Source organism: Haemorhous mexicanus, chromosome 19 (assembly GCF_027477595.1).
Source record: "Haemorhous mexicanus isolate bHaeMex1 chromosome 19, bHaeMex1.pri, whole genome shotgun sequence".
In the NCBI taxonomy this organism is placed as follows: Eukaryota; Metazoa; Chordata; class Aves; order Passeriformes; family Fringillidae; genus Haemorhous; species Haemorhous mexicanus.
The window spans coordinates 11,595,714-11,807,782 of record NC_082359.1 but is presented as its reverse complement, the minus strand read 5'-3'; the positions used below and the strand labels follow the sequence as shown (position 1 = coordinate 11,807,782).

The following is a 212,069-nucleotide window of genomic DNA, read 5'->3' as shown; positions in this document are numbered from 1 at the left end:
CCCCACGCACCCCCTGGCCCTTTGCTGCTCCCGCTGTGGGCTGGAGCACAGCCCTGGTTTCCTCCCTCCCCTGTGTCAAGAGAAAAGCCCAATCCAGGCCCACGAGCTCCTGGAGAGGGGAGGCTCCTGGAGAGGATGCCAGGGCCTGGCCTGGCCTCCTGCAGCCCCTCTGGGGCCTCGGGCTCCACCGCGGTGTCTGATCGCTGGCAAGGCTCGGCCTCGCACTGCGCTGCTTCAATTCCCCACCGAGCCATCGCCCGTCACCGGCGTCTGCCAGGGCTGTAAATCCTTCACATCCCGGATCGTCCCTCCCTCTCTGTGCACACAGAGCACGGGGACAGCGGGCGGCTGCCAGGCTGCAGCATCTGCCGAGGCAGCTGCCTTCGCTCCGTGGGGAGCACCCTCTGCCTGTCCCCTCCCAGGGATCCGGGGAGACACCACGGCCTCCCCTTCTTGCTTTTGTCGAGGGAAGAAGGGGTTTTTAGGCAGTGTGCCAGAGCAGGAGGCTGCTGTCACTCTCCAGGTAGATGTTTAGGCAGAGTTTGATCATTTGGCTCGCTAAAAATACTTTGTGTTTAGCATCACCCTGTCCCAGTGCCTCCACCAGGAGAGGGGATTTGTGCTGCAAGAATCTGCACCCAGGGCTGGGCACACAGGCTTCACACCACTGGTCCTCACACACAGACACCAGCTTGGCAAGAGATTTCAGGGCTCTCCCTTCTGCTCTGAGCAGTGTCCTGGGGTAGGAGCTCAGCAGACGGTTTAGACTCATCCTGGCAAAAGCTGTGTCTGGGCTGTGGTCTGGTGAGGGAAGAAGTGCCGTGCCCGGCAGTGCCAGCCGAGGGCTGTGTGGCACCGGCAGGGACACCGAGGGGCCGCCCGTGCCACACACAGTGCTCAGACTGCTGTCCTGTCACCCTGATTTACCTCCTGCTTTTCCTCCTTCCCCCTTCACCCTGCTCTTCACTCCCCTGCCAACTCCGGGTTGTTGTGAAGCTCCACATTCCTTTCCTTACAGTCATTTCCATTTTCCAGCCCTGGGCTTTGCTTTCACTCTCTCCTCCACTTCCTCTGCTCAAATGACCAGTCACAAAGCAATTAGGGATGCTTCCATCAGGCTGCACAGTTGGTGCTACAGGGAGGCTCTGAGGGACAGAGGTGTTTGTGCTTCTCATTATTTGTTTCAGGCATATGACACTGGTCAGGTAACACTTGCTTTGCACTCAGGTGGTTTTCTGTGGGGCTTAACCCCAATGTGTCCCTTTAAACTGTGGTTTCAATCTGCAGCTCTCACAGGTGCCACGTGGATGGCTATTTCACATGGACAGGGGTGTTTGACACCAGCCTGCCTCCAGGAATCACTCCAGGCGAGCCAACACTCAGCTTTGCTGTGGATTCCTGTGCTCCCAGACGCAGAGCAGGTTCGGGAGCTTTCCCAGACAGGGCTGGGATGAAAGCAAGTCTCGGAGCCTCCTCTGCCCCAGCCAAAGGGTGGGGTATTCCCTGCCCCGGGCCCACAGCAGTGCGGGGAGGGAGGCAGAGGCAGGGCCGTGCCGCAGCCCGGCAGTGCCAGCTCACTCCTTGGCACAGCCTTCAAGGGCTCAGGAGTGGGAGGGAAGCGGGAGTCCAGCCCACAGGGCAAGCAGGGAGAGTCCTTCCAGGCAAACTGAAGGAATCGGGCAGGGTGGAGCACTCGCTTGTCTGGAAAGATGATGCAGAGAAGCCCTGTAATGTGGGGATAAAGTGGTATTCCATCCCTGCAAGCAACAGCAAGGAAGGAGGAACCCCTTGGCCCAAGCCCCACCATCCTCTCCTCTCCTCTCCTCTCCTCTCCTCTCCTCTCCTCTCCTCTCCTCTCCTCTCCTCTCCTCTCCTCTCCTCTCCTCTCCTCTCCTCTCCTCTCCTCTCCTCTCCTCTCCTCTCCTCTCCTCTCCTCTCCTCTCCTCTCCTCTCCTCTCCTCTCCTCTCCTCTCCTCTCCTCTCCTCTCCTCTCCTCTCCTCTCCTCTCCTCTCCTCTCCTCTCCTCTCCTCTCCTCTCCTCTCCTCTCCTCTCCTCTCCTCTCCTCTCCTCTCCTCTCCTCTCCTCTCCTCTCCTCTCCTCTCCTCTCCTCTCCTCTCCTCTCCTCGCCGAGGGAGCTCTGTTGTTTTATTTGCCAGTGCTTACCAAGGAAAATGAAACAGTTTCATTTCTACTCTAATATTTCTTTGCTGGTTTTCATTGGAATCTGGGCTGGTTTTGATATTGGTGCCTGGTGCTTGTTTGCCTGGCAAACTGCAAAGAGGAAAACTTTCATTAGAGAGATTCCAGGCCTGTGCTTTTGTGGCTGCGGGCTTGGAAACTTCTCATTCCTCCTCCGTGGTCCTCCAGGGAGACCTCCAGCCAGAGCAGGAGAGAGCAGGCTCTCCACTCACACTGTCTCAGAAGTAAATCCAGAGCACCATCAAGGCGTCTTTATCTTAAACCTTTCCAGCCCCATCCGACAGCTTTACAGGTGCTGTTTGCTTTTTCTCCGGCCGGCACAGACACCTCGGAGGCAGAGCGTCCCCCTCGGAGATGGAACGGGCTGGAGTCGGCTCCGCAGCCCATAGGGCAGCACCCGCGCGGCGATGCGGAGCAGCTGTCTGCCTGGCAGGGCTGCTCCACTTGGCAGCCAGACAAAGGACTCAGGAGTAGGAGGAAAACAAGGCTGGGAGGGAAAGTCGCTCCAGATAATACGGCATCTGGCCCTGGGAGGAACCGTCTCCAAGTGGGGAGCCGGGCTAGGCTGGGAAGAAGTTTGTCAGGGAGGATTTAAGGGGGAAAGCATGTCCAGAATAGGAATCCACCTGAAATTGGGAATCCAGCTGAAATTTTTGCATGGATTTCCTGGGACCTGGCTCTGGCTGCTGCTGCCGCACTCCTGTGTTGGACCCTGTACCACAGCCCTCCTTGCAGACAGTCTCAGAGGGCTCTTTCCCCTGGAGGAGAGCAATCCAGAGCTTCCAGAGGATTTTGAGCTGTAAGAACGCAACAGGGTGGAGCAGGGGAACGTGCATTTTTATTCAGGATTAAGTTGGCTTTCTGCATTTTGGTGAAGATGGGCCAGTAGGCAGCACATATCAGCCAGAAAAGGCAGATCACAGAGGAGAGATACCAAGGGCTGTCAGCTTTCTCTTGGGAACAAAAAAAGCACGAGGGAAACTTTGTAGCATCAGCAGGAAGCTGTTGTGGGGAACAGAGACAGGAATGGAAGGAGCTGTAGCGCAGCGATAAGCAAGGAGCAACATTGATGCCAAAAAAGCACAAAACGCACAATTTTCCCTCTGGGCCAGAGTCCCAGACTGCCCAAGGGACATGCTGGGTGCCCTGGGGAAGGAAAGATTCTGCACCAGGAGCTGCTGGCTCATTACAATCCCAGCGAGAAAGGTACTCAGCTCTGCAAAGCTTCTTTGAAAATGCTATTTGTTAAAGGTGACACTCACTTGCCTCTACTACTTGTGCTTTCCACAGAGGTTAAACCTTGCCTTCACCCAAGACTTAAAAAGCTTAATTTTCAGTCTAGGCCTACCAGAGGCTTTTTGCTTTGGTTGATGATGTTAGTTGTAGCACCAGAGCAGTTTGGAGTCTCGAAGATTAAATTGGTGCTGAGCAACTTGAAGGTGCATCTGTGGTTATTTTATGTATGATGCTGGATCACCAGAAAAGCAGGAATAAGCATTTGAATATAAACTCCCTCTAGGAAAAGGAACAAACTTCCTACTTCTTTCCCCTTGCTGCTACATGGGGCTCTGTGGTGGGTAAGGGACAGTTAGAATACCCCCAAGTCACTCAATTCATTAAGCCTGACAACAATTAATTACATCAAAATTAATGCGCAAATTTAATGTTTTACACACGTCAAAGACATGCCAGGAAAAAAGTGGGTCTTACTGTGCCATCTTTAATTCTTCTCATTGTTGATGTAACCCAAGGTGATAAGGAACAAGCCTAGTTTGTGCTCCTCATTTGCAGGTCCCCAGGAGTGTTACAGCGCAGCTCTGTGATGGCTATTTCGTTCTGTTTCCAGATAAAAGGGGACAAAGGAGTTTGTTTCACAGCATGGCCCAAGGCCCCTGGCTCTGTGGCAGAGCTGCCAGCACCTTCCAACATCCCACTTTGCATGTGTATTCCTTACACCCTCGCCCGGGGCCATGGCACAGACCCGCAGAGCTTTGGGAAGGGAAAACCTCCTTCAAATCAGTCACAGCTCTGGCCAAGCAGGGGCTGGAGGCAAACTCAGTGGAAACATTGGCTGCTCAGTATTCCCAGTAGTTTGGGAGGAGCAGAGGTGAGGAAGTCAAACCAGGAGAGGGAACAGAGAAAATACCAAGAGAAGAAAGGGGAGGGGGACAGAGGGAATGTTGCAGATATTACACAACTCAGAAGAGGCAGCTGTACCTGGAAAATGGAAAATACATCATCAGTGCTTCTTGTAGTGACTGAAGAGACAGACACATCTTCCTGTTCATCCTCCCTTGCTGGAAAACAGCAGTTCATATGTTTATTTTTAAGTTACATCTTAGTGTGCAGAAGGCTTGCAAATGTCACCTGTGTGATAAAATGGCTCTGCTGTATTTCCTGCTCTGTGACTTGGCCACTTGGTGATGAAGAGCTGCTTTTGCTGTCAGTGAACACCACCGAGCCATCAGGCTGCAGAGCAGGGACCTGCAGCTTGCTGCACACAGCCTGGGAGCTGGAGCTGCCACACTGGAGGCACAGCCTGCATGTGCAGAGCACAACTCCAGCCGTGCAGCCCAGCTTGGGACATCAAACAAGGTGAAACCACAGGCAGCCCCTCCGAGGGAGCTCGACTCTGTGGTCACCCTGCTGAGCAGCCAGCCCAGGGCCCGAGCACAACAGTGGTTTTGTTCTTGTGGCCACACCTGGTTCAGAACAACTGCAGTGAACCCTCAGAGCACATGGCAGATGGGAAGAACTTGCAGGTACTTCCTACTCTGCACTGAGTGCCAAAAAAACAAGAGTAAAGTCATCTTAAATAGAGTCTGAGGCCAAGCAGTAAGTTTGTCCTTCACCAGGGTCTTGTGTCTCGTGCCACCACTGCTGCCTGAGCCCAGAAAACTGCAGAGCAAATATCAGATACCCAGATCTGACACTGCTGGGCTCCTGCTTACAGGACAAATGCCCTACAAGCCTGACTATCTCATCAAGCCTGGCCCTCACACCTTGCTCCAAAGCTCACAATGCCTTGTGCTGAAGGAAGAATAAACTTCACAGGACTTTTTACGTATCCCCTGCCTCCCCCTTGGAATACTGGATATTCTGAAGCTGTCTTTATAAAACCCAGGCAAAACACAGGGGATCTTGTTCTTCACAGTGTTGCTCTGAGCACAGTTTTGTAGAGTTGGTGTAAAGCTGTGAAAAACACGGCAAGCTCGGAGTGCTTCCATTTCGCTCTCACTTGGTGTGACTGTAAACAGCCACAGGATGGAAAATCCCAGAGCGGTGTGCAGGACTTCGCTGGCCTTCCAGGATTCAACAGAAAGGCTGTTTTTTACAAATCTGGAAGTGGAGCTTTAGGTTTGCAGAGTTCCCACTCACACGGTGAGGGTTTACCAGTGCAGCCTTTCAGGGCTCTAAGAAGAATTACACAGTTGTAATCACAAGCACCAGTGTGAAACTACTGTCACCGAGTGTGTAATTCTGAGCCTGGGGTACTCAGGACCCCTCTCTAATAGACCAGAGCATGGATCAGTTGCAAGGACAGTCAGTGCCAGTCAGGAATTCATCAGGATCCCTGGAGTCGAGCACTTGGTCTGGAAATAAAATACAACAATGTTTCATCTGGTACCAGCCAGAATTTTCAGATGTTTCTTTCACGCAGTGCACAGTCAGTAGGGCATGAACGGGGGGCTCAAAGGCTCTTTTCCCTCTTTTTCCATTCTTCCTCAATTCTCCTTTCTGCAGAGGAAATAATCTGATTGCTCCGTGTCTCTGTGATGGAGGTGATACCTGCTTCCCTCTGCAGGGCCGGCCACTCTGGGCCTGGATCAGTGTCCCTGACCAGGAATGTGGCCCTGATCTCCAAGAAGCAGGATCAGGCTCTCCGTGTTTGCTGTCACTGGCATCAAGAGCAGCATGAAGGCATGGATGGACATTAAGTAGCACATGCAATAAAACTATCAAATCTCAGAGTGGCTGCTGGTAAAATTTACCTGGGGGTCTGATGTGGGGGGTCTCAGGCTGTGCACCTGGAGAGAGACTGTCCAGATGCCAAGCAGTTTTGCTGGGATAAATCTAGAGTAATTGAATGATTTTCGAGTGTGTTTGAAATGAATTAACAGAAAGAGTAAACCTGAATATCTTGCAGTGAAAAGGATGAGTTCTGATGGCTGACGCATGCTGGAAAGCTTCATAATTTAAACTGATTTTAAAAAAATTTTGGTGGGGAAGTTTTAACTGCTGCTTGCAAGCAGAAAATTGTCAACGAGATCCATATTTTTTTAGTCCCTCAGAAGCTGCAATCCACATTAACCTTCCACCTTCAAGCGGAGAGAACTAGTGGTTTGGAAAAAAAAATAAAAAAAGGAAATAAAAAACCAGCATTTCTTTTTTTTTTCTAGGCGGCATCTAGGGGGGCGGGTGAAGGGAAAAAAAAAAAAAGAATCTTTTATTTTATAATTATCAACAGGTATTTTGCATGGAGATTGGCGGGGGGATGAACGCGGGGTGAACGCCCGGCCTGAGGTGAAGGGGAGGCGGGAAGGTGGCGGCGCGCGGGCCGCCCTGAGGGCCGCTCTGAGGGGCTGACAGGGGCCGCCGCCCGCCGCGGGCACAGCCCGGCCAAACCCGCAACTTGTGCCAAAACTTTCCGAAGTTAATTAAAACAGCCCCCCCCCCGCGCCACCGCCGGGCTCCGCGCCGCCGCCGCCGCCCGCCCGCCCCGCTCCCTGCCGGCGGTCCCTGAGGGGAGCTCCATTGTCTGTGAGGGGATGGCCGCGCACCCCCGCCGCGCCCCCGCCCGCCGCGCCCCCGCCCTCCGCGCCGCCGTGCGCGGGGCGCCGGGCGGCCGCGGCGGGTGGCTGCCGGCTCTCCCCCAAAGTTTTTGGATCCGCGTCTCCTCATGATGTATGGATGATATATTGCATTGTGGGTGTCAATATAACTGACGGCCATATTTGCCGGTGCTGCTACTGCTGTAAACAACCCAAAGTGTCTGGGAGACACGGAGACGCTTCGCTGAATTTCAGGACGCTTCTCCTCCTCCCGCTGGCCATGTCTCTGGGAATGTCTTACAAGCCCAACTTGAACGCCCACATCCCCGGGACTCCCCTCAACCCGGGTAAGTCCGCGGCGGCAACTGGGTGGCAAGTTTGGGAGGAGAGCGGCGGGTGCCGCACCGGCACCTGGGGGAAGCCCCGGACTCGAGTTTGTGCCCAGTCCGGTATGGCGGGGCAGCGGCTCCGCGCCGCCATTACCCGCGCCCGCCCGCCCGCCGGCCGGCGCCGCCAGCCCCGCTCCGCGCCGCCCCCGCGCCGGGCACCGCGCCCGCCCGGCCCCGCGCCGCCGCCGCCGCCGCTCCGGGGCTCCGGCCGCCGGGTTTCCTCCATGCTCGGCTCCCCGGGGCGGCTGATTGATCTGGATCAGGAATATTCCGGCGGCGCCTCAGCGAGGACCGCTGCTGGCGGGACGCCGCAAGTGCGGCCGCTCGCCCCGCGCCTCGCCTCGCCTCACGCCTCCTTCGGCGGCGGGGCCGCCCCGGGCCGCGCTCCGCGGGCCGGAGGGGAGCCCCGGAGCCCGGAGCTCTGCCGGCGGAGGCACCGCCGGTGCCTCGGGGCGACCCTCGGTCAGCGCTCCCCCGTCGGAGTCTCCCCCGCATCCTGAGCGGAGGAGCCCGCTCCGCTCGCTGGAGACTTTTTGGGGATGGGGGGGCGCACAGGCATTGCACTATTTCCTAAAAAACTCCTGTTTAAAAATCACTCCTCATCCTTGGATTTGTACAGGAGTCCTTCCAACTTTCCTCTTTAAAAAGTTTCCTTGACAGCGTTAACTTTTTGCCTTTTTTTCTTCTTCTTCTTTTTTAAACTACGTTCCCCCGTTTTTCTCTTCCCGATTTCCGAAGGCATCAGCCGGCGTGGTTTTTTGCCGGTGCTGCGGTGCTGCTGTACATCGGGTCTCCGTGTGTGAATCGGTGCAGCCTGAACAAAGCCGCAGCAGCAATTGCCTCGCTGTGGGATATTTGGAGGGGATCTCGCTAATCTGTGCTCGTCGGCTCCGGTTAAACAGCACCAAAATGGAGAAGTTGGTTCTGACTTAAAAAAATCTTATTCGTCTCCCATCCCTGCAGCCCAGCCTGCAGGACTGGCATCAGACAACCACAAATCAGGCTGATTTTTAATTTTTTTTTCCCCTGAGAAAAAGTTTTGGAGTTGGGTTTAGGAGGGAGGGAAATGTGCCTGGGCGATTTTTACAGCACCGTTAGTGGTTGTGATCTTGGGAAGCTGAGGAGCTAAAGGGATCTCCGGGATGCATCTCTATTCTAGCTACCAGGAGAGCAGCAATCATATTTTACTGCAAGGACTCGTCACCAGCTGGTGGATGAGCCGAGGTGGCTGTGCCACCTCGATCCTGCATGGAGCTGAGCTCGGTGGGGCTGCGAGGGTGAAAAGGCTCGGGGAGCTGGGGTCGTGTGTTGGGAGCACCGTGGGGCTCGAGTTCTGCTCTGCGGAAGGGTCAGGAAGCAGGGGATGTGCCGAGGATTTGTGACAAAAAGCAGAAGTGTCACTGGAGGGGGACAAAAAGATAATAAAAAAAAAAAAAGAAACAAAACAAAGCCCAGCAAAGGGAATCCGTTCTCCTGCCGGCTCCCACGAGAACCTGTGCCTTGCTCTCCGGAACAGCCGTAAAATTGCAGGGAAAACAAAGGTGGTATTTTGCGATGGTGGGTGAGGGGTGGGGATTAGGTCATGCAGTGGAGGGGATCCGAGTCTGGCTGCTCTGCCAGCAGGGACTGCGAAATCCCGGCTCAGACATGCCGCGCACAATGCGAGCCGAGCGGTGAAGTTTCTGTCTCCAGCCCTCTCGCTGCCGTGTCTGTGCTTTCCAACGCTCCGGCTGCGATCAGGGCTTTGGATTCTTTCATGCAGTTTTATCTTCCCCTTCTCTCCCACCCTCCTTTTCCCCTTGTATCGGCAAGTTAGCAGCAGTTTGCTGTCATGCTGGAACTATTCTTGTCCAAGTTGTCCTCTCTTCTGAGTTCGGATCATCCTCAACACCCCCAGAATCTTTTCAATGAAAGAACGTCCTCCTCTGAATCCAAAATGGGCTCTCTCTTCCCTCCCTGTCTTCTGCCATTATCCTCACGCACCAGCTCTTCCTCTAGCTAGTGGTATTGCCAGCACCGTGGCCTAAGGCCAAGGGACTTAGACAAAGCAGTCCTTGCAGTTGCACATATCGCATTCAGAGTGATATGACTGCAAATGGCCCCCTCCTTTCTGGAGCTTAATTCTGATTTGGAGGAGATTGCTTCTCTATTGTGCCTAAATTAAATGCCCCCCAGCCAGGAGGATAAATCCTAGATTTGCTTCCAAAACTGGGGTGAAGGACCCCCACCCCCCACCCCCCCCACCGTCCTGCAGAGGAGAGGAAAACAGGAAATCTGTCCCTTTTGGCCTGAAATCAGCCCTGCAGAAACCTCTCTATATGAATGCTGAATATTTTGGTCTCGGCCGACGGAGGGCTCTGGGCAGCTGTGGATCTCACAGGGATTTTCCTCTGGGAGGTAATGCTGCTTCCCTGCAGTGCAGGGCTTCTGGTGCAGGAGTATTTGGGAAGGCAGTGTCGACTCAGCTCTTGGAGCTGTGTCCTTGCTGCAGAGCAAACTCCTCTCAAGTTGAGGCTGAGAGTAGCCACTCTGCAAAATTATACTTAAACTGCACATCAGTGAGATGAAGCAGTTGTGGTTGGTGGGTGCCTGGGCTCTGTTCTTGCATGGGAGCATGCTTTGGGAATCCAATCCTGGACTGAAGTCCAGAAGGAGAGGAGCTGGATGTGGGGGAGGAAATACGGGAGGAAACCTCTGTGGGTTGTCGGCAGATCTGGGGATGACTGTGGGTGAGGAAAATGCAGCTGCTCCACAAGTGACTCAGGATGCTGGAAGCATCTGGGTGCTGACTCCTCTGCCTTACACCAGGCTGAGGGAAGGAGAATGTGTTGTCACAGCAGAATTCAGTGCCTGCTCCTCTTCCCCACTGCTCAGGTCAGTGCTGACCCTTGGCCAAGGGTGGCTGCAATCAGGCTTGTGGTGTTTTATCCAAATTTTGTCTGAAGTCACCTTCCTAGAGGACCTGTGCTCAGGGAATTGCGTTCCTGCATGTAGTATCCCAAGCTTTCAATTCCAAGCTACCTGTGCTTGGGAGCCCCATTTAATCTCCTGCACAAGCACCTTCTCTGCCTGGGCTGTAAATGAGCTCTATTAGGGACCTGCAGTGGCTCTACCTTCCCAGCCTCACCTGACCCTGCAGTGTCTCAGGGGAACCTCTGTTACCTTTTCTAACAACCATGTTTTGATTTGTTTGTCTTCTCTTGCTTATCCTACTGATTTCTGGGAAGTACTGTTTCCTCCTCATCTGTCTTGTGTTTCATATTGTTTGACCATTTCTCTGTAAGGGACCAGCTGCTGAGCTGAGGTGAAGTAAAGCATCTCCATTGACTTAAGCTGAACTTGACACTTACACCAGCTGTGAATAGGTCTGTAGTTTGTTTTTCACCATGTTTTCCTGTGCTTTCTGGCTCAGTGGATATTCACCAGCATTCCTATTTTGTTTAGACTAAGCACAGGTCAGAGAAAATGTGTTTCAAGATACAGAAGCTATCAGGGACAGCTTGGGATTTTCCTTTACTTTCATTCTCATTCTTGCAGAAATGTCAGGTTTTGAGACAAAGTCCTGTTCATGTAAAAAAAGCTTAAAAACTGTCATCTGTAGGGTCTGGAAACAGCAATTCCAGCTGACAGTGACAAGGGAAGGAGCTGTGTCTTGGCTCCACATGAACAAGTCGTGGCCTGTACAACAAGTGCTGCTGTAGCTGAGGACCAAAGGGGCTCTCAGTGCACCTGCCAAACCTTGCAGCAACCACAAGTTTCTTGTGAAAAGTGCAAATTCTCACTGGGAGGTGAAATGAAAACCATTTCCCTGTCTGGGGCTGTAGCTGGCAGCTGGAGAGACCAGTTCCATTCAGTCCTGAGAAACGATACCAGCACACGAGGCTGGCCCTTCTGTTCTCAGCACTGCAGTGCAGACTTGCTCAAGCACATGGCTTGCTTGTCGCCCTTTACAGAGACAGCTTCTGTTTGATATTGTTGACCATATTGAGAGGTTGTTTTTGGAGTGGGAGTACTGGAAAGAATACTCTTTGTAGGCAGAACAGAGAGCAAAGTGTTTGTGCCTTAGCAGGGGGGATAATTTCTAGGAAATATGCTCCCCTCTCCAATTCAGACTGAAATTTGCTGGATCCCTGATCTCTTGAAGTCCATGTGAAGTTAGGTATGATGCAAAAAAGAAGCTCTCTAAACATGTTTCAGAATTAGCAATTTTCAAGTGGACTTGTTTGGGCATTTAGAAAACGGGCACTTTTGGCTTTGCCTCCCTGAGTGTTTTGCTTGAGAGCAATTTTCACAGTGTGGTTTTCACAGTCAGCGAATCTCCGTGGTCCCCACCCAGCACCTTGGTTTTGCTGCAGAGTGGTTTGGGTTCGTGCTAACTGGATTCCTGTTGGATGAAAGTGGCCCAGAAGTTCTGCTCCAGTTGTGCAACACGGATGCTCCATCCCTTGCAATGGGATCCAAACCAAAGATGGCACAGCTTTGAACCATACCCCCCTAGTCTGAGGGACCAGACTAAAATCTAACCTTAAGTCATACCCCCTTAGGCCAACTACATGTGGTGTACACATACCAAATGCTTTAATCTCTTGATCTCTTCCTTGTGGTGCCAAATAACTTGCTGGTGTAGGAATAGCTTAAGCAAGAAAAGAAGAATGGTGGGGAGTCAAGGGACTGGTTTTAGTTTTTCTGATAAAGAAAGAGACAGGAGGGCAGGAAGAGGAGACATAAACCATGACCGTTATCCACATGGAAAGATTAAATAGCACAAGAGTAGTGGAGGAAAAGCCCAGAGTGTGACAGATCAAAAGAGCAAGGCCTCTGGCTGTTACGATAAAGAATGTCCTAGTTCTTGAGAACATATTTATGTGTCTGCGCACTGCGTTTTTTTAAAAGGAAATAGTTTTATTCAAAGAAAGGTCTGTTCCTTCCATAAGGGCCGTTCCAGGGAGAAATAGTGGGTGAAAATACAATTTTCACAGCCAGTGCTATAAGGAATGGTTTGTGCAAATGAGAACAGGGTCCATTATTTTAAATTTTAAAAATTATGGGAAGACTGGGGGGAGTAGGGGCTCTGTTTGAGCTCTGGGTTGGCAACTGCTCTTAGAATTCAGTGTGTGGCTTGGCTGTGCTATGGATCTACTTGTGTAGACATGCATGTGGTGTCCCATGGATGGCAAGGAGCTCTTGTTGAACTCAAACCAAAGAGTATAGAGGGCTATGGAATAAAATATTCTTGTAGTCAGCCAAAACACTCCAGCTGTGCTCAGCCCCTCGCTGCAGAAATTGCTGTGCTGGGTGAAGCTGTTACCTCTCCCCTGGTGCTCGAGGAGGCCTCACGGTGAGTGTTGGCAAAGCAGCTTCAGGAGCATTTCTCATGTGTTTTCTTGCAAAGTTGCCTAGTTTAGGGCAGAAGAATTTATATCCTTTCAGTACCAGCCTCCTTGTCTGGTTCCCCATATGGTCAGGACTCCATGAGGAGGTCCTGCAGGGTGTGGCAGGGGCAGTAACCTCCAGCACTGGGCTCTGGAGGGGTGGTGACCACGAGCCACTGAAATGGCAACAGACTTGATGTTTCAGGCAGCCTCAGCTTGAAGGGTCTGTGAAACAGAGGGAGAACTGTTGAGATTCCACTGACTGCACCACAGACCTTGGATAAAGTCCAGGCTACAGGTATCACCCCTTACATGCTCTTGTGTTCATGTGTAGAGTCTGTAAAATGTGGTTTTATAGGATCTTACAAAGTGCAGGGCAGAAGAGAAACACACATCCAGTGGGACTGGGAAGCACACATCCAGTGGGACTGGGAAGCACACATCCAGTGGGACTGGGAAGCACACATCCAGTGGGATTGGGAAACACACATCCAGTGGGACTGGGAAGCACACATCCAGTGGGATTGGGAAGCACACATCCAGTGGGTTTGGCCCTTGCTTTGTCCAAGTTAGTCCTACATGAGTAACTCAGTGAGTTGTGTGACTGTTGCTGGTTCTCCTTTGCTGCCTGTGGAACAGGGGGGTAGCTGAGCTGTTTGGATGCCCTGGCATCTGCCACAGTGGATCAGGTGACTGTACCCAAGTGTTCCTGCTCCTGCTGCTTCCTTCAGGGTGCTCAGCAAGTTGCCTTCCCTGTTATTTTTCCAGCAAGCAGCAGTAATAGAATTAAGAATTAAAACTTGAAGCAGCAAATTGGTCATCATTGCTCAGGCTTGGAGCTGAAGGGATCCCTACAAACTGATCAGGAATTAATGAGAAGGTTCCTGGTCAGCAGGAGTTTAGGCAAACAAAGATTGATTTGAGATCCTTTGTGTCTCAGGGTGTTAATCTGGGCTGAGAGAGACTGCTGGAAGGAAGAGATTTTGATACCAAAATCTCATTTCAGTTTGTTGTACCCCCCAAAATTAATAAAGATTAATATTAATTAACAAGGAAATCACTATATTTTTGTGGGGAAGAATGCTTGTGGCAGTCTTCTGCTGGAATACAGAAATAAAAGACATTGTTTGCACTAGAATAAGTGGGGATCTACAAGGTTTTGTGTACATTTAATTGGGAAAGTGAAGGGAGGAAAGTGTGTGTATTAATTTAGGTTTTAAACAACAGCAAGCACTAAGACAATTTGGGATGTGATACAGGGTGCCACTGAAATTCAGTACCAAGCATATTCCCTTTTCGATTCTGTCAGTTCTTAACTGTCTCCATTGTCATTTTAACGTTGGAGAGAGCAAGCCTCAATTTAGATCCCCCCTCCTTTTTTCTCTCTAGTGAATACCTAATCATCACACCGATTTTTGACTGGGTATTGACTGTGAGACTTCCTGGCCTAATTTCTAACTATAATAGCAATATCTGGTGTTTTTTTTTTTTTTTAATTTTTTTAAATCCGAGATACACAGACTGTTCAGACATGCAGATGAATTTTGGGTTAATTGAGTAATACTCATCCAAGACCCAGGGCTTCTCCCTGAGATTAACATACAAAGTGATAGGTCAAAAAGCTTGTTGCCCTGTGAGATACTAATACCCCCCACCCCCCCAATTAATTTCATTTTCATGATCGCATCATTTAAAATTGAGGTGAAACCAAGGATTTTTCCTTTTTTCCCCCCTCCAGCCGAGTTTGACTGGCACAACTTCTGACATGGATGTATGGAGGCTGGTACCGCGGCCAAGCCAAATCCTTTCCTTTGTTCTCCGGGCCTGCTGCTGCTGATAAAGTGGTCGGCGCATGGCATTATGTCTTATTACATTTTTGATGCAGACTGCAAAGAAACGGGTAAACTCACCATGGTTACCACGCTCTGTCACTTGGCAGGGCCCGGCGCTCTCAGCGATGGCCTCTAGTGTCTGCAGCGCGCTCTGCAGCGCCCCGGCCGCGCCGCTCCGCGCATCCCGCCCCGCTCACCGCCTCCTCCTCCAGCTCCCTGCTCGCTTTTGTCCCTCGGTGCTGCCTGGTCACAGCTGGGGTCAAGCTCCCTTGCTGTTTCCACGCCCGTGGAACTTTTCTCGCTGAGCCGCTGGATGCGGAGCCAACTCTCTGCTTTGTGTTGGAGAGTTTGTCTCTCCTATCTAGATGTGCCCCGCGGTGTTATCTCCTGCAGACCAAGTGTGTGTCATTGCTTAAATCAACAGAATGCGAAACAATCGCTGAATTGTCTGTGCTGTGATATCACAGAATATGCTGAGCTGGAAGGGACCCATCAGAACCATCGTGTCCAACAGCCAGGACACCCTGAGACTCACAGCATGTGCCTGAGAGCGTTATCCAAATGCTTCCCAAACCAGGCTTAGTGCTGGGACCACTTCCTTGGGAAGCCTGTTCCAATGCCCACCATCTCCTGATATCCTTAAAATGTTTTCATCAACCCATATGGGATCAGTGAGTTGCTCTAAGTTTTGCATGGGCTGCAGCTCAGTTTTTCTCAGTGGGTTTGCAGGGTTGTTGAGCCTGGTCATGGGAGTCCCTGCCTTATCCACATCCAGTTTGGAGCTCCCAGCTCTTGGATGTGACTGCTTGCAGTCTGAGACAAGTCTTTGCAGGATGGGTCTTTTGTTTTATTGTACATGAGGAAAAATCACTTAAGCCTTTCTCTGCTTAATTGAGGTAATTAAACCTTCTTACCTTGCAGCACAAGGGGCTCATTAATGTTTTTGAAGCATTTTGAAGTCCTTGGAAAAGAGATGCGGTTTGCTGTTGTGTCATGTTTAGTAATTGTTGAAATTCAGTCATCTGGACTTGAAGTACTGAGTTTCACATGGAGAAATCTCACACTTGTGCATGTATTTTGAGCTGATAATGTGAAGAACTAATTGAGAGAGTGGCTGACAACTGTGCTGTTCCTACAGTGCCCTACTCTATTGGTGTGTTGTTTTTTGGGGGGTTTACTATGCTTAAACAAAATTAGCTCCATGTGAAACCTCAGTGATGAAAGTGCAGGTTGTAATGACATAAAATTTAGCTGCTTTGTTAAAGACAAAGAGAAACCTCGATTTTTTGAAGGTGACCTAGTGACCAGCCCAATTTGCCTTTTTGGGATTTCACATCTGGTTAACTTGTAAAAATGAAGAACATGCTCTCTTCTTGTAATGAGTGATAACTCCTGTGATAACTCTGAACTGGAAAGACACTTCCCATCTGAGGACAAGAGTCTGTTCCACTATGTTCAGCAGAGCTTTTTACAGAGTAACTGCTGGCCCTTTCTTTTTGTAGAGAGGGGAAAATAGGAATGAAGTAATCTGCAACTTTAAAACAAAGCTAGAGATTTACATAGTTCTGAGCCCCAGTGACTTTTAGCATCAGTTTAATTTAGATTTAAATGAAGGCTGGTAAATGAGATCTGTTCCTCATATGAAAGACAGTTGGGAATTTTCAGCAAAGGAGTTTGTAGGGGGGGAGATATTTCCAGGCAGCAGGCAGTCTGTGTCTGTGCCTACAGGCAAAGACAGCAGCATCCATGGATGCAAGGGCACTTGAGCTGCAAGAGTGAAGTTCAGTGCTGTGATGCTCCCTTGCTCCCAAGTGCATAACCAGCAGGATTTTAGCACACTTGTGAAGTGGGCAGTATAATTAAGCCCCTTAAAAAAAAAAAAAAATCAAACTGCTGTTTCTCAAACCTAAATTCTTACCATTGTGGGACAAGGGGGACAAAGTGTTTTGATTGCTCATTTCTGGAGCAGTTTGTCAGTGATGACATTAGAGTCTTTCTGCAGCTCGTAACTAACTCAAAACTCATTAGATGTGAATATAATCTTTTATAACTTAAGAAAAAGTAACCATAACACAAAGTGATGTTCTTTTGCCTTTGATCTACTTATACAGCACAATTTGACTGGCTAAAGATGTTTGATATCACACAAAGAGGAATAATGGTAGCACTCCTCGCCTCCCATATCACACAATGAGCAGCAGATCTGATGTACCACAACTGACTGTTCCCTAGGAATAGTTTTGGCATTGGCTGAAAATAGTACTGAGGGTAACTTGCTTTGACCATGTGATGACACTTTGAGTTGCAAAATTACTTTCAGATAACTTGCACTGAAAAAGTAAAAATAGCCTGGCACATTAGACTCATCTGTGTGGAATGTATATATGCAAAAATAGGGCTCCTTAATACTTGCAGTTTGTCTAGGCAGAACAACCTGTCATGCTACACTCTGCTTCACTTTTAGGCAAACAATTTGCACTGATAATGCTGCAGGCTGTGCTATTTCCAAGTGTTCATCAAACATGAGAGATGCATTAATTCAGCCATTCTCTTCCTAGCAGTGACACTCAGAAATGTCATTAGTGATCTTAGGCAAAGGTGAGAGGTCACAGCTTTAGGAAGAAGTGATTAAAATGTGTCCCAGTGTAACAGACTAATTAATCTTTAGGTAATAAAAATTTTCTTTTCTTTTTTTTTTTCTTTTCTCTCTGCAGCTGGGGGTGTTCACTCTCCCTCCACAAGTATGGCAACATCGGCACAATACCGACAGCTGATAAACGACTACGGCCCCCCATCCCTAGGCTATACACAAGGGATGCAGGTACAGCTCTGCTTCTTTTCCTTTAGTCAGATCACTGACCCTACCTTTGCAGAGTGGCAGGGATTGTGGCCTGTAATCTGAGGTGCTCCTCCCTCCCACCAAGGTCTGAAATCAAACCCAAATGGCAGACTGCTTCCTCGCACATGTTTGGGGATCAAATTAGGCTAAGCTGAGTGCTGAGTGAGGTTGGTTCCTAATTAACTGCTAGTCCTGTCCTGCCTGAGTCAGAGAAATGTCTCCAATTATGTTCTGTAAAGGCACTTATATATTTTAAAGTTATTTGTTAAAAGCCCAATTTTTCTATTCAGTTTTTTCTTCTCAGTCTCCCCACCTGGTAAATTTCTCCACAAAATATACACTGAAACATTGAAAAACCAGAAACAGGGTTAAGTAAGCAGTTCCATGTTTGCTGGTTTTGCAGGACTGTTTTAACTTTGCTTCACCCAAAGTCCAAGGCTTGCAGCTACATCCTCACAGTTGATCCCAAGTTTTGAAGGGCACATAGCATTGTGTCCAACTGTAGCAGCAATAAAAAAAAAATCATGTTTATATAATAATCCTGAAATTTTGTTCTTTTAAAAAATGATTTTCAGGGCTATTTCTGGTCTTCCATAAACTTCCACTTGCTGTTTCTTGTAATTGTTTTGTTTTTACAGTATTTGACTGAGATTAATCTACTTTCAACTACAGGGCACCAGCAGCAGTCAAGTACCACAGAGCAAATATGCAGAACTCCTAGCTATCATAGAAGAATTAGGAAAAGAGATTAGACCTACATATGCTGGGAGTAAAAGTGCGATGGAGAGGCTAAAAAGAGGTAACTTTTAAACTTCTTTTAAAAATAATAATTTCCCATCCCCTGTGCACTGACTACTTGTATACAGCTTAATGACAACTGTTTCCTTTGAAAAGAGACAACTTGAGCTCCTCCTGAAAGTGGGAGTATTAACCAGCAACTGAAACCTTGGGGTGCTCTGTCTGAGAAGTATTTGATAGATAAACAGTGACAAAAAGTGTCTCGTGTGCATACAGGGAGTTTCAGTTAATAATTCAAAATCAAATTCAAATAATTCTTATTGAAGAACCTTTCATGGATACATTCTTTCAGGCTCCTGATGATTTTCTTGCCCTTTTAATTTCCTTTTCTTGCCACTCCCCAAAAATCCACAGCATTGTTTGCATCTCATACACATCTCCCACCTACTTGGCCCAGGAATCTCCACTGAAGTGCATTTTGCCTAAAGAAATAGAACACTGTGGTAGTTCTCACTGAGGCTGGAGGAGAAAAGAGCTACAAAAAAGCCCCCAAAAAGGTGTTAGGGGAGGCTGTTCAGGTTGAGATGTCAAACATGAGCAGAACTCTGTGCAGAGGAGAGTGGGGCTGCCTAGGCTCTGTTACCTCCTGTCAAGTGCATTTCATTAAAGTCCACTAGAAAGGGACAGAGCAGCTTTTAGGGCTGGCTGATGAGTGTCTCCAGCTTTGCTTTGTCAGCTAAAAGGGGTAATAAAGCCCTTTCCTTGGAGTGTAAAAGAAACCCCTGCATGTCCCACCGCTGACATCAGCCTGACTTTGTCCTCTGCAGGGACGTGCAGGGATATTTCTGAAGGAGCAGACATGGGACATTCCACTGCTCCAGCTCCTGAAATGACCCTGAAAGGCCACAGACAACAGTTGTACTGGCAGTTCTCTCCTTCTCTAGCATGACATGTTTCATTTTTCCTCCCTTCCTGTGGTCCTTGTGATGAGATTGGCTCATGCATTCAACCCGGAATGGAAACATTATTGTGACAGACTAAGTTCAGCACCTTGCAAATCCCCCTTACACTTACCCCAGACTACAAAGCTTTATTTAAAGCTCAACCATTATGGAAGAGTAATATATCTGCCATGACATGCAATAAAATGACTAGTAGCTGTTCTGGGAAAGGATGCAATAAAGTCTGCTGATGAGTGGTAAGTGGAATCTGGCCCAGCTAAAATCAATGTTGCTGGAGTCTCTCTTTATTGCATTGCCTGAGTCAGTATTAATAGATCATGAATGGCAACAGGCTAATGGGGACAGCTTGAGAGAGACTGAGAGAGATGCAGATGTTCTCTGGACTGGATGGTTTAGTTCAGTGAGGAAAAAGTTGCTTTGCTGCCTCTGGCAACAAGGTAGGTTTAAGATACAATGCTGCCACTGTGACTTGCCAGTGTTGCACAAAATCCTGAATAAATACTTTTTGCTGCCATCTTTTGGTCGCAAAGGTACCTCTCTTTCCATTTTGGGAGCCGGGTGGCTGAAGGAGCATGTGCAAGTGTGAGAGCAGAATGATTGAGGGTGACACGTGACTGCTGCCTCCATGGCCATGGAGGTTATCCCTGAATAAAGTCCCTGTCCCCAGTTCTGCCTGCTCCTGAGCACTACTGACCTCTAAAACTGGCCCAATTCCCAGTGTTCTACATTATTCAGAGTAGTTCTGCTGCATGAACTGGGCATCCTGCCACCAGATCCAGGTCTAACACACTGCTTTGAGTTCATGTTTCTGCATCCCACAGCTGCAGCTTTCCTCCTCTCTGGCAGTTTAACCCTCTGCCAAGCCTTGCACTCACCACGTCCTCCCAGGGCAGTAGGCTGCTGCTGTGATCTGGGCTAGCAGCCTTCTAGAAACAGAAGCCATTATCTCTAGAGATTAACCCCCATCTATTGCCCTACTGCCCTTTCTCTCCCTTGTTAAGGAGCATGATGAGCAGAGAAATCAACTTCTGTCTTGCCTAGTCAGCAAAATATTAACCTTTGTTGTAGGAAAATCTGTCCACCTCTCATTTTAACACCTCTCTCAAGCTCTGTTCTTCCAGCAGCTCTGTGAGCATGAATCCACATTTAGTTCCAGGATTATGAACCAAAGTCCAGATTGCTGGAACTCAAGGCAACAGGACTTGTAGTGGAAAATTCCACATTATGTCTGTCAGATGAGAGCAGCATGTAAAGGGGTGATGATTTACACTGGGAGCTGAGCCAGTGTTAGGAGGTAACTTTCTGCACACGCCATAAAAAAAAAAAATCTCTTATTTTTACATGAGAGACACAACTTGTCTTGGAACACTATTGTGATGGCTTGGATTTTGATGCATTCTCCCAGAGAACTATCCCAAGGCATTAAGAGCTTGCTAAAATGACTCCCCAAGTAACTTTGTAATTTGTTTCACTTCACTGGCAAAATAACTCACTGGTAGGTAAGGTTTTTTTTTTCCCCTTAAATCTTTGATTTTAAGGAGGCCCACACTGCACATTAAGATCTACCTGCCACCGCAGACTTACAAATCTTTCTGTGTTCTGATTCCTGGTTTAGTCCCTTTTCAATTTACAATGCAAGTTTGGGAAGGCAGATTTGTTTAGTGGCAGCTGATGTTTGGGGAGCAAGGGCAGTCCCCTCTGCTGAGGCCTTCTGTGGTAGCCTTGGCAACTGGGGACAGAAATACATAAACCTTTCTGTGGACTGTCACTGCAAGTGTGGCCTGAATGGGATGATTTAAAACACTTTTGGTGGGATGATTTAAAACAGCAACTCTTTTGCAGGCATTATCCATGCTAGAGGATTAGTCCGGGAATGCCTGGCCGAGACGGAGCGAAATGCGAGGTCCTAGCCCAGCCTCAGCTGCAAGGCTCTCCATCTCCCCATGAAGAAAAAGTAACACTTATTCTTTTTGACTCTTGAAACATTCAGACAAACTCCTTTATTTTGAATGTTTTACCGTTCTTGTTTTGCCCTTGCAAAAATGTACAATTAAGAATGGGAAAAAAAACCAAAACCCAAGGATTTTTCAACTTACATTTGGGTTTGCATTTTCTAAAGACATTAAAACTCCCTAAAATGTTTCTAAAACATGGAAACTGAAGTGCATGCAGAGGAATGCTCTTTCTCTCCCAGGCTATATTTCAGTTCTCTTCTTATCCAGCCACAGCCTCATTCTGTTTTTTTTTTTTCCTTTGACTATGTTCACTTATCCCCAAAACGTCAATCTTTCAAAGTTTGACATAAGCTCTAAGGATTTTTTTTAATAAATGCAGAATAGCATGCTGTACCTAGTAGTCTGCTAAGTCACAATTTGTCATACAGCATAGACCCTGCTTAGAAATAACCTTCCCCTTCTCTTATTTTTCCTTTTTTTGTTCATTTTGCATAAACATTTGCATGACTGTTAGTGCTTTGAAGTCCACTTAAAGTGCATGAGCTATATGGAAAATAGGGAAACCTATTAAATAATAACAAGGTCCTGGAAAGCTAATTTCTACATTAAGGCTGGAGATTTCAGTTTAAAGTTTGCAAAAAAAAAAAAAAAAAAGAAAAGAAAAATGAACATTCTGGATAAATTACTAAAACTGTTATTTGCATCTTTGTATGTATTTATTACTTGACGTAATAAAGCTTATTTTCATTAACAGTTTGTATTAAAACTATGTACAGTCACTTTAATCAGATTCATACTCCAGGAGCAAGAACTGTCAGCAGATGAAAATTTAACCTTCATGCAGGAGTTTAGGAAAGGACAAGGAAGGGGCCTGCAGATTGCTGGAGCCCTCCATCCATGGCACAAGGTACAGCAGGTCTCTGGGACAAGGAGGTGGAGTTCCTTCAAAATCCATACTCTGGATTTGGGTCTTTATTGAAGGCCAAAACATGGTGGCAGCTGGTGAGGGTGCTGTCCAAAAATGAAAGAGAAGTTCTGGTTAAGCTGCTGGAATTGTTAACAGGGTAAAACCAGGACAAATGTACTTCAGGAGTGGCTTCAGAGGAATGGTGACAAAGGAAACACAGCTGCATTCGTTCCCATAAAATGGGAAACTGTCAGAATGAGTGAAGGTATCAACATGGCCAAGCTGAACTTCAGCACAGCATAAAGATAACAAACAACTCTAATTAATTAATTCACAGCTTGGATGGACTGGACTCTGCTGCCTTAGGAGGCAGCTTCCAACACAGGTAATTTTTTATCTGCAATGACTCAGTTTTACCCCTGAACTGGAAGGCCATGAGTGACCATCCCTGACCTGCAGGAGGGCCCTCCCTGTGCCCCAGTGCTCAGCACTACTCCAGGTAAGATCTGGAAAGCTGCTGGTTCAACTTTACTCAGAGCTGAGTAGGACAGAGCATTTGTTCAGCTGAAGGATCTGAACCAGTGACTGGTGTCTCTTCCAGCAGCAGCTCAGTTCACACCACCACAACCAGTGCCCAAACCTGGTCACAGTTTATAAAGGATTTATGTCACTGAAGGCACTGCCTGGCTAAGGATGGGAAGTGAGAACCTTTTAATGTTGTTCTCATGTGCTGGAGCTCCCAGGAAGCAGCCCAAGGTGTCATCTGCACAGGAGGAAATCTATTGATTTTTTTGGTCTGTGCTAACAATGGTGGAAAGCTCATAGCTCCTCTTTAACAAGGATTCCTTTATCTCCTGGACCTGGCAGAAAAACTGATTGCTGAATGTGATTAATGAGATGATGGCAGGGAGAAGCAGGAGTACATGAGTGCTTTTATCTCCTCAGTTTTGCAGGAACAGCAGGTCAGCACTGGGGTTTCAGCTGTGCTTATGAAGCCCTGCATCATTTGTTAGTTGGAAAACTGTTTGGGTTTAATGACAAACAATTCTCTTACCCTGCCAGGGCAAGGCAATATTTCACAAGTTTATTCCTTATCCAATTGTTGCATCTCCTTAAAAAGCTTTTTCCTTTCTAGATTTTCCTTTGCTCTTCTTTTTTTCTCCAGCTTTTGCTTCTCTGATGTTTTCTTCTCTTTAAAAACATCACTGTCTTCTCCTTTGTAGAAAAGGTCAACTTTTTCCTGCAGGATTTCTCTGGCAATCTTTCGGTTCTTCTCCACTGATCTTGTCTGATGACACTGAGGAGATACAAAGGACATTTTTACTGAAACTTTTACCTGTTTATTCTTCAGCTTTGCCCTTCAGTCTGTACATTCCTACCATTAAAGAAAATCCCCTCCTCCCCAAGCCAAGAGCATCCTCCCACCAATAACAGCTGCAGCTTTTAAATCCAGATGATATTTTTTAATAATTATTTGCCACTGTAACTCATCAGACTGGCTTTTGCATTAATCTTCAATGCTTCCCATCTCACCCAGGAAAGCTGCTTGAGTTTAACTGAACTGTGTCTTCCTCTTGTGACAGGAAGCAAAGATTAATTTCAAGGTATTAATCCACCAGAAGTAGGTAAGAGAAATGCTTAAAAAGGATCTGCAGAGTGATCAACTTGCTAAGGAAGAGATTCTAACTCACAGGAGGGACAGGAATGTGACAGCCACAATGAAGATTAATTTAATTGGAAACTACAAAACTGTAACTGGGTGTCAAAGCCAGGAAAAGGAGATCTGACCCCAAGTTTATTTATCTGCTGACTGCCAAGACTTCTTGCTGAGACTCTTTACAAACTTTTCCTCCATGCCACCTGCACTGTGATTATGCTTTATTCTGAGACTTGGAAGTCCTGATGCAATTTGTGACTCAATAAAACAAAACACAATTACCTTCACCACAATCCCAGATGGAATATGCTTCAGGACAACACAGTTGTTTGTCTTATTTGTGGCTTGACCTCCTGGGCCATCACCTCTTACAAACTGTTCTTCTAATTCTGCCTCACTTAGTTCAAGGAGATTCAAAGAGTTCTTTTTTCTTGCTGCCTGAAGCAAGGGCAGGCTGGGCAGAGAGAGCTGCTGCTTCCTCAGAGCCCACCGTGCCCATGATGGTGTTTGCAGCCCTCTCAGTAAGAATGCAAAGTGAAATAAACCTGGAACATTCATACAGAAACCAGGACAAGGCTTCTCTGCAACGAAACCTGGAAGGGAATGGGAGAGAGGAGTTTACCATGAGAATTCTTGTTTGAAGATGAGCTATTTTAGCTGCACATATTGAGCAGTATTTCAATATTCAGATTTATTTTCAAGGTTATCTGAACTGGTTTTGTTTGCCTTGAAATATTTATCGTGCTGAATAGAATTCTGCTTCTCAATATAATTATGTTTCTTAAAATATTTTGAGAGGGATTTGGAAAACAGGAAATAAAAGAATACTCCTACCAACACTTGGAAAATACTAAACATATAAAAAGAAAAAACCAAAACAATAGAGGGAAAAGAGATTATTTCAGTCTTGCAGTCTGACCTGTACAGTCTCACTGGGAACCTGATTTTTCACAGGTCAAGGAATTCACAATATTAACAAAGGTGCAAAGGTATGCCTGGAGTGTGCATTTTCCTCAGGGACAATGAGGAATGTCAGCTCCTACTCCTGTCAAGTGTCACTCTTCAGTATTAGGTAAGCAGTTAAAACAATACATGCTGTTATGCTTGAAATGCTTTATTTGACTCAGAAGAAAATATTTCAGTGTGTGAAGAAGCACCACTTGGCAATAAACAGAAAATTTGAAGATAACTCTCGAAATTAAAAAATAATTGAAAGACGACTTTTATTGGCAGCTGCTACAGAAGTTAGTGACATTTTAAAATGAAGAATACATGCAGAAAAACGAGCAGCACTTCCTAGTTCTGAACGAGCCTTTATTTAACGATTTCATCCAGCTCTACCCAGTTACAGAACCCGTTTTGATACCAGGACTGAAAACTCCTGTTAAGATTAAAAATCCCACGATTCCTCTCAGCCTATTGCTGCTGTTGGACACGGCTCTAAAGCAGGAGTAAACACAGAAGATACCGGAGAATTTACTCCATTTCCCTCAACGCTGCGGCCCGCCGCGGCCCCCCCGGCTGGCAGGAGCCCTGAGGGCTGAGGTCAGGCTCGGAGCGCGGCTGCCAGCGGGGCGGAGCGGCTCCGGGGAAGCCGAGAACCGAACCAGCCCCAAACCAGGCCCGACCCCGCCGGTCCCCGCCGCCCCCGCTCACCTCCAGCAGCCCTCCCGCACCGCGCATGCGCACGCCGTGGGGAGGGCGGTGCTGTCAAACTGATTGGCATGTGGAGCGGCCAATTGCCGCGCGAGGGGGGCGGGGATTGCGCTCGCCCTCCAATCGGTTCTCCCGAGGAACGGCGCCGCGGCGCGCGCCAGTCCCCTGGCGGCGGCGCGCGGGCTTTGCCGCGCAGCGAATCAGCGCGGGAGGCGCGCGCTCGAGGCGGCCAATCACAGGGCCGGGCTCAGTGCGGAGCGCCCTCTACCTCCGTCCCCACCTTCGAAACTCCCGGCCGCCACTCGCCAGGCGGGCGGTGCAGGGCCGCGCCCGTTCGTCGCTTCACGGCCGTGAGAGGAGGCGGCTGCCGCGCTCCGTGGGCTCTCAGCGATGCGGGTATGAACCGAGCGGGCCCGCGGGCAGCCGGCGGGGGCAGCGCCGCCGCGCTTGGCCGGGTCCCTGAACCCTATCCCGGAGCCGCGAGGCCGCCCCCAGCGCGCCGCCCCTTTCCGCAGAGTGACAGGTGGTGCAGCCAATTGGAGGCGGTGGCGCTGTCAACATCGCGGAGCGCGAGGAGCGGCCGCCCAATGAGAATTCGGGGGCGGGGCTTGGCCTGAGCGGGGCGGGGCGGCGTTGCCGCTAGAGGGGCGCTGGTGAAGGGTCGGGGTCGTGGAGGGGCCGCGCCGAGTGTGGGCTGACATGTGAGGGGTGACTTGTGAGGGGCCCGGGGCACGGCGGGGCGAGCTCGGCGCTGGCGAGCGGCCGGGGCGCACGCGGAGCCGGGGAGGGGGTTACGGACTGACGGGAGGCGGCCCCGAGGGTGCGAACGTGGCGAGAGGGGTCCCTGTGGAGGCTGAGCCCTCGGGGCCCGGGCGGCTCCTGAAGGCGCTGCAGCCCGGACTCGTTGTGCCTTCGGAGGGTCCCTCAAGGTCTGTGGGGAGGTGGGGGCCTGGCGGCGGCGGGGACCGAGGCGTCCTGTCACCGCTGAGGGATCGGAAGGAGTCGGGTCTGGCTCAGGAAGCGCTGCAGAACCTCACGGGCTGTGTGTCTGGGCCGGCGTTTGCACTGAAATCACAGCCGATATTTCTGAGTTAAAAACATCTCGCCGCTTATTTTTTCCCAGCCGTGCCCCTTTCTGCAGCTCCGTGGCCGTGTAAGGACCGCTCTGTGCTGTGGGATCGATGGGTGACAGCGCTCCCGCAGCACAGTTACAGCTCGCTAATATTTTTTTTATCGAGAACAGACTTCTAATGAGGTTATGAAACGAGCCTGTGTCACAGCTAAGTCCCACCCATTTGCTGTGCTGCCGAGATAGGCCACCCATGATTCCATCCTGGGGATTTGGGGTGGCTGATGCCGCCCCCATCCCCTGCTCCAGTGACACTCCCAGCCTCAGCTTGAGCTGTCAGCTCAGCAGCCTGATAACCTCCAGGTTTTGCAGCTTCTGACCTCTAGAAAAAGAAGAAAGCCCTGTTTTTTTTCTTCTTTTCTTTATCCCGTGAAGCTCTGCCAGAGGGATGTGTGTGTCTGTGATAACTTCCTTCTAATTCTGGCATTTTCAGCCCTACCCAGAGGAGACAGTGAGTGAGTACCAAAAAACATTTCTGCTAAAGCAAAGCTGGCTCCAGTAAAACAGGAGAAAATAGGGCAGTTGTCTATTAGTCTCCTTCTGGTAAAAATATTTTATACTTCTGAAACTATTGGAGATATATCTCCAAGAATTTGCAAATAATGAAAACTTGAATCTGTAAAGCCCATAAACCCTGTAAAGAGGAATGGTTGTGCTTTGAACGTGTTGTGCTTCTTAAAGGCAGCAGGAATTTGTTCTCTAGTATTACCAGACTACCAAAATGATATTTCTTAATGTCTCTTTTTACTCTCCATCCATTAAATGATCATAAGGTTTCTCTTCAGTGTTAGAACACAGGCTGAATTCACCAGGGTGTACAATGTGCTGAAATAAGCCCTATGTAAGAACTGGTTAATTAATTATTTCAAAGGTTTTCTTACTGAAAGGGTGCAAACTTTCACTAGAAAGTGAAGAATATTTTAGTCTCTCTACAGCCAGTCTGCTGTGAGTGCTGTAAGACTGTGGCCCAAGCATTGTGTGTTTATTTATTTATGATGCTTTCAGTTAACCAGCTGCTGTTTTCAACCACTGTGGGATTCCTGTTTGACTCCTTTTTTTTGTTGTTTTATTAATTGGTGAGAAATGTAGCTCAATTTCAAAGATTTCTGATGTAACGTTACATAATACCAGTGAAATGAGTGATCTGTGAAAAAAGTAAGCCAAATATTACACCCAGAAATGGCAGAATTGGTCGACCTCAGTCTAAGTCAGTTGGTCTCAATTTTATTATTTTTGGTGAGTGTGTTACTTCAGTGAAGGTTCAGATCCTCCATCACATCTAAATACATTGTTAATAGGAGATTTTACACCTTGCACATGGTCTGTGAAGCCCCAAATTTAAAAAAACCTACCAATCACACCCTGAGAACATGGTTTTACCTGGAATGTTTTGCACTCAGCCATCCTTTCCAGCCAGTCTGGATGTGCTGGGAATCCTTGGACCTGTGGGAGGCCCAAGGCTGAGTGAGCAGCACCTGCTTGCAGGGGTGGCACAGGAGAAGGGAGGAGCCTGCTTGTGGAATATTTGCACTTTCTGGGGTGGTTTGGCTGAAACAACTGTCTCTTCAGTTGCAATTCTGTTTCTTCACACAATAAAGTCCAATGTTTTGTAAAAGAAAGAGAGTGATGTTTATTTCTCTCTGTTTTCAGGGTAATGTCTTACTTGGGACTAAGATATGGAAAACAGCAATGTGGTGAATTCTGTCCAAGAAACCCCTTTGTCCTCTGCAGACTCTGATGGCAGAAACACCCACAGCTCTGTCTGCAACTTGAATTCTAACAGGTAATGTGCTGAAGGAATCACTAAAAAACACTTTTATTATTTTAGTTCTGCTTAATTAGCATGCCTTCACAGTAATATTGGCATTTAGGTGGAATTTTTATTTCAATATGATGAGAGTCCTAAATTGAGAGTACAATTCTGGCAGCCTGGCATATGTTTGGGCCACTGTGTTGCACACCTGACACAATAAATAATGGAACTGTTTTCCTTGTGTTTCACTAGAAGTCCTTCATCCAATCCCAGTGGAGTTTCTGGTTACTCAGGGAATACCAGGTCCTCATTAAAGCCTGGATCTGTTGAGCTGCTTGCCTCCTTTATGCAAGATATCCAGAACATTGGACATGCTAACTCAGAAATTGTGAGGAACTGTGAGGTATTTGATATTAAATTTTATTTTTAAAAAGTGCTATTAATGTATTTGTTTGCATTTTGGAAGACAAATCTAATGATATAATTCAGCAGCAAGATCTGTGTTTATTCTTAATGATGGGACAGATCCTTTTACAATAAATGAACTAATCACCTGGCTGGATTTTACTGCAATTTTATCTTAGTGTTTTACAATATTTGTCTTTATATCTTGGTGTTTTATTATATAATAATGGTATAGTAATAATATATATACTATACTATAATATGGATCTGAACATTTTTTCCCCAAAGTTACAATAAAGATAGCAAGTTCTTGAACTGAAAAATTTAAATAATTAAAAATTTATCACATCAAACTGGTCTGAAATGATCCTAGAGATTAGAAGGATTTTTTTTCTAAAAATGGTTGTTTTCCTTGACTTGTTTATATAATCCATGTGTAAAGATGTGTAGGTGATTAGTTTGTTTCCAGATTTAAATCAATGCAAAAATAATGATGTGGTTTCAATGAACTAATTCTCCCAAACACTTTTTTTTTGTCCTTTTGTATTTTAAATTTTATCAGTATATTTAGTTATCATAAGGAGCATCAGTTTTGCACACCATGGGCTTGTTCTTGCAGATTTTTGAGCTCCCTGGCTGGGATCCATCCAAGTGTGTGTTGACAGATGCTTAATTTGGGTTCTCTTTAACACCTCCAGGAACAGAATATTGATGTCTGTGTCCCGTGTCCTGTGCTTCAAGCACCAGGCTCCATAAACATTAGCATTAAATAGTTTTTAAACATCAGATTTTGCTATGTTTCAGGAATGCTGTGTATTTGATTTTTTTAAAAAAATTATCTCTTAGTTTCCATGACATAATTATGCATCATGGCCTTTAGCTGGATTGCTGAGGGGGGGAGTTTCTTACTGGAGTGGATGGACAGAAGGGTGTTTAATTCTCAATTTTAGAATTGCCTGTAATTAATGGAACTGGAATCAACCTTTCAGAATTTGACTGTTCTTTGCTGGCAGCTGTTCCTACTTTTAGTTTCCATTGATTGGCATGGTGGGGGCTGAATGTGCTGTGGGGTGGCAACCACGGTGCTGCTACTCAACTTTGTATTAAGTCAACACCCAGGGATAGGATTGCAAAGCTATTTGTAGCCAGAGTAAAGGTAAGAGGTGCAATATTTCTGTGCTTTAATTATTTCACTTTGTGATTTAATAGACAAGGTGGATACAGCTACTGAGACTGGTAGAAAAACAATGCCAGGAACAAATAAATGCCCAGCAAGAGCAGTTCCACCATCAAATCCAAGTAAGTAATGACTGTTCATGGAGCTAGATAAAGCTGAATGATTTTTTTCTCCCTCAAAAACAATGCAGAGAGGCAGTTAATGGAAGTGGATGACTGGAGTGCTGTTTAAAGGGAGCCAAATAGAGACAGCCTTGGTTAATTAACAAAGCAACTGTTAGGAACCATTTCAGGAGTGATTTGTGGATTATTTGTTTTCAGTTATTTTGTTTTCACGAACATTTGGTTCAGAATGCTCACCTGATAATGTGATTTTGTAGATACAAAGTTTTTATTAACTGTTAGACTGTATAATTTCTAATTTTGAGACAATATAGCTTTCTTTGCATTAAAAAAATGTTATACAACTTATCATCCCCTCATCCAGAGAGTGTATAACCCAGGAAAACCATCACTGTAATAGCTGAACACCTATTTCACCTTCAGTTGAACAGTTTCCTTTCTGAGAATGAGAAACAATCCATAAGAAGGTTCATATTTTTGCTGAACCCTCCTTATCCATTAGAAGAGAAGCAATGTATATGTATATATAACAGACAGTAATACTATAAATATGTAATGCTTAATATCTTCATCATTTTGGTTGCTGTTTTTCCCTTCCCTTTCCTGATGCCCTCCACACTAGTAGTAATCAGCAGTTCCTGAACTGAATTACCAAGAGGTACTGTCCTTTTATCCTATCTCCTGTTTCTCCTTCCCCCCTCCTTCCATCTTGTTATTTTCCTGTTTCCTTACCCATGTTCTTCCCTCCTCTTACTGTAGTGGTTTGATTCACTTGTTGCTGATCATAGTCTTTACTAATCCATTGTGTTGGCTTTGCTGGTTTTTGTCTTTTTTTTGATAGGAAAGGCTACCTCTGGAAGAGCTGAGGGTGTGGTGTCAGCAGGGGCTTTCTCACTGCATGGGGTGCCACACTGAACACAAAATCACCAGCTAGAACTGGGCTATTTTATCCATGAAATAAAATAGATGGGGCTATTCCAAACTTACCCTGGTGTGGCAGTGACCTAGGAAAAACACTGAAACAGGCAGCTCAGCACATTTTAGTGAGAGTAATAAAAAGACACAAAACTAATAATAATCTGCTTTTTGTGGTAGAAAAGCAAGGTGCTGGATCAGCACTGGCATGACTCTGAGATAAGGTTTGCCCCATGCTGGGTTTCAAGACCAACTGTATAAAAATCTCCATCCATGTGAGAACAGGGATAAAAACACCTTGAGTTCCTTTTGGAATCAGTGGGGTCAGCCCTTGGCTTACGTGATCTATACAAAAAAAGATAACTGTGCCAGGGACAAGCTGGATCATCCTAAGATCAGACTTTATCAAAGAGATTTTAAAACCAAAATTACAATCCTAAAACTATAGAAAGTACATCTTATTTTTCCCTTTTTTTCATCTCTTGCAGTTGTTTTTGACTATGCAAAAAGAGGTAAAAACGCAATTTAATTGGAATAGGAGCCTTTCACTTTTACTGCACAGGGTATTAATGACAAAGATTGAATGTCAGCAGTGAATCTGATCTTCTTTCCCCCCCACTCCAGTTCTGTTCTTTCCCTTTTCTCCCTTCCCTACCTTCCTGACAGTGGGATCACAGAATTAAAATCCAAATGATTGCTGCAGTCATGATTGAAATCATTAGCAGAACACAAAACTTTGTAGTGGAAGCAAACTTCATCCCAGGTTTTTTGTTTGTTTGTTATTTTTGGCAGGGAAAGGCTGAACTGAAATTCAGTTGTTTGTTCTATTGCAAGTTAATAAAAAATCTGAGGCTTGATCCTGACTAGCTTTACATGTAGGTTCCTCTGAAATGAAGTATTCTTGTTTATTTCTTACTTTGAGAGAACAAATCATTTTTGTTCAATTTGTTCTCTCCAGTTGCTATTCACATGTGAGTAATGTACTGTAGTTCTGTGAAAAAACATGAGTTCCATGTTCTTAAAATTATTGCAAGTTTTTTCCTTCTTTCTCTCCTGAGGGAATTAGTTTGAAATATATTCTTGAAAACAATTCTTTGCTTTGTCCTGTCATGTGCAAGAGTTGTGTGCTCCTGCAGTTCAGTAATCTCAATTGAACTCTGCAGAAGTGCTGGCCACAGGCACAAACGTGAAATCTCTTCACAGCCCTTGGCAAAAGCATTAATTATTTCTCAGAGCTGTTTCAGTATTTCCAGAGCACATCTCTGTAACTTGAAACTTCAAAAAATTACTTACCTAATACACTGAAATAAGTCTTGTAGACTGAAGAGCAAGTGACCTGTTAAATCTAGTGATGCAGTTTTGGGTTTGCTCCACTCCATCAGCCACCAAAACAATCAAAAGGTAGAACTTTGTACCATGTGAACCTAACAGCATAATATCCAAATTGGGTTTTTTAAAGTTGAGTTTTATACAATAATCTTGCAGAGGTACATTATTCCTATTCTCATGATAGAGTAATGGTTAATACTTCCATCAAAGCATCCTTGCAGTCTTTTAAAATGTGTATCCAAGTGAAAAAGTGTTTCAGACCTAAATTTAGCCAAGCACCTGGATAGTTTGTATTTCTTTAGCTGGCTGGTAGGTAACTGTAGTTCTGAGGGCAATTAGTAAATACATTCATGCATGTTTTTTACATGAATAAATGACTACTGAGACTCATAATTCACTGCATGGAATATAGGATTGTTCCCATGGACATTTTACTGTTTTATTTATATTTACTGTTATGCACAGTATGTATTTATCTACTTTATGCATGAGATGTCTGCACATGAAAACTTGGAGTTATATGGAATAAATACTCTAAATCTCCCACTAATAACATGAATGGAAGATGCATCTAAAGAGGAATGTGACTCCTGGCAGGATCTGATGGGAATTGTGCCTTTTCCCCCGTGCAGCTGATTCAGGATGAGATAAAGCAGCTGGTGAGGTTGCAGAGCAGCACCTGGGCCAGGAGCCGGGCTGTGCCCTCCCAGCTCAGCCACACCTTCCCCTCCCTGCCGGGCCCCATGGGGATGTGCTCGGAGGCCTTTGAGGAGCAGGAGAGCCTCGTGAGCCAGCTGAGATCCGGAGAAGGGGAAGCCCAGGCCGAGGCCTCGGGGGCGCAGCAGGAATGTGCGGGCAGCGAGGCCTCCATGAACAGCGGCTACGGCTCCCTGTCCGCATCGGAGCTGAGCCCTGGCCAGCCCGGCCCCAGCGCGGGGCAGCCTCCCCCCGGGGCAGGGCTGCACGGGCAGGCAGGCAGCCTTCAGAATAAAGGAGAACTTCCAGCAAAAAAAACAGAGGAGAATCGTTCATCGGGAAGGAGTGATAGTTTAGTTTTTCCTGCTGGGTTGGAGCATAAAGCTGATGAAGATCATCCATGTGAGAAAAAACCCAGGTAAGTGATAAACTTTCTAAATATGGTGATTTATTATAGACAATCCCAGTTCAGTTAAAGCTGGTGGTCACTGGGGGAATGTCTGAGTTGAATGGAACCTCTGGATGTTCTGCTGCTTGACAGATAAATATATTTATTTAGCTTGGTGTTTCTGAGTGATGCAGGTCTGCATCTCCAGTGTTCATCTGTTGTAGATATATTTAGGGGAAATACCTTAAAGTGCATGTGTGTATTTCTTACCATCTAGTAAATCTTTAACATCATGGGCACAAAAGTTGAAACAAACCCAACCAAAAAGAGTAAATGCAGATGAAGCATGTGTGAACTCTATGCAAGAAAATGAGAGAGTGAAGACATTACCACTTGAGAATGTAAGTCTCTTTTTATGTCATTATGTTTTTCTAATGCTATTCTTGTAACTGGTATTTTTTCAGAGTTACAGCATGTTCTCATTCAGCATACACTTTCATATTTTAAGCGTTTGAATTCCCATTCACATATTTAAATTTCATGTGGGCAAAGTTTGCTTCTTGGATCATTCCATACTTAGGCACAGAGCTATTTTAGTTTATTTTATTAATTACCTAATTTTTGTCTCAACGCCTCCCTGAGTGGCACATGTTCTCTGCTTGTAGAGATAATGGCCACACTCTCAGCTGAGGCTTCAGGTCTTGGTAATTTATTGTGCCCTGTCATTTTTGAAGGATCTTTGATTTCAGCTGGTGATGCCTCTTCTGGCACACAGGATTCTTTGTGTGTTAGGGCATTAACCACTTTGCTCAGGACAAAAACACAGGCACATGTTGTAGGAGATACCAGTTTAATTACGTGGCTTAGCTTAGTTCCACTTTTGGCTACGATTACCCTCAATATAAATTCTCTAGGTTTGGATCATCCTGTATAATTGTATTTACTCTCTTTGCTTAAAAAGACTAAAAACATTTGTATGCAATTTTAAACATTATACCCTTGCCTTTTTTTTTCCTTGCCTTGTGATTTTCCTTCTGAATTTGTTTTTCCATTGTAATTTTAGACAAACCTTACTGATGCTGCTTTGCCACCATACACTTTTTACCTCAATCAACCCAAGGAAAGCCCAAATTCCGTAGTATCAGAAGCTTCAGGTATAGTTAATTTCTCTGTATTTTTATTCCCTTTCTTTTAAATTCTCATTTTTAAAACTCTTACTGGAATGCATTTCCAATAACTTCGGGGAGGTGAGGAGGATTTAAGCACTGACAGGCTTTGCTATAGCATTAATTCTGCTTCTTGCTCCTGTTTTCAAACTGATGGCAGCTCCTCTGTATTGCTGCTGGCAGATGTAGGACATGCAGCAGTTGGGATTTTTTTTCTAAATTTCTCTGCATTTCAAAGCTGAACTTTGTGTTTAAGACTGTTTCATAATGGAATTACTGTTAATATCGTGGTAGGGTATGAAATATTAGCATCAATGGTGTGGTAATTACAGGAGTTCATGGTAATAGAGGCAGAATTCCTTTAAGCCAAGGGCATGATCTACTAGCTGTGTAAATAGACAAGAACAGAATAATGCAGTGTGTAACGTGGTGATCCTTTAATTTTGGGGGAGGGTTGCTTTTTTTGTGTTTTGGTAAGGCTTGGCTTTGTTGTTTTGGGAGTGTATGTGAGGGGTGGTTGGTGGTGGATTTGCATGGGTCTGGGGGTTGTGGTTATTGGGGTTTTTTATCAAAGCCAGACAACTAATTCACCTATTTTGGTCATAACAGGGTGGATTCATTTCAGTAACAAACAAGGGCACAGAGATGCAGCCCTGCAAACTGTGCATAATTGTTGCTTCTTCACAAGCCACTGAGAGAGGGACACATTTAAGAGATTGGAGTGGGATTGAGGCTGTGTCTGTTCCTCTTGTGCCATCCCTCTTAGTCCTGGTAGTTTGTCTTTGCATGCTGCAGAGTGCTGCACAAAGTGAGGAGTTTGTAATATCGGGGATTATTCCTTGGGTGGTACCAGTTTTAAGTGCTATACTGGAATCATTAGAAATGTAAGTTCATTGTAAATGAGGATCTGCCCCTTGAACACCAAATCTGTGTGTTTTAACTGATTATAGCTTTTGTCCCTGGTGCTGTATGATGTGAGACTGATTATGTTGCCTGTGCTTTGCATTGAGATTTTTGTAACTCCTGGCCTGCTAAATGCTCTAATGACATCCTTGAGCACTAAATGCAAATAACTAATGTACCATTCTTGTTACTGACAAAATAACATTTCACTAATGGGTTTTGGATTCCTGTTCTATAGCTGCCAGCTTGAAATCTGTAGAATTAATTTTCTTCTGGTATTTTTTTTTTTCATCAGGACTTTCATATTGGAAATTAGATGAAAAGGAGATGTATCACACTTTACCAGAGAATTTCAGAAGTGAGTTGCCTGATGTTTTCTCCACAAAAGTATCACCAGTTCAGGTAAACTTTGTACATGTTTAAAAGTTATTATGTAGTTGCTTTTTGTCTTTGCTGTTTGCCTGTGATGGAAAGAACTCTTTTGTTATCTCAGTCTTTCATATCCTGGCTCTTCATGATTCCTGAACCCACTAACCTCCCTTGAAATTTACTGACCTTTTGTCATTGAAAAGGAGCTGTGTATAGGAGATGAGAAGTGACTAATTAGTATGTTAAAGGTGTATGTGCCTTGTTAAAACCCCTTTTTTAAGCTTGAATAAAGCTGTGTGTTCTGAGCTGCTTTATTAGCTGAACCCACCCCAGAACTTGCTTATCTCTACTGGGGGTGGAGTGTTGTGTTCAGAAAAAGTAATGTAGCAATTTTGCCTGTTGAAGTTGTCCTCTGCTGATGAAAGGAAGTTGTCATCACTGAAGGATATTTATCATAAAAGACAAAGGGAAAACAAGCAGATGCCAGACCAGAGTTTTATGCCTTCTTCCCAGCCAAGTCACCCACCTGAGGTAACATCAATTTCTTTACTTCACGGATCAGTTGAGGATGTGTTGGGCTGGTTTCACACGGATTGGCCCCTGCTGCCACCTCCAGTGTTTTGCTGGAACAGCAATTTGAGCAGCTTGGGAAAGGATCCAGCTTGGAGGAACCTCTAAGAACAGCCTGAGCAGAGAAGCACCTTTGCTGCACAACCTTGAGGATGCCGCAGGGACGGATCTGCTGCTGCTGGGGCTGCAGCTGCTGAGCTGCACCTGGAGCTGCAGTGCCAGGGTTTTCCCACAAGACAAGTTCTTTCCACCCATGGAACAGAACAGGCACAGGTTGTGGAAATGATTCTTTCTCATGTCTATTTTTTATACAGCTCTCAGTCCTGTACATAACCCAGCAATGGTGGCTGCTCTGTGACTGTACTGTTTAGGTAATTGCTTTTGTAACCCTGCAAGGTTATTGTTTCAACACACAGACATCACAGTCTTTCAGGTTGCATAACTGAAATTTCAGAAGTTTTCTAGAAAGCTACAGATCTTGGATATGTCCTTTATTAATGGGAACATGGAAACTCAGGTTGTAATTATTGGGAATGTGTATTGTCATTTCAGTGTTGCAGAACCGACATTTTATTTGTCACTTCCAAATGATTGTAATAATATTCAGTATAATACCTGCAGTATGTTACATGGTTTACTGATGCCTTGAGATAAATCTTGTTCTTGTAAATGGAGTTAAATCACAATTTTTTTAGCATTGTAACTTATTTCCTAGATCTTGACGTTGGATCCAACCCTGCATATGAAGCCAGGCCAGCAGAACCAGGGACTCTGTTTTTTCAGGACTCCTGCAGACTCTGCTCCCTTTTCTCCAGACTCTATGGCAGAGCCCAGATTTCCAAGTCATTGTGACACAGACTCTTTTTCCCAGACAAGTCATTCATCTCAGTTGGATGATTCTCCAACACACCCTGCCAGCAGCAGAGCTGTGCACATGGACCTGTGGAGAAATCACCCATTCCAGAGTGAAAACAGGGCCAGCTCTCCTTTCCCAGTGGCTCACAGGGATGCTGACAAGGATAATTCTGTCAACACTGAGGAGGAAGAAACACTGACTCTGACTCCATCTTCTCTTACTCAGTGTGCTGACAGCAGTTTGCCAGATTACAGCCTTTCAGTGGCATCTCTTGAAGATCCTGTGGTAATGTCAAAGTAAGTAATTTTTTTGTTTGTTTTTAAAAGTCAAAAGTTTGGTACTTTCACGAAAGGAATGAAACAATAGTAGTAAGCCAAACAAAATATGTGAGTTCTCTTGGTCGTGTCTTTTTATACATAAAAATACAACATTTACTCATAGGCTGTGTGAGGGAGTTCATTTAGGCAGAGGATTTCAAATTCTGGGAGAGGGGTTATTTTCCTCTTTAGAAACAAATGCAGAGAAGCACAGAATTTACTGTGCTTAGGAAAAATAAATATTCTCCATTCACTGTTGAAGCTCTGATGATTTGCACTGGACAAGCAGACAGAGCATATATTCCATGTATGAGGGCTTTATTTTGTGTTTGTATATATTATTTGTATATAATAATCATAATATTTATCTCTATTAATGCAAGGACTTCTGTGCCTTAGATGACAAAGCTGTCTTTGCTTTAGGTTGAATGCAAATAGAGTTTTGTAAGAGAGATTTATATGCTGAGTTCATGATGTCCAAATGAATCCAGAATCCACAAATGAATCCACTTGGTCATGTGGATGGCTGGAATTTTCTACAATTCTTATATTGAAAATAGGATTAGGCAGAACCTGAGGGAAAAGCACGCTCGACACATTGCTGACCTACGAGCTTACTATGACTCTGAGATCCAGAGCTTGAAACAGCAGCTGGAGTCCAGCCACAAAACTGCTGCATCTGAGGAGCTGAAGAAAATCAATCAAAGCCTTGCTGACAGGTACTGTTTGTCCTTCTTGTCTTTCTCTTTACGTGGTGCTCTGTATATTTTAAAGACTGAGTATCCTTGTTTGGAATATCTTGAACAGTTCATGTCCCTCTTCAGTTCTGAAGACTTCATGCATCTGTGATACTAATATTTCCCTGTTAAATATAAATTTTGCATTATTTAATGCAGTTGCTAAGTTGTGGCTGCTCCATCCCTGGTTAAGGGGTTGGACAGGGCCCTGAGCTGCCTCATCTTGTGGAAGATGTCCCTGCAATTGACAGAGGGGTTGGAACTGGATGAGCTTTAAGGTCCCTTCCAACTCAAACTATTCCATGTTTCTGTGAAGATCAGGTCACTATTGTTAGACAGTAAATGTGGTGTTTGGACCTCAGTTCTTGTTTGATGTGTTTTTTTCTGGAGCCAGTGCAAGTTTTCCTCAGGAATGACTGGCAGGCAGAGGTTCTCTGAGCAGTTTGTAATGGAATGATTTGTGTTTGGAAGATTCTGCTTTCCTGCCATGCTGGTGAACATCATCCTCCTGTACCTTCCAGGTCACAACCACAGATGACACAGGACCAGTCCTGAGTTCATTGGTGCCTTTACCCTGGAGTCTGTGTGCCCCAGCTGTGCATTCCATTATCTACAGCTCGAGTGTTTGCTGTACAGAGAATACTGATGTGATTTCTGTATAATTATTGCCAGTTAAAACACATACTGCACATTTAGACACCTGAAATACTGCACAAAATTTGTGTGTTCCCAGTTTCCTTCTCACCCCAGTTCACCACAGCCCTTCTGAGCAGAGACACTGCTGGGGCTGAAAAATGTGAGAGGAGATCATAGGCTGGGCACCAAAATTTGTGGGGATGCTTGAGGAAGGAAAAAAGGCTATAAAATGTAGGTTTATTATTTGACAATTTCAAGAGCTTGGTTTAATCTCTATGTTCTAAGTAGGTGTGACCAGCTAGATTCAGCTCTGAATGAAGCAAGTGCTCACATAAAAGCCCTTGAAAATAAGAATAATCAACTAGAAAAGCAAGTGGTAAGTGTATATGTTCTTAAATCAAGTTGCTTTTTAAGTAAAAGGGTAAAAGAATGAACTTTTTAATTAATAAGTTGATCAGTGTTTCCATACTTATCTCTTTTTATTTTTAACCTTTCAACCTTTCCCTTAATATATAACATCAGCCCACATGTTACACAGTGACTTTCCTACCTGAGTTTCTTAGGATTCCCTACTTGAATCATCATCACTTTTGCTCATGAACTTTTTTCAAGGTTAGCAGGGATCAGACAAAGTCTAAGAATGAAATACTGTGATGTGTTTATCACGTTCCTCTTTAAATTTTCTTCATATATTTATTTTGTTTTAATAACTTTCTTATTAGATCGCTGATAAAAGAAATCTCACTTATGCTGGGACAAAAATACTCTCTTTAGGTATATTTGCATATTTTTCTAGCTGGGCCAGACCTGTTTGCTTGTGCATAAATTAATGCATAGCTGCATTAATTATTAGTCAATTAATTATTATTAGTCAAAAACCAGGACACTTTGTCACGAAAGTTAAACTTTGTCATCAGAGTTAGACACCTGCAGAGACTAATTCCACCTTCTTTAGAAAGGTAGAATTAGTACTCTCTGCTGGAAAGTAAGTCAATCAAGCAGATTGGAGGCCTCACCTCTAGATATTTAAAATCCTATAAAATAAATACATTTTGAGTGGGTTCTATCTTCATTTTCATTCTTTCCAAGTCAAAGAAATGAGCAAAAATCTTGTTTAGTTCACATATACGTGTACCTTTGTTTTCGGTGCGGGCAATTTTAAGATAATTCTTTGGGATACAACTAATCTTAGAAATAATTAATCTGCCAGGGAAAAAGAATGTTTCAAACACTCTAAAGGATGTTTTCTGTGCTGCAGGCAGATTGGAGGGAGCGTTTCTATGCCATCAGTGACAATTCCAAGGCCCTGCAGGAGCGGCTCGAGGAGATGCGCGCGAGCCACAAGGAGAAGGACAACACCATCAGCCGCCTGCAGTCCCGGCTCAGGGAGCTGGAGGAGGCTTTTGAGAAGGCTTACAGGTTATCTGACAATAAAAACACAAGGCTCCAGGAAGAAAACAAAATGTTTCAAAATGTGAGTAAGAAAATGGATGATGGCGTTGGCAGGGGAATGACAGCAAGTCCCAGGTGTGAAAAATACTCTGAGGTTACAACTGAGAAGTCTTAAGGCACAGCAAGGAAACAAATTCCTCAGCTGACTCCTTACTAGGCTGGATGTTGGAGGGCACTGTGGACCTAAAAGATACTTAAAAACAATTATTTAAGGCAGCAAGTGTATACTTGATGTGGTAACCCTTGCAATAGTCTGTCTCAGGAATTTTATTACTCTAAGTTGAAGATACTACATGAAATTTTCGAAAGTAATTTTTCCTCTCTTAAGCTGGTTGGAGATGGACTAAACTTTTCATACCCCATCTCAACTTGCTAAAACTGTTCATTGTGTATGATTTTAGTCTGAATCTAAGGAATTGCTCCTCTGATTCTTTAGGAAGAGCATTATGGAGTGTTTAAATGGACTGGCAGAATGGGTATTAGCTGGAAAAGCTTCTTCATGCTTTAACTCCTTTTTTACAATTGAAATTTCAAAAGACAAATTCACTTTTAAAGTCTCTGAGGAATCTTACTGGTTCATTCATTCAGTTTCTTTAGAGGCAAATAATTTGAAAATTAGAAATACATTCTATAAGTAGCTCTGTCTCCTCTTGTCCTGTCTATAACTTTTTGTTCCAATTGGAAGATGATAAGAAGAACTTAACAAATACCATTAAAGTACATTTTGTATCCCCTGTAGTGCTCCTGCATGTGTTAGCCAAGCTGTTGAGATGATTTTACAGCAGCCAACAAAGCTGTTAATTGACTGTGGTCTCACTGTGGGTTGGTGTTCTTTTGTTTTGTTTTAGCTTTTAGGAGAATACGAATCCCTTGGAAAAGAACATGAAAGAGTAAAGGTAGGCACACAGTGGATAATTAAAAACCCAAACATGCAAACTTTGTGATAATATTCCATGGAATTAGCTGAATTAACTTAAATATTTTGAAAAAGCTGAAACAGAAAGATCCATATTTATCTTTACTGATAACTTTCTTCTTCAGAGTCCTGGAGGGAAAAGGAAGGAAACTGGAATTTGTTATTTTCCAGTCATAGGCAGCAAAAATGCTGCAAAGTCAAAGCTGAAGAAATTTAATGGACCCTTTGAACTAGGAAGGTGTAATTGATGTGTTGTTTCCAAGACTGATGTGGAGTTTCTTGGGTTTTATTTAATGCACTTCTGTAGTTTCTGGACTTTTTACATTTTTCTTTGTGTCCTCGTAGGATACGTTAAATACAACTGAAAACAAATTGCTTGATGCAAACACTGAGATTTCTGATTTGAAAAGGTAACTGTGAAACTTAGTATTGTTCTAACAGTATGAAATACAATGGGCTAAATGTCTGCTCCCAGAGTGTGAGGCTGTAGATCTTTCAAGTTTAATTACATGTTATGAAACATTTCATGTTGTTTCATGCTACTGGTAAAAACTAAAAATCTAATTTATTTAGGATATGTATTTTTTTTCTACTTCCTCTGCTTCCACAGCAGTGTTGTCTGGTCTTGTCTTTCTGGCCAGATTACCTGATTTATTTAACTTCAAATTCAAATACATATTTATATCCATATTTAGATAGAGATGCATAGACAGAAATGCAGCAGTTGCTCTTGTTCTCCTGCTTCATCCAGAATATCTGAATAAAATGAGCTCAACTCCTAAGAAATATGATGTTTCTTTTATGCTATTTAAATCCTCTCCTAATGCATCTTTTTAAGGACAATTTTAAAACTTGAAGCTCAGCTCAAGCAGGTGGAACATGAAAATGCCCTGAAACTTCGCCATATAAGTGAAAATCGTTTAAGAACCTCTTGTGCCAAGTAAGTGAACATTAAGACATGAAAACAATGTGTTTTAGAATAGCTTTTAACATGTTTTGGCTAAAAATGGATCAAGATGAGGTCAATCCATGGGCTGAACTGGATTAAACACATGTGATGTAATCCAGAGATTGGAAGTGCCAAGAAATTACTAAACCCAACTGAATACTCTGGCTAGTGTATCTCTGACTTGGCCAGCTGTCCCTGCTCTTCCCAAAGGAGTGTTTGCTAGGTCTCAAGTGCTCAGCTGAATTCCTATACTCCACAAAGATCTTGGGAAAACAACCTGATAGTCCAGTTAGACATTGGAGGTTTCCCCTGTGTGTCATTGGTTTGAAAGGCTGATTCCTGCTCAGTGTGGTTCTAAATAGAATTTGTACAGGTAACCTGAGAGTAGAGGGGAAGTTCAGTTAGAATGAACACTCTGCTTCAAATTGGGAATTTGTGTTAAATTAATTCAAGTTGATCTGTGCTCTGGTTTTGTTTGTTTGAGGGTTTTTTATAAAGTTTTAAAGCTTTGTCCCCCTCTGGTTTTTGTTACTCAGTTGTGGCCTGTTCAGTGTCTCTCCCATTTCAGCACTGGTGCTGTGGAGCCCAAAATGACAATTACTGTGATTTGGGGGTGTCCATTTGGATGTGTGGAACAGGAGTATCTTGGGGAGATTTGAATTTTGATGATTAGAAAGACAGAAGTAATTTATGTATTAATATATTAAAGGGACAGATTTCTGTTTAGAGCTCCTTTAATATTTATGAACCAGGCCCCTCAAGAATGAAGAGAAAAAAGGGAGACCTGGACATGGCAGACTCTGTTCATCAGGGAGAGGGGGATGTAAGAGCCAGTATGGATTTAGAAGTTAATCTGTCCCTAACTGATCCCAGAGGCTCAAGGAAAGCCTCATTTCAATTGAATGCCCAGCAGGAAAGATTTACAGAATAGTGCCTATAGTTCATAGCTTGGGTAAACAAGTCCCTATTTTACTAATTATCTGCTTGCCTGTGTATAGAAATCACATTTTTCTTTTGCTATCTCAAGATAATGATCTACTAATTGATACTTATTAGTTGAAATTTATCCCTCTCAGGTCATCAACACTGGCTTTTTCTTGGCTTTTGTTTTTTCTTTTTTATTTTTCTAATAATTGTTGTCCAAAGGAAAACTGGGATCAGATGCTCTGAACTACTGCAGTAATCTCCACCAAATGTTTTCATTTAATTAGTTGAGATCTACTTGCAACCCAGACCTGGGTCTAAGTAAGCAGCATTAAATTACACCAAGATCTTTGTGGAGCTCTGCATTCTGAGCATATTGTCTAATTTAGACTGAAACCTCAACATATGGCTTTTTTTTTCCCCCCAAATATTCTATTTTTGCCTTAGAAGCATGTTTTAAAAGCAGTTACTTTTCCCACAGTATTTAGAAGTTTATTGTATATTTGTTTCTGTTTACTGGAATAAATCTCAGGTTTTTCTTGAAAAATAAAACAGAAACAAACATAAACCCCCCCCTCCCCTCAAACTCCAAAGCCTTTAATAATTTTGAAGCTTTTTATTCCCACAGCAAGGTGGGGACTCCTGATGTCAGCAGGAGAAAGTGGTTGATACCAGGAGCTGAATATTCCATCTTCACTGGGCAGCCTTTGGAGGGCCAGGAAAGCCCCAAAGACAACAGGCTGGAAGAAACCTATATTCCTTCTAGGTGAGTTGGTTTCTGAAACCTGAACTAAACTAAAATCTGATCTAAATTTCTTCATGTTTTTTGTTTATTCTGTTCCTGTTTGGGTACATGAAATGGAATAAAATAAAATACTTAATTCTTTTTTTTTCCTTCCACCACCTCACATTATTCAAGGCACCATTCTCCTCCTGAGAAAGACTCCTCACAGGAAGACTCTTCAACCAACACAACAGAAAAGAAAGAAAATGAGATGTCAGAAGCACCAATTATAAAAGCATTTAAAGAACTTGAAGAAGGAAAAATTCTTAAAGATTGGGGTACACAGACAGAAAAAGAAGATGCACCAGCTAGTAACTCTTATTTTCATATTCCTGAACATGTCTTTACTGGCTTTTCTCTGTTTGCATGTCTTTGGCTTTGGTATTCTCAGCATTCAAGTCCACCAGGCTTCAGTGGGGGGATAAAAAAGGTTTTGGCATGCAAACTTGTGGGGTGATCCTAAGAAAATTCCAAGTTAGTTATCTTAGTGATTTGTTTAGAATGGGGGAATGCAGAGGTTGTTGTTAGGTCTCAAGCTGAAAACTAGTTAATGTCCCCTTTCTAAGAATATCTCAGTATTTATAAACAGTTAATGGAGTCCTAAGAAAGCTCTGGCTGCTCTACATCCATTCCAGTTTCCATGGTGTTGTTTGGGAATGGAATTGGGGAAGTGGGACTGCCCTGAGCTGTAACAATGCTGATTTAGAGAAAACGCTCAGTCTTTCTTAAAATCTTGCATTCTGGGCCTGAGGCAGGTCCTTCAGCCTTTCCCAAAAGATGCTTTTGTCCTGATTTCCACTGTTTCTCTATCAAACAGTGTTACTCAGCATAATTTCTCTCTCACACACTGCAAAGATCCTTTTTCATGAGTTTCATGTTCTGTTAGTAGGAGGAGAGACTTGAGCAGAACAGCATTGATGTGAGGGAGAAAAAATTCAGTTCAGGGGAATATTTGTGAGTCCTTGTGTTGAAAAAAATTGAATAATCTAAGAACTTTTTTTCTTTTAATTAGAACCATCAACTCGACGTCAGACTGTGGGGTTTGTTGAACCTTCTCTGGTTGCAAACCGATCTCCAGAGAAAGGGAGAGACCAGCACAGACCCAAACGCTTCAGCTCCCCCTCTGGCCAGAGGTCATCATCCCTTCCTCCTGCCAACAGGAAATCCAGTACTCCCAGTCAGTGCCTTTCTCAGCTTTGCTTTGTGCTACTCAAAAAGCAGAATCAAATCATGAAAGGCTGCTCTAGAAGGTGGAAAAATAAGGACAGGGTTTCTGCAATGTTCTGGCAGCCTGGAGAAAGTCATGTCTGTAATCACAGAATGCATGAGAGTTCTAAGTTTATTTTCATTTTTGCATGTTGTGATGCACTTCTCATCTAATGTAGATAAACATGTAGACAGCTTTGAAGAGCACTCTTTTAAGCTGTAAGCACATGAGTGGGAGGTACTGCACTGGGGAGTTTGAGGTAGATAAACACACTTTGTCTTTTGCAGCAAGAAGAGAGATAATGTTGGCACCAGTGTCTGTGACATACAGCCCAAAACGATCTCCAAAGGAAAACCTCTCTCCTGGATTTAGCCATTTGCTCAGCAGAAATGAAAACACAGTGACAAGGTATGAGTCTGGTGAATAGAGTTGTGTTCTGATCATTTTTAGAGCAGCAGGATGTTTATTCGGGCTTAATGCTGCTGTTTCTTGTTCATTAAATGTCCTTGAAAATGAGTTGTGAACATTTCTGAATATAAAGCTAAGTTGTGCTTTTTAAAATTGGCCAAGAAATTGTAGAATGATTGATTGAACAGGATTTAGAAGACTACAGTCTTCTAAAAAAAAATAAAAAAAAAAAAGTTTATTCAACCAAAAGGTGAAATAGTAGGAAAGAATGTATTGCTTGATACATAACTTCTGACAAATAATTGCTGTGTGCTTCCTGCTCTGTAGGTTTGATATACTTCTAGATGACCTGGAAACTGGTGCTACTTCTACTTTACAGCACAATAATCCAAGGAAAAGGCTCCAGTTTAACTCACTAGATGATGTAGAAGGTAATCTGTCAAAGTGGAGGGAAACTGTTCTTTATTTTTCTACCACAATTCTTTCCACAGTGGTAGTAGCTGCTTAACTAGAAAGCTGACTCTTTGTTCTGTGAAGTCCAACTTTTTAAAATCCTCTAAATCTTGCCATATTCCTGTAGACAGAGAAATCCTGTTGATAGAGTATTTTATTTTTATGTACATGTGTGTGTGCACAAACACAGTGGAACAAGAAAAATAATTAAATTGACAAAGAAGGGCAATACATTTCCCTGTGCCTAACTCAGTTATCCAATGCATATCTTAGTGGGGGTCTATATTAAGATGTACACACTGAGTCACACTAATAAAATCCTATAACTAAACATTGCATTATGGACAGCAAAGAGTAACTAATAAAACCAGTTGTTTCAGATTTTTTTTTAATGATTGATCTTTTCTCACTTCTGTAATCCTTGTCACCATGTTCTGCTTTTTGGTTTTATCCATGCTCTTATTTAGAGTGGTGTTTGCATGACAACCAGTCAGCTTGGTGGTATTTAGAAATGTACCAGTAAAAGTAATTCCTAATTAGTACAACACAGGAACCTGGTTGTTAACCAAAAAATATGCTGTGTTTCAAAGATCCCTTGAAAGATGACCCATACAAATGTTTTGCTTTCCTTTGGGAAGCTGCTCAAGGCAAGGACTGAGGCTTTGCTCTTCCTTCTCCTCGGTTCATGCACTGCCAAAACCACACTGCTTGTGCTGCCATTAGTTTCTTTTTCTGTCCTGTGTAGCAATTTCCCAGATGATTGCAAAACAAATAAAAAGATCCCTGTTGTGTTGATAGGAAGGCAACATTCAGGTGTCAGGCACAGCTCCTGTACTGATTCTGTCAGTAATGGAATGAAGAAAGCAGCAGCCTGGGAGGAGAGGAGCCAGAGACACGAGGCAGTGCAATCACCTTGTGAGGAAGACTTCAAGTACACAGCAAGGATTCCAACTCTGGCTGAAACAGAGAGGCTTTTTGATGAGCTGACTCACGAAAAGCAACAGGCAAAGATTATTTTTGTTTTCAAGTTATAACAAATAGTAATTGTTAGTGAGAGGTGAGGGATGGAGCCTTATATGCATGGAATGCATGGCTGAAATTCATCCACAATTCAGTGTCACATCAGGAATGTGCCATTGTCCTTCCCTGCTCTACTTGCAGTCCTTCCCTGTCCCTAAATTCATTAAAGAAGAGTCACTGTAACAAACCCAGGGTGGGTGGGGGTTGGCACAGTATTGTGGTGTTAAAGAACAAAACTCTCCATGTAGCTGTAATCCATACACCTCACCTCTCCTTCTGTAAGAGCAGTTAGGAAGGCTCACACTGGCTCTTGAAACTAATTTACAGCTGAAGTGTTTTCTGTTATTAGATTGAGGCTGCACTCAGCCGAATCCCTTGTTCTGGTGGAAGAATGACCTTGCAAGCAAGACTAAATCAGGTGAAAAAGCTTCTCTGTATTAGTGTTCTCTTCTGTTCTTCCACAATTGAGAATACATAATGTAGAGGAAAGATCCTCTGGGTAGGGAGTGTGATTACTGAGGGAATTTTTATACTGGTTTTTATGTTAGGGTTTTTATATTGTTTAATATCTTCTATTTTTTGTACATGGGATGCATTTTGCCAAATTACTGCAAGAATAGTCTGTTCTTGTGCTAAAACTGAGAGGGAGATAAAGACAATGCATTAACAAAATGCAGTGACTATGAAATAGATCCCTGAAGCTGCAGAGAGGATGTTGTGCTGTAGGAGAAATTGAAAAGTTTAGTTTTTGTTTGGTTGGATATTGTCTCCTTGAAAGTACAAAGAAGAAAGTAAGAAGGTAAAAATAACTGGTTTAGGTGGAATACAGGGAAGTGCTTTCTGTGGAAAACTCTGCAGACTCTTTTAATAAAAACAAGTCTCAAAATTGTCTTTTAGAGGTCTATGCAAAGCCTTCAACTTCAACATTTTCTGAATTGTAATCTGAGGGTGTGTTATCAATTTATCAATTTGAAATTAAAAGTGCATTCCACTAAATCAATCCTGCCACTTACTACAGCGATCAACTGTTTCCTAAATTTGCCTAATATTCCTTAATATGCTTAATATTCCTAATTATCAGCCTGTCCTAATTCTTGTCAGGTTTCTCTCATGGAGTTTTGTAAGTCATCTGTTAAAAAAGCCAAAAAATACATAAAAATAACATGACAAGTTTGTAGGTCTGGCTCTGGTTTTTGGGTGATAACAATGCCTCAAAAAGGATACCAGGAATATAGGAATGATAGGAGTTTCCTAATTTTAGAAGGATCATTGGATTTCCTGATATATTATTAATGCTTTTTGTTCTTTCTTTTAACTCCTCCTTTTAGGAAGCCCTGGAAGATCGTTTGGAAAGAATTAACAGAGATTTGGGATTAATACGAATGACTCTGAAAAGATTTCATGTTTTGAGAACCTCTGCAAATCTTTGACAGTTCTCTCTTGACTGCAAATATACTTTTGTTTTTGCACTAATATATAACGATGCACTCAGTAAATGCAAATTGTTTTGTATTTTTATAAACCCTGAAAAGTAGTTTTGCAACCATGTTACCCTTTACAAACAGCAATATTTTGTACTTCAAACAGCCACCTCTATTTTAAACGTATTTTGTTACACCTGAGAAATCAATGTTTATCCTGTATTGTAATATTTTTAGAAATATTAATTATTTTTAAATAGTGATATTCAATTTATAATAAGAAACTAAAAGGCAGCTTGTTTTCAGGAAAAAAATGATAGTGTTACCCTTTTGCACTTGGTTTTCCTCCACCATTTTATAAATATTTATGGTGTGATGTAAATATTAGCCAAGAGGAGATTTTGGACTTTAATACAAAAAGCAACATGAGTTACCTGTGTTAAAGAGAACCACTGTTCTGTGGTAAATCCTTTTAATTTAAACCTTTACCATGGATGTTTCTCATTGGGACAGAACTGTGAACAATACTTGCACTGTGGCTGGCTGGGGCAGGAAAATCCTTCTCTGATGGATGTGATGCCTCCCAGCAGTCCCAGTGAGGGGTGTTTTGATACTGTGAGTACCAGGATTCACCTGGCAGCAGCCTCCTGCCTCCCAGTGAACAGCTCAGCTCCAGCTGACACTCCAGGACTGGGACTGCTTACCTGAAGTTACTGGTTCCATGTGCCAGGCTGGGTTTTGTGCCAGTGTTCTGTTCGTGTACATTTCATGTATTTGTGAACATAAATTAATTTTTCTTGGTGAAAAAATACATATTTGCCAGTTGACATATTGTTGCATTACTGTCCAACATTGATATTTTGGTTTGTATTTTAATATTAAATAAATGTTTAATTAGATTCTTTCCTCCTGCCCAAGTACAGTAATAGGCTCTGGGATATTACATCAGAGATAATGTAGGTTTTAATCATATTGTGTGTTTCAAATTCTGTCCTTGTTCAAGATGTTTGGCCACCAATGATGTGATTACAGGGCCAGAATAGCTGTCATAAAGGAAGCTTGAGAAGGTCTGATTCTAAAATTAGAGTGCTGTGGTTTAAGATACTTGATGAAGAATTGTCCAGTCCATGCATGATCTTTTCAAAAATTCTGTAGTTTTTGCCACCCTCTGGGTACATCCAGTGCAAGATCAGAGCTGGGGAGAAGTCAAGGCTGGGAGTTTCTCATTTTCTTCTTTACTCTAAAATGCAGAAATTGGGTCTGAATGCTTGCAGAGGACTTGCTCCAATGTATTTCCAGTCTCCACAAAGAGATGTACAATTCTGATGGCATTCCATGTTCTTACTGGTAATTTTTACTTAGAAGGGATGGAGGGGGGGGGGGGAAATAATCTTTTCTTTCCTGTATAACTCTATTCAGCTGCAGTTTTCCACTATTCTGTTATTAATAGGTACAATTTTAAAGCATTCTTCAGAAATATCAGTCAGCCAGCAGGATTTTTCCAAGGAATCCATCACAGGAAAAATTCATGAGTCCAGTAATGGTCTTGTTTTCTTTCATCAGTGCTACAGCAAAACCAAAGAATTTTCCTGACAGACATTAGAGGCAAGTAGGTAAATCAGCTCAGCTCTTTCACTGCCTCTCCTTGTAACCTCCCTTCATCTCCACTTCATTCTCTCCAGCACTATTCATATTCATGGACTCTTTTTTATTACATCCAGAAAACTGAATTGTGAGTCAGAATTTATTTTTTAATCAAAAGTCCTCCTCCATCTGTTGGAGCTCTTTAGGCTATTTCTGTTCTATTATAACACTGAAAGGGGGGAAAAAAGTGTTGCTTTGAGTAAACTTCTAGGCCAACCTTCTCAAATATCTGTGTGACCTGTTCAGTGTGGTGCCTTTGGCCTGATTCATCAGAGGGGCAGAGGCTCTGCAGTTCCAGATTAAATCAGTGGGAGGCCTGAATGCTCAGTGCTCCTGAAAATTAGACCTGAAGCACCAAAATCTGGGACACAGGGAGGTTCACTTCGTGCTGGCCCTGCCCTTTGCTGGACATTGTCCTTTTGTTTTTAATCCCCTTTCAACTTCCCCTTAACACCAGAAAATTGCCTTGTTCTCGCTTTGAGGACACAGAAGGATTTCCAGATAACCAGAGAGGCTTTTGCTTCCTCTCTGGAGGACTTTAGTCATCTTCCTCTTGTGTTCTCACCTGACACCTCCCAGCTATGTTGGTGTTTATCGCCTTTCCAGATCTACAAGGTCCTGCCTGCAGCCCCAGGCTCTCCTCTGCCTCAGTCTGCCCTTGCAAGACACTCCCAAGCATACTTTTCTCTATGATAATAAACATTTCAACTCCTCCAGCTCTGAGATTTAAACTTTGGAAAATAAAATTTGTTTATTCACATCTCTAGAAAGCAAATTTAAAAAGTTGTAGCTTTGATAGGTTTAGGCTGTAATGTCAATGGTAATGCAGGGAGCAGATACAAAACAAACTGCGAGTACTTTGCAGAGAGGGAAGAAGCGCCGGGATGATGCATCCTGAATGAAAAACAACCGCAGGAAATTAACAAAGGTTTAAAAGACCGCGGTAAATTTCACCGCAGGGTCTTTTCCTGAGGTTTCTGCATAAAACGATGGCTGAACGTTTTGAGATTTTTATTTTTCCCCACTGACCTTTGCGGAGAGTAAAATTAGAGGAGTCTCAGCGCTGCTCCGGGGGCAGGTGAGGGCACAGCGCTGGGGCTCGGTGAGCGCCGTTACCCTCGCCGCGGGCACCGCTACCGGCAGCGAGCGGGCGAACGAGCCTGGAGCGGAGGAAGGCGGTACCAGCCCGGGGATTCCCCGCACCATCCGCTCGCTCTTTCCCGGCTCTTTCCCCGTTATTTCCCGGCTCTTTCCCCGTTCTTTCCCGGCTCTTTCCCCGCTCCTCCCGCGCCTTCCCCGCACGGCGGGGCGGTCCCGCTGCCCCACGTTCCTCACAGCGGCCGCCAGGCGACGCCCTCGCCCCGCCCGCTCGGCTGAGGGCGCGCGGAGCGGCGCGGGGAAGGAAGTGGCGGCTCCCGGTGCTGCCGGTGTGCGGGGCTCGGCTCGTTCGGCGGGCGGATAAATCCGCGCGGCCACCGTGCCACGGCAGGGCAAGGGCAGTGCCGGCGCGGAGCTCTTCGCCTTCCTCGCTCCCTCCTCCCCCGCAGCTGCGGCGGCCCGCCCGCCTCGCCTCCCCCCGCCTCCGCCGTCCCCGCGCCGCGGCAGCGCCGGCGGGCGAGGAGCTGCCCGCGCCCGGCCCGCCCGCGCCGGGGATTATGCCAGCGGCGCGCGGGCATGCCGGCAGGCAGCGACCCGTAGGCAACGGCAGCCGCCGAGCCGCGGCGGCATCGGCAGCAACAGCAGCGGGAGCCGCGGCCGCCGCGCCGGGAGCAGCCGGTGCGTGGCGGGGGGTTCTGAGGGCGGGCGGGGGGCGGCGGGACGAGCACCAACACCTTGCGGCCCCCGGGCTGGCCCGGCTGTGCCTCGGCGGGGGCGGGAACCGCGGCGGGCCCGAGGGGAGCTGAGCTGGTGTGGCCGGGCCCGCGGGGCGGCTGCGGCTCCGCTGAGGGGCCGGTGCGGCGCGGGGGCCCCTCCCGGGACCGCGGAACGGCCCCCGCGGGCCGCGGCGGGTCCCCGCCAGCACCTGGAGGCTGCCGCGGCCTGAGCGGGGCCGGGCTGTCCGTCCTCCCCCGGGATGCGGCGGTAAAAGTTTCCCGATGGAGCAGTCGGTGACCGGGAGGGCCCCGCGGCCATGGCAGCGCCCGGCACCGCACGCCAGGGACGCGGGAGCGCAGCCCCGCGCCGCCGGGGTCCGGCGTGTGGCACGGCCGGTGCCGGGCTCTCCCTGCGCTGGCGGGCTGCGGGCGGCAGGCACCGCTCCGTGCCCGCGGGGACAGCCGGGGACGAGCGGGCGGACGGACGGACGGACGGAGCACCCTCCCTGCCGGGTCGCGGCACCCGGAGCGTTCGGGGCGGTCACGGCTCGGGGCCGGAGCCAATCCCCGGGAGAGCTCCGTCCTGGCCCCCTTCCTCCGGTACCGCATCTCCGAACCTTGAATTTCACTGAATTCGGCTCTGGCAGAGGCCCCCGGTGGAGGTTTTGTCGTGCGGTGGCCTCCGACGGGGCCTGGCCGTGGGGAGGGGGTGAAGGGGCTGCCCGGGGGTGCCTCCCATCCCTGTGGGAGAAGAGGGCGAGACCCGCAGCAGCCTCAAAGAATAAATGCCAGTGACTGATTACAGCTGAGGGGCAGCCCCGAGAGCTTTCGGGGCCCGAGACCTCCCTGTGTCAGGGCACTGTTGGGTGGTGACCGGGAGCTGGCCGTGCTCCTCAGGCGGTGCTTTTCCTTGCGGGAGTGGGAGGAAGCGATTGTTCCCTTTGGAAAGAGCAGAATTCCATTCCTTAGCTGGATGATGGGCTGCGAGAGGGGATTCTTTTTGCTGGGCCTGGCAGTCCTTTCTCCTGGCCTCCCCACCCTTCGACAGAAGGGGTCCTGCCTGGTGTTCCCGAACATCCTGGGCTCCATCCTGGAGCGTGCTGCTGCTCCATGGCTACAGCGTGAACAGCTCCAGCTTTTTGGCCAGCTGTGGGAGGATTAAATCCCTTCCTTCACGTCCTCCGCAGCCTCTCCTGCTCCACTGAAGAAGCAGAAGCATAGAGTGCACTGAGGTGCTCAGCCTGGGGCTGGGAGCATCATTCAGGGAGCCCCTCAGAGAAGCACCCTGCTCAGTCAGCTACACAAGTCAGTCCTGTCACATTTCACTTTTAAATGCCACGACTGAGGTGAAGTTTATTTAAACTGTGTGTTTAAGCAAAAAAAAAAAAAAAAAAAAAGTTTCTTCATGTGTTGGTACCTGCTCTAAAGTGAGGGCTTCCATCTTCTCTGTGCTCTGTGCGTCTGGAAGCTGCTAAGTGGAAATTTGATGTCAGGAAGCGTCTTCAGTCTTTGAAGACATAATCTGTGAGTGCTCAGCTCTGAACAGGAAAGTGACAATAGATCCGTCTTTGTGGACATCAGGACTTGAATAGGCGGATGTTTGAGGGATGTTTGAGTGCGTGTGAGAATATCAGTGGCTGTAGGACTCTATCCCCCGATGGCACCGATTCCTGTTCCGTGCCCACATCTTTTTGCTCGTGCTGTATTTTTATCGCCTGGTTTATTTTTGTCGTGACTGCGTTGTGCTCCGGGTAACACAAGACGACTGCCTGCCTTTCAGAGTTCAGCACTGGCTTCTGGGCGAGGGGTTTTCCCCCCACCCACTGTTGAATAGGAGTCTGCTGATAGTAGGGCAGCCCTTTCCCTCTTTTCCTGTGGCAGACCTCGTGCCTCCGATGGATCTCTGAGTGCCTGGTTATTGTGACAGGTAACCAGCTCCTTGTTGTGGCCGCGGGCTGCTCGGTAATTGAAACGGCTCCTCGGGATATACAGAATAAAGGATGGCCAGGCACGAGAGCACTGTTGCAGACTTGTCCTGGCTTGTTGCTTGTCTCAGGATTTCTGCTTTGTGGTCCTTGCAGTGTGTTCTGGTTGTGGCAGCATCTCTGAGAGGGGAAGGAAGGAGCAGCCGGGGCTGGGAACGCGGCTTGTGCTGCTTTTGATGGAGCAGACTTCTGCTAGGCTGCTGGGCTTCATTAATCATATTTAAGTTTCTGTCACTAACTTTTAATTAAAAGCATAGTTGATACCACTTTAATGAACGTACAGATGTTAGCCATCTTCATGCATAAAAATGCTTTTTAATTCCCCTACTATTCCCTTTATGGCCCTTAGATGCTTTTGTTGCCATCTAAGCCGTGTGCAGTAGCAGCTGTTTATCTTCTTAATAAAACTTTTTCTTGTGTCTGTGTTCGGGAAACAATAATGGTTTGAGTAAACAATTCCCTGGTATCCTTTAACAATATATTTTTAAGAACTTGGCAGAAAGGGTCAGAAGTGGTGCCTAAATAGTGAACTGCAATGCTCTTGCTGACTATAGCCCTGAGCCTAGAGTAAGACACCTGATATTGTTGGCTGTTCTCAGGCTTATGTGAGGTGATGAAGAAAATAAGAAGCCCTCAGAGTATGACTTTTGATTCTGATGAGCTTCACGAGGATCTTTTCCCCAAATGACAACTTCTTATTAAAATATCTTTTCTATTTTGGGTTTGCTGCTGATGGTGTGTGTCAATGCTTTGTCGCTTGTTGTGCATCTAACAGCCTGAGCATTTATTGTGATTTACCATCTGGCATGTGGGAGTTTTATCTAACTTCTCATTTTACTTGACAGCAACCAGTTTGGAAAGACCTTGTCCTGGTTTTTTTTTTACCCCTAATAGAAATTCTCAAAACTTAAAATTGACAATGGGGCTAAAAGGTTTTGAATTTAAAGAATTACTCTCTTTTTATTCACAAATTGTTACTGCTCTGTGAGCTGGCCAAAGAGAGAAGCAGCACATCCTTCAAGCGAGCTAATTTAAAGAAGGTTCCTCCAATTAGTCCTAAGGAGCATTTATCTGCCCTCTGCACTCAAATAAAACCCTTGTCATTCAGTTGCTGTCTTGGCAGCCTGAGTGGAAGGCTTTGGAAAATGGCAAGTGAAAGCTGATGCTCGCTCCTGAGTACAGTTTGACTCATGCCTTTCATGCATATTCACCATAATGTCCTGTTCCAGGACAAGCAGGATCCCTCGAGAAACATTTCTTCTTTTAAGGTGTTTTTCTTTTAGGCTTCCTCTTATTAAAGGCTCAAATAAGAGGAGAGGCTAGAAGCAAGCATCGATGTGTTGCTTTGCTTTATTTTTATTTTCTTAGAAGGAAAAAGCAACTCATGGTTTTCTTAACAGCCAACTTCTCTAAATGGTGAAGATGCCTTCTCATTTAATTTTAAAACTGGCTGACGCAGGGTGTGATGCAATTAATATTTCTGTTTATCTCCCCAAATTGGTAAAATATGCCTAAATTTAATTTTGAGCCCAAAAGTGTCTTATAAACAAAAATGTTCTGTAGTTTTTCAGTGTGAATGGAGATGGAATAATTAATGGGGGAGGGAGGAGAGAATAAATAAAACACTTTTTATTTATAACTTTATTTCCTGGGTGTTGGAGGAAATCCAAGTGCCACAAGATTGTACTGGGGCAGAGTCTGTCTGAGCTCACCCACGAACTGAAAGGGAATGTGGCTTCTCTAATTGTGGTGTCCATGCCAAGAGTCCTAGGAAAATTTAAATGAACAAAGTAATGGATGATATTTGGATGTTCTTAATGTAAGAAGAAAACAATCCAGCCTGGGGCTGGCCCAGATCCTGTCACTACAGGGAGTTCTAATCAGCACCATGCCAAGTCAACAGACAGAGCTCCCAAAGTCAGGCTTGTGCATTTTCCAGAGGAAAGAGGGTTTGCTGGTTTGACTGGATGGTGGTTTCAGTTTTTCCTTTTAATTGCACTAATATTTCTTAAATGCTCACAGCAAAATGCTTCAGTAAATCCCACTGGAGAACTTCGAAACCAGTTGGAAAAAGGTACCTTTCATTGTGAAGGAGGGAGGGGGAGGTGCAGGGGACCTCCTGAGGGATGGGATGGCAGGAGCTGGAGACAGAGCTGCTTCCCCTTCCTGCAGCTCTTCCTGAGCGTGTGACACAGGGTCAGGCTTCAGAGGGGAGAAGAAATAAGAGGTTGCTCAGGCAAGTGGAGTTTTTGGGCAAAGCTGGGTGCAGGGAAGAAATCCAGTTGGCACAGGGCTAAAACCTGCCCTGGGCAGCTTGGCCACACCTGAGGAGGTGCTGGCTTTGCAGGGAGAGGCCATCCAGGAGGGGAAGGGGAGAGAAAACTGTGCCTTCCTGTCCCTGGGCTTCCTGTGCCAGGGGTGGTGAGGAGGATGAGCAGGACCCTTGGGTTTGGTGGCTGGGTCAGTGCAGGGTGGGGCCTGGCAGTCCCAGGGCCATTATCCTGGGGCCATTGTCCCGGGGTCATTGTCCCGGCAGCCTCGGACCTGGCACTGGGCAGGGACAGACATGCCAGCGCCCTGAGTGTGCCCAGGGTGCCACCGAGGGCAGGGACAAAGCACACACCTGGCTGAGGAAGGAGTGCTGATAGGAGCAGGGGCACCCACAGCAGAGTCTCGGTCTCCCAGCAGCAGCACAGGCTGATTTTGGCTTCTCCTGATCCAAGCAGTGGCTGGGAACTCCAAATTAGATTTTTTTTTTTTCTGGCTTTAAACAGCCTCCAGAAAATGTTGCTCAGACAGATTTGAAGACCTACAACATCCAGAAGTCTGCACCTCTGTGGACCTCAAGTTGTTTTCCTGCAAAAATAACCCAAGCCTGGGTACTGAGTACCTTGGGTAGTGAGGACTCTGCACAGCTTTTACAGTCCTGGCTTTGTGTTTGGACAGCTGAGGTTGGTGAGTGCTGAGGTGTGGGCACAAACCTTAAAACTCTCCCTGGCAGGAAAACTGGTGGGATTAGGTGAATTGGAGGGAGTCCCTCGATGTGATGAGGAAAAGTGATTTGCCCCTCATGGCTTTCTTTAAACAGCTCAGTCTCCAGTAGGAGACCAGATACTGGGATTTCTACTCAGGGGCTTTCCACCAGTTTCTGTGGTCTCATCATGGTGGAGGGAGGGAACTGAGATCCAGAAAATCCAGTAGTGGAACAGAGGTGGTTTGCTGTGAGCTGGGAAGGCACAGCTGGTGAGGACTTGGGGAGGAAAATAGTGAATGGACTGCTGAAAGATTTGTAATTCACCATTGGACAGGGATTCCTGTAATGGACAGGGAAGCTAACTCTGATTTGGATTGCTGGCACTTACATAACGATCAGGGAGCTTCAGGATACTAATTCAGGCTTAACCCTCAGAGCAGTGACCTGGGAAGGCATTTTAATGGCACGAGAACCAATTTGGAGGGTGGGAGTGTGTAATCACATCAGCACGCTGAGGTATCTGGGCACTGCAGGGCGAGGCTGCCTTATCTCTGGCTCCAAAGAAGTTTGGTATTTACATGACTTAACTCTGGATGTGTCGAGGGGCCTTAATTCCATTATGTGCTTTAGAAGGTTATGGGAGGATTTCAGGTTTTTCTGGTACAGCCGTGGTAAACAGCAGTTTAGCTTCAGCTGTGTTTTGAACAGGTTTTCATAAGGAGTTGGGTTTGGATCATTTTCTGTCTCTCTTCAGATGATTTGGGTTGCAGTCAGAGTTATCCATAGCAAAACCTGGAGGGCTGTGGGCATTTCTGAAGAGGTAAAAAAAATAATGGGCTGTCATCAACTACCACCTGTTTGGAAGGAACAGCAAAACAATTTCACATATGCATTTGTTTATAAACATGGTGTAATTATGTTTTGTATACATCAGAGGATAATTCAATGGGAATAATTTCACTTGTAATTTGTTTCAAGATCAATACCAGAACTGAAATAATCTTCTAAAGGTACAAACATGGTAGAATCACATTCTCTATGTGGGTGGCTTACCTATTTTAATGTTGCCTTTTTTAAAAAAAAAAAAAAAAAAAAGAAGGAAATAGAGATTTTATATTTATCATATGAGGTGAAATTGAAATCTAAATATTTACATCTTTTCACTGGATCTGGGGTTGAGCACCAGCTGTAGGCGTTGCCAAGCTGTTTAAGTTGTCTCCTCCACAGAGCAGGTTGATTTCTCCAGGGTGGTGGAGAGATGGATGGAGCCTCATGTTTCTGGCTCTTATTTTCTATCCTGTCTCTGCATCTGGAAATCCTTCCCTCTGTGGGCTCTGTGACCTGGCCTCACGTTCAGAGGGTGTTCCAGCCTAAACATGCTGAAGTTAGACATGTGTTGTCTCCACGAGAATGCAGAGTAAACTGCAAGCTGTGAAACTGGAGGGGGAGTTTGGGGCAGGAAGATGGAAATAACTCGAGATATTTGGTGGAAAAGAGCAGGAGGGGGAGGAGGGCCTCTTGCTTGGTTTTTCTTTGCCATCCCATCTCCTCAGTAACATCCTCTGTGCTCTTCACAAGCAAAGGTGGAGGATCACTTCTGTCTTAAAGAAGGGTAAACCAGGAGCAGACATAGGAAATGTTTCCAAATTTCAGCAGAAGAGACACTAAAATTCCTGAGATTTCTGTCTCTGGTTTTGTTTTGCTTTCCTTGTTTCCCTGTTAATTTCTTGAGCAGGCTTGACATGGGGCTTTTAGGCTTCTCATCCACCCAAGTGAACTGATGGAGCCTGTTTGTTCTCCCTCTCTTGTTTTTAAGGATCATTTATCCAGACTCACGGGACTCTTTGTTTGTCTAACCTGTCTCTGGCTTGTAAAACATTGTTCCTTCTGTTAAGTCCAACAAACAGTAAACATCTTCCATCAGATATCCTCAAAAATGTGTTTAACCTGGGCACAACTGTTTCTATTGAGACTAGAACAATTTTAATGCTCTCTTTTGCTTATATTTAATACCTATAAATAAGTTTTTCAGAAGGGCACCCTCGTCTAGCACACTGCCACTGTGAGAAGAAAGAGCATATTTGGACAAGCCTACTTGGAGGATTAAACTTTTTTGTTCAGCTTCTGTGTGAAGCTTGCCCTGGCTTCCCAGTTTTCATTTATCCTTTTGTTTAGAGCAGGGAGAGATGGTTTGACTTGCCTTGGGTATCTTTAGATCAGATCTTCTGCATCATGTCTGCCAAACATCTGGGCAGAGAGGATGGAGAGGAAGGAGCTTTCTGTGCTCCTGCCTGTTCCTTTGTACAGGTGCCCCAGCAGCAAAAGGAGTTTGACATAAAGGGGAGATTTATTTCACTGTCTAATGGAGCATCTGTATTATCAAAGGCAGATATGTCAGAGCACTTTCCCCCTCCCTACTCTGTCTTTTGTTGTCTGAATGTCATTTTGCTGATAGAACTTGTGTTGTATTCCTTTTTATCAAACTAGAACTGGAGGAAAAAAAGAAAAAAAGATGTGATGCTTTGTCTTAAACGTTGTTACCAAAATCATCAGCTAAACCAGGCAGAGTGAGGATTTTAATTCCTGGTTTAAGACTGAGTATAATTTGGCTTTCAGACCTCCCATTTTTCCTAAATCAAGTTTATGGTAGCAGCAGCCATGAGTGTCAGCTTCTGATTATAAACAGATTTGGAGCCACTAAAAACCTCCTTGAAATCAGTTTGACAACTGTTTGAGAACCACCTTTTTAATATTCTCAGCAAGTTCCCTGCTGAGGTCTCTTGCAGCAGCCTTGTAGATCTTGTAGATGTTAGTCTTTCCTGCATATTTTATTTTAACTTGCTCATAAGCTTCCTAGGAAAATGCACATGGATAAGCTTTTCCAAGCTTTTTAAAAATTCATTTTTACATTGAAACCTGGGCTCAGCAAGATGAGAGTTGAGTGGAAACTGGCTGTGCTGGGCTGGGGAGTGCAGCACCTTGGTGCTCAGAGTACCTTGCAGGGAGATGCTTTTTGCTTTTGTTTGGTTTTCTTGAGGCTAAATCCCAATTTCTCCCCGCAGTTTCTGACTCCAGGTGGGTCTCTGGACCTGCAGGGGGGTGGAGGGTGCAGCAAATCCATCACCAGGGGAGACAGTGGGATGGGCTGGGGGGTCTCAGGGTGCGCAGGCTCAGTTGGGAGAGGGGAAGGGAGATTGGCTGGTGCTGGTTTTTATTCCTGCAGCCCGTGACAGCCCCTGCTCTGAACCACCAGGCTCAGAAAACCTGAGCAGTTCCTAAGGGAGCATCACCCCAGGCCTGTGCTGTGTGCCCAGGGCTCTGTACTGCAGGTATCAAGGGAAATTCCATCTGGAGGTGGAAAAAACAACCCTGGCAGCCTTTCTTTCTTCGAGGCTGGCAGCAGGAGCAGAGTCAGGGACAGATTTCCATTTGACTCATCTGTTGTTGAGATGGTGACACCCTTGAGTCACATTAAAAACGAGACCTTGTAGCTGAATTGGCACATCATGGAGCAGGTGTTTGCTGGGGTTTTTGGGGGTTTGTCCTTGTTCAGAAAATTATTTTCCCGTTCGCTGAGATGGGATGAAATTGATGAATGGTGTTGCTGATGTTCTGGGTTAAAAATAACAGAAAACCTGATTCAGGTGGAATGCTGGAAGTTAACTGTCAAGATAACCTGCTTGAAATAGTTGTAAAGGCCTAAAAAATAAAATAAAAGAATAAAAAAGATGAGTGCCCAGTAGCCAGATGGTTGGAAGAGAACACCCCACGATCAATGAGGCAATATGTAAATATTTTCGATCATTACCACAGTACTGCTGTGTTGACATTGAAATTCAGAGTGTTATTCTGTGGGACTCCTCATTGATCAGCAGATGAGCTCTGATAAAACAGAGGATGAAAGCACAATACTGAGCATTATTATGGATTGTGGATTTCATTGACAAGGACAGGCTTCCATCAAGGGCTAGGAATGGATTTCAGATGCTCTTTAAGCACGTTGCTGAGCCACTGTGTTCTTTCTGGCTGTCAGCTACCAATTAAATGGTGTTTTATTTCTTGAGCTGCTTTATTTAAGGTGAAATACTGCATAATTGACTAATTTTTCTGTGCTAATTGCTACAGTTATATGGGAAGGAGCAAGGTGGAAGCTGACACAGAGTTCTCTGCTTGAAATATACCTGGCTAGAAATGACTGGAAAATAATGTTAATCAAACAGCTGAATTAAAGTAATTTTTTTTTCATAAAAGATTCTCCTGAAAGCTGGTTGTAGAGACCCTGTCTGGCTGAGTCACTTAGAAACCTTCACGGGGTGATAGTATTCTCATGAATAAAACATGAAGTGCCTTTGGCATACACAGGTGCTGAACCCACCCAGAGGCTTTTTCTTTTTTTTTTTTTTTTCCTTCCTTCTCCTTAAAAAAAAAAAAAAAAAATCCCGTTGGTTTTACTCAGAGGCAAGTCTGAAGCTTGACACTAAATGGACTCTTTTGAAAGCTGCTTTTTAAGATCTGCCCACCCCAAAACAATCCCAGCAGGGGCTGCTGCTGGTGGTTCCTGGGATCCCAGCCTGGAGGCAGGAGGGAGGTTTGGGAAGGTGATGTGTGTGGGGAACAGGTTGCCATCTTTGTGTGATATTAAATGTGACTCTTCTTGTTTTACATAGACTGGTGTGAGGTTCCTAAAAATCTTATAAGGGTGCATATAGAATGTAGGCTTTGAGTTTTTGGAAATATTTTTTTCTTGCAGTTGATCAGAGCAATGGGTTGTAACATTTCCCATTTCATATAAGGGAATAAAGACTTTTAGGAAAGGCTTAATGACTTCTAAGGAAGGAGGGAGAGGGCTCTTGGCAAATGAAAAGCTCATTATAGCTACAGCAGGGTCCAGAGCCCAGGCAGCTTCTGGAAGCTTTTTGCTGTTTGTTTTCCCTCCCTTTCCCTTGGGTCTGGCTGCTTGCAGTGCAGCCAGGACCTTGTGCTCCTTTGGGAATGTAACCCCGGGGCACTTGGAGGGTCCAGATGCTACAAACATCAGAGAGGGAAAAATGGTCTCAGTGCCTTTCCAAGCTGCTTGTATTTTCCACTTAACTGCTGCATTTCTCTTGCATGTTGATTAATTTCCTGGCACGTCCTGGAGCCTGTTCCTCTGATTAGAGTTCTTAGGATTTTGAATTTATTTCCCTGTGGTTTGTTGATTTTTAGTTGCTCACTTGTATCCCCTTAGTGCTTTAGGGTGGCTGGTAGGAGAACAAAGCCACCTTTTTTGAGGATAAAGGGCTCTGGAGACTCTCTGTGGTCTGAAACTGATGCTCCCAAACCATGGGCATGTGGTGTTTGACCACAGCTGACACTCACTAGGGCTTAGAATTTATTCATGCAGATTGGGCAAGAGCAGGAGGCTGAGCTAGAGCAGCTGTGGTGATCATGAGGAACAGTTGTGCTGGTTCATTTCTCCCTGCAAGATGGTGCTGTCAGTGCCTCTGACTTTGCAGAAGCTTTCTTATTGCCTCTGTTGGGCAGGGTCTGGTCCTCGAGGCAGGTGAGTTGTGGTTTGGGGTTGTCACCAGGTGCGTTTGTCCAGGTAATGGTGAGGAGGATGCTCTGCCTGTCCCACCAGTGTAAAGTGATTTAGTGGTGGCAGCAATGGTGCCTCCTGGAAGGACTGGAAAGTGAAGTGCAGCACATCAGTTCAGCAGAGAAGCCTTCAGAAGCCAGCAGAAAGCATCTTATAGTTAATTAATCATCCTCCATGGAAGGGTGAATGCCAGTTCTGTTAGTGCAACGTGGTGTTTTCAACACTGGTGCTAAAAACGAGCTATGTGGCACCTCTGCCTCTTTGCAAGAGATATTTACATGTGAATCTGTCTATTAATAGCTGTGGTCTGTTTTCCTGTGCCTCGGGTGCTGCTGAGCTGTCGTGCTGCTCCAGAACCAGAGGTGGTCTTTGATTTGGTTCTGTGCTGCTCCAGTGCCCAGATGCTTCCCTGAAAGCCTTTCGAGGAAGGAAGAGAGTTTGTAATGTTCCTTTTTGCAAATCACCCATAATAAAAATGTTGTTGCAGCCTTTTGGGAGCTCTTGCATTAACTCACATTTCTGTGTTTTTGTTGCGTTGCTTTTTCCTGGTGGTTTGGACAAATGTGCCCCTTGTTTAACAACGTGAATCCTCCCACACTTCAGAAGTTTAATTTTAAAGCAGAAGCAGTTTTAAATGTGTAATTGATTTCCATTTTGCACAGCATGTTTCTGAAATGCAGACAGGGTTAATGATTATAGAAGAGGAGGAAAACCTGACAATTTTTAAGTTTAAATTTTGCCTTGGTAATCTGTTCTCACACCTAAAAATAAGTAAATTAAGAATAGCATCAGCAAGGCCTCTGCAAACTGCAGTGACTTTAAAAAGTGATGACTTGGGAATACAGTCAAGGTGAATTGTTTATGATTATTCCAGAAAACAAGTTTTATAGATGTCATAATGTCCTAGGCTACATTAATTATCTATTACTTTTGGTGTTTGCTGCAGAGAAAATGCCAGTGTTTCTGTTTTCCCATAGGCAATACTTTCAGTTTCTCTTGCACAGAAATGTTTTTGCTTTTAATCACTTTTGATTGCAGTACCATTAACAAGTGTGCAGAGAAATCAGTTTTTCTGTTTGGACCAATTGCTACAGACTTAGTGTGACTGAAAAGAACTTTTGTCATCCTTCCCTAATGTACAATACAGGGAAAAACCCCAACCCCAGAACAAAAAAGAAAAATGGAGGTAGGAAAATTGATTTTTGTTACCTAAAGGAGGCTTTGTGGCTGCCCTTCCAGGTTTGCAGGTACCCACCCTGGGGGGCTTTGAGATTGGCCTCATCCAAATGCTGAAACCCTTTGAAGCCCTGTGTCCAGGCCCTGCTAATTCTGAGAGCTGTTCCCTGCTCAGCAAAGCCAGACAGAGAGAGCAGGGCCCTGCTCTGACTCAGTTTTTTACAATTTATTTACCAAAGTGTGGGTTGTAGTGGATGCTTCTTTTGGGAGGATGGTGTCTGGCATATCCAGCACCTAGAGAAACTTGTCTTGCTTGTGGAAAATGGGGAAAGAATGGATATGGACAAATCCCAGTGTGCTTGAGGAATGGATTATTGTATAACCTGTAAACATTGGTAAGGCTCAGTCAGACTGGATGTGTATTGAGTTAAAAACTACACAGCTATACTGAATCCTTTTAGAAGAGAAAGGTAGTGTGAGGATTCTTGTTTACTTGCAAATCATAATGGTAGAATGGCTAAAAGGACTAATGAAATCCTTGCTTTCACAAAAAGGCATTTAAAATTGAAAGGCAAAGCAAGATTAAAATGTTGTATTTAAATATATTTCCATCATACAGATTTGAATAGTTGCTTTAGAGAGAAAGTCCTTTGAGCTTTGCATGGTCATATTGTATATAACAGTAGGGGAAGAAACACTTTACATTTCCTTTTATGAAAAGTATTTTTACTTAAAGCATTCATTAAGAATTTAGTGGGTTAATTCTGCCCCAAAGTGCACACACAAAATACTGGCACAGGTATCAAATCATCTAATATTTTTTCTTCAGTTATAAAGAAGATGTAATTTTAAAAGTAGTGGTGATTTTCAGTTTTTATTTTGTTGTAAGCCTGAAGAATTAATTTTATTTATCTTCTTTATTTATTTATCTTGACTGTATTAATGTTGGCAGCAAGATCAATAGTCAATGAAAGAAAAGAAAACTTAAGATTCAGTTTCAGATAAGTTCTGATCAGATCCTAAACCACAGGGCCACAGACTGGACCTGTGGTTCCCAGTTCTGACAGATCCAATCTAAAAAGTGCATCACGGAAGCTTTTGAGATAAGTTAAACAACTTGATAAGTTAAACAACTTTCAACATTATTATTATTATTATTATTATTATTATTATTATTATTATTATTATTATTATTATTACCACCCAGCCTGGGAAAGCAGAAGTGCCATTTGGGCTCTGTGTGCCTGGCTCAGCTGTGAATCAGCAAATGACGTTAATAAGCATTTGTGGACTAAATATATTTTTAAGCTGTCTGGCTGCTTGCTCCTGGTGAGATTTCTGAGATTAATGGTCCTGAAGCGTTACTCACATTTGCTCTTCCTCCAGGATGAATCTGACCTGGGCAAGCACTATTATATTTTTTAAATTGCTGTGCAAGAAGTTACAAGAGTGAAGATCAGTTACTGGGGTTTTTTTAAGCTGTTGGCAAGACATAAATTTATGTTAACTGAAGCAGTGTTTGCAGCTAAAGGTATTGATGTTTTTTCCAAACATTTCAGTTCTGTAGGGGAGGGAACAGAGTGTATTGACGTTTTATTTATTTTTTGTGTAACACTTTGGTAGCAGGTGCTGGTGTTGAGGCTTGGATCCAAGTCCTAGTCAAGATGTGCTTTAATTTGTGTGGTTGTGGACCCAGATTTGCATGTTCCAGTGCAAAACACAGCCCCTGCTGCTGGGAGAGAGAACAGGGAAGGACAACTGTGCCCTTTGTGACCTGAAGGGGAAAGGGATAATGGGAGTTCAGTGATATAGAGGCAGATTTAATGTGAGCATGGGGAACCACAACATTCCCCACTCTATCACCCTGTTGGACCAGTGCTGGGAGAGCCCTGGCTGTGCTCTGGCTGCTGCTTGGAGGACAGAGAAACAAGACATTAAAGAAGACCTAAAGAAACCTGGATATACCTGGGGAGATCATCAGTACATGTACACATGTGTGTGCCCTAAAGTGCAACCCAGCTGCTTTAAAAGCAGCATTCAAACCAGATTGCAGTGGTTGGAGGTAAAGATGAGACTGGCCAAAGGAATCTCTTAGAAAGGCAGCGGGGCTGCTTGGAATGTCAGGCAAAGCAGTCACTTGCTCTGCAGGCAGCATCACAGGTTCCTTCTGTCCTCAGCCCTCCTGACAAAAATCGGCCTTGGGGGAGAGCAGGTGCCTGGAATAGGAGTGTAAATGGGGTGCCTGGGCTTCCCCCACCTGGGTTTGCCCTCCTGGGTGCTGCTGGTTCACCAGCCCTGCCTTTGTTCCCTGTGGCAGCTGCTGCCTCCTTGCTCCTCCAGCTGTGGAAGGATTTGTGGGGATTACAAGGGCAGCTCCAGCTCTGCTTCCATCCTCAAATGTGGGAACCTGCCCAGGCTCTGGGGGCTCTCTGGAAGAATCTGTGATGTGCTGGGTTTCTCTGTGGTGTCTCCTCCTGGGAAGTCCCAGAGCTCCAAGCTCAGAAGGAGGGACATGCTTGGAGAAGTGTTGTACAGAGGGAGCACGTGAGAGTGGTCAGTGCAACGTGTGTGTTTTTTCTTCTCTCCTTTTTTTCCTTCTTAATTTCCATGAGTTAGAGATGACGATGACTCATGGTTTGGAACACACTTTAAATCCCTGAGGTGCTCATTGCCGCCTACCATCACGTATTGAATTTCTGACATACCGGAGGGATGTCTGCAGAGAAACTCTGATGTGCAATTAGAAAATGTTGTAGCTTTATGTTGTTTGCATAGGAGCCATTAGCATGGTGTAACTGGAAAAATAATGCAGCTTTATTCTTGCTCTTGATTTCCCATGGGCATGGCAGTTCAGCAACTGTGTTCTGTCTTTTTCTAGGATGTTGACACATGTGGACCAACAGTGACATCCTTTTTCAGCAATGCTGTTTTTGCTCCCTCCTGCATTCAGAAACATCTAGAAAGATTTTTTGCAGAAGGTAGGTTCTGACATTTCAGCTGGATGGCTGTTCTTTTTCTTCTGGGTTAGAAAAAAACATTCAGATGTTACTAGGGAGAATGGTAATTTATCTGAAGGATACTAACTTTCTGTTGGTGAGAGGAGATTAACCTTAGCTTGGGTTCCACTTGAATAAATGCTTGGGGAAAACGTGGTGAAAGGGAGGCTGGAGAATGGCTGCAGGAGCTCTTTGAGAAGGGCTTGGCAGTCGCAGGACATGGTTGGCTTAAATTGCATAGATGTGTGCATTGGTAATAAACTTCTTTTGAAAGAAAGCTCACACTCCTTGCCTTTTTCTGTTTAGTCAGCATCCTTTCCTGCTTAAAATATTTCAAATAAATAAATTAAAAGGGAAAATGGCTGCACAGGATGTGCAATTAATATAATTTTTAATTTAAATCTTGGGTGTGTTTTCTTCTAAAAAAAATATCTTAACCTTGTTGATTTTATTTGTACTGAAATAAAAAGTAGTACAGCCTCATTTACTACCATCAAATTGTAGTTTCTACTTTCTTTTTCTTCTGGACTTTGAATTTGTTTTGCATTGCCAGTAGGACTGAGATGCAGAACTTCCCAATAAACAGTGTGGAAGGGGAAGCAGTTACCCATGGTGGCTTCTAACAAGGAAAAGGGAAGAGATGAAGTTTTTTATGAATGTGTGTACCTGCTACACCCTTATGCTGTAACCTTTGCAGTGTTGCTTGGGGGTTCACTGTGTGTGTCCAGCTCCATCCAAACCTCCTGTGTGAATTCTAGAAATGTATCTCACAGTGTGAGCTCTCACTACAAAATTAGTGACTGGAGTTTTTGGTAGACAGGGTGTCAGCCTTTAGCCTGACTGCACAGTTCTGCATCATCTTATTTTCCTCCAGTACATTGCTCAGCACTTAAGTGTTTTTTTCCTTTATCAGAAATGGTCTTTTTGACTCCACCAAATGTTTCTTTGGGGTGATACTAAAACTTAACAATAGTCAGGTTTTGCTTCAAGAGCAACAAATTGCTAAGAAGAAGAGAAGGAATAAATGAGTTTGGATCCGAGACTGTTCTCTTACCAGAGAGAAATATGTTTTCAGTCTCTCTGGGTTTATATTTCAGGGTCACAGCAGTTACACTGAGACTGCAGTGACACCAGCTCTGTATGAACATGCAATATCTTTATCAGAAATTGTGGAAAACTAGGGGTGATTTGAATACCTTAATTGTCTCCTGTCTCCTGTCAGGAAATTGGTTCCCAATGAATTCATTGCCATTCTCCAGGTTGATTTCCTTCCTGAAGTCTCTCTTTGGGATTAGCAGAGCCCAGTCCCAGGCTGGGTAGGCTGCTCCAGTGCTGTCTTGTCCCTCTGTGGAATACCTGATTTCCTCAGGAGAGAGCCCAGCAGCTCCTGCCTGCCCACTGCAGTTCCAAAGGAGCTGTGGCCAGGTTTCTCTGGGATCAAAAGCTGCCAGCAGCAGCTTGAACAGAGAGGCATTAATTGCCATGTGAGTTTGTGCTGCTGTGCTGAGGGGGAACATCTGTATCCCAAGAGCTTTGCCTCCTGTTTTAGGTCACACACTCCCCCACAGGCTGTGGCAGAGGGAGCGTTTTTCTCTGAATTAACTGTAACAGCAGAGAAAAAATGCAATCCTTGGCAGAGCTTAGGGTTTGCTTTGCCCCAAGGCTGAGGCTCCATTCATTTTGCTTTCCTGAAGGATTTTACAGGGCTGATGAGATGCCCAAGTGGTCATTAATTCTCTGGGTAGGTGAGGGGAAATTGCCTCCAGAATGGTGTTCACAGGAAAATGAATCCCTGCTCTTGCGTCACCAGAGAGGAGTAACGTCTGTGAGCTGGCAGGTAGGGAATGTAGGGAGAGAAATGGGTTTTAAACCTTGTCAGGGAATGCAGTGCTCATGGAGACAAAAAGCTGAACCACCATGTCCAGCAAAATGCTGTAGGCACTGGGTAATTTCCCCCTCTGTTCTGCCAGCATTGCTGTGCAGCCCTTTGTTTCTCCAAACCCGAAGCCTTTCAATCCAAACTGCTGGACAGAATGAAAATGTTGGGAGAATGCTCCTCTGCAAGTCATCCTTGGGAGTATTTTGCATAGAACTATTTCAAAATCTAGGAAAGTGTCCTCAATCCCTGCTGTGAGCAGAGCCCGAGGGAGGTGTGTGCAGACGTGAGCTGTGTGTGCCAGTGATGTTGGGAGCTGTGGGACCTGGCAGGCAGCCAGGGGGAATGCAGTGTGATGTGGAGATGGAGGATGTTGATATAAGATGGGGAGGGACCTGCTGCTCTGTCCCTCAGCATCCTCACTTCCAGCTGTCCTGGGCACTGTGCTGCCTTTTTTTGCTTCCACTGCTCCTGCAGCTGCAGAAGCCTGGATGGGAGGAGTGTTTTCTGTCTGGAAGAAGAGGCAGAGGCTGACATGGGGCAGGAGGATGATAAGAGGGGAAGGTAGATGAGGTTGAATCCAAGGGTGCCTGAGAAGATGTGAAGCAGGCTGGGGACAGGGGACTTGTGTCCAGGGGAAGTGATGTCCCCTCTAAGCAATTTGTAATGCCACTGAAGGAATGTGTTGTGTCCTGTCAAAAGGAAGCACAGCTTTGGTTTGCAGTTGCCTCCTTCTGCTGTCCTTCCAGCACTCCCTGCCTTGCCTGCAGCACCTGTCCCTGTGCCTGTGTCATGCTGGGCTGTGATTTTCCACCCCTGGCTGTGTGATGTGACCAGCTTTTCTCCTTCCAGAGCCTTATATCCTATGTGGACACAATCTGGGCCTGAACCTTACTTTTTCTGCACCTTGTACTTACCAGGGGACTTAGTGTGGGATCCGTGACAGGAGAATTGAACCCCTTGCAAGGGGTGAGTTTGTGGAAACGGACTAAATGCAGAGAAATCTGTCTTCATGTTGGATCCTTCATCAACTGAAATGAAAAACTCACTGTAAAGAGTTAGATCAAGGGGATTGCACTCCAGGGAGCTGGGTGAGGGCTGCCTTTGTACTGGCAAGGAGAGGAGCCCTGTTTGGCAGCATAATGGAGCAGCACAACTGTGACATTTCCCCATCTCAGTGTGTAAAGGTTGACTTTTTACTGTGCCAGGCAGGGAGAAGGGGGAACTGCTGAGAGGTGAGGAAAGGAGACTGGGATCTTGTAAAGGTGGGGAGTTACAGGTAAACCCATTTAGATCTGCCAGGACACAGATGTTTGGAAAGGTACAGAAGGATCCCTTTTCAAAAAGAAGGGATCTACAGAGGATTCTGTATAATCTGGCACTATGAAATTTCTCGTGGAAACAGGAGTGAGTTTTTCTTTTGGTGGTTTTCTTCCTTTTACAATAGAAACACAAGACACAAGGAACTGTTTGGACATAAGTCTAACTGAGAGGAAAGGGCTGTGATGCTGCTGTGGTTGTAACCACAAACTAACTGACAGTTTCCTGCTGCAAGTAACTTTCTATAGATCTAAACCTCCTTCATTTGTGTTTGTTTTTCTGTGCTGTTTAAATATCGGAGGAAGATTCTGTTGCTGCTAGGCTTCTGTTTTTTGACAAAGTCTTTGTTATAATTTTGGAGGATGGTGGCATGAAGACAGATCATTGCAGTACTGATACAAACTTAAGTGGAGTCCAGAAAGTTTCTGTGTTTTACAGTCTGGTTTAATGTAGAAGTGAAGCAGTAACACCATTGAATCGGACTGGTTTTGTAGTTACATTTGCATGTACAAAGCTCTGTTTATTTCTGAGGAGAAAAGATGTCATCATGGGAACCTGCCTGTGTGGCTGAGATGCTTCATGCGATATTTCCATGGCATCATTACTGGCTTCTGATTCTCCTGCCTCCTTCCCACCCTTCTCCCCTGTGATGTGTTAAATATCACAGCTGCAGAAATGAGGGCACGTTTTTCCCTGCTGTTCCCATTCCAGCTGGAAAACTTGGACAGAACCTTCCCTTGTGGTTTGTGATACTGTAAATAAAGGCTTGAGAGGTCACACGTTTTCCGTCTCAAGTTATTTTGATTCCAGAGCTGGAATGGGAGAGGAGGAGGGAGCAGAGGAATAAAAATAAAAACAAAAACAAAACCTCAAACTGTTGTAGCTTATTGTGGGAAAAAGAGCTCATTAATGCAAAGGGGAAGCAATTGGAAAAAAGGCCTTTGCAGAGAGGACTTAGTCTTTGACTGAAGCTGTGACTTGGATAATTAGGGTCAAAGATTTCAAAGGAATCTTCTATAAAGCTTTGAAATAAAAGTTCTCTACAAAGCAGACGCCCTGAACACCAGCTCCTGTGATCTGGGGCTGTTGCTGGGCAGTTGCTCTCTGCCTTAAAAGGTGCATCAGCCTGACTCTCTATAGGCATGTGGGTGAGTAATTTTACCTGTGTCCCTCTGAATATGGTTACTCATACTCTTAAATGTCAGTTAAGTGGGCTTTAAGTGTGGAGTTGAGAAGTTGTGGTTGTAGGTCTCACTGGCTGCGGTCGGGTGAGCCGGAGTCGCGTTCGCAGCCCGGGCAGCACCCGTGGACTGGGGGGTGGGAAACCTGTTTGCACATTTTATCAACATCAGTGGTGCAGTTCAGCCTGCTGAAAACCCCCACAGAATCGTGGCTGGTACTGCTGCTGTTCACAGCTGCTGTCCCACATCTGCAGGCTTGGGCTCCTCAGCTGTGTCCCTTCTCATGTTGGTGGTTGAGGCTGTTTGTACTCCCAGAAAACACTGTTTAGGCTTAACCTTGCTGTGTTTTCCTCTTTTGGTATTTGTATAATCATGTTTTGGACTGAGTAAGAAATGAGCTCAGGGCAAGGTCCACTGGGCTTTACTACTTGGTGGTGATATGCTGGGTGTGATGAATGTTGGTTTAGAGAGGAGACACTAACACTTGCTGGCAACCGTGTCGCTCACTTTAGTGGAGTTCTGAAGAGACCTTTTCCTAGTAATGATTTTTCTGTTGGCTTTTTTATCAAAACAGGATACAAAATGTGAATATAATTTGTCACTGTAGAACTCACATTGTACCTTGACACTACAGAAGTATTTCTTTTTCCATAAACTGTTATATTTATAATGTACAGCAGGAACAAAAGAGGAACATTCCACATCTAGATGTTAATCTCTGCACCGGGTAGTCTTTTGATTCAATAACTTTTCTTCCTTGATCTTCTTTTCCCGTTTTTTTTAACTTTAATAGGCACAGGACATATGGACATAAAAAATAATGGCCCAATTTCACCCCTGCTGTAGCTCATTGACGTCATTAAAGCTACAGCAGGGATGACTTGGCCCAGATTCTTTAAAAATAAGACCTGATGAACAACCTCTCCTGGAAAAGCTCTGTGGAGAAGGTTGTCCTGAGCACAGCATAGAGCAGATGTGATGCAACTCACCCTGACATTGGATACCATTCCCCTTGATGCTGTTCCAGTGAGATGCTGGACCCTTCCTGGAGGGGACAAAAGGCTGCAGATGTGTTCCAGATGTGCTTTTACCATGTCATAGCAGTGTGATGGAAAGGGGCAATGAATAAAGTGAGAGAAGGGCACTTAGGGCAGAGGCAGGGCTGGGTGGAAACCTCACTTGCTTGGAAGCTGTCTCTGCCTGAGGTCTGGGCTTGGCACATGATGAGGCAGAAGATGGAAATGTAGAGTTATCTGTGACAAACTGTTGCCCTAAGCAGGTTTTTAGGAAGATGGTTTAAGTGTGCTTTGCATTTTTGTACTTTTTCTTCACATCCTCTGCAATGTTTGGGTATTGCCACACAAGGATCACCATCTGAGTGTGGCAGTTCCTGGCATAAAAGAGCACTGCAAGGTTCAGTATCTCAGGATAGGTCTAAGGTGCAGCTGCTTTTTCAGGGCATATTTGCCTCCTTAGAACTGGGCATAGAAATAGAAATTCTAGGTAATGCAGATCAAAATGTGAAAGGTTCTCAAGAGCTGTTCACTATTTTCTGTTTAGTAAAATAGTGGTGGCTATTCATAGATGGTGACTCTGAAAATCTTCATGCTAACCTACAAAGTGAGTGTTTTACTCACTGTTATTTACAACTGCAGGGAGAAACACCCTTTAGAGAGCAATCAAACCCCAAAGCTGTATCTGAGGTGGGTGAATGCCTGATCACTTTTTGTACAGCCAGTATTCATTGCCCAGGGTATCTTTAATTTAACTGAATCCTTGGTGGTTATAACTGTGCCTGGCCAAGCCAGGTTCTCTTGCAGTGAATCCAAGAAAGCAGATAGTTCTTTTTCCAATGCCAGACTCTTCTGGTCCATTGAATATAACTGCAAGAACACATAGTTCCCAAGGAGGAAAATGCTTACTGTGTTTTTGGTGACAGCTGAAGCTAACTTGGGGGAGGGCAAGATGGAGCAAATGGCACTTGTCTGCTTATGAGAGCATGTTCGTTTTAAGGGAATTTGAGTTGGAAAGTTTTTTGCAGTGAAAAGCCAGAATAGTGTCAAAGTGACATTGACTAGTATAAATAGTGAAGGGAGAATTAAATCTTTAGAATATATTCAGTCCTTTGATTAGTCATCCAAAACTCTGCTGGTAAGACATTGAAAGAAATCTGGGCTTAACCTGATAAATGTCCTTCTAATGGTGGAACAAGTCAGAAAACCCAAGAATTTAATTCATGATACCCAGAGAGGTCATGCAGCAGCTGGCAGCAGACTGCTAAGGAAGAATATTAATCCTAGAGGAAACAGGGGGAAAAGGTAACTGAAAACTCGGCAGCCTTAAGGCCTTTTGGAAGTAAAAGATATTTGTTGTAATGCAGATAAAGGTGATTGGCTTATTTTATTGCACAGAATACACTCTTGCCTGATTAACTTTGATTGATTGCTTTGAAGTTCTCTTTCCTTGTATTGTCTTCAGCCATTTCAAGCTCCCCTATGTCATTGTGGGTTGACCTCTTTAGGATCTAACCCTGATTTTACTGGGGTTAAAAGCAAAATTTGATGTGTGTGAAAAGAACCTGCCCTGGGATTTGAAGTTAACCCCCACCATTTCTCTCTAACCAGACTGATGAGCAGCATGGATTGAATATTTCTGCCAGTTCCAATAAAACCTTGATGATTGCAGAGAAGGGTTGAAGGGAGGATTCTACCTGAGTAAAAGAATGTATGAAAATTTTAAATTGCATATCTTTGTGACTGACCTATAGCAGTTCATTTTCTAGATCCAAGACTACATTGTCATCAGTTTTAGCAGAGTAGAGAAATGATTAATTTCTGGGGTATACAGAGATCTTTCTTAATAATCAGAAGCATGTCATCTGCTTGAAAATACAATTTTTCAGGAAGGAGGGGAGCTGTAAATGGGCAGCAGCTCGTTGTTATGGATGCAGTCAAACAGAGCACAGGCATCCCTGTGAACCAAGCCCAGCTCCCTCTCTGTGGCACTCAGGCAGTGCTGGGAAATGATGAGCTACAGCCAAGTCTGGTTCCTCTGCAGCTCAGCACGTGGATGTCACGCTGCACACACATCCCTGGGCTGCAGGAGGTTATCAGGGAGATAACCTGGCTGAACCCCAGCCACTTGTGATGGTATCTCAGCTTCACAGCCTCCAGTGGAAACTCCAGGAAATTCCAGTTCCTACTGAGGCAGTGTTGTGTGTGTTAATCCCTGTGCAGGGGCTGTGAGGGGAGAGGAGGATTCACCAGCCCATGCACTGACAGACCCATGTACCTGTTTTGTTTATGAAGAGTTAAGAGTTGAAATCAAGATGCAGATCAGGAGCCCTCTGAGTACCTAGAGAAAATCCTTTGACTGTGGTTCCTGCATCATCCCAGCAGTTTATTAAAAAAATAGAAAGAAAAAGAGGGGGAGGCAAATACCATCTGTATTTATTCAGATTAAAAAGGAGAGTGGGGATGGAGCTGTAGGGTGAAGGGGAACTGTTCAGTGCTGAAGCAGAACTTTCAATTTATTTGATGGGAAATTTTAATCTTTTCTGGATGATTTAGCTGTTAAGCTCTAGACTCACTTCAGCTCATCACCTGCTAAGTGCTTTGGTTCCACTGGGTACTCTCAAGTCCCGTGGAGGCCCATGAGGTTCAGCTTTATTCCTAAGAGCTCACAGAGGGTAGGAAAGAATGAGGTAAAGGAAACTTTAAAAACAGTTTGTGTTTATAAAAGAACAAAGAAAATAACCTTGAAATTAATTTGAGCTATCCCCTTGATCAATGACTCTACTTTGTCCACTAATTCTTTTGTATATATAGCTAGAATACAGCCTACCAATAAAAGTTCTCTTCGTTTCTTACTATTTTGAGGTTTATTTTGATGGATTATGTTTCTAGGTAACAGTTGAAGGTTATTTCTGGGAAATGCTGCCAGAATGTTTATTAACATGTGACTAGACCCAGGTAGAGTCCCTTGAGAAAATCTGGCTCTTCTGTGCACTCTCAGCAAGGGGCAGTGACTGTGCTGAAGGGTGAGAGTCCTCCCCGTTCCCTGCCCACGCTGGGCCTGGAAATAACTCTGTCAATAGTAGAAATGTCACAGCAGGAATGACTCGCTGGATGTGCCCAATTCCGTTTATCTAAATGAGCTGTGATCCTGGATTTAATGTGCTGTTTCATAGTTAAGATAAGAGTCACATGAATTAGATTATTGTTGGGGAAAAAAATAGAGGGGTTCTGATAGAAATACTTCTGTGGGAAGTTTGGAGAGCATTAGCAAGTCTTTTTACTTTTATGAACAGCAGTGGTCAAAGCAGTTTCCTGCAAGAGATGCTTTCCACATGATAGGAGCTCTAGTCATTAAAAAAGCATGAATTGGATTAAGAAGTGTAGGGTTATTTTAATTTGCCTTTGAGTCTTCAGATGTCAGTGCAAGCTTTAATCAGCAGCTGTGCCAGTGAGGAGCCACCTCGTGAAATGGAAAGGGAGGATGTGGGCAGAGAAGCTCCTGGCTGAGTGGTTCAGGTTCAGGGGCTTCCCTGCACCCTGAAGGGTCCTGCCCAGCAGCTTCTCAGTTCTCCAGGATGGCATGAGCCCTCATGACCCTTTTGTGGCCTTGTCAGCAACAGCCAAAGGTGTCCCTGTGGTTTGTGGAGCTGAGGGGCAGTCGTGTGGACAGTGGGGTGGGTACCCAAGAGCACTCCTGCCTCAGTGTGAGACTCCTGGGTAAGATCATGTGGCAGAGGTGGTACAAGCCTTGTGACATTGGCAGCTGGCTGTCTCCTGGGCAGTTGTCTGATGCCTTTCTTTCAGGTGGACTTCAAAATACTGTTTCTTCTTCCTTCTGGGAGCTTTCTCTGCATGTGAAACAAACTCCTGGAGCCCTTTGTCTTTAGTTTCATATCACCCTTATGGCCTATGGTGCCCCTTGCTTTGAGCACCCATCTGTGTTCCCCAGGGTTCAGTGGGAGATACAGCAATGACAAATGTTAACAGCTCAAATTCTTCTTTCTGTGTGTGCTTAATAAGCAAAACATCATCTGTGTTGTTTCAGAGGCAGTGATGAGCAGTTCTCTCCTTCCCTGTGTTCTCAGGGCACGGATGCTCAGTTTTGGCCCAGTACCAGTGATTTTGTCATGAGGAGGTAGAAGCAGGAGGCACAGAGGGTGTCCCTTCTCGAGGCCATGGTGGGTACAGCAGTGCTGAGCTTCTGATAACCCTGAGGGGAAGGACTCTCCCAGCACTGTGACTTTGCTGGGGCATTCTTAATGCTCATTTCTGAGTGAATGGCTGTGTTCTGCAGGTCATGGTCAGGGATAAGGCATATTCCCTGGACAGGGTGGCTGGAAGTGCAGGAGGTGGGGCAGCAGGAAGCAGTTTTGTGATCCTGAGCTCTTGTTGGTAGAAAAGTTGTGCTTGTTCTTATTTCTGCTCTGGCTCTGTGCTCTTGGCAAAGCTTGTGTTTAATTTTGTGAGATATTCAGGGCAGTACCTGCCATCTCTCTAGACAGCTGCACTCATTCCTCTTGTTATCACCATGGCTGTTCACTGGTGATAAAGGAGAAGCAGAAGAGGAACCAGGATCCTGATACTTGGGTACAGGGCAATGCTTTCATTTGAATTGTCTCTTGTAGCAGAGAGAGTCCAGGCATGGTGGGGATCTGCTTCCTTGAAGATCTGAAATACACTTTTATTGACTACTCAAACTTTGAAATCATGATGGGACAAAGTAGCAAAACCATTGGAAAGCTTTCCTCCCTCCCCACATCTTAGTGCTGTCTTCATAGCTGCCTCTTATGAATCGAAATACCCCCTGTGCCATTCCCTTTCTTTAATATAAACTTGTCTCTACTGCAAATAAATACATTTATTTAATATCTCACTTGCCTGAAATCAAGTGGCTCCAGTGTTTCCAAACTCACGTTGCTGGTAGCACAGGGGGATATTTTGCCCAGCAGAGACACAGATGTGCTGCTGCTGCATTGTCTGTGCTGTGACCATCTGACATTGGCCTTCCTTTTGCACAAGAGCAGGATCTGGTAACTCACACTACCAACCTTTCATAATCCTCCCTGCCATGCTGATTTAAGGGAAAGTGTCAATTTTACATCTCCTTCCACCCATCACACACCCCATGACTGTTCCACTTACCAGCTCTCCTTGCCTGTGGAATCTGCCTCTTTTCCTTATCACTGCTGCCTGGCATCAAAGTGCAGCTTGGGGGAGTGCAGAGTGCCTGCTGCTTTTGCTGAGGTGTTCCTTGGGCTATTCCCAGTCACCCCTGAGCTGTGGGGTGCTGAGGAGTACCCCACAGCTCCTGAGCAGGAGCTGATGTCAAAGCAGAGGAGTAACTCTGGCCAGGGGCTAAACTGCATCAAGCTTTCGGAGATTAGGCTGATTGCAGATCTCTCATAAATAAATCTTTCTGTATTAATAAGTAAATGCCTGCAATAGTTGCATTATTACAGTTCATGGAAGCTTTCAGAAAGGAAAATTTCCTGAATGAGCCATTTCTGCAGTCTCAGCTGGCTTTTAAAGACTGGTGTCATTAATTGAATTTTGGCTTTTCCTCTGGAATGGAGACTGTGCTTTTTGCTTGAGCATATGGTTGATGTACGTGAAAGAGAATAGGAGATAAAGTCTTCAGAGCTACTTGAATGGCTTCTTTGGCCATCTGGTTACTGGGAAGAGTGGGCAGCCTTTCAGTGGGGCTGCCTTATACTTGAGTCTTTGAGGTGTGAGGCTTTCCCCACTGAAGCCCATGTCGTGGTTGTTGGCTGGCTGTAGAGACCTGGCTGCTTGTCTGCTGCTGACTCATTCTTCCTGCAAAATTTCTCATAAAACCACAAAATACGGTCTATATATTACAAGTAGCCAGGTTTTCTACAGGGAATGATACTTGTTGGAAATCTATCTTGACTAATTCAGAGCATCGCAAATGTAATAATTAAGTGTTCCTTAATTTCCATACTCATTTGGTGGGGAGATAATAGCTTCTTTTTTAAAACTGGGCTTTGCCTTTTGAAAATACTCTGACCAGTGTTACAAAGAAACCATATTGCAGCCCACCCTTAATAGCCCCTGATTAGAGGGTCCTTTGTGAAGTGTTGTCTGTTTCTGACATAAATTAATTAATATGGAACCAGCAAAATTCCTATGGAAACAAAACAGAAGTGAATTTAATACCAGATGAATGTGTGTTTTGGGCTGTGAAAGTGATCATGAAACTCATTTCTTAGCAGGACCACTAGAAAAACAAACAAATCTACAGAGATGTGGTTGCAAGCCTCAGCTAGAAATGTATGTTTGTGGATATAATTAAACTTTAGTTAATAATGTATTGTCCTCAGTCTTGGCAGAGAGCTGTACTTGGGCTGTGGCTACACGTCCAAAGCATTTTTACCAGATTAACTTCCCTGTGCAGCCTGGTCAGGAGCTCTCAAAGCACTTCCAGCTCTCCAGTGGCTGCTCTGCATCTCTGCTCCTCTCTCAGCTCTGCGAGCCCATGAACCCTTTCCTGTGGCCCTGGGTGGCTGTCCCTGTCCCCGTCCCAGACCTGCTCTGGGGGAGGCAGGGTGTAGCTGGAGAGGCTCAGCAGCAGCCTGAGGAAGGGTGCAGTGTGTGAGGGTGATGCTTCCTGATTCACTTTTTGCATTGCAAATCCTGTTTCGTAAGTAAGCCGCTTCCACCGATACCTTAAACGATTTATTGTCTCTCAGGGCTTTTCTTCACCTGGAAAAAACCAAAATATCATCAGTGTCTTTGAAACCTCAGTGCTGAGCATTATATGATTAAGTTGTACTTTTGAAGTGACGGGTTTGGGCATATAATTTTCATGACCATCTTTGCTTTCAGGGGTCATAAATACTGGTTTCAGCTGTAATGAAGTGCTGTGCTACTTACTATGTTCTTATCGTTGTGTGTGTCTTTTTGTTTAAATTACTAAATCACAGTGGCTATGGCCATAATAATGTGGTTGTTTTATGTCTTGGAACAGGGGAAAATAATTTTATTTAGTTGGAATAATGTAATTGTAACGTGCCTCTGGGTTAGAGTTAAAGGGGGAGGTGGTGCAGGTGGCTGGCAAGGCAGGGCTGTTCTCTGGATGATTTTCTGCAGCAAATTCCACAGCCCTGGAGTGGCAGCACATTTGTTTTTAATGGAACAACTTGTGAGCAAACACTGGGATGTTTATGATGACAAGGAAAGCACTAGAAAAATAGAGGCTATAAAATCCCACTGGTTAAGGGCAACACATGGATAATTGGCTCAGTCAGGTGCATCTTGGGGGAGGGGATGTGGATCTGAGATCTGGTCTAAGCCATTACCGGCAAAACAACTTGAGCTCTTTGCACCTCTGAAGGCTGTCTGTAGGGGAGGCAGCTCTGCCTGGGTGGTTTTGTGAGGCAAAGTGCCAGGGAAGGACTCAGAGATCTGATGGAAACTGCTTTAGAGATAAGGTGTTTATTTCCCCTTTTGAAGGGAAAAGATGTGTGATGGTTTCTTGAATCGGGATGACTGCACCAATTCAGATCCAATTTGATAAATGAAGTATAAAGGCCCAGTGAATGACCTTCTGTAAAATACAAGAGTGCCTGAACTATTTGTTCTCTAAATCTTGCTTCTCATCTCTGTATTTCCTGCTCATGCTGTTCATTAGTCTCCTGTGCCCTGTTGTTTTGGGGCTGATAATGGATAGCTGAGTGGTGATGCTGAAAACAAAGCTCCTGTATAAATAACCTGCTTTTCTCAGCATCAATTCTTGTGGGTATGGGGCACATACCCACACACTTTTTTTGGTGTTTGTAGCTAGTCCCTGACATGTATTAGTGTTCCTTATGTAGCCTCTCGAAGTCCAGTTGATTGAGACATCTCTTCCCCTGGTGAAAGCTTACACTGCTGTGGCTGCACACAGACTGTGGTTTATTTCCAAATGAATCATGAGGGTTTTACAAGCTGTAAAACTTCTCTGGAGAGCTTAAGGGTGTGACCAGCTTACAAGCGTGGGTGATTTTTTTTTTTTCCTTTTTTTTTTTTCTTTTTCTGGTTCAGGGCTGAATATGTCCTCAATATCTGTTTGATGTTTTAGCTTGCCAGCAGGATTTGTTTTTCCTTCACATGGGATTCAGCACAATCCCAGAGTTTTGTGGCTGCCTCCAAAGTTTTGCTGGGACTCCCTTGGGGACTCAGTGTAGGGAGTGATAAAACTTCATTAATGTTCCTCCAGCCAGTGTAAACCTTTTATGATCAATAAGCTTGTGCATTTGGAGAACAAAATTGCTCATTTCTCTGGCTTGGCTTTGCTTAAGGTAAATGTGTCTTTTTGCCTTCCACAGCAGCTCTTTGGCCAGGCCTGGGGAGGAAGATTTTACCAGTCCAGCTTAGTCCAAGCCACTTCTCTCCCAAGCTGTTCTCCTGTCATTCCATGGGTGGTGGAAGAGCCCTGCAGAGGTGATTGTGGGTTGGCAAAGCTGGTTCCTTTGGGTTCATCCCTTGACCTGCTGGGCTCTTCTGGCAGGGGGGTGACAGCTGGGAGGTCTGGGATGTTCTCTACCACTGCCTGGACTTGGAATGTGTGAGCAGCCCTGGGGAGAGCTGGCACATCCACGCTTGGCTCTGGCATGTGTGCTAGGCTGGGAAATCTGGAAACCAAGGGTGTTTGCAGTAGTTGGAGTTCTGGGTGGAGGCCTGTAGGAGCATTTCTTGCACAGTGTCCTGCAGGGCTCATCCCAGGCTCCTGCAGCTGGTCCCTCTGCTCTGACTCAGCCTTGGCTGCCCCAAAGAGAGACTTTCTCCAGGGCAGGGCACTGGCCAAGAAATCTGGAGCTGGCAGTGATATGGAGCTGGCAGAGGACAAACCACGCTGGTAGGAACTGTCAGGAGCTCTGGGAAATAGAAGGGAATTTTTTTTTTTTTTCCTTTTTCATGCATATGCCAAGGGTAGGTGGTTCAGAAGGGGAATACCTGGCACATTATGATGCCAACTTACCCAGCTGCCCTAACAGGATACTTTTGCCAGGAACCTTTGGACCTTTTCTTCTTGGTGTAAACAAAATCAAATAAAATACTTGTTACTATAAATAAAATGAGTATGATTACCTGGAGTCTCTAGAGGCACCTCACATGGTCAGCATTTGTTCCTTTCTGCCTCTGCCAGCAATTACTGGAGAAAGAGGGAACCATCAGTGTGCACAGGCATCAGCCAGGCAGCATGGAGGCTCATAATAACTTTCTTCTATGATAAAGGAGATATTTTTATAGTCTGAATTTTTTATTTTACTTTCCCCCTAGTGGGAGAGAATTACTGGTGATGATAGTTGGTAGAGCAGCTCCTGTTGGGAAGCACTGAATGGAGGAAGGATTTATTGAAGGGAATGTGCTGCGAATTCCTTTATAACGCACATTTTTTCTTTCCCCTTTATTTAAAGAGGTTGTTTATAACTAAGAGACCATTAGCGCCCAGGAGGTAATTTTGTTGTAGCAGTACCTTATTGAATGAAAGCTTGGTAGTCTGTTTCTGGATGGAAGCCTTGGGAACAGCTCCTATGTAATGCTGTACCTACGGGTTTTTTTTCATTTCTCCTTTTTTCTACTTTAAATTGCTGTTGGTGCCGTTCCTTCCCATGTAGTTGAATGAACAGCTTTGTGAAGTACATGTCAGCATTTGAATTATGCTTTTCATTTACTGTAGCCAGTTCCAGGCCTCTCCTTTCACCCCCAGGGTTTCTAGAAGGTTTCTTGACAAATCTCCCTTTTCACCCCCAGCAGCCCAGAGACAAGAACCCAGGGGCTCCTTTGTGTGCTGCTTGGCTGCTTTGCCTGGCTTGCTGATGCTGTTAGAGAAATTATGTGATTTTTGCAAATGATACTAAAATTAGGGTGTGGCAGAACTGTGCTCTGAAGAGTCCTGCTCAGGTTACTGCCCACAGCTCTGCCTCTGCTAAGGAGCAGTCAGAATTTATCAGTGTAAAACCTTCTATACCAAGGGAGTAAACAGCACAGATTAACTGGTGCAGGATGCTGAGCACTCAGCTTCCCTTGTTGTGTAAAGTGGAGTTTGTTACTTCTGGCTTGAATACTGACCTCATAATCCTATGTCTAAAGCACCTGCCAGTCATTCCCCACTGTAGCAGTTAAGAGATAAGAGAGAGAAGTGTATGGCAAAGACTGAGGATCATTGCAAGAGCTGTGTTCCTGTTTGGTTTAAAATAATCTTTCATGTGATCAAAGAAAGGGTGATGTGTTCCTAATTATCTCCACTGTAAAATCTTTTGAGCTGTTGCTGCAGGATGTCTAATCCAGAAACCTCTTTTGGTGATAAAAATGGTGAGGGAAGGTCATGTGTATTTTGCATCTTGCCCCTTTTACCCTCCCTTTAGTTAAAGCATTTGGGATGGAATACACTGAGCTACCCAGGTGCAGAGGATATTACAGATTTCCATATTGCAAGCCCTAATTTTAGCTTCTCTCTGCAGGGTTCATGCCAATATTCACCCACTTGCATTTGCACTTGGGGTAGCACTCATTACACAGTGCGAGCTTTGCACATGTGCCACTCCTCCTGCAGAGGGGATTTGTGTTCCCTCAGCCAAACAGAGGGGTCTGCGTGGGGCAGGGGCAGGTGGGAGGCTGCTCACAGCTGGGGAGGTGTCCCTGCAGAGCACTGGGCTCGCTGCAGCCTGTTGGAGCCAATTGGATGGGAGCAAGGGGAAAAGAGCTCTGTAATTCCCTTCTGCTCTTCAGTGAAGTGGAGAAATGGCTCTGCCTTGCACGTTGTGCTCTTTGACTGTAGAAGGACTCCCAGTCCAATTTGTCAAGGCAGAGACTTGACGTGAGTCCAAATGTACTTGACAATAGTCTCTCTGCTGTCAAAACCTCTCCTCCTCCTGTGATAAAAACACAGCTCCAAGAAACACTCCTCTCCTTCCTTCTTGTGGCTCTTAAGAAAGACTCTGCATCCCAGAGCTGCTCTGGGGAGGAAGTTTTTTCCTGGATTCAAAGCACTTACCCGTTTCTCATTAAAAAGATTTGACAGAGCAGTGCATTCAAAACAAGATAGCCACGGACAATTTGGATTTATGCTTTCTTTAATTGGCCCACATAAGATTTTATTTACTGATAGCGTCCAAAGGGAGCTGTCGAAACATTGCAGAAAGAGTGAATGTGTCCATTGTGGTAATGTGCTTTTGATAAATGCATTATGGCATAGTTATGAAGTCAGGAAGAAGCCTTAATTACTGTTATGAAGCCATTAGAGTCTAAAGCAGCAATTTCAGCTCTTGTTGCAATTGTGTTTTATATTTCTTCATTGAAGACTTTTGCACCAAAAAAAGGTGCTTGTTTTAGAAGGTAATTTATGCCTTTTATTTCCTTTGCCTTTTTAAAATGGTGCAGAAGTGACTGTGATAGCAGTGAGCTCCACAGATTCACATAAATAAAAAAATCCCACAACCTTTGTGCAGAGCATGTATGGGGAATTCCTGCAGGGAAGTGATGCTATATGACCTGCTGATTGTTTTCTTCTTTTACCCATATGGCATAAGAAATTACTGATGGTTTTTGATTCTCCTGTGCTAAGAAAAAAAAAAGGAGGGAGAGAGGGAAGGATTGGTCTCTAGGAATCTCATGCAAATATTCCTCTGGGGTGCGAGAGGAGAAAGACAGGTCTTGGAAAATTCTTATTAATGAAAATTGCTTTGGGACATCAGTCAGTGTTATAATAACCTACAGATGGGGTCAACAAATTGTCTGTCCCTGGAAGCCTCTGTTTTCCACATCATCTGTTCCCCAGCACAGCCAGAATCTCACTTGGATCTCCCCTGACAGCCACCATAAAGCAAATTGCTTGGAGCTGACTCTTCTACCAAAAATGTGTGCAAAAAAAAAAAAAAAAAGCTTTGTTTTCAGATGTTTATGATCTTTTAATGTTTTAAGTTATTCAGCAAGAGGCTGTTTAATGTTCACTCACCTGTTTTTGGTGCTTTGTACATGTTCTTTGACTCTCGTGTAGCACATTAGTTAAAGCAGATGTTAATTTAATGGTGTGAACTCTGTTGCCCTTCAGCACACAAGCATCTTAATTTCAAAACCAAAACTGACCAACGGGGCTGTAAATCGAAGGTTAACAGGCATAACAACACAAAGGCATTGTTTGCTTGCTTGTTAAACTGACAGTGAGCTGCTTTCTTAAATGGAATATTTCTTCAGCAACAGGAAGGCTCAGTACAAGTTGTACTGTTATGAGGAAGGAGGAATGAACATTACTTAATGTTTTTCCAAAGCTGATTGTTAAAATAATTGCAGGTGCAACACGGTAGGGCTGATGGTTTTTACAGCAGCTGTGGGAAGCAGCTGTGGGTGCCTCCAGCCACTCCATGCCAGCTCTGAACTGGCTCTCACTTGGCCTCAGTCTGGGCTCTGACTTTTGGCAGTTTCTTGGAATAGACTGCCCAGAGAAGCTGTGGCTACCCCATCCCTGGGAGTTTCTGTGATTCTAGAGAGCAGTGAGGCTCTTTGCTCATAAGCTTTGGAAAGCAGCAGTTAAAGGAGCCCTTCCCAAGAGCAGGAGTATCCTGGGTGCACCAAACCTCCCAAGGCAGGCAGGGTGGGGGCCTCCACATCCAGCATTGTGGGGAGTCTCGGGTCATGTTGGTCATGCCCGGTCTGGGATTCAGCCCCTTCAGCTGACACTTAAAATATGTCAGAGATGTCCAGAATGTCTGCTCAGTATGTTGGACCAGTTTTTAACTTCCCCAAAGTGTGTTTATCTTTGCTGTCCAGGGTGTTTTGCAAGGGCTCTGCTCTTGGGATGGTTTTCCTGTTTGATTCAGTTACAAGTAATTAAAAAAAAAGGCAGCAAAACCCCTCCCAAACTCACCCCAGCCCCCTCTACCCCAACACTTAACTATTCCAAGGCTGTGTGATTTCTCTCTCCATGTGCTTTCAGCATGCTGAGCTGGGGAAGGTGATGATGGTAAATATCACCGCCTTATTTCTAAAAGCTGTTGGGTAAGATCTCTCTCTGCAGCATCTGAAGCATTACTGGAAATATTCAGAACTGTTACAACAACATCTCTGCATAATTTTTCTTTTCCAAAAGTCTTTCCCTTCCCTTCCCTTAATTTTGGGTGGAAGACACTAATCAGAGAGATTCAGGTGTCAGCAGATGTTTCAAGCTCCTGAATCATGCATCGGAGAGCAAGTGCTAAGACATTCCCCTTCCCTTTGGATAGCAACATTAATTCTCAGAGTGCAGTGCTAGTGCTGCTGCAGTTATCATCATATCTGTGTATTTTCAAACTGAAGGTGCTTGCAGTTATGATGTTTGTCCTGATTGACTATTGTTAGAGGTGTTCTGGAATTTGGGTTGACTTCTTGAAGTCTGGCACATGGCATAAAAATTCTCTGTCTGCCTCATCTCTGTAGAGTGACAACACTACAGATTAAACCTAAGTATTACTACTCCCAAGGAGATAGGCTAAGTATTTTTCCCTCTCCAGGGTACTCTACACTGCATAGCTCTACAATTAAAATGGATGTATCTTTACCTATTTAATCTAATACCTATTATTTCCTCTTTATTTCAAATTTGAGTAATTTGGGGCAGTTCATGCTTCAGAAGTCTAATTTAAATGAATTTGTTCACAGCTGTAAGCTTGTAGATGTGTTAGGTAATGTGAAGCTCAAAAGAAACACTGGAAGAGTCCAGAGAAATTTAACCAGATGATTCCTCTGCTCTCCAGGCATGGTTCTGTTGGGTTGTCATCGTTCCAGTGAGTTTCACCAACCTCCAGCACATCCCTTCCACAACTGTGTATGTATTTATTTATTTATTCAGAGCATATGGTGTCAATGTCTAACTTGCAGCCTGGTGCTGTTTGACCATTTTGTAGTTTGTTAAAATGTTCCCCAAAAGGTTCCTGGCATTACTGCAGCTGCTTAGTCTGCATTTCCACTGACAGGGGCTGCCCAGCTCGTCCCTACCCCAGTGAGGGGATTTAACCAGTTCACCTCTGTCTCTTGCAGAGTTTCCTGGGAAGTTTCACCCCAGCTACACACAAACACATCAGTAGATGTTGAAACCAACCATTGTCTGCAGGCATTTGGGGCAAATGCCGCCAGAAAATGGCACAGAGGACAAAAAGTAAATTTGCCTTCTAAAATCCTTTCAGCTATTAACTATTACAGATATAATTAGAAACACAGGCAAGGATTATTATCCTATAAATGCCTTTCTAGTCTGTTCTGCTTTTGTAACCTTTTTTTTCATCTGTCATCCTGCCTCGCTGCGTTGTTTCTCCTCGCAGCCTGGCGTCTCCACCGTCGTGTCCCGTTGCTGCTTGGTGCTGTGCACTGCCTCTGTTTGCTTTCTCCCTCTGTTTACGTCAGAGCTGTCGTCGCTTGGCTCTGCACTGGTGTTCTCGTGAAGCCACCATCACTCAAACAAATAGGTGGTTCTTATTGCTGCAGGAAAATGAAGAGCTCCTCTCTGCAATCACTCTCTGCCCAGGCTGTGCATCTTCTGCCGTTGCCACTTGGTCGATAAGGATTTTTAGAGTTTTTTGTTTTGTTGTGTTTTTGAAGCGCCTCAGAAAGTTGAAGCTTTGTGTAAATTGGTCCCTGCAGGTGTTGGTGTGGGAGGCAGAATGGGTCCCTTGGAGCAGGGATGCAAGTCCAGGCTGGAGAATCTCCAGGAGCTGCCTGGGCATGGTGGGAAGGAAAGCCATGGCTTTCCTGTAAGAACATGCCACAGTTTGCCCAAACCAGACACCTGAGAGCCCCTGAGTGGGGAGGGGATGTGCCTCAGCTCCTGGAAATTCACCTGAGCTCAGATGGCCAAGCCCTTCCCTGCCTCCACACTGTGGTGTCCTGGAGGGCTGGAGAACCTGGTTGAGGAATCATCTGAGGTGCTGTGAGGGCACTGGCCTGAAAAGCCCTCATTAGGAACCACACAGCTTCTCCTCCCACAGGCAATCACCTCAGGCAGGACCTTAGAGTGTGGTTTGGTATGTGTGCTTCCATGTGTCAGTGAGAGCTGAGTCCCAGCAGACTGGGATCCAAGGTACACGGGCTGGGGCACCCACTGAGCAATGCCAGCACCTTGTGAAACAAACAACCCCCCCTAAAATCCACGCTCATCGTTTCCCAGACACAGCTGAGATGCTCAGCCCTGCCCACAGGGAGATCGATGGTGTGTTTGGACTCCCTGTTGCTTTCCGTGGAGGTGAGTGTGTTGATGTTATTTAAGGAGTTGGTACATAATCAGTCTTAAAATTAACTGCCTGCCTGTTGACTTGTCACCCTGTGAATGAAAACACATTGCTTGTAATTTGTTTGACATTATTCTGTCCTGTTGTCAGGCTTCTAATTACATTTAGAACATAACCAAGATGTCTGTCTGTCTCCTGTCTCTTTTTTTTTTTAATTATCATAATAATTATTATTATTTATCTTTTTTATTGTCAAACATGGAAGGAAGTATTTCTCTGAAGTGATGGAAGTCTGTTTGTTCCTCTCTGTTTTTAGGAGATTAGTAGGTGGCTGCAGGCTTATCTGTTAAAACTGTTCCTTTTAAAAGAAGGTGTCACTTTGGGCATCCAAAATTGCAGCTCCCTTGTGACTTTGGACTGACCTCCTGTGTGCTTAAGGGGCACTGAAATATATTTCTATCTCCAAGAAAGTAGGTAGAAGGTACAGCTTTCTAAATATGATCACAATCCCCACCTTATTTATTTTTAAAGAAGAGATAAATTGCTTGTGCTTTTAGAAGTTTAAAATATTAATGTATGTAAATATAACAGTGAAAGAGAGGCGAGGCAGAAGGGGTTGCCCTTTCAAAATGTGCAGCAGTGAGCAATCTTTTCTGGAAGCCATTGGATAAGCCTGTCGTGCTCCTTGCCAGCAGTGGCTTTGGATGATTAGCAAAGGAAACTCAAGCTGCTCACTGTGAGGTTTTATTGCTCCAGCCCTATCCTGTAACCTGAATTTTCCTCAAACTACAACATTTTAAGCACCAGAACCACAATTTTTCTATAGAATACTGGATCACCAATGTGACCAAGCTCAGTTTTCCATAAGCATTAAGTCACTTAAACATCAAAGGGCTACTACTTCCTTAATGGGACTTCTGAATACTTTACCTCTGTTCCTACTTGGAGAAAACTCTGTTGCCCACTGAACAAGCTCCATCCCCCTTGTGGTGGTTCTTTTTAAGGTTTGCAAAGCATCAGGAGTTTGTGGTAACTGTTTTTAGTGATTAGAAACTTGACTCTTGGTCCCTGCTAACTTGGGTTTTTGGTATTATTGATCACCAACTATCCTAGCTCTGAGCTGTGGAGGGTTACTTTTATACTTGGACATTGTTTTCTTAGGCAAAAGAGTCAGATCTGGCTAGTTCCAGCAGGAGACAGATTTTTCTGTTCTGCAAAACCTTGTTCAAACAGAGCTCGTGGTAGGGGAGAAGGGGAAAGTGTATGAAAGACACAGTGAGCTGCCATAAGAGAGAAAAACTGGGAAGAAAGAATAAAGGAAATAAAGCAAGTGTTCAATACAAGTGATATACAAGAGACTGCAAATTATGATGTGGTCCCTGCTATTAGTACAAATACATCCCTGATTTCCCCCTCTGCATCCCAGCCCATGGGATCTTAATGAAGGACAAGCTATGCAAACAAATTCCCTGAACCACTTGTGCCTCAGCTTGAGACGAGCCGTGCTCTGCGCCGCCTGCGCTGCTCCTTGTGGCTGGGCTGGTGCTTTTTGATCTGCTGCTGCTGTTCCCTGGGGTCTGGGCATCTGTCAGTCCTGCCACCTGTGGAGAGGGCTCCTGGCTGTGCTGCCAAAGGTCCTTTGAGTCTGTAAAACTGCAGGGACAGAAAGTAAACCTTGGTGGGTTTTTGTGATGCAAGAGCTGGTTCCCCAAAGGGACAGAACTGGTGGGCAGTGTTGAGCTTGGCTGAAATGCTGCTGCAGTTGGGAGAGAGGCTGGAGAGGGGATGTTGTCACTTGAAGTTCTTCTCTGATCCCTTCTTGCCTTTGTTGGCAGCCAGCAGTTGAAGGGGGGAAAGGCATTCCTGGCTCTGGGCACCTGGGTCCAAGCCTGGCTGCCACCTCAGTTTGCCTCAGCCAGTTCTGAAGATCTTGGTCCTTACAGGAGCTGACAAACAAGAATGAGCTGGTGACTCACCAGCACAATAATGCCAGAAATGCTAGTTTTATTTTGCTGTGCCTGCATGTTCTTCAACCTGTAACTATTTATGCATTTTTTAGCCTGAAGAGAGGCTCTTGTGTCCATGTAGAGCAGAGGATGAAAATGCAGAGTGGGTGCTTTTGGAAGAAAAGTCTCTATGGTGCAGTGGGATGCTGCAGGTGGATGGATGGCTTGGCTTTCACCAATATGAGGAGGATTGGCAGAGCTTGATTTTAGTCCAGGTGGTTGATGGAGCAAAAAAAGGGTTTCTCTAAAGGTCTTGTGTTCAGTTTTCTCTCTTGTTTTTTTCTCCTGAAGCAGCACAAAGGAGAACTGTGTTAACTACCTGCATTTGAGATCAGGAAAGCTCTGTCCATGTGTGTTTTCACACGTTGGGGCTTTAAGTTACAAGTTAATTCTCAGATTGAGGAGAGGGGAAAATCCTTGGAACAGCAATGAAGCTATGTCAGTTTTGGGGAGGGGAATAAAAGATCTTCACAGAAGAGGAAAAATATGCTAATTTACAGTTCAGCTAATGAAACAAAAAGTTAAGAAGATATACCAACATATATTTCTTGGATTGTCTTTGTATTTATTAGTTGCTGTGTTCACTGAGCGTGGTTTTCAGGGGTATGGCTTTTCTCTTCAGTGATGAGAAGTTATCTTAATAAATTTAGGGATTTATTAGCAGCAGCTATGTGTGTTCCAGCCTTCAGCCAGGCCCAGCTCTCGAGGATACCTGAATTCCCTCACGTTTCTCTTTGAGCACAGAGCAAAATGGGCATTGCTTCTGGGTGTGAGCACATCACACAGGTCCCTCCTCAGCTGTGGGGACTCTGTTCTGTCCCTTGTGACAATATGCTCAGTGTCTAAACTGTATGGATTGGGTGAGTGATTTTGATTTGTTGTTTTTTTTTTTTTTTTTTCCCTAGTTTGACTTTCCTTCTCCTTTTAGCTGTTCTTTCTTGTTGTTCCACAGTAAGCTTGGATATTAATCATATGGTATTCAACCTCTCCCACTGTGACAATAACAGCTGCTTGATCATTTTTTGTAAGAATTTTTCCTTTACAACTGCAGCCTTCCAAAAAAAATCAACCAAAAATACCCCAAAGAACCCAACCTATGAAAAACCCAGTAAGGCTTTGAAGAAATGTCAGTGTCATTTAAATATGTAACACACACACTCAGGCTTTCTCTCTGTACCTGCTGTCTAATTTCCCTTCTCTCAATAGCTCTGACTAATCCTGGGATCTTTCCCTGTAGGAGCTCTGCTATTTATGAATAGAGCAAGTCCTATCTGTGGGCTCGTGAATGCTCAGAGTACTCAGATTAACAATGTGCATAAATAGCAGAGAGCTGAAGGACCAAGTCCTCAGAATAACAATTGGGAGGAGATGACCCTGTGGAATACGTGATGAAGGAAACAGCTTTCCTTTGGTTGCTGGTTCCCCTGAGGGTGAGGGTGTGTTTCTGTTGAGGGACTTGCCATGAAGAATCAAGTTCAGCATCCAGAGGTAATGATCTCCTGAGTTCTGCTCATCCTGACAGGGTAGTTTTTTTGAAATGGTGCTGAGGGCATCTGCAACAGAAACAATGATTTTTCCTCTTACTGCAGCCCTCCTGTGTGTCTTCACCAGGTGCTCACATCACACTTTGTGTTTCCCTCTATCCCTGAGCTATAAAGAAGAAAACAAGAGGGCTGTTAACCTGTGTAGTGCTCCTCTGGAAATGGAGAGCTGCCTCTCCATCCTTACCAGGAGCAGAGAACAAAGCTGCACCTACATGCTTTCCTGACAAAGGCTTCGAGTGCTTCCCAGCCCTTCAGAGGATAAAATCCTTGGAGCACAATGCTGTTGCTTATTTAATTACTGTTACTACCTAGTGTGTTTAGGGCAGCAGTTTAAGTGTAACTGGCATAAGGGATTTGCTAAACTCGTTTCTCGTTCTGCTTGTAACAATTTCTGTGTCTCCCTGGCCTTCTTGGGGAAAATAATCCACTTAAAACATCTTGAAAGAGGGGCTAGAGAGAGCCTGCTGAGGCCAGGGCAATTCAAAGTATGTGGTGGCAATGTTGATGCTCATTTTCTGCTGGCTGTCTGGAGCTCCTGTTAGCATAAAAGATTTGATACACTGGTTTCAGTGCAGAATAAGCATAAAGTGCCCTTAGCTGTGTTTCCAGGAGGCAGCTGACACATGGACCTTATCTCTGTAACATTTCAGCAATGATAAGGCATCTGTAGCTCTTTCCATGACACAGTTTAGTAAATCCAGCAGCAGCCCTTTGCCTGACTCGCAGAGATGATGTGGAGCTGCTTTTTGAATTGGCTGCACAAAGTGGTGTGTGATGAGCACTCTAAAATTGGGTCATTTATCTGTTAAGTGTGAACTCTGATTTCAGTCTTGTTGGGCTCTGGCTGCTCGGGTTCAGTCTTCCTTGGTCATCCCTGCACAAGGATCTGCTTCACAGCAAGGACAGAGGCCAGGATGTGCCTCTTTTTGGTTCTCCCTTTGCAGGTCTCTCGTGTTGGTAGTGGGAGACAAGTGCTCCTGATGTGCTCAGGGGCACCAGTGCTCCCAGTCAGGTTTGAATTTCGTTTTGCCAAGGAAATTCAAACCTGACTGGGAGCACTGGTGGCTCAGCTTGGTCTTGGGCAGATGGGGCTGTTCTCATGTGTGTGGTGATCACACTGCAGTAAAGATCAGTATCTCTGCATGGTATTTCTGGGACTGTCACGAACTGGTGCAGCTCCATTATTAATGTTGACCTTTTCCCTGCCCGATGAGACATCCATCTGCAGCCTCCACTGCAGAGGCTCAGGAGAGCAGCATCCTGATACCTGCTGTCAAAACCAGTCTCTTTTCCCCTCGTTGTGAACCATCTCTTGTGATGTTTTCCACATGGCAGCCCCAAGTATGTAAAGACGTGTGTGTTTTCTGTGAACACAGCTGCTGCTCTTGACCCATCTGCCAGGAATTCTGCTCTTCAGACACAGCTTGCTTCCTCCTGGTGTCTGTCTCCCTGTTCCATCAGAAACAAACATTTTAACACAGCTTTGCTTAATGCAAAAGAATAACACACACTCCTTTTAAGGGCATGGTTCAGAGAATGAATGAATGCAAGGATGGGCTGAATCTCCTGTCAAATGGGTGGTTTCGTTTGGACAGCTGTATAAAGTATTTGTTGCTGTGGAAAAACTCTTCTTTCACTGCATAAAAATTCCCTAAGCAAGTGTGTCTGGGCAATGCCAAACCTGGTTAGTGTAGGGTGAAGCTTCTTGGGAGTCTCTGTCCTTCCTGCTCAAAAGAAAACTGAGTCCATGCTTCATCTTTAATTGAGTTGAGTTTTGCTCTGCTGTATGAGCTTTCTCAGCAGCACAACCAATATTGGGACTGGACAAAAACCAGCAATTTGTTTTGCTATTATAAGGAGGGAACAAATAAAAAATATTTAAAACCTCTCAAATACAAAACAAACATAAGAGCAAGCTGCTTTTAAAACACCTGCCTCTCACCTCTGCTAAAAAAGGGGGATGTAGCTGAATTACAGAGGGCCTGGATCATGCACTCAGGAGTCTTTCCACACCGTGGTCATGGTGCTGCCAAGGGTGTGCTCATGAGATGTCCTCTGATCCAGTTAGAAGAGCTCTTCCAGGAACCATATCATTACAGAGCTGGAAATTCTGGAGACTGGGCAGATGCAGTAGTACAGGAGAGCTGCTGTGCTCTTCCCCTCTTTGTGCTAAAAATGTCTCTGGAATGAGCCTTGTCCTGCTCTGGCTCTGCTCCTGCTGGCCGGGCACAGCGGCCTCCGAAGGGCTCCTGTCCCCTCCTGGTGCCCTGGCTCTGGCTCCAGGCAGTGGCAAGGGCTCTGCAGAGCTGGACAGAGCCTCTGTCCTGCTGTGCCTCTCTTCCCTTCAGGACCACCTCACTGATGAAGTGATTGGTTTCATCAATCACCTTTTTCACCATCAGGATGGGCCTCCTGATCTTTCCATCCCAGAGGTTAAATTTTTGATGTAAATGGGTCTGCTGTGGTCCATAGGTCACATTGCCTGTGCCTGGCTCTTAACCAGCAGAGCATCTGATGGAGGTTGGGCTTTCTGCCTTACAGGATTTGATGGGAAATAGTGACAGCCACAGGAGGAAAATCAGCTGCAGCCTTCGGGCTCTCTTTTTTTGCTGTTAGCTGTTTTTGTTTGTTTGCTTGTGTTTGCTTGTTTGTTTTACTATGCCATGCCATGGCCAGTCTGCTTGACCACCCCTGGCATTTGATAAGTGTGTGCTCTTTTAAAAGAGGAGCATGTTTGAAACTGGAGTAGCAGCTTCTGAAATTCCTCCCATGCTGCAGTGCCTCCTGTGAAGGACCAGGATGGGCAGTGACTCCAGAGGAGCAGCCTTCATCCCTCAGAAGAGATTCCTCAGTGTGAGGTTTCTGCAGTATGATGTTGGATGTGTCCAGAAGACATCTGGGCCTTTTTATTGTAATCATGTTTGTGCATTCAGACCAATTTTGATGGTTATGAAGGTTCAAAAAAATCCCAGAGATCTTAATAAGCTAATTCAGTAACTGTTTGTGGCTTTTGTTGTTCCTCTTTGTTGTGAGGACAGAACTGGTTCTTGCTGATCAGTGCTGCATGAAAATTATATTATTAGTAATTACTGATAATTTCTTGTCTGGAAGCTTCAGGTTTGTGGGAGCACTTGAATTTGCTTCTGTATTCCCTCTGGCTTGGCTGTAGCATCTCACAGTACCTCAAGATACTCAAGCAGTTCCCTTTCCTCCATGGCAACTTCTCACACCAGTTCTGGGTGGCAGAAGCAGCTCCCTCTCTGTCCTGATGTGGATTTTCTGTCCAGTCAGGGAATCATTGAGGAGCTGAGGCTTCCCTCAAGCAAAGGGAGCAGCTCCAGCCCTCGCTCATGAGGGATGTCAGTGCAGGGTGAGGGCTCAGGGATGAGGGGGAAGGCAAAGGACCAGAATGTGCTTCTACATTTTTCCCCTTAAAACTGTAATTTTATTTTAAATGTGCTGTGGTAACACCGTGGTTTCTGTCAGCTGGCAAAGTGAAGGATTAGTCATAGAGGTTTGTTTTGTTTTCTTCTAGGGAAGCTGGCAGAAAGGTAGAAAGAAAAAAAATGTAGCATTAAACAAAAATCCCTGGAAAAACAACAACCCTAAACCACCAGTTTTTCAAAGAAAATGACAGTATTGCTGTGTTTGCTCTTTATGGGGAGCATCACATGCCTATGGTCTCCCAAGTCCTTCTTTTAGATTTAGATTAGGGATATTCCTGATTTTTGAGTTGTGCATGGAGACATGCATTTGGAGGTAATTGTACCTGGCTTAGCTAAGGAAATAGGAATAAATGTAAGTACTGCTTAATTCTCCAGTTTGAGAGTTACCTTTACTCCTTGTGCCAAATACTGAGTTTTTTCTTCAAAGATCATCATTGGAATAGAAACATTTTTATCCCTCTTTGAGCCTGAGATTAATAGAGGAGGACTTCTTAAAAGCTGTATCTTCTGTTTTGATTTGGTTTCCAACATCCTAATTACTTCTACTTCCAGCCATGCCTCTGTATCTGCTTTCCTTTCATCTTCCCGACTCTGATTGGGAGTAGCCTTAGAGCAGAAAAGAAAGAGCTCTTGGCTGTAGGTGAGATAAGCAGCGTTTGCAGGGGAGGAGGGCCCTGGCTGGCACCTTTCTCAGGACCTGCAGCCTGGGAACACTCGGGAATGCAGCTGGAGGTGGGGCAGCCACGGGGTCATCTCAGACAGCTCTGGCAAGGGCTGGTGGTTTGAGATTTGCCTGGGAATAAATAGTAAGTAAATTCTGGGTATACTTGGAGAGGCAGTTCCTGCAGATGTTCCAAGCTTTTGTGAAAGGAGTAAGCAGGAAAAGCAGGGGGGCTTGCACCTTTTTTGTTGTTGTTGTTCCCTAAGCTGTACTGAGTTTATCCACATTTTCAACCTGTTTGTTTTGGATACCCAGCTATTCTTAACAAACACCTGATTCCTTAATGCTTGGAGATGCTGATGGGGTGGAGGCTCTGGGGTATAAATCTATGGCTCCTGTGTCCAGGTAACAAGGTGGCAGCAACTTTGATTCCTCATGCCAGCATCTCTTCATGACTTTTTGCTCAGGAAGGTCAGTAAGGCTAAAGAGCAAAAATAACTTGTTTCCTAAGCAATGGAAGGTTCATAAGCAGGTTGAATTTATATTTGTAGTTTTGTTTTGAATGTTGTTGTTATTGGCTAAAGAAATCCTTGTGCTCTTCTGGTGCTCTGTGAACTCAGCTGCTGTGGTGCCCTTCAGTGCCTCTGGATTCAGAGTGGGAGGAATGCTTGTTATTTTGTGTGATGGAAAGGCCTGGCTGTTCTCAGACTCTGAGATGTGTAAAACCTTCAAACGCCAAAATATCGGCAGGGTGGTGCTAAACTTTCCTCTTGACCAGAGATTTACTCTGATTTGTAAAATAATCATTTCTCACTGGTTACTTCATGTAAACACTGATGGGGTTTTTTAATGAATTGATTCTCTTGCTGCCCCCTCCTCCCCCTGGGGAGAGATCTTTAGCAGCACATGGAAAATGTGACTGACCCACAAAGGTCAGATTCAGTCTACCCTTCTGCTTTTCTTATCCTGCTTGTCAGACAGCACAACTTACTTGCTTTATCTCCTGTCCAGATCTGGGTTTTTTTTCCTGTATATCTCATTTTTTTTGTGTGTGTGAATTTTAAATAGAATTTCTATAAAATATGGTGGCAGTAGAGCTGTTCCCTGAACGTAATTCACTGTGCTTTATGGCTTCTGCTGATCTTTTTTTAGTTTCTTGCTACGGATGATATTGATTGGAGTACAGAGTTTTTATGCAGCTGAAGGGAAAGGTTATGCTATTACAGATTATATATATTTTTAAATACTCTCTTACAGTAATAGACACATACAGGCAGTGGTTACCAAAACTCATTATTAAGTAGCTGTAAAACCTCTAACAAGATAAACTGTTTAATGTATTGACTGGTTAGTGTCTTTAGCCCTGCCTTTGATGGCGTGGTAGGTAGAGTGTATATTTAGAGACTAATTCCAGAAAAAAAACCATCTGTCAAACTAAAGTATTTCTCAAGACCCAAAAAAACAATCCTGTTTTTTATTTTTCTTAAGAAGAAAATCATGTGCTCTGCATGAAAGATGCTGGTAAAGCTTTGGGGAAAAAACAGGGACAGTGGATTCATAACATTGCAGGCATCCTAGGACAGGGAGATTCACATGGCATTCCTGCTGGGATGGAGAACTTGGAAGAGCAGAGGATTGTTGGTGTCCAGATTCACTTCCAAATCTCCTGGATTTGGGGTTGGCTTTTATTTCTGGCTTTGGTGGTAGAGCTCAGGGATGTGCAGTCAATTGAGCTTAGCACCAGGCACGCTGTGGATGTTATTCCTCTGTCTGGAAGGGGTTTGGAGATGCATCAGGCATCTCAGGGAGTGATTCAGTTTGTAACAACCAACCTCCTTCCATGCATGTTTGTGCCTCTCCTGGTGGAGCTGCCTTGCTTCTGCCAAGCACTGGAATATGCCTGGTTTTCCTGAACATGAGCAGAGCACCCTGAGCGATTTAAAAGCCATTGCTAAGCATTCCTGTCTTTTTCTTCCATTTTCTTCCTTTTCCCTTTTTTGATATCACACAAAACCACTAGTCTGGAGTAGGGAAGTGTATGATAGAACATTTAAACTTCAGGGTTTTGGTTTTTTTTTTTTTTTTCTGAATGTGGCCAGTTAGCTCATTAGCTGAACTTGTGTGCTCTTGGTAGTAATACTGGGTTTTTTCATTAATTTTTTTTTTCCCATAGTGATGTGTCTATGACTGAAAGAATCAGTTGCTTCTCCTGCACATCCCAGTATTTATTTGCTTAACTGGTTCTGCTAGTGAGGAAAATGTGCATTCTGAAAGGCTTTACACTCTGAGGAAAAGTTGAGGAAGTTCCTTTATTTGTAGTAACACTTAACTGCAAGAACTGGCCCATAAGTAACAGGGAAAAAGTTGCTTTTAATACCCAACAGCTTTGTCCTTTGAAATACCACTACTGGGAATGTGTGGTTATTCCCATCAGGCAGCCTGAGGGATCTGAAAAAAAGCTTTACTGGCATCAGTTGTGTGTTACCTGTGTTAGCCCTGAGTGCCTGAGCTGCTGGAGAGCTGAGGAGGAACTTGCACATGCAGATTTTTTTCACCAGAATTACAGATTTCACCATGTGTGTTTTATCTTGTCAGTTTTTTGAGGCTTTTCTCTTTTCCCTCCGTGGTTTCTATGGGAATGTCACGAGTTTGGGTGGTGTGTGTAACTCTCCCAACTGCAGCACAGTCTGTCTCTGTATTGCTTAACTTTTGGGGGTTTTTTTGTGCTCATTTGGTGATGCAGGACAGGAGCAGAGGATGTTTGACATTTAACTGGGGGTGCCAGTTACAGGGATGGCAGTCACAGATGATTTCTCCATCCTCTGGAGGTGAAATAATTAAGTCAAAAAGCACAAACCATTGTTTCCATGCAAGCTTGAGGATAGACCTTTACCATCCCCAGCCCCCCTGGGATGTGATGCAAGCTGGGAGCCATCCCAGAGCTGGAAAGTTGGTTTGGGGAATGAAGGAGAAGAGAGATTTCTGTGGCTGACCCCAAGAAGGGCACTATTGAGTGGAAGGTTTGTCTCTACCACCTTCTTTAGAGGAACTGGTATGTGCTAAAACATCCGAGGGAACTGGGAGTGTTCCTAGCCCTGGGCACAGCACTCCATGCATTTAAAAATAAAAACTGCTGACATTTCTTTCAGCTGTCCTTACTGTGAATCAAAGCACTCTGGTTTCCAGTATTTCTCAGCACTGACAACACCAGGCTGGGCAGCAGAGATATTTTAGCCCTGCATACAGGATGAGTGGTGTCTTAGGGAGGAAAATGAGGCACCTTGTGTTCGGGCAAATGAGCAATTTACTGTTCGCTGAAAAAAGTCTGGTGCTGCCTGGCGGGTGGGTCTGTGTTGTGCAAGGCTTTTGATGTGGAAATGCTGTCAGTCACCTGCGAGCTGAAGAGCTGGAAGAGGGTTCTACTTGCTGGTAACTTGGTGCTCATTTGCTGCTCTGGCTCAGGGAGCTTCTTCCAAAGACTCTTCCGTGCAGATGGTGTGAGTGTCTTTGGGTGAAGAACCGAACTGCAAAGCTATAAAGGAATTTAGTTAAAGAATCCCCTTCCCCTTTTAGAATGTGATAGCTTAACTTCGGTCTAGGGCACCCCAAACCCTAAACAAGGGGTTCAGGTGGGATTTTGGAGACAGCTGCCTTTGCTGATTTCTCTGGTTTTAAAACCTGTTTATGCTCCATAGCTTTCTGCTTGGGTGCTCCCCTTGCCCTTGCTCTGGCAGCATTTCTGCAGGAAGAGCTGTTGGGCCACTCAGGGTGAAAGATGCAACAGGGACACAGTAAATGATCCCCTTTGTCCTTGTCCTGGGATCACCCCTTGTGCTGCACCCAGACCAAGTTGGTTTGGATGGGGAGAGTGGAGGAGCCTCTCCCAGGAGGGTTTTTGTAGCCAATCACAGGAACACTCTTAGGGAACATTGCTGGAGCTGTGGATAGCCCTGGAGGTATTAATGCAGGCTTTTACCACATCATCTTAGCAAACCATTTTCTCCAATAAATGTGACAAGCTGACATGGGGCTTCCAGAGGAGTTTGTCCCTGAGTCCTGGAGGAACTCAGCACTGGGAAGTGTTAGGGAGGCTGACACTGCTGTCTTGAAAATCTTGGAGGTGATTGCTGGGGAGAGGAATATGAGAAAATTGCTTCCTTCTCCTTCAGATGTGTGCAATTTGTAACTGTTTGGCTAATCTGATTATCTCATCTTGCCTGGGATGACAAATGGAACAGATAGCTGTGCTCTGCTCAGTTGGGTCCTTTTGTGCTAAAGGAGCACATGACCTTATTTTGAAAGAGTAAACTCCTGCAGGAATAAATACTGTAAAGAGAAAAATGCTGCTTTCTCGACTTTCCCTTGTGACAGTCTTCAGAAACTTGTCCATTATTCTGTAAAACAGTGTAGTTATAATCTGTCTGTCAGCATGGAACTGGAAAATATTTTCAGCTCAAAATAACCTCCACAAAGAAAATAGCTTCCATGTGATCCCCTATTCAGAGGAAAGCTACTGGACTTCAGTCCTAAATAAAGATTCCAACCAACTTTGGTGCTTTAAAGAGCAGTAGTGGTTGTCCTGAATTTGACTTTACCAAGTCCACTCTCCTGAACAGCCCTTTGCTTTGGTCAAGTCAACAGAGCGAGTTTCACATTGGCTTCTCTTTGTTGCTGATGCTTTCAGTTGCTTTGAGAGTGGCTTCAGTAGTGTGAAATGCAAGGAAAATTTTCCAAAATGTAATTATGGAGCCATCACTTAGTTGGCAAGTCATTTTCAAAGCTTGCCATTGTCCTTTTGTCCTCTTTAGCATCGCTGGGAAAAAATGCATTGACCTGTGCTCGAGAAGGCAATGATTTGCTTGGCTTTTGATACAGTCAGACCTATTTATTTTGTCAGCAGGAGATGCTGCTAATGTATTTAGCAGTAAATCATCCTGAAGCCAGGGCTCTGAACAGCTCTTGCTCGTGTTCTTTCTCCTGATGGGGCTGTGGGGATGTTGTTGCTGAATGTGCAGAAGAGAATGGCCATTCTTCTTTCTCTTCTAATTTCAGAGATCAACAGGGATCAACTGCATGGCATTTTTAGAAGTAACAATTCTGGTTAGTTTGGAACTTGGAAATTTTCTCTCCCATTAGCTAATTAGGACTATTATACTCTATTGTCATTATTGTCACTCGGTATTTTTGAGACTCAAGGGTGAAAAGTGACTGCATAAAATGAAACTCATCAACGAGGCTCCCTGAGCCTATTGTGAGTCACCCTCGCTGATTCTAGTGACAAAAATAAATCTATTACAACTGTTGACTCCTGCAAGCCCTGCAGTTACTCATTGCAGGAGCTGGAGCTGGTTTGTGCCTTGGGAAGAGCCACTGTCACCAACACATGGCCAGGGAGGTTCTCACCCATGGGTGGCTCCTGTCAGCCAGGCTCTATTCTCTCCACCTCTAACCTAGGATAAGTTGTTAAGCTTTTACTACCTCTTAGATGGTTTTGCTCTTTATCAATTTTATTAAAAATGCTGAAGATGAATAGTGCTGTCCTGAGGAAGGAGGGGCAGCTGGTTCTTGGCAAAAGCTTGTGTTTTAGTGGGAGAACAGAGAGGATGAGGTCCTGGATTTACATAATCATTGATACTTTTTCTTTTTTTTTTAAACTAGAAACACAAATTGCACACCTGAGCAGCTGAGATAATCTTCTGGCAGTGGTCTGTGTAATTAAAAAAAATTGTTAGCAGCTTCTCACTAAAAGTATGGATTGTTAGTGCTGCCATTGCTTATGCTTTGCTTTTCTTCCTTGTAATTGTCGTGACTGGTATTTTTGGGGCAGCTTTGCAGCTTGTCTGTTTTCTCCCAAGCTGGCTAAAAATGCTGGTCTCACGTGACATGATAAATATTCTCTTGGAAACTAATGCTGTATATATCCTGAACTTCCTATTCTTCTGATGTCTGGATTCATTCCTGAAAATTGCAAGAGCTGGAGGAAAGGTGTCCATTTTTACGGAAGCCTGGGCATGGGGCTGTTAATGGCCTTAAGAATAGCTTGAATGGTCTCTGCAGATAAATCTTAGACTGGAATGTTTTTGTTTGCTTTAGCTTTTGGGTAGTATTAGCCTTAGCTGTAACCTCTTTCAGTTTCTGTTATCTTTTAATAAGGACTTCTAGAGCTCTGCTGCTGCAGTGAAATCCGTGCAGAATCTGGCTGTGGCTGCAGCGGTGAGGCTGACACGGAGCACGGGGCTGCTGCTGTGCTGCTCTGGTGTGCAGCTTCTCCACTCAGGGCTCCAGCTTTCCACTGGAATCACAGGGCTCCTCTGGTTGATTTATTGAGCTGTAGGTTGCCCTTACAGGAGCTTTACTGTGTCTTCTTCTATGTCTCCAGGACACCTGGGTGCACATCTCTCAGAGGTGTTGAGAACTGCACGTTGCTGGTGCCCAGCCCCAGGACTTGTCCCTGCTGTCCCTGTCTGAGCTCCCACCTGCTTCTGGGCAGGTCTGTGGAGCCTCAGCACTGGCTGAACACCCACTCAGAAGGAGGCATCTGCTTTTGTGTTACACGTGATGGCAATGCTTAACCCAAAAACTCAAGGTTGCAGTGGGAACCTTTTGGCAAACGTACTGTATGTCCTCTTTTCAGTGACACACTCCAATTGCAAGCAGGCTGTGAGGTGCTGGTGGGTAATCCTTGGGTGGAAAAGGTTTCATTTGTGAGCTCTTCCAGACAAGGTCCAGCTCATGGATGAGCCTTTGCTGTGCATTTGGGCAGCGTTGTTTAGGTTGATCCCAAGGTTTCCTGCCTGGCTCTTGCAGGAGTTGAGTGTGTGCTGTCACTGCTGGCATTGCTGGGAATGCTGCTCCCAAACACCCTCTGGAACTGTGAAATACCAAGGTCCTGTTTGTGTTATTGATTTCTGGACTTTGCTGTCATTCAGGAATTTTGCTTACTGACAGAAGGAAAATAAAAGCAAATCTGCAGAAGAGCAGAAATGGAATTTTTAGGCTAATGAAGCTGTATTGTGTCTGACAAATGGGTGGCTAATCTGCTGGAGAAGGGGGAGGGCTGACTTTTAATGAGAAGTTATTACGTGTTGAATAGCTGTTAAATTGCTGTATTAATAAAGTGGACAATCCTCTCTAGCTTGTCTCCTTAAAGTATTCTTTTAATTGAGAACCCCCTTTGATCTATTCTTTTAAAAATTAATTAACATTTTGAAAAACATTTCTTTGACTGTGGTGGCCTGGTTCAGATTAAATTGGGGTTATGTCATGACTGCTTCCTTATGTACTTTAGCTGTAATTTATGGACTCAGTGGATAACACTAACTTTGTGAATAAGAGCTTAACACTTCTAAGAACAAGACTAATGGGCTGATTTTTTTGGTCGCAGTTCTTTGAATTGGCAGCAAAACAGAAGAATAGAAATGAGATGAGAAAACAGGGTCCAGTGCCTGGAGTGAGAACTTTGGTATTATTTTCAGTTCAGCTCCTGATTGTTTTGACTGTGAGCCAGCATTTGCAGTGAATTTTGGACTGAACTTTACAAACTTTCATGTCCCTCAGATATTGCATTTCTTGTAGACTGCAGGCAGCTTTTTTTGCACAGACTAGTTGTCCTTCATGCCATGTTGTGATCAAGCTGGAATGTTGAAGTCCTTTGGCTCCTCTGTTACACTTCATGGATATCCCAAACCCTCCAGCTTTGGTGGTTTTGACTTCCCACCTGCCAGTTGTGGGGTTTTTGAGAGGCTGTCCCTCAGGAGCAGCAGACATGTGTGCTCTGGACGTGGCTGTCTAAGAAAGCCCAGCTCCTGAATCAGGTCACTGTTTACAAAGCAGATTTATGTCAGATATAAATACAGCTGTAATGCCCTTTAGCAAAGGGCATGTGGGGCTGTGCAGTGCTCCTGCAATCCGAGAGCTGACAGAGCTGGGTCAGCCAGGATGGAGAAATTCCCAAGGTGTGAAACAACTGGCCAGGCCATGGCAGGAGCTGGGACAGGGAACTGCAGCACTCAGTCTGAGCCATCCCTGAAATCTGAACTGAGGGGGTTGGACTCTTTCTGCTCTGTGCTTTGCTTCCTCAGCTGCTGTCGGGCTGGAACAAGGTTTCCATCCAATGGTGCATCTCATGAAAAGGAAAATTTTGTGCCTGAAACCTTAGTAAGCTTGCTTTTGTTACTGTCTTGTAAGGGACACTTCAAAAAAACACCCCCAAACAGTTTGGATATTTGTTGGGGAACAAAGGAAAAGTTTATTTGAATGAGTCTTGGGAGGGGGTCACAAAACAGATTTTGTTAATTTTGTTTTAATTTACATTAAATTGCTTTCATTTGACATACATGCACAGTGTGACACCTTGTTGCAGGACACCCTGAACAAGGTGTCACTGAATTTGTGAAGCTGAATTCGTAGTTGGAGGAGGTGGTTGAATTCCCATTTAATTTGAGGAATAAAACCACACACGAGTCCTCAAGGAACAGGAGAATTCCACCCTTGGGAAAGCTCTCTGCTTGCTTTGTCAGGCTGAAACCACAATATGTGCTCTATGGCTGTTAAATACTTTGATACATCCAGAAATTTTGTGTAGAAAAGGGAATTGTTTCCTGGAGAGAATTCTGAGTGAAGCCAGAATTTTGGCTTTCTGAAACCAGTGGGAAGGGCTGTGGGAGGGGTTCAGCAAAATGGGTCAGAATTAAAGGCCAAAGGATTTGCTTCAAAGTTTTGTCTTGTGGATTTGACAGCTGAAATGTGAGTTTGGTTTGTGATGCCCAAGATATTAGTGCAAAAATTGGGTTCAGAGCACCACTTAATTACATCTGAGAATATTTTCCCCAGCAAGGATTATTTGCATGGGGTTTTGGGGATACTGTTGTGAGTGAGGCTTTGAGCATCTTTTGATCTTGAGCAGTTTCTTTCCTTGTCATTTGTAGAAACAGGAGGTGTGTAGCCCTTCTGGAAGAGGGAGGGTGGGTGTTTGGTTCTGGCCATGCTGGTCTGAGTGTCACAGGCTGCTTGGGCAGCTCTGCCAGTCTTCATTCAAGTTACTGCTTCTACCAAGATTTCAATCAAACAGAAAAGTTCTTGAAGCTCCCATGTGTTTTCCAGCAGGAAAAGGGCTTGTCTGGGGGTGGCAGGAGTTGGGGTGAGATGTGTGCTGAGAACCTCTGGGCTTTTGGGGAAATCTGATATTTTCAAGAATTGTTTTATTTTCTGCAGAAATTGCTGATATCTTGAAAGGCAGTCGGTAAGAAGAAAAAAAATGCTTCACATTTTTTTCTTGCAGAATTGTGCCAATTATCAGGAAAATTGAATTTGCTTGAGCTACTCCACTCCCTCCTCTCTTTATAAAAAATTATTTTGTGGAAAAAGTTGGATCCAATATTGAATCTGCTCTGTCACTGATTCTCTCTTGGATATTGGACCAGATAATTTTTCTCCTTATGTCTCCATTTCCTTGCAAATGAAGGATAATGATGCTTGTCCCTGAAGCCAGGGCAGAACTTTAATGTATCCCTCGAGCCCTGGGAGCACAGCTGGGCCCCAGCCAGGCACTCCTGCTCCTGTGGCTCTGCTCTGGGTGGGTGACTCAGAGAATGTTGTTTCCTCTTTTCTTCCCACTACCTGCATTTGTCTCCTTAGGTACCACTCCTGTCCTTGGCTTGGGTGAATTAAATTTTTTTTTTTTTTTAAAAACTGGATTCAGTTTCTAATTTCAGCTCTATTTTAAATGATCATAGTATATCCTTTAGAGGTTGTATTTTTAATGGAGTGGACAGAGTGGGGAAGGAGTATGTTGGCTTTTCCTGGAGGGTGTGAGTTGGGGATGTGGGTAACACCTGGCAGTAGCCCTGCTGCCTGAACTGACCATTGCATCCTGATTTGGAATCATGTGCAGAGGTCCTGGGTGTTGTGGAGGTGCAGCTGTGGTTCCAGGGCAGCAGCTGGATCTGGGCCAAAGCCAAGGCTCTGGTGCCATCAGCAGCTCCCCAGAGAAGAACCTGGAGCTGCCTGTCCTCAAGCTGGAACTGTCCAAGTGACTGACAAAGCTTTGTCCTTCTTTAGACTTCTCAAAGAGGAGTGAGGGACAGAAATGACCCAGCAATTTGTTACCCAGCCTAAAGAAGAAACAGAACTGGTCTGGCACTTTGGCCTCCTCTGTCTCAGCTGGCAAAAGTGCTCAGCTGGAAACACCCTGGAAGCCTCTAAATGGTGTGGGTGGTATTTAGAGGCTGGGTGTTCCATGTTGTGGTTAGCATTAAGGATGTGATTTGCAAAAGCAGTAAGATGTGATGCTTTAAAAATGCACCATCACTCCATATGTGGGATGTGGAATGGTAGAAGGGAACAAAAACCACCAGCCCAAAATGTGCTGACTAATGAACTGAAAGTGGGTATTGATTAGCTGTGCACTTTCATTACCCTGCTGCAGCCCAAGAGCAGCAAGCGATTCGTTTTTCTTTATTAAAAAAAAAAAGAAACAAAAACTTTCAAAGGCACTTATAAAATATTTAGTGTAATTATTTCCAAGATCAAAACTCCAAAGAAATTACCCAGCCTCAAAAACCTTGTTAATCTGTTGGTGTTATGGATGAAAGACGCAACAGAGATATTAAACATTTACTGCTATTGTGCAAAATGGCCCTGTACTTTCCACCTCAATTGCACCATTATTCATCAGCCTTCACTGCTGGGTCTGTCTTGCTCCCCATGAAAGAATTTTAGGTGTCATTACAAGTTTCTTCTGATGGAGTGGGACTTATTTTCTTTATCCCCATTTTGCCTTTAGGCAAGGCAAGTCTCAGCCTAATGAAACCAGTGTGAAGTATTACGGTGCTCTAACACTGCCTTTGCAATGGGACAATGTTTTCTTCCATGAAATAATCTTTTTAAACCAGCTTTGAATGCTCATTTCCTGTTCCACATGATATTTGCATAAGTGAGGGAATAAAATGTTTTTTCCATCAGGACTGTAACTACTGAAAAAGTGAAGTAGCTGTTGATGACCCTTTTCAGTTTGAATGGGGTGTTACTGAGGAAGCAATCCACAGTCTGTCCAACGTTGACTCAAATCCCAGAATTGCATTTTTGGTCTCAGAAGCAGGTTTAGTGGATCTGCAAGTGTTTGGAGATAAAAATTTAAATTAACATTGAGAAATAGCCTGAAATGGGCTGTCGGTTGGAAAAGATGAGCATAAAGACCCATGAATAAATAAGCTATAAAATGAGGAATGAGTGCTGTGGTTGCCATTGCAGGGGAGGTGGGATATGGCTGTAATGGGTTTGGGGCTGAGTGGCTTTCAACTGGAAACTGGCTTTCTACCTTGTGCAGCAGGGTAGGAAGAAGAGTCACAGGAAATACATAAAGCTTTGGACTTCAGCCTCCCTGCTCTCAGTTTCTTACTTTCATGCTTAGTGACTGGTAAGATGAAAGAGTAGGAGTTTTCATGACTTTCTGCTCTTTGTGTTTTAATAGAAAACTGTGATTTCCAGTGCAGCTACTGATGGAGAGAAAGAGAACAGGGGTGGTGTGGACATGGACATTAAGAGCCTGGATGGATTTGTGGCTGGGATTTTACTACTTAATACAAGTGAAGCCTTGACCAGCTGGTGGGAGCTGCACCAAGCTCCCTTGTGCTCCCTCTCCTGATTTCTGTCAGGGAGAGGGGTTGTAGCACCTGGAGCTGTAAAGTGTAAATGCAATAACTTCCCAGGGAGGCTACCTGGGAAATTAGATATGCTTATTTTGTTTTTAAACTTGGCCTGCCTCTCATCTCCCTGCCACTGCTGCCCACAGTGTGCAAGTTTCTGCATGCCAGTGGCCCTTCAGACTAATGGATGTGCCACCAACCAACGAAAAATCCTGTCCATGCTGTTTGCCTGTGGCATTCCATAGATTTTTCTTTACAGTAGTTTAATGAGCTGCCAGCAATTTTCAGTCTGTTTCCAGCCAGCACGCTCTACTTGCCACACTGTCAGTGCTGCTTTTATTTTTGTTTCCCAGTGTGTGTATATATATGTTTGTCTATATATATGTGTCTATATATATATATATATATTGCACATCTATATTTATGTATTTGTGTGTGTAATGTTGGCCTGTTTTCAGTGGATAATGCTGAGTCTTGGACTAAGAGCAACCCCATTAAAAGCAGGATCTGCCCAGTTCCTTTAGCTCACCAGGCTCTGCAACCTGGCCACAGGACACTGGGGTTTGTGGCTGCTCTCCTCATGCAGACTGCTTGGAAACGTTTAAACTTTAATGTCAGCGTTCTTTTTAATATTCATCTTTATCCCCAGTATCAGCAAAAGGATTAGAGGCTGGTTTGTCTTTCCCTCTGAACTCATCTGTGGCTCAAGTGTGCTTATTAGATCTTTTAATGGCTTCTTTATTAGTTCGTTATTGCATAACCTCCAGGCACGGCAGGGCTTGAAATGTTAATTTTCCAGCCAAAGTTCAGCTGATGGACTTCACCTGATCCCCCCGGAGTCCCTGTGTGCATGGGGAGGGCTGGCTGGCCTTGCACCACACCATCACTTACACAGCAGGAGGAAGGGAGTCAGTTTTTCCTCTCCCAGATGCTGAAGGATTAATAGGACTGGAAGGTACAAAAAACCAGCACAATATCTGAGAATGCTTAAGCAGAAAAGGTGGTGGGTGTTGTGCACGCTTTGCTGTGGTGTTACTTTCCCCCCTCCCCTTCTCCTCACGTTGCTTCAAGCCAGTATTTGGCTGCCCAGTGAACTATAACAAGATTTAATAGCTCCAGTGTCACTATATTGCGTTTGGACTGCTTCCATCCTTCACTTGTAATAAACGTCTACTTTACAATGAGCTCTTAAATTCTATAAGTGACGTCAAATTGTATCTAATAATGGCAAAAAGATCAAGTACTGGAAATGCAACTTGTTCACCGTGTCTTACCAAGCAGTGTTTGTTCTCAGCCCCTCGCTGTGCTGCTGCCTTCGAGGGCTCTGGAGCTTGCCCTGCCCCTGGGAAAGGCTGGTGGCCACAAATGCTTGTGTTTGCCTTGTCCCCTGGCTGTGCTGCAGGCAGTGGCCAGCCCCACGGGGAGCTCCAGCTGCTCCAGCACTGGAAGGACAGCTGCAGTTGTGCCATGTGGGCTCTTGATCATTAGCTGCTGATTTACTGTGGGATGGGATCTAAGCTCAGTCATGAAACTGGGATATCCAAACATCTGCATGGCAATTTTTCTCTCTGAAGATGTGACAGATGAGATGGGGGATTAGGATGAACGACCCTGCTGAGAGTCACACACTGACACAGTGGCCTTGGAGCCGAGAGCGTGTGAACTGTGCACTTTTAAGGAGCTTTAACTTTTGATCAGTTTTTTCTTTTTTTCCCCAGGCCTGATGAGTTTTTAAATCTGCTTAGCTGTCAGTGAGCAGGTACGACCCACACTATGAAAACTGAAAACTGCTGATTTTCAAAGGCTCGTTCTCTCTCTTCAGTTTAGTGCACATGTGTGTATGGGAGAGAGACAGTTTTGAGAGCAGGGATGAGTGGTTTGTGGCCACAAAGCTACTAAATAGAAATGTTGAGACTTTTTAACCTTCCAGTGTAGATATGGCTTGAAACAATCCCAGTGGAGAGATCACTTTGGTGGGGTTGGGCAGGGAGGGGAGAGAAGGGAATGGTAAAATACGAGCACTCATTATTCATCTCATTGGAAAAGCCTCGTTAATTGTGTTTGCCCCTGACCTTTACAGAGCAGTGATCAGTCATGAGAGATTCACAGTGACACACTCCAGCCTAGAGTGTGCTGAGCACTCACAATCCAAGAAGTTCCTCTCTGTCCTGTCTTCTTCTCGTGGAGCCAGCAGTGGGATGTGGGCAGGACAAATGCCAGGCTGTGCTGGTCCCTGTGGTGGATATTGGGCCGTGTGTGCCACAGATCCTGCAGAGGGTTAGGCTGGTGAGTGAGGGCTGAGCAAGGCTTGACAGCCAGGCTCTGTAGATACTCTTGGAAAGCTTCTGAGAGGCAGGGACACTGTTGACAAGCAGGATCTTAGTGACAGGGAATGGTCTTTGCAGCAATGCCACTCTGGACAGATAAAGCTGAGCAAGACTGCTCTGGGCCAGGAGGGAAACTGCCGCATTAATCAAGGTGTGAGCACCAAGGCTGCCTTTGAAAACTGCTGACTTAGGCCCTGGGATTCTGTTTCCCATTTATGCTGCAGCTTCTAAAGGCATAAATAAATCCCAGCACAGTAAGTATGCAGTGCTTCCAGTCATGGGGGAGAGTGCTGTGTCCTCCTCTGGGGAGCTCTGCAGGAGAGGGAAGGTGGCTGGGCTGCTAAGCCTGGTGTTGCTTCCAAAGTCCAAGTGTTTGATGCACTTGGGATCAGTGTTGACATCTCTTTGATATTGCTTTCTTCAAGGAAGCATCTTCTTGGGGGATAAAGGCGATGTAGAGAGCCTGAGGAGGGTCTTTAGGGAGGTAGGTGAGGTCTTCAGGTAATGCCTTCACTCATCCTTTTGCTGTTACAGGTTTGGCTTGGTTTTCTTACAGTTGTTTCTGTTAATTATCTTAAATTTCTTGATGATGTGAAAATATTGCAGGGAAAAAATTTTCAACAGCTGAGTCAAGAATATCAATCCTTAGCTCACGAATGTGCTCTTTCATAGAGGAGACTTTTCTCAGCTTCTGCAGAGTGCACAGCCCTGAGCAGGGAGTGGATGATCAGAACCTGAGACCTGGGGCTGGGACCTGCTTCTGCCACCAGCTGCTGTCTGAGCCTCCATGATGGGTTTTCCTTTTAACTTTATAATGGCATAAAATGCACCTCCTTTGTGAGGCTGGAGAAAGCTCATTATCGTTACTCTCTGTTGTGTCTGTTGGAAAAGGAATGCAGCAGCCATGGCCTGAGGTGGGTTCCTGCTGCTGGGGCATTGCTCACTGCAGCCCTGAAAAGCCTCTGCTCAGCAGCCTGAGCATGGAAAAAGTGAGCTGGTCAAAATTTGTCATTGAGGTGACAGCTGGGAAGAGTCATAGCAGCTCTTTTGTAGCCTGAACCCACAGCGTGAATGGTTCTGCTGCCCTGAACCCCTCGAGGAGCTTGGATTTCTGCTGTCACACTCAGTTTCCATCTCCTCAGGGCTGGCCTGGGAAGCCTGGCTGGGATTTGGCCTCCAGCATTCCAGCAGCACAGTTTAACCACTCTTCACACACTGAACTTACTCCTTAATTACGAGCTGTCAGTTGTTATCAGCCCTTTGCTACCTCTCCTAGTACCAGGGAGGCTGCCCGGACACCGAAGTGAACCAAGTTCATGGGTCAAATGGAGAGATTCTGCTGGGTGTCTCAGTCTGTTCAGCTTCTGCAGATCCAGATAATCCTCCCCTGATTTTAAAGCACAGGCACTTTCTTTAGGGAGTTTGTTGTTGTGAGGGAGACTGTTAAAATTGGAAGTAAAAGCAGCAGGCTGTGCATGAGCCTTTAGACAGCCTGGAGCAATGGCTCAGAGGTGGACCTGACTCATCTCAGCAGGATATTGACTCTGCAGCATAATTATGATGCTTTGAGAACCTGATTTTAAAATAATTGAGGTATAAAATTATGCGCCTGGCTCTCCCAGTTACTACAGCTCAGGGTATAAATTGAATAAGGGGCTGTACAAATGTGCCACTTGGCTGGAGCAGCAACAGCAGCCAGTCTGCAAATGTCCTGCGTCACTGTGCTTGCCTCTTGCTGGGAAGCCAGCTGCAGGCTGAGGTTTGCAAACAGCCTCTGGATCTTCCAGTTGTGCAGCCACAGGAGTTTGGCAAATCCATGGAAAGTCCAGCTTGGTGTAGCCAAAATCCAGTGGTGAAACCCTGGCTGTTTGCTAATCCCAGCACGTGGAGCAGCTCCAACAGCTCTGGCTGCTTCCAGCAATGGGCTGGGTGCAGACCAGTGCCATGGACACAGCTGGGGTTTGGAAACCCCTTTTCCAGAGCTGTGTGGTCGCTCTCCTGCTTCCAGAAGCACTTTTTCCTCTCTCCCATCATTTTTGCAGACAAACTTCTGTGTTTTGTTGGGACAATACAATGAGTGGTATTTGATTCTCTATGAAATCCCAGGATTTTGGGAGGAGGCCGCTGTCCTCAGTGAATTGTCTGAAAAGGCCATTTTGTCACTTCTGTCCCACCTGGGATGGTGTTCCCCCTGATCTGAATTTGGTGAAATCCCATGTTTTTATTTCATGGTTTGATACCTGGGCTCCACTGCTCTTGCAGGGTAAGAACAGGTTCTTTTCAACTCAAAGACAACCCAAGCTGCAAACGTACCTTGATAATTTACCTTTTTTTTTACTGCTCTGGCTAAAAAACAGGCAGACAATTCAGGTTTGTTCTCTTTGTGCCTCCTTCAGTGTCAGGCTGCTGATCCCAGGTGCCTTTCCCTTGGTTTGAAGTTAGGATTTGGTCCATGGTGTTGCCCAGTGTGTTTCCAGGGTTGTTTTCTACCCAACTCTCAGGTAGAAGTAGCTGGAGTGGGTCACTTGCAATGGGCACATAATCAGGGTCTGCTGCTGCCTGCAGTCCTGTGGGCTGAGCCCAAATGCTGCCTTTTAATCACTGACCACAGGGGAGGAGAAACCTGGAGGGTTCATGCTGAACCCTCAGCTGCCATAAAAGCTGAGCAGGAAGCTGGAGCAGGAGCCAGGGCTGTGACCAGACAGGCTCCACATGCCAAGGCTGCTGCTGTGCCTGCTTGGGACCAAATGCTGGGATTTTTAGTCTGTAATAAAATAAACCCTCTTGTGTCTCTGTATTTTTACCTGACTGGCACTTCATTATAAACACATTTTTTCCATGTTGGTACTGGTTGCTTGCCATTTCACTGCTTTTAAGGTTCCAAATTTGTTTTATTAATCTCTTCCAATCAATAGAAATATCCCGTTTTTAGCAAGGAGAAGGACAGAGGTGACTGATGTCATTATGAGGGAGCAGAATCACTTTCAGAGCATTTGGGGAACAAGGGGAGAAGCTTTAAATCTATTTTCAAAGCTCTCTAAAGCACAACAAACTGTTCAAGATGTGTAGCTGAGTCTCCCACTGCCATTAGCTCCAAGAGTTGGGATCCTGGAGTTGCACCATTTCAGATCTGGTCCTTGAGATCCATCCTCTGATGGTAACTGTTGTTCCTTGCCATGACACTAATTAAAAACCACTTAATGAGATTATCTTCACCTGTTCTGGAGGATTAGTTTGATGGAGGAAATCCTGTATGTGTGTGGATTCCGTGCAGAGCTCGGCAGTGTAGGGAAGCAGAGTTTTCCCAGAATTATTCTCTACAGGCTTTGCCATAGCAGAGACTTTTTTATCCTCCCTTCCACAGGCACAGATTGCTCTGACAGCAATAAAATGCAGCAGAGAATTGAATTTGGAAATAAATTGTTTAGATGATGCAGCAGCAGACGGATCACTATTCCAGAAGAGTCGGTCCTGGGTGGATTTGCTTTAGTGCCAGGTTGGAAATGTGGCAGTCACAGGGAGGCGAGCTGGGGCGCCGTGGCATGGGGCTGGGTGTCCCCTGGGCAGTGTCCCTGGGCAGTGTCCCTGCATGTGCTCAGCACTGGGGCAGCTCTGGCAGAGCTGTTGCAGTAAACCTGGGTTTTAAGCACTGAGTGTTGTCCCTGATTGCTCTGTGACCATGGGCATGTGCTTGAGCCTCTCTAAACCTCGTAAAAGGTTGGTGAAGTGTTGTGCAAACACCGACGGGCACTAAGGGCTGTTGATAGCAGTGTGGTTTCCTGATTCCCACGTCGTGGTTTAATCCACAAGATAAATTGGTTGGGTTTGTTCTGTTGGTTGTTTTCACCAGTCACAGGGCTTGGGGCTGGTTTGGCTCCAGCAGCTCTCTCTGGAGATATCCAATAAGCAGGCACAGCAGAAAGGTGGATTTTGGTGACAAGAAGGAGCCAAGTGAATGACTTGTGTGCTGTGACAGCTATCACCAGATCCTGCCCAGGCTGGTTTGGGCTGATAATTGCTTCTTGTATCCTCTTCTCCTCACCAGTCATCCTTTTATTTCCCCCTTCCTTACGTAAAGTTATTGTCTTTATCTACAGTCCATAGGGGCTATTAAAGGTATTTGAAAAGTTCCTGCTTTGACCTGTGGTGTAGTAAATGCTGTATTCCCTGAATTCTTAACTAGTAATTCTGTTACAGTGCCTTGAGGTGGGCTACAATGGGATTTTTCTCTGTTGCAGTTTGATCTCTGACTGTATTCTCATGCAGTGGGAGTGTAAAAATGAGCCTGACATTGACAGAAGTGACAGGAGGATCTTGCCAGCAGACTGTTTTGGAGGTGCAAAAAGAAAGGGTCCTACCAAGACTATAATTCAGAATAAAGCAGGGAGGAAAAGTACATTTCTGCTGTCTTTATTCTTAGAATCCAAAGGTCTTTCTTCATCAGATTGTTACTGAGGGCTGAGGAAGTTGAATAATTGCCTTTTCTTGCTGCTAAATGAATTTGAGAGGATAAAACCTGATGCTTTTGAGAGGATGCATCTCCAGTGTGTTGCTGACACTGGAGACTGTGGGCAGCAGCAGATCTGCCTATTCATTTGGAGCTTTTGTCACATCTCTTCTGTGGAGATGCTGTTGCATATGAAAGTCTGATTGATATTATGGCAAAGGTCAGGAGAGTAATAGCTTTGATGGTATCCCCTGAAGCAAATCAAAATTCTTCTGAAAGATTCTGTTCAATTTGATATCAAAGGTCTGGTAGCACTCCAGGGATTCTTCTCTCTGCTATTATGCTTATAGCTATTACAAAAATTAATGTTTGCCTGTTGTTGTTTGTTTTGGTTTTTTTTTTTCCTAAATAGGATGTTCTGCCATAAGAATGGAAAATAACCACTTCTCTCTTTCCTCCCCCCTCCTTTCTGTCTGTTTCAGGGATCCTCGATGCATTTCCTTGCCATTATTTAAGGAGCCTTTACTAAAAGCTTTTGGCTTGTGTTTCTGAGCAGACAAGAGATTTTTGTATCCAAAATGCTCATAAAGGAATATCGCATTCCTCTCCCGATGAGCGTGGAGGAATATCGCATCGCCCAGCTCTACATGATCCAGGTCAGGAACATCCTGCTCCCTGCAGGCTCTGCGGGCTCTCTGGGGGCTGGGGGACAATTCCTGAAGGATTGGAAGTTTTAAATTTGGGTTTTGCTGTTTGCTTATAAAGGAGGTAGTGGGGAAAGGAACACAAACGTCAATTTCTGACTTGCTTCCTCTTCTGCTTCAATTGGAGAACCTCTGTCTGACCTGGGGGGGAAACAAGAACCTGTTCCTAAAGCACTCAGCCCCAGTGTGTGGGTACCTACTGCAAGGGATCAAGCTGTAGGGCAAGAACAGCCACTGCTTCCCAGCTGGGTGGTGGTTACTGGTAGTGCCAATTCCAGTTGCAAACCAAATTCTGTTCTTTTCTTGGGAAGCAACAGTCTAATACAAACTTGAGAGGGTAAACTAAAGGCATCATTTGGAATTAAGGGAGAGGAAAAAAAAAGTAATATAGCTGTGCTCATATACCACAATGAAACAGATACTAATCAGTTTAGGCATAAAATGTAGATTATTTTTAATAGGCTTCTGAATACTGATGGGAATTTTTGCAGAATTCCCTGTCTGCAGTAAAGCAGTTAATTAAAATGTTGGGTTTTTGTAACTGAAGTCCTCTGTGCCCATATTCTCCCAGTGTCTGAAATCCAACCAGGAGCAGTTATAAAAGGAAATGAAACTGAAGTGTTATTTCATTGTCCCACACTTTAAATAAAATGTAATTTTGCTCATCCAGCAAAACACGCATCTAATACTGAGTTTGCAGGAGAACTCTGCTTTCTGAAGCAGTGCTAGAAAAATCTGCTTTGGCTTAAAACCTAAAATAAGGGGGAAAAGCAAACCCCCCAAACCAAAGCAAAAGCACAACTCCCCCATTTCTCTCCTGACCACCCAGCTGTGTTCCTTAAGGATTCATGCACTTGGGCTTGACTGTTAAAAGAATGCATGGTGTGTATTTTGCAGTAATAATGGTCAAATTCCATTTTCTGACACAAATGTATCATCTTTGTGAGTCTAACCTAAATCTTGGCACAAACAGGTTAACATTTTTCTTAGGTGGCTTCATTTTTTCTGGACTTTTTCCTGATGCTGTAGCTGCTTTGAATATTAGTCTAATTATTTTGTTAACAACTTTGTCTTCCTAATTTGTCTCAGCTGCTTTGCCTGAAGAGCTGGTGGATGGCAGCAGAGTATTATCTGTGCAGAACTTGTCAGTGAGCAGCAGAGCATAGGGGGGAGTGATCTGATTAGGAGGGAGGAGCCCACCTGATTAAACAGAGGATGACTCCTGAATTGGGGAGTGTCTGTGGGGCCTCCTGGGAATTCTGGAGGCTTTGGTCAGGGAGGTGGATTTGCTTTTTGATCTCAGAGGTTAAATTGCTGATTTTAGCTTCCTTAATGCAGAACACTGAGTTCTGCTTTGTTGCTTGACAGGGATTTTGGCCATATTTTAACGCCAAAAGGACACGAGAAACCAGAAGGGTTTCATGCAAGGGGAAGTTCACCAGCTTGAGAAACTACACCTCCAAATTGCCATCCAGCCCTGCTTTAATTTTCTACTGCATTGCCAGGCAGCAGAATAAAGTTTCCTCTTAGCTCAGGTGTCAAGTCAGATCTGCCTGCACTCTCCTGGAGCAGGGGGTTAAGCTGGAAACACTTCATGGAGCCCAGGGTCTGGGGGAGCTGCAGGACTGCATGACAAGCAGGGGACTGCTGTACAAGTAGCACAAGAGGAAACATTAGCTGTGCTTTCCCTTGAGAATACTAGTTTCAGCTCAAATTTGAAATAAACAAAAAGCAATAACAAAACAAAGACCACTTAGAGTAGAGTTCCTAGTTTGGTAGTGATTTGCTTCAATTGTTCCTGCAATTGGTGGACAGATTCCTGCTGGCTTCAGTATGAGCTTTTCCTAGACCAGGATATCAAATGTTTTCTTCAGTTTGATTTAAAAGTGGAGGTTTTGTCTTTGAGACAGGCAGTGGGGAAGGAGCAATGGGGAGCGTGACTCTGTCCTTTTCAGAGAATGAGAAAGTGCTTCATGTCTGCCCTTTTATTTTTCCTGTGGAACACCTGAAGAGGCCACAGGAGAAGTAAGTTCTGTGTGTTGAGCTCCCTTATTGGGAGCAAGCTGAGATATCTGTGCAGAGCAGCAGTGAAGAGGCATTTCTGAGAAATCTGTGGCTGAAATGTGGAACAGAATGTTTTGAAGTAGTTCCTGGGAAGAGGAGAGATTCTTAAAGGCAAAAGGTTAATTTCTAAGACATTTGTCATGTATGGAATGGTGGCATTATTGCTAGCAGCACCAGGCAGCCTGGTGCTGTGAGAAGCACTTCTCCAGCAGTGCAAAAGGAGATGTCACAATTGCTCCTTGAGGATTTTAGGGAGCCTCAAGCATGCACCTGAAGTTGATCACTTGTTTACCTTCAAGCTCATGAGTGAAAATTCCCATCAAATTCCAAACCAGTTGGTACAAATTTCTTTATTTCTTTTTTAAAATCTTTTTGCCTAGATATACATTTTCCTAGATTCCAGCATTGTCCAAATGGAAGTTTTCCAAAAGGCCCTTCTCTCCTGAGCCCTGTGGTGGAAGTGGTGCCTCAAAGCCATGTGGGCAGGGATGTTCAGACTCAAGCTGTAGTACTGTCATCACTTTTCAAAGCCATTTCTATGTAGAGTTTTGCTCTGCAGTGGAAGGATCAATCATCTGTTTTCATGAGAGAACAACCCCTTCTTATTCATAGAAGTCTCAACAAAACTTTCCACCAGATTTGATGTAAGCAGCATCATGCCCAAATAGCAAAGGATCCTTCCATTAAATGGGAACAGGCTGTACTCATATTTGCTGTGTTTACTGGATGGGAGAATTAAAATTGTGCAGTATATAATCCACATCTCTCTTGCTTCTCTGCGCCACTGGGCAGGCGAGACGTGCAATAAATCATTGTGTGCATGCCTGTGTTGCTCTGTAATTCCTCTTATAACTACAAGTTCTCCAGGCTGGTGTATAAAGCTGTGAAAACTGAGATGAGTGGCCTGCTGCTTTGCTTTTTAGTGTTTTTTTTTAAATTTGAGGTGAGAGAGCAAAAAGTCTCCTAAGTTGCTTTCTGCTGGCTTCTGAAATATTATCTACAGTCAGTGGTTTCAGTACTTTAAGTAGCACTTAAATTCTTCCCTAAATAAGTTAATTTTACATTACAGCAAGGACTTAATGTACCCTCGACTTGCTTGAAGCCTAGCAGATCTGAATTGTTTTTCCTCTATTAAATTTCAGACTTTCAATGTCCTTCCAAGGGAAGCCTCTCACGCAGCATTGGCAGCTTCTCCAGGTTGGGAGACCTTGCTCCATCCAGAGCAGTTGGGTTTAGCTTTTCCATAGGCACAAGACCTTTTTGCATCATTGCTGAGGTTTTGTCTCTTTTTAAGTCCAAACTAAAACCTACTCATTTTTGTATCTGAGCTAAAAACCAGCAATCTTCCCTCCTGGTTTTATTCTGGTGCATAAAACAGGCAAAATATTTCAAAGCAGTGAAATCACTCTTTATACCTCTATTAATGTAACTTTTCCCTGAAATTTGTGTGCACATTTAAAAGCCAGTCCTGCTTCCAAGGGTGAGAGTTTCTCAATGCACTCAGCCTGAAGTTGAGTTGTCCATGGGACTGGGAGTGGTTTGATCTGGGCAAGCTGCAGACTGATGTCCTGAAGTAAGCTGAGAGGAACTGGAGATGAGCACTGGAATGAGTTCTGTGAAACACAAACTATTTATGGAGGGAACAGCTGTAGCCATCTATAGGGATTTGTTTCTTCCTGCAGAAGTTTTGAGCCAAGGGCTCTGTCCTGGATGTCTTCTCAGGCTCTGCGCATCACATCTGAGGTGTGTGTGCTGTTTCAGTCTCCCTGAGGTGAATCCTGTTTGGCACAAGGGGATCTGTGTTACACATTTGAGAGATCTTATTAAAGGGTCTCTTAATTCTTCCCCTCCTGAATCCTGCATATTTTGGTCTCAGCAGCAATCCTTTCCTGGAACACTGGCATCCTTTCCTTGTGTGTTCAGGGAACCTTTCTTTCTGTACACTTCCTCCTCACCCCAGAAACAATGCACACATTAACGTAAAGGCTCTGTTTCATAAAAGCTTGAAATCCAAGCCCTGCATGCATTTGTTGGGATGTTATTAGCCAAAGGTCAGTCCTTTTATCATCTTAATAACGTTCATTACTGTGCTTCCATATGCCATGAGATTCCGAGAGACCGCTGCCCTTCTGACCCTTTCATAAGACAAGAGAATTCCTCTTGTTATTACGACTTATTTTTATATCAGTGTGCGCAGCTTTCTTGTCTCTTGTAAATAACTCTGGTCCTCATTTTGTCTGCAGAGATTTCTCTGGGTATTTGTGACCTTCCTCCAAAGATAGAGTGTTTTAAAAATATTCTTCTGCTGGACTTTGTGATTACCTTTTGAGGATAAGACTTATTTTAAGATGCAGCGTCATCCTTTGGAGTTAATAGCGTTAATACTTTGTCATTCATCACTTTGAGGGTCCATGACTGGGAAAGGCCTCTGGCCCTGTTTGAGGCACTGCATGGAAGATAACCCATCTGCTCAACACTGCCTGCTGAACTCAGGCAGAATCCTGGGAGCTGAGGGCTTCTCCCATGTTTTAACATGAGCCTCTCCTCTACCGTCCTCCAGGGCTCTGCATTTATTGCCTTCCTGAAAAATCAAAGTGTGTTCCAAGCATCTGCAGTGTGCTGTACTCTCCTGTCCTGACTGCTGATCGAGTATCCTGAGTCACTTTCCTCCTTTCAGGAGGATCATGGTTTGTCCATCATCTCAATTTCCAGACACCTGCACTGTCCTATTTTCCCCTTCGTTTCCATGTAGTTCTCAGGAAGCACCTTTGAGAACAGACTTAAAGCTCTGCTTGGTGCTGGTGGTAATTCTTGAGGCCCTGTTGTGATACCCAGGTGCAAAAGCCATGTCCCTTAAACCCTCAGCTCCACTTGGCAGCTGCCAGCAGGCTCAGCAGATGGTGAAGGATTGATTGAGTGGGGGAAAGCAAACTAACCCTTCATCTCTGGACACTGAAAACTGGATGGCTGATTATTTTTGTTCTGCGTGCAGATGCCTTGGCCATCTGCACAGACAGACATTTATGCTTCAGTTTTAAAGCAGGTGATGCTGCTGACAGCTCCAGAGACCCTGGAAGGCTTGCAAGTCTAAAAGCAAAGCCTGGTTTGAAGCTTTTCCCCTGATTTCTGTGCTGCAGTGTTAAAACCTGTGGCTTCTGTATGCTCTCTTCTTCCTCTGGTTTTCATAACCTTTTCATTGTGATCAGGAGGATTTGCATCCTTCTGGAGGAGGAGAGTAAGGCACTTGCAGATGTTTAGTTTTGAGGACAAGGGTGGTACCACACTTGGGGTCTCATTTGCACAGGTGACAGTGACACCCATGCAGGTTATCATTTTGGGAAAACATACAGAAGGATCAAACACCTTTTCTGCATCTACTTTTTTCTTGTTTTGTAGTCATTATCCTTGAATTCTTACATTGTCTGGGATTCCATATCATGTTCCAAAAAAGATTGATTTTAGGGTAGTGAACTTTGTGGTACCTTGACAGTTCGTGTGCTCTCGTTCTCTTCACAAAGGTGAATGAAGCTGAGATCATGTTTTAACACAAACAATTTTAAACTTCAGATTTGCACTGATTTTAATACAGGACACAGCACTGCCAATCCTACTGAACTTGTTGGCTGTCAAAAACCCTTTTTCCTTCTGTATTTTTTTTTTTTATTCTTATGAAAGAAGGACAAAAATATTGGCTGGGATTAGGTTCTCCCTTTTTCAAATACCTGAAGGCAAGTAATGAATTAAGTATTAGGAAGACTATGGGGACTTCTTTAAGCCAGTCCTGTGGTATTTTAGCACACAGCCCATTGTTAGTGAACAATTGCATTGGGTTCCTAAATTATAAGGGATGTAGTCAGAGGATTAGACTTGATCCAGAGAAGCCCAAGTTGAAATTTTGTCTCTGACTCACAGTATAGTAATGGGCAACTTGCTTTGCCTCCCTTTAAACCAGGGACAGTAATTCTCACAGACAGTGTCTGTGGAAGAGTTAATGCAGTGAAAAATCAGTTTAAAGACATGGAAGGAAATACTTGGAGTAGATGAAATACTGAGCTGGAAGTGTAGTAGACATTTTGAAAGATGAGGCATGTGGGGTAAACAAGTTTGAGGTATCTCCATAATAAAGTGATCCCTAATTCATGTGCCTGTGGCACATTCAGCCCTGACTCTAAAGGACTATGACAGGGCATCTTTGTAAAGCAAAGTGATTAATGAGTGGCCATGAGAAAGGTTCTCTTAATGCTGTAAATTTTTTATGACCCTGCACAATTGATTTTCCCCAAAATATCCTGGTTTTGTACAAGCAGCTTCATTAATATCTAGCCTTGATTCTAAATAATGCAGTGCCTACAACACTTGTACAAAGTGATGCTGTGTGTGTTTCTGCTCTGCCTTGCTCCAGAGCCTGATGCTGACAGCCTGGCCTGCCTGCAGCTTTTAGGGCTTTTTTACAAGAAATGTGAGTTCCATTACAAGCAAAGCAGCTGGGAGTGCTGGTGCTGATGGTGCTGCAGATGCAGTGCAGGTAATATGAGAGAGATCCCTTCCTCAGGGCCTCCTGCTTGTGCAGCTCTACACGTGCCTCTCTCTGACACAAAGACCCTTCTTGATCTCCTCCTGTGCTGGATGTCCCCTTGGAGGCAGCATTGAGGGTGGTTACAGACCTGTCTGGTAGTCCAAATTCTTGCCTGGTAAACTTGAGGGAAGATTCCCTCCCATAAAATCCCTGCCCTACAGCAGGAGTGATCAGGTGGCATCTCCCTGCAGAGCTGGGAAGGTCCCAAAAGGGGAACCCTCCTGGAAGTTGCTGCTGATCAGTGCTGGATTGGGAAAACAGAGGGTAACTACTTTATGGTTACTATCAGAGGGTAACTACTTTATGGTTGCTATCAGAATTATGTGCAGCTGGTGAGGCATCAGTGTTTGGGGACAGGGCAGTGCCTGGCTGGAATGAAGCACTGCATATTGCCCAGCCCATTGATCAGACCTGCAAGGGGGATGTTTAAAACAGCTGCTCTTTTGCCTTTATTAATGAAGCCGTTGGTGAGGAACAGATTTCTTTCCCCTCTCCCCAGGGTTTCAGGTCATTCCTGTGTATTGGGAGCACTGAGGCTCAAAGTGCTGTTGTAAAGCCTCGTGTTCTGATCGTTATCTTGTTGACTCAAACTAACCTTCCTTCCCAAAATAAGTATTGACATGGCCCTTCATGGGTTTTTTTGTTTTGTTTTTTTTTAACAGCACTAATTGGATTAAAGTAATTGTCACGCGTGAAGGATGCATGTTAGAGCACAAAGGGCACAGGGAAGGCTCAGCTGTGGGCACCATGGTTACTGGTGACATCACTGGTTTGCTGTTCCCAGCAAGGATTCAGCTCAGCTGAAGCTGGAGTGAGGATGGCCCAAACTGGGGGATTGCTGATGCAGCCCCTCCCGTTGCCATGGAAACAGAGGATGCCGTTTAAAGTTGCCTGCATGCATAACGTGGTGCTCATGGTGTAAACAAAACCAGGGTCCTGTGGTGCCCACAGCTTCTGGAAGGGCAGGGATGGTGTGATGGGCAGAGTGGGGAATCCTCTTGTGGTTGGACTTGTTTTCCCATTGACTTTACCATGCATGATGAGACAGGGTGAGCCTTGCTTTGAGGGACATGAGCAAAACTCACAAGTCCCTTGCTGTCCTGAGCAGTTTTGTGGTTAAGAGATTGCCAGTCCAACTTGCTGTGATTGTTTCTGATTTGACTTTACAAAGTGCAGGCTCAAAAGTTCTGTTAAAACCATCCCTGGGATAACAGGGTTCCCATTACTAAAGGTAAGCCCCTGCCTACCTTTAAGATTGTCTTTCTAATATAACAGTTAAGATTGCTCTCAACTCCTGCAAAACAGTAGAGGAGCTTCCCTGTTTGAGGACTGATTTGCTCTATTTTGATGAAGGTGACTACTCCAGCAAAGAGCACTGTCACAAAACAGTTAGGGTGCTGAAATGGGGATTCAAAGATGTGGGTACTGGTGTAGCCCTGCCAGCAGCTCTGTGTCTTCAGATTACTTTCTCTTTCTTCAAAACGGTGCTCTCTTGTTGATTCTGTGATCTTTAATGTGAGGGCACTCAGCTGTTCTGACTGGGGCACAAAAGCCTCTGACAGCCAAAGTTGTGTGTGCTGTTGTACTTCAGCACTCTTTGCATAAGTAGCAGTAGGGGTGATTTTTATTTTTAATTTAATTCCTTTAACTTTCTGTTTGCTTTTAGAACATTGTGCACTGATAAAATTATGTTGGTTTTGATGTGACGAGAAGTTCTGAATTTTGGCTTCTCTAAGAGTAGAATAGCTCCATCTTTTTTGCTCCCTTCTTTCACTTGGAACAAAGCTTTTTGCTCAGGTATCACCCTGGTTATGGTGATATGATTTTAATTGAGTGTTTCAGGTCTTTGACACACACATAAAGAAAAGAAAAGAACAAGCTGTAAAGTATGAAACCATGGTACTTTTAGGATAACCCAGCATTGTGTTTTCATAGGTAGGTTTTGGTTACCTGCAGTAAATAGTGACCATGAATGGGGCCTTGGCTATCAGATATCTGCATCAGCAGGCAGAGGGTTACTGGTGGTGAAAGCAGATTGCTGGTAATGAATTAGATGTCAGCTCAAATGCTGGTGAAGGAGTGGTTAACAGAAGCCAGAGCTGAGTCATTCCGCAGCACAGGCGGCTGAGGCAGAGCTACACCCCGAGCAGGCACTCCCTCCCTGGACATGATCCCCAGTGCAGCATCCTGTGCTGGGAAAACCCATCAGAATAAAGTAAGCATTCCTTCCAGCACCTTTTGGTGTTTCCCAGTGTGTCCATCACTGGCTTTCTGGTTTTTGGTGCTGTTTAATTCTGGCAGCTGTGACTGGAATGTGCTGTTGTATTTTGTGCTGGTTTGTTTGGGGTGTTTGACTGCTGATAGTGCCACAATAGGCCAAATTACATGGCTGAGACTAACAGGCTGCTTTTCTCATAACCTCTCCCAGCTTTTCTGTTAAAGTTTACAACGTGCAAGGTCCCAGTCACAGTGTCACTGATACCTCCTCAGTACCTGTGCCTGCAGGTGGGAGTGAGGATGGCTGCTGCTGGAGCATAGCAAGGAAGGCTCTTGGTGGTAGGAAGAAGACACCACTTTGGGAAATCAGTTGTGAAATATCCCTCAGCCTAAATAATGTTCAACTGGAGATAGTTGGGAATATTTTTCCCTTAGCGTATGGAAGAGATTTAGAGCAAAGAGTTTATTCCTCTCCCCCAGCCTAAATTTTGTTTATACCTTGGGTGCCTTTACACCTCCTTTCTAAAACTGAACAGAACAGGTCTGGTTGGTGAAAACAGGTCTTAAGAGCTCTCCAGTGGTGGCAGGAGTCATCTTGCTGAGCAGCTTCAGGCATTTTTGTGGTCTGATGGATTGTGTGAGGCACTTCATGCTTTCTCTGGTTCCCAAAGGAAGGGTCTGTTTCTGGGGACTTAATTGGTGTTTCTGGTAGCCTTAGCATCCAAAACAATAAAAAAAATAGTAATTGGTCATAGAGAATGTTTTCTCAGCCTCCCTTGCCACAACAATATGAGCAAGTATGTTAGCAGGGTCCTCTGGGGATATTTGCTGTCATGTTCTTGTTCTGTGGTTACAGAGATGTCTTTGCAGCCCTTGTTAACTGAAACCATCAGCCAGCTGGAAACTTCTCTATCCCTATCTGGGTCTAAGTAGGCTAAAAAAATCCTGAGAGTTCAGTGTTATTTTAATGCATTCTTCCAGAAGAGTTTTGTCCAGACTTTCAAAATACCCCCTTTCCAAATGGGAGCTGGAGGAAAAAAACACCCCTCAAAAAAATCTTCTGGTTATTGTTTCCAACGATTTGTGTCTTCCTTACCCATGGGAGATAGGTCTGTCAAGCAGGGTGCTGTCAGTCTTCATAATTGGAGTGATCTCAAATCAGAACCCTCGTGGGTCCTGTGGCACTGTGTGACTGCACATCAGGAAGCTAAAACACCCCAGCCTTTTGTAAGCACTGTCTCACTTATTTAGATTGAGAGGTTGTACTCTAAACAATAATCAGTGGTAAACAAGGTGAGAGTGTAGTTATAATCCATTTTGGAAAGCTAGAACATGCCTGGATCACCCATTATCACCATGCAGCCTACCCTGTCCTGACTGTTCTCTGCAGGAGCATTGCAGTGCTCAAAGCAGTTCCAGTAAAAACAGGCAGCTTCAGGAGAAGCTAAACCAGCTGAGCTGTTTGCAGTGCTGCTGTTGGCTGTGCAGAGTCTCTCTGCTTCTAGACCTGAGCCTGTGAGCAGCCTGGGCTGGATTCCAGGGCAGGAGCACAAGGAGGACTCTGGATTAGATTAATACTCTTCTTGGTGTTCTGAGTTGGGTGATGGGGCTGTTTTTCTTCTAATTCCCCAAAAGCAAAACATTACAAGGCAATCTTCATTTCCACAGCCTGACTTGTGTATTTCTCCAGCTGATCCAATAAGCCACATCCTTAACTATTTGATCCAGCATTATGCATTCCTGTTCTGGGAATGCTGTTCCTTGAGCTGTGCTGAGACTCCGTGGGCTGTGAAGGTTTCTGTTGCCATCAACCATCATTCCTTTATGGAGCTGTGTTCCACTAGAAAACCAAACACATTGCATTGAGTCACCTGCTTCCATTCACTGGGCCAGGTCATTTGCTGGACTAAGGCTTTGCTGTGGTTGGGAGACTCATTTCTAACTGGGAGAGGAGATGGAAGATCTGAGAACTGATGAACCTGCCTGTGGAAGGCTCTGTTTACAGCTGTTTGTCTGCTGTTGAGGGCAGATGATAAATGGGGTTAGGCTGGCCCAGTGGTTAAGTGATATTCATGGGAATTATTCATCTGTGATTGTTGTGCTGAGGTCATGTGCTGTGTCCCATGCTATGCTGCTGTGCCAAGAGATTTATTTTAATAGAAGCCTTTAAGTAACTGGCATTCTTGCTAATCATGGTGCATCTGCTTCTCTGGGTTCCCTGTTATGAGTAATTTAATGCTATTACTTTAGCTGGAAGGGATCTGTGTCACCATCTGTCCTGAAAAGCTATTGATGGGGCTGTGGGGAACATGGAGTGGCATCAGCAGGAGAGAGGGACTTGGAAAGGGATGACTGGATTTCCTCTTGTAATACAATGTAAGATGGTTTACTGTGCTTGTGGGTTAGATAACCTGCACACAGAGGCTCTCAGCTACTCTTTGATTTTTGGTGGGGACCGTTCCTCAGGTATTCACAGAGGGGGAGGATGCTGTGTCAGTAGTGGGTAGCAATGACCCAGGTCATCTGCTAAATAAAGTCTCTACTTCTCTCTGAGGCTGAAACCTCTGAGACTCACCCTCAAGTGCCTGCACATCAGCACCTCCAGCAGATATTCCTTGGAGAGGGCCTGACACACACTTCTCAAAGCCAAATGTTTTCCTAATTGAGGTCTTTTTTTAATTGTTGTTTACAGACCACTTCCTTGTGACAAGCCCTCTCCAGGCTGTAGCTCAGGCACAGTAGGCATGAAGAGGCTGCATGGCTGCAGAGCAAATTGCTCTTCACTCCCACAAGTGCTTCACTTTCACAGCACCACTTATGCCCTGGTCTCTCAAGTGCATGTGGCTAAAGTCTTTATTTTTATGATATGAGAAACATATTTTCTCTTTCTGACTGGTCAGTAACTGCACTGTTCACCATCTCTCCTGACTCTTGGCCCTTCCTTCCTTCACTGCAGCTCGTTGTCTTCTCAACAAGCCAACTGCTAAGTGTGAGAGCCTGGAGGGCTGGGAAGCAGCTTTGTGTGGGTTTATCCTGGGGAGTTTCTCTTTGATCATACTATCCTTCCCAGCAGTGTGGTGTGTTATGAGTATAAATTTGGCCTGACTCAAAAGTCCTGGCTCTAAAGATAGTTTGGGATATAATCTTGGGATTTTTTTTTTCCTGTCAGCAGAGCTACAGCTCTTATTTCACATTCATCTGAGAAAATGGTCTTGCTGTCCTCGTCATATCTTACGTAGATAAGTGACAAGTAGGAGGGATGTGAAGGGCCAAAACTTGCTTAGGGTTTGTAACTGGGTGACAAAGGCTGTGGGCTGGAGTTGGTCCTCTGGAAAGGCTGGAGGAGGAAGCACACCCTGCTCCCAGAATAGGGTTTGCAGTCTGCTGTGGCTGCACAGCAGTGAATAAAATAACCACAATTCAGAAGTGGGATGTGAACTGACTTTCACAGAGAGTCTCAGTGAGCTTGGTTTTTCCTTCCTTCCGCCACTTCCTTCCTGGGACAATGACACTGTGTCACCCTTGCCTCTCCTACCATCAGAGTTCCAGGTTGTGTGGAGAAGTTGCTGATGGAATTATTCATGTACAGCAAAAATTGGCCAGTGTTGTGGGTTCTTCAGGGTTCCAGCTGTAGGGTGAGAATCAGGCAGCTCATCTCCTTGCAGAGAAGTTTTTGTTCAAACTTCTGGCTGAACAGGGAAAAGTGAAATGGGGAATTAGTGAGGAAAACCCCGCAGTGGATTTTGGTCCCAAATGAGGGCTTGCAGAATTGCCTGGAATTGCTGTGACTGTGCAGTCTAGAAGGGAGTTTTGAATAACCTGGCATGAAGAAAACTCATCTTCCCTCTGCTTATGATTTCCATGTGCTTCTGCCATACAATAAAACTCTATATCTCTATAATTTCTATCAACTGTTCAGAGCAGATGCTTTGCAGTTATTCTGTCTGACACTTCCACTGTGCTGGCTGGGTTACTGCCTTTTCTGAGACCTTTGAATTAAGCAGATTTTGGGGTCATCAAGATTATTTAATGTTATTGTCATAAATATTTGTACAGGACTTGGTCAGTGCTTATATAAGAACTGAAAGACAGTAGTTTGTTAGAAGAGGATGTGTGCTTTAATGAACTGCCAGCTGAGTGTTAGAATAAACTGTAAAAAATACTTTTCTGCTTTTCTATTTTTTTTTCTATTGCAGTTTGTGGGGCAGGCAAAGAGTGATTATTTAAATTGTCAGTTATTTAGGTTTGTCAGTTATGGCTGTTTAAATTTAAAATCACTTGAGAGGTCTTCATAAACAGGGCTATTTACTTCTAAGCAGCTCTGTTGGCTTAACATCCTGTCCTCAAAAGATAAGAAGTTGATCTCTTGCATCTTATTAATAATTTTCTGTTAAACCATGTTATCCTTTGAATTGTTTGTATGCCAGAAATGAGGAGTTGTTATTGTGTTACATTTCACAGTTGATTCTTGGTATAAAATTCCTTTTTTGCCCCCTTAATTTCCAAAGTACTGTCTTCTCAAAATGCTCTCAAATACAAACAATAATCTCAAAATGCTAACAGAATGAATCTGTTGTTTGGGAATGATGAAGGTTATACACCATCCAATCTGCTGAAATGCATGAGAAATTAATAAATATTTGGTTTGTCTCTAGCTCATCTTAGAAGCACTGAAATTAGTATTTTTTTATTGAGGGAATTTTTGCCAGGTTTTCTCTGAAGGACAGTCCTACAAATAAGCCAAAATGCGGAGGCTGCCAGGGGGTGCAGTGATCGTTCTGGCAAACTTGGGCTGTTTCTTCAAAATATCTTAATTAGCAGAGCAAAGTCTCCAAGCTGTTCTTGGAGAGCTTCTGCTGGGCCACATCACATGCAACAAACCCTCAAATCCTGTGGGTGTAGGTCACAGAATGGTTTTTATCACTGTGATCACGGAATCATTGGGGTTGGAAAGGACCTCTGAGATCATCCAGTCCAAGCTGTGACCAATTCCCAGCTTCTCAACTCAACCAGAGCACTGAGTGCCATGTGCAGTCGTTTCTTGAGCACCTCCAGGGGTGGTGGCTCCAATGCCTGACCACTCTTCCAGTGAAGAAACTCTTCCTGGTGTCCAGCCTGAGGTGCTGCTGCACCAGGAGCCAGTGTGACATCACCACGGGGCTGTGCCAGGTGGGACAGACTCCCCTTGGCTGCTGATGCAAAAGGGTTTTGTGCTGTTGGGTGGTTCAGAGCTGGAGCCAAGGGTTGGGGTGTGCTGTGTTACCTGCTCCAGGAACAGGAGTTGAGGTGTCATTACAGCTCCATTCAAGCTGAGCATCCAAGTGGAAGTTGGCATGGGGTCCTGAATAAATCAAATCTCTATGTTGGCTAGATGAGTCTCTAAATTTTGCCTTAGTAATCTCTAGGTTTGATAATCTTAGTGCTGGAGTGCTGCTGCAGCTCTGCTGTGCTCAAAAGGAGTTCTAGAAACCACCCCCAGCGTCCAGGTGCTTTGCGAGCCAGGTCCTTGTACGATGCCCAGGAAAATGAACATTTTTGTGATGCATTTGTGATCTGTTTTACCTTTCAGAAAAAGAGCAGAGAGGAGACATGTGGGGAAGGCAGTGGAGTGGAGATCCTGGAGAACAGGCCCTACGTGGATGGCCCGGGGGGCAGTGGGCAGTACACCCACAAGGTTTACCACATCGGCATGCACATCCCCAGCTGGTTCCGCTCCATCCTGCCCAAGGCAGCTCTGCGCGTCGAGGAGGAGTCCTGGAATGCTTATCCTTACACAAGGACAAGGTAAAACTGGGCACAGTGCCCACAGCTGTGCCCCTGGGTTAAAGACAGGGCTTGGTGTCACTCTCTGGCAGTGGCATTTCCCTCTCCAGTAATATCCTTCAGAGCAACTGGGGTCAAGTCCTAAAATTCCTGTGCAGTGCTTGGTCTCAGGAGTTTGCCTGGGCTGACTGCACACCTGCCTGAGAATTTGTGGCTCCTTGCTGTAAAATGTGGAGCTGTTTTATCTGTCAAAGCTTGGGCAATCGTGAATGGTTTTTATTTAGCCTTGTATCTGCTTAACATTGCAGATCTCTGCAAGCTCAGGGAAGTTATAAATGTGCACGGTGCTGGGACAGATGTCATGCTGAATCCTGTCAGGGAAGACAGGATGCATTTGTACAGGGGATTTTTCTTTCCCTTTCTTAATAATTAAATAAATAATCACAGCACTTCTTTTGTGAGAACTGTCTGTCATTTAATGAGAAAATAACAAACCTACATCCTCTGGTTTTCACCCTGAGGAGGGAAGAGAGCCAGAGGCTCTGTGGAGCCCTCTGGGACCTTCTTGTTCCATCTGATTTTGTCAGGGAGGGCTTCACATACCCTGGAAAAATAGAACCTTTGTGCCAGTTACTCCATTTTAGAGCATTTGCTCTTTTTCACATTTACAAATCTGATTTTCCTGACATCTTGCACAATAAAAAAGCTTTAATGGGTATTTTGATTTTTATGAAAAATCTGGAAAAATGTTCTGATTCTGTTTTAGTTGGTCTCTGCAAGTACCATCATTCCTGGGAAGGTGGGGAGTCTGTGTGTGCATATGGGCTGGTGCCAGTGACTGAATATAATGGAGCTGCCTGACTTTTAAGTGATTAAAGTTCACTTCCAGTCAGTTTTTATCTCTTCTCTTGAAATGCCTATGAGTCAATCAGTTGGCCAGGAAACCTGTGCTGCACAGAACTACTTCATATTTTATTCTGCCATAGGTTCCAGGCAGGAGCTTTGCTTTTCTCCTTGCACAGGTGCATTTCCTGGGTATCCTTGTATCAGTATCCATGTCACAACTTTTTAATATAGTGGGCCCAGAATTTATCTCCTTGCTGAAAACTGGTGAGCTCCTGTCTTAAGAAGTTATTCAAGAACAATCTCTAGTTGGTATTTTAAGCATATCTGAAGGAAAACATGAGTGAAGGCTGGCTGGGATTTGAGGCTGATTTACTCTAAGCTGTGTTATTCTGGCTCCCAGGTACACGTGTCCTTTTGTGGAGAAGTTCTCTATTGATATTGAGACCTACTACAAAACTGACCCAGGAGACCATAACAACGTGTTCAACCTTTCTGCTGCAGAAAAAAGACAAACCATTTTAGGTAAATAGCCTTTTTCCTCTACTCTTCCCTGGTTTTTGTCTTTTTTTTTTTCTTGGTGTGTCCATCTGTCTGTCCATCCTCCCTAAACACACACCTGCATCCCTGTCACTGTCACTGCAGGTAGGAATTCATCAAGTAGGGTGAGGATACCAGAATTCTCTTCTAGGTTTGATGTAAATCCCATGGAAATAATTTGAATCCCCCATCTGTAAATTTAAGCTGATGCTTTTCCATTTCATTTATGCAGCTCCCAAGAGGAGTAAGACATCTAATGAATTTGGGGGTAATAAGTAGAAATAACCATAGAAGAGGAAAAAATAGCTGTATAATTGTGAAAATATTGCTGTTTATTTGTGTGGCTCCTTCATGTATATGAAAATGATTCCTGTCTGCACTTTTGAAGCATGAAGTTGCATTTAATTTTTGTTCCCTCTCATTTTAGTCCTGCCCTCATGTAGGTTAACACTCACTTCTCAGCTGTCTTTAGAAGATTGAGTTAATGTAAGGAATTAATGAGAAAAGGCAAAAGTATTTCAAAAAAGTACTTTTGTACTTCAGTTCAGCTGTTCTCATTGCTGGGCCTGGCTGACCAGGCTTTCACTGCTGGGCAGGCTCGAGTCCCAGCACTGCACTGAGAGGTGTCACAGAGCTGTCACTTCTGGGAAGTGTGATCCTGCCCTTCAATCCAAACTTCAGATGCTTCTGCTGAGCTCTGGGGGTTGCAGGTCTTTAAAATATGTTAATTCACTCCACTCCTGCTGCAGCTTCCACTTCTCCATTGTTGGATTGTTAATTAGGACTCGAGTTAAACTTCCTGCTTTCCACAGTACATCTGGTCTAACAATAGCAGATGAGGAGTTCCCAGTCCCCTCCTCTGATGGACCCAGAGATGAGATGTTCATTGGCAATGTCTGTTCCATAGCAGGGCAGGTGTGTTTAACTGTCTTGGCTGAGACAGCTGCAGCTCTGAGTGATATTAGAAAAGCTGGAAGGTGGAATGTGCCACAGAAACACACATTTCTGTGTGGAGCTGGAAAGACAGAGTGTGCAGAGCTGCCAGAGTGCTGTGGATCTGCAGTTACTGTGGGCAAAAACATCTTTTTGGAGCAAAGCCTCTGTTTGCTGGAACTGGGTGTGCTCGTTCCTCTGGCAGAGCTGATCTCTGCCCAGCAGCAGTGTATAAACAATTTAAATATCAGTTGTTTAAGTGTAAGTAAAAAGAAACTAAATTGCTGTAATGCTTCTGGTACTTATTAAAACAGAAATAACTCATGAAAAATGATGGTTTTGTGTTTTGCTCAGGAAAAGGATATGTCTAACAGTTTCTGTTCTCTTTCTATAGATCCTATTGATATTGTTAAAGATCCGATCCCTCCCCATGAATACAAAGCTGAGGAGGATCCAAAGCTGTATAAATCAGTGAAGACTAAAAGAGGACCCCTCTCAGAAGATTGGATTCAAGAGTACAAGAACAACCCTGGGAAATACCCCATCATGTGTGCCTACAAACTGTGTAAAGTGGAGTTCAGATACTGGGGGATGCAGTCGAAAATCGAGCGCTTCATCCACGATGTTGGTGAGCATTTCTGGCCTTGCGGAGTTCACTCCTTAATGTTGGCACTGAATTGAAACACGAAGGTGAGGTATGTGCAATGCATCACATTCCAAGACATGTCTGTGAAGAGATTCTCAGATCTGATGACTCTGTGGGTCAGCTCAGAAAAAATCCTGTTATTCTGTCACTTATAATTGTGGTATGTCCAAATCCACGTGTACCCACTGAAAAGGTTTCAAGTCCTGTGTAGGCAACATCTTGCATTCTCTTTTTTTTAAATTTTTTCTCAAGATAAACTTGCCAGATCATTTTTAAACTCTGCCAGTCTTCTTTATTGTGACCAAAATCCATCCTGAAGGGCTGCCTAAAGAAATAAGCTTCACTTCAGCATCCTGAGTGGTTCCAGAAAACCACTCCCTGGAGCATTCCTAGTTTCTGCCTGCCTTGTGACAGGGCTGGTGGGTCTCTGTGTGGCTCTGAGTTGTGAGTAAATGTCCTTCTTTGATGGATGCATCATTGTTAGGTCAAGGCTTTTAAGAAGGAATTGGATGTGTCTGGGAGTAACTAAGTGGAGACAGTACAGGTGCTGGCAGTGCTGGCAGTAATTTATTCTTTGCAGAAAATCTATAAAACACCTGATACAGTTTCTGAGCCTTACCACAAATGACTGGTTCTATGGCCAAGTGGAAAACCTAAATAGTGTTTTAAAGGAGCATTTCCATCTGAAAGGGCAGAGCTGTGGCTGTCCTCTGGCAAAGAAAATGCTAAAAAAAGAATGTGTAGGGGATACTACCACCTTCCAGTGCACTGTAAATCCTCCTGCCTGACCTCTACGACTCTGCTTTTGATGTGCAAGTCTTCATCAAGTGCCTGATTCTAGCATAAGTAATTTTCAAGCCCTTTGTAGTCACATTGCTCCTGAGAGCTAATGTGAAAAACACTGATAGAGCAGCGGAGAATAGTGTGCCCCTCTCTCTGAATGCTCACTGCTTGTTTTCTTACAGCTCCTTTGGGCAGGGATGGAGGCTTTTCCTGCTGTAGGCTGTTACAGTGCCTCTCTGCCCTGAGCTCCCTTGGTGTTTTGGTGACACGGGTTAATTTAGTGTATGCTGGAAAACACAGAGGCAGAATAACAACTCCATTGTATCTGTTAAATGAAAAAGGAGCACATGACTCTTCCAGTTCAGAGGTGTTTGGCATAGATTAACTGTGGTCCCTCAGAAATATTGCTTTTGTATTCTGTGAAAGATTGCCTGCCATTTCCCTCTTGATTGAGGCTTTGCAGAGAGCAGAGCCAGCTCATTGTCTGCCTTTCAAAAGCTTTTCCAGCCTGTTATAAAGATGGCAAATAGTGTTTTTCAAAGTGGTTAAGATGCATAAAATCAGGGAAGTCTTTTAGGCAAGACCATGTAAAGTGAGTGAAAAGTGAAAGTAAAAGCTTGGGGTATCTGCAGGAGGTGTGTGGCCTCCCCCTGCCCTGGGATAGCTGTGGGGAAGCCATGAGTGGGCAAAGTGCCACAGCATTTGTACCAAAGCCACCAATGCATGAGGATGTTTAAGTTGGAAAGAAGAGGTTACAACAGGACTGACCAGGCTTAGATGCAGATCCCTGTGTGGGGCTTTCAGCTGGTGGCCAAAAGCAGGTGGAGGATGGTGAGCCAAGTTCCAGGAGCCAGAGTTGTTGTGGTGGGTCAGGCCCTTCTCCCTTGGCATTTCCCTCCTGGTTCCTCTGTTCCCAGCTCGAGCAACTTTATTTCTTGGGGAGTTAGCCCACCCCGTGCAGGGTCACCAAGCCAGCAAGGAAACAAACAGCAAGATCCAAACTCTGCCCAATGGGGAGCAATGCTCAGTGGAGCAAGCTAAACTTGGAGAATGGGTTGATAAAAGAGCAGGTGTGAGGTAAGTGATGGATGGCTTGTGCAATGGGGAAGGGCTGCTGAGCACAGAGGGAGGAACTCTGGGGGACGGTGTTGAAACGTTCTCACTCGTGCTGAGTGCAGCAGCCATTCTTTCCCATGACTAATTGGACAGTTACTCAGTGCTTTGACAGCCTGAGACACAGACTAAAATTGTGATTGTGGGCTATTAGTCTGCTTGGCTGTAATATTTGTATGCTTTTTTACTCCTTTCCCATAGATTTTAAGTTTAATTGGACTGGCACTGCATAATGTTCTGCTCCCACTTGCTTCCTAATGGTGCATGTGGGCTCTGAGTCTTTTGTTGTTAAACAAGTGTGTTGACTGTGTATGGGTTATTAATTATATACTGTGGCAAAGTGTGTTCCATCCCAGTAACTGGAGCTTTGTCTAAGCCACTGTGTCCTAGGCTAAATATGCCCAAATTGCTGCACACTGGTGAAGTGGCTTTCGAAAGCTCTTTTGCAGAACTTTGGCTTCTCTAAAGCACTCAAATGACTCAGTTCATCCACTGCCCACTGGATCCCAAAGGTAGAGTTTTGTCTTTCCAAGGGGAGGCAGGTTGCTGTTGGCATGATGTGGATGTGACCACAGGCTTTTCTTTATGAGGGTTCTGAGCAGGGGAGGGCAGGGAAGCAAACAGGTGTGACTGCAGGTGGCCTTTGCTTGGATTGTACTGGCAAGGTTAAGGCATCTCTTGGGATGTCAGGGAAATAGTGTTGCACATGGACAACCAGGCATCCTGTATTTGCTGTCAGGAAATTGTGAATTATAAAATTATTTGGGAGATTGCTTCTGGGTACAGAGGCAATGGGTATTTAAACAGTTGCTTTATTGGATATTGAGGTCATTAAGGGCAGAATTTGTTGGTGGGTTTTGTGATTTATTTCTTTTGAGTTCTTATTACATTTACTACTTTAATTTCACATTAGAAAACAAGCCCAGAACTACAGACCAAAGGTTTTTAAATTTCACATGAAGCCACCTCTCCGCCCTGGCTTGTCTAATGGTCATTTACACTTCCTTTTGTATGGTGGAATCCAACCCCACAAATCATTTACAGCAGTCAGCACCTCAAGGATTCAGCCAGCCTCTGAGCTGTTGAGGTGGTGAGCTGGAAATCAAATTATTTAAATGTTTGCACCCTGCTCAGCTCTTCACAGATGATCTTTCTGCACAGCACAGTGGGAAATGTTGCAATAATTAAATCAACACATGATGATGGGTGCTCTGAACTCAGCCTGCACATTTGTGCATGTGTGGTGTTATTGTTTGTTTTTTTAAACAAAGCATTGCACTCTGGAGAAATGATAGCCTACTTAATGACTGATAACCAGCTGGTAGCTGCATCCTTGTCAAAAAACCTCTTCCCATTTTTTCTGGGTGACTTCAGTGAGGTGCCTGATGAGGCTGTGGGGTTTTCCTCTGATTCTGGGGAAGAAGGCTCAGATAAGCTTGGGGCATGTTGGTGGAGGGGGAAAACCTTCTGGCAAGGCAAACTTCCAACTGTGCTGCAGCTGGGGCAGTGTGTGACAGGGACTTCTGTGGCTGAATAGGACACATTTACACCTTCTCTCCTTCCAGGGAGAAAAAGGAAAACCAGCTGGGCCACAGATTCCCTCAGGACTCTTCTGATGGGCATCTGCTCCAGAGAGAGTTTTTCCCAATTATGCTCTTTCCTGGGTCTGGTGTCTCCCCTCCTTTTCACTTCCCAATAAAAAAACTTGTTTTTCTCTAAGATTTTGATACAAAAATGCTCTGAGACTTTTTTTTTTTTTTTTTCCCATTGCACAGGGGGAGCAGCAGTGTCTGGACAGGTGAGGTCAGTCATTTGTAGCTGGATCCTGGCTCCCTGTAGCTGTGTGGGACACTTGTGTTCCCTGGGTCTCTGCTGAGAGGCTGCAGGCTGGGCAGGAGTTCAGTGCCCACTGCTGTGCACAGAGGAGCCCCTCAAGTTCTCTTCCCTAGCACTGAAGCCTTTTCTGCAAGCCATGACTTTTATTTTTCCATTTCTTTTGTACCAGCACAGCCTCATTCTCCCCCAGGTTTTCTCCTTGTGTTTAAGAGAAATGAAGCACTGCTGGCACATCCCAGGTGAAGGCCAAATGCTGGGAATGTAATCTGTTTTTTGGACTTCTTAACTAACCTGGAGGGGTAGAGGCACAGCAGCTCTGAAGCCCTGTGGTGCCATCCTATTTTCAAAGGAGCAGAGCTTTAAGGAAGGAAGGTTTGGGATGTCTAATCAAAGGGATGTGAGCAGGGCACATGGGGAGGTCTGTGGGTTGGCAGGAAGCAGTGCAGGTGATGTTTGAGATCTAAGAAGACAGAGAGGAACTTCAAGAGACTTTCTTTTACCCCCAGTGGTTTTCATGTTCCCTGTGATGTTAGTCCATTAAAACAGATCCGTGGTTGGTGGCATCTGTGCCTCTACACAGAGAATTTCTGAGGAGTTGGGGCACTGATACATCAAGGCTGGATGCAGGAGCAGGAGTGGAGCCTGCTGAGCCCTTGAATGGGGGAAGCTGTGGGATAAGAGCAACATTCACTTCTGTGTTTGATCACAGGCTGTTTTCAGGGTGTTCCAAGCAAGGTGGAATTGGACACTGTGGGTGTGGAAGTCCAAAGGGTGGTGGGGACAGCGAGAGAAATATTTTCTTGGCTTTCACTGTGGGTGTGATGTAAATTTAATCTTGGTTTTTAAGCTCTGCTGGTTGTCAATCATAACAGGAGGTGAAGAGGCTAAAACATTCTTCTGTAGTTCTGCAAAAAGTAATCTGGCAGGGGAAATAACTCTGAATCTCAGCTCAGGTCGAACAGAATTAAGGTGCTGAAGGCTGTCACTCTGCCCCAGAAGGTCACACTCTGCTGGCTCAAACTTGCCTCTCCCTTCTGAAAGTCAGTCAGCAAAATACATCAAATATTGATAGATTTAATCTAACTGTGTGAATGAAGTTCAGGTTGAGCTGGTCCATGGCATTAGCTGCTGATCTCAGTGGTCATTTCCTCCTGGCAGCCTGGCTTGGGATGACTGGTGGCATTGAGGACTGACCAAAGAGCAGGGAGACAATGAAGTGCTCAGATCTGGAAGGAGATAAACATATAAAAACATGCTTTTTGTGTATTTAAGAAAACAAACAAACAAAAAGCGATTGCTGAAAACAAGCTGGATCTTTAGGCAGAACATCACAGAAACTGTGACAGTGGTGGGATCAAAGGTTTTCTGTGCAGCAGGGAAGCTCCTGTTGCTGGCAGCACCTTAGAAACCCTGCACATGGTGGGGCCATCCCCCTTTGGCCATGCTCCTGGAGATGGAGAGTGGCTTGTGAGGGATGTCTTTCCTCATGGTGGTGCTTAGAGAGCTCCATCTGCAGCTCCCAAAACCTAAATGATTTTAATGCAGCCTGTTGATTGCTCTCGTAATTCCACTGACAGCAAATCCCATTGGTGCTTTTGGCTTGTCCTTCAACCTATCTCTGCCTCAGTTTCCTAGTAATTAAAGAGGGGGCAATATTAATTGATTGTTTCTTATCAGAAAAAAACTCCTGAGGATCGGTTGGTCAGTATTTAGAGAAGCTTTGAAAGCATCATTACTGCTGTGTGATCCCATCAAGAATAAATAGCAGTTTGGAGTTTTTACTTGTTGTGAGCTTTTAAGTAATAGTATTGGTGAAAATCCTGAATGACTCTTATGTTTTAAAAGTCTTGGGTGGGATGATGTTAGTGAGTGAGTCTAAGTCTTTGGGAGAGTATCTGTTGCCTGTTCAGGTGCATTGTGTGTTGGTACTGATGCTGCTCTTCCTTTCAGATATGTGATGCATTGAAATATTTTAAATTGGCTTTACCCACTCTATTTTTCTCTTGCAGCAGAAGACAGATGGTATCTGCAAAATAAAGCATCTTTATTCCCTCCCTTACTTTGCTTTCTATCCCATTATCTCAGAAGCTCCAATTTGTGATGCTCTTGTACTGATACATAGAAACCAGGTGCAGAAAACAGGTTTCCAAGGACAGGAATGTGGGATGTGCTTCTGTAAAGTAACAGCTGGGGAGGGCTGTGGAGCATCCATCAAGGAATGATTTGAAACTCTCCAGGATTAAAAAAAAAAAAAAAAAAAAAAATCAGTAACTTTTTTTCTTTTTTCTATTTTCTCTTTTCTTTTCTTTTTTTTTGTTACTTGGCAATATATTTCACTTTGAAGTTGGGATCCAAATGTTGCAACTTTCAGAACTTCAGGGAGTTGAAACTGTGGTCTGTGTGTGGCTCCTCCTTGGTGGAGCAGGCAGGCAAAGTCTTCCATCCAAAATTAGGCAATCTCTTTCCAAGTTAAAAGTTAAAAATCCCTTTCCAAGTTAAAAATCCCTTTCCAAGTTAAAAATCCCTTTCCAAGTTAAAAATCCCTTTCCAAGTTAAAATCCCTTTCCAAGTTAAAATCCCTTTCCCCTTCCAGTGACAGAAGACTGGCTGATTTCAGTGATTTCAGGTTGATTAGGAAAAATTGAGAAGATAAAGTAGATGAAGTGACCAGGTTGCCACCCTGACTGTGTGAAGGTCCTGCACTGCAGCACTGCAGGCTGGATGTCTCTGTAATGTCCCTGCCATGGTGTTGAGAGGCTTTGGGAGGGGAGCACGTTGCAGTTTGCAGTTCTGGTGACAGGGACATTTTGGCTTTGCAGGCCTGAGGAAGGTGATGGTCCGGGCCCACCGCCAGGCCTGGTGCTGGCAGGACGAGTGGTACGGGCTCACCATCGAAGACATCCGACAGCTGGAGAAGGAGGCCCAGCTGATGCTGGCCCAGAAGATGGCCCAGTTCTGTGGTGAGAATGACCCAGAGCAGCACGGTTCTGTCAAGGACACTCCTGGGGAGAAGGACGTGGAGCCCAGCACGGGGTCACCTGCAGACACCGAGGACGCCTCTGCCAACAGCGACGCGGCCTCCGGCAGGTCGCTCACCAAGCAATGGTCCACCTCCTCCAAGTCCTCACGGTCTTCAAAGAGGGGAGGTAAGATGCTGCCAATGGCTTGCTCTTCTCAACTCATGGAGGTTGGGCTTTTAAGGGGTTGGGCCATGTCTCTTTGTGACTTTGGGATAATGTGTATTAGTACTATGAGTCCTGTTAGCTCAGAGGTCTTCTTTGCTGGTGTTGCAGGCTCAGTCTTCTCAGGTGACCTGCTTTGGGTTTGGGAAGGTTTCTAGTCATCCCATACCTGTGACTCTCTCATGTGGCAGAGTTGCCAATGTCAAAAGCACAGGATCTCTAAAAACACCATAGAGAAGCAGGCAGGAGCTGGCTGGCAGCACTGGAGCTCAGAAGACAGCCAGCAGCACAGAGTTAGTCCTTGTTACTCAGGAGCCACTGGTGGCTTTCTAAGGCCCTTCCATGTTGTTCCTTTCTGGATATCTGCTTATCACTGATACCTGGGTCACAGCAGGTACCTGTGCTCCTTGGCCAGGGTTCTGTGCTACCACATGCCTGTCGTTTCAGGAGGGGTGTTTGGCTCCATGGAGGTGCACACAGTAAAACATTTCATCAGCTACTGGGGAGATTAAGGCAGGAACCCCCAAGGGTGTGTGGGAGCTGCTGCCTTCCCCCGGTGATGATGTGCAGCAGCTGCTTGGAGACAAAACCTCACCCTGGGATTTGGTGGGACTGTACCTTTCCTTTGAAACACCATTCAGGAAGCTTTCAGGATTTTGATGTTAAAGCTCTGCTGTGGATACCCTGTAAGGACTCAGCTTTGAGTCTTGGATTTTGTTACCTCTCCCTTGGGACTCACCTCATTTTGCTGTACTTCCCTTCTTTGGACTGTTCTGTACAGAGGGGTGACTCCCCTGTGAGTTACAGCCACAAGGTTCAAACCCTCAGCAGTCCCCTCTCTGATTAGCTGCTGGTAGCAGGGAAATAGCAGCTCTCACTGCAAGAGGGAAAAACACCCATGAGAACCCCAAGGGGCAGCATTTCTTCCAGTGACGGTGGAAGGAACATCTGGGTGAGTGAAGCTTCTCCATCTATCATATGCACTAAGTATGGGAGCTGAATCTCCATTTTTATTTCCCACTCCATCACTGGTTTCATCGCGGGGTGAATGAGAGAGGAGCAGTAGTTTTACCTTGCGATGACTCACTCGAGTGAGCCCCAGGGAAGAACCTACCAGATGCTTCATAAATCACTGCATAAAGATAAAAATACTGGCTACTTTGCCTGCACCAGGATTTTATATTGATGCACCCATCTCCCATTATGCTCTTTGCACAAACCCCCTCTTGCACTGCTGACATGGTCACTGGGAGCTGGAGTTTTCAGACCTCTCAGGATTTCACTTGAAGGTTTTCACTGGGAGTAAAGCATGAATTTCTTTTCAACTGCAGAATGTCTCAGCTTCTACAAGGAAAAGTAATGAAAGAAATTAATTGTGATGTGCTGGGAAGTACGTCACACAGATATTTTAATCCTCCTTCATGCTGGCAGCACATTACCATATGGAAGCAAGGAGGGCTGTCGCGACGCACCGCCACCTCCAGCTGAAAAAACGCCTTTTCTCCAAAAGGTTTTCCTTTTCTCCACCACCCGAGCGAGACCTCTGGTGATGGCAGGACCCTTGTTGCCCTCCCGTGTGTTATTAGGTGCTCTATTTTTAGCAACTATTATGCGAGTGCCTTGACGTCACTCGGGCGTGAGTTAGCTCTGCTCCGCCACCTCCTCGCTGGCTGCTCCTGAGGGTGGGTGCTGGGGGCTGCTGAGCTGGAATTACATGACTCTGCACAGGGTCTCCATCCTTGTTCCATGTGACAGCCGGGTGGGAGATTAGGAGAATTTTACTTCTATATTCAACTCTGTTGGAACAATAGCATGAAAGGGCTCGTGCGGCTGTCACAGTAACCGGAGCCTTTCAGGCTCTTGTACATGCTAAATGAGAACTTGTCAGTCTCCTCGGGTTTTTGCTGGGTTAGGTGGCTGCTGTGAGTGCTTTGTGTGCTCTGTGTCACAGGCACGAGGGGACAAACCCCCTCTCCCATCATTCTCTGGACAGCGCTCCCTTCAGCAGGCGGCTGCTCTGAGACAACTTCAGCCGAGAAGTGCTCAGGCTGGATGGTTGCTAAATTATATCTGAAAAAAAGAAAAGAAGAAGCCATAATGTGTTTATATTTAGCTCAGAGAACTCTGGAGGCGAAAGTGAAAGGGAGTAGGTAGGTGTGGGAACAGGAGGGCAAACAGCGCTAAAAGGACTTTGGGGTTTCTCCTTGCTCTGTCAGGACCGCTGCTCCGACAGCTTCCTTTGAAGTAGTCAGATAGCATGTTGTTTAAATCATTCAAGTTTAAAGTTTAAACAGATCTCTAATCCAATTTGTGTGGAAGCAATTTCCTTCCAGAAAACAGATTATTCCTCTCCAGGCTGCTCTGCTGAGCTACCCACCCGAAAGTTAGCAAAGCAGAGGCATGGCTTGTGTGCTGATGAGAGGCACAGAGAGAGCTTCCAATCAGCCTGCTTCCTTCCTAATTGCAAACTTTAAAACCCAGCTGATTTTGCACGTCCTACTAACAATTATAAATAGCTGCCATTCAAAATAGCAGAAGAGTGATCCAAGCAGCTTTGCTTTAATGTAGCATCTTGCTGGCAGGTTCTACCAACAGTAAACAAACAGGATCTGTAAAGCAGTACACTGACATCACACCAGCATCATCAGGGTTTTGTGTTTTTTAATATTGCAGCAGTGAATTTTCTTGGAGAACACATGATTCTTCCTCCAGCAAAGATCATGTTGGGAACTCTCTGTCTTGTGGATGTAGCGTTTCGCATAAAGCTTTTTTGTTTTTTCCAGCAAGTCCCTCGCGCCATAGTATCTCCGAGTGGAGGATGCAGAGCATTGCCAGGGATTCAGATGACAGCTCAGATGATGAATTCTTTGATGCACATGGTATGTGGAGCCTAAATCACCATCCTTTCTTCCCTGAAATGGTGGGGTAAGAGAACGGAAGGCATGAAGGGCGGGGGGTGAGCAGAGAAGGAAGCGAGACTTTTTTGCTTTGAAGTCTTTTCCTTTCTAACCATGACGTGCAGCTTCTTCCAGCATCACCCAGCAGACTCTTACATTAATGCAGCACCATTTCAGGTGCAGTCTGAGCTCTTTGAGAATGGGGGATCTTGAACAGTCTTAGCCCTAGGGGCTGTATTTTATTTGGTGCAAATGAGTGTGCATGAAATCCAGCAGTACTAACTGGACTGTGGGTGTGTCCTAATGATTCACTGTGACTGATTATTTTTCTGATTTGTTTTTTAATCAGTAAGAGGTATGATTAATTGTCCTGTCTGGGCCTGAAGAGACCCAAATTTGCCTTTATTAACTCCTCATTCTCCCATTCCAAGAAATACCAATAGCAAATGCAACAAGGTACTTCAGGTGCCAAAATTAATCAGTGTTGATTCCAGAATTCTCAAAGTAATTTTGATTATCTGTATTAAGAGAACACTGTTATATTTTTTTTCCTCTGTGAATGTATGTGTGAAGAAGCTTTGTTCCACTGCACTCATTTTATATATTCTACTTTATGCAAATTTAAGCCTGAAGGGCTCCATCTCTATTGACAACAGATGGACTCTCCTCCTGGCTTGTCTGATGGAAGTGAGAGGTGCAGTATTTGCTGATGAAGCTGGGAAATGCAGTTGTTAAAAAATGACACCCCAGTTTTGCAAAGCTGATGCTCAGCTGAAGTTCAACCTCCCAAAATGGATAGTATCATGTTCCAGAAGAGTTCTGCCATGAGTGTTTAGGATGGATCTCAAACTGTGGGGTAGAAAGGGGTGTGTTAGTGTGGTGAGCTGCACAACAGCAGCTGAAGTGGCTGGGCCATGTGTAAATTGGGATAAATGTGTGTCTCCTGCCGGGAAAGGGGAGGGCCAACTTAGTTTAAGTGTCACTATTTATTAACTTACGTAGCATTCCCAACAAGTATGTGAGGGATTTATTGGAGCAATGTAAGGGAAAAGGAGTGAGTCATCCAAACTGCACCGTCACTATCCACACGCTTTTTGCCTTTTTAATTACTCAGTAATAAAGCTGAGATGGAGACAGCTCTGCCTGGCATCCAGGGCCCAGGGAATCCCTGGCATGCTCCTAACAGGCCTGGGAAAGGGAATTAACAAAAATGAACCTTGTGCACCTCTGCTGCAATACTTGCAGGAGGTTGCTAAGACTAAAAGCAGCTGCTCTCCTGCGAGTCTCTGTGTACGCACAGCTTGTCCTCTGAAAATCTGTCCCCAAATCTGGTGGGATTTTGGCTCATGAGTCAAAGCCTTGGCATGTGTGTGCAGCTGAGAAGAGCCCCATCCCCAGGAGGGACCTCGGGGTGCCCCTTGGCCTGCAGAGACTCCGGGTCTGTGAGCAGGGATGAGGCTCTGCTCGCAGCTCATCCTGCTGGGGTCGGTACCATGGGAACTGGCAGGGCTCAGGATGTGAGTCAACAGCCAGCAGAGTTCCTCAGAAGTGCTTCCCATCCACACACACACATTTCCTCGCAGTGCAGTGGGCGTAACCTGAGCCCAAGAAGATTCCTTGTCTCCAGCTTCCCACTCACCCTCATTCCCTGGTAAAGATAGTGACAAATGCAGTAATATCGAATATCTATCCTGTAATAAATGCTAATAATGGGAGTAATATCCCATTCAGGGATCACTTGAGCAGCAGTAAGGGCTGTAATTAGACCTCTCAAGGAATTAAGTTTAATATTTAGATTAAGTTGCTGGAGGAGCTTAGAGTGCAATCGTCCTCTTAATTCTCTGCTAGCACATGTATTACAGGCCTGTGCTTTCCAGTGGCTCTGGACAGGCAGCTCCACACTCCTGTGTGCAGGGAAATTGGGATTTACTCAAATTCTTTCCATGGCTGAAAAAGGAAATGGCATGCTGGTACAAAATTTCCAGGTTGCTCTCTTTTTATGGTCAAAGTTGAAATAGAAACTCCTAAAAATAATCAGGCTTTGCTTGGATCTTCACCTAGTGCCCTTTATACAATTTTTTTTTAAGCTATTGCTCAGATTTGCTGAAAAGATTAATATATTTCATAACCTTTTTTTGTTCCCCATTGTGGGATTCTTCCAGCTAATTATTTTCTTAGTAACTGTACAGCAATAAGAAAGGGGAAATCCTAGTCTGGGACTCTGAAGATTACAGCTCTTAGATCTTCAAGACATCTGTAATTACTGCTGTTATTATGTTTATAACTCTTTATTAAATTTACCAGCCCAAAATTTTCAGGAAAAACATACTAAGCACAGAGGTATAAATAAATTAGAAAGCACTTAAGCATTGTAGCAGCAAAAGATGCATCCTCAATGGAAAAAAAAAAAGAGAGAGAAAGGAGAGCTCCCCTTTGTATGTCTCTCCCTTTTAATTACACTTCTAAGAACATAATATTTTTGGGACCCTTATTCTTTATTGACTATGGTTGAACTGAGCCAGGAGATTTGGAAGATGCTGAGATAGGCAGGAAAAGGCAGATCCATGTGTGTCTCATCTCTTGAGGAAATCAGCCTGGGGAGTTCACATTCCCTTTATTGCTCCTGCCTTTTTAGGTGTTTGGTCCTATGAGCAGCAGTGGTCCTTGTCCCTTCTTCCCCCAGAGAAATCCCACAGCTCTCAAACAGGGCTGGGAGGATCCCAGTGGGAATCCTTGCTTTGTCCTCTCCTCTGCTGGAGCATTCTGGCTGCTTTGGCACCATCAGAGAGAATGGCAAGGCAAAGGCCAGACATGGTACCATTAAATATCCAGATTACTTCTTTCCATGTTTTAGGAGTTTTGTTTCTTTAAATCATGCAGCTAAACCATTTTGTTTACTTTTCAAAAAGTGCTTTGGTTTCTATATAACAAAAGCTGGTAAAGTATATGGTTTATTTTGACTTAAGCTATCCAAATGTCCATAGATTGCACAGAGTTGGGGGTTTTATTTAAAATTCTGGGGTTTGCTCTTTTCTGTATACATATTTTTGTGTTTGTGACTCTCAAAAAATCTATTTTTTAAAGAGGACTTGTCTGACAATGAGGAAATGTTCCCGAAAGAAATAACCAAATGGAGTTCCAACGATCTGATGGATAAAATTGAAACTCCCGAATGCGATGATGTCCAGGGTAATTCTTTTCCAAGTACAAACTGCATGTGCTATTTTACAGTATTTCCAGGCAATTGTCACAGCCTCATTGTGAGCAAGGTAAAACTTGTTATCCTCATCTCACAAAGGGAGAAGCTGAGACAGAGCATAAAAATGACTGCCCAGTGCTGCTGGAAAAGATTTGCTCGGTGGGAGCTGGGATAGCTTTTGATTCTCTTTTATTTTCCACATTGGTTTGGCTCCTTTGTGTGTCAGCCAGGATTCTCTCATATAATGATGAAATATCCCAGCTCTGTCTCAAATGACTTGAATTTCTCCTGGCCCTTCTTTCCTTTTGCTCCATCCTTTGTTCCTGACTGTATCTGCCTCAGTTTTATTTTCTGCTCATCATTATGAAATGGTGAAAGGAAGCTGTAGCTCCTCAGCCAGAGCGATTCATGGTAGAAGGTGACACTCAGGCTTTTTCTACAAAGTCAGTCTGTGTGGGCACAGATGTAGGAATACATCAGATCTCTACTCCCCAGCGTAGTTCAAGCAATTCCTTTTATTTTCCCACAAACCAATCATTTCTGACAGTCATGCAGGGATTTCCCATTGTTGCCATCCTTAATAAAGCAGCAGTACCAGATCTCTGTAATGAGAGAAGAGCTCACTGATGTCCTCAGCTCTTAGCCAGGTTATGAGAAGTTGCTGGAAAATAAATGACCCAGCATAGCCCAGGCTTCTCAGGTGGAAGGAGGCAGGAAGGAGGGAGAGGATGATTTGCTGAAATAATGAAGGAGATGTGAGGCATTGGAACAAGCAGTGTCTTTATGGAAGAATGTCTTTGCCAAAGAGCATCTGGCAGTGCTGACATTTTACACCTCTGGTCTTCCAGGTGACTTGTACCAGGAGACATCAGCAGAGTACCACGTTGGCTCCAGCGTGGAGAGGCTCAGCATCATCGAGGTGAGTGCTTGGGCTTCTTGTAAAGAGATCTGTGCTCTGGAATGTCTCTGTGTGGGATACATGGGTCCCTTTGCTGTGAGCAGTGTCTTGTCTCTGTGTGCTGCTGAACCCCAGTAACATCTGTGTGTGTCCTTCTGTAATTCAGCTTTAAGGGGTTTTTCCCCCATCTTTGGAACATCATATAGAAAATGCTGGGTAGTTTGCAGGCAGCATCAGGGATCCAGCTGGAAAAAACTGGCAATCCTCTGGGGATCAGAGCAGCTCAAGGATAGAGCTATCCTGCAATGCCAGATGAGCAAGTGTGGATGTGGGAGTGGGAGAACACGTTCCTGCAGCACCAAGGTGCAAAGGACAGCACTCAGCTGTAGCCCACAGCGTGGAGCTGTTCAGAGTCCTGTTTGGAATCCAGTTATAGCACAGCCAGCCTGGGTCAGTCCTCTGGGCAAAATAATAAATGAATAACACCACACTAAGCCAGCCCAGCTTTCTGCAGTTCAGGGTCCTGGTCAGACACCCCAGGCTGGCTGTTCTCATCCTGCCCTTCAGCAGCTGCCTGTCTGTGCTGCAGGGGTGGTGCAGCTGCTTTGCAGAGTGCCTACATTGAGTCTGAGTGGTCCATCAAAGATCATGAGTTTTGGAATTACTGTCTGTGCCAGGCTCTAAGTTCATGGTGGTTTGGCTTTTCCATAACAGACTGAGAGCTCAAGGGCTGTGAGGAGAGTGGGTGGCTGGGAGGGGAGCAGCTCTGGCCACCTCAAAAGAAGCAAGTCACAGCCCTAAGATTTCTCTTGGAGCTCAAGATGGTGTGGGAAACTTGTCTTCCTCAGAAGACTGTGCAAACTCAACCCCCTCCTGTTTCTGCCTTCATTTTAGAAAAAGAACAGACTTCAAAGCAAGATGAAAAAGACAGTTATTTGTAGTTGTTCACAAGCTGTCTGCTAAAATAGTATGAGATTCCTGTGCCACCAATTGCAGTGATTTTCAGGTTAAAAGCTTCCCTCACTTGAAGGTGGTTCAGGATTTAGGTGTTTTAAGAGGCTCCAGATCTTATGAGGAAGTTCTGAATAGTTACCTCCACCCTTAAACTGATCAGCAGTTCCCCACGTCCTTCAGAGCAGAGGGTAATGAACTGAAAGGTGCCTCCAAAGCACTGCTGATAAACTTCTGCAAGACCTGAGCTTGGTGACTCATGTTGTTCTCCACATGAACACTTAAAACACTTGTCTGGAAGCAGAAGAGGTGCTGAGATGCTTTGAGGGCTCCTCCTGTGCCTCCAGCCAGGGAAAGGTTCACTGTGCAGGTGCTAAAACTGGAGTCAAAGGAGGTTTGAAGAGCAGGCATGAATACAGTGGAATGGTGCTAAATAATTCAAGGCCATTCTTATACAGGAGGTCTGGAAAAATCGTTATTACAGACTTGGATGAGAATTTTAATCCTTCTGGTGGGCTGTGTAGTAAGACAAGCTTTAACATTATCTGGCAAAAATGTGATGTAGTTGTTAGGCTGCTAATGTGTGCCTGGGCATGCTTTCCTCCCACCAGCAGGTCTGTCAGGGACTCAATCACTGCTCAAAGGACAGCAGGTGACTGAAGATGCTAGAATTAGAATAATTTGCCAAATGGAAGCCACTGCTGCCCTCCATCCTTTCCTTACCCCTGTCAATGGCAGCAGGGTGTTCTCAGATGTCTCTGCTGGCACAGGGGTCAGCTACAGAAGGGTTTGCACAGATCTCACAGATGTAGGATGGAGGATTTGAGTCCGTGTGGGAGCTGTAAACACTGAAAGCCCTGATAGCAAATAGATATTAAAAATAGTTACTGCTCTCTGCTGTGTTACAGGATGAGCACATGGATGCTCTTGTACCTGCCTGGGGCATCAGGACTGGGCTTACAGCTCTTCTGGCAAGGCATTAATGATAAGGATGCAATTCCCTCCTTCCCCCAAATTACAGCCTGCCTGTTTAGGCAAGGAATTGGTTCAACACAATAAGCAAATCACCTGGGCAGCCAAATTAAAATCTCTCACTGTGTTCATGCAGCAGTCTCCCAGCCACATGCTGGCCATTCCTTGGGTTATGGGGTCATGAGCTGTTTTCAGTTCCTCTCTTGCAACAGTTTAAGCAAATCTGAAGTCTTATTTATAACTTCTGTCTTAGGCAAACATGCAATGACTGAACTTCCCACAACTTCTCAGTAACTTGCCACTTGCTGACCTGTTTGATCTCATTTCATAATTTTGCTGAATGTGTTTCACTGCCAACTGCTTCAGCTGAGCTCAGCACCCCACAAAAAACAACACCCATCTCTTATTTCTGTATTTTTCCACCCTAATATACACAAGGATGTCTTCACTGCTGCCATGTTTTACCGGGATACAATTTTATGCAGTTTTTTTGTTTTTGTTTTTGTTTTTTTACATTCAGACAAGTCAGACTGAGGCTGTGTGTGCATTTGTGTATGTACAAGTAGGATAAGAGACCTGGAAGGAGTACTCAGGTTTTTAGCATTGTACTGTGGTGTATCTAATAGCCTTTGCCATAAATTAATTTGCCATAAATTAAGCCCAAGTGACACCTCTTTGAAAAATGAGCATTTCTGTGTGCTCTCTTCCATCCCCACCTAGGATGAATCAGTGCAGCCATTAATGCAGCCAAGTAAAATCCATGTCCTCCTCTTGGTCCTCCATGGAGGGAACATCCTGGACTCAGGAAGTGGTGACCAGAGCTCCAAGCAAGGGGATGTCAACACCATCACAACTGTGTTTGACACGGTGATGAGGGTGCATTACCCAGCTGCTCTGGGACACATTGCCATCAGACTTGTCCCTTGCCCAGCCATCTGCTCTGAAGCATTTTCCCTGGTGTCCAGGTAAGTTGATGCTGTTTTGTCATGGAGTGGGGGTTTTGGGGGAGTTTTGTTTTGTTTTGTTTGTTTCCCTGAGGTGTTCTGCATGTAGCACTGGGAGCTCTGACCGTGCTTTGGGAATGCATTTATTAATGTACCAGCCAGGCATTCAATCTCGATTTCATACTTAGCTGCAGTGAATACAGTAATCATGCAGCACAAGTTCTGAGATTGATTTATTCTAATTAATCCAATAAATACTAAGGATTTAATTCCTTGTCTGGAGGTTGTTCTGTCAGTGTAAGTATGTTGTCCTTGAAGATTTACGTTTGATGGGAGGGAAAGATTTATGAAGCTCTCACCCATTCACAGAGGGATAAATGGCCTTTCTGTCTCGAGGCTTTCTTTTATTAACCACAACACTTGACTGTACTGCCTGCAAGTTGTTTTCCCCATATTCCCACTGTCTCTTGCCTTCTGCAGCCTCAGCCCATACAGTTATGATGAGGGCTGCCTGTCCAACAGCCAGGATCACATTCCCCTCGCCGCGCTCCCCCTGCTCGCCACGTCCTCCCCGCAGTACCAGGAAGCCGTGGCCACTGTCATTGTCAGAGCCAACCAGGCCTACAGTGAGTTCATCAAATCCCAGGAGGGCACCTCCTTCAATGGCCAGGTGAGCCAGGGGCTGCTCAGGCCACAGCCAGAGCAAGAACAAGGGAAGCAATTTCCTTCTGGAACTCTCATTGCCATAAATCTCTCAGGGGGGTGGGAATGTGACAGTGCTGGGCTGCAATAAGGAAGTGCTGTGCTTTCCATTTCTTTCTTTCTGAGAGGGAGAGATTATTGCTTGTGCACTGTCCTGGACCTTTGGGATTCGAAGCAAAGCCTGAGCTGGTGTTCAGAAATGAAGCTCCAAAGCTGTGAAGTTAATCAGGTTTCAGTGTGACACACCTTGCCTGAGCAGGAGTGTTGCCTTTGTTGCTAAACATGGTCTCATCCCCATTGCAAACCAAGGCTGTTTGAGCATTCCTGGCTTTAAAAGACCTTCAGCAGCTCGTGCTGGAGCTGTACACCCATGGGTTTATTTTGTGAGGCTGTGCAGCTGCTGCACCTCATAAAGAGCACAACTGAGGCTCACACCTCTGAGCAAAGTGACTCCCCAGCTCCACAAGGGCAGAGACTTTAGAGGAGCTGTCACACTGCACTGCTGGCAGTGGTTTATTCACCTTGAGCTTCTTCCCAGCCAGCCCTCTCCTGCCCAGGGATCTTGGTGCTTTACTGTGCCTGTCTGCTCATACCCTTGGAGGCAGAACACTGTTACCTCTTGGGATACAAATGGGCAGAAGCTTCCCTGAGGTAGCACAGGAGCTGGCAAGGGGGACCCAGCTTGGTTTCTGCAGCTAGCACCAGGATCAGGGCTCTGTGTTGCTGTCCTGTTGCTCCAGCTGGCTGGTGGGGACAGCCAGGACAGATGAGCTGTGTGAGAGAATGGCAGTCTGCAGGCAGTGATGGATTTCACAGGCTGAGCAGTTTTACTGATGAAGGCACTGAGCATCCTGTCACTCCAGCTTGTCCAGTTGTAATCCAGTCTCTGTGTATAACTGTTAGTTCTGAACTGAAGTCGAGGGGCTTCTTTTCTTAATTTCCTTTTTATTCCTCTTCCCTGTCCTCCCCTGCTTCTGTTTCCTGTCTCAGGTCTGCCTGGTAGGGGACTGTGTTGGAGGGATCCTGGGATTTGATGCCTTATGCTACAGCAACCAGACCGTGTCCGAGAGCCAGAACAGCAGCCGGCGAGGGAGCGTCGTGAGTGTCCAGGTAAGGCTGGCTCCCAGCTCCTCCACAGAGCCTGCTTTGGGTGAGGGTCTCCTGGAACAGCAAAGACTCTGTTCCTTATCAGTGGCAGACATGTCTTAAGGTGCTTATGAGTGTCAGTTTGGGTGTGTTTGCTCTAAGCAGGGATGTTTCACCCTCTGGTGTGAAGCATCATCCACACTTTAGGGAGTGATTTGGCCTGAGATTCTGTACTGGCCTCTACTGGATCTTGGGGTAAATGGGGAAAGGAGGATGGGAGGGAAGTGTTACCATGTGGGTGTATTCTTAATTCAGCTAAATCCATACATTCCAAATCCCAGGATACCGACCTCCTGTCTCCTGGGATAACGGTGAACAACAGCCACTGTTCCAGTGGCTCTAACCTGGAGGCCAGCAGACACCTCAGCAGGAGCAACATTGATATTCCTCGTAGCAATGGAGAAGATCCAAAGAAGCAGCTGCCACGAAAAAGGAGTGATTCATCCACCTATGAGCTGGACACGATAAAGCAGCATCAAGCCTTTCTTTCAAGGTAAGATTTAAGATTTGGAAGGAGCAGATCCAGCAATGTCCTGGAGCTGAGGGTGGGGTATCTGTGGAGCCTGAGTGTTGCTTTGTCATCCTGTGATAAGCAAGGTGTAGGAAAACAATTTAGATTAGAGAGTTATCAATTTCAGTGTGTTGTATGTGCAAAAAAAATTAACAGCTTTCTTGCTGAGTGGCACTGAGACAATCCAGCTTCTCTACTGCATCAGTGGTGCAATGGCAAGAAGCCCTTTGAGCTGTTGTGTGACAGCCAAGGCAGTCAGGGAGCTGCTGCTCTGCTGTGCTCCAAGTGTGGGATGGAGGTCAGAAAGCAAATGGAGAAATCGTGTAAGGGAACTCAGTGAAGCAGAACTGGGAACCCAGCATTGTATTAATTTAAAGTATCTCTGAAACCTGATTTTGAGTTATTCTGTCCCCTGCCAGGGCTGCTTCATTGCACCAAGGACATGTTTCAAATTTGTTATTCACTGTTGAAGCCTCCAATACCACATTTTTAAGCTTTTTCAAATGGACATTCAGAAATGTGTCTGTTAACATAGCCCATGGAATTTTCACAGCAGTCTGCCCATGGCCTCTGGTCATTCAGGGATTATTTCTGTAAATCCAGAGGATTTTTCTCACTGAATCTTCTTCTCCAGCCTCTGGAACTGGACAGCCCAGAGCTTTTTCTCCTGCAGGCCTGGAGGAACTGCAGTAAATATGCTCTTAATCCCTCTTCTCTCATGTCCCAGGAACTGGGGAGCAGTGTCCCCCACAGCAAACCCCATTACCTGCATTGCAGCTGCATCCAAGGCTGTTCCTTTTGCCCTGTGCTGAAGGCTTCCCCTGCATTTCTCTCCCTGCATCACTACCTGGAGTCATTGTTTTAGCACAGGGATTTGTGCTGTCCTGCCATGTCAGGGCCCTTTGGTAAATGATTTATGGGAGAGAGAAGGTATCAAAGTGAATGTTGTTGGTGCACAGGCATAGGATATTCAGAAAGACAGCTGCATTTACAAAATCCCTGGTGAGGTTCTTGGCTATTTCCAGCAGGTTAATAAAAGGCAATCAGGCTCTTGTTCTTGCCTCCTCAAAACAGTCTCCTGTATTACAGGGAAAATATGAGTTGTGCAAAAATGTGCTGATTTTCCTCCTTGTTATTGACCTCAGGGGCACAGACTCAGTTAAGGAAATCAGGCTGGCATCTTGATGCATTTTTACACCTATTTTAGAATAAGTGCTGGGTCTGATGTGGATAATGGATTGCTCATTTTGTTGTTCCAAATAGCTTTGTGCTGGTCCTTCCTGTTCCATCTCTGAGCAACCCAATATGCAGCACTTGTGACTCCCTGGCAAGGGCTGTTGGGATTCAGTGGGGTGGCAGATTGGTGCATCTTCACCTCTTTAGAGTTTTATGTGTTTTTAAAGTTCCCTTTAGACCTTGAACTAAAAATTAGTCTCTTCCCAGAGCTCAAAACCAGGATTCTCTCAGGAAAAGGGGCAGGTTGAAGCTGCAGTAGGAGCTCTGTCTGCATGTCTCTCACTCAGCTCTGTGGTGCAGGGGAGGCTGGGAAGCAGGGATTCACCTCATCCATGATTCAGGAGAGTCTGGGAGAAGGGATTCACCTTGTCCCTGGTGGAGAAGAGGCTGGGGAGCAGGGATTCACGTCATCCTTGGTGCAGAAGAGGCTGGGAAGCAGGGATTCACCTCATCCCTGGTGCAAAAGAGGCTGGGAAGCAGGGATTCACCTAGTCCCTGGTGCAGAAGAGGCTGGGAAGCAGGGATTCACCTCGTCCCTGGGGCAGAGGAGGCTGGGGAGCAGAGATTCACGTAATCCCTGATGCAGAGGAGGCTGGGGAGCAGGGATTCACCTCATCCCTGGTGCAGAAGAGGCTGGGAAGCAGGGATTCACCTCGTCCCTGGGGCAGAGGAGGCTGGGGAGCAGGGATTCACCTCGTCCCTGGGGCAGAGGAGGCTGGGGAGCAGGGATCCACTCGTCCCCTCCTGCATGTCAGCAGGACGTCGCTCCCACGGCCGTGCCTGGACCTTGTTCTCCCAGCCAGCACCAGCAGAATGCCTGTTGGCCTCTGCCATCAAGGAATGATTTTTCCCATGCAAAAACCAAGCCCTGGTGTGACGTGGCTTCGAGCAGGAGGTTGGCAGAACAGAGCCAAGTTTTCCTCCAGGGCTCAGCAGACGGGCAGCCTGGCACACAGGGACCTTTCTGTCCATGCCCACTGCAGATTTCAGCCTGTGCCAAAGACACTCATTTTTATTCATGTATCAGACCTACCCACTTCTCTGGGATAATGCCCAGCAAGCCAGAGCAGCATCTGGAGATTACAATCACACATTTATTTTTAAATTCAGTCCTTCTGCACAACTACATTATTTCTGGCTGTGCCGTACTTGTATTATTGTAAATGAGTCGATTTGCTTCTGAAATCCATAAGCTCTTGTTTAATTAATGCACACAGTACATCTGCTGCTCTTTAAAGGGAGAACAGGGCACTGCAGGTTGCTTGGAGCATGACAGATCCAGAGTTCCCCTTGGCTCTCATTTCCTTTGATTGCTGAAAAGGCAGCACCAAGTTCCCGGCAGAAGGAGTGAAGATGCCCAAATTGCTCCGTGCTGTGCCTGCTCTGCTTCTTCCCTTCCCCAGGAAGAGGTGCTGTGGGAAGCTGTGTGGAATGCACCAAACAGCCCCTGCACCCATCCTGCCATGGGGATAGCTTTTCCTCTGGAGCCTTTGTTGGGATCCCGTCGCTGTCACCCTGCCTTCGGCAAAACTGAGCGTGTGCTAAATGACTTTGCATTCCTCACACACAGCAAACTCGCCGTGTCTCATCTTGTTAGCTAAAGCAATTGTAGCTCCAGCAAAGGTGGCTTGTTCTCAGAGCTGTTCCAGGGCTCTGCAGCCTCGTTTGCATCACAGAAACAGGAGGAGGCTCGTTTGAGCTGTCACTGCTGTAACCTCCTGTTCCTCCCGCTTTTGACACCACTGTTTTGACTCCCCGTGATGTGTGTGTGTCTGGCATAAGTAACTGATCATTCCCTGGCTGGGAAGCGGAGAGCAGAGCCGTGCGTGTGCCTGTGTGCAGCTCCACAGGGAACACGGCAGCGCAGCAGGAGCAGGAGGAGGTTCAGCATCCTCTGGGAACGGCGTTCAGCACTGGAGCTGTCACTGGAATTATTCCTTATTTGCCATGGCAGGAAAGCAAAGTCTGCCTGAAACCTGCTTTTCTTCCCCAAAAGTGTGAGCATTTGCAGCTGCTCCCGGGTCATGGCTGTGTCTGAGGGGTCTGTGAGCTACTGCTCTCTGCTGAGGATGGTGGAACAGCCCTGGTTTGGGACCACAGCAGTGCTGGCCAGTCACTGTCCTCAGAGGCAGCCTTGATGAGCCACAGCTGTTGCACATGAGGATGTGACAAGTACTGGTCACCACCTGGGATTTTGGTTTGGGGCCACAGAGCCAGCAGCAGACTGTTGGATCTGCATCATTCCCAACTCCAGGCCATTAAAGCCTTTATGCAACCCATCCCTTATGACATCCATTTCTCCTACATGTTTTATAGAACCTGTTCTGATGCTTTTTTAAGTGTTTGCAAACACCCTCTTAAGGCACTGCTGGTACTGCCTTCAACTCTCTGCTTCTAATTATGATGAGATAACCCACTACAGCTGCCACTGGAATCTGCACAACCTGGAGAGCAAAGGAATATGCAGCTTTGTGCTTTTGGGTGGGAATAGAAGCTTCTCAGAAAGCCTTTTGTGAACCAGGTTGTCAGTGTTACACATCTGTCATTTCACTTTCCCAGAGTTAGACTGCAAAGAAGCAACTCTCCCTAACATGGGGGTGGATTCCCAGGATTTTCACCTAAGCAATCCTGCTGCTTCTTCTTCAGTGTCCAAGGAAAACATGAATTTAAACCTCTGTGTTAAACCTGTGCATTGCCCAGCCTGCACAAGACAGAGATGGAATTTTGCAAACAGATTTGACACCTGAGAGAGGGAGGAAAAGCTGGACATGTTCTATGATTTTCTATGACTCCTTAAAGAAAAAGCATTTTGGGGAGATGGTGTGTAAATGAACTCACCTGAAGCTTGGATTTGTACATATAAATGATGCCAGTGCAGGGGGTCACTCTGGGTTGATTAGCACAGTTCCTTCACTGAAGAGATAGAAATTATATCCACTGTCAATCATAATCCAGGCTTTAATATGAAAACACAGTGAGGATATAATTCAGCCTTTATCTTCTGAATATTTTATTTTCTGTTCTTGGCCCAGTTTACATTCTAGTGTCCTGAGAAACGACCCCACGTCCAGGCGATCCAGCAGCTCCACGATGCTGGATGGAGGAAATATTGGGAAGTTTGACTTTGAGATCACAGACTTCTTCCTCTTTGGGTCTCCCCTGGGTCTGGTGCTTGCTCTGCGGAAAACTGTAATTCCAGCCCTTGACAGTAAGTCCTGGTGCAAACTGCTCCCTTGGTGGGTGGGGTAAGCACCTCCTGCTGCGCTTGCAGGAATCTGGTTAAACCCAGACATTTCTGTGTCATGTTTATTGCACCATAACTCCCTGTGCTCTATACATCACCAATGATGCAATTTCCAAACAGGAAAAGCACTGGGCAGTTCTTGAGTCTGTAAACATTGTAATAAATTGTTTCAGTTGACTTAACTAGGAGATGACAGAGGGATGATAAACCTTTTGCAAATTTGTAACCTGACAGTTGTCATTTTTCAAGACAAATATTTACAATATTCTAACAAGCAATATTTTGATACCTGAGGGATTTTTTTTCTTTGTCTTTTTAGTCTTTCAGCTCAGACCAGCTTGTCAGCAGGTCTATAACCTGTTCCACCCTGCAGACCCATCTGCTTCACGCCTCGAGCCTCTTTTGGAGAGGAAGTTTTACCTTTTGCCCCCCTTCAATATCCCCCGGTACCAGAGGTTCCCACTGGGCGATGGCAACTCTGCAGTTCTGGGTGAGTCCCTCTGGATCCACGTGAGCTCTTAAAGGGTTACAAGTTACATGAAGTTACCAACACAATTGGAAATGGTGAGAAGGAGAACAGGCCCTGTAGCATTAGCTTGTCCCTGATTTACCAGAAAAGGAATTCTCTTGCAGTGAAATCAGTGCCTTGTGTGCTCTGTGCCCTCTGTTTGTCACAGAGGGGCCTTCAGCTGTTGAGGGTCATGAGGTGGTGATCTCTCTGTAAAGGCTTCTGTTTTACACCCAGCCTGGTGCTTGTGATGGAGTGTGAATGAAACACAACTGAGTTGGCAGAATTTAGGACTTGGAGGGCCAGAGAAGACTGGAGGGAGCAGAGTCTACAGTGAGATGATGAGATGATTTACTTGTTTGCATCCCCTTTGTCTAATATTTGAATCATGCAGGACTAAATGAAGAAGACTGCATAACTAGAGCTGGATAATTCTGGTGATCCTCTCTGCATCATTTTAAAGTTAAAAGTCCAAAGTCCATCCTTCTACATGTTCAGTGTCTTCAAGTATTGTAATTGCTAAATTTAGAGGCCTGATTTGTTAGATGGGCACAAACTAAACTCCATGTTTAATGAAGTGAATAAAATGCTTTCTGCAGGCCCCACTCACTTGTCAAATTTAGCCAAGATCTTGCTGCAATACTTTAAAAATGGATCCACCCACAACTGCATTTGTACCCAGGCCAGTTACAACAGCTCAGGGAATCTATAGCAACTTGAGAGCAATTTGCTTTTTGGGTGTATTCTAGGTATCAGCTGCAAGGGGCTTATTACAAAAAAAAAAAAAAATTGCAGCTAAACATCTTACCTTATTTCTCTTAAATACATCCCAGAGCCCCTGTTGTCACTGTACCCAGAGGTAGAGGCCCCATTGACACTAAACCTGTGTTGTGGTTATCATCTGGACAGCAGCAGGAATATTAGAGCCTCCCTGGATCACACAGCCTCTGAGTTGGCTGTGTTTGGAGAGACACTTGCTATGCAGTGAAGTTAAACAGCAATTAGCTCTCCTATGAGAAGGGCAGAGTGATGGCAAAACCTCCAGGTCTGAGCCTTGTTATTTTAAGAGATACTGCTCTGCCTTCATGAATAAAACTGACAAAAACCAACTTTAAATTCTCTTTTTCCTGTAAGACAAAGCCTCTTCATTTGCTTATCAGAAAGTAACAGGCCATTCCTTTCCATTAGAGTCCATGTTGTGATGGACACATTACCCAGAAGGACTAACCATGATTCACCAAGCTGCTCCTGAAGTTAGTGTTCACTGGAGGACACTCCAGAAAAGTTAATTGCTGCTATAATTAAGCTGTATGTTTTGCAGCTCACGTAAAATTCAGGTGCTCAGTTATAACTGGTTTTGTACAAAACCTTGTGTAATGCTGCTTGTGCACATCTCCTCATGCAGGTAGCTTTTTTTGGGAGTCCACAAATCAGAAAGCCTCTCAGGCTGTTTTTTTCCCCCATTTTCCCATCTGTACTAAATGCTGGTCCCTGTTTCATTTCAACGAAATTGCAGAGTAAAATCAGACTCACATCCCTGCTTACTCCTGTGCTTTGCACTGTGTAGGCTGTGAGTCTGATTCTTCCCTTACAGCATATTTTTTCCCACTCATAGTAAAAGATATTTCTCTGGATCTGCTGTGTATTTATGGATTTGGCTTAGAAGGGGGTGAAGATGCCTCCCTTTTGTTGTTGAAGTGCCATCGTTGTGTTCTCCTCTGCTCCCAGTTAATCTCTGCTGTTGGTCTGTTTGGAAATCACCCATTTTGTTTCTTTTACTCTATTTGAAGGTTGTCTGTTCATTGAAGACTCATAATTAAGTGCTGGGGTGTAACTGTTTGTATGTTTAACACTTTGTGGCCGCATGTCTGTTGTTCTTTGTCCTTCTGTTATGGTTTTTTTTTTTTCCCCATCTGCTTCTAGTTGAGACAATCCAGAACAATCCCATCCTCCTCATGGAAAGTAGCCCTCTGGGTGCTCTCCAGCACCAGGACAGCTTCATGGAAACAAGTATCCCCGTTCCCGTACTGAATTGGCAAGATGTTTCCAATAAAAGTGCTGGTTGTGCTGAGTGTGTGTAATCTACACTTTTGTATTGTCTGTGGTGTTGGGTTCTTGGGGTCCTTTGTTGGAGATCACACTGTTGCCTCCTGGAGTTGAAACCTTCGTGCTGTGCCTCAGGCTGTGCCAGACAAAATCACCACTGGGGATCACCCCTGGCTCTGGGGGAGCCACTGTGGAAAAGGGCTTGGGGTTAAAAACTCTGTCCCATTCTGGTGTTGATGCTGGAGGGGAGCTGCTGCCAGGCATGGACTGGTTTGCTCTGTGCTGCTGGAAAGAGCCTTTGGCAGAGACAGCCCCTGCTGGCCCTGCTCCTGTGGTGCTCACCGAGGGCAGGATCCCTTGGGAAAGGGTGTCCTGAGTGTGCAGCTCCCCAGCAGCCACCATGGCCAGAGCTCCACTTGATGTCCATGTCACACCAGATTTTGTCCCTTTGAGTATTTCTTGTTTGGACACTCGTGGCTCTGCTGAGCACAGCACTGAGGCTTTCAGACCCCAGGGTGGCTCTGCGTGTTGGTTATTTAAATTAATTTCTTGTCTCCCGCCTTAAAAGCAAAGTTTGATGCATTTGTTTTGCCTTATTTTCCACCATCAATGCTGCATGGCCTCATTTATTCTGATTGTGGCTGGTGCTACATCTGCAATTTTGATGAGATTTGCCTTTGTTTTGGTTTTTTTCTTCCCCGCGTGTCTCACTTGCCCGTTCTCGTTCCTTTCTCAGTGTTTTGCATTGAGAGCTGGGTTCTGCTGCCCTGTTTGTCTTTAACAAGCTGACCCTCACTGTCCCTGAGCAGTTTGGGCTCTTATGTGGTCATACAGGATGGCAACATCACTGAGTTTTCCCAGTGGTCTCTCCTCTGTCTCCTGGAGGCGGAGAGGATTTTTTAGGTGTGCAGTTGCTGTGTTGCCTGTGCTGTGAGGTTCTGTGGTAAAGGAGAGGGAAAGGATCTGGTGCTATTAATTAACCACTTTGGAGGTGCCTGGTGAAATGCCACTTCACTGTGAGCTGATCCTACAGGACAGAGCTTGTAGAAGCATCCCTTGCCCGTGCCCAATTGGATGGTCTTTTAGGTCCCTTCCAACCCAAACCATTACAGGATTCTGTGATTTTCTGCTTTTTACATTGTGGGTCAAGAGCACAATGTGTCCAAGCAGTTCTTGATGTCAGTGTAGCAAGTGCTGAATCCCAATTCAGCCACTGGACTGCAGGAGATTTCCAAAGTCACCAAAACTTGTGGACAGCAGAAATCTGTTGCTCTTGATCTCAGGGTAGTGACTGCAGAGTGCCCAGCACTGACCAGTGACTCCAGTGTGAGCAGCTGCCTGGCTTTTCTGTGGTTTTTAATCTTCTTGTTTTTATTGACCTGTACATATTTTTGGATGGCTTTCAGTATTTCCTGCTTTGGTGCAATGGCTCAGTCTCCAAATAGCACATACCAAAATCTGTCTTGCAGGTACCCCAAGGACTTACCTGAGAGGATGGCTCAGGGCTGTTCCTTTATAAGAACATTGATAAATGAGGCCAAAAGTGAAAGAGCACAGCACCAAAATGAGTATTAAAGATTTGTAGGTAGGCCAAAACAAAAGAAGTGATTTGGCTTCCCATGTCCACTCCCCTGGAAGTGCAGTTAAACCCTGGGCCATGGCTGTGCCATGTGGCTCCAGCAGCAGCAGCTGCTTTGCTGGGAGGGTGCTCAGGGCACTGCTCAGGCTCCTCTTCCTCGCTCTGGTCCAGTGGCCCTGAGTCAGCCCTGAGTCACAGGACTGTGCAGTAAGCAAGGGCACCTCTGTCCCCACCGAGTGACAGAGGAACAGCTAACCTTGCTAGAGGTCCTGCTGCTGCTGGACCTTCTGCCTTCACTCTGGGCTTGCCTGGAGAATCTCCCTGTGGCTGTCAGGACCTGAGCTGTGCCTGGGGATGCACCTCTGGCAGGAGGCTTCCCATGGCTCCTGTTAGGGACACTTGGCTGCAGGTGCTGGGGTCTGTCTGTGCCAGCATGGCAGCATCTGTGACATCCCACCCTGGTCACCACACTCCCCAAGAAAGCCCCCTTGGTTTCAAAATTGCTGCTCAAGAGACATGATGCAGAGAATACACAAATTCAGGAAATAGGTTGTTAGCTTTGTGGGTTTTTTCTGCAAGTCAGGTCTCAGAAGTTTCTTTGGAAGTTGCTGTCACTGCAGCTTTGGTGTGGAGGAAGCTTTTCTGAGTGGGTTGTAATGCATAAAACAAGTTTTTTTCCCCATTTCCCACCCTGCCTTTTCCTGGCCTTGGTTTTTCTCAGAAACTGCCCTTTCTCAGGGACAGAGGGTGTGTGGCTTGGGGAAAGGGAGAAGCACAAGAGCACCTGAGTGGGCAGGAGCAGGGGAGTGCTGCTGTGGGGTGGCACCTTGTCCCCTGCAGGGCAGAGTCCTGCCACCAGCGCTGGCAGTGCTGAACTGAACTGTTCAGCAATGCTGAAACACCTCAGGCTTTAACAGGGGTGGGAGTTCTTCCTCTGGTGACACCAGGCTGGGGCTGGAAGGGCTGCTGAGGTTGGGTGCTTTTGCTGCAAACTCATTGTATTCCAAAATCCCTGGTCAGCCCAGGAAAACAAGATTGGCTAAAAAAGAGCAGGCCCAAAATCTCATTGTTTCTTCCTTAATTCACTTTCTGGGTTCTGAAAAAGGAGTTGAAGTTCAGGCAGAGCTAAGTGAAGATGGGCTAATGGAGTCAAAGCTGACCACCCCAGGCAGGCCATGTTGGCCCAGCCTTTTCTCCTGCAGCACTCTTGAACTTGTCTTCCTAATTCAAGCCACAGGTGCTTTAGGTTAAAGCAGAGGAAGAAGTTCAGGTTTCCCTGGTGGTCAAACCTCAATCTGGCATTTTTCCTGTCACAGACAAAGCCAAACCTCTCCTCCCATCTGAGGAGGTTCAGGGAAGGTGATGATCATCACCTGTGTTGGGGCACCTGTTTGGTGACACAAGAGCAGGAGCACAGGAGCATCTCATAGGCAAGAGAATGGAGAGGGAGGGGTGATCAGAGAAGGGAGGGTTGTTCCAGGTCTCTCAGCAGAGGGAATGAGACTCTTCACCCTTGAGACCTTTGTGGGGTTCAGTACAGCTCCTGTTTTCCACTTGGATTGCCTCTTCTTGCTCATGCTGGTGTTTTGTGCAGTCAGAAAGCAGCACTGGCCTGGTGGGACCAGCTGGCTTGTGGATCCTGGTCACAGCCTTGACAGCCAGCAGCTCAAGGCAAGGTGGAGAGAGGGGGAAAGTGCTGAGAAAGTGATGCTGCTGAGGGCCTTTCAGGCACAACGTGGGCTGTGTGTGCAGCTCATCATCAGGTCAGGCTCCCGCTAGGGCTCAGATCTCACAGTCCACAAAGCTTTTTACACAGAGCAGCTTGTGGCCTGATTTTCCCTGCAGAGAACAGAACTCTTTTACTGACACTTAGCCACACATTTTCTGCTTCATACGTTCCCTCTCCCTGGGCTGCAGCAGGATTTGTGTGGGCACAGACGCTGCTGCTGCAAACTGAGGGATTGGAGGGAGAAAATCAGTAGCCCCAAGCAAAAAAAAGATTGATATTAAAATAAAGCAGTTGCTAAAACAACGCCCCGTGTCAGCCGTGTGCCAGGATTAAATCCAGGGATAACTGAACAGGCTGGAATAGGTGGAGGGTGTTGATGTGTGGGAGTGATGTGCTCACATTCCTTGTGATATCTCCTGCCTGATACCTGGGAAGAAATTCAGGTGCTGCTCCTCAAGTGCAGCAGAGATGGGCAACCTTAAACCCAGAATGAATTGCTTTGCTTTTGCATGTTAGTGCCACGCTGGTGCTGCCTGCTGTGAGCACCTGGTGTTGGCATTACAAACCTCTGCCCTGCAGGACCTGGGGATATCCCACTTAATTGGGCCTCATAGCATCCCCAGAGGGGTGGGTGCTCTTAGCACTGTTCAGAGACAAAACTGAAATGCAGAGATTTTTTTGTGGCTTTCAGCATCTCTCGTTTTGCCACTCCTGAGTGTTTGAGGTCCTTTTCCCTCCCATCCTTTTGTGAGGTCCATGTGAGCATGATTTTAAGCCCTCCTTTCTGTATTTATGTACTGAGGGGTTTGGCCTAACTTGGAAAACCTCGGGTTGGGATTTAAAAATTCTGACCTGCGTGTTGTACCAAAAAAGTTTTGTTTTCATAGAGCCTGAGTACTCCCTGATCTGCTGACTCTGATGGGAGATACAAGAGCTCAGCACCAGACTCCCTTCAGTAGCCCTTTCTCCAGATTAATGAGTGTTGGCTGTGTCCTTCAGCAGTAAAATACAAGTCCAAATTTAGTCCCTGCCAGGCATGAAGATGTGTTCTTGATTTTTGCTTTTTAATAATGCTTCTATCTTGGAGAGATTCATTTAAATTTAAATATCTCGAGAAAACAAATACCTCTTTGCGAGGTTGTTTTTTTGTTGTTTTCCTTGCCTTGGTTATCTTGTCTCGATGTGAATGTATAAAATTGTGTATATTCACATCTGTATGTATGACACATGCTTGTTATTGCTGCTTGAATAAGTCTGCCTGGGTTTTTCTTTGGATCTGGTTTTTGAGCTACTTACTTTGCTTCTCTCAATCAAAGACTGCTCCTCCAGCCACATGTCTCTGCCTGCTGTGCTGTTTGCTTTCTTTTCTAACCAGAGCTCCAATGAAATGTGGGGTGTTTCTGTTTCATTCCAATCAGCTCTGAAAGGTTTTTGCACCCACCAGCTTTGTTTGCCTCCTTCCTCCCCCCGAGTTCATCTTGCCCAGCCTCTGTCTGTTGGTCTAATATTTTGATTTCCCTGTTTCAACTTTGTAGCAGATGTTGTTCAGTCTCATGGTGCCGTCTTCGTGGAAAACGCGTCCCTGTCCACCCCCATTTCAGCCCCTCAGTTCAGGGGCTTCCGGAGAGCCAGTGAGATCAGCATTGCCAGCCAGGTCTCAGGAATGGCAGACAGTTACACTGCTTCCAACATAGCCAACAGTAAGTGTTGCACCCCTCTGAGACTCTGCTCTGCTCCGGGCTGAGCAGCTTCTGTCCGTCCGTCTGTCCGGGAGGTGCTTCCCAGTCATGACCAAAAGCTTGGAATGATTCTGGTTCTGCCACACTCAGTGCCCTGTGTTACCACATCCCCTGCAAGAACAGGACATGTGTTTGATGGCCACGGCTGTGTTGTGCATGTTGGACCTTGCTGGTGATGAGTTGTTAAGGAAAAGAGAATAACTGTGACTGAGCTGTGTGTGCTGAGGCTTAATCCAGAGGGATGTGTCTGTGCTGCCATGGTAAGTCGTGCAGAACTGGTCTGGATCAGCACTTGAGACCAGATGGGTAATGCAGGATGTGGCTCAATGCAGATCCCTCAAATGTGGCCCACAAAAGCAGGGATGAGTAAATCCCTCTGTAATGCTGAAAGGCAAGGACAGGTTGGTTCAGAACAGAACATTTATTACTTTGCATTAGAGATTCAAATTCAGCTCTTCTGCAGCCCGCAGGGCAGCTCCCAGTCATTTCTGACCCATTTCCCAGAGCTGAATGAGGAGTAAAAGGGATTTCTTTTTTATTGTTTTTTCCAAGACCTGTATAACTTCCTAACTAATACAGTGGAGAAGAACAGATTTTGTTAAGTGGAGAAGAACAGACTTTATTAATGGCTCAGCCCTTTCTTTGTTTCAGCTCAGGTATGAGATGAACGCTGTGTCCTCATGGACCTCTGGTAACTCAGACCAAAAAAAGGCTGAAAACTCAAAAAAATCCCCTCAAAAAACACCAAAAAAACCAAAACAAAAACGAAAAACCATGCATATGAGGAAATTTTCAGCCCAAATTCTATTCCCAGAAGGTCTCAAAAATTTAGAGATACATTCCTGGCACGAGTTGTGAATTACTCACTCCATCATTAATTGCTAAGGTTAATAATGCTCCTGGAGGCAGGTATGAGTTGTTGAAGGTCTGTGGGCGCTGCTCAGGGGCTGCTGTAACCTCCTGCCCTGTTTGAGGCAGCACTCAGCAGCAGAACTAAAATTCCTTCTCTGCCCAACGAGGTTTTCCTGCTCAAAGTGTGTCCGAGAGCCGACACCGCACTCCCCGCGTGCATCCTTTTACCTGTCCTGACATCTTGCCAAGCACTGTTAAATAGGAATCTGCTTGGGAAGCAGCTCCTGGGGGAGAAGGTGTTTGTTTTGTGCTGCTTTCCCACCCAAGGGGAGCTGCTGGCACCCAGGGGTGCTTCTTGGGGAGGTGTTTGTGCCAGGGTGATGCCCCGAGGCTGGCGTGTCCCACAGAGAGATCTTGTCCTGGGCTGCAGCAGAGCTGGGTCACACAACACTCACCTCTGCTTTCCCCATGTTCTCCCCCCTTGAGCAGCTTCTGCTTTGTGTAATTTATTCCTTCACACAGCCATCAAAGCCTGTTCCTGAGATCAGGGAGGAAGAGTCTTCCTTCCCCGAGTGTCCCCTGAGCTCCAGCTCTGCCTTTGCTGCTCCTGCTCTCAGCCTCGTTGGTGTGGTGGTAACATGGAGCCATGGCACTGAGGGCTGGATGTGATCTCTGCTTATCCCCAGGGAGAGCTGGAGGAAGGTTGGAGGGGCACTGCAAACCACAGCTCCCTCCCAGGAGCCTCCCTAGGGGTGCAGCTCCCCTGGTACCGTGAGTTTGTGGAGGATGAAATCAGTGTGTGCCATAATAATGAGTGATTTCTGCTTTTTTTTTTTTTTTTTCATATTTTATTTTTCCTTTTAGAAACCAAACACCATCTTAATCATTGTAGGGGGTTTAGCCTTCTGTCCCAACTTGCCCTCCCTCACAAATCCCCTACCCAAAGCTCGTTCAGGAGGCGTAGGCAGCACAAACACACAGTCCCTGCCAAGGGAAGGAAGCTCCAAGGGCCACGGAGCCGGGCTGCAGGCTGTGCTCTTCGGATACCAGACCTGGACATCAAGACAGGTATTCTGGAGAGATCCACTCCTGTCGGCCTCCTCTCTCATTTGGTAGTCACAGAACTTCACAACAAATCTCTGCGCTTCACACTGAGGCACTTGCAGTTTCTGATTGCATCTTAACAAACATTTCTGTCACTTTGCCCTGAAGATCCATCATAACACAGCTAACAACTTGGCAGGAGCAGGAATTCTTCTGGGCAGAGCTGAGGGGACAACGCTTCTGCCTCCACCACTGTCTTTGAGCATGGAAGAGTCAATCCTGTCTGCTTCCTGTAAAGAGTCTGAAATTATCCAAGCTGGGGACTTGCATGAGAAATGAAAGTTGGGACATGACCAGGAGCTGTCAGTTTGGAAGGCAGGGAATCAGAAGTGGCTGTGAGGAGGTGCCTGTGAGCTCTGGAAAAGCCACATTGATCTGTCAAACCTTGCTCCTCCTTCCCATGGCTCTTCAGAAAAGTGGGGACTATCAGGGTGAGGGTGGCCTGGCACCTGGCAGAGCCAGTGCTGGGCCGTGGGGCTGTGCTGAATCCACATCCCTCTGCATTTGCTGTGGTGGGAGCTCTTTGCAGGTCTCTGGAAGGAGCTGGTGGATCCATCTTTTCAGTTCAGCATCTGTGCTCATCACCAGCCAGATTTCCCTTCGCAGAAGGGTGTGTTGGATTGTACCTTAAACCTGGCAGCTTTCCTGGAAGTCCTTAAAAAGGGAACATTGTCACAGAGACAAACCAAGCTTGAGGAAGCCCTTGTCAAAGCCCCAGCTTGCATCCTGCATGCAAACACAAACAAAATTCTTCTGCTGCTCTCTTGATCTCCATCTTTTCTTTTCTTGGCTGCTTCTCTGGGCTGGAGTGCACAGGCATTGAGGACTCCTGGCTGCTGGGACAGCAGCCCATGGCTTTGGGGTCTGAGGCTTTGGACTGAGACCTGCTCATTCCCAGGGACTGGGGCAGGACACGTGTGTGGGCAGAGCTCAGGGCAGTTGAGGTGTGGGGGTGTCCCCGGGTGAAGGGTGGCTGTCGGACACCTGCCTGTGAGTTGTTGGGGTCCCTGAGGGAGAAGCTTGTCTGTTTTGTTTGTATCCCTGGCCCCCTCTAAATCCCAGTGTATTTTCAGTCCCCCATGCAGTGAAGTCCCAATACTTTGTCTTGTGGTCCACCACAGAGGCTGTGCCCCAGGAAGGCTGGGCTGCACATCTCAGTTGCCCAGGAGGGCAATAAGGATTTACTGGGGACTACCAGTCCCATCATCACGTGCCATATTCCCTGCCTTGTGGTGCCTTTTAGCATCCTGTGGATTCCCAGTATTCAGTCCTCTTTAGTGTGGCCAATGCCTGGATGCAATTCCCTGGTGAAAGCTGAAGGAGTTGGAAGCAGGGCTGGAGACGGGCAGAGCACACGCCCCTTCCTTCCTCCCACAGCTCCAGGCAGATGTGTCGCTGTCTTTATGTTTTGGCTCCTTGCAGAGGAGCCTTGAGCCCCTTCCCTGGGGTCTGGACTAACAGCCAATTAACCTGCCCTCCAGTGCCTTCCTCTTTGCTTAAACAAGGGAGAGCTCACTGCTGGTGTGTTCCTCCCTTGGCGTGAGCAAACCCCGAGCCCGGGGTCGCTTGTTCCCCCCGAGCAGCGGGACCAGCCAGGGAGCAGCCTCCTGGCATACCTGGAGCGAGGAGCCAGAGCCCTGAAATCCCTTCTGTGATCCCCCTTTGTCTGAAGGAGTGTTTTGCTTCTGTAGTTGCTGCCAAGTGGTGGGGAACCAAACGGATCGACTACGCCCTGTACTGCCCCGATGCCCTCACGGCTTTCCCGACGGTGGCTCTGCCTCACCTCTTCCACGCCAGCTACTGGGAGTCCACGGATGTTGTCTCCTTCCTGCTCAGACAGGTACAGTCGTCCCTCTTCATCATCTCCCTTGGGCTGAAAAATGTTTAGGGCTCTTTGTTTTTTCCATGCACAGAGGTGAAAAAATACCCTTTGCCCCTGCAGATCCATTTTCTTCCCTTTTTTTTTTTTCCCTCACCTGTGGTGTTGGTGGAGCTGCACACATACAAACTTCATGGATGTGTTGTCACACCTGTTTGGTTTGGGGCTGGGTTTATCATCAGAGCAGGTTTCAGATGGGCTCAGTGGGAGAGAGAGAGTGAAAGAGAGCTCTCCCACCATGGAGAGAGCCCAGGGCAGTTTCCTATCAGATCCATAGTGGCAAAGGTCAGTGGCACTTGTTTCTTGAAATGATCTCTGTGCCAGGTCAGATCTCAAGTCTGAAACTGACACTTCTCAAAGGACAAATAAAACCAGCACCAGATACAATAAAACCAAAGGGGAAGTTTTATATGAATTCAACATGAATTGATAGGCAGAATGCAGTTCTCCATTTTGCCTTTCTAAGTTATTGCTGTCTCCTCTAGGAACTCATTGGGATTTAGTCCTTGTTCCTGCAGCACAAAGCAGTTCTAGGGCCAGGAGAATGGGAATTGCTGGTGTCTGGAGTCTGACACCTCAGATTTTATCAACCTATATTTGGCCTAAAATTCAAATTTACTGTCTAAAACATGTTTTTTTCCTAAAAGAAATATTTTCCCTTCGGTTCCTTGGGGATGAGGGGGAGTTATTTGCCTTAAAAAATATGAACTCTCCAGGGAATGACACTTAGAGCATGGAGCTGGAAAACAACAAAACTCAAAGCAACTCTGTGGTTTGTGTTGCCCGCTTGGCGCCGGGTTTGCTTTGCATTAGCTCTGCTGTTAAATCCTCCCTGTTCTCCTCCAGCCTCCTCTGCTGCAGCTCTCAGTTATTTATGATTCTGTTGGCAAACTTTCTTTCAGTGTTATCTTCCAAATAGTGTGAGAACCATAAACAGCAGCAGTGTCAGTGCTGGTGGCAGCTGAGCAGTGCTGATAACCCAGTGAGACCCTTCTCTTCCCAGGCTGTGTCCAGGCTCTGCCTGCACACTCCTGGCTGGATGGTCCCACATCCAGCCCAGCCTAACAGGGCTGGAAAGAAGAGAGAACTCTCATTGTGCACGAGGGGCAACAGTCATGACAGTGTCATATATAAAATGTTCCTCTTGGCAAAAAGCCAATCACTCAGGTTTCAGCCCAAACCCGGGTCTGTAGCACTGTGTGTTGTTTCAAACCTTGTGGCTTGAGTACCTGGAGGTATCTCTTCATCCATTCTAAGCCTGCTGGTGCCTGCCTGGGTAGTCTGGCACCCCCTTGCCCAGTGCCTGTCTCTGTTCATTCCCCTTTCTTGAGACCAGGGGTTTTCTCATCTTTTGTCTTCTTGCTGTCCTTCGCCAGCACCACACAACTGCTTCCCCTAATAAGGACTTGTTTCTAATGGCCTCTGAAAGTCATCTCTGGACAAAATGTAAAAAGAAGCTGTTGAATAGTTTTAGTCTCCAAAGATTAAATCTTGTTAAAACAAGCCCAGATAGGATTCAAAATACATTCCTGATTTAAATAATTTTCAGTAAAATTTGTTATTTTGTTTACATTGGATTTCCATGAGCTCCCGCCCCAGCAAGCTCATCCTCCCTGGGGTCCTTTTTCCATTTCCCTGGATGAAAACCAGCTTCAGCTCTGCAAAGAGAGCTGGCCTGTGTCAGCCAAATCAGCTGGAGAGCTTCTGACCTTACAGAACATGTTCAGGACCTTGTAAAAGAGCCCACATTTAGGAGGCCTCTTAATTTTTTGGTCACCAAGGGCTACTGGCAGTTTTGGAGTTCTATGTACAGGGTCACCTCCCAGTCCTGCAGAGTCTTTGAGGTGTCCCCCAGCCTTTGGGTGTTATTCTTCCTTTTCCATTCTAGAAGTTAAGAGCAACCTAGGTCGGAGTTAACCCTCCTCTCTCCATGTTCCTGCCTCCCATCCCTGTCCATGCCCTGGTGCCAGGCAGGAATTGGCTGGCACCAGCACAAAGTCCTGGAGTTCTGTCAGCCAGGATGGACAGACAGCCTGGGCTCTGCCTCACATGCAGCCAAGCCAGACCCCTGTGTGCCTCCACAGGGGTCAGATCAGTGAGAGGAGCAAAAGCCACGGGACAAGAGTTGGGAATTTCAGTAGGAATTGGAAATGAGCTGAAGGAACAGCCTCTGTCGGCATGGGGCCAGTCAGAGCAGCTGGTGCTGGATCTGTTATGGAATGGGGAAGGCTCGTGTTCCCTTGCAGACCGTGGGAAGGGACTGAGGAATCCCTGGAGGAAGGGCAGGTATCTCAGTGCAGAGCTGTGTTTGAGTCAGTTCTGTACCTCCTGCCAATCCAAAAATCCTGCATCCCAGGCAGGATTAGGTCAGTGCTGGCCACAGGCTTTGCCAGTGCAGAAAAGGCCACTTGTCCTGTCAAACCTGCAAGGTGACAAACTCAGCAGCAAACTCAGGGGCCTCTCTCCAGGCACTGCCCTTCCTCACTGCAGGCTCAGGAGATGCAGAACAGCCAGGCAGGAGGAGAGGGCTGATGCCTTGGGGGGATCTGTCCTCCTGCAGGTGATGAGACACGAGAACTCGAGTGTTTTGGAGCTGGATGGGAAGGAGGTGTCTGTCTTCACCCCCTCCAAGCCCCGGGAGAAGTGGCTCCGCAAGAGGACGAACGTGAAGCTCCGGGTAAGGGGGGGTTTGGGGCTGCACAGGCTGCTCTCATTTGGGCTGCACAAACTGTTCTGAGGATGTGGCACAGACAGAGGGTTGTGTTGAATTGCTGGGCTGTTTTAATGGTTATATCCTACCTGGGTGCCTGTAAAAGAGCAGCCCTAAAGATGTGTGTCAGCAAGGTCTCCTCTTAGCCTTGAGTCTGTAAAATACAGGAAGCGTTGGCTGTGGGTCAGGGAACGAGTCAGAATGGAACATCTTTTAAAGTCCAATAATACCAGTTCTCAGCTCAGTAAATGCCCTTTGCTCCTAGTAAAGTCTTCAGTTTCTGAGAGGGCAATTCTGTGCTAGAACTGAAACAATATCAGCAGATTTCTCTGGCAGCTGTGTGTATTTTCTCTTAATTCCAAAGTGTGAGAGTTAATAGAGAGTATCAGAATTGCACGTACAGCCTGCCATGGAAATTGGCTCTTGAGCACTCCAATCCACCCATCAGTTCAGGGCACAGAGCCTCACCTCTGCCACAGGTCAAATTCTTTCCCAGAGCTGAGGGTGGAGTGGAGGGGGGGGAATGGCACAGAGAAACCCATGCTCCAATTTGTGCAGTTATATTTGGCATTTCCCTGTGAGGTTATCCATTGCTGCAAACTGTTTATTTTTTTGTTCCTCCTCCCCTCTTGCCTCGTGCAGAACGTCACAGCCAACCACAGGATCAACGACACCATTGCTAACGAGGATGGGCCCCAGACCTTAACTGGGAGGTTCATGTATGGTCCATTAGACATGGTCACCCTCACAGGAGAGAAGGTACCGTGTGTGCTGGGGGATTGTCACCATGTGGTGACAGTTGTGGGACAGAGGTAGCGCTGGTCAGTGCTCCCTTGGTCCCTGCTGGGGTTTGCTGCACCTGCATCCTGGCCAGGTTCTCCTGCTCAGACTTGTGGGTGCCTCCCACCAGGAACAGCATTTGTCACGGAGGTCTCACCACTGAGGCCAGCTCTCATTGCAGCCCCTGATGTTTGGCTGCTGCCTGGCTCAGATCCGTGAAGTGCTGAGGGTGGGAGCAGGACCAACCCTGCTGCCACCCAAAGGGGCTCGGGTGGGATGTCCCTGTGCCCAGCCTGTCCTGCTGAGTGTGACACAGCCTTGCTGTCCCCAGGTGGACATCCACATCATGACCCAGCCACCATCAGGGGAGTGGGTGTACTTTGACACGGAGATCAGCAACAGCAGTGGCAGGATTTCCTACGTGATCCCCGAGGAGCGGCGCCTGGGCATCGGCGTCTACCCCGTCAAGATGGTGGTCAGGTGAGGGGCCTGGGGCTTGCAGGAGGAGCAAAGAGGAATTGGATGGCTGTAGAACATGGTCCCTCCTGTTGCTGGGTGGGTTCAGAGCTGGGTTTGCCAGCAATGGAGGCAAAGCCATTTGTACTCTGCAGCTGTAAGGGGAAAATGCACATTTTATTCTGGTTCCTGCATCACCACCAGCACGGGAATTGAGCTCCCGCTGCAGGAGCAGGTCTTCTGCACCACAGGGCCTCGTGGCCATCTGCAGAACTGCATGACTGAGCATATTTTAAAGACCATAAACTTGTCCTTGAGGGACAGGACTTTGTACTCATGATGATTCACACCCCAGGGGCTCCAGCTCAGTTCCACTGCTGGTGCTGGGCTCTGGGATGGGGAGGAGGAGAGCATCTTCTTGGTGGTGAACCCAGCAATATTTTTCTGGGGGTGACTGTTAGTTACCTGCTGCCAAGGAGTGCTAGTCCATGCCCACTTGAACACAGGGACCCTCACACAGTGCCTGTTCTACTGTAACCAAGGGTGGCATCGCAGTTGGAGCCTTTGGGCCAGATGTGGGAGCTGCTTTGGGCTCGTGGTGCTCTGCAGGTCCTGGTGATGCCTTCTGGATATTTTGATGCCTCTAAACACCTGCATCCCTTCCCTCAGGGGCGACCACACGTTTGCTGACAGCTACATCACGGTGCTGCCCAAGGGGACGGAGTTTGTGGTGTTCAGCATCGACGGCTCCTTCGCAGCCAGCGTCTCCATCATGGGCAGCGACCCCAAGGTCCGCGCCGGGGCCGTGGATGTTGTAAGGTCAGGGCAGGGCCTGGGGCAGTTGATCTGACACCGGCCTTGCTCTGCAATCCATTGACTCGTGCCTTTCCTTCCAGGCACTGGCAAGACCTCGGCTACCTCATTATCTATGTCACGGGCCGCCCTGACATGCAGAAGCAGAGGGTGGTGGCGTGGTTAGCACAGCACAACTTCCCCCACGGGATCGTGTCCTTCTGCGACGGGCTGGTTCACGACCCGCTGCGGCACAAGGCCAACTTCCTGAAATCCCTCATCACTGATGTAAGCCTGCCTCTGCTGAAATGGGATCGTGCCACGGGTTTAGATTGCTCCTCGTCCAACCACCACTGTCAGCACCAGTCTCTTGGCAGCAATGTGACCTGCAGTGGAAGATTAATCTGTTCATTTTATTTTCATTCCTTTATTGCTCTACAAAAGTGTCTATGCTGTTAAATTGTGTTGCCTCTGCTCTGCACTGCTCCATTTCATCACTGCTCCTCAAACCCCTAATGGAACTGAGGCAGTAGAGCCTCCCTTCCCCCCCACATGCACTTCTTTTTTCACCTGCTCGGTGGCTTTTTGGCTGCTTGTGGTGGGGACAGCAGGGCTGAGAGGGGATAGAGCTGCTGCAGAAATGGCTTTGCTGGGAGATTCCACAGAGATCTTCCAGGTGTTTGACCCTTGGGAGGTCCTGATACTGCTCAGCCCAGAGCCCCAGGGAAGCTCCAGAGAACAAAGTTTTTTGTGTATGCCCCGTGAAGGATCTGCCAGTGTCCCAAGCACTTTCCCTGCCTTGATTTGCAGGAAAAGCTTCTCCTTAACTTTCTTAAGCTCCCTTTTTGGCCTGAGTGTCAGTGGAGGGAGCAGCTGGCCCTCAGTTGCTCTCTTGTCCTCCACATGTTTTGGACCAGGGTCAGAAATTCTTTTTCCATCTCCCGTACCTGTGGTTCTGGGCTCAAAGCTGGGCAGTGTGTGGTGGCACCAATGTCCACACCTCCTCTGCTCCAGCCCACTACAGAAAGGGCTGTCCAGGAGTTGCTCTCTGCTTGGGGTAGAGGCAGAGGTATCTCTGAAAAGCAGCAGGTTTTGCTGCCTGTCCCTTCTCCCTCTGCCCAGCAGGTAACAGGCTGTGGAGGGGAACATTCCTGGCTAATGATTCCTGCACAGGTTTGCAGCTCCTCTCCTGCAGTGACAGCAGGGAAGTGTGCAGCATCCTTGCCCCCTGCAGAGCTCAAGGGAAGGCTGTGGATCAGCAATTGGAGATCTGCTTTTGTATCGTTGTCACTCCTCTTGTCACGGCCTGTAAACATCCCCAGCTCTGTTAATCACCACTTCCCTGGGTGGTTCATTATCCAGCTGGGAACTTGCATTAGCTCCATTGACCTGAGATTCCCACAAATGCTGTTGGAAAACCCAAAGCCCAGCCTGCTGAGCAGTGCTGGGTGCCTGTGTGTTCTGACCCTGTGCTGCTCTCTGTCCCCCCAGCTGCACATGAGGATCCACGCAGCGTATGGATCCACCAAGGACATCTCCGTGTACAGCTCCATCAGCCTCCCGCCCACGCACATCTACATCGTTGGCCGACCCACCAAGAAGCTGCAGAGCCAGTGTCAGGTAGGAGCCAACTTGGCTGAGCCCTGGAGGTGCTGCCAAGGGCCTCCCATGGGAGGGAGATGGGAATTTGGTCATCACAAGTCTGGTGAATGAGCTAGTGTTGGCCAACAGGGTGGGAGCTGTCCCAGGTAGCAGGGCCCCATAATGGGTCTGAGTGGTTCCACGGCTGGTGACCCCAGAGAACCTGGCAGAGCGAACACCTCTGGCTGCCAGCGGCTCTCAGGGAGCCGTGTCCCACCCGCTAACGCCTGCCCTCCCCCCGCAGTTCATCACGGAGGGCTACGCAGCCCACCTGGCCCAGCTGGAGTACAACCACCGCGCGCGCCCCGCCAAGAACACCACGCGCATGGCGCTGCGCAAGGGCAGCTTCGGGCTGCCCAGCCAGGCCGAGTTCCTGCGCAAGAGGAACCACCTGCTGCGCACCATCTCCTCCCAGCCCGCCGCCGGCGGCCACCGGCCCGAGCGCACCCAGAGCCAGTCGGACGGCGACAAGGACAGGGACAGGGAGCGCAGCCAGAGGAGCATGAGCATCGCCACGGGCTGCTGGGGCCGCAGCGCCGCGTCCCGCCTGGAGTCTGGCCTCTTGGGGCAGAAGTAGCCAGGCCAGAGCCAGGATTGTCAGCTGCAGCCACCGGAGGAGACAATAAAAGGAAAGAGGGACGAGGCCAGTGTTTCGGGCTGGAAGGGTAAATATGGTGCTACTCTAATAACACGGTGTTCTGGGAAGAGACGGGATGTTTCCCACACAGAACGTGCAGGCCTTGCAGCGGGAGCGTCGGGTGTGGGCGGCGTGAGCCCGAGGAACAGCTGGAAATCGGGGGGAAGTCTCCAGGTCAGGACGGCGCTCTCTCCTGCCTCCTTCTCTCATCCAGGGTCAGTGACTGTAAATAGGTGCCTCCTCGCCTTGTTAGCCATCCACACGGGAGTGCTGTCCTCAGAGCCACAGGAACAGGGCACGAGGCTGGGGGAGCTTGTTCTGGGCTGTCCCGGGAGTCAGGTGGGGGCTCTGGGGCTGGGTAACGCCGCTCCCCCGGCCCCAGCGAGGAATTTGTCGTGGGCTGTGCCAGGCAGAGCGACCGAGAGCTTTTCCTGGACAGAGAGCTCCATGTGCAGCCACTTTCTCGAGGAGCTGGTGCAGTGCAAAGCTGAAGCTGCATCGAGGCCGATGGCAGAGGCAGAATGTCGGCAGATTCGTGCCCAAGACAGCGGGGTCGTTATTGTTATTACTGTTATTTTTTAAACAGATCTTTTAGAAGCCGATGGAATTTAATGTGGTGACCTATTAAAAGAGGAATACAAGCTATTTTGTTTGAGCTGTTACAAACCTCAGACACTTAATTGCTGTTAAAGTCTCCAAATAGTCTCGCTATGTATTATTTCCAGCAAGTAACCACCATATATTTGGAAGCAGCTGAAGGCACTCAGCAGCTGGATTGCATTGCAGTTCTTCTCATCCAAATGCAGGGTCTGACTCTCTCAACGTCCACCTCTGAGACCTTTTTCTTCCCAGGTTCTCTCCAAGTTCAGTAGCAGCTTTCATGGGAACTAGACTTGCATCTTTTACCTATAGTTACTGAACTGTAAAACCTCATTGTTTTTTGCACTGATGATTTTTAGAATGGAAACCTGTTACCATCTCATGTAGCTACACCAGTGTTTGTAGTGCATGACAATGAAATATTGCTAAGCCAGGGTGTGTGTGGATATCTATACATATATACACACACACACATATATATATGTATATATTTAAAAAAAAAACAAAAAACAATCTGTGCAGAAGTTTTTCCAGCAGTAAGGAGACTGTAAGGAAGTGTGCCAACAATGTCAGGCAACCTTAAGAAAAGGCCATATCTTAATTTTTCTGGTGTGTTTCTCAGTGGATGTGCCTGAGGCACTGGGTTTGTGCTGCTGGAGTGAGCTGGCGGGCACGTGGCAGAGGGCTGGCACCCCAGTGACACCCAGACAGGGACAGAGAACAGTGCCTGGAGCCAGGGCTTGCCAAAAAGCCCCTCAGTCCTGTCCCTCCCGGGGCCAGCAAAGATTCCCTCCTTGCACACACACAGGGGTTCCACGGTGCCCATTCACAGACTCCAGTTGGCCTCTTCACGTGGAGATTTTCTAGTCCTACCGAGCTCCCTGACTGTGTGTAACCCCGCTTTCCCCACCACACTCTCCTGTCTTTATATCACTTTCTACTTACGAGGATCTTATTTATAACAGAGAATTTTTTAGACTGGCTGCTTCATTTTCTTACCAGTTTCAATAAGAACGGTGCAGGACGGCCGCACTGAGATACACAGCACTGTGAACGCTGCTCTGCTCACTGCCTCTGGGCCACGCTGGACAAATCCAACTCATCCAACTCATGTGCTCGTGGTGTGGAGGGTCCAGGCCGAGGCAGAGCAGGGACAGTGCAGAGCTGCCGCCGGCATCAGAGCCCCTGGAGCGCTCAGACCCGACTGCAAAACGTTTAACCGCTTCTCTTTGGTAATTATCCGAGTACAGAATGTACCTGATGACTTTTTGTTACCAGAAACTGACTTCCCTTTCTGCTGACTCAGCTTGGCTCTCTCTGAATGTACATCCAGAGCTTTTACTGGGTTTGAAAACAATGAGAATTTGTCCCATCTTTTTGCTAGCCGAATGTTCTATCAAACAGATGCCATCTGAGTAGGAAGCCAAGCCACAATCCATCCTGTGAAGTCACCAAACCAATCACTAAATAATTTCTGCAAATTTGGATATGGCCTTTGCAAAATTCACCTTTCCTCCAAGTCCAGAACCGAGGCATGACCTGTACATTTTCCAGTTGATGAGTTGTTCACATTTTCTTATGTGTAGATAGTGTAAAACAAAGGCGAATGTAAATGTTCAACATAAAAAGTGGATATATAAAATTGAAAGTTATTTATTTATGTAGAGGAAAAAAAAAATGTCTGGAGGGACTGGAACCTTCAGGGTTTATTAATATTTTAAAAATGTAGCTTTTTGTTTCAGGCATTATGTACAAAGCAATTATTTTATGGACCAAGTTTAATGTAACTGTCAATGAATGCAGAAGTGCAATATGATACTCACCCTCTCCATCACTTCATGTTTTAAACAGCTCTTGACCAGTTAGCCTGACAATCACAGCACCTCCATCCTCATCCTTTGTTGAGCTTCTTGAACCTTGCCCGGGTCCTTCCCCTGGCCCCCCATCCGTTGCCATTGTACGGATCCAACCCGGAGAAGCAATTGTAGAGCAGGATCTTTATTGCTGCAATAATACCCTGGGAGGTGGGTGTAGTTACCAGGAAATAATGCCACTAAGTTTTTCTTCACCAACTCAGTCCCATCCCTGTCTCCATCGCTCAATCCTCAGCTGCCCCCATCTGGCACTCATCCCTCTGAAGCAGAGATCCACACTCACGGAACAATAGCAATAGTTTCACTCTGTGTTTATAACCTGTTTGTCCCGAGCTGTTTTGGAGAGCAGTGCATGTGACCCCATGCCTTTCCACGTGTATGGAAGTGGATCCGTTTGGACGTGGTGAGGGAAAGATGAATGTATATTCCATCCTTACTAAAGGGGCACTGTCAGGGTAAAGACCTAATTTATCCTTGTTACGAGTAACTTGTTTGCTTTGAAAGGAGAGAATGGAAGTTTCTTGTCCTCCTCCCTCGGCCGTTGTCTGGGCAGCCCTCAGTGACAGCCCACGTCCTGTTCTGCACATCAGCACAACACAGCCTCGGGCTTTGGGGTTGCTTTTCCGTTTCCATGGGAATCAAACTCTGCTGCGGAGCTCAGATTTTTTATGAAAAGCAGCTTTTTATATTACTGCACCCTTAGGCCGGACTTTCTACCTGACACTGTCCCTTAAAAGTCTTTTAAAAAACCAGTGAGAGGAGCCCGTGCATTCCCTCCGAGTCGTTTTCCTGGGTTTGCTCAGATCACTCAGTCAGATGAGGCAAAATCCTAATACCAAAAACCGTTTACAGTGTCGGGGGCAGGAGCCCAGAGCAGAAATCAGCCAAAGGGTCACCACCACCCTCCCAGCAGCCGCCGTGCTTGCTGTAGCAGCCCCTTCTTCAGGTATCTCCACTGTTTGCTGCATTTCCTATTAGTTCTAGAAGCCTTACGGTCCCCTCCCTCTGCCTGTTGATACCCTCGACTGTCAATTTTATATTCCAACTATGTTAGTTATATTTTATTTATAAAAAATTGCTCTAGGGGTACCAGCTGTGCGTGGGGAACCAGCGGGGGGATGCCCGAGGGCGCCGCGTACGCCCCGCGTGTGCCGTGCCGATGACTCGTGTGCGTGTGGCAAACCTTGTGTACAACTTCCTTCTCCTCCTTGCTGTTAGTGCATCGTTCCAATGCCTGGTGTGCTTCGTGTACAGTACCATTGTGAGTTACACAGATTAAAGAAACGGGAAGGCTTTTCTCTCTCTGCTTTTTTTGGGGTGGGGGAATACTCTAGGAACAGACAAGTCATCAGATGTGAGCAGGTACCAGTTTAATGGGGTTACAGCCATGAACAGAATGAGGAAACCCTCTGTGGAGATCAGTCCTGCAGGACCCGTTTGTCCTTTAACCCATTTGTCCTTTTCTTTTTTACAGTTTGCAGATTTATGGACTTCCCAGCAAGGGAAAAGGCTGCTGTGTTCACTTCAGAGCAGCCCTGGGCCCTGAGAAGCCCAGAGCCCCAGCGCTGCCCAGGGCCGGTGCTGTGGGGAAGGGACACGAGTTGCATGCAGGAGCAGAGAGCAAGGCAAAGCCACCCCTGCACAAAGCACACACCTGCACAGATGCCAGTGCAGTGTGCCAGGTCAGTGCTCCCCTACCCGAGGAGGTGAAGCTGCAGGAAGGCTGGGAGAAGCCCTGGGGCACAGTGGAGGGTGGCACTCAGGGGTGCAGAGGAGCTGCAGCCTGAGCAGAGCCACAGTCACTCCTCTCTGAGCAGGCTCAGTGTGCAGAGAGCCTGTGAGCCAGATCCAGCAGGGAAAGGGCCATGGGCAGCCCCTGAGGGGAAGAAGTGGCAGCCAGCTGTGTTTTGTGGCCTTGGTACACACCCTGTTCTGGCCACAGCATTGGCTCCTGCCCCCCAAAGCCCAGAGCACCCTGAGGTGCTCAGCACCCTTGAGCCTGTGCCCTGGGTGCTGCTGAGCTCCTCCAGCATCCAGAGGAGCACTGGAGCAAATGGCTCAGGTGCATTAGAGCCACACTGGCCTGAGCTGGGACAGGGAGGGGAGAAGCTGTTTACTGGGAGAGGAGCCACTAAAGTCACTCTCCTTCCCAGTCAGTAACTTACAGAGCAGCTGGAAAGGGCCCCTGGGGAACATCTTGACACGCTGCTGTCTGTGTGGTCCAGAGGCAGAGGCTCCCCCTGGGCTGGCAGGGGCACTGGACGGGCTCCAGGGCTGGCTGTGCCTGCCCTCACTGCAGCATCCCCGTCCTCACCTGGAAGGCCAGCCCATCCCCACGTGTGGCTTGCTGCAAGGGACACACAGCACTCACAGCACTCCCTGCCCAGGCCTGCAGGACCACCAGCACCACCCTGGGGGCCCTGGCAGTGCTGCCAGGGCTCAGCTCATCCCCAGGGTGGAAACACAACCCCTCTGGGTGCAGCAGCTCCCTGGCTGTGCCCAGACCCCCGTGCAGCTCATGCTGGTGGCCAGTTCCCACTACCTTGTTAATCTCCTTGTGTCTCTCCTTGCTGACGATTTCTTCCAGGACTTCCCCGTCCCCCTTAATGAGTCTGCAAGACAAACACAGGCCCAGGAGCCCTGAGGGTACTGGCCATTTCCTGCAGCTGCAAAGGTGCTGACCCCCACCCCAAGGGCACCTGCTGTGCCCCAGCTCCCCCAGACCCAGGAGCAGGTGCTGGGCTGAGGCACCTCCAGGCAAGGCCTGTGCTGACCCACCCCTGACACTGCATTTTGTGACTTTGTTTTCGTGTCAAGCTTAAACAGCACAGCAGGCTTTGCCATTGCTCCCATGGGATTAATGTCACCACACTGCAGCAAGGACAGGAGTGCTCCCCTGAGAACTGAGGGCCAGCTGGCTCTGCCCCAGGCTGTGGGCACTGCCTGCTGTGTGCAGTCACACTGGCACAGCAAAACACTCCTAGTGAAAGCATCCCCCGTCACCCTACAATCCACAGTGCCTCAACCCATGCAAAACCTCTTTTTTTCATAGAATTCAGGTGTGGTCCTGGCTGCCCCAGGAAACTGCAAAGCCATTCAGGAACAGGAGCCAGTTTAGGCCTGAAATGCAGCCAGGCTGGGGAATATCTTGCTGAGCAAATTCCAAGCAGTGTTGGAGGCAGCTCACACCTCCAGACATGAACAGAAATTTAATTGTCTTCATTACATGCCTTACAGGGAACCGACCTTTGTTCCACACCTCCCTGAGCCCTGCAGGCTGCCTTCTATTTTAAGACTGGACTTGTCATACCCAATTCTCTTCAGCATGACGTTTTCTGCTTGCTGAGAAGATGCAGTTTATTAAAAACTGGGTCATTTCTGTTTGGCAGCTAAATGAACTTGCGTTTGATCGCTGTCTGTAACCCCACAGGGCACATGCTCCTCACTCCCACCTGGGCGTTAACCAGGGCCCAGGGCTTTGGAGCTGAAAGGTAAGTGGATGCAGCAATGGGATACTGGGACCCAGCCCAGAGTCCCTTGTGTGGAGCCCCAGCACAATTCAATGATTTGGTGTCATTGTGTCACTTTCTGGGTAAGTCACACAAGGCCTGATGAGAGGGGACCTGTGAGGGGCTGGCTCAGGCCTTTGCTGCTGAAGGGGGTTCAGGAGTGGTGCTACAGTGCCATGGACAGGCATCCTCCAGGCCCCCAGCCCACTCAGCACGGATGGGAATGGAGAACCCATCTCCCTCTTCCCCAGGGTCATACCTGGTTCTCCCCGTTTCGGGATCCACCACTCTCCTGATGACGCTCTGCCTCGCGTCCCACTCCTCCTTTGTCATTGGCTTCATGGCCTGGATCCGGGATTTCTGTTCATCTGTCAGAACTGGATGCAGGGCTCAGTCAGAGCTGTGCTCCAGGAGAGGGCACAGCACCAGGGCTGCAGCCCAGGGACAACATTCCAACCCCATTCCCAGCAGTGCTCGGGATGTGGAGACAAATCTCACAAAGGAAGGGACACTTCACATCCCTTTGGACCAGCTCTGCCAGGATTTACTGCTGACTGTGTCCTTCCATTTGGCCTCTTTGTTCCCCACTCCCATCTATAAACCACATCCTAACACTTAACAAACCAATCTCTGAGTGTGGCTCAAGAGTGGGCACTGTACACAGGAGGGAGGGGAGCCTGGGGCTCCTGCCTGTACCCAGCCCTGCTTCCCTCAAACACTCCAGATGAAAAGGGACCAGCAGAGGCTCCAGCAGGAGGGAAAGAGCTCCCTTACCTGGCCCAGAGTCCACCACTGACTCCTTCTGCCACTGCTCCAGCGAGGGGCCAGGCACCTCTTCTCCCTTGGCTTTCTCCTCCTTAGCCCTCTCCTTTGCCTTCTTCTTTGATTTCTTCTTTATTTTTTTCTTCTTCTTCTTCCTCTTCTTTTTGTCTTTCTGTTTCACTCGCTTTTTTTTGCTGTCTTGACTCTTCTTCACTTTGGAGTCACTGTCACTGGAATCATCAGAAGAGGAGCTGGAGGAAGAGGAAGATGAGGAAGAGCTGGTGGACGAAGACATCCCAGAGGAAGAGGTACTGGCCTTCTTCTTCTTTTTGTCCTTTCCTTCCTTCTTTTCTGCAATACACAAGAAGAGGGTGAGTGCAGCAGCCCTGGCCCTGCAGCAGCAGAGATGTTTTTTATCCCCCTCCCAGCCTGGTTTCTTTCCTGCCTGCAATTTCCCTCTGTGCCCATGTTCAACCCAGGATGCTCTTTGGTACCAGGGCAGCTCATGGAGGGGCTGAGAGCTCTGATCTTGTCAGAATGAGACTAAAATGAGCACAAAGTGCAGGACAAGGTGACAGACACCAACTGAAACCAGGGACCCTCTTCTTCCCCTGGGCCCTCTCTGTGCACCTGCCCCAGGGACATGTGGTGAAAGCAAAGGCTCAGGGGCCTTCCCCACCTTCCCTGGCTGCTGCCAAGCTGGAGGAGTGTCCATGAGAGCCAGAGATCCTCTTCCTCAGTGGAGAGCTGCTGCCCTGCTGCGAGTCCTTGCTGCTCTTCCTCCTTTTCTTCTCCTTCCTCTCCTGCCTGCTCCGAGAGTCGCTTTTGCTCCTGCTCCGCGAGCGCTTCCGCGAGCGGCTGTGGGCCATGGCAGCTCCTGGGGAAAGGGGGAAAGGGAGGGGTCCCATCAGAGCCACGGGGGGACCAACCCTGCCCAGCAGCCCCAAAATCCTTCACTCCAGTCTGAGCCAGCAGCTCTGGCAAACTTGCTCCAGGGAAACTCCCTCCCTGCCCTGCCAGTCTCCCATCACGGCTGTGGTCTCTGGGAATTTCACCAACCCCCAACACGGAGCCCTGGGCAGGGAGCTGTGCCTTTGTCAGCTGCCTCAGACAAGTGTCCCCAGGCAGGTTTTCCCTGTGCTCCTGCTGTTTGTCCCTGGAGGATCGGCTGACCCCACTGTGGCAGGCACAGAGGGGCCTGGGGCTGTGTCTGCAGCAGGGCTGTGCCCGTGGTCACCCCATGGTCACCCCATGGCACCAGGAGCCAGCAGGAGAAGCTGCACCACAGATGGACAAAGGCAAGGGGTGATGGACACTGCAGCCACAGTCAGCAGAACAAAACGTCCTCCCCGAGTCTATCACCCTGTTACTTAAAATGCTGCGAGCAGGCACAAGCCAAGGGGAAGGATGAATTTTTAATATTCCAATTTACTCTTGGAAAACAGATGATGCATTGAGCTGCTACCCCGTCCATCAGCCCCAGGGATGCCGGCGGCCCCAGGCCAGTGTGATCCATGCTCTCATTAATTTAAAAAACAAACTGGCACCGTGGGCAGAGCAGGAGCTGGAAAACGCTCACAGCCACCTTCCAACCCCCACATTTAATCAATTGTTTGTTTACCACCTCAAAATTCCCAGGCAGCAATTTGGATTTGCTCCCAAGCAAATCAGACCTTTGATTGATTTCCATAGGGAAATTTCAATCAGGAAAAAACCCCAGAAGCAATGAGAGTCATTACGGGCATGCAGGGAAGGATGAGAGGATAAGAGTCCTCCACGCACACACGCCCAGCAGCTGCCCTTTGCACGGGACCTTGCTGGGGCAGCGTTTGGGACCGGGATCTTTCCCTTCTGGCTGTGGCAGCAGGAAAAAACCCACTGTTATACATCCACAGCAGCAGGATCAATGGGTCTGGAGCTGGGCTCAGACAACAGCATCCCAGGCTGGCTGTGCCCCAAGCCGGGCTCTCGCCTCCATCCTGACACCAAGAGGGGCCCGCAGCGACTCCTCCCGCCCACCCAGCCCTGCCCAGGCCCGGCTCCGGCGCCGCTCTGCCCTGGGCGGCTGCAGGGGCTGGCCCTGCCCTCACCCCCGGCAGATGCGCTGGCCCTTTAAGAGCCCGTGCAAGGTGTGCTGGCCCTTTAAGAGCTCAGCACGAGGTGCGCTGGCCCTTTAAGAGCTCAGCGGGCGCGTTCTGCGCGCGCTGCTCGAGGCGCGGCCCCTTTAAGTGCGCAGCTCTTTATCAGCCCCCCCACCCCGGCCCCGGAGCCGCCGCAGCGCTCGGGCCCGTCTCCCCCCGGCCCGCCCTTCTCCGGTGTCCTCAGCCGGCCGGGCCCGGCCTCGCCGCAGGTAAGAGGAGCAGGAGGAGCGGGGACTCACCGGGCCGGGTCCCGCCGCCCAGAGCGGGGCTCCCGCCGTCGGGGCCGTGCTGGCCGCCTCCCGCCTCCGTCCGCCGCGCGCAGGACCGGGCTGCAGCCGGGCCGCGCTCTTTGGTTCCGGGGGCCGCCTCGCCCGGGCTGCAGCTCAGTTTTTGGGGTGGATTCGAGCAGATCGGGAGCGCTCACGCTCGCCAGTGATCGAGGTAAAGGCTTCGAGACTGCGTTTCTTGGTAGCGACTCCTCGCTCAGATACAATCATCGGTTTCCTTCCCCCGGTGTAATTTTAATGAGCTTTGCTAATGAGCAGCTCATCAGTGCCCTGTGCTAAAATCCAGCGGGGCCGCTGGGAAAGGTTCAATGAACACCTTTTGTGCGAGCTGCTCACAGTTCAGCGCTCCACAATTACCGATGTGACTGCCCTTGTGCTCTAACTATTGCACTGAACACATCCATGGAAAAGCCCCTCATAAATTCAGCAGCATCTATCGAAAATGAGTTAATTTTTCCAGAGAAACCAGATGGTATTTAGCTTTTTTACTTTGTTCAGTAGATGGAAGAGTCACAAGCTTTCAGCCAGCTGGAAGGAAGGAGGGGAAAGCACTCAACCTTTCCAATCCTTCAGTTCCTGGGGGACCTTGGTGCCAAATTCAGCAGCCCCAGGCCTCGTCTGCTGCTGCACCCAGGCTGGCAGAGCTGTTTTATATTTTCACTGGCTCATGTAACTAAAGCAAAGTTAAATGTACATCTCATTCTCCTTTGGGAAGTTCTGCTGTGCTGCAGGTGGCTCCCAGAACTCTGCCTCTGCTTAGTAAGGTTCACAAAACTTTTGAAAGGGAAGATTGTGCTCCCAAGAAGCCTTGGGAGAGCTCTGACCCCCCCTAGGGGATCAGTGCTGCTCCTGGGGGATTTTTCTGAGCTGGGTTAGACAAATACCCAGTGATGGTAACTCCCAGCAGCTCGGTATGAATCCCCTGCATTCCTGAGCAGATCCTTCCTGGCCACTCAGCAACACAAAGCTCTTCCCCTGGCACAGGACAGGAGGCCCGAGAACAGCATAGAAATGGTTTATTGTCCCATTCTGCCCCATTTCCAGAGGGACCTGGGGTGCTGCTGTTGGCAGAGAGGCCACAGAGCTTTGGCTGTTTTCCTTGTGCACTTGGAAATATTGAGAGAGCTCCCGCAGGGAATCAGAGTTGGGGTTTCTGTGCCTTGCAGAGTCCTCCAGCCCCAGCCTGAGCCCTCACTGGAATCCTGGCAGGGCTGGCTTTGCATCCCTTCCCAAGGTCAGAGCTGCTCCTCGCAGGACTCGTGCAGCCTGGGAGGTCAGAGAGGAGCTCTGGGCAGCTCAGAGTGGGGAATTCCCCCCCTGCTAGCCCAGGGCACAGACATTGACGGTCTGGGGCAGCTCCTCCCCCTGCGGGGGCTCCGTGAAGCCGTCCCCGAAGCCCTCAGCCTCCACCAGCTCGGGTTTCCTGCGGCACATGGGGCACAGGCGGTTGCGGACGGCCGATGATCTCATCCACACGATGAGGTTCCAGCGCTCCCCCGAGGCGATGGGCAGCGCCCCGTGGATCTGCCCCCCTCGGTGCAGCAGCCCCCGGCCCCCCACGTGCTCCACCTCGATGTACTTGGGCACGGGGCTGGGATCCTGCAACAAAGGCAGGGGCACTTGTGTCACACCAGTAAAGCCCTGAAATGGTTGAAATTTGTCACCTCTTACCCCACAGCACCCAGGGAGCACCACGGAGAGGGCAAACCCTCGTTCCCACTGCCAAGTTCAGAGGGAATTTAGAGAGATTCAAGCAAAATAAAACCTCCACATTTCAAAGCTGCATGGGAGCTTCTATCCTTCTCTTGCCCTAAAAACAGGTGCTAGAGATGTAGGTTGAAGTCACATCTGAAATAAATCTCTCCCTCAGCACCTCCCTGCTCAGGGTTTCAGATGTGGAAAGGGAATGGTTTGTTTCACTCCAGTTTCTACTGCAAAGCTGCATCTGTCCTCTCTTCAAAATACTGAATATTGGTATTGGATATGGGAATATTGCAGCAAAAGAGGCTCCTGTATAACCAAGCCATGCAAGAAATGGGGAAGGGACAGAGCAGGTCTGTCAGAAATGAAGAATTGTTTGGTAGGACACAGTGGATGCCTGGAAGCTGAGGGTGAGGAGGGAGAGGTGAGTGGGACGTGCTCAGTACCTGGCTGAATTCCCCAAAGTACAAATTTCCTTCTGTGAATTCTTTTCCCAGGGAAACGTTCAAGGTGACTTCGGCGTTGTCGTAGTGAGAGCTCAGGTCCAGGTCCTCGTGCACGGAGTACTTGACCACGAAGGCTTTGTGGCTGTCCAGGCAGGCCCCGCCCAGCTCCGGGTACAGCAGCGCCGTGATGGGCAGGAGCCGCTCCCGCAGCGGCGTCAGGAAAGGCTCGTCCATGCCCAGCTCGTTCAGCAGAACCTGTGCCAAGACAACGGGGGGAGCAGCTCAGCCTCCTCAGAGCTCTGCCCTCCTCCAGCCCTGCTGCTGGCTCAGCTCAAGGACTTTGGAGCAAAGGGAAAAGGAAGGAGGATCAAAGTGGAGAGGGATGGGGGAAAACGCAGAGTAATAAGATTAAAAGGTGAGTGTTCTTTAAAAACTCTCCTTGATTTAAATTTGGAGGAAAAGAAGCACAGGGGATGAGTCCTACCCCGTAGTTGTTCATGGTGTTGGGCCTGCCCTTGGGCATATCTGACTGCTCAAAGTTCTCCAGCTCATCCAGCAAGGCCTGGCAGAACTGCTCTGTGAACACTGGGAGCCGATAGATCCTCTTATCTGTCACGACAGGGGGACACAGTTTGCTGGGGAGCTGCACAGGGTTCCTGGCTGCCTGTGCAGCTGCACTGAGCTGGTGGCAGTGAGAGCACAGTACCCACAGGCTCCACTTGTGCTGGGACCATTCCCTGCATCAGCCCTGGGCTGTGTTTGTTGTTTTTCATGCTGGTCCCTCATTTCCAGAGCAGAAGGCTGTGGCTGGAACTGGTGCCCTGGATAAATCCAGGAGCCCTGCACACAGACATTGCTGTCCTTTGCCTTGAGGAAAGGAGGCAGCTCTTCCTCTTCCCTCTGCATCTTGGCAGCTTTTCTGGTAGGCAGGGAGCTTCACAGCTGCCTCCAGGGAAGCTGGAAACCCAGCTCTCCTTTTCAAAGACTGAAATCTAGACTGAAGCTGTTTCAGCCCAGACTAACACACAGGAACTGTCTGCAATGGGAAGACACCTGGGGAGGAAAGCCAAGCTTGGGCTCCCAGTGCTCCCTCAGCAGGCTCCTGGTGAGGTGTGGAACAACCAAAACCCCAGCCCTGCTGCAGCTGCAGCCTCTGGTGAGACATCAGCAGGCTGGGATGGGAAAGCAGAAAACAGCCTCTGATCCAGAGCAGAACTGCTGCCTCTCCAGAGACCCTCCTCAGGCTGGAGTAGCATCCTGTGTGCCTCAGCTTGTGTCACAGCAGAGCTGTTCCAGACAGGGCCTGGGAACAGCTGTCACCAGGGAGATCTGTGTCATCAGGTGTTGTTTTCTTTACCTGAGAAGGACTCGAGGTAGCTCAGGAGGCCCTGGAGATCAGCACCTGGAGACGTGCAGAACCTCTCGATTTCCAGAAACTCTGGGGCCAGGAAGGAATCCTGGTGTCAAGGGAAGGATGGGAAAATGACACAGAAACACAATCAGCCTGCAGAGCCCGAGAGGGAAATGGGCTCCCAGGGAAATACCCATCCCTAGGGAGCAAGGCTGAGTCACACTTGGGTAATTCCACAGCAGGAAATGCAGAATGGCACTGGTGCTTTACCTGGTGGGGCAGGGCAGTTGCTGCTTGCTTTAGTTCATGGTTTTTTTAGGAGTAACTGGCCAGATTTATTACAGACATGACAGGAAAGAGCCTTTCCTGGCTGGAACACCAGGAATCTTGCCTGGAGAGCACGCTGTGCTGTCGTGTTTTTAAAGTTTTAAATCCAGTTTTCATACACTACACCTGTGTTTTAATTCAGTGCAGTTTTAGCACGGTGCAGTCCTGAGGAGAGGGGGAAATAAGCTGCAAAAGTAAAATTCTCAGGTGATTTTTTTCTGGGTGCAAAAGGCATTCCAAACCTCCTGTGTACCTGCAGAGTGTACACCTCTGGGTGTTTTGGTTTGTAGCACTTGGAGATGATGGCTCTGCGTTCCACTGACTGATGGGGTAACTGTTTTCTCCTCTGCACTTCTGCCTCAATCTGCAAGTGAACAACAGAGCACACTGTCAGAAATCTGCAGGGCTGAGGGAAACAGCTCCAGGAATCTGCTCTTTGTTTTAAACCAGTTTTTTTTGGGGGGGGCACCTCTGGGACACAGAGTGTTTGCTTTGGTTTTCCGTGGTCAAGACAAGTCCAGCAAATATCTGGAACCAAATGCCTGAGAGGAGTTGATGTTCCCTTTACAGGTGGCTTAAAAAGTGGCTGAGGACTTCTCTGTGTGTCAAGTGGAGCTGTGAGGTCTCAGCCCTTTCAGGCATACTGACACCTCCAGAATCTGGTTTTTGTTCTGACAATAGAGGCATTGTCCAAAATAAAGACATTTCCTGGGAGTGAGACAAGTCCTGTCATGAAGGGATTACTGCTAAATGTGGTGGAGACAGGCTAAGCTGCCCTTGCAGAGCAAACAGCTGATCCAGACAGCTCCTCCCGTTTATTTCCCCCTCACGAGATTCATTTGTAGCAGTCCTCAGTGAGGAGAGAGTGAGCAGCCATTCCCTGGGACAAAGCAGCTCCTGTGCTCATTCCTTTTCCCTCAGTGTCAGGCCCTGAAGGTCTTGGCAACCAAGCAGACAAATCCAACAGATTTCTCAGCTTCCTTCCTCTCCCCCTCCCTCCCAGCCCCAAGGTCACAGGGCAGGGATCTGTAACCCAGCACTGCCTAAAAAATCAGAACTGAGTTCTAAGTGGGAAATTTGGACTGGAATTGCTGCTGGACAGGGAGAGCTGTGCCCTCCCCCAGCCAGGGACTGCCACTGTCATCTGCTTCCTGCCAGCACTGAGTGACTCCTATTTGTTTGTGTAATTTCTAAGTCTCCTCTATGATGTTTATATTGATACAGCAAACCTTGTATGAAGGTCTGAGCAGATCTGCAGAGAGCCCAGGTGATTAAAAAGTGCTTAGGACCGAGGTGATTATAAATTACAGCCAAAGTTGGGATCTTGTTTTACAAATTCTGGATCACATTGCTTGTTGTGCTCCATTGATTCTGCCTGGGGAAATCCTGTGCTGTTCTACTCATAAATTCTCTGCTGTATGAATCATAATATCCAGTTAATAAAGCTTTAATTACAGAATGATTTACAGCCACCATCATTCTGCCAAGAATTCCTAAAAGAACCTGTCTGTCCCCTTAGTGTCAGGTGACATTGGAGCTGGTGAGTGACTGATCCCTGTCCCTGGCCTGGAAAGAAGCAGAAAATCTGTGAGAAAGGGTGAATTTCTGCAGGATCCCATCTCGGGGCTGCCTTTAAAAATGATTGGCACAAGAAGGGACAAGGAAAGACAAAGGAGGGCACTGGCAGCCAGCGGAGTAAATCCAAGGAGGGAGCGGCTCGGATGTGTTGACTGACAGGATTTAATTGCAGGGTGGTGGCTAAATAAACTCCTCGCTGATGGCGCCCAGGGGGAATTCTTCCTTCGGGACTCCGCCCGGCCCCGGGCTGGATCGGGACGCGGTGCAGGAACAGAGGGGCTCCAGCAAGGCCCAAACTCCGCCGGGGACCGACCCCCGGCGTGTGGCACTGCCGCTGCTGAGGGATCCCTGAGGGAGCCGGGGCTCCCCATCCCCTCCCCGGGACCGGGAGTGCTGGAAAGAGCCCGGAGGGGCACCGGGATGGGCAGAGGGATGGAGCAGCTCTGCTGGCAGGGCTGGGGTGCTCACCTGGACAGGAGAAGCTTTGGGGTGAGCTCAGTGTGGCCTTGCAGGGCCCGAAGGGGCCGACAAAAAACGATGGAGAGAGACGATTTATAAGGGCTGGGGTGACAGGACACAGGGAATGGCTTCACACTGAGAGAGGACAGGCATTTTGGGGAGAAATTCCTCCCTGTGAGGGAGGCGAGGCCCTGGCACAGGGTGCCCAGAGCAGCTGTCGCTGTCCCTGGACCCCTGGCAGTGCCCAGGGCCAGGCTGGAGCAGTCTGGGACAGCGGGAAGTGTCCCTGCCGTGACCAGGATGAGTTTTAATGTCCCTCCGCACCCAGCCCATCCTGCGGCTCGGTGCCCCGAGCCCCCGGCGGCCGTGAGGGGCTCCCGCCGCTCACCTCCCTCAGCACCTCCCGGAACTGCTCCTCGCTCCGGCAGCCGCGCTCCCGCAGCGCCTGCAACACACGGAGCCGTCACCGCCGCGGCCTCCGGCACGGCCCGCTGCCCCGGCCCGCCCGCCCCCGCGCTACCCGGCCGTGGTCCCGGCGGAGCTGCGGCTCGTCCCGGTACCGCACGTGGAGCCCGAACCGCCCCACAAAGATGTTGTCGGTGAAGAAGCAGGCGCATCCGCGGAACGGCCGGCCCGCGGACATGTTTCCTGCCGGCGAACGCGCCTCGGTCCTGCCCTCAAAGGGCTCCGCTTCCGTCCGCGGGAGGGCGCATCGGCAAATTCCCAACCGGGGCGAAAACGGAAAGCGGCGGAACTCGCCCGTTCTCCCCGGCTTTACGCTCGTTGTTTTTGTCATCTCCGTGACGCCACCGCGGCCCGGTTCCGCAGCGCGACCGCTGCCCCGCAGCCCTCAGGGCCGGGCCCGGCCCGCTCGGAGCGGCAGCGGCCGCCGAAGGTTCTTTGCAGACGCTCCCTGAGCTCCCCCGGCGGGGGCGCGCGCGGGCGGCGGGGGCGCGCTCCGGGGACGCGCACGGCGGGGTGAGCTCGGCCCCGGCCCGGCCCGGCCCGCCATGGACGCGGCGCTGCCCGAGGCCGAGCGGGAGGTGGTGGTGGCGGCCGAGCCCTGCGGCTATGGCAGTAAGTTCGAGGACATCTACCGGCTGCTGGCCGAGGGCTGCTTCCCGCCCAGCTTCTGCTCCATCAAGAGGAAGAACCTCAAGCGCTACGCCCGGAAGTTCGTCGTGGACGGTGGGGACCGGGGGGCAGCGCGGCGGGGTCTGGCTGCCCTGGGAGTGCCCCGGGGGCAGCCTTGGGGGGGAGGCCGGCGGATGCCGGCCCCGTTCACACCGGGGGTGGATGTGCCGGAGGCTCGGCGTGGGGAGGGGATGCGGCTCCTGGGCAGCGCCATCGCCGCCGCCGCTCTCCGGCCGGCCCCGGGCCCGGCACCGCCTCGGGGGCACCGAGCGGGGTCGCGTCAGCCCGGGCGGCACCGGAGCTCCACGGCTGCCCCGTGGTTTTGTTGTAGCGGTGGATTGCACAGAGTTCTGGGTGTAGAAAAGCTCCGTGGGCGTGCGTAGGGGTGATTCCAGCTTAGCAGCTCGTCCAGGAGCTCCCCCGGCAGCGCAGCGCCCGGAGCTGTGTCTCAGCTGGGTTTCCCGGTGTGGAAAATGACCCTTTTTCTGGCGGCCAGCACCTGTGAGAGGGCGTTGTTGCAGACAAACCTCTGGCATCCGCAGGCGGCTGCCTCTACTACGTGGGACCCAAGAAGGAGGAGAAGCGCGAGGTGATCGTGGACCCCGAGCGGAGGCGCCAGGTCTTCCTGGAAAGCCATTTCACCGAAATCGGGAACCACCTGGGCCAGAAGAAGACCGTGCACCGCATCCAGAGCCGGTACTACTGGCTGGGCATCGTGAAGGATGTTGTGGACTGGGTAAGTGGAGGGCAGTGACCGTGTCTGTGACACCGGTGCTGGCAGCAGTCCCGAGGCAGCAGCCACAGGAGCGCTGGTGCGGGGATGATGTCATTCCCTGTGCATGTGCTGGGAAGCCACACACCGAGCTACTCTGCAGGTGAATCTTGGAACGTCCCGAGGCAGCTGGGTAGGCTGGATGTCTTCCCCTGAGTGTCAGGAAGCCTCCTCAGCCTCCTCGTGCAGAGCAGTTTTGGTCAGCATGGCAATGTGAGATTGTTTCAGACTAGTTGCTGAGTCTAGCTTTGGGCAGTTTGGATTCTTTCCAGGGCTGCCCAATTCCCTAAACTATGGCGAGAGGAGGATCTCAGTGTCTGCTCAGCTGCTTTGCCTCACCTGTTTCATTGCTGGCAGTTCCCTGCAGCAGGACTCTGCAGCACTGTGGTTTAAGGAGTGTGCTTGCATTGCATGGTCTGAGCTCCTCCAGCATCCTAGGGCTGAGGATTTCTCTAACCAGCAGTAAGAGGTCAAAATACAATAAAAATTTGCCTGGAAACAGGGTAAGGAATAGCTTAGCTGTAGGCCACGTTGAGAAATTTGGTTATTGTGTCAGAGAAAGCTGTCAGGTGAGCCTTGTGAAAGGTGAGATGCGTCAGCCTGTTGTGCTTCATCCTCTTTTTTCTCTGCACCTCCTTATTTTGTTGGGAGAAAGGAAAGTGCTCAGCCCTGCTGTGTCTCACGGTGCAGTTTGAGTCTGACAGGATCCGTCAGCACGTTCCCAAGTCCTTTGATCCCTCTTTTCTCTCTCCAGATCAAGATGTGTGAAACGTGCCAGAACGCGGAGCACAACAAGAACGTGATGCGGAAAGCCCGGCCCGTCAGGGTGGAATCCCCCTGGGAAGTGCTGGGATTAGACATCCACGGTGAGTGAGTGTCTCAAGGGCCTCTCGGGGCTCCTCCCTCCAGCCGGGAGCGTGGCAGACCTGCTGCCACACGCAGCACCGAGGGAAAGCTGCCGCTGCCTCTGAGGAGGTGCCAAGGAGGCCACAGCAGCCGCCCAGGCTGCAACCCGATCCCTGGGCTTGGCTGGGCTCCCTCTGCACACACACTGAGAGCTGTGGGCGGGCCCTCTTCCCCAGAACTGAGGCTCCCACGGGTGTATTTTTGCTGACCAAGGTCACTGGAAACGTTCTGGCCGAAGGACATTGCAGAAGAGAGTCGTGGTCACTTCTGCAGCGACTGGGTTTTTCACTTTGCCCATTTGGGGGATATGAGGGCATCACATTGATTTTTTTTATGGCTGTTTACACAGGGCCTTTTCCTGAGACAAGCCAGAGCAACACACACGTCCTGCTTGTGACTGACTACTTCACCAAGTGGGTGGAGGCTGCTCCTCTGCAGAAGAAAGATCCCTTCTCCGTGGCTAAAGCCCTGGCTACTGTTTTTTACAGGTGGGCTCCTCTGCTGTTGGTTACATTGCACCTCTGCAGTTGCAGAAATACCTGGTGTCCTCAGGATGTTTTCCTGTGAGAGCAGGAACTCTCCCTTCTACTGGAGAGACGATGCAATAGCTCTCAGTTGCTCTTTACAAAGTCCTTGGGAAAAGCCTGTTATCCTCCTGTTATAGGCAGAGAAGAAAGAGGCAGAAATGTTTCTCTGAGTAGCCTGAGGCCAGGGGAGCTCTGTCCCAGTTCTCTGCAGAAGCTTTAAAGCCATTCCCAGATTTCTCCTAGAAAGTGTTCGTGTCACCATGTGACATTGTCCTTGTGGAAAACAACGTGGGGCCAGTGGAGATTTGAATTCAGAGCAAGAAGCTGCTCTCGTTTCTCCTGCTGCCTCATCATTCAAAAGCAAACAGGCGGGGCTGGTTTGGAGCAGGGGGACCAGCAGGCCTCTCTCTGCTCTTGGGGAGGTCACAGCAGCCTCAATAGCACCAGCTGCACTGGAGGGTCCTGTCCCCTTCCTATCCCATTTGCACCCATAAAGATGGAACTCCTTGGGCTCTGCCTCAGCTGATGGATTAAAACCAGTTGTGTGTCCTCTTCTTGCCCAGGTTTGGTGCCTCCAAGAACATTTACACCAGTCAGAGCTGGGACTTCTGCGAGGAGGTAGGTCTGCTGTGGGGTGGTTCAGGGGGAAGCAATGTGACCTTCAGCAGGTTTTTTGGACAGTGTGACCTTCAGCAGACAGCGGGTCCTGAAGGCAGAGTTGTGATGTGCTGTGTAGTGGGGGTGAGGCACTGGTGCTGCCTTATCCCTGCCCCTGTTGGGAGCGGGAGCTGATTTGCCAGTGCTTTCACCTTGGCAGAGATTTAAGGTTGTAGATAATGGTGCAAACCCTCTCTGCTTAGAAGGAAGGACCATGTGCACGAAATTCCAGCCCTACCCTGGGATTTACCCAGCTTCCCAGTGTGGAGAGCTTTGAGCACAGGAGCAGCCATTGCAAAACATTTTCCCAAGCTCTAATTTTTCTGGGGAGCATTTTCTGCTGCACCTCTGCTGGCACAGGGGGGCAGTGCCTGTCCTGGCACAGGGGGGCAGTGCCTTGGAGGCTGCTGTGGGGCTGACACGCCGTGATCTCCGTGTTCTCCCAGGTGAGCCGGCACCTGTGCGAGCGCTGGAACATCTCACAGCTCCTCACACCCACAGACCCCACAGACCCCCCCAGCCCTGGTGACCACAGTGCTGAGGTGCTCAGGGCCTCCATCTGCAGCGTGGTGAACGAGAAGCCCAGCGAGTGGGACACACACCTGGACCCCGTCCTCTTCGAGTTCCGCACCTCGGTCAACTCCGCCACCAAGTACAGCCCCTTCTTCCTCATGTTCAACAGATACGTGTGCCTGTCCTCAGAGGTAAGTGCCAGGCCCAGGGGAGCCTTGCAGGAGCTTTGTCCCTGCCGTGGTTGCAGAGTAACACCCGAATCTGTGCCTTGCAGGTGGATTTTGTCAAGGACTCCAAAGAGCAGGGGGCTGGCTCCGGTAAGGCCGACAGCCTCCCGCCGTTCACAGCCACGGTGCAGGAGCAGCAGAACGTGGTGAAGGAGATTGTAAGTCTTGTGGTGCCTTGAAATCATTTTGCAGGAGGGGTGGCACCTCAGTGTGTGCCAAGGGCAGCAGGAGCAGAGCTAGACTCTCTGGGCCAGCACCATAGGGGAGCCTGCTGCTTTTGGTGCTGCTCAGAGGTGGGTGATGAAATACGAAGGACTGACTTGCCCCATCAGGCTAATGAGAGCTGTGTCCCAGCCTGCCCAGCTCCCTGCTTTGTAATCTGCATCCCAAATCAGCCAAAGGAGTCTCTCCTTAGGCAGGGGCAAGAAGCCTTCAGGGAGAAGCTGTGTAACTGCAAAGGTTTAAAGTAGCCCTCCTCCAAAATGTGAGGAGGTTTGGGTTACCATGAGGAGTAGTGGCCCAGTGGGCAGGGATATGGGCTTGGAGGGCAGAGTCAGCATGCAGCTCCTGACTGTCTCTGATGTGCTGGGTGACCTTGGGCAGCTCATTTTGTCTCTCTAGTCCTTGGTTCCCTCACTTGAAAAATGACCTCAGTGTCCCCTGTGAAGTGTTTGGTGAGCTGTGTGCCAAAAAAACACAGACAAGGCTCAAGTGCTTTGTTTGCTCAGTCATTTCATACACTCAGTCAGGGTTGTGTGGTTCTCTCTGATCTCACCTGGACTGTGGTTGTTCTGCCAGGGAATGACAGGAGGAATATTGGACAGGAGGGAAGAGGGCCTGGGAACTGGATATGTAGGATCTGATCCCTTTGGCAGCTCAGGTTCATCAGCTCAGCTCCCCTTTTGTGAAATAGAGCTGCAGATCCTGGCACAGGGCAGTGAGAGCTCTGTCCTGTCCCTAAGGGAGCCTCTGCTGTTGGGATCACAGTTCTCCTGCATCCAGGCAGGGATTGGGGCTGTAATTAACAGGAGGTGATAAAGCTTCCCTGGGCTCTGTGGCACTCCAGCCTAGATCCCCTTCTGCCCTCTACTGACTGTCAGCACTGAGTACGGCTGTGGAATTGCAGTTTCACGTTGCAAGGTCTCCTGCTGGTTTGGGTGGTGAGAACAAGGCTGGAAAGTCCCTGCTGAGTCCCTCCCTTGCCCCAGGTGCATCCAGCTTTGACACTGCCAGCTCTCACTCACTTTCAGCCTCTCTTACAAGGAGAGACCGTGGGAGCTGGGCCTGCTCAGTCTGGAGAAGACTGAGAGGGGATCTCATCAATCCATAGAAATATCTGAGCGGTGTCATATGATTGTGCCAGGCTCTTCTCAGTGGTGCCCAGTGACAGGATGAAGAGGAATGGCCATAAACTAAACCACAAGAAGTTCCACCTCAACATGAGGAAGACCTTCTTTCCATTAAGTGTGGCAGAGCACTGGAACTGCCCAGGGAGGCTGTGGATTCTCCCTCTGTGGAGACATTCCAAACCCACCTGGAAGCGTTCCTGTGTCACCTGCTCCAGGTGACCCTGCCTGGACGTGGGGTTAGCCTGGATGATCTCCAGAGCCAAGGATTCCAACCCTAGAGATTCTGGGATTTGCTGAGCTTGTGTCAGAGCTGAGCTGATTGCTGAGGGACACCTCGAAGCCCAACCCCTCCGTTCTCCTGACAGGTGATCTCCAACATGACCACGGCCTGCAAGCGCGAGCGCAAGGGCGCGAAAAGGAAAACTCGGGGCCTGCCCTCTCTGGCCTTCAAGGTGGAAGACAACATGTTTGGGGGCAGCCCTGCCAGCTCCCTGAAGAAGCTGAAGAAGGGCCAGTTTGTGTCGTTCCAGATCGAGACGGTGCTGCCCCCTGAGCAGAGCATGTCCGGCGGGAAGAAACCCAGTTAACCGTGGGCGTGCCGGGGGTCCTGCGGCGCCGGGGACAGCACCGACTGTCCCCAGGGTTTGTGACCCGGCTGCATGGGAGTGCAGGGTGCAGACGTGCCTGCTCTGTCCTGGGAGAAAGGAAGGGGAAGGTTCAGACAGGGGGGTCTGTTCAGTCCCTTCCTGGTCCAGGTTTGCCCTTGGATCATCCCTCGGACCGAGGGAGGTGGCACCGTCCTCGTTTAGGTTTGGCAGGGAGAGACTCGGCCCTGCCAAAAAGCTGCACCTTGACTGTGGCTTGGAAGTTGCCCTTTGGGAGGGATTGGGTGCAGAGCAAAGCCCAGGAGTGATCTGGGTGCAGGTGGAAGGGAAGCAGAAACCAACCTGGCTTAGCCACAGACAATGTTTCCTGCAGCTTAAAAGTGTCCCTGCTGTGAGCCTGAGCCAGGAATAGTCACTCCAGGTCTGACTGTGTTCCTGGTGGATGTGGGAAGGGCTTGAAGTGAGAGATTTTCTTTTGTTTTTTTAATGGTTTGTTTTAAGCACTTATTAGATGAAATAAAATCAACAATAGAATGTGGTATTTTTGGGTTTGGTTATCCAGGCAGAGCAAAATGAATTCGTCTTTTATAAAGTCACCAGTCCGTTCTCTCCAGGAATCCTGACATCTGTGCCTGTGCTAGTGAGGGTCACAGGGGTGTTTTTTAAGCCCAGCACTCTGAAAACACCTGGAAATTTTGGGATAATGACACTGCCCTTCTGTCGCCTGTATAGCCCACCTGGATGCATGGATGCTGTTCAGGGAAGAGCCTGAGCCCTTCCATTCCTTAAGAGTTGGAGTGGGAGGTGAAAGGGAAAATAATTTACAAGCTGGATTTCTTGTAAGTGGATTCCTCTGTGTTAGGGGTTAATTAAACCCTTGTCAAGTCCCTCTTGAGGGGTTAATTAAACCCACCGAGCCCCTATTTAAGGATTAACTTAAAATATTATTTCGAGCTCTTTTCCTGGTTGCTTTTGAGCCAACTCCTGTGTTGTATTTTCCCTCCCTACTGCAGAAATGACATAGAACCAATAAAATAATTTTAAAAATTTAAAAACATTTATATTTGGGGAGGATAAAAAGCCTTCTGAGGTGGGGAAAATTCCAGGGCTGCCTTTGCCGCGTCGGGGCGGGGTTTACCGGGACAGGGCGGAGCGGGGGGACCGGGGACCCCCAAATTCGGGGTTCCAGGGGGATCCCCGGTGCCGCTGCTCGGTCCGGCCGTGGGCGGGGCCGGGCGCGCGCCGCAGGAGAGGGCGGGGCCGGGGGCGCGGCCACGGCAGGGCCACGCCCAGCACCGACCTTGTTCCCGGGACGCGCCGCCGCCGGTCGGAGCGGGCTGATCCAGCCGATCCCCGACCCGCCGCCGGTAAGAGCCGTCCGGGCGGGCCGGGGCTGAGCTGCTCGAAAGGGGGGGCCGTGTGTGGGTGTCCGGCCGGGCTATGGCGGGCTCGCCCCTTTCCGGGTGTCTCCCCCGCCTCGGGACGTTCTCCTGCGCGGGGAAGGCGGGATGCGAATGGGGACCTTGGGCGGCTCCAGCTCGGGGGCTGGGGACACTGCTGCGGGTGGTGGGGAGCTGCGGGGGCTGCCTCCTACTCCTCCTCCTCCTCCTTCTCCTCCTCCTCCTCCTCCTCCATGGGCCGGATCCGCGCAGCTTTGCAGCGGATGGCAGCAGCGAGCACCCTGGGAAGCGTGTGCTGCTCCTCCCTGGCACCGCTGCTCTGCTTTGCGTCCATCCCTCCTTCCCCACCCACCCCGTAAACCCCCGTGCTTCCCCAAATTGCAGCCTCTGCCCTGTTTTCCTACGCTTTGTAGCTTTTTATCCCATTTACCCGACCACCGAGCAGCTCTCGCCCAAGGGCACAGCTTGTCCAGCGCCGAGGGCTGCCCTTGGTCCCGGTGGTTTGGTTTTGGGGCGCTGCGGTCACACAGGCCGGAGTGTGGCCGACACATGGCACCCTTTGTGCGGTGCCTTCCGCACTGTGCACCGTCACCAGCTGCTGACCCAGCACAAATTTCAGGATCGGGCACCTCCCTCTTGCCAACGCGTGGCTCCTCAGGGCATGGCACCGGAGCAGGTGAGCGGCTCGCTCGGCTTAGGGCGAGTCGAGCTTTCTGCCCTTTGCCGGGTCCGTTCCGAGCCTGCCCCGCCATCGCTGCTGCCGGACAGACCGGGCGGCAGCAAGGACAGCGTCCCGCCCGCCCCGGAGCCTTCCTCTCCCGCGGGACGCAGCCGTGGAATTCCAATCCCTTTTTCATTTCCTCTCGGGATTTTTGTTGTGTCATTGAACTGCACGCTGACTCCACGGCGGGTACAGTGGGTTATCCCGAGTTAATATCCAAGAGGGTTGGGGACAGTAAGGTGTGGCAAGCTGCGGTACATATGGTTTAGTCTTATTTTAATGGGGGAGATCCGTTATAGAGCTGAGTTGCTCCCCTGTTTGCTTTCCTACGGTTTTGACTGCTTGGTTTCAGCTTTGTCCTGGAAAAGGTGGGCAGGGACTCTTGGATCATGACTATCCAAGTTTAACACCTCCACAGCTCCGTAGCACAGGACACGTGGCTGCACGGATGTGATAGCAGCACCCAGCACCGCCACAGCCAGATTCCCATCGGGATGTGCAGATTCTTGATTTGGGATTCAGGATGCGTGAAGGCATCTGGGAGGGAAGCTTGTCTTGCTTTGTGCTGCTTATTTAATGGAATACCTTTGGGCGTGTGCAGCAGGGGAGGGAGGTGCAGGTAGTGGTGTCTGCAGTCAGGATGGGTTGGTGGGGAACTGGCACGGTTGCCCCCCCATCCTGCTTCCCTTTCCCTGCCTCCTCCCTGGGGTAAATAACCCCGTCCCCCTCTCTCACCCCGCAGCAGAGGCCGACATGAGCACGTCCTTGCTGTGTTAGGGCTGCCCCTCCCCACGTCAGAGCCCCCAGCCCGGCGGCGAGGATGCGCGCCTGGAAGGCGGTGGCCAGCACGCTGGCGCTCAGCGGGGCCGATGTGGTGGTCACCACGCTGCTCTACACCCATGGCCAGGGCGGCCGGAATGTCCTGCAGGACTTGCGGCACTTCAACATCTTCAACTCGCTGCTGGACATCTGGGGGGGCTGCCTGTACCGCAGCTGCGTGCTGCTGGGCGCCGCCATCGGCGTGGCCACCAACACGGCCTATGGCCCCCGGCGCCTCAGGGCATCGCGGACCTTCATCGCCGTCATCTGCCTCCTCATGGGCATCTACATGATGGTGAAGCTGCTGCTCTACTCAGAGGTGCGGAAGACCATCAGGGACCCCTGGTTCTGGGGGCTCTTTGCCTGGACCTACGTGGCGCTGGCAGCCACCTTTGGGCTGTGGCAGCTGCTGGCCTGTGTCACCTCGTCCCGCGAGGCGCTGGGGCCCAGCTCCGAGTCCCGCGCTGAGGTGGAGGAGAGCTGTGATGGGGGCACCTCGAGGGACAAGAGGGAGGAGGCAGCGGGTCCCACCATCCATAAACTGCTGTCCTACACCAAGCCAGATGCCTTCTTCCTGGGCATCGCCTCCTTCTTCCTCCTCGTGGCCGCCCTGGGTGAGTGAAGGAAGCAGGCAGGCCGTGGTGTGCTCCCATTCCCACCAGGAGGGATGGTGGAGCCAGAGTCATGGGGCATGGAAGCACCCTAGGATTGCTTTTTTGGGTGTGCTGGGTGGCACATGCTGCATGGGGTGGGTGAAAAATGCAATGGGACAGAACCGAATGCAATAGGGGATAAAATACTCTGTGAGTGCAACGTCCCCATTGTGTGATGGCCAAGTATCTCTGGGGTGGGGATGGGGTTGTCCACAGGCTGTCACAGTTGGGAATACAGATCCTGTGCCAATCCCATGCAGTGGGGCTGAGCCCCTACGTCCTGTCCTTGTCCTGCAGGAGAGACCTTCCTGCCCTACTACACGGGGCTGGCCATCGACGGCATCGTGGTGCAGAAGAGCATGGATCGCTTCTCCACAGCAGTGCTGGTCATGTCGCTGCTCGCCATAGGAAGGTAATGCAGGGGCTGGATCCTGGCAAGGAGTTTGGGGTTTTCCCACAGGAGCTCGTGGTGATGGTAGGCACAAGCACCCCCCCTGCACCAGTTTGCTGCCAGGCCCCAGGGATGTGCTGTGAATTCTCTGAGCAGAGAGGCCATGGCTGGCAGTCACGAGGCCTTTGTGTGGCCCTTCATGTCCATCTGCTGGAGGTGGGGGAGCAGGAATGGACACAGGGAATGGGTTCCCTGGGGAGTGCTGTTCCAGCAGTGCTGCGTTCCTTCCCAAAACTTGTGACTGCCGTGGTTAGGACCAGCCACCACTGTGCTGGTGGCACCCAGGAGAGGTGTGGGCTGGTGATAAGTGGTGTCAGCACTGCCCAGGCCCTTGGCCAGGCGTGGGGGTGTTGGTGTGGCTGAGAGGGTTTCGTGTCCATGGCTCTATAATGTTTCTTATCTGCAATTAGCTCATTTGCCGCAGGTATCCGGGGCGGCGTTTTTACGCTCATCTTTGCACGGCTGAACATCCGCCTTCGGAACTGCCTCTTCAGGTCCCTGGTGTCTCAGGAGATGAGTTTTTTTGATGAGAATCGCACAGGTTGGTTCCTCTCTCCCCTGGATTTGCTCTAACCCCTCTATCCCATCCCAGATTTTTTCCCCTTGGCTTGCTCTACTGTCATACAGCAGACTGGGGGCAGCCAGAGGCAGCACCCACGTGCTCGTGGTTAGAAATAGAGGCAGAAAGCTCTTCCCTTTCTGTTGCCTCCCACTGTGGGGATGTCCCATTGCCACCCATCAGCCCGGCATCCAGAAGTCCCACCCCCAAAACTCCCATTTCCTTCCTCCCATCAGTGCCTATTGATGGGCTGCTCTCCAGCTCTGCTCCAGTCCCTGAATCCTCAGATGCGTGAGGCTTGCTGGGTGTGCTTGTTGCTTTCTCTGCTTCCAGTTCAGTCCTGTCCCAGTCCCAGGCCATGTGTGCCACTCTGGTGTAACTTGCACACATTTAATTTTGTCTCAGTGGTATTTTTAGTTTTGAGGCTGTTGCTGTATTTAGCAGTCACTGCACAGTGCCTTGGTAGCTGAGAGCAGCAGAGATGTTACTGGAAATGGGATACAGATAACCCTGGACTTGCACAAAAGCATGGGAATTCAGCTGGACTCAAACACAGGCCAAGGATTCAGGAGCTCAGTGTGATGTTTGCTGGCTGTAACACTCAGCTCCACCAAAAGGCACCGCCAGAGCTTCATCCCTCAGTAGCTGGACCCATGTCCTCAGGTCCCTCGGGCCAGCTCCAGGCTGTGGACTGTGCGTGGCCTGTGAGCTGCCCTCCAGCACAGGATGCTGCCACAGCCTCCTTTGCTGTCCTGCAGCCACCCTTGGTGACCCAGGGATGTAGCTTTGTGCCTTCAGGTGCCACCTCCTGCTCCTCGTGCATGCAGCAATCCAAGCTCCTCTGTTTTGCTTTGCATCCACAGTGGTGGAGGTGGAGAGTTGCCCCCCGCCACGCCACCCTTCAGACCCCCAGCTGGTTGGGTGGGCAGCTCCATCTGGCCCCTGGCATGGGATGTGGGACACCATTAGGCAGTGACCTGCAGTGGTGACACGTCCCTGCTCTCCCTTCCCTGACCCCTTATTGCTGCAGGGGACGTCATCTCCCGCCTGACGTCGGACACGACCATCGTGAGCGACCTGGTCTCCCAGAACATCAACATCTTCCTGCGCAACGTGGTGAAGGCCACGGGCGTCATCTTCTTCATGTTCAGCCTCTCCTGGAAGCTCTCCCTGGTCACCTTCATGGGCTTCCCCATCATCATGCTGGTGTCTGATGTCTATGGGAAGTACTACCAGGTAGGCAGGAGCAGCTGGCATTGCCGCAGTGCTGGGCTGGTCACCCTGTGAAGCCATCAAGGAGCTTGTGGGTGGCCTTGGGGCTGGTGGGAGTGATGCTGGAGTGTTTTGCTGCCAGCAGTGGAGGCAGGAAGGTGACATTAAACCTGTGTGGGCAGACAGGTGTAGCCTGAGCTCTTACCTTGCTTCCTGCTCAGGACTGGAAGCATCTCATGTCTGATAGAAGGGGTGGCTGGGCTGTGGAATGTCCTGTATGCATCTGCCTGTCCTCATGCCATCTCTCCTCCCACTTTGGAGTCACCTGGTGGGGTCCCAGAGCCCGGGGTGAGCAGGGAGATGTGCCACGGGCAGCCTGGCACCCGCTGAGCTCCCTCTGCCTCCCCCTGCTCCCTGCAGAAGCTCTCCAAGGATGTGCAGAGCGCTCTGGCCAAGGCCAACAACACAGCTGAGGAGACCATCTCGGCCATGAAGACCGTCCGCAGCTTCGCCAACGAGGAGACGGAGGCCAACGTGTACTGGCAGAAGCTGCAGCAGGTGTACAAGCTCAACAAGCGGGAGGCCATGGCTTACACCTACTATGTCTGGTCCAGTGGGGTAGGTGGATGGCCCTGGGGCTTCCCTGCGTGGGGCTGGGATGGGCAGGGTGGTCTCTCCAGATCTCAAAGCACACGTGGTTCTCCTCTGCTCCCAGGGAGCTCTGTGGGGTGAGCGCAGCCCTGCTGTCCGCTGCCGGTCATCCCCAGGCTCTCAACCATTTGTTATTTTTATCCATCAAAAAATGCATCCCATTCCACTCAGTGTTGTGTTCCCTGGAGCTGCCTGTTTTCCCCTGCACGTGGGGCAATAATTGATAAGAGCCCAAGGTCGTGGAGCAGCCCATGGCTGCGTGGTGCTGCAGTGCGTGCCGGTGCCAGCTCCGCTCCGGGCTCCGGCTGGGAACAGCCGCGGCGTTGGTTGAGCTTCTGCTCAGGAACGGAGATCTTCTGCGTGTGGGTGGTGGCAGGGGGAGGCTGCTGGGCTTTGGCTTTGGGCTTGTTTTTTTTTTTTTTCCCCCTGCAAAATGCTTTTTCATTGTTTAACACCAGATGGTTTGGGATTTCTCCAGGGCAAAACCCTCACGTGAGGCTGCCCTCGTCTCTGCACGTTCAGGGATCGAGGCAGTTGCTGGTGAAGGGTCTGTGAGTTATGGTGCCTTCATGCAGCTGTGAGAGACTTTATGGCTTCCCAAATCTGGAAACAAAATGGGAGCATTATTTGCGTTATTTCTGGGCTCCCAGGTGAAGCTGGAGCATGAGCTGGGTTGACACTGATCCTGACAAATCTAAGAAGGCAAAAGCCCTCAAAAAACTGCTCCTGCAGGATTCACCTAGAAAGAAGACAATGGATATAGCTCAGCTCTGGTAGAGTCTTTCTTGGAGGGAATGCAGGAGCTTAAGGATCTGAGCTATAGAGGAGGCATTTTTCCCCCTGTATTTTTGTCTGTGTGAATTTACAACCTCTTCTGGTCCCACAGGGCACCAGGGCATCGCTGCTTTTTGGAGCACCTGGGCAGCATGGAACAAAACCAGCTGAATAAAAAGGGCTGGTATATTTGTCACATCAGAGCTGATCTGTCTCCTTTCTATAGTAGGTGGTACCCCCCACAGACTTCAGGTGACAGCTGGGGTTATGCTTCAGGGACTTGTACAGGCAAGGAGGATATTCTGCATTAACTCCTGGCTTGATTTTGTGTTCTAAATTAAAATGTGTCACACTCATATAACAGAAAGTTTATTTTAGTGGTGAGGTGACTGCATGCCTTGGATAATTTGAACGTAGATTATTATGCTTGAGGGCCTTAGTCTACGAGAGAAGTTCATGAAATGCTCTGTTATTTCAGATAAATTCTGCCTCCTTGGCTGCTGTCCCTCGGGACTTGTTTTGTTGAAAGATATCTGCCCAGCTCCTTAAATCAGCCCATGTACTTGAGTTGTTTTTCTCATTTCCATGCTCGCTCCTAGGGCTGTCAGCTGCACTGTCAGGCATCCTCAGCTCAGGGCTCAAAGAATAAATGTCAGCACATGAAGTTTGGGCTGTTGTGTGAATAATGACAAATGCACCAAAAATCCCTTTGTCCTTGCTGATTCTGGGGTGTTTTCTTGCTTTCAGCTGACCCTGCTGGTGGTCCAAGTCAGCATCCTTTACTACGGTGGGCACCTCGTGATCTCTGGGCAAATGACAAGTGGAAACCTGATATCCTTCATCATTTATGAGTTTGTCCTGGGGGACTGCATGGAGGTGAGTTCCCAGTTTTAGCAGGGAACCCCAGAATGGGTTGGGTTGGAAGGGACCTTAAAGCCCATCTCATTCCAGCTCCCTGCCGTGGGCAGGGACACCTTCCACACCTTCCCAGGTTGCTCCAAGCTTCATCCAACTCACTCTTGGACACTTCCATGGGTGCAGCAGCCACAGCTTCTCTGGGCAACCTGTGCCACGGCCTCCCCACACTCTGGGCTACCCCTTCTATCTCCCAGAAAGTCCCAGGGCAGTTGCAGGGATAGATCCAGTGCTGACTTTCCCATGATTCATTTCTTTGGTGCTGTGGCACTGCCAGAGGGGGGATTCTCCCCTCTGCTCCCCATTCCTCCCCTGCTGTGGTCTCACAACCTTCATGTTCCTAAAGCAGCTTGTCCCCCAAAAAGGCAGCTGGGACCAGAGGGGTCAGAGCTGAAGGGCAGAGCCCTGGCTGCCTGCCAAGCACATTTCCTGGTGTGAAGAATGAAGGGATTACAAAGCTGCCTGTTAAATTTCAGGCTTCATTAAAAACTTAATTATATTACTTTTTTTTTTTCCTTTCCCTGGGATAGGCTGCAAGCTGCTGCGTTGGCAGCACATTAGCAAGATGGGATTGTGGGTGGGATGGTAGAGCCCACCCAGATCTGCCTTCCCCTTGCAGAGGCATAAACTTGGCTAATCCAGGCAGGAATGATCCAGTCGAGGTTTCCTCACAGCCAAGTGTGGTTTTGGTGGTGCTTCAGCCTCTGTGCAGGGGCAGAGCAGAGCTGGAGGCAGCCTGCCTGGCTCTCACCATCTGCTCAGATGACTGCAGCCTCTGCTGGGGTTTCCAGGCTGTGGTTTTGGTGTGGATTTAGTTTGGTTTGGGGTTTTTTCCCCCTCCTGCTGGGAGGGGCAGTTACAGTACAAACTGTTCTGCAGCTCTGGGTTTAATATTGAAAAACACCCTTTCCCTGGGCTGTCCATGTATCCCTTCCATACCCAACAGAGGAGGGAGAGTTTTCTTGCCCTGTGTCTGATGCCTGCAGTCAATGTCAGGCGATGGGAGACTTGGGAATGCTTCAGCCATTCCCCTTTGGAGTGGCACTGGCTGATTTCCCCATCACCTGGGAGGGTCTCACTGCTGTCTCCTCCCTTGCAGTCCATCGGCTCCGTGTACAGCGGCCTCATGCAGGGCGTGGGAGCTGCTGAGAAGGTCTTTGAGTTCATCGACCGCCAGCCCACCATGGTGCACGACGGCTCCCTGGCCCCGGATCACGTGGATGGCAAGGTGGAGTTCAGGAATGTCACCTTTTCCTACCGCACTCGCTCCGCCACCCAGGTCCTCCAGGTGAGCCCCGTGGGCACTGAGCACTCCCACGTGCTGCTGCTCCATCCTGGCCAGGAGCAAACCCCAGCCCGTGGGGAGTGTCAGCTGCCTGTCAGAGATGTGTAAAGGCAGGCTCAGTGCTTGCTGGAAAACAGATTAAAAGGAGCAGCGGGTGTTTAGGGCCGGCCTTCCTTACAAGGAATGAGATTTATTAATAAAACCCTTGTTCCCTGCTCAGGCATTAAACATGTCAGCGTGGTACAGGGCTTTGTGCCAAGCTGCCTCAGACTGTTTCTGTGAGAGAGGGGCTGGGATCATGAGACAGGGGGAAGCAGCAAAGAGGTCATTTTGCTTTTTAGAGGACCTGCTACATCAGCAGGCAAATCTGAAGCAATTTGGAGGCTTTTCGCTTCCTCAGAGCCAGGAGAAATGGCTGATGTGGCACATCACCAAGGCAGAGGGGCACTCTGGCCAGATTCTGGCTCCTTCTGTTGTGTAGTGCCCCAGGACATTGAGAAAAGGCTGGACCTGAGCATGCTCTCCCATCCATGTTGCAGGACGTGTCCTTCACCCTGCACCCTGGCAAAGTGACAGCGCTGGTGGGTCCTTCAGGGAGTGGGAAGAGCTCCTGTGTCAACATCCTGGAGAACTTCTACCCCCTGCAGGACGGGCAGGTGCTGCTGGATGGGCGTCCCATTAACATGTACGATCACAAGTACCTGCACTCCGTGGTACGAGCGACTGATACCTGTCTTCTGCTTGGGATACCTGTGTTCTGCTTAGCCCACTTGCCACCTGCAGGGCTCTGAGGGGATGCATGGCACTGCTGCACGTTGCTTTGGATTTGATCTGGCAGCTCCAGAAATGTCCAGAAAGCTGGAGGCTGGAAGTGGTCCAAGAAATGAATTTGGATAATTTGTGGGGGCGGAAGGGAAGGGGATGGAGGGTGGTTTCAAGGGGAAGGGGAAGCCTTCCAAAAACAGAACAAAAAACATCTTTTGTTTGGTATTTTTTGGCCAACAGAGTAGAAATATGTTTTTGGCTGTTGGATTAATTATCATCTAAACTGGGTTTGGAAAAAGAGTTTTGTATTCCTCCAGCAATTTCTGCCTTAAGATCTTAGAGTAATTCTCAGCTAATGGGGAGTTAAACCTCTCAGGATCCTGGCAGCAGCTGGAGCACCAGAAGGGCTGGTGCTTTGCCTAAGAGAGGGGTCCGGGCCCCTCAGCTCTCATCTGTGTGTCAGCACAGATCAGCCTTCATCTCTGCAAGTAACTGCCTCCTTTGTTTGCCCCCAGAGCAAATGGCCTCAGCAGTCAGCAGGAAAACCTGAAAACAATTGATCAGAGACAGGCTGGAAAGCCGAAGTCACTGTGACTAATTTACATTCCCGGCCCGTACAGAGTGAAAATCAAAGGCCAAGCAAATCTTTCAGTTTAGAAAGCCTGGTGTGGTGTTTGGGGCATGGGGAGAACTCAATTAAAATATGACCGTGTCTCCCTGGCTCTCTCATGCACAATTCTGAGTGCTAGTTTGAAAGGTTTGATGTATTCCAATATCAAGGATTTGATAAAGCAGCTGAACGTGACAGTGAGCAGCCATGGCTGTAAGGCAGGACAGGGAGACTGTTGCTAAGCAATTAAGGAATTGCAGCAGTTACCTCCCTAACTTGCTCATTTGGGATTAAAAGATGCAGGAGGGCTCATTCACACGGCCCAAGTGTGACTACTGGCCTTGAAAGGAAAATCAGCAAGGGCCTGGGAGAGGGTCTCTCCAGCTTGACTTATCCCAGCAACTGGTTTTCCATTCTGGGAAAAGCAAACAGTGATAGGAATAACAGATCTGGAGCAAAACCACAGCAGGCTTTAGGAGGGAGAAGCCCATCCCAGATGCCAACATCCCAGCATTGCATCAGGTTTCTCCCCTGCAAAATGGCTTTCCAGCAGAAGATGCCAAGTGGGCATGCTGACATTGGCATCCTCACTGGAAGCTCACCATGAGCACTTCTCTGTCTTGGTTAATGACATCTCTATATCTTGGAATATCTGTATATCATATCTATATCAATAGCAGGAACAAATATCAATGGTCTGAGATATCATGCAGTGCATCTTCTGCTCCTGACCCCTGCTCTCCCTTTGCTTCCTGCAGATCTCTCTGGTGAGCCAGGAGCCCGTGCTGTTTGCCCGCTCTATTGCAGACAATATTTCCTATGGCTTGGCCTCAGCCTCCTTCGAGTCCGTGGTCCAGGCTGCCCAGAAGGCCAACGCCCACAACTTCATCACCGAGCTGCAGGATGGCTACCACACAGGTACCCACCCACTGCTGAGCCTGCCAGCTGCACGTCCTGCCAGCTCCTGGTTTTCATTTTGACCCCTCCCTCTCTCCCTTGACCCAACAGAGGCAGGGGAAAAGGGAGCTCAGCTGTCAGGTGGGCAGAAGCAGAGAGTGGCGATTGCCAGGGCCCTGATCCGAGCCCCTCCCATCCTCATCCTGGACGAAGCCACGAGCGCGCTGGATGCGGAGAGCGAGCACGCGGTGAGTGGGTGCCCCGGCTGCTTGGGCCCAAGAGGGCTTGGAGGACAGACTGTAGCCTCAGTTTCCAGCCAGTGGACAAACTTATTCTTGCTATGGTGCTATCAGAGGGTTGAGTGAAGCGCTAATTCCTTAGCAGGAATTTGATTCCGATGCTTTTGTAGCCACCAGGAAAGGAATAATTCCATGCTCACAGCAGCCAGTGCCTGACAAACCTGATGAGGTAGGGATCTTTGCTGATTTTTTTCAATGTGGAAGGTGTTAATTGGCAGACTCTGTGCAGCCTTTTAGGACAGGATACAGAGGAAGTCTGTATAAAATGGTGCAAGGAGAGTAGGAGTGCCTGAGCTCAAATCCCAGCCAAGGCACCAAGGAAGCCACACTTGCAGGAAAAGCCTTGAGCATCCTGTAAACTGGTTTATCTGTCTGGAAGTTTGGCAATGACACAAGGGAAAGCCTGTTCAAGGTTGGGATTCGAGGATGTGTCTCCAATCCCAGAGGACAAATCCTGCTAGGACAGCACAAATATCTGACCTTGGAGCAGCTTGCTGCCTCACAGGTCCTCAGTCACGTGTGTGGTACCTGATGCCAGCCCAGGGTTGATTTTGGCTACCCAGGGGTGTCAATGTGACATGTGCCTGATGGCCACCTGCCTGCCTTTAGACGTCAGTGCTATTGTCTCTTGACTGGAAAAAAACCTCCTCTTGTCTTGCCTTGATACACTGAAGAAAAAATTCTGCTTTTCTGAGCAGCTGCATTCACCAGGTATTCCTGCAGTCTCTGCCAGCAGCACGTGGCCTCCAAATTTGGGGCCCAGCTGTCACAAGTCCCCAGCTTGCAGGATTAGGCCTGTTCTGCTCACCTGGCTGGATCAAGATGGTCTTTGGGCTGCAGCCAGGAGCTGAGCTGGACATGCTGGTGCTGGTAGTGCTGCGGGGAGTAGAGGAGAACACATCTCCTGTCCAGAGGTTCCTGGACAGAGACCACAAAGCTGCTGCTCTCCCAGTGCCCGGGCACTAACACCTTTTCTCCCCGCAGATTCAGCAGGCAATTTACGGCGACTTGCAGAACCACACGGTGCTTGTCATAGCTCACAGGCTGAGCACTGTGGAGAGGGCACACAACATCATTGTGCTGGACAAGGGCCGCGTGGTGCAGCAGGGCTCGCACAAGGAGCTGATGGAAGAAGGAGGCCTTTATTCCAAGCTGGTGCAGAGACAGATCCTGGGGCTGGAGGGGGGAGGCACGGACAGTGGCCAGCCCGCAGCCCGGGGGGACGCGGCCAAGGCGCCCGGGGGGCTGGAGGAGGAGTTCAGGATAGACCATTCCCTGCCGGCGGCACAGGACGATTTCACCAACGCTGCCGCGCCCAAGTGAGGGCGGCCGGCGCTCGGACGCTCCCTGGGATGGAGGTGGCAGAACAGCTGGGATGGAGGTGGCAGAACAGCTGGGATGGAGGTGGCAGAACAGCTGGGATGGAGGTGGCAGAACGGCGCCGCTGGCTCGCCCCACGTCACACACCCTGCACACCCAAACACACACCATAGAGCTTCCTGCAGGACGCCTGCCGGCCGGCAAAACAGGGATTCACTCAAGGGAGCTGGGTCTTTAGCAATTCTCAGCATTTCTACTGGGTTTCTTTTCTTACTTCCAGTAACTCCTCTCGACTTGGACTTTTCTCCCATCGATCTGCATGTGTAACTGCTATTAACTGTAATGGATGTTAAATGCATGCGTGGGGGGGAAGGTTGAAAACCCCTCCAGGAATTTCAGGGGGTGGCTTTTGTGGCTGGATAGAAAAATGGTGACTGTAAAGCAAGGTCCTGCTCCCTCTGTCAATCTATGGGGCTAATCCAAAGTTGGCTGAAGCCTGTAGGGAGTTCCCTTTGGCTTTGGTGAAAACTGGATCACTCCCATGGAGCTGAATGCCGGGAGAGTTTTGCACTGAGTGCCTGCAGGCTCAGGCTCTCAACCATTGCTGCTGAGCTTGTATTACGTAGTATCCATCCTTGCTGGGACAAGCCAGGGGACCGGGAGGCAGATGTTACTTTCTGATTTGCTCTTGGTGCTTGGTGGGTGTTTGTTTTTAAGGATGAAACGTTTTACCATAAATGGGTTAGGTTTTGGGGGTTGGGTTTTTTTTTTGTTCGATTTGTTTGTAGTTTTTTAACGTTATTTGTGTGCACTGTGCAATGTCTGTCTGGCTCCAGCATCCACTGAAAATTAGTCTGTTACTTCAGAATTTTTTTTAACTCACAACCTCGGTGCTGGTGTGAAAAAAAAAAAACACTACTAAAGACAGGCAAAAAACACTAAAAGACAGCACTTTATAAATCCCACCAAAGCTTTGTTCAGCTTCAGGCCATGCTAGCGACTTCACTGCATGGGAAATCCGTTCTGTCACGTTCCTTGAAGTCCAGCTTCAGCTGCCTGAACTTTATAATGTGTTTCTTTGAATATAATTTATTTTAGTATGAGGGATAGAAAGAAATGTGTTGCTCCTAGCCCTTTGGGGTAATGGCTCTGGCTTAGTAGTGTTATCCTGCTATAGATTGGTGAAAAATCCTATGCAGCCAGGCAAGTGCTGTTTTAAAAATAGCATTTCTAGGGGAACACCGACTTCAGACTCTGCATAGTTAAGAAATTCTCTCAAGCACTTTAGCTCTCATGTTTTCTGATACTTGAATGCTGCTGCATTTTCCTTTCCAGCAGGTTTGCATTTTTGTTATTGGCAATGTTTTGTTTTCATTTAGTGATGTTTTACAAACTCTAAATTTAGTGTCCTTGAGGAGGGATGCTCAAAGAAAAAATAAAATACTACCTCTGCCACTCAACATCGAGCCGCTCTGGTTGGGGGTGTTTTTTGCTTTCTGGGTTTTCAAGGTAACGTTCATCTGACACCACAGCTGAATGCAGCTGCTCCTGCACGTGTTCTGGGAATGACTAGAGGAACCCACAGAGAAGGAGGTATGTAAAACACTTCAGCATCTGATAATGGCTGTGAGCCCAGCAGTCGGGAGAACTCATTTCCACCCAGATCCCGTTGGGTGACAGTCTCCCAGGGAAGGACAGGCAGTCTAACCTGTTCTCAAAGCATGGTGCTTCCTGACTGGAATCTTTTCAGCTGCTGGCTTTTGTGATATGATAACAATCTGTGCCCCAGAAGAACAAGATCTCTTTTTGTTTTCCCTCCCTCCACTTGGAACTTGTGTGGCGCTCTGAGCTCCTCAGTCACCCTTCAGTAAATGGCCAGGAGTTCCTGCTTGATGAATATTTGCTCTGTGGGTATGAGGAGGTTGGGGGTTGCACCCAGCGCTGACAGGAAAGTGATTAATTCTGTATTTTTATCAGTATTTGGGAGCAGAATGTGGCCACCAGTTCATAGAAGTGGAATTGATTTCTGCTTAATTGAAAAAACTGGGGGAAAACCCAAATTGCCTGGGAACTAGGGAGCCCAACTCACCCTGCAAAGTCCTGGCTGGACAATGATCATTAGTAACATGAGATGCCAGGAAAGAGAATTTGATTGTGTCCTGTGTGTCCCTCCCAGGCGTGATTGCAAAAAGGGAACTGGAGGATGCAATTAGATCTGTTTTATTGCAAAAACTGCACTGAATTTCAGGAAGGGAACCCTGTTTCCCAGGGCTGCTGTGATGATAATCCCAGCATTGTATTCCCAGGTTAGGTCCAAACAGCTTCAACTGAAATGGCACACTGGAAACAGCAGATTGTCTCTGCTGGTGGCACCAGTCCAAGCCAGTAACAGGGCCTGACTTTGTTCATTGCCACAGGTGCTGAATTCTCTCTTCTGCATCCAGATAACTCAAGGCTACTTTTCCCCTGAGCCTCTCATCTTGTGGCTTGAACGGGCCCTTTTAGTGTGCTGTTGGCATGTGACAAGTGGCACTGCTTGTGTGTTAAAGCTGTGAGGGTTTTCTTATGCCCTGGAAGATGGGTGGGAGCTCCACACACCACCAGGCATCCAGCAGAATTAATCTCATGCAGATCTTTCTGCCTGCACAAACTCTGGGACTGCATAGGAAATCCTGCCTTTCTAAATCATTCCAACTACAGCTTCTTTTTGAAGTGAAAATCAGGGTCAGCCATGCCCATTAGCCAGCCTGAGCCTGGCAGTAAAGCTGTGCTTCACCCAGAGCAGCAGTGGGAACTGCTCCAGTGCTGGAACACGAGCTGCTTCCTGGAGCTGGCCAGTCCCTCGGGCTTGGCTGCCTGGGGGCAGTCTGTGTTTCAGGCTGTTCTCCTGGAAACAAGGCCACTGTTCCCTCTGAAACCCTGGACTGTAGAATTGTGTGGCTGTGGCTTTGCCCAGAGTTGGGAACGTGAACAAAATCAGTTTGAGAGCTTCTCAGAGTGATGGAGAGAAAAACTTCTTTTTCTTCAAAAGGAAAATTCTTTATAGGGAACTCAGAGGGGTTCATCTGAAACCTTAACCTGGGGGCACTGAAGACTGTCCTGGCAGAACTGTAAGCAATTAAGCATTTGAAAGCACAACTGATTGCAAAGTTGACTGTATATCCCATGGCAGGTTGTTTGCCTCACTATTAATAAGCTCTAACCATTCCCTGTAATAGGTATAACCACAGCTTTATTTGATTTAAACAACGGTGCACCCCATCCAAGGTGAAATTTGAGAGTGGATCCTACAGTCCCAGAGCTTCCCTAGGGACAGGGATTTGCCCTGTGCCTTTGAACAGCCAGGGTCTGTGGCTGACTGACCCAGTAAATGAGCAGACAGTGATGGAAAAAACACAGCTGTGTTTATTCCAACAACTTGTCTCCTGCCACACCAACCTCTGCCTCAATAACCACCTCTGTGTGTTTCAGTGGCTGCACTTTCTAGGCCTTCAGCAGGTCTGGAAGTGCCACAAGCAAATAGAAAGTGCTTCCAGCTCAGGTT

The 212,069-nt window shown here is 47.2% G+C and overlaps 8 protein-coding genes and 1 long non-coding RNA gene across 30 annotated transcripts; 5 read left to right on the top strand and 4 right to left on the bottom strand.

Moving 5' to 3' along the window:
• The first annotated feature begins 7,015 nt into the window (after window positions 1–7,015).
• Window positions 7,016–21,812, top strand: CDK2AP1 (cyclin dependent kinase 2 associated protein 1). The gene is made up of 4 exons (XM_059863198.1): window positions 7,016–7,319; window positions 17,280–17,386; window positions 18,077–18,203; window positions 20,947–21,812. Exons 1-4 carry the CDS (start codon window positions 7,112–7,114, stop codon window positions 21,012–21,014), a joined length of 510 nt encoding a protein of 169 aa, XP_059719181.1. The 5' UTR covers window positions 7,016–7,111; the 3' UTR covers window positions 21,015–21,812.
• Window positions 21,754–25,385, bottom strand: MTRFR (mitochondrial translation release factor in rescue). The gene is made up of 4 exons (XM_059863197.1): window positions 25,280–25,385; window positions 23,906–24,216; window positions 23,021–23,263; window positions 21,754–22,070 (listed from the first exon to the last, which is right to left on the bottom strand). The coding sequence occupies exons 1-3, from the start codon at window positions 25,347–25,349 to the stop codon at window positions 23,051–23,053; spliced, it is 594 nt and encodes a 197-aa protein (XP_059719180.1). The 5' UTR covers window positions 25,350–25,385; the 3' UTR covers window positions 21,754–22,070; window positions 23,021–23,050.
• A 135-nt stretch (window positions 25,386–25,520) lies between these two features.
• On the top strand, window positions 25,521–49,180 carry MPHOSPH9 (M-phase phosphoprotein 9). Of its 5 annotated transcripts, none has more exons than XM_059863195.1 (24): window positions 25,521–25,675; window positions 28,059–28,191; window positions 28,414–28,564; window positions 29,776–29,865; window positions 32,742–33,223; window positions 33,471–33,594; window positions 34,257–34,347; window positions 35,558–35,664; window positions 36,037–36,162; window positions 36,917–37,353; window positions 37,935–38,093; window positions 39,036–39,123; window positions 40,006–40,221; window positions 41,048–41,095; window positions 41,461–41,525; window positions 41,954–42,055; window positions 43,617–43,754; window positions 43,908–44,050; window positions 44,785–44,949; window positions 45,267–45,387; window positions 45,715–45,818; window positions 46,639–46,844; window positions 47,210–47,278; window positions 48,189–49,180. In XM_059863195.1, exons 2-24 carry the CDS (start codon window positions 28,085–28,087, stop codon window positions 48,288–48,290), a joined length of 3,441 nt encoding a protein of 1,146 aa, XP_059719178.1. In that variant the 5' UTR covers window positions 25,521–25,675; window positions 28,059–28,084; the 3' UTR covers window positions 48,291–49,180. The 5 variants fall into 5 exon arrangements, with proteins under 5 accessions (XP_059719178.1, XP_059719174.1, XP_059719179.1 ...); XM_059863191.1 differs by having other exon boundaries at window positions 43,908–44,083; XM_059863193.1 differs by lacking the exon at window positions 25,521–25,675 and adding an exon at window positions 26,230–26,432 and having other exon boundaries at window positions 43,908–44,083.
• Window positions 49,181–51,256: 2,076 nt separating this feature from the next.
• LOC132336420 (proline-rich protein 2-like) lies at window positions 51,257–52,348 on the bottom strand. The gene has a single exon (XM_059863869.1). The coding sequence runs from the start codon at window positions 52,346–52,348 to the stop codon at window positions 51,257–51,259; it is 1,092 nt and encodes a 363-aa protein (XP_059719852.1).
• PITPNM2 (phosphatidylinositol transfer protein membrane associated 2) lies at window positions 51,549–177,237 on the top strand. Of its 9 annotated transcripts, none has more exons than XM_059863313.1 (27): window positions 51,549–51,701; window positions 66,331–66,430; window positions 113,600–113,773; window positions 128,248–128,462; window positions 129,688–129,809; window positions 131,152–131,385; window positions 137,955–138,281; window positions 141,101–141,196; window positions 144,299–144,403; window positions 145,262–145,332; window positions 147,955–148,199; window positions 148,659–148,848; window positions 149,871–149,990; window positions 150,308–150,519; window positions 154,806–154,981; window positions 155,337–155,507; window positions 157,449–157,598; window positions 162,418–162,579; window positions 164,335–164,538; window positions 166,266–166,414; window positions 169,014–169,130; window positions 169,806–169,922; window positions 170,275–170,423; window positions 171,069–171,218; window positions 171,296–171,479; window positions 172,683–172,811; window positions 173,077–177,237. In XM_059863313.1, exons 3-27 carry the CDS (start codon window positions 113,696–113,698, stop codon window positions 173,407–173,409), a joined length of 4,206 nt encoding a protein of 1,401 aa, XP_059719296.1. In that variant the 5' UTR covers window positions 51,549–51,701; window positions 66,331–66,430; window positions 113,600–113,695; the 3' UTR covers window positions 173,410–177,237. The 9 variants fall into 9 exon arrangements, with proteins under 9 accessions (XP_059719296.1, XP_059719294.1, XP_059719299.1 ...); XM_059863311.1 differs by having other exon boundaries at window positions 162,415–162,579; XM_059863316.1 differs by lacking the exon at window positions 113,600–113,773 and having other exon boundaries at window positions 162,415–162,579.
• Window positions 177,238–177,296: 59 nt separating this feature from the next.
• Window positions 177,297–182,725, bottom strand: ARL6IP4 (ADP ribosylation factor like GTPase 6 interacting protein 4). 2 transcript variants are annotated; one of them, XR_009488805.1, is made up of 7 exons: window positions 182,595–182,725; window positions 180,894–181,091; window positions 180,227–180,565; window positions 179,712–179,829; window positions 178,486–178,555; window positions 178,109–178,290; window positions 177,297–177,524 (listed from the first exon to the last, which is right to left on the bottom strand). XR_009488805.1 is itself a non-coding variant. In XM_059863332.1 (6 exons), the coding sequence occupies exons 2-6, from the start codon at window positions 181,081–181,083 to the stop codon at window positions 178,234–178,236; spliced, it is 774 nt and encodes a 257-aa protein (XP_059719315.1). In that variant the 5' UTR covers window positions 181,084–181,091; window positions 182,595–182,725; the 3' UTR covers window positions 177,297–178,233. The 2 variants fall into 2 exon arrangements, 1 of the variants encoding a protein (XP_059719315.1); XM_059863332.1 differs by having other exon boundaries at window positions 177,297–178,290.
• On the top strand, window positions 182,656–187,924 carry LOC132336141 (uncharacterized). Its single transcript, XR_009488806.1, has 3 exons — window positions 182,656–182,796; window positions 184,841–185,204; window positions 187,038–187,924. It is a non-coding gene; the product is annotated as an uncharacterized LOC132336141 (long non-coding RNA).
• Window positions 183,642–189,452, bottom strand: OGFOD2 (2-oxoglutarate and iron dependent oxygenase domain containing 2). Of its 5 annotated transcripts, XM_059863326.1 has the most exons (7): window positions 189,025–189,435; window positions 188,893–188,949; window positions 186,721–186,831; window positions 186,147–186,246; window positions 185,274–185,398; window positions 184,790–185,044; window positions 183,642–184,241 (listed from the first exon to the last, which is right to left on the bottom strand). In XM_059863326.1, the coding sequence occupies exons 1-7, from the start codon at window positions 189,298–189,300 to the stop codon at window positions 183,963–183,965; spliced, it is 1,203 nt and encodes a 400-aa protein (XP_059719309.1). In that variant the 5' UTR covers window positions 189,301–189,435; the 3' UTR covers window positions 183,642–183,962. The 5 variants fall into 5 exon arrangements, with proteins under 5 accessions (XP_059719309.1, XP_059719312.1, XP_059719311.1 ...); XM_059863329.1 differs by lacking the exon at window positions 185,274–185,398 and having other exon boundaries at window positions 189,025–189,452; XM_059863328.1 differs by lacking the exon at window positions 188,893–188,949 and having other exon boundaries at window positions 189,025–189,437.
• Window positions 189,453–196,476: 7,024 nt separating this feature from the next.
• On the top strand, window positions 196,477–209,985 carry ABCB9 (ATP binding cassette subfamily B member 9). 5 transcript variants are annotated; one of them, XM_059863322.1, is made up of 13 exons: window positions 196,489–196,561; window positions 197,214–197,270; window positions 198,058–198,748; window positions 199,085–199,199; window positions 199,649–199,779; window positions 200,828–201,033; window positions 201,430–201,627; window positions 203,182–203,310; window positions 204,449–204,637; window positions 205,174–205,347; window positions 206,768–206,927; window positions 207,018–207,154; window positions 208,190–209,985. In XM_059863322.1, the coding sequence occupies exons 3-13, from the start codon at window positions 198,136–198,138 to the stop codon at window positions 208,526–208,528; spliced, it is 2,391 nt and encodes a 796-aa protein (XP_059719305.1). In that variant the 5' UTR covers window positions 196,489–196,561; window positions 197,214–197,270; window positions 198,058–198,135; the 3' UTR covers window positions 208,529–209,985. The 5 variants fall into 5 exon arrangements, with proteins under 5 accessions (XP_059719304.1, XP_059719305.1, XP_059719306.1 ...); XM_059863321.1 differs by lacking the exon at window positions 197,214–197,270 and having other exon boundaries at window positions 196,477–196,561; XM_059863323.1 differs by having other exon boundaries at window positions 196,506–197,270; window positions 198,061–198,748.
• The last annotated feature ends 2,084 nt before the right edge of the window (window positions 209,986–212,069 follow it).

Bases quoted from the DNA above. Each gene is read 5' to 3' on its own strand.
- CDK2AP1 (XM_059863198.1), top strand. From the start codon at position 7,112: ATGATATATTGCATTGTGGGTGTCAATATAACTGACGGCCATATTTGC. The intron at 7,320-17,279 runs GTAAGTCCGCGG...TTCTCTCTGCAG, and splicing joins CGGGACTCCCCTCAACCCGG to CTGGGGGTGTTCACTCTCCC. The intron at 17,387-18,076 runs GTACAGCTCTGC...TTTCAACTACAG, and splicing joins GCTATACACAAGGGATGCAG to GGCACCAGCAGCAGTCAAGT.
- MTRFR (XM_059863197.1), bottom strand. From the start codon at position 25,349: ATGCCAATCAGTTTGACAGCACCGCCCTCCCCACGGCGTGCGCATGCG. The intron at 24,217-25,279 runs GTGAGCGGGGGC...ATTCCCTTCCAG, and splicing joins GTGCGGGAGGGCTGCTGGAG to GTTTCGTTGCAGAGAAGCCT. The intron at 23,264-23,905 runs GTAATTGTGTTT...GTATCTCCTCAG, and splicing joins CATCTGGGATTGTGGTGAAG to TGTCATCAGACAAGATCAGT.
- MPHOSPH9 (XM_059863191.1), top strand. From the start codon at position 28,085: ATGGAAAACAGCAATGTGGTGAATTCTGTCCAAGAAACCCCTTTGTCC. The intron at 44,950-45,266 runs GTCAGTGCCTTT...TGTCTTTTGCAG, and splicing joins CAGGAAATCCAGTACTCCCA to CAAGAAGAGAGATAATGTTG. The intron at 45,819-46,638 runs GTAATCTGTCAA...TTGTGTTGATAG, and splicing joins CTCACTAGATGATGTAGAAG to GAAGGCAACATTCAGGTGTC.
- LOC132336420 (XM_059863869.1), bottom strand. From the start codon at position 52,348: ATGCGGTACCGGAGGAAGGGGGCCAGGACGGAGCTCTCCCGGGGATTG.
- PITPNM2 (XM_059863311.1), top strand. From the start codon at position 113,696: ATGCTCATAAAGGAATATCGCATTCCTCTCCCGATGAGCGTGGAGGAA. The intron at 155,508-157,448 runs GTGAGTCCCTCT...ATCTGCTTCTAG, and splicing joins TGGCAACTCTGCAGTTCTGG to TTGAGACAATCCAGAACAAT. The intron at 170,424-171,068 runs GTGAGGGGCCTG...CCCTTCCCTCAG, and splicing joins CCCGTCAAGATGGTGGTCAG to GGGCGACCACACGTTTGCTG.
- ARL6IP4 (XM_059863332.1), bottom strand. From the start codon at position 181,083: ATGGCCCACAGCCGCTCGCGGAAGCGCTCGCGGAGCAGGAGCAAAAGC. The intron at 179,830-180,226 runs GTAAGGGAGCTC...CCCTGCATCCAG, and splicing joins AGTGGTGGACTCTGGGCCAG to TTCTGACAGATGAACAGAAA. The intron at 178,291-178,485 runs GTAGTGGGAACT...TGTCCCTTGCAG, and splicing joins GACACAAGGAGATTAACAAG to CAAGCCACACGTGGGGATGG.
- OGFOD2 (XM_059863326.1), bottom strand. From the start codon at position 189,300: ATGACAAAAACAACGAGCGTAAAGCCGGGGAGAACGGGCGAGTTCCGC. The intron at 186,247-186,720 runs GTACACAGGAGG...CCTTGACACCAG, and splicing joins CAGAGGTGTACACTCTGCAG to GATTCCTTCCTGGCCCCAGA. The intron at 184,242-184,789 runs GTACTGAGCACG...CCTTTGTTGCAG, and splicing joins ACTTTGGGGAATTCAGCCAG to GATCCCAGCCCCGTGCCCAA.
- ABCB9 (XM_059863321.1), top strand. From the start codon at position 198,136: ATGCGCGCCTGGAAGGCGGTGGCCAGCACGCTGGCGCTCAGCGGGGCC. The intron at 199,780-200,827 runs GTTGGTTCCTCT...TTATTGCTGCAG, and splicing joins TTTTGATGAGAATCGCACAG to GGGACGTCATCTCCCGCCTG. The intron at 204,638-205,173 runs GTGAGCCCCGTG...TCCATGTTGCAG, and splicing joins CCGCCACCCAGGTCCTCCAG to GACGTGTCCTTCACCCTGCA.